Below are 260918 nucleotides of genomic sequence, written 5' to 3'. Positions count from 1 at the left end.
CATCCAGAAACCAGTAGAGGAACATTTCAGTCTACATACTCTGCTGCTGACCTGGAAATTGCTATTCAGAGGAAATTCAAAATAGATTCCAGCATGAAATAGTTGTAATGGAACTAGTAACTAAATAGGCTATTATTTTGGGCCCGAGTACAGACAATGGTTTCCTGTCCTACTACAAGTGTTTACATTTACTCAGCTATTATAAGATATTGTGGTCACCAATTACTGGTATTATGAATGGTCACTGCTTATTTTGCTTATGTTTCACCTCCAGTGGAATTGTCAGACTATCTTTTGCCTGCTGACAAGCCCTGGCTGTTGGGGTGGGGGAGCAGGGATGATTTACTTTGAATATTGACATCCTTCCAAGGAAGTGAGGTCTGGTGTAGGGCATGTGGGCATGGTTTGGGGAAAACAGCCTGGCAGGCCAGAGATTCCCCACCCATGTTCAAGGCCCATGCATAGGGGATACATATGATGGACTACCCCACAAAAGTTTGCAACACAATACATTTAGCATGCCCTTTTGCTGCAATAGATTAATTGTTGGCATCTGTCTGCCTCAAGAGACAATGGAGTGCACTTCTGGAGGTGAAGTCAAACCACTGTTTTAGCAGCACTGAAGTGCCTCTCTGGGTAGCAAGCCCGGGCAGTGTGTATGCAGGTCCTGGGCCGCCAAGATGACAAGACCCCTGCTCCTCAGCCTCGCTGATATGGCCCAAAGGAAAACAGAGAAATATGTTCGGCACCAGCTTAGCTACAGGGGTTGCCAGAAAGAGGCGTACAAGGCGCCATCCAACCATCTTGGGGATTCCGTTCCAGATTCTTCTCCTGAAGATTTCCCACAAAGCAGTGGAGGTTTAGGATCAGAGTTTTCCTTCTCCTAGAAGAGCTACCTTCCCAGGTTGATGAGCCCCATCTGCCCCATCATTTCCCTCTACAGCACATGCAGAAACTGCCTTCTTGGCCATTGGACCTACTATGGGTCTCGCCCACTCAGTCTGCCAAAGCCTGTCTTTGCATGCAAGGGAAGTCTCTAACTCAGAGGATTTAGGATCCATCAGCTACCCTCGCCTGGTTTAGCCATCTAGTCGAAGCTGTTCCTGGGACACTTATCCCCCTAGTAACTGTGCTCAGGATCACACGCTTCTTCTACAGTGGTGAATTTAAGCCTCACCTCTTCCTCCCTGGCCTTGAATTCCTGATCCGGTCAGAGTTTGGCTATACAAAGCAACATAAGACCTACACATTCTCTGTCTGTAGCCCCCAAAGGTCTTTTCCCTTCTATCTGTTGCCCAATTATCAATCCAAAATACTACAACAACTTCCAAATCCTCAGGCAAAAGGAAGGGATTAAATTAAACCTCCACTTTTTCCACACTCCTTTCTCTCTTTCACAGCAGCAACATAAGCCAATTCACCTCAGAAAAGTATATTGGAAGAACGCAGGTGCCACATTCCTCAAGAGATTTTTCCCTTCTCGCCTCAGGCACCTGCAATTTTCAGGTAAATCTGATATCCCTCTCATAATGTAGCTTTAATGAGGCTTGGAGGTCTCTGTTCATTGGTTTCTTGCAAACAGAAAACTAGCCTAGCTTTTGCAGCTCTACCTCCCCAGCATCTTTGCCAGAAGGAAACAGCCCACAATTCCCCTAGACCAGAGATGGCTAACCCATGACCCTCCAGGTGTTGTCAGATTCCAATCCTGACCCAGGGGTCACCCTAGCTGATGGGACTGATGGGAATTGCAGTCCAGCATTATCTGAGAGAGGCACCAGACAAACAGGAACAGGTAATTCCTCAACATTTTGCTGCAGGGATTCACCACCAGAACTGCCCCCCTGGGATACTGCAAACCACTTCTGATTAAGGCAACAACAGAAGCAAAGCAAAGCAACTCTCTCCAGCCATTTAGCATTCATATTTGTGTTCAGGACTCATGAGACATTCTAATAAATGCTACCATCTGCCAAACAGCCCTATAGTCTTTTTGAAGCTAGAGCCCATTTCAGTTCAGACTTGCAACGTCCGACCCGCTTGATTTTGCCCTGCCACTGTCCATCTTTCTTCTTCCAAGGTAAACTGATGCAAAAGGAAACCAGTTATATAAATACTTTGGAAAGCAGAGCTTGTAATTGAATAATCTTGGGTCCTTTCACTAACCCTGGCAATAATTATTTCCATTTTTCTTGTAAAAAAAAAAGAACCCTTAAAAAACAATGACAACAAACAACTTAGCCGTGGCACTCACCTAAGAGTAGGGCATGGCTGATTTGTGGGTCCCAATCCACCAGTTGAAGACCAGTGTTATAGTCAGTACAGAGTTAAGCAAAAAGCCTGTATTATTTGTCTGTAGGGACCCTTGGCTCAACATGCATACATTCACACATACAGAAGGAGTGCTTTGTCAACATCCCTGTTTTTGATTCTGAAGTTTTCATAGGGACATTAATATATGTTATATTTGATCACCCCTGCTTTGAGAAGCCAAATCCTATCTCCAGAGGTAGGAGGGGCTAGTCATTAACATCAGCAAATTTCACGAGCTCCATATCTACTTCAAACAGAGTGGCCAGGTAAAAAGCCTTAGAGCATGTCACTTCTAAAAAATCACATTCAGATGAAAATACATTCTATTGAAAATGAACCTGTTGCTAACTCTTTCCTCCAGCATCCTGCTTATTTATAGCTTTCAGCTATGATTTGATTGCATCTGGACCCTGAGGCTATTAAAACATACACCAAATTGCACTGACTACTGATTGCCTCTTTCGAGTTTGTAGGAAGCCTCCAGCATAAGCTACCTATTAAGCCCAATTTACGTTTCTCCCCGAGTTCCTGTGGCAGAAGTTCTGCTGTGTGACAGACAGAAATTCAACAGGGGCAACCTTTGCCTGGTGCATGGAAAACCTGCAGTTCTACTTGCTACAATAGGTGGAAAGAGCAGGTAGGAGAAGTTACTGCTGATCTACTGATCATCATCATCTACTGATGATGTATTTTTTTAAAAGGATGGTGTACATTTACTGGTTCCAATCTGGCCATTCTTCCTGCTCTCACCTCCTGATCAAGTTTACACTGTTAACAGCAATGTCCTTAACTCTGTAAGTTTTTGCTCAACTTCTAAGTTGAGTCATATATAAGACTGCGTACACACCATATATTTAAAGCACGTGTTTCCCCCACAAAGAATCCCGGGAACTGTACTTTACCCATCACAGGGCTGCAATTTCCAGCACCCTTAACAGGCAGAGGGCCTTCTTGGTAGTGGCGCCCGCCCTGTGGAATGCCCTCCCATCAGATGTCAAGAGAATAAACAACTATCTGACTTTTAGAAGACATCTGAATGCAGCCCTGTTTAGGGAAGTTTTTAATGTTTGAAGTTTTATTCTGTTTTTAATGTTCTGTTGAAAGCCACCCAGAGTGGCTGGGGAAACCCAGAAAGATGGGCAGGGTAGAAATAATAAAAAAATTATTATTATTATTATTATTATTATTAACAAACTATTATTTGGGTGGGGTGGGGAGTCACAGGCTTTAAATCTTTGGTATGTGTGCAACTTATGGGGAACAGAGATAGGGAACCTGTTTTCCAGTTGTTACAGCCCAACCACATCCAGAGTGTGAGAGGTTCTCCACCCTGATGGAGATTTTGCAGGTTGAGAGTGAGGCAGCAGCAAACATTGTTCAGCATGTCTGAGTGACTCATCTGTCTGTCGAAGAATAAAGTGCCCAGCTGTGTGGATTAGTGTATTTAATGAACAGAAATGGGCCTTCATGTTGGGCTCGCCATCCTTGCACCAGCATTGTTTGGCTATGCAGAGTGCAATGTACAAAGATTAAATGTGTGTTTTTAACTGGCACAGATTAAAGAACCAGGCATAATGTGTGGTATTCATACAAGGAATATATTAATGATTAATTACCACTCTGCACCAGTTCTATGTCAATATGCTACAGGCTTTGAATTAAAAAAGCCGCAAGCTGCGCACCAGAAGTGCAATCAGCAATCACACAATGACTAGGCCTCTCAAGTGACACTGGTGAACTAAAAGGCAAGTTAATATAATGTTTTCAGCACAACTCCCTGCCTGCTGAAACAAGGCACATTCAGATGTTTGCAGCGCTGATGAATTATTGACACCTAATAGTGCTCAGCATTCTTTAAAGCAGCTTAAGGCTGCAGTTCTGAACATGCTTATGAGGGAATAAACCCCACCGAAAAGAGCAGCACTTAGGGACCCACTTCAAAATAATACAGTAACAACAACATAAGGATGCCGCTGTTCTGACCCAGCGTAAGTCAGCTGTAAATGTAACAGTGGTCCCAGCAGCTGAAGACAAGTATCATTGGTCCTTGAACTGCAGTAACGTCTCCTGCTTGTCGGATGGAAGGTGCAGGTAGATGCGTGCAGAAACAAATCTCTTACTTCAGCATGGCTGGAAGGCAGCCTCTTCCACTAAGGTAGTAAAAGTTGCATCTGTCGCTCTGCCTACTTTTGCCTTTAGCTATAGCCACTTTGGCCTTTGGCCCGGCCCTCCAGAAGTTTGTCCGCAAGGTAATGTGGCCCCTAGGCTGAAAATGGTTCAGCCACCACCACCACCTGCTCCTCTCTTAGACTGTTGAATTGTAAACACTGTGTTGTCTCTGAGTGCAAAGTTGGTATTATATAGACAACAGACAGATATGTTAATAGCCTACAGATCCTGGCAGTAATTGGCAATCCTACTTGCTGCAATCAATGGGACATACAGCGGTGCCTCGCAAGACGAAATTAATTCGTTCCGCGAGTTTTTTCGTCTTGCGATTTTTTCGTCTTGCGAAGCACGGACTTTGGAAAAGCTTCAGAAATCACCAAAGTCTTCAAAAACCTCAAAAAAGGCTACCACACCGCGTGCTATGAGTTGCTCCTCGAAGTGAATGCACGGTTTTAAGAAAAAGGAAACAAGCTTGCAAGACAAAGGAAACAAACTTGCAAGACGTTTTCGTCTTGCGAAGCAAGCCCATAGGGAAATCCGTCTTGCAAAGCAACTCAAAAAACGAAAAACTCTTTCGTTTTGCGAGTTTTTCGTCTTATGAGGCATTCGTCTTGCGAGGTACCACTGTATGTAAAAAACTGTTTTTGCACCATGTTATTTTAGAGTTGGGATCATTATTTGAAATTTTCATATTTGTTTCAAATATGTGTGCCTCAAATTCCTGTGCTGTCTAGTAAAAGATGATGATGATGATGATGATGATGATTACAGTATTATTATTATTATCACCAAGCCCTTGCTGCTTATGATTACTGGGACTAGATGCCAGCCCTTCAATGTCTGCATTTAGGAAGACATTTTACATTTTTGAGCGCTCCACAGTATTTTGGCTGATGCAAGTTTTGTCTGCTGTTTTATACTGCTTTACTGTTCACTTTATTGCACGTTGCTCTGATCTCCTTATGGAGGAAGAGCGGGGCACAAACAATTTTAAATCAATAAAGTGAACTATGGTGCACCATCTTATACAGATATATCTTATACAATAAAGCGAGATGAGCGCCGCAACCCCAGAGTCGGTCACGACTGGACCTAATGGTCAGGGGTCCCTTTACCTTTACTGGTTAGCTGCATTAAACTCACAATGCATAGTTTTGTTATTGTGGGTTTTTATATTGGCCATTCTTCTTTGTCCTCCTCAGTCGTGACAACTTCTTGAGAACAACAGTGATGACACAGATGACCATGTTAATCTGGAAGACATAGTTTATGGATGTTTTTTACAAGGTACAGTTTTGATGAGTGCACATTGCTGTTATACGGCAACTAAAATTGTATCTTTTGATGTACATGCATATGGCAGGTAGAGTCAGTTGGCCCTACTTGCCCAAGGTGTATTTTCACATTGTTTTTGCATGATGTACACAAGGCTAAACAAAAAATCAAAAAATCCATGCACTTTAAACATTATGGCTATTGACTAAACAGATTTGTAATTGTCAGCACTTGTAGAGCCACATATTTTCTTCTGAGCTTATTTTTGTTATATTTCAAGTTATATTTCACCATGAGGGCTAGAAACTTCACTTTACTTGAAAATGAAAGTAGGAAATTCTCTCATTAATGTTTTATAAATGATTGGGGTTATTATAACCTCTACTTTATTCACCTCTGCATTCCTTTTTTGTTTGCTAACACAGAAAGTTAACTTCATATTGTACTCTGCCATCTGCAGGACCAGAAGGGATTAATTTTGATTTCCTTTGAATTCTTTTGGCAGTCACCACTTCCTCTCTGGAGTCAGATCATAAACAGCGCAGAAATCTTGATAAATAATTAGTAAATAAGTAAATATTAGTCTTGCTAGCTATCATTTGTGATCCATTTAATTCAGCATGGCAGTTTTTTTCTTTATTTTCTTTTTTAGAAAAAGGGGGGGTTGGGACCAGGGAAGATACGTACATAAAAAGTGTGCTAATGCATGGTTACAAAAAAAGTTTATACAAGCCGTATTTATTTTCGACAGTATGTCCCTGCCAATTTGTTGAAGGTAGAATATGTATCTAAATAAATAGCAATGACATAAAATTATCTAGAAGTAAATACAGGAAAAACATAGCATCTTCGCATTTGGAAAAGACTTTGAAAACAACAACATGCAACCAAATATTTTGCTAGTTAAATTCCACCCATAAGAGTGCATGGCTACTCAGAAGCCCCATTAAATTCAATGGTACATGCTCTCATGTAAGTGAGCAGAGGATTTTAGCCTTCCCCACTGCCATTGCTTGTTCAGCTTTGTTGAACCTTGGCTCTTTTCAAACACAATATCCAGCCCACTTGGTCCCTGCCCAGGCTGCTCTGCAGAGGCTTTCCCATCAGCCCCTTCTTTTAGGCCTCTTGTTTTCTTAGTTCTGTGTTTCTTTCATGCGCCCTCTCAGGTTCCTCCTTTGGCTCTCTGCCTGCCTGGGACCTTTCCCTGCTCAGCTTCTTAGCATCCAGCTGCTCGGCCGCTTTCCCTTTCCCAATCAGAGCGATGGCACGGAGCCTCACGATGGAACGGACACAGCTCAGTGAGACAACATCAGAGGTCCCAGGTTCAGTCCCCAGCATCTTCAGTTAGGAGTGGAAATGGCCTCTGTTTGAAACCCTGGGGAGCTGCTGCCAGCCTGTGCAGGCAACCCCAAGCTAGTTGGATCAATGGCTTGGCTCAATATAAGTAGCACCCTACCTTCTTCCTATCTTACATACATGTTATTTGTATGCTGCCTTTCCATAGTTCAAACCATGCTCAATGCAGCTTATAGCATGAAAAAAATTGCAGAATTGCAACGTAAGAAAGGTAAAGGGACCCCTGACTGTTAAGTCCAGTCGTGACTGACTCTGGGGTTGCGGCGCTCATCTCGCTTTACTGGCCGAGGGAGCCGGTGTACAGCTTCCAGCTCATGCAGCCAGCATGACTAAGCCACTTCTGGCGAACCAGAGCAGTGCACGGAAACGCTGTTTACCTTCCCGCCAGAGCGGTACCTATTTATCTACTTGCACTTTGACGTGCTTTCGAACTGCTAGGTGGGCAGGAGCTGGGACCGAACAACGGGAGCTCACCCCGTTGCAGGGACTCGAACCGCCGCCCTTCTGATTGGCAAACCCTAGGCTCAGTGGTTTAGACCACAGTGCCACCCGCGTCCCATAACAAAAGTAGTTATAAACAATAAACGTCAAAAATACACAACCAAATTAAACAATGTCCACATAAATCACAATTAGATCTAAAATAAAGATATCTATCTATCATCTATCTATCTATCACACCAACCCTGCAACACAATCCCGTAAGCAAACTCCAGCCCAGAGGGTAGGGCAGCCTCAGTTTTTGTAGCTGCAGTCAGTTAGGAGACCTGTCCTCCGAAGTCAGATGGGGAAAGGCCTACAAGGCAGGGAGCAAATTTTCCAGGGCTCATAGAGCTCCTATTTGTTGGGCTTTGAGTAAACATATTCTCAAGATCCCTTTGCTCTTCCTCCTTCCTTCAGGTATCAGCCTTATTCAAAAAACAAAATACAACTTAATCTTCACAGGAGGCAAAGGAAGGGTAAAGCCACAATCCCATGCATGCTTACCCGAGAGGAAGCCCCACTGAGCACAGTATAAGGCTGACTTCCATGCATAGGATATGACTGCTAGATGCAGGGCAAGCATTTATTCAACAGGACTAGTGTCAATGAGGCTGTGGCTGAAAGTTACTGATATCTATGAGTAGAATCTCGGGCCAATCAATTACAAATCTCCCAGTGACTTAAATGCAGCCAGGATTTCACCCAGCAGTTATCTAATTACATCTTACATTTGGAACAGACAATACGCTGAAAATCAATATAAGTGCATCAGGAGCATTTGGATGTGCTCATCTGACAGCTGCTTCCGATATACTATATTCCACAATAAGGCAATTTAGCATCATGATTAATGATGTTGTGCTGACAATCAGTGTTCTCTTTTTTTCTGAAGCATCAGAGGCCTGTTTGTTCGTGCAGCCTGGGTAGCTGTAAGTAATACTTTCCCTTTCTCCGGCCTCTGCTGCAGTCACAATTCAACTACTTTCTGCTTAAAGCCAATTGATTTGTAGTAACTCTCTTACGATGGAATCCACTTTTTTATTTTATTTTAAGGATTTTATTAAACCGAGTCACTTCATCTGTCTCAGGGATAGGGAATACTCCCCCGCTATGGGGCTGCATTCTCTTGGGGGTGATCTGTAGAGGGTCACATGTTCAGGAGGGGCAGGGGTTGGAGCAGATGGTAGGAGGGGCCAGAACCCCCCCACATGCTTTCTCTTTTAATCACACACACCATCCAACCATTTATTCAGACATACACAAGCAGGCACCCTATTCATCTAATTGTTCTCCCCTTTCTCACATACCCTCATCCTTCCATTCACACATGCACATGCCTGCATATCATTGATCCCTCATGTGCACACCCACACACCCACCCACCCACACACACACACAATTTGCCTCCTCCTTTCCTCTCTCTCATTCCCCCTTCTTTCTCTCATTCTGCCCCCAGCCGCATTGGCACAGCTCAAAAGAAGGAAAGCACATTACGTCCACAAGCAACCGGCTCATTTGTCATAGGAAGTTTGCTTCATTTTCTTAGCAGTTTCAGTCAGTCACTTGTAGATATACTGGTGAAATTATGATAGACAGCACCTTTAACTAGTGATATACTCAGCCAGTTGCAGAGCTCCAATTCTCAGAGTTGCCTGGGAAGCGGAATTGACTGCTAAATCACTCTGATAATTGTTGCTTTTTGGAAGGGAACAGGTGTCTCCCAAGAAATTTTCAACACACTTAACAAATGTCAGTTTCCAGAATTCTTTGGAGGAAGACATCGCTATTTAAAGTACTATTATGGTGCTTTCAGTGTAGGGCTGCCATACATCCGGGTTTCCCCAGGAATGGGCAAAATGCCCAGGAAAACCCGGACGTATGGCAACTAGGGCAATTTTTATGGTGCAAACAAGGCCTTTGCATCAGGTCCTACTTGTAGATTTTCTACTTTGTACCATCCCTGAACCAGGGGCAGTTTTGATCGCTGTTTTGATTCCTTTCTGTTGTCTCCCCACATGCACACATGGGTGAGAAAGACCTTTAGCCCAAATTGAAAGAAGAGGGCTTTCCATGAAAGTGGCTCAGCTTATCTTTGTGAACAGCTTCTTCCAGGCAAGTGAAAGAATAAGGAAAATGGAGACCTAGGCTGGGCTGAAGGGTAGCAAGGATTCCTCCTCACTCCTTACCGAACCCTCTCATTTATCTTAGCCACCCAGCTTCTCCTGCCACCCAGTCCATCATCCAGGCTGCCGCCAAGACGATGCAACCAGGGCCACCATATTCTTCCCTGTTTCTGGGTCATAGTGGCCTGTGATCAAGGACACCAATGCTTTTAATTATGCAATGGAGATAATTGCAGCCGCCACACTAATTCTCTTGGGATTCTATGCCTGTCTAATACCATCAGATGCAGGAGGTTTGAAAAGGCAAAATGGGGATGAACAAGATGGGGAACCAAAGGATCTTTCCATCTTTGCGGAAACACGAAGTCCCTTGGCAGGGACCCAGGGGGTGAAGAAACGCATTATCATCCCCTATTGACCAAATATGATTCGGTATTCCAGAAAGCCAAATGGCCTCCTACTCCCTCTTGCCTGCCAAAGTCTACAACTGCCTACACTTTTCTTATTAAAGGCGCTTGTTTCCTATGGCAACGCCTCGCAATTACTTCTTGTGAATATGAATCCACACTTGCAAGGCAGGGTGCTGGCATTTGAGGTCAGCATTAAACTGAGCATTTGCTTCTACCAGGAAAGAGCACACTACCAATGCATGCACCCTACACCTTATCCCTCAGTGACCAGGGCCAGCATCAGTGGTCAGCATCACTGGGCACCTGCCAAGGCCCATGTCCCCATAAGGGGCCCAGGGCCAATACCTGGAGCTCCTCCTCTTCCTCACTGTCATTTCCTGTTCACGGCTTCAGCCTAAACAAGTGGGCAGTGGCAAGAGTGGAGAGGGGGCCATTTTCCTCCAATTGGCTTGTCCTTTCCCAGAACGCAGGTGGCACTGTGGTCTAAACCACTGGGCTTGCCGATCGGAAAGTCGGTGGTTCGATCCCCGTGATGGGGTGAGCTCCTGTTGCTCAGTCCCTGCTCCTGCCAACCTAGCAGTTCAAAAGCATGTCAAAGTGCAAGTAGATAAATAGGTACCGCTCCGGCAGGAAGGTAAACAGCATTTCCGTGTGCTGCTCTGGTTTCTCCAGAAGTGGCTTAGTCATGCTGGACACATGACCCAGAAAAACTGTCTGCAGACAAACGCCAGCTCCCTCGGCCAGTAAAGCGAGATGAGCGCTGCAACCCCAGAGTTGCTTGCAACTGGACTTAACTGTCAGAGGTCCTTTACCTTTTTACCTCCCCTCTGAGCAGCTGTGATAAATGTGCTCAAGGAGAAGGCAAGTGAATTGGCTGTTGTAAAAACAGCGAGGAAAAGCAGAGTTCACTAAGGACAGTTTGCCCCAGAGCCCCACAGAACCAAAAGCCAGAATTGTCACGTTATGCGCATTTCACCTAGTATCTCCTTCTACTGCTTCTGCTTCTTCCAGGGCGCTGTGATTCTTCTATAAGTGTCACAAGGGCACTCTCACATTACAATCACAGTATCTGCCACTTCCATTTTGTCTTCTTAAGGTGCTTTTTGTTTAAAGGGACACGACAAAGTTGTATAATGGCACCTTGGTTCTCAAAACTAATCCATTCCGGAAGTCTGTTCCAAAACCAAGGCACGCTTTCCCATAGAAAATAATGCAAAATGGATTAATCTTTTCCAGACTTTTAAAAACAACCTCTAAAACAGCAATTTAACATGAACTTTACTGTCTGACAAGGCCATTGATCCATAAAATAAAAGTAATAAACAATGTACTGAAGTCACACAATCAGTAGCTGAACTGGGTTCCACACAGTCATAAAAAAAAGAGTCGCAAAATAAACAGCAAAAACAAAAAGACCTCAGTGTAACACTCAAAACGAAAGTGTGGCACTCAAATCGGAAGTGTAACATTCAAAACGGACCACGTTTGGCTTCTGAAAAAAGTTCGCAAACCGGTTTGCAGTGTTTGGGTTCCAAGTTGTTTGAGTACAAAGGCATTTGAGAATCAAGGGACCTCTGTACATGTATCTGCTGCATGGTGCAAGATACATATACGTAATGCTTGAGGCTGTAACTCAATGAAGCTGAATGGTGAACGATTCAGACAAAAGGAAGTACTGAGTCTTGCACGTCTACATGTGTTGTAATGAACATTATATGATAAACTGACATACATACTGAGTCATTCCTTTGTTGAGGTTAATTAGCAACATTGACATTGTGCCAATTAATGCATGCTTGATATTCCTACTCAGTTTCACCTTCATTAACAAATGGCAAGGAACGCTTTGTACATTCACCGTTGCTCCACATTGAGATGGAGGTTGATTTAAACCCTCCCCCCAAATAGTATGTATGGTATTTCTCTCCTACCCTTAATAATATTTATCCCAGAGCAGGGATTATACACATATGTACACTGTTCGGTTTCTCATTACTCGGTGACATAATCATCAGGCTTGGCTCACAAGTGCATATTCACACTTTTTTCTTCTTCTTAACTGATTATCCTACACTTGATGATTCATAATTGAATGTGTGAGCCGACGTCCTTGAAAAGCACCGTCTGAGGTGTTATGAAAGTCGATTATTTATTCAGTGCTCAGTTCATGCCACCCCGCACAAATACATATATTACTTGATTGCTTGCAGAACAATCTTATGGCTGGGGATGTGCGGGCACAGAACTGTGCCTCTGGTCTGCTGGCAATTGCTCTGCAGCACCAAGCCACCTAGAATTCAGGAAGGGAAGGGGGCCAAACGCACACAAAAAGTGGAGCTGGAGGAGCTATCTCTCCCATTAGAGCCAATGGGAGAAGACTACAAATACCAGGTTTTATACTGACAGAGCTCTTTCATTAGGGACGCGGTTGGCGCTGTGGGTTAAACCACAGAGCCTAGGACTTGCTGATCAGAAGGTGAGCAGTTCGAATCCCCGCAACGGGGTGAGCTCCCGTTGCTCGGTCCCTGCTCCTGCCAACCTAGCAGTTTGAAAGCACAAAGTTCAAGTAGATAAATAGGTACCGCTCTAGCGGGAAGGTAAATGATGTTTCCGTGTGCTGCTCTGTTTCGCCAGAAGTGGCTTAGTCATGCTGGCCACATGACCGGAAGCTGTATGCCAGCTCCCTCGGCCAATAAAGCGAGATGAGCGCCACAACCCCAGAGTCGGTCACAACTGGACCTAATGGTCAGGGGTCCCTTTACCTTTACCTTTACCTAGCTCTTTCATTTATTTATAAAAGTACTTCTGTGCCACTATAATGGCAGTGAACAATGTGCAAAGTTAAATACATGAACTCAGCTGTGTATGTGAGCCTATGGAAATGTTCTGCCTGTGTTGTGTTTGCTCTGTGATGATTCTTACGTGCAAATGTTGAAACTCAGTAACACAGTAGTGTGTTGCGACTCGAGAATCATATGTGTGCATGAACCAGTCCATTTAATCAGCTGGGGAAGCACATCAGATGTACTTCAGAATCAAAGCAACACATTTTCCAGACACCCCTGCTGCAGAGCGACACAGAAAGTTGTTTCTAAAAATGCTTCTGAGATGTCACTTGGAAACAGGTTGCAGTTGGGGAACATTTGCTGTCCCTGCCAACTCCTTGCATTTAAGCAGGATCACTGATGAGATACAGCTGCAGGGTGGAGGCCTTTTTAGACGCTCCAGATTCGATTGCCAAATATAATGAAAGAAGGATGACTTCCAGCTGATTGTTGATTTTAATGCGACAGAGGTTTTGCAATGTGAATATTTCAGAGGCCTTGAAACTGGACTACAGGAGCACCAAAAGCAGAACAGAGGCCACTAGGAAGGAACAACTTGAGGCAAAAATTCAGGAGGAGGGCAGCGGTGTAACAAACCATAGTCTGCAAAATGCTGACATGAAGATGAACAGCACAGGTATGGACATGTGAGCAGGAGAAGGATAAGGTGGGAGAGGAAGAGAAGAAAGATCAAGTTTACTTTAAATCTGGCTTCTAAAATGGCACATTCTGAATCGGCTTCACTGTATCAGGCAGCTTTCTTTGTGTATCACAAATAGGAAAAGCCAAATCTGTCAACTTTGGTTTCTCTTAGTTTCTCATTTTTCCAATTTTAAATTCACTTCTTATATTCCCACATGTTCAATATTTGTCTTTTTAAAAGTCCTTCTGAGAATTCATCACCATCTGAGTGAGAATTTCTTTCTCTCTCTCTCTGTATATGTATAAAATTTATCCTAATACACACATTTTTGCAAAGCAATTTCCCCCAATAAAATGCATTTTTGTATGTTATTCCGCTAATAAGTGCATTTTTATGCACACCTGAATATATGTGTTTTTGTACCTTTTTTTTTTTGCTGGAGAACTGGATTGCAAAGTTCTGGGAAGGGCAAATTCTGAAGGATGGCTTTGTTTTGGTTCGGATATTGCTTCAGAAAGTGCATATTAGCTACATTTGTCTTAAAATGAGAAATGAACCAATTTTTCAAAGTAAAAGCTAAGGTTTTCAGGAAGCTGAATTTCATGGTCAAACCATGTTGCATCCAACATAACATTCATACATAGGAAAATATACTAAGTCAGACCACTGGTCCATGTAGCTCAGCACTTGTCTGCTTTGGCTTGCCCAGCTCTTCAAGGTTTCAGGCAAGGTTCTCTCCTGGTCTCACCTGGAGATCCTGGGGATTGACCCCAGGAACTTCTGCATTCAAATTCAAGTGTTACTTGAATTTCCACCATGCCCTTCCTCCCAAAGGAGATCAGAGCAACAACCAACCAAGTAGTAAAAGTAATGCTTGTTGTTGTTGTTTAGTTGTTTAGTCATTTAGTCGTGTCTGACTCTTTGTGACCCCATGGACCAGAGCACGCCAGGCACTCCTGTCTTCCACTGCCTCCCGCAGTTTCGTCAAATTCATGTTGGTAGTTTCGAGAACATTGTCCAACCATCTCGTCCTCTGTTGTCCCTTTCTCCTTGTGCCCTCATCAGGGTCTTTTCCACTGAGTCATTTCTTCTCATGAGGTGGCCAAAGTATTGGAGCCTCACTGTCCTTCCAGTGAGCACTCAGGGCTGATTTCCTGAAGAATGGATAGGTTTGATCTTCTTGCAGTCCATGGGACTCTCAAGAGTCTCCTCCAGCACCATAATTCAAAAGCATCAATTCTTCGGCGATCAGTCTTCTTTATGGTCCAGCTCTCACTTCCATACATCACTACTGGGAAAACCATAGCTTTAACTTTACAGATTTTTGTCGGCAAGGTGATGTCTCTGCTTTTTAAGATGCTGTCTAGGTTTGTCACTGCTTTTCTCCCAAGAAGCAGGTGTCTTTTAATTTCGTGGCTGCTGTCGCCATCTGCAGTGATCATGGAGCCCAAGAAGGCAAAATCTCTCACTGCCTCCATTTCTTCCCCTTCTATTTGCCAGGATGTGATGGGACCAGTGGCCATGATCTTTGTTTTTTTGATGTTGAGCTTCAGACCATATTTTGCACTCTCCTCTAAGACTGAAAAACAGGAACATCTAAAAACTAGTAGAGCAGATCTGTTGAACAATTCAGAAACAATTTTTTGCTTTAGGTTGGACACTACTTTGACAGTGTCCAAAGCGGTTTCTCCCTTTAAAAAAAGAAGCTCTTTCTGCAAGGAAGGCAGCTTTCAGGCCAGAGTGCCAAGATAAGGTAAAACAATACCACACAAGGAACAGAAGGCAGTTGCTATTGACTGCCAGCTTGAGTCTTGCTGAAGGAAACAGACAAAACATAAAGGGCTCCTATTATTCCTTTTCATTCCTTCGCTTCTTCCACAATCTGATCCTAGCTTAATAAATGAGGCCCTACGCACCTGGCACGGTGGTCAGATAATGGCTTCCCTTTCCACATATTAAATCTAGGTTGGCGAAACATGTGCACCCAAACAACTCAAGACCAGTTTTAATCCATAGTTTCAGATCTGGGTTTGGTGCCTGATTGAAAACCATGGTTTATCAATCTGGATATCATGACAAACTGTGGTTGGCCTTTGCAGATCATGATTAGGCATTATGATGGAACTGGCCCTATGTCAGAGACAACAAACAGCACCTAATGCTGCACCTGTGTAGCCTGACATTTTATTATGGGGCAATGTGCACATACATATTCATCACTTGACTGTGGAAAACACTGTTGACTTGTATATGCCACTGACTGAAGTGCTGCTGGGATCTGCTGTTGAATCTTACTTCAGTATTGCTTGCTCTTATCTGTTCCAGCACTTGCCGCATGAGGCAGTCACTTCACTCTGCCTAACAGTAGGGCCATTCTTGGGGATGATGATCCCTTAGCCCATTGCTACCTCCTTTGCCATACTTCCCTTTGCAGTCTGTCACTCAATGCAATTTCTCCTCAGCCAGGCTCTAATATTATATTAATGGGTCATGGTAGAGTAATAATAGTAATTTAATAATAATTTAATAATAATAGTAATTTAATAATGGGCGGCTAAGTTAAGCTTTGTCTCCAGTTATTATCGGTTAGAGCGAGGACTCCACGCTTTAGCTTGTTAGTATGGCTACATTCACTTTCCAATACAGTTGTAGGTTAACCTATTTGAGGACAAATGGCGTCTTCTTCTGAGCCTACAAAAGTGAGTAAGAACTTAACAGATACCAAAAGTGAGCAGAGCTGGAAGAAAAACATGTGGGAGGGGGTGGTTGAGGACAAATGCAGAGGGTAAAGTGACAGGCAGAGGGAGGGTTTGACTTCCCACATGCCTTGTAGTTGCTGCTGCTTATTTTACATTATCCAGCAACCATTTTTCAGGTGATTCATGCTTTCTCACATTTAGAAGCCCGGCCCTGCAGTTCTCCTATGTTGTTGGGCCCTAAGATGACATTTTCACTCAATGCTGTATGCTGTGCCATGAATGTTCCAGAAGCTTTTTATCAGAGAACAGCTGCTTCATTAAAATCCTAGACTTGCTGGTTTCTTTCTTCTCAATGCTAGGCAGCCAAATCTTATATATCACACAAACTTCCACTATGGCATGACTGCCTCATAGCTGTCCTAGACTAAGCAAGAGGGGCAATTTCCTAATTCATTTATTTTCTGGCACTTGACAATTGCAATTTTGGGGGAGGTGTCGTGGGTGTCTAGGAAGGTCCCAGCTCCTTCCTTCTCTTAATTCCAGACTCACCTGCTGGGCTCCACAGCATGCTTTGAAAACACGGGACAATCTCCTGATTTCTGAAGCAGGTTTGCATTTATTTCCACTGAGGCTGCTATCAATCAGCGTGAAGCAGAAGACCCTATTGCAGAACACACAATACTGGGGCTTGATCAGTAAGCATCATATTAGCATTTCAACCTGTCCCTGGAGGGATGAGCACTTTTGCAGCTGCAGGTTTGGCAGCCCGTTCTCAACTGGCCCTTGAATGAGGCATATTATTTCATTTCAGAATAAAGGAAATTGCGACTGAAAGGAGCTTTTACATCATCAAGCAGTCGAGCTCGCATGCTCCCTGCTCGCTCCCCCGCCATGACCTCCCCAGGTCCAATCACTTCAAAACTGCCCTCCACTTTCTTAATTCTCCCGTTCTTTGTCTCATCCAGTTGAAATGACTCGGGCTATGGATCCCCCACCATTTCCCTCGGGAAATTAGTTCACAGTCTAGTAGTCCTCACTGTCAGGATTTTTTCTTTCTTTCTTCCAGATATTTGGCCTCCCAACACATTTTTCCTTTGTCCATATTCAGCTCATTATTTCTGCTGAATCCTCCTGGTACTGTATCCTCGACCATTCCTGTCTCTCTCCTTTATAGCTCCTCCATTCACTTGCTCTTCATAAAAACCTGCCAGCTTTGGTGTTTATTTATCATTCTTACCATTTACGTGAAGAAGTGACACGGGGGGGGGGGGCAGTCATATAGGATAGCTGGGTCCTTTGTCTGGAAATATTTCCTAGTCTGAGCCACTGATGGGAAAGGGGAAATCTTACGATTGTTCAGTCATTAAAATCCAGGCCCACTTAAATGGGCAAATGTCATCCCTTGCCACCTCTAGAGTGATTATAGAGGATATCTGGGCAGCTGTCCCACTATTTGAGCCCTCCCCTGTAGTTGCTTCCTGAGTACTCCCGCAATTGGATGCTGTTTCCTGTATCTTTCACCTAGGCCCCATCTGCACTATAAATCTAAAGCATCATCATACCACTTTTAAACAGTCATGGCTTTCCCTAAAGAATCCTGGGAGTTTATTAAGGGTGCTGAGAGTTGCTAAGAGCCTCCCCCCAACCCTCCCCTCTCAGAACCACAATTACCAGAGTTCCCTAGAAAGAGGTATTAATTGTTGCACCACTCTGGAAATTGTAACTCTGTGAGGGGGACCCCTCACAACACGCAGGATCCTGAACAGACTACAGTTCCCAGTATTCTTTGCAGGGAAGCCATGACTGCTTCAAGTGGCGTGATGCTGATTTAAACATATAAAAGTGTGCAGATGGGGCCTTGGGTGAAGAAATCTTCCACATGAGTTTTAATCAGTTTATAAATATCAAATGATAAATGTCAGTATCTGAGGAAGATAAAAGATGCTACGGAGCCCTGTCAGGTCTCACATGCACTTGGCCCTTGCTGACAGAAAGCATGGCTTGTTTGTGTGAATTTGAACAGGTCAGAATCTTAGCATCTGAGGCAGAGCTTTCATTATCCTCTCAGGCTCCGTAACAGACGTTCTTTGCTGGCCATCAGCTGTAGACTGATCAGAGGTGCAAATGCCAAGGCTGATTCTGTTCGGGAAGGGATAGTAGTAGAATGGATCTGAAGCATGTGAGTGCACAGAGGACAGAAGGGGCTCAGCCAGGGATTGTGAAAGCACCATGGGTTATTTCCCTCGCCTTCCATTCTCCTGTCACTGTGCCACTATGTGTCATGTACATAATCTTCTATAAATTGCCCCCAGATGCCTTCATAATCCCCAGCCAATCTCTGGGTTTAAAGACCATCCTTTCACTATTGTGAAACTCTTTCATTTCTTCAATCCACATTTGGTTTATTTTCCCTTCTAGATAGAAGTATCCCAGCAGTTCCCAATTTACACTTTCCACGATTTTCACATGTGGCGCATCCATATAATATGAGAGAGGGAGGGTGCATTTTCTGGGATAACTTTTTAACTTCCTATCTCTTTACTGAAAATCAGAGAAAGAAATGTATGTTAAAGGGAACTCACAGTACTGTATATACTCATTCCAACCTCAAATTTGCCATATGTACCACCTTTCTTCAAAAGGATTAGACCAGGGATGAGGAACCAGTGACCACTGGTCAGGATGATGGGAGTTGGAGACCAACAATATCAGGTTGCCCTTCCCTGCATTAGCAGGTTTTCTATCAACCTGGTGGACTCTTAGCTGGTAGATTATGGGAAGCCATGGCCATGAACTTTCCCCCCTGCTTCCTGAAGTAGAGGAAGAATGGATTCATAGCCTAGGCTGTGCCTCGGACCAGGTGCATTATCAGTGCTTCCTCGATATTTTGCATGGGCATGCGTTTTTCTAATCTAACCTGGAATGCTACATTCATAAAATAGTTAATTTCCACCAGCAGAAGGGAAAATGTTTATTATGTGATCATGACACATAAAGTGGGGGATAGTTGTATGAAGACCCAAGAGTCCCTGCATTTCTCAAAAGTTGATTATAGAGTCATCATGTTACTGTGGAACACGAGATACAAAATAGTTTGAGAGCTTCCCAAGGGCTGTGCAGGAACTGCCTTGTGTATTTAGAGTTCACTATAGGAGGTGTGAAATCCCAGACACTTCAGGTGGTGCTGTGAAGCTACATCAGAATATAGGGGTTCATAATTGGCGAGTACATGCAGGTCCTGATATCTACCTGCTTGTTATGTGAAAATTCACTTATCCAAACAAAGAATTATGCCCAAACCTCACTATACATTCTACAGATATCTGAACAGCCTGCGTTTCACTTACCTCTTTAATTCTTGTTTGTTTGTGCTTCGCCGGTTGGTGGCAGCCATTTGGGGGCAGAAACCAGGCAAGGAGGGAGGAAGCAAGATCAGAAGAATCAGAGGGCAGGAGAGATTGGACAAATCACAGAGCAGGAGACATCAGACAAATCAGGTTTTTCCTTTGTCTCTCCTTGGCTAGTTGGCTGTCACTGTTTCAGGAAGAAACCATTGAAAAAGTGGGGTGATAGATCAGAAAAATCCTGGATTGAAAATGTTCCCATAGAAAGCAATGAAAATCCTAGACTCTATGTGAACGCTTGCCTGACGAACAATTTCCAGGGAACACATTGTGTTTGGTAAGCAGGACCCCTAGCGTGTTCCATTTTTACTTTGTGCTTGTTCTTTGATCTTGCTGTAAACCACCATGAAATCAATTTGGATGAAAGATACCGTATAAATACCAAGCAGACTAATATTGTTGTTCGTGCTTGAAGAGAGGCCTTAATTCAGCTGCCTTTACCCTCTTGCCTACTCATGTGGCATGCCGGCCTCGCTGGCTGCCAATTTCTCTGGTAACAGCTTGCAAGGTTTAGAGAGAGTACCTTGCAGATGGCACTGTGCAAGGATCCTAGAGTGGCTCGTTTTCCAGAGCAGCTTTCATTTGCCCAATATGACAATTGTCACCAAGAAAAAGCTGCTCCAGACCAACACTGTTTTGGAGACATATTTGCAGTCAGTGCCTTTTTAGTGATAGATTAGCATATGCTCTTGCAGCTTTAAATCAACAAAGAAACAGAATCCTTGCAGTAGTGGCCCTGAAGTTGAAAGTGCGTCTGTGATCATCCCACACTATATTTCTCCTAGGTCTGCTTGTTCTCCTATCTGGAAAGAATGCATTTGCTAGGAAACCCTTCTCTCTGACACTGCTGCTGCCACCCCCACTGCCATGGTCTGGTTCACGGGTGATCGAAGTTCTGGCAGGGGACATCAGGACCAGGGGCAAGATGGCGGGGTGGGAGCACGAATGGGGGTCCAGAAGAATCACAGAATCATAGAATCATAGAGTTGGAAGAGACCACAAGGGCCATCAAGTCCAACCCCCTGCCAAGCAGGAAACACCATCAGAGCACTCCTGACATATGGTTGTCAAGCCTCTGCTTAAAGACCTCCAAAGAAGGAGACTCCACCACACTCCTTGGCAGCAAATTCCACTGTCGAACAGCTCTTACTGTCAGGAAGTTCTTCCTAATGTTTAGGTGGAATCTTCTTTTTTGTAGTTTGGATCCATTGCTCCGTGTCCGCTTCTCTGGAGCAGCAGAAAACAACCTTTCTCCCTCCTCTATGTGACATCCTTTTATATATTTGAACATGGCTATCATATCACCCCTTAACCTCCTCTTCTCCAGGCTAAACATGCCCAGCTCCCTTAGCTGTTCCTCATAAGGCATCGTTTCCAGGCCTTTGACCATTTTGGTTGCCCTCCTCTGGACATGTTCCAGAGTCCGAGGGTCAGAGAGCCGGGAGTCAAGAAGCCAAGGGTCCGAGGGTCAGGAAGCAAGGAGTCATGAAGTCAAGGTTCCAAGGATCAAGAAGCCAAGGTTCAAGGATCAGGAAGTGAGAAGCTAAAGGCAGGAAGCGTGTTGCTGTGGCAAAGAGCCAAAGGGAAATGCTGACCTTATATCCCTTCCCAGCTCTTGCCACCAGGTGCTGTGAGTTACCAATTGGCCTCACCTGTGAGGCCACACCTTGCCTCTTCAGAACAAACTTAGGAAGGCCCCAGTTCTGCAAAGTCCTATTGGTCACAGGGCCTGGTTCCTGCATGCACACCTGACACCCACCCCTGGGGACAGGTCCATAGGCAGCTGCCTTATTCTGAGTTAGACCATTGTCCCAGATATCTCAGTATAGTTTTCACTGACTGGCAGCAGCTTTCCAGGGTTTCAGGTAGGGGACAGTCCTGGCCCTACCTGGAAATATCAGGTTTTGAACCTGGGACATCCTGCGTAACACTGAGCTATGGTTACAAGGCAACATCTTTGGGACAAACTTTGCCCGGAGTTTTCTGGCCATAAAACTCCCTGCCAGAAAGAGTGACTTCACCTTGCCTCAGGACAAGGTTGGAGAGCCGCCACGGGAGTCTAGGCAGTGCCAGAGAGTGAACTCATTGAATATTTCTGCATCTCTCTGGAGAGAGACAGCTTGGGCTATTTTGCGGCGGCAGCTCCACAAATGTATCCGGACTTCCTTCTCCCTTTCTGTGCAGGAAACACGTTTTTACTTCTGGTTCCGTTTACATAAATAGAAGTAAACACCCACCAATTTGAGACTTTGGCTCGTCTCCTTTTTGGATGTGGAGCCAGGTGTCCGCTATATTAGGATTGGGCTAATATTCTGTGCTTGGATGTCCCAAGTGGACTCTGTTTAGGTCAAGCAGCCATTCCCTCTCATGTCAAGAATGCACTGGGCTACTGGATCAAGGCATGTGCTTGATGCTGGTAGAATGGCTCATCTGCGTGTCCAATAGCCAGGGAAGGCTTTCCAACCGAAGGCTCTATTTCATAGCAGATCTGTTGTCTCAGCTTTGGGAACAAAGCGTTTGGGCACGCTGGTGGGTACAAAGAGTTCCTTGCTGAGCACTCAGCATGCCAGCAAGCCTTTCCACTCTGATCAAGCTGGACACAAACCAGAAGCCTCTTTTAAAATAATGAAAATTAAATTTCCATCTACTTTCTCCGCTTCTTTCAGTCTGTAAAGTAGGTAAGAGAGCTGATAACTGTGTAAGGGTGGATCCACACCACACATTCGATAGCACACCCAATGCACATTTAAAGCACATGGTGACTACCTGGGAATGTCCCCCCCCCCCACAAAGCTAAATCTACCAGCTCCCTTAACAAACTACAGTTCCCACAGAGTTCAGGGAAAGGCTGTAGCTCAGTGGCAAAGCATTGGCTTGGCATGCAGAAGGTTCCAATTTTCAATCCTGGCATCTCCAAGGAGGGCAGGGAGAGAACCCCGTCTGGAATCCTGGACATCCTTGGCCTATCAGTGTAGACCAGTGGTTCTCAACCTGTGGGTCCCCAGATGTTGTTGGACTACAAAACCCATCATCCCTGAGCTCTGGCCTTGCTAGCTAGGGGTGATGGGAGTTGTAATTCAACAACATCTGGGGACCCACAGGTTGAGAAAGCCTGGTGTAGACAGTACTGTGCTGGATGAACCAATCACCTGACTCAGTATAAGGCAGCTTCCTATGTTCACTGGATTCTTTGGGGAAAGTTGTGTGCTTTTAAGTGTGTGGTGCAGATGTCAGGGAAGATAACTTGGCAGGGAGGGACTAACAGCCACCAGTCCCCCTCCTATGCTGCCATTACCAGTAAGGGTTGTCCACTCATCAGACTCCAAGGCATCCTCCTCTTAGACCAATTTCCTCCTCCTAAATGATTGCCCCTTTTTTTATTCTTATAACAGCTCTGGATTAGATAGTTAGATACTGACTGGTCCAAGGTCACTGAGGCTGCTTTTATGCTAGAGCCCTTTGGGGAACATAAGAACCTAGGAAGCCCTGATGAATCAGAGCAAAGGCCTATCAAGCATCCTGCTCTGACAGATGCCTATCAGAAGCTCGCAGGCAGGGTAGGAGTGCAACAGCACTCACCCACTCATGAGCCCCACAACTGACATTCAGAGACATCCTTTCTTTGACACTGGATGCAACATATAGCCATCATGACTCGCAGCCATTGGTAGTCATCTCCATGGATTTGTCTAACCCCATTTTAAAGCATTATTATTATTATTATTATTATTATTATTATTATTATTATTATCACCGCTACTACTATTATTAATGCTGGCTACAGTAATTTCTGCTGCTGCTATTGATGTTCTTGTTGATAATAACGATGGTAATAATACTAATTAATAAATTGCATGCTACCGTTTGCACACCAAAGAAAAACGATGCAATTTCCCCAGAGTACCTTGCAGTGCTCTAATAACAACAGTGGCTTGAATTCAGAGTTTGATCTTCTTCACACATGCCGTATGTGCTCTTCTGCCCTGTTATTCGCACAGTGGGAACTGGGACAAGAGCATTTGTGCGTCGGGGTGGGGAGGCTCTTTCCAAGACTCCAATTGGCGTTACTTTCCTTCGGCTGCAAACACCCCCGGACTAGGATGCAACAGCCGAGGAGGAGGAGGAGGAGGAGGAATCAAGAAAGGAAACAGCATAGCCAAAGGGAAGTGCTTCCATTTGCCAAGTTTCTCATTCATGTTCTCCCTTCTGTGGGGCACCTGCCATCATGGAGTTCCCTACTCTGCCTTCAGAGCTGCGGCAGACCCATGAATAAGGTACACTAGCAGAGCAATCCTGTGGTTGAGTTACAGTTCCTGGCTGTGATGGGGATTCAGGCAAAAGGCCTGTGTGGTGCAGGAACAGAAACTTTACACCGTGCCAATGTAATGATAACAGTAGCACTGACAGCAGGCTGTGCTGGCCAAATGCCTATGTTAGGCAGCGTTGATGGCATGGAGAGGAGCAGAACTTAATTGCTTTTGCCATGCATGTTTTCATCATGCATGCTGTCTGGGTTGGCAACATGCATGTACACGCTGTGCTGTGCATCTCTCAGCATTGTGGACACGAGTCACCAGTGTGCATTTATGCAAGACTTGCAGTGCCTATATGTTCTTATTGCAAAAGCTGCATGTATCCTCTTGTGTTTGCAATTATTTATTTATTTACTATTTCTCTTTTTAGAGCACCTTTCACCCCAGAAGGTTCCATCATGTGCATGATTTGCATGCAAGCCTGTTGCATGTTGAGGAGCATGTTATCCTCGTTTATGAAAGACACCAAACAAAGTATTTTTTAAAATCAGAATTACAAGGCAGAATCATGGGGAAAGGATACTTGGGACACAACATACAACAATAGATCTGGACTGCTTTGTAGATTGAAGTTTCCCATTAAAAATATAGCCCTTAAACTGGTTATAAATATAGCTGTTTTGGATAGTGTTTGTTTTGTCATCCTCAGTCATTTTCTCCTGAATAGCTTTGGGATCCAGCCAACTGAAGGATGAATGAGTTGAATTAATTGTCGAAAGGGAGCACTCCAAAATGCTGATGTCACTTTCATAGATGCAACAATCCTGCTTTTATCTTTGGGGGCAGGGTGTGGAAGGATGTCAGCTATTAGAGAGCAAGAGAGGGAAATCAGAGAAAACTGGATGGCTGCAAAAAACAGAGAAACATGTTGTCCATGACGGTTTATAAAGAACATCCTCTCGCCTTATATAATCTGCCAGATGTTGTTAAATTGATTGGAAGAATAAACACCCTCCGACTAGTTCATGAGTCAAGAGATGCAACCATGATTGAAAAAGATCACTTGGCTCTGATGGTGACAGCATTTGGTAGGTCACTGGATACAAGTGACTCAAAGAGATCACGGGGACTAGGAATAAAAGGTATAAACAGTTGTGATCTCCCCCACTTCACTTTATTTATTTCCCCCCATATTTTCTAAAACAACCATTAAAATAACTGTATGCAGTACATCAGACTAAAATGCAAGATGAAAATAAAAATATATATACAAACAAAGCAAAGATAGATTCCTCAATCAGTATTATCTGTACCATTAATCCAGTTGCTCGGCCTAGAGTCTGTGTCAGAGCTGGGTCATCACCCCTAAAACCCCACACGGTTTAGGACCCAAATACCTGGTAGGTCACTTTCTCCTGCATCAATTTGGCTAGTCCACTGAGATCACCACCCTGAGGTCTTTCTCAGGATGCCTGGTGTCGGGTGATAACAAGAGAAACTTTTCAGGGTTAGCGCCTTGCTTTTGAAATGTCCTTCCTAAGGAGGCTTGCCTGGTACCCTCATTGCTATCATTTAGCTGCCAAGCAAAACACCCCTTTTCTCAGGTTTTTAAGAACCAATAATGCAAATGTGTTTTTTTTATTTTGTGTTAAAATAAATTTGAATTATTTTTAAAGCCTGAGAGTTTCTGCATGGTGGAGAAACTGCCACCCTGTGAGGCGAGTAGCATTTCTTCTTTTTTCCTGCTGCAGTCAGGTTTTCAAAAATATAGTACAATGGTGCCTTGGGTTACATACGCTTCAGGTTACATGCGCTTCAGCTTACAGACTCCGCTAACCCAGAAATATTACCTCGGGTTAAGAACTTTGCTTCAGGATGAGAACAGAAATTGCACGATAGCGGCGCAGCGGCAGCAGGAGGCCCCATTAGCTAAAGTGGTGCTTCAGGTTAAGAACAGTTTCAGGTTAAGAATGGACCTCCAGAACGAATTAAGTACTTAACCCGAGGTACCACTGTATGTCCCTCCCACTAACTGCAACAGGGGGAAAATAAACTATGCCAGCTCCAGGTCTGGTGTAGCTTTTGCAGTTGGTCAGGGGAACAAGGATGCGTAGATTTCTGTGAGTCATCGCCTTCCCCACCGTGCCCTTGGAAGACACCATTTCAGGTTCCATCATGGGCCGTGTTTCTACCTACAGAACAGCAGTGGAGCTTGCTGCCACCACACCAGGGCATTCCTGACATTCCTCCTTTGCACAGAGATCTCCCTCTGCTCATTCATGGAGGAGGTGACTATCCATGCTTACTAGCTATTATGGTTATCCTCTGCCTCCACAGTTGGAGGCAGGAATGCTTCTTGAATACCAGCTGCAGGAATCCCAAGAGGGGAGAGGGCTCTTGTGCTTTGTCCTGCTTGCAGGTTTCCCATAGGCATCTGGGTATCTGTGAGAACAGGAAACTGGACTCACCAGACCATTGGCCTGAACTTGCATGCTCCTCCTATGTGAGGGAGATCTGTAGGGTCCAATGAACCCAATGCCACTCCTTCCAGGGAGTTTAGGATTGCTCTCTTAGGCCAGGCATCCCCAAACTCGGCCCTCCAGTTGTTTTGGGACTACAATTCCCATCATCCCTGACCACTGGTCCTGTTAGATAGGGATGATGGGAGTTGTAGTCCCAAAACAGCTGGAGGGCCGACTTTGGGGATGCCTGTCTTAGACAGATAGCTGAGTGCAGATTGTTTTCTCTCACAAAGAAAACATGCAGAAAAATCTATCCTCAACCTCCCCATCTGTATATGCATAAACATGGGGCAGTGAGAGCAATTAATTACACAGTGGTGGAAATCCCGTAGTTACTTCAGTTCATTTTATTCAGCTAGGAAAAATGTACAGGCCACAGCAGAGGTACACAGGAAATGTTTACATTGGTTTTCCCCAAAGCACTTGTGTACATCATAAAGGCTTCTGTGGGGTGTGCAAATCTGTGCTGAAGAAGAGGCGATGGGAAATCGAAAGCAATCTCTAATATAGCAAAGCGCCCTTACTGTTTATTAGTGTAAAGGAAACTGCAGTCTAACAACAATAGGCCCCATGCTGTCGTGAACAAAGCTGCTTGCATTCGATTTTTATATTTTTGCACTGGCTTCCTTTAGGAAGTTATTGAGAGCAGTTTGTATATAGCACATAATGGCCTTCTTCCAATTACTGCAACAGGTAAATGAGAAAAATATATTTTGCAGATGATGGCAAAGGAAACGGGAAACCTCAAAAGCCCGGAAAGCTGAAGATGCTTTTAATATGGATTTGAGTTTTGCGACATGAAATGTTTCCTATCTTCAGAAAAGACTGTTTCCCCACCCCTGTATCAACACCCCCATATTCATATTCATAGATAGGTTAATTGCTTGTGAAAAAACAAGGATCATTAAGAGAGAGAGAAAACATTTGAGAAAGAATATATGCCATCTAGGCAACCCTTTGTACATGATTAGTTTCGGTTATGGAAATGTGCACTCATAGAGGGTCTTGGTTTTTTCCTCTAATCTATGACTTTCCTATGTTGTACACAAAGGATGCCATTTGGGAACCCAAGCTTGGCTGCTATTGTTTGGTTCCAATTAAAATTCAGTGTATTAAACACAGTTGAGTACATCCATGCATTCATGACACACCATCATCTCCCCTTGAAAGGTCAAATCAAAAGTGTCTCGCAAAGATTCATTAAGATTCAATGTTATTATACTGGAGCTCCATATGATTTTGGATGAATGGGTAACAATGGCTCATCAGAAACACACCCATAAATACATTTACTGAAACCGACCCACTGGGGACTTTATAGATTCACATACCTTGGTGACTCTGCAGTGTGGGACTAGATATGAATTAAAACCAGTTACCTTCCTAGGAAACACATTCCTAGGAAATACAAATGGCTTAAAGCATGCTTAGTCAAAAAAATAAGTCCTTCCATGCTCAATGAAATTTACTCCCTAGCAAGTTGTGCTTAGGACTGTAGCCCTAGAACAATGAATCACATATGAGTGACTCTACACAACTCATTCCTTATTTCGGATATTGTGACATATCGGTATATTGTGATGTTTCGCTGGCAATATGTTGAAAACCAGATATCACCCTAGCCCTAGTCACTGGGTGACTTAGGGACAGTCTATATTGTTCAGCCTAGTTTAGCTCACAGGGTCACTGTGAGGATTAATGGGAGTAGAGGAAAACCATTTACACTAGTTCCTGCTCCACGGGCAGCACCAGCTTTGGGGTTGTCAACTGATCAGGGATCAATCAATATGTACTCCTGGGAGAACCAGCACACCGTTAACATAATGTATATTTGATGTTTATTGAATGTGATGTATGATTCAAGAATCTTGTTATTCCGCAAAACAGAACCTTACTAACAACAAAACTCAAGATACAGGAAATGAGCCAAGTTACCTTTTATAGGTTTGCCCAGGGCAACTGAGTGTGGCCATGATGAACAGACAGATTAATTTAGAGCACGATTATTATATAGTCTGCACTTTTGCATGCCACTGTAAGCCTCCTGAAAGCCAGTGTGGCATAGTGGTTAGAGTGTTGTCCTAGGACCTAGGAGACCAGGGTTCAAATCCCCACTCAGCCTCAAAGTTCGCTGGGTGAGTCTGAGGCTAGTACATTCTCCCTCAGCCTCAAAGTTCGCTGGGTGAGTCTGAGGCTAGTACATTCTCCCTCAGCCTAAGCTACTTCACAAGGTTCTTGTGAGGATAATGGGGAACATTTTCCAGCCTACTAGGGGCCTTATTCCCTTTTGGGGGAACCTTCCAAGGGCCATATGCTTGTGATGGGTGGAGCCAGAAGCCAAACTGAATGGAGCAACAAATGTGCATTTTACATCTGTAGAACAGACTAGTTCTTTATGCATACTCACCTCCCCCTTATTTTCCATCCAGGCAAACATGAAGCATTATCAGAGTTCAAGGGCACATTCCAGGCAGGCGAAAACACTTGGGTGTAAAGAACTGCTAATACATTTGCAAAGCTAAGCAGGGTCAGGCATGGCTCCAAATTGGATGGGAGACCACGTGTTGAGATTGCTGTGTTGCATGGGGTTGGACTAGATAACCCTCAGGGTACCTTCCAACTCTATAATTCTATGATTCTAAGAGCTAGTGAGGGGGGTGAACTGCGGAAAGAGGGTGTTGCTTGCAGAAACTTCCAAGGAGCCGACAAAGGTGTCTGGGGCTACGTCTGGTCCCAGGGCCTGCAGTTCCCACCTCTGATGTACACTGAGCTTCTTCAAGAAAGCTTTAAAAGAAGGGCTCAGAAGAAGGCACAGATAGGTTACTGGAGAGAACTGGAAGCAACAAGATGCACCATTGGAAGGCACAAAGCTGCGGATCCTTGCAGAATGGCTTTGTGAATAGCGCAGCTGCCCTCATTATCTTCACAAAGAAGATTGGAGCAAGGTAAGGGATAAGCAAGCCAACAAATAAATGCCATATCACTTACTATCTCATAGTAACTAATTATAGTCATAACTAATTATAATGAATTAACTAATTAGTTGCTAACTTATAACACTAAATTATATATATATAGAGAGAGAGATCATGACTTCTCGGTCTTTGCCTTGTCCAAGTTCTGCTACAAAGGAGATGAGGGTGGCTGACTGCAGCAAAGTCTCTTTTCCCCCCTTAGAAAGAAGGGGCCACTTTTTAGTCCAGGCTGAATGGGACGGATGTCAGTTCAATTGTTCTTCAGGAGATGCTTCAAGAGGACTGTCAGTTTTCCAGTTCAGGCCAGCCGGTTATTCCTTAGACTCTGTATTTGGCTTTGCCATGGTTATTGATAACACATATGTGCTGAAACGAAAAGTTTTAACATCACAACCTACAAAGTCAACCAACAGCGTTTATGGAGGAGCCACATTCTGCACTCTGATCGCTCCAGTGTGCTGTGTCGAGTGACAGAAATAAATCACATTCTCCCACTGACAGAAATAACGCTGCAAGTATGAGTGCTGGAAAAGGTGTTTATCTTATGTAATGGATATTTCCATTCTCCTCAGAGCTGCGTGGAGAGCAGAGCATGAGCCCAGGCTTCCCGCAGCTAAACTATGGTTTAGCATTATTCATGAAGCAAACCATTGTACATGAAGGCAGGCAGGATAAGGATTTTAAAACACCATGTGCTGCAGAAGTAGGGTACATTTTTTTTACTGTTGGCCACAGAAGAGGAAACCCAGTTCTAGACTGGCTGGGTTTCAAAGTCATAGTTTATAAAAGTGTGTGTTTTTTTCAGGAGGCAAAGAGTGGGAGACACTTACATTTAGATCTCTGAAGTACTCATTGTAGTCTAAAGCATAGCCCACCACAAATAAATTTGGAATTTCAAATCCATAATCTGGAAGAGAGAGAGGGCAAAATGTCTGTATTGTTAAAAATACAAACTCTGACACTTCCTTTATATAATAGTCCACTGACCTGGAAATTGTATACAAGAGCCAAATCTCAGTGTCTGTGAGTTTGAGGCTCTGAGATGGGAACACTTTACTGAAGCTGAAGCAGAGCTGTCTAGATGTACCCAATTAGGCTATATAAAGGATCACAATTCTGTCTAAAAGGAATCCTGTTAGCTAATATTGAGGGGGGGAAAGAAATATACAGCTTGCTAACTACAGCTCTTACCCAAACAGAGATATGTCCCCAGGGAAGTTAACTCCCAAATGATTTTTCTGACAGCTTCAAGGAACAATCAGCAGTTGTCTGCAGCTGGGATACAGTTGGACAACGTACGACTTTGAAGCCACAGTGTGTTGTATCTTGGCCAACGGACATGCTAAGGGCATTTGTTAAAAATGAGATTTATATACTGTCCTTCATTATAAGATCTCAGATCTCAGAATAAAATGCAGGGTGTTTCAAGGAACACCTACTGGGCAACTTTTAAACTTATCTGAAGCTGGTGTTAAAGTGCCACAATTTAACCCCAAACACTCTTGGAAACAGAAGCGTTGTGAAGGTTGCAAGGTCAAGCTTGTGATTCTTGACAGTGGCACAACTCTGAAATCGGTTTTAAAAGGTGGTCATTTCCCACGACATCTCTCATACATGTCTATAATGAAATAGGGACAGTGGAGGAGAAGCTGTCCCCCCCCAATTGATAGTTCTGATCAAGGTGGCACTTCCATTGTTTAGACGCTATTCCTAGCATCACTTTTGAACAACACCCCAAGGACTGGGTGTGTTACGTCTTGCCTATTTAATGAAAACAGGAACAATGGAACATTTTAGCTACTTCACAATCAGGAAGCAAAGAAAATCCACAGGAGAGCACTTACAGTCCGGTCTGTATCCATTAGGCTGAGATGTTCTTTTCACCAGCAAGCTATCATTAAATAAATAACAAAAATGTTTTTTTTTATTGTAAACATTTTTAAAAGCTGGGTTTGTTCACATAACTCCTGAACATTTTGGCTTGGTTGGATGTATTCTTCTGTCCCCATCTCTCATTTCCTAAAAGCCTGTACAACTTGCAACCTGCTAAGCCTGGTGCCCCTCTAAATGTTGTTGGACACCAACACCCAACAGCCATAGTCAGCTTGGCCAATGGACAAGGATGATGGGAGTTGTAGTCTAACAACATCTGGAGGGTATCATGTCCTAACGTTAAGCTGAACCACAGCCCAACAGCCATATATTATGGCCTCCCAGGTCAGATAATTGTACATCAAGCTCAATATTATCCACTATTTTGATTATGGTCCTTGCTTGAGAACCAACCCTATTCCCCGTTTTGACACTCCAAAGACAGGTAGCAAAAACAAGAGATACATTGAGCCTCTGATGGGTAACCATGCATGGCTGGTGAGGTCTGTTTAGCTTGGCAAACTCCCCACCTCACCCCAATTTCAGCAGAAGAGTAAATGAGTGCACTTCCCCTCCATCGGAGATGTCTGAAGACTCATCAAGGGCAAACCCAAAAGGATTTCCTTTCTCTTTCCCTTATCAGCTGAGTCAGCTGCCTCTGCCATGCTCCCACAGAGAAAGAGACAAGCTTCTGAACAGTAGCCTGCACAGTAGCCTCTACATGTTGTTGGATTACCATTCCCATCATTCCCGACCATTGACTGTGCTGGCTGTGGCTGATGGGACTAGTAGTCCAAAACATCTGGAGGGCATCACACTATCGAAGGCTGCTCCACCCATTGAGATGTGGTCCCTCCCAAATACTACACTTACCTTGCCACCTTGACCATCTTGGGCTTGCATTTTTCAATTTTGCTGAGGAGAGCTCTCATCGTTCTTCCGGTTCCAATGATATCCTTTGCAAAGCATAGAAGCATACAGCTGTAGAGTTGGAAGGGACCCCCGAGAGTCATCTAGTCTAACCCCCTGCAAATGAAGGAATCCTGCCCACAGCCCCTGAGTGGGCTCGAACCACCATCCTTCTGGTTAACAGCCAGACGCACAGACCCATTGCACCACAGGAGCACGAAAGGTAAAAGGAGGTCGGGGTGTGTGTGTGTGTGTGTGTGTGTGTGTGTGTGTGTGGAGTTGGGGCATTTATTTATTTATAAAAGTATTTATATGCTGTCTACTCATATAAAATATCACGGTGGTACACAACAATATGTGCAAGTACAATAAAACACCATTAAAGACTGCAAAATAATTTTCACAGGAAGCTGAAAGTGCAGTAAGAAGGAAGAAAGTTTAAACCAGCTGAGCCTTTGTAAGATGGGGGACAACTTAAAGTCTCCCTCCGAATGATCTCAGCGATCAAGCTGGGATATAAGGGCTTGTGTGAGCCTTAAGGCATCCTGGACCCAAGATGTTCAGGGCTTCGTATATTAACACAAGAGCCTTGAAACTGACCTGGTTAGCTAATAGCTGGAAAGTTCTGCAACATCAACACCATTTTATTATTTTAATTTCTGGGGGGGGGGGGAGGGGGAGGGGAGGAATTAGCCTCTTTTGGGTCTTTTTCATAGTCCAAAATAAAAGGTGTCACAGCCTTTAGCTAAACGGCTTTCGAAAAGCACTAGCAAGGTTTTTGTTGACTTCACGGGATTCTTTGTATATCTGCACCTACATACTAAGTGTTACAAGACGTACTGTACCCAAAAGGACCACCACCCATTTTAGCCAATCCAAATAGATGAACTTACCTCCACAATTAATACGTTCTGAAACACAAACAAACAAGGGGGAGAAAAAGAAATTTGGTTAGGCAGGAGAACAAAGTGAATCGACAGCAAACCACTAGCAGAACGGGAGTCCATGTTCTCTGGGTCTTCTCCAGGATGAGGTGGAAAAGGGAGATCTGATGATGGAGAGCTGCACGGGTGGCCCCGGCTAAGCCAACAAACCAAGTAGTGGGAGCAAGGAGAGTCTCTGTCCCTGGCAGACAACAAGGGGACCCTCCCTGCTTCTGCCCTATACCTGCAGCTCTGACCCAGTTCTTTCTTTCTTGCAGTGAGAGGTGACTTGGTCTCCTACCAGGGAAGGAGAGAGGGAAGAAAACGGGAATAGTTTCATTCCCACCAGCACAGCACACACACGCTGTATGCAGAACTTTGAAGGCCCAACCCCTGGCCTCTCCAGCTAAGAAACAACATGGCTAGGGAAGCGCCACTGCTTAGAGCTGTGTCATGAAAGAGCAGCCAACACATAGGGCTAGGTAGACCAATAGCTCAGTTCAGTATAACTGTTTCATACATAGGTCTGCCAACTGGCAAGCATTAAGAACGATGGCCTGGCAACTTTGTGTGTGTGTGTGTGTGTGTGTGTGTGTGTGTGTGTGTGTGATATTTACAGGGATTGGCAGGGGGTGAGAAACATGTGGCCAACCAGTTATTGTTGGACTCCAACTCCCATCCTTCCTGGCCGTTGGCCATGCTGACTGGGGCTGATGGGAACTGGAGTTCAACAGCATCAGGAGGACCACAGGTCCATCATCTCTGCCAGCAGGAAGATACACAGCTTCTAGGCAGGGCTCTGTTCCCTGAACCGCCAAATTCTTCTAGACTCTGTCTACGTTCCTGCTCCAATGTAAGCTACCAGGTTCTTGCATGTTGTATTTTTGGACTGACAGGCCTTTCCCAATGAGGTCCACCTGAGATCTTTCACTTTCCTCGGAAAGTTCTCCATAATTTTCAGGATGCCAGAACACAAGTATTGCTGAACCTGCTGTTATGTTGAGTCTCCATTTGCCTCTTCCATCTTCTCAGCCCCTCTCTCATGCAATCTTGGTGGTGAGTCCTGGAAGACCTGCTCCCGGCCTTGCATGCTTTCCCCATCTGGCTTAGGAGGGTGGGGCCCTGACTGACTCCAGCTGCAGAAGCTGAGACTGCTGAACAGATTCTTGGGTTGAGGAATTGTTTAGAGGATTGGGGGAGGAGGTGCTGTTATTGATATATATATTTTTTTGATACCTTTATTTTAATCTTATTATGATTTATGTGGAAATTGTTCAAGTTGGTTGTGAACTTTTTGAGGTATCATTTATTGCTTATTACTACTTTTGTTATGCTTGTAATGATGTACGTTTTTTCTTGTTGTAAGCAAGCTTGAACTATGGAAAGGTTGCATACAAATAAAATTAGGTATGTATGTATGTATGTATGTATGTATGTATGCCTGGACTTCTGATCTATCTTTGCACACCTAAACTCTCTTAAAGGAAATGCCTCATCTACAACAGTTCAGTTTTATTTCCGTATTTGCCAAAGGCCATAGCAGGAATGCAAAAATACAATACATTGAACAATTAATAACGGAACCTGTTATCTTGCAAGTGTTTTACAATGGACAAGAGGCAAGCCAACTCAAAATAGCATTACGAGATTTAGATAATGCTAAAGCATAAGTTGCTGAGCAGAGTAATATTCTTGACATCTGTTTGCTAACCCCCCAAAAAATCTATCTTTTGAAGGTCTGGCCACTATTTCCTTACTTGACAGCAGCTGGGGAAGAATTTTGTTTCTTATTTGATATGAGAACTGGGCAACTGAAAAGAGACTATACAAAATCCTCAAGATCCTGATGTACTCTGATTGACAATAGGCTTGTATTAGTCTTGCTAGAATGTCTCCAAGCAACTAGCTTCAGAACCTTACTGTGTACTTGAGATCTCCCAAATACTACTTAAACAATATTGAATAAATATTTAAATGCATTACTTTTATTGAACTGTCTTGGATGAGTGGGGAAAGTTAAGTCTTTGCTATTGCAAATTCTTAGGTGAACCATCTTCATCCCAATGTTTGCAGTTTTCTAAATCCTTCCTGTTTTACTTCTGTGGCTCTCCAGATGTTGGGATGACAACCTCAACTGCCCCTGACCACTGGCTCTGCTGGCTGATGGGAGTTGGTGCCCAACATCTGGAGGCTCCAGGTTACCCACCCCTGCTTGACCCACTCTATATCTCAGCCCTATAACGTAAGCCAGCAATACCATCTCAATATTACTGGTGGGGGTTTAAGAATGGCTCGTCAATGCGTTCTTCAAATGGTGCAAGCCCCTAAGCTTCTCAAGGCCAGGTAGTATGAGACATCCCTGAAAAGGAGGACCTCACATCATGAACAGTCCAAATGAAACCAGCACACACTTGCAGTGTATGGCATCAGTTAAAGTAAATTGTGACCTTGGAATGGCACAGTCCAACTTTCCATCGCTAACAGCCAAGAACCATCAGCACAAGGGTTATTTTGGTGGATCATCATCTTATCTATCATGCCATATGGAAGTCTTCAATTAACTACAGCTTCATCTCAAGCAAGAAAATATGGTTTCCAGCTCCACAACAAACCAGATGTTCATTCTGATGTTATTTAGATCCTAGCTTGTTTTAAACCTGATAATCCTGTCTTGAATAAAATGGGAAACTATGGCTAACAACTCCCTGGTTTAACTGCAGCATCCCATGAAAGGCAGAAGGGTCTGTGATCATACGTACAAGTTTATTCAATTCAGTATCTTGGCTCGTTAAACTGAGATAGGATCATTTGAATTAGGTCATTACCTTCCAAACCTGTTTACATGCTACTGATGTGACTTACACGGTGAAATGTGACCTGTAATTAGCTGCAAATACTCAAGCCATGAGATAATAATACTGCAATATTAGCAAATGGGGTAGGATTAGCTAATGAAATATTTCTAAAGAGAAACATAAAATTGTAGAGTTGGAAAGGACCACAAGGGTAGAGACATTAATACATAGCAGTGAATACTTCAGAAGTGGTTTTCTGTCTTCCAGATGGCCAGACATATATTTTCTATTCGTTTCAAGCTTCTTTCCACAGGAAATCAACCTGCAGCCAATGACAGGCTCATGTGCATCTGGTGATAATTCTTCTGCCATGTTGATAAACTAGAACTCTATTTCGGTAGTCCTCTAATAAATTTAATAACATGGCGCGTCCACGCTGTAAAGTTACACAATCTTAACTCGCCTGCCTTAACAAGTTTTACAGCAGATCGCTGCTGTTGACTTTGGTGAAAGAATTATATCCAAAGTCCTCTTCTCAACTCCACCCTGATGCCAGGCTTAGGCACCACTTGTTGAAACTCCTTGGGCTCCAAATGCCATAAATCCTTGAAAAAGGAGGCTGCTCTTGGCTAAACTTACAAGCAGTTCCTTGCTGGAGCACAGGAAGATGGTCTGATTCAGACATAACAACAAACCATGGTTTGTTACGGCAAGAACAAGAAGTGCAAGGTAAAGCCTCTGGCTGCAACTTGTAACATGAAGGACTGCCTTCTTCCATACAAGCCTTCTTGGATGTTGAGAAGCAAAAGCTTGTGGGGAGCGGGCAGTTGTACCGCTGGTTCTCCAGAAAGTGGATCCCTGATGCTTACCAGGAGGAAGAGAAGGGCGAGGCACCAGAGAGGTCAGGGCAGTGCAAACTGAATTATTCTGCAGAGACCCTTTTCTCTGTCCCAACAACTTCTGATGCATGTTTGGTGGGAACTCGAGAAAGGGCCTTCTTAGTAGCTGCAAACCAACCCTTGAGGAGACCAGGCTTTGTAATCATGAAGAGTGAACACCAACCATCTCTGTGTTAATCATTATATGGTATTAATTGTGCCAGCCTCTGACTCTCACAAATCTGGTTTTGCATTTACCTAGGGGGTGTTACTCTAATACTGCTTCATGAACAGCAAATCTGCTTGTGCTAGATTTGTGCCTGTTAAATGTAACTGGTTGCAACCCCCCCCCCCCAAAAAAAAGCATTCAAAATTTGCACAATAGACAGAAATCTCTTTTCTATTGTGGCATCTCTACCCTCGGAAAAGATGCACCCATTGAATTTTTATCTACCATTAAACTGTTAAATGTACAGGGTGCTGGTGGGCAAAAAGTGGCAGTCCCATATCTGAGAAGGCTATGTCATTGAGGCTATAAGATATATCCAAGAAGGCTGTGATGTTGAAGCTAGGGGCTAGCAAAATGAGAACATTTCCCTTTCTGTAAGGACACTGAAGGAGCAGAAATGACTTATTCATAATACAATATCAAGGAAATGGAACTGGAGTTGTTGCAGTTCCCGACATCCAAACTGAGGCCAGGGATCAGGCAGTTCAGCCATAACCATTTAATGGAGGATATACTTTCAATAAGATTAATATATATATGTTTATAAAATAATCAAGAGTGGTACGTGGCACCATGGAAAAATATACTGGCTTTGCTCCAGCCGAAGTTAGTTGCACTTTTCCAAATGAAACCTATCTGCAAACTTCAGTAGGACCCAAGTGTGACTAACTTAAGTCAGGATTGATCATAACATGTACAAAGGTAAACATGTACAACCAATAGGCTCTCAAAGCCAATTTTATATACATAAATTAATCTGTGATGTGACAGCAGTATGTTTTGGGGAAATGGTTGTGGAGGTTATCAATATAATATTTAAGCTGCAACGTACACCTAAATCTTCATTATATTGGCTTTAATAACACTGAAAGCATATCACCAATAAGGTTTCATGCAGCAGCACCTTATCAGTGAACATCAGCAAAATAGTCTGAAACTGAACACAGATAAAAGGGCAGTGAATAGCTGGATAACGTTTGAGATTTGATAGCTTTTTGTGTAATCAGCCGTGTACCAAAAACCAGGCTCAAAATAAAGCTTTGGAACTATGAGTCTGGTAATGAGCAATATAACCAGCTTACTGAATACAACCAAAATTGTTTTTGCCAAATGGATTTCATTTACAATTGTGTGGGGTGTCTTTACTGTTTCTTGTCTTGCCTCTGCATTTTATTTTTGCTGTTCATGTTTAAGCCATGCATTTTGTTTAATCCTTCCAGAGCCATTCAGATAATTCCACGTTCATTTTTACAAAAATCTGTACACCATGTTGTGTTGGGAGGTGGCTGGTTTTTTTAAATCACAGAATCAAGACACCAGGTGCAAGCCATGCCACCTCCTCACTCACAGCTCATCCTAGCACCGCAGTTCTACTAATAAACGAAAATGAGTCAGCAGATGAATCAACAGAGTGGGATGATACAGTCCAACACACACCAAAACTCACATCAGATATGGCTAGTTATATAAATCAGAAGAATTCACTTGATCGTATCTTCATAAATTGCTGTTCTGAAAAGGTTTTAGTGGGGTGGGGAGTTCCTAATAGTAGGTGGAGCATTGGAACAAAGAGCTACTCTGCATCACCTGCAGGTCCTACAGATGTGGCTGGACCCCAATTCCTGCCATCCTTGACAATTGGCCATGGTGGCTGGGCTGCTGGGAGTTGCAGTCCAATAACATATAAAAACAGGAGATTTGCTGCACAGTACTATACACCCATTTGCCTGGGGCAGGCCCTATAGGACTCTATGGCAGTTACTTCAGACTAGACATGGTTAAAGTTGCACTGTGAGGCTGCAATCCTGCACACACATATCAAAGAGTAAGCTCCGTTGAATACAGGCGACTTCTAAGTAAACAAAGGAACATTGGAAGATGCCTTATACAGAGTCAGACCATTGGGTCCATGCAGATCAGTACTGTTTGCATCGATTGGCAGCGGCTCTCAATAATTTCACACTGGGTACTCTCGCAGTTCTACCCGGCGATGCCAGGGTTGAACCCGAGGCCTTGGCCATGCTCAGCTGCTAAGACACAGCCCTTCACACAAAGAACAGCACTCACGTATTCTGTATGTTCTACAACTGTGAGCTAAGGGTTCTGCTAGCGCTACTTTAATGGTGTGTAGTAAATATCTGGTTAAGGGTGTCCCCCCCCCTCATGCCACTCTCTTAGGTATGGCAGAGTTCAATTTGCAAGAACCCCCCCCACACACACACACCATCCCTATATTTATCTCCTAATTCAAGAACATATGTCTATGCAGCCTAGATTGGTAAGAAGGATTAAAAAAGAGATAGAGAAAGAAATCTGAATCAGAACATCCAGCTCCATTGTGACAGCTCCAATAAGATCAGTAACCTTCATGCTGCTAATGATGAACAGAAGGCAGATGTTCCATGATGAAAGATGATACATGTGGGTCCTGCTGGCTATACAGTACCTCAAATTGATTCTCCCTTTCCCCAGTAGCATCCCTTTCTTTTTTTCTTTTTTTGGTTCTGCTTCAGAAGGTGTTGAGTCATCTCATTTGCTGCAGAAAATGTAACAATGCTAATTATATCTGCTGAGGGTAGGCAGGTAGTTGTCAGCTGCATGACAATAAGAGAGCCAGGCAAGGTGGGCTTTCGAGAGGTGGAAAGAATTCCGTCAGGAAACAGATTCCCTGCAATCAGAGCAGCCAGATGAAGCTGCCAACTTTCTCTCTCCTGGGCAATTGAACAGGGAAGCGAGGTTTATTTATTTTTTTACAGACCCTTCCTAAAATCTGGCATGCCTAATGGTGTCCTTCTCGTGCTCTTTGTTTGGGCACAGACTGGGCTCTTTTCTCCCCAAATAAGAACCATGTTTGCAGGCACTATTGTCATGGACTGGTTGGACACAGAGGAATGGTAGGAGGAACCAGCTGGGCAACCACCAAGGGAAGCAGGCTCAGATCCCGGGGAGGAGTGGTGGGAGAACAATGAGTGGTCAGAGGGAGAAGAGTGGGAAGAGGAGGTGTCAGAAGATGAGGAGGGAACAGGGTTCAGTGAGCTGGCAGAGTCTGTGGCAGAGAGCAGTCCAGAATCAGCATCAGAAGCTGAAGCAGGAGGGTGGGAGGAGAGAGGCCAAGAGGCAGAGATGAGTCAGGTTGGTGAAGAGTCACGGGTGTCTCCCTCTCCTACTGCAACAAGCTCCCCTCCCTGCTTGTCTCCCAGAATCAGAAGAGGCATGAAAAGGGCAGAGGAGAGGTTGGTGACATGGAGACCCAGTCTCTGGTTGCTTGGAAAAAAGCAATAGATTGCTGGTGAGGAGCAGCACTTAGGCAGCTGCAGGGAGGTGAAGACCTTCAGTCTCAGCAACTGCTTCATGTGACCAAGACCTACCAGAGATGAGTTGCTGGACTCATTAGGCCTGACACTCCTGTTTCTGCTAATGAAGAGTTAACTCCAGCTTGCACAGTGTGATTTACTGCTGGCTCACTCCAGACAACTAAAATGTATAGGTGGTTTTCATAGTTTAAAGGTTCACACTCCCTAAGTGGCATTCTCAAAAGGAGTCTGAATCCCTGGGTTCATATCAAATATTGGGAAAGCAGATAACTGGCTATCTGGCCAGGAACTGGCTGGGAGGAACTAGGATCCAGGATAGCTTGAGTCATTGACTAACCTTTGGAGGGGGCATTGTATATAAATGATGGCTGCAGATCTGGCACAGGAGGCCAGGAGCTCAAGCTAAAAGCTTTGCAAGTTGCAGTTCTAAGGCAGGGGTGGGGAACCTGTGGCCTTCCAGATGTTGTTGGGTTCCAAATCTAATCCCTAACCAATCCCTGGCTAGGGTTGTGAATTAAGAGTCCAACTATTTCTAGAGGGCCAGAAATTGCTGGAGGGCCAAAAAATCCCTGTGGCTGCCCTAAGGTTCACAGGGTGCTGGACTCCCAATTCCCATCAGTCCCAGCCAGCATGGCCAGCAGTCATGGATGATGGGAGTTGTAGTTTAGCAACATCTGGAAGGCCACAGCTTTCCCACCGCCACTCTTGCTGAGACTATTTCTTGCTGAGACTTTAGTAATGCTAAATATACATGTCAAGTAGTTTTACGCACATAAAAAGTGTGTTTTCTATGACTGTGCTCTACACAGGACATGTTTTTCCTTCATCAAATATAGCCACAAAGGGGCTGGGGGGCTGACTCAGCAAATAACACCTTCAGGGACAAATAACAGCGTTGGGGAGACAATTTAATGCAAGTAAATGGCATGGGAGGAAATAACTAAAGCAGATCCCAGGGGATGCTTTTGTTAAAAAATGTGCAATCTCCTAAGTGTGGTAGCTGAAACACACTACTAACCTAACTGTAGTTTGACCCCCAGCTTGGACAGGCAGTTACAGGTGAGGGGAACCTGTGGCCTTTTGGATGTTGTCGGACTCCAACTTCAACCAACGCCACCCAGCATGGTCAGTGGTCAGGGACCATGGGAACTGCAGTCCATCCCTCTCTTTCGTATTTGTATATTCACTGTTTTTTTGAGGGCATTTGGCTGGCACACTAGGAATGCCCCAGGGGGTCTCTTTCTCCACACTCTGGCAGTGTACTTTTGAAGTCTTGTTGACACCGAAGCTTTCTTGCTAACTGCTGACAACAAAACCCAGCAGGGTTCTTTTCTTTTGTAGCAAGTAGATCTTCAAAATTAACCTTTCAGGCACAAAACACCATACAGGTAGTTAATATTTAGCTCCATGCAGCTTTTGATTCCTTAATATATCTCAAAAGTTGGCTTAAAGCCTCTTTTTAGAAAATGGGGAAAAAGGGAAAGGTTTTCTGAAAAAGGATATTAAGCTTTATCTAATCCTGTCAGCTGGCATTATTCAAGTCATCTGTGAGCAAGGATGAAAATAAACACGTCGAGTTTATGAACCGCGTTCTGTTTGTGGCAGATTTTCAAAGGTTGCTCAATGTTGAACAGCGAGGATATTTATAATAAACCTGGTACATTTACATAATATTTGTAAGGAACACACGTAATGTCCTTAGTAAGACTGGTAGGCAGATGTGATGGGGGACTGGTGAGAACCTGCTAATTCAGCCTTGCAAGAAATTGCAACCTATGCTCTGTTCGCCAGCACTGCTAATGAAAATATGAAGGTTTATAAAATGGGGGGGTGGTGGTGGTTCACCTGTGGCCCTCCAAATGTCAGTCCTGGACTACTGGCTACACTGGCTGAGGATGATGGGAATCCCTCAACATCTGGAGACCACAGGTTAGCCACCCCTGGGCCAAATGGAGAGAATTGCTGCAGGTGTAGATTGCATAACAAGCTACAGCTGCTGAAATTCCCTCTTTTAGATCCAGGAAGGCTTGCCTCTTTTAACACTCAACACTGCAAACCTAAACACTGGTTCTGGTACTAACATACTAATCATGTAACAACTGACATAATACTGATGCACAATAATTCTCACAAACCATTTCTTATACCACCCGGCAACATATAAAAGAAAATCAGTTTGAGTTGCATTTTGCTATTTTAGACAGTACTGGCGACAATGGATGGTAGATAGCTTTTGTTAAATAAATCATGAAGTTATCATACAGTTCCTTCAAGAAGAGAAAAAGACACTGATATTTTGGTAATAGGACAGTTTATTAAAATGTAATTGATTAAAAGCCAGGTGATTAATTAACTAAAAGTCTTTAATCAGTTACCAGTCCTACTATTAACACAAGAGTAATTTCACTTGCAGTGTAAATTAATTTTAGTGGTTTCCTGCCCAAATTCATCCCGAGGCTTGCTGTTTTGATCACTTTCCCACACAGACCATCTGCCTAATGAAATAAAGTCATCCTTCCTCCTCAAGTGATTCAGCGTATAACTAGGCCTGGATTAAAAGAGTCTTGTCCTTGAACAAAAATATTTTATTTCCCCTTTTTTTAAACATCAGTATGTGCATGCAGAATGGGGGGAAATGAAAATAAATTGCTCATCAGCCTTCCAGCACATAAAAAGATTCAAACCATTGACAAGTCCCATGATTTACCATTGTCAAACCAAGGTGCTATTAAAAGGTTCAGGGCCAAAACAAGACAATTGCATTCAATTTGCCTTCGCCTTTGAAAACAGAAGCTGTGGGAGAGCAGGATATGGACGATGGTGTATTTTTTTTTGGGGGGGGGTGTTTAACCCTTCCCTCCTATGCTGTAGTCTCCTCTAAAGTGACCCATCCCATGTGGCCATTTGTGCTGGGTGAAAAGCTGTAATTGATGGTAGATTTACTCATGGGGAGAATAGCATGACTGCAGGATGGTTGGAAAGGGTTAACCTATTATAGTTAATAGAAGGCGGGGGGGGGGGCGCCTCCAGGCATATTAAATGCAATCACGCATTCCACATATTGTCTTTCTTTGGCCCTCTGAAACACAGGATTATATCTAAGCAAAACATTATTTCTAGCTGCAGCAATATTTCTAGAAGCAGCTATTTTGCCAGCTTGAGAAAAGAAAAAAAAAGAAGAAAAAAGGCTGTTGTTTAAATTAAATTGAGTGGACCCAAGTACAGTACTTGAAAGAACTGATTGAAATGGCCTTTATGCAGACTGGCTGCCTATGTTGAATCAAACATTTACTTTTCAAAAGCAGCTTCTTAGTTATCTAGTGACAGTTTATGACAATGTTCATGCCGGCTTATGTTGAAGCAGGGTACATAGTTGTTTTAACACGTGCAGGAAGATCTGTTGGGGTGGCAGGGAAGAATGCTCCAACTTACCTGGGTGTGAGCACTTCAGAATGCAATGGCACTTAGACATGCACCGGACTGAGCTGTGAACACTCTGTGACAGGTGAGGAACTTGTAGTCCTCCAGATTTTATTGGACTGCAACTCCCATCATCACCAACCTGCTGTCAGGAATCATGGGAGGTGCAGTCCAACAGTATCTGGAGGGCCGCAGACTAGCCAACCCTGGGTTAGCACTTCAGTTTTGCTTCTGCAGAATCCTGGCTTGCTGTGATATACAAACCGGAGACTGTGGTTTATCACAAACCCCATAACCCATGGCTTGGAACTGGCTTGTGTAGAAGCTCATCACAGCTTGTGGTAAACTGTTATCTCTGGTTAGCATGCCATGACGAGCCAGGAGTCTCTGAAAGCGAAACTAAAGGCTATCAAATTTCTCCACCTGGCTGTGCAAGTCCACTTCAGGCATGTAGTGCTAATGACAATTTACTATTATGTGTAGACAATGTCTTTTCCTCCAGGATGTGGGGGCTAGAATCCTTTTCGGGATATTTATCAGTAGCTCACATGTTCACTGTCAATAATATCCAGTTACTATTTAGCTCTGATAGTAGTTGTGGACCCAGCTGCGATCCTGGTCATGCTGAAACCAAGGTGAATGTTTCTCTTTGCCCTGACTTTCTCGGAGAAGGTAATTATTAGCATCATGCTTCTTTTGCTTCTCTCTAGGTTTTGTTATTGCCCTAATCATGCTATCTTTGAATCTCGGTATTAGTCCGATCCGGGTGTCATAATGGCCTCGTTTTATTTAAAAATCTTACAAACCTTTCCAGCCAGCTTTGAGAAGTCATCTCCCCCTATGATCTGTGTATCTTGCATAGACTGGTCATTCTGAAAAATAAAAGTAGATCATATTTTACTTGCACTCTTAACTTTGACAAATATCTTCATCCCTTATGTGTTGACTGTGAGCTAGTACCCAAAAAGGGCCCACAGACCAATCTCAGTGAAACCTATTTCTATAGAACTGATTCATTTATTGTCTAATATTATATATCACTCAGGGCAACTAACAACTATCCGTAAAGGTAAAGGGACCCCTGACAATTGGGTCCAATCGCAGCTGACTCTGGGGTTGCGGTGCTCATCTCAATTTATTGGCCGAGGGAGCTGGCGTACAGCTTCCGGGTCATGTGGCCAGCATGACTAAGCTGCTTCTGGTGAACCAGAGCAGCGCACGGAAACGCCGTTTACCTTCCTGCCGGAGCGGTACATATTTATCTACTTGTACTTTGACATGCTTTCAAACTGCTAGGTTGGGAGGAGCAAGGACCGAGCAATGGGAGCTCACCCCGTCGCAGGGATTCGAACCGCAACCTTCTGATTGGCAAGTCCTAGGCTCTGTGAATTAACCCACAGCGCCACCTGCATCCCAACAACTATCCTTAAGACTAGATAAATATGCAAAACCATGAAATAGAAATAAAGGTTACAATAAATCCATACCAGCAATATACTCTCAGTAGCAGTGTGCAATTAATCACCAAATGACTGGCAATATATACTATGACTGTAGTGGACGGTCTAATCTCAGGGAAACTTTTTTTTTGGGGGGGGGAGTTTTCAGGTTCCTATTGGACTATTGATTACTGTATTATGTAAACTACCCTAGAAGTTTTATTGAACAGAGGTCTATAACTGAAATTAATAAGAGTGAGGAAAACAGAACACCCTACAGCTGCAGAAAAAGATGTATTTTCTCTAACATTTCCAAACTAGGAAAAGTGTGTGTGTCCGGGTAAAACCACCAATAAGACATCTGTTTTGGAAACAAGACTCTTCTAGACCTACAGAGTAATTAATAGTTGTAATAAACAAACAAGCAAAGGGTCTTTTGTTTACTTTAAAAAAATAAAATGATAAAATCCCTTTCAAAGACTTTGTAGTATACTTCCTTTGCATTTTAACACTCTTGGCTGCGGCAAGAACTCAGGTGCTGGCAAAGAACTGCAAAAGTGAATCCAAGAGTCTTTCAAAGTGCAGGATTATACTATCCAATAAGAGAAGTTAAGGATTGTATAGCTGTGAACTGGCAGCTACTGGGGAAACTGCTATGTAATTCTTGTGACCATATTTGCAATTCCTGCCAAAGCAGAAGAATATTTCGCCACAATGGAAGGAACAGATGTGCAAATGAAATCAAAGCAAATGCCTGTGTATTGCATTAGCTGCCTTTCATAAGTGACATTATATGAGTAGCTTTAATATGTTGTTGCATATCATCCATAAGTCCATCAGCGCTGCTTGATACTCTTTTCTTGTGTGATTTCAATGGGTGAAATCCAATGTTGCTGTTCTGCTTGTCTTATAATCCAGTGGAGGTGTATGAATAAGAGAAAGAGGTAATTTTCTGCAATTCCCTCTCTCCCCTGAAGCCCCCACCCTACCTTCCATGTTCTCCCCTGAAGCCCCCAACCCTCTGGAGCAGATTTTCATGGAGCTGAGAGGGCTGCAGCAAGAATTGGGGGTGGGGTGGGGAATGTCTCCCTTTCTCACATGTTAGTGGGCACCTCTACTGGATCAAAAGTAGCAACACTGAATTCCACTCTCTATATTAATATTTTTTCCCCTCTTTTCAGTGGTGACCCGCTAGTTAAAGAATTCCCTCCTCAGTGAACTGAACCACGCCTCTTCTATGCAAAGCTTTAAGCATACCTTAAAGTGTTCCAAACTGGTTTTTCCTTAACTGTTTTAAATTTGAAACTGCTAATTTCATTTACAGTTGTCTTATGCTATGTTTTTGAACTATTTCTGCTTGTGCTTTAACTCAGATTCAAAAAAATTTTGCCGAGCCTCCCACATTTTTATTGTTACTGATGCAACAAATACAAAATTTATTAAATATATAAACAAAAATAAAACAATCTTAGTAGAAACTAAAAAGCTCTTGGACAGATTACACGGATACAATAAAGTTAGTCATCTTAACATCAGTGATAGTTAAATGAACCACATTTTCATCTTCCAGGCACTGTATGGATGTTGTTTGGTGATTTCAAATGCATTTTATATTGTGTTATGTAAACTGCCTTGGAGGGTTAAAAATACAATAAATAAAAAGTTTAGCAGCCTAAAATTGGGATTTTATTCCATCATATTTAAAGGTCAACTTGGACTCACAACTGTCTTCTAATGGTATCGGCGAAGGAGATTCAATTTACTGCCTCCCTGATGTTCCTGGACTCTACAGAGCTCCCATCAGCATGAACAATAGTCCAACACTGATTGGGAGAGCACCACGCTGGCTTCCCTCTGAGCTAGATGGTTCATTCCCATGCTTTTTCAGAACTTTAAAGACGATATTGAAATAAAGTAGTTCTTATTACCAATTTTGTATTCCAGTTAAATTCAACATATTGCCATGAATCATTATGTACTGCTTTCAAGCCACTTCACAGTATTTTGCTCCACAATTCATCACAGCTCCCTGTGACAAATTGAAGAAATTGCCATCAGGAAACATCTTTTAAATCTGTTCTGAAAACTTTATAGAGGGCAGACATCTAACGATGGCTGACCTATGAAGATGAGTGGAACCCAGGCGATGGAGAGGTGGGAAAGGCATCAAGAGCACCTTAATCTTTATCTGAGCAAACCTTCATCTATGCTCTCTGACGTTGCCAGAACTCAGGAATATCTGAAGGCGCCGTGGATGACTTCAGGCTTCCCTCTGAAGACGGTGGATGCATTTGCACCATCAAATCCTGGCTTATAAACTGTGATACACACAACCTACATGCTCCCTTTGCACAAGCAAGTATACGAACCAGGAAGCTTAAGCTACTTCAGCTTCCCGTTATGTGTGAACTGGCAACTAGGGTAAATAGCTTCCCAAGAAGCCAGGATCTGGAAGCCATATTTTATCTGTTAACCTTGGTCTCCTGAGTCAGACATCATAGGAAGCTATGGTTACCCGTAGCTTCCTGGCTTACAAAAACAAAGTGGCTGTGAAGCTCATGCATGTCTTGGCTTACTCAACTGACATTTCATCATGCAAATGTAGCCACCACAGCAAGCTGGCTGGGAAAATGTAGTGAGCTTGAATCCAAGTTTCCAGCAGCAAGTCTCCTGTGCCTTATCATCTATACCATCAACACTCTGGTTCATCAGCAAATTAAGCTCTGTGGCTCAGTTATATCCTCTAGATTTCAGTACCCGCATGGATACTGTTCGTTGACCCTTCAAGATGCTACAAGACTTAATAAAACAGTAATATCCCAAGTCATGTGCTCAGTTGGTCCTTGGCAGATGCTGCTAAGTGGACTTGCTCCATCCCTCTCATTTTCCATGCCTTTGTGCTCTACAGCCTGATTCATCATAGACCACACCCTCTGCCTCTGAACCTTAAGCCTGCCTGCCTGGGATCCCCAACTGCAGCCTGTCTGTGAACTTAGCTGAGGCCTCACAGATACAGTCGTACTTTGGAAGTCGAACGCCTTGCTAGTAGAACGTTTTGGCTCCTGAACATCGCAAACCCAGAAGGGACTGTTCCAGTTTGTGAATTATTTTTGGAAGCCGAATGTCCAATTGGGCTTCCACTGCTTCCGATTGGCTGTTGGTTTCCGAAGGTTTTGGAAGTCGAATGGACTTCCGGAATGGATTCTGTTCGACTTCTAAGTTATGACTGTTTTCTGCAGGAATGCATCCATGGCAGAGACCTGTGGCAGGGATAAATGCACTGCCTCTCCAGCTGCAATCATGAGAAACATCACCTGAAGCTGGATTGCAGCCTTATCCCATTATCCTGTACTTTATAAACTTCCCAGATAAATGGAATTTCGAAGAACAAACCCAAAAAGCAATGTTTAAAGCTTTCTGTGTATGCTCCTTTAAGTACCATAGAGAGAAATTCCCAGCATAATACGTTTCTTGAGCCACCTTCTCAAAACTTCCATAACAGCAGCAACTTTTAAGTTGCCAATTCTTCCAGTATTAGATCATGTCTTTTGAACTGGGTGGGTTAGTCTATTATTACAGTCTTCCTTTTCTTTCCTGGAGGCCAGAGGGATCTTGAATCCATCTGAAGCTACATGTGCAATGAATTGGGTGGTCTCAGGAAAGAGAGGAGTCCCACAAACAGGGCTGCCGATGTGAAAGTTGCACAAAGCAGCACACATCTGCCGGCTTGCAGTAGCTGAGCAGAAAATGGAATCTTTTAAAAACTGTTCTGGCAGAACAAAGGCTAACTTAATAATGGCACAAATGTGGCTGCAATAAATTTCCAGCACTCCGCCTCGTTAAAACTATGGACAGGCCCTTTACTACTAGTTGCCTATCATCCAAGCGGTTATATTCACCCCCTTCCTCCCTCAGAAGAAACCTGTTGATATGGTGCTCCAAAGTACAAAAGAGGTTGTTGTTGTTTTTAAAAGTACATCAGGTTTGGGATGTGTCAACAATATAGATTTTTATAGACCAGGTTTTATTCATCTTCACTGCATCACAATCAGCCCAAAGCACAGAAGCTGGCAGACACTCTTGGACAAGGCCTAAATTAGAAGAAGGCCATCTCCTCCTTTCCTTGTGAACCTGCCCATCCATTGTATTCAGCAATGCCTTCTTGCATCCATGCCTTCTTGCCTTCAGAGTTGTGACTGGATGGGACATGGGGCAGGGCCTTCTCAGCTGCTGCACCCATGTCATGAAACTCTCTCCCTAAAGAGATTTGATTGGCCCCCTCCCTTTAAAAGGCAAGCTGAAAAGCCTTTTAACATTTTCACCATTAAAAATTGGTTCAGGCTAAGTTACTGTTGTTGTAATCCTATTTTGTCTTTAATTATATTTTGTCTTTAATTATATTTTGTCTTTAATTATATTTTTTAAACCTAGGGTTGTTGTTTTTTGGTTTTTGATTGTATTAAACGCTTGTTTGCACAATCCAAAGGATAACTGTGTCCGCTCCACATACAGTTGTACCTTGGATTCCGAGCACCTTGGTACCCGGGTGTTTTGGCTCCCAAACGCCACAAACCTGGGAAGTGACTGTTCCAGATTGCGAACATTCTTTGGAACCCAAACGTCAGACGGTGCTTCTGCGGCTTCCGGTTGGCTGCAGAAGCTTCATGCAGCCAATCAGAAGCTGTGCTTTGGTTTCCGAACATTTTGGAAGTCGAACGGACTTCCGGAATGGATTCCGTTTGACTTCCAAGGTACGACTGTATTCTGCTGAAGAGCACGTGTTAGGTTAGTTTGCTTAAAAGCATGGACCAAATGAATTTCTCCAGCACTACTTGTTGTGACTCACATATTAGCCTCCAGTCAATGCTGGAAGAATGACAACAATGTGCCCAGACTTATGGTTGCTTCTTGCAGAAAAGTCTTAAGTGTCCCTAAGCGTGTACACACCTTCCTTTATTTTTAGCATGTTGGGAAGCATTTACATCAAATTCCGGATGAAACATTTCATGAAAATGGAATTTGTATACTCATCAGGCTTCAAACAGGAAATCTCTTTCCCTTGAACCGGACCCCAAGAAAAGATCTGGCGTAATGGACAATGTGCCATGATTAATAGGTGTTTGTAAAGGATGCAGCCCATTTTCCCCTTGAATTTTTTTGTTGGATGACTGAGAACACAACAATGAAAGTGCAGCTCCCAGAATGCCCTGGTGGCATCCTAATTTTAACAGAACTCCAGAGCTGTTTTGTCTGAGCTGTGACATTTCGATGGCCTTATCTGTTCTTCAACACTTGAAATAAATAAAGGAATCAAGCAGCAGGGTGCATTTCAATTTGGTTTGTGTTGCTGATTTCATGATAGCCTCCAAAGTTATCAATAGCTAAATGATTTGATTTTTTTAAATTGTTCTGGTTAAGCACAGAAGATTGTCTAAGGGGGGGGGGGGACTGCAAGTGTGGGTCTTTAAACTGAATGTTTCAAAGTGCATAATGCACTCAATGCATGGAGGGGAAATACAGCAAGAAGTTTCTTTTCAGTAAAACCCTCCCTCCGCTAAAGATGTGAAGCTTCTCCTTTTTACTGGCAAGTGTTACAAACAACTGTCATAAGGGCTAGTTTATCAAATGGGGGTGGACCCCAGAGCAGGGAGAGCACAAATAACTATGCACACTTGGTTCTGCTCAGCCTTGAAATAGCCAAATTATAGGTTAGGGTGACCCTGTTTTTGTATCCTGTCCTTTATATCTGATTTTTATTTTTGCGGTGTAAGTCACAGCAAAAAAACGTGATTCATTAAATCTAACAGTAGTAGTAGTAACAACAAGAACAATAACAGTACTGCTGGTGCCAGTCTACTCTATTGGCTAATACTGCACTCTTATCAAAATGCTCATGCCAGTGGCAATCCAACTTACTGCCCATCTATGCATAGATGGGAAGAGTGTTAATAGCAGATTTGCAGAACGAAGGCCTGGCTGATCTTGTGCAGCTTTTCAATCGCAAGCAGAAATTATTTCCATCCTTGATTCTGGGTGACTACAACTGAATGGCGCTTGCAGATGGCCGGCCGTAACGCTGCACAAGGCGACTGGGCCAGCGCAACCGCAACAAAGTGAGATGTTTTCTAATGATGAGTTCTTTCAGAGCACAGAAACAATGTGATATATTGTGTTTCTCCACTCTGCTGTAGATTAACCTTCCACCCAATGGCGTCACTGCGTGAGCAGTTTCAGCTAGGGTGGGGAAGGAGACAGAAGAAAGACAGTTTTTTAATGCTGTTCAAGCACTAGCAGGGAAGATTTAACCTCCAAATTTAATTACATGAATGAAAAGGAGGATGAGCAGGATTATCTGCCAGCTAGAGCAGCTCAGTAACCCTGTGCCGTGAACCATGCACATCTGATAAATCCGAACTCCCTGAAAAGTACAGTTTTCTCAGATGTCTACCAATAAAAACATCTGTCTCGAATGGGGGGGGGATTGAGAGAGCCCCCCCCCGCTTCTTAATTTGCAGCTGAACATGCCTTTCCACTTGATGACAGCTCTATTTTTGCAGCATAATGTGCTCCTATTGATATGGGTTGGCCAGATCAGTTGTTTTTTCTCCTGTTAGGTCAGGGAGGTTTGTGCAAAATGATGTTCGCGACAGCATAAGAGGTTGGACAGTAACACTGAGGTCCAGTGCCGAGGGCCTTCTGGCGGTTCCCTCGCTGCAAGAAGCCAAGTTACAGGGAACCAGGCGGAGGGCCTTCTCGGTAGTGGCACCCGCAATGTGGAACGCCCTCCCACCAGATGTCAAAGAGAAAAACTACTACTAGACTTGTAGAAGACATCTGAAGGCAGCCCTGTTTAGGGAAGCTTTTAATGTTTAATAGGTTATTGTATTTTAATATTCTGTTGGAAGCTGCCCAGAGTGGCCGGGGAAACCCAGCCAGATGGGCAGGGTATAAATAAAATTATTATTATTATTATTATTATTATTATTATTATTATTATTTAGCACAAGGAGTGCCTAAGGCAGGAGTAGGAAACCTGTGGCCCTTCAGAAGTTGTTGGACTCTCACTCCCATCAGCCCTGCCAACATGGCCAGTGGCCAGAGGCCATGGCAACTCAGCAACACCTGGAGTGCCACAGGGTTGGAGAAACTTCTTCAGCCCAAGTGCGATCTTCTTTGGGCTGCACAGCAGAGGTGGGGGTGTCACCAGACTCATGTCACTGTCCGGCCTCGCAAGCAAGAGGTACGATGCAGTTCAAGGTCGCACTCCATGCAACTGGAAGAAGGTGCAGAACAAGGCTGGTGACGGGTGTGGCTTGGGAGCATGACCTGGGAAGAGTTCTGAGGGCCATACAGAGAGGCTCGAAGGTCCACATTTAGTCTCTGGGCCCAACGTTCCTCAACCCCCACCTACAGGATAGGGCAAAATATTCAGATACAGACCATTTGCCTCCTAGGGCAAATGGATAGCAGGTTTCCCTCCAGGATAAACATCCATTAACAAACATGCAAATCTGGGTGATTGTCAGGGCATCACTTTTTTTTAAGAGCAGGGAATACTTCTGTCACAGCAGAAAGCAGAAGGTACCATAGTTCCTGTTGTGAATATGCTCCCCCCCCCACAGGTCAACTGGACAGGTGGAGGAGGTGCATCATCATCATATAGGCCATGCATCATCCACATACCCACTGAATCAATAAATATGTAATAGCATCTTTTCAATGAAAAGTTTAAAATGTTGGTACTAAGAACAAGCTGATACTGCAAGTTAGCAATTTTACATTTATATCCTGCCCTACAACCCAAAGCAGTGTTTATGTGGTTCCCAGATGATACCCCATCAAGGTGTTGGCCAGTCCCACATCTGCTTAGCTTCAGACCATACCCTGGGTCAGTTGCAAAAGCCGGGGTTCAAGGAGCAAGTAATGCTTGAGTTCTAGGTTTGTGAAGAATGGGCCATGGACTGGAGAGGAGACCTAAACTCCAAAATAATGGAACCAGAACCATGGGGACAGTCAGCAGATGCAGACATGAATACTACAAAGTGCATTTGTTCTCTGAAAGCATGAGGCCCTCTGCCTTCTGACCACACTGTTCAAGGTCTCTTTCAGCTCCTGGAAATCTGAAAGCTCTGCTATCCCAACTCAAACTAGCTCAGTGTTTAATCACAAGAACCACTTATGGATGAGGCACATGAAAGAACATGGAATTGGATATGTCGTGCTGAAATATGCCTCCTTGCTATTGCCACATTCTTGAACTAGACTGAATAGGCTCTTTCTGGCTTATGCCTTTCAAGGCGGGGTCCCCATTCTGATCTATTTTAAATAACAAGGCCTGAGAGATGCCAGCAGAGGATGTCATAAAATTCCTTGGGAGAAATTATAATGCTTCTGGGCTTGCTCCAATTAACAATGTTCCTTTTCCAGAGCTAAATGAAAGGAAATGCTCTCTAAGCATTGTCATTCATATAGGAACAAAAACAAACAAACAAACCACTATATACTTTGGAAAACTCTTTCTTTTCTTAGTCTGTTCTCTGAGCATTTGGATCCTTAAGATATACCAGTTGCTGGAAACGACAGGAGGGGAGAATACTCTTGTTTTCAGGTCCTGCTGGCAGGTTTCCCAAAGGCCTCTGGTTGGCCACTCCGAGAGTAGAATGCTGGACTAGATGGGCCCATTGTCCTGATTCATTTGCATGATAGATGCTGAGATCAAGAAGCAGGTATCTGACTATATTTGGATACAAGTGGATGCCATTTTGAATCAAGACGGCAGCTTGAACCTTCTAAAACTGCAGTGATTTAAACCACTGGTTTCAGAACTACCTTGATTTTTTTTCCTCCTCCTTCTTAGAATTCCCAAGCAACACTTTCACTAGTTAATATTTACGGCTGAATGAACATATTGGGATCCTCTGAAACGTCCTCTGGGTCTTGCATTCCCAAAGGGATTGCTGCTATTCCTTCAGTGAGATAGCTATAGGCTATAGGCAGGGTTACGCGTGTTAAAATTAGAGCATCTACACCAAGGGGACTTTATTCTTATTGTTTGAATGTATATCCTGCTCATCCTCCCACAGGTTGGCAAAAGGAACTTGTACCATGGGAACAAACTATAAAGAAAAACGGGATCCTATGGCCTGTGAGTCAACCACCCCATTTGAAAGGGTACTAGAATGAAGGCCTGGTCTACATATACACTGAAAGGTATTAAGCATATTTATTCTGATTCTTCTAAGATGGGGGAGGGACTTTATGCAGAACACTGAATTCTCACTCTCCAATGAAACCTGTAGGAACACTCCCACAAACATTCAAGCACATTTTTGCAGTCATACAGCTTAGTGTGGGGTTATGCAAACATTAGTGCACACCAGATGTTGTTGGGACTCCAACTTCCATCAGCCCTAGCCAACACGGGCAATGGTCAGGGATGATGGGACTTGTATTCCAACAACTTCAGAAGAGCATCATGTTGGGTTACCCCAGGCTTAGTAACTTCATGTTTTAAAATGGAAAACTAAGAATCTCAGGATGCTGAATGCTCTTTGCCTAATACGTAATACACACAGCCCGAAATACAGAATCATGGGCTTAGAATGGCTCATGCCTTTCTCCTGCCATATTGCAGCACTTGTGGAAATTGATAAACTGAGAGTCTAATTAGAAAACCATGCCCATTGTGTATTTTGGTCTAGCCAGCTGTAGCTGAAATCCAACATGGCAGTAACAACTTGGTTAAGAACCACTTGGCGTATCTTCCTGATCCACCTGTGGATGTAGATTCATTGGCTGAAGACCTAAGTGAGCTTGTCTGCTTTTCTCTTCCTCCCAAGGGAGATTGCCTCCAAAAGCACCTGTGCCAATAGTCTGGTTTAAACATCACATTCCCAGCCCAACAAGGCATGATCAGGAATGAACAAGTGTTTGTGTTTATCCCATGGACCTGACTTCACTGAAGATTTCCTGATTTGTTAAACCACAGTTTGCCATAGCACCCAAACTAGGAAACTGTGGTTTAAGCACACCCAACAAACCAAGGTTGCAAGCAGTGGTTAAAAAGAAAAGAAAAAAAACCACACACATGAATAACAAGTGCAGTTTGCTCGCCATCCTCCCCTCCACTAAAAAAAAGATCAAATCCATGCCTTTCCCTCAAACCGCAGGGCACCCCTCAGTTCTTCCCCATCACTAACAGTAACCTTGCCCAATTCAAAAATTCCCAATATGTTATAATAATAGTCTTGTTTGGCTCTTCTTACTAATGCTGAAGCAGCTCCTACCAAAACTGAGAAAAGGAATGATTCCTTGCCAAGAACCCCTTGCCAAGGCTTGTACTACAGGGCCAAATTCTGCGCTAACTGGCTTCTTATACTTGGCCCTCCCACCCATTTAAAAAAACTCATCTTAAATTAGTCCAAACATTGGCTTCAGGGGTGATGGGAATTCACTCCACCAGGCAGGCGCCAATATGTAATTAATCCACGACCGCATACTGTGAATGAAGACAATACAAATCACCACTTTGACCGCAGATATGAAAGCACAGTGAACAGAATGCTTGACCTCGGCTTCTTCCAAGGAAAAGCATTTAACCAACTGAAATAGTGGAGATTCTCCTGTAACCCAAAGAGCAGGGTGAAAAAAACACACACACATGTGTGCGTTTTCCTACAAGGAGAGTCATGAGTTCAATTTTCCATGCCAATTAGGTATAGATAACTGGCAAAATGCACTGAGCATACTGACTGAATGCCACTAAAGGTTAGCAAGCCTTTTAAGTTTTTCTTTTTCCTACTGGCCACGAATTAAGTGAAGTTTCCACAGGCTGCATTTTAGAAAATTTGCTGCCGATCTGCTTTTAGTGCGGTTATTTCGCTTGGGAAACGTCCTTCAGCCTGAAAAGAGCACACACTTACCCCCATTATAAATGAAACACTGAAACTCGTCTAAATTAGCAGTGGAACATCTAGCAGTAATCAAGTGTCCCTTTGGATTGTGCTTCCGTGCCAGGAAACCACAATGGATGGTCTCCCGGTAGGAAGTCATTACTTCATTCATAGCTGCAGCATCTGATTCCTCATAATGCCAAAAGTACAAAAACAACAATAACCAACAACCAAAACCAAGCACAGCAACAAACCCTAGCAGCCTGAGCCTATAAATATTTATTCCAAAGTAGGTGGGGATGCTGGGTGGACAGAGGCAGAGCGGCAAAATAAGGGCCAAAGGATAGGAAGCAGGGTGAGAAGTGAATAACAAAAAGGGAATTCCAAACAGAACAGAGAAGCGTATTAAAGAAAGAGTTGGAAATGGGGAAAGTGGAGCATGGGGACTGGCGGTGGGGGAGGGTAGACACAACACAGGCAAGACCAAGGGACAGGAGGGCTGTGTACCATTGGCAAGAAGTGTGGAGACAAAGGACCTTTGTAGGTTTGGTGACTGAGAGCCAGAGAAGGAGCTCAGAGGAAGGGCAGGATTACATATATTGACTTGAGCTCATCACTTTTGAAAAAGAAAACTTGATCTGCAGAGTTCTAGTGTAGCCCACAAATTTATTAGGAGTTTAAAAATGGCCGAGTGTCTTATCAGTCTACAGCAGGGAGAGCCAACATGGTGCCCTCCAGATGTTGTCAAACTGCAACTCCCATCAGCCAATGGTCATGGATGAAGGGTGTGCAGTCCAGCCACATCTGGAAACCACGACCTTGGCTACCCCGATCTCAGTTTACCAAAACCTGAACTATTAGCTGAATGTAATCAGATTCCCTAAAATGTTCAGGCACAAAGACTGTATTGTTGTATGTTTTTCTCAAGTGTTTTCAGGCATGGATCCTTCTGTCTGAGACAACATGCCGCCGAGAATGAAAAACTGTAAAATAAATTGCAAATAATGGAATGTAGGGAAAAAACCAAACATATAATATCAATGTATTTGGTTGTGTACACGTATCAATGCACCCATTGTGTATCTTGGTTGTTATTCAGTAGGGAGGTCACATTTTTAAAATTAGTTATGTTCTGGATACCATAAATAATTGTGATGAGTTTCAAAGGATTAAGCAAGCTAGCTCAAACCACATATCTTCTACACTTTCTACCACATGATTTAGACATCAGCAAAACAACTTTCTTTTGAAGATTTCCTATAAACACAGGAATGAACAAAGAGTTACTTTATTGATAACAGAAGTTGAAAATGCCATTTTCAAAGCTGAAACACATATTCATCAGTCACTACTAAAAATATTCTTCTAGACCATATAACACTTTTTTTTCCAAATTGCCTGCATCCCTTCTGTAGAAATACAGTGAAAATTTATTTAAAATACCAGTCACATTTAGCAACTTTTAGACGAGGGCTTGTCTCTAATATTTTTTAAAATATGTAACAATGAGGGACCTGGAGCCCTCCAGATCTTCTTAAACTCCCAACTCCCATCAGCCCCGCCAGGATAGCAAATGGTCAGGGATGATAGGAGTTGTAGTCCAACAACATCTGGGCAGCCACAGGTATGTATGTATGTATGTATGTATAAATTATTATTATTATTATTATTATTATTATTATTATTATTATTATTATTATAATATTACAGTGGAGGCAGAACATAGCCATTGGGGTTAGCAGCCAAACAGGAGCTGCACAAGAGCTGTAGTGAGTTCTTGTGCAAACTCCCATTCAATTCAATGGAGCTTGCAAGGAAGTTGCAGCTGACTGGAAGCTGCAAAGAAAGCCCTGGTTTCACCAAGTTCCAGGCCAAGTGCCTGAGTATAAACGAGCGAGAAATCCACAATGATGCTTGAGGATGGAACTGCAACAAGTATTTTTGATTTCGAGTTTTCACCTTGCAGTACTAGCTGTGTAGACATTTTCTCTCAAAGCTTTTATATCGTATGTTTTGTGGTTCTTCCTCCTTCCCAGGCGATTCTAGCCCACCAGGGATCACAGAGTGAATGAAGAAAATGTCACAATCTATGTAACCAATTAGATTTAGCTATATAAAGATGTTACTGAGGGCAAGTGAAGGCACTTGAGATTAAAAACAATACAAGCCTGGCACCGGAGTCATAGCATCACAAAACAGAGCTAGGTCAAATAGATACACATAATGATTGCCTCCTTCCCTTGTCTTCTCACTGTGGGCCACACTGAAAGGTGGGGGTGAAGAAAGGCAGGAGAATATATGGTTCATCTGATCATATTTTCAAAAATCAATTTTTTAAAATAGGCAAAGAAAGTGGAGGGTTTCACAAATGAACACAAAAAAGGAGCGCTGAAAATCTTTTCAAGGGTTATGGGCTTTTTTGGGGAGGGTGTTTTTCAACTGATATTCTTTGCAAAAACAACCACCATCCATGAGCAGTTTTGGCTCTAGCTGGAATTTTTATATACTTGTGAAGGCAGAAGACTCCATTTGCATGCGCACAAAGACATTATATTCAAACCGCCTGCCCCCCTGCACGGCTTTTGAAACTGTCCAGCGCTTGCCTTTGTGTCCGGTATTGAGAAAGCAGGAAAAAGCCTGGCCGAGTTGCGTTGTTCTGATGTGTTTGCTTGCTGTGGGTTGCAGCCAAGGCTTGTATTGGTAAGGTAGCAAGCGTTGGCAGATGCCAAAAACCTCTCCTTGCACACAGGAAGAAAAAAGAAGGGGGAGGCTGCACTAAAACTTTGTAGCGTTTCCTAAGCAGTTAAGTCCAGATTATCTCCCCCACCCCGCTTCCATTTACCATTGTCTACGATGAACTAACCTGTTAGCCATGAATGCTGAACGTGGAGCAAGAAAAGACATCAGAATCCCACCAGTGTTTACAAGACTTGGGCATGGCTCTCCGAGACAAACAGTTGGAGACAGAAGAGAGCACAGCTGCATGGAAACGGAACAGAAAGCAGCAGGACTCCCTTAAGGAAAAGAGAGAGAGAGAAAGAGAAAGAAACAGGAAATGGTTAGTAAGGGGGAAGCTGGAAGAAAATGGCGGGGTTGGGGAGTAAATGTGTTCAAGGAAAACCACAGAAAGCGAATTAGATAAAAATAAAACTGAGATGTTAAAATGCAATGGAAAAACAGAGCAAGGAAAGCGAGGAGGTTTGATCCCACACAGAAAAATAATGAAAAGCAACTGAAAGGGATATTCATAACCAGGCTGATACCAGCATTGGTTCTGGCTGATATAAATGTGTCCATACAAACATTGGTGCAGAAACTGAACACAGCCCTCCACCACCCTGGGGTTGGCAGCAGAATGGGATAGATTCATGGGGTGTGCAAGATTGCTATCTTCATCTCCTGCCCAGTGTTGGGGTACAGGGCTGGATTTATGAGGTGACCCAGGTGACTCCTGAGGAGACGAGGGGAAGAATCTGTCTCCAGCTATCTAGTTAACCAGTTGTCTCATTAACCATACAAACCATGAGCCTGGATTTTGAATGCAACACTAAGCCAAACTGTGATATAGCACTCTGCAGTGCAGCAGCACCAGGGGAGGAACGGACATGATTTTGACAGCAAGTTCCTCCTTCGCACTTAGCCATGGTTTGGTGTGGCGTTAGATGTGAACTGAAAGACCTACATTGGCTCCCAGTACGTTTCTGAGCACAATTCAAAGTGTTGGTGCTGACCTTTAAAACCCTAAATGGCATCAGCCCAGTATACCTGAAGGCGAGTCTCCACCCCCATCATTCAACCCAGACACTGAGGTCCAGCGCCGAGGGTCTTCTGGCGGTTCCCTCACTGCGAGAAGTGAGGTTGCAAGGAACCAGGCACAGGGCCTTCTTGGTGGTGGCGCCCACCCTGTGGAATGCCCTCCCATCAGATGTCAAGGAAATAAACAACTATCTGACTTTTAGAAGACATCTGAAGGCAGCCCTGTTTAGGGAAGCTTTTAATATCTGATGTTTTATCGTGTTTTTAATATTCTGTTAATATCTCCTGTAGGAGCAAATCCCATAGTTTAACTATGCACTGGGTGAGTAAAAGTACTTTTTTTTTCCTGTTCTCTCGACATTCAGCTTCCATTGGGTGTCCACGCGTTCCAATGTTATGAGAGGGAGAACAAATTTTTTCCAGCCACTTTCTCTCCATCGTGCGTAATTTTACGCTCTTCTATCATGTCACCCTTATTTGCCTTTCCCCTAAACTAAAAAAGGTCCAAATGCCGCAACCTTTCCTCCTAGAGGACTTGCTCCATCCTCTTGATCATTTGGGTTACCCTCTTCTGAACCTTGCCCAACTTTCCCATTTCTCTTTTTATGAGGTGAGGCAGCCAGAATGGTACACAGCATTCCAAATATGGCTGCACCCCATAACAGCATTAATGATGTCAGGAATTTTATTCTCAGTTCCTTTCAATATGATCCCTCAGCATAGAATCTGCCCTTTTTTTCACAGCTACTGCATGGTGCACTGACATCTCCACTGGCCTATTTGCTACAGCTCCAAAGTCTTGCTCCTAGTCAATCGCTGCCAGTTAACACCTCATGAATATACCGTATATGTGAATTTAATATTTTTTGGCATGAATCACTTTACACTTGTTTACAATGAATTGTGTTTGCTATTTTAAATCCCATTTGGAGAGGTCCTTTCGGAGCTCTTCAGAATCCTTTTTCTTTTCTTTTAACAACCCTGAACAACTTAGTATCATCAGCAAACTTGTTCACATCACTGCTTAAAAAGCGCAGGTCCGAATACAGATCTTGCTCACCTCTTCTTCCCTTTGGCAAATGACTGTACAGTGGTACCTTGGGTTACATACGCTTCAGGTTACATACCTAGAAATAGTGCTTCAGGTTAAGAACTTTGCTTCAGGATAAGAACAGAAATCGGGCTCCGGCGGAGTGACGGCAGCAGGAGGCCCCATTAGCTAAAGTGGTGCTTCAGGTTAAGTATGGACCTCCGGAACGAATTAAGTACTTAACCCGAGGTACCACTGTACTGTTGAAATGGTGACAAGATCGCACTGGCCTATTTATTCTGAATGTTTGTATGTGATGCCAATAAAGTGGTACCTCTGGTTACGTACTTAATTCGTTCCGTTCTTAACCTGAAACTGTTCTTAACCTGAAGCACCACTTTAGCTAATGGGGATTCCCGCTGCTGCCACGCCGCCGGAGCACGATTTCTGTTCTCATCCTGAAGCAAAGTTCTTAACCCAAGGTAATATTTCTGGGTTAGCGGAGTCTGTAACCTGAAGTGTATGTAACCCGAAGCGTATGTAACCCGAGGTACCACTGTAAAGGTTTGATGATGATGATGATGATGATGATGATGAATACAGATCCTTGGGGGGAGGGAGGAAACACTTCATTTTCTGAGCTCCATCCTACTCTTTGCTCCCTGCTAACTTAACTAGTTCCTGATCCACAAGAACTGTGGATGCAAATTGCATGATTGCAAATCGTGCCGAGTCATGAAATGGACTATAAATCCAATAAAAATCAAGACATCCAAAAACCTGAACACAGAGAGGGGGCTGGTGGGGATGTTCCCTGCATTTGGTCTGGGGCCAGCCCTGTGGGTGGGATGCTTCTACCTTCCTGTTCCTTCTATTATAAGGATTCACGACAAAAACAAATAGCTCGCTGTAAAAAATGGCAAAGATCAAAAAGTGCTGCTCTGGTTTGCCCAAGGGGCTTGTGCTAACACGGTAGAATTGTTCGCATTGTTTCTCCAAACATCTGTGGAACAACATGTCATATCACAAACTGCTTTATAGACTCCTCCCTGTTCCTTAGCCATTTGCTACTGAATGTGTGGATGGTGCTGTGTCAGATCTCAGTCCCACCTCCACCACCTGGGACTTTCATTCGATTTTGGCTTGAGTCTTGCTTCAAACCTAAGGCACATCTATGCTGTGATCTTAAATAGGCTTAAACATTGGCTCCCAGTACATTTCCGAGCACAATTCAAAGTGTTGGTGGTGACCTTTAAAGCCCTAAATGGCCTCGGTCCAGTATACCTGAAGGAGCGTCTCCACCCCCATCGTTCTGCCCGGACGCTGAGGTCCAGCACCGAGGGCCTTCTGGCAGTTCCCTCAGTGTGAGAAGCCAAGTTACAGGGAACCAGGCAGAGGGCCTTCTCAGTAGCGGCACCTGCCCTGTGGAATGCCCTCCCACCAGATGTCAAAGAGAAAAACAACTACCAGACTTGTAGAAGACACCTGAAGGCAGCCCTGTTTAGGGAAGCTTTTAATGTTTGACACACTATTGTATTCTAATGTTTTGTTGGAAGCCGCCCAGAGTGGCTAGGGTATACATAATATACTATTATTATTATTATTATTATTATTATTATTATTATTATTAAAAATGGAACTTTGTGTTGGCCGGTTCAGGTTCACTGAGCGAGAAGGAACAACGGATGCAATAAAGCTGTAATGGAGTAAATCATTTAGGATCCTTAAAAAATCAACCAGATCTCAAGTTGAGTGTGTCATCTCCCAAATTCCTGTTCTGTTCACGAAAGGAGAAAAGTTACCGTATTTTTCGCTCTATAACACGCACCTGACCATAACACGCACATCGTTTTTAGAGGAGGAAAACAAGGGAAAAAACATTCTGAATGAAACAGTGGATGTATCATTTTTGTGCTTCATGCTGTGGCCACAGACATGTGATCTGATGGTGAATTTGGGGTGACCCAATGCAAAAATCCTGAGAATCCCTGTGGATCCATGCTTTGTAACCACGTTTTTGCACCATTGCAGCCCCAGGCAACAGTGGGTGCGTGATTTTGGGGGGGCAGGCTGTAACCATGGACATGCTATGTGATCTGATGGTGAATTTGGGCTGACCCAATGCAAAGATCCTGAGGACCATGTGGATCCATGTTTTGTAACCACGTTTTTGCACCATTGCAGCCCCAGGCAACAGTGGGTGCGTGATTTTTGGGGGGCAGGCTGTAGCCATGGACATGCTATGTGATCTGATGGTGAATTTGGGGTGACCCAATGCAAAGATCCTTAGGATCCATGTGGATCCATGCTTTTTAACCACATTTTAAGTGGGGAGGGAAGGAAAAACACAGAAGGGACAAGGAGCAGGAGAGGGGTGTGCAGAGAAGCAGCTGGCTAAGAATGCAGGAGAGGGGTAGGGAGGAAAGGAAGGCAAAGGTTTTCCCTCACCTACCCACCCAAGCCAGCCAGCTCGCGCGCGCTCTCTCTCTCTCTTCCCTCCTGCATGTTTTCAGCTTTCCCCTCTGCTTGCCTGGAGGGGAGGGGCTTTCCCTGCTCTTTGTTCCGTTTGAGCAAACACAGCAAGGAAACAGAGGTGGGTGGGCAGTAAGACCCTGAGGCAGAATGCCGGAAAGCAGCCGCTTCCTCTTTCAGGTTTCCCTTCAGGGAGACGCGCGGTTTGATTTTTGCCTGCTTTTTTTTGCCTCCCCTTGCACTATTTGGCTCCAGGGACCACACATTCGCTCAATAACACGCACAGACATTTCCCCTTCCTTTTTAGGAGAAAAAATCTGCGTGTTATAGAAGGAAAAATACGGTAATTCATTACATTACATCAGTTTATTCATTGAAGCCTGCAACAGCAAAAACTGGGAAGGTTGGACTTTGATGCCTGCCTTTTAAAAAAAATAAAAATCCATGTATACAAACTGTAATCAGACTACATTCAACTCACGAGGGTCCCCCCCTTTTTTCTTTAAGTAAGCAAAATCATTACTTACCAGGTAACTTTTCAGTCTGACAAAGTCAACTTTCATGGAGATGAACCTTTCTGAATTTCTACTGAGATTCTTAATATGCTCCACAAGGTCAGCACAGAATTTGTAGCCACCTTTAAGTACACAGAGAACTACAATGTCATTGTATCCAATGTCTTGCATGATATCTTTGGCCAAACATTCTGTCCTAAAGCAAAAATTAAGGATAAATATATGGTAAGACTTGGGATTTTTCAATGCAGGTACATTCTATGGTGCAATACAAAAACAGTAAAGTTCAAGGTCTCATTTCAACTTCAGGATTCAACTTCAGGATCAGTTGCACCAGAATGTGGGTGGAGATGGGCGTCTGAATGTGCATCCCATTTAAAGTAATTTGGTGCAGATAGACTACATCTGTATTCAAATGAGCATTGCCACCCAAATTCTGGTGCAACTGGTCACACATAACTCATTTTTATGCACAAATATTAGCAGCATATCAAGGCACATGTAAGAAAAAAACCAGGTTCCATATGTGCAGGACAAGCAAAATAGCCGGAAAGCCTAGCCACAAAGTTCCTTGGAACTTCTGTACTTATTTTATTTATTGCTGCATAAGCAACAGAATAAACACACACAGAGAGAAAATAATTAAAATTAAAATAATTGAAATAATTGAAATATACTGGAAACCATAGAATGTAGCACAACACTTTCCTTCCAAACCAACCAGTTCGGAATAGAAAATAGAACACAACTCAACCCAAATACTGGAAGACCAGGTTTACAACACTCTCTTTAAACGCAAGTTGCTTCAAAAAGACCTGGGTGAATGAAGAGGTCTGCACTTGGGCACCAAAAGGAGACCATAGGGATGGCATCAGGTGAGCCTCTCTGGGGTAACTATTTCATGATAGGGGTGGCACCACAAATACGTCCTTCTCTCTAGTTGCAAACCCCACTCAGCACATAGAGGAGGGTCTCTACAGAGGATCTGAAGGTCCAGGTAGACATAACCCAGGTGAAGGCTATCCTTCCAGTGTCCTGATCCAAAAGATCCAGAACTCAGTAGAATGCTCACACATATTTCCCACACAGGCAGTCATTTCATGGAGGGTGTATGGCGATTTCTTGGCAGCTTGTTAAATTTTTTTTGCTGCGGAAATTACAATTGCTCACTCACAGTTGAAGTTCTTTTTCCACACCTGCTAATTCAGGCATTTAAAATATGTTGATTACCCAGTAAGGGGATTAGTGACCTCTGGTTGCTGTTATTTTTATGCAGAAGGAGGTGCTGAATTGTCTTTTAAGATCTCTTCATTTTCCTAACCCTTTTGCTATTCTGAGGGCTACAATGTGCACCTTGAATGATTTCCAGTGACATTCTAGCCCTGAAGCTATTTCAGCTTTAGCATTCAAAACATCTCGGAAATTAAGTATTTAAACTTTATTCTAGGTGACAGCTTAACAGTTAACAATCCCCAGCTACGAATAACAAAGATATAATTTGCCAGAGCTTCTCATTAAAGCTCGTATTTATATTTAAAGGTAGCTGGCTAGAGTGTTGGGTATGGATGCGGAAAATGCAGGTACAAATCCATATTCAGCTATAAAACTCAGCTATATGCCTTTGGAATATAATAGTCTCTCTGAACAGCCTACTTCACAGGGCTGTTGCATGGGTATAATTGCTGTTCTTCCTTGGACAAAGAAGAAAATACAGATTAAATTATATAAATTTATTTATTTATTTTCTATGCCACATTTCCTCCAAGGAGCTCAAGGCAGCATATATGCCCCCACTGCACCCCAACATTTTATCCTCACAACAATCCAGCTTAGAGACAGTGACTGGTGATTGTGTCATTCAGTGTACTGAATGGCTGAATGTCTTCCGGTCCCTAGTCCTACATTCTGTCCCCTAAACCAACTTTCTCAGTTAAGAACTGTCAGGGAACTGACATCAGAGCGAGAGGTGGAGGCAAGGCTCCAAAACGATGCAGGAGAGGGGACCAGCAGGGGGGAAGGAATTCAGCGTAACACCAGTAGAGAAGAGGAGGAGATGGAGGATTTGGAGACAGGGCTCCAAGACCCATCACCAGAGACTAGTGGGGAGAGCGCTGACACGCCTCTGCCTTCCCCTTACTTGCGCAGACGAGTTCCGCGCAGGGAAAGTAGGAGGAGACTTGGCGTCAAACAGCTCTTATGCTGGAAGAGGTTCAAGAAACGCCCACTGACGGATTCTGCAAGTGACTGACCTGCCACGGAGTGTGAGCTGTCAGCCAAAGCATGATTGGCCAGGCAATCTGACCAAAACTTAAGGCAACTTACGCACAAGTAACCCCTTACAACCATTACAGCAATCCGTCAGTCCCTGAAGTTACTTGTGCACAGGGAAGGGACCATGAGCCAGACTGGAGGTGCCGGTGCAGCGGGGCAAGCTGCGAGTGTGCAGGACTTGGTGAAGAGGAACCGGGACCTGGAACAGCATGTAGCTCTGCTGACGGCGCGGCTGGATGAAAGGCGAACTCATCCCAGTGGCAAAGAAAGTGCCGGGACTGGTACACAAGTTTGGGGGGAAGCCCCAGGACTATAAAGCGTTCCGAACGGAAATAGAGTATGCTTTGGAACTGCAGCACGATGACTTTGCTGACGATGCAGAGAGGGTGGCATATATCGTGGGGCACCTTCAGGATGGGGCGCACGAATGGGTCAGGCCCCTAATGGCCACGCAGAATGCTGCCATGAGGGACGTACGGAAGTTCCTCCAGGCTATGGACGCGATGTATTCAAGCCAAATTGGGCAGAGTGTGGCCCAGCGAGAGCTGATGAGGTGCAAGCAGGGGGACCTATCCGTTAGAGACTATTGGTCCCGTTTTGCGATGCTAATACACCGGCTCGAATGGGACCTGGATGACCCGCCTATACGGATGCTGTTTGAGGAGGGGTTGTCCCCAACCGTGAAGGACGAGCTCTCCCGCGTGCCCCGCCCACAATCTATGGACGAATTGACCAAAGCTGCGCTTGTGATAGGAGCTCGGCAGGAAGCGCGCGCTTTGGAAAGGCGGGAAGGGAGAGGAGAGCGTTGCCCTGACTACCGCATTCCTGAGATGCCAAGGCAGCCTTCCGGGTCCGTTGAGCCAATAGAAAAAAAGCACTGGTTACAGGTATCTAGTTTAAACAAGTCACAACTTGTAATTATTGAGCACAGGAAATGAGAAAAGCTTGGGAGCCTGCTTTTGGCATTAAGTAGTATATAAATAAAACAAGATGTATATGAATAGATGAAATAATAAAAGAACCAAGACTTAAAAATCTGTACCCATCCATGCAATACCAGGAAAGTGCCCTGTCTTTACCAGAGCTGCATAAATGTGTCACTGAGTCCACCTTCTTGAATGGGTATTCAGCATCTCCACCCTAAATAGTTATGTGGAAAGACATCTCCCCAATTTCAACTGAGCTTACATACCAGTAACTGCGGTAACCATGGTGCAGTTGTGGCCTACTCCCAGCCTGTCTGTTTAAACACTTCCAGGTCGCTCAGCTTCCATTTCCTAGCAGTTGGCAGACCAGGTAACTCTGGCCAAGCCCACGATACACAAGCTGAAGGAAGCCTGTCATCTTGCAGGCAAAATCTGGCAATAATTATCCCTTTGAATGTTGGCCTTAGTCCGTTGTCTCTCACTGTCCTCCTGACCAGCCATGATACTACTCATGAGGAGACCAGAAGCTTGTTTGTAAATAGTTGCATTGGGTTACACAAACATGGAATGTTTCTTCAGCGTATTCCATACGCCCTTCTGATTTCTCCTTTTGGCTCCCTTAAGCCTGGTTTTTAATAAATCCTCTTAAAATTAGCCGCCAGGGGGCGATGTGCATTTGCGACTGCACCATACCTAGATGTCTTTCATTTCACGCTGCTCATTCACGCTGAGGGGGAATTGGAGGAAAGCAAGAAGGCCCTGCTCCCTTAGGGGCAGGTGTGGGGTTGGATGCTCCCTCATCTTCATACTCATAACAACATAAAGAAGAGCATGCTGGATAAGGCCCAAGGCCCATCTAGTCTAGCACTCTGTTCTCACAGTGGCTAATCAGATGTCCTCTCCCCACCTGCAACTTCCAGCAACTGGTATTTAGGAGTGTGCTTCCTTGACTGTCTAGACAGCACCCTAAAAAAGCAGAGACATCACCTTGCCAACAGAGGTCCGTAAAGTAAAAGCTATGGTTTTCCCAGTAGTGATGTATGGAAGTGAGAGCTGGACCATAAAGACTGATCGCCGAAGAATTGATGCTTTTGAATTATGGTGCTGGAGGAGACTCTTGAGAGTCCCATGGACTGCAAGAAGATCAAACCTCTCCATTCTTCAGGAAATCAGCCCTGAGTGCTCACTGGAAGGACAGATTGTGAAGCTGAGGCTCCAATACTTTGGCCACCTCATGAGAAGAGAAGACTCCCTGGAAAAGACCCTGATGTTGGGAAAGATGGAGGGCACAAGGAGAAGGGGACGACAGACGACGAGATGGTGGGACAGTGTTCTTGAAGCTACCAGCATGAGTTTGACCAAACTGCGGGAGGCAGTAGAAGACAGGAGTGCCTGGTGTACTCTGGTGCATAGGGTCACGAAGAGTTGGACACGACTAAACGACTAAACAATAACAATTCCTTGACTGTGGGACACAGCTGTTGTGGCTAGCAGCCATGGATGGCCCCATCCTCTGTGAATTCGTCCGATCCTCTTTTAAGCCACCCAAGATGCTGGCCACCACTATCTCTTGTGGGAGAGAATTCCACAATTTAACTACATCCTGTGTGAAAAGGTATTTCTCTTTGTTTGTCCTGAATCTTGCAGACCTTGCCTCAAGGTCAGAGGGGAAAGCGGAGCTGATAACAGCATAGTCCAGCTAAGAGAGAGATGGGAACTTATTCCTGGTCCCAGGCTAGGAAGAGAGCGAGCTTTTAGGCTTCCTTTTTTTTTTTTTTTTAGCTTGAGATTTTTATTGAAATTTTTAAACATAAATGCAAATATAATAAACAATGTAACATATATCATAACATAACTTCTTAACTTCTTTAGACTCCCTCACGTCTTCCGCTCCCACTTGTATCTTTGTCAATTCTTCCCCGCAATTTATCATCCTGTTTACATTCTTATGTCCCATTCATTTAGAGTATAATCTAATGGTTCTCCCAAAGGTTTAAAGTTTCCCCTCAATCTCACTTATCATCCTAATTGCATCTAGTTTAGTGGTGGTCAATTATTTATAATCTAGCCTCCATCTTAACATTCAACCAAATTGCAATACTTTTTTAAATAAGTCTTAAATTTCTTCCAATCTTCTTCAACCTTCTCTTCTCCCAGGTCTCGGATTCTGCCGGTCATCTCGGCTAGTTCCATATAGTCTATCAGTTGCATCTGCCACTCTTCCAGTGTGGGTAGATCTTGAGTTTTCCAGTGCTTAGCAATGAGTATCCTTGCTGCCGTTGTTGCATACATAAAAAATGTTCGGTCCTTCTTTAACACCTTCTGGTCGACAATACCCAAAAGGAAGGCCTCTGGTTTCTTAGTAAAGGTATACTTAAATACCCTTTTCAACTCATTATATATCATTTCCCAAAAGGCCTTCACTCTCGGGCAAGTCCACCAGAGGTGAAAGAATGTTCCATCATTTTCTTTACATTTCCAACATTTGTTATCAGACAAATGGTATATTTTGGCAAGTTTAACTGGGGTCATGTACCATCTATATATCATTTTCATTACATTTTCCTTCAAAGCATTACATGCAGTGAAGTTCAGCCCAATGGTCCACAACCTTTGCCAGTCCTCAAACATAATATTATGCCCTATATCCTGTGCCCACTTTATCATAGCCAATTTAACCATTTCATCTTGTGTGTTCCATTTTAACAGCAAAGCTTTTAGGCTTCCTGTTACAATAAGCATTACAGCTTAAATTGGGGTGTAAATATTTTAGCAAGCGTTATGTTCCCACCTTGGGAGGAACTGAACATGTAGCTTTCATAAATGTCATATTCTCAGACCCTCACCTGTCCACAATGATCCCATGTGGTATGAGCACATAGTCAAGATCTCCATAGTAGTGTTGTGGATATGTAAACAGTTCCAAACTATACCCAGGCCAATCATCTGAAATCTGTAAAAGAGATAAAATGTTCATTAGAAACTTAATTTTGTGTGCACTACAAATTGATTGCATCATCTGTGTTTAAACACCACTTGGCAATCGGTTTCGCAGAAGCAGAGTCATGTAAACCTTAGCATGGCTTGATCCTTCAGCACAGAGGTGGGGAATTTGCAGCCATCATCTTAATTTCATGTTGGGGGGGAGGGAGCCCAGAAAGCGGGGAGAGACGAAAAACGCTGAAACTAATGGAACCCCTATGCAAGTGATTAGGGACGTGGGTGGCGCTGTGTTCTAAACCACTGAGCCTCTTGGGCTTGCCGATCAGAAGGTCAGCGGTTTGAATCCCTGCAACAGGGTGAGCTCCTGTTGCTCGGTCCCAGCTCCTGCCAACCTAGCAGTTCAAAAGCATCCCAAAAAGTGCAAGTAGATAAATAGGTACTGCTCCAGCGGGAAGGTAAACGGCATTTCCATGCGCTGCTCTGTTTTCGGTGTTCTGTTGCGCCAGAAGCGGCTTAGTCATGCTGGCCACATGACCCTGAAAAACTGTCTGCAGACAAACGCTGGCTCCCTCAGCCTGTAAAGCGAGATGAGCGCCACAACCCCAGAGTCGTCTGTGACTAGACTTAACTGTCAGGGGTCCCTTTACCTTTTTTTTTATGCAAGCAATTGATTCACATTTCTGGCAAGACTGATTTTCTGCTCTCCTGATGGTTTGCTGGGCAAAGAGAACAAAGAAGATTTGAAGTGTGGGGTGGGCAGGGAGTGAACGAGGAGAAAGGGTGTGGCCTTGCCCATCCCTGTCCCTCCTCCAACCTACTGCCAGCATATTGCTGGGTTTGGGGGGGGGAGGGTTCCTCTGCCTTGTTTTAATAGGAAGCCTTGTTTCTAAGAAATGATCTAAGTGGGTTAACCTAGAACAAAAGAGACAACAATAAATAGTGGCGTTTTGTGGCATTCTCAGGGCTAAACACATTTCTTACGGCTTAAGCTTTTGTGGACGATAGCCCTCTCCCATCAGATGCAACCTGATTCACCTCTTGAAGTGGGCTGTAGCCCACAAAAAATTATGCCATAGCAAACGTGTTTGGTCTTGACGGAACCATAAAACTCTTTGTTGTTTCTGCTACCCCTCTTCTAAAAAAAACCGAGAGTGAAAAGTTCTCTCTGGCTTCAAGTCCTAGCAAATTAGTCTTTGGGCATGCAGCGACAATCTATCTCTCTGCAGGAATCTACTTGGGTTGTGCTTGGAAGAGGGCCTTTGGCTCGCTCAAACATTCTTCTTCACCTCAGACAGAAGGTAGCGAGTGAACCAGAAGATCACATGGGGATCACATGGTGCTTCTTGGGCCTTTTTAGTATTCTAGCAAGAACAGGGAAGACTACTTCTGGCCTCCAAGCATCAGTATGTGCTCTGTTCTGAATGCATTCTGAACTAGTGCTGGAACATCCAGCCTTGGCTGAGTTTCCCTTGGACAGCTTTCACAAGAGGATACTGGAAAGGATCATTTCACGGTTCATCTGGGCAAAAGTTCAAAGTTAAAATGTCATTTTGTCCGTAACTGCATGACTGCAGAAAACAACCCTGCAAAAGTCTATGGGTTAGTCCCTTATTGCTCGTCCTCGTTTTAGAGTGAGCAAGTCAAAAATCTAGGCTAGTAACCTTCTGCAAGAGATTATTAGCATACAAGCGACACAGCAACAAACTCAATTCATGTAGAAATTTGCATGGTAGTTCTGCATTCCTCTTCTCTGTATCATTCCAATTTTAGAATATATGTGCTGGCGAAGAGCGCACAGGAGTTCTGCATCAAAAGTACGTGAGGCTACACCCATAGAACAAGAACTTAGTAGGAAATGCTGCGCCTTCATTAAGGCTCTTTCCTTGTAGGAAAGCTTCTCCTTTCCACATGTTCCAAAGATCTCAGAAGCCCAGTCTGCAGTAACTCACAGGAGAGCTTTTAGTGTGGCTGCCCATGTTCTGTGCAAGCAGCATTCTTGCCCAAATGTGACAGGGCGTCCCACATTCTGCCCTTTCCGGAAATAAGTGAATACATTTTTGTTCTGACAAGCCTTCCCAGCAGGATGAAAGGATCTTTGCCACAGGTGTCTATTTGGTCTTTTTGTGTGTGTGTGTGTGTGTGTGTGTGTGTGTGTGTGTTTTACTTTGCTGCTATTTTCTATATTGTTTAAAACTGTTTTTATTGCATTTTGTACACTGCCTTGAGATGAGCATGGAAGGCAATGCATAAATAAAAGATTGACATTTGTCTGATAAATCAAATGCAGTAAAAAAAAAAAAAATTACAGTGGTACCTCGGGTTAAGTACTTAATTCGTTCCGGAGGTCCATTCTTAACCTGAAACTGTTCTTAACCTGAAGCACCACTTTAGCTAACGGGGCCTCCTGCTGCTGCCGCGCCGCCGAAGCACAATTTCTGTTCTCATCCTGAAGCAAAGTTCTTAACCTGAGGTACTATTTCTGGGTTAGCAGAGTCTGTAACCTGTAGCGTATGTAACCTGAAGCGTCTGTAACTTGAGGTACCACTGTATTCTTTTTTCTGGAATAGTAACATATTTGCCGTAACAGAGTTTTCTACAATGTGCCAAGACATGTGGAAAGGAGAAACATATCCTTGCACTCTAGGCAGCTCTTGTGGGGAAATACATCTCATTCCTCTAACACAAATCTTCCATTCTTCGAGTACCGTAAGAACTTTGCTATATGTGCCCAAACCCCAGGACTCTCGGACAGTTTAAAGCAAGGGTAGCCAACATGGTGCCCTCCAGATGTTACCAGGCTTCCAAACTCATTAGCTCCAGCCACCACAGCATATGATGAGGTCTGGTGGGAGCTCCAGTCTAACAACATCTGGAAGGAACAACACTGGCTAGCCCTGGTTTAAGGAAATGAACAGAAGTGTCATAAAATGCTGTGAGCATGTATATAATACTGCCAAAGCAGAGGTTTGCTTCCTCCTTCTGTGACCCAAACACTTCTGTCAATCTAAGACAAGGCAAACACAGGAGACAGGGGTTCAAGGGAAGCCCTTCAGAGAAAGGCAGAGAAAGCACATAAGAGCAGGCTTGCTGGATCAGAACAAAGGCCTATTTCATTTTCCTATAGTAAGTGGTATCTACACCAGGCGCAGAAGGGCACAATTCCTCATTTATATGCAACTCCTTTTTGTCTAGGTCTGCCAGGGTCAAGACTGTCTTAAGCTATTAACAATCAGTAAACTGGAGACATGAGTAACAGTAAAATCCTATGCATATGTGCTTGGGAGTAAGAAACATTGTCCAAAGTAACACTTTTACTTCAGAGTAAACATGCCTAGGACTGGGCTTTACGATTTATTTATTCAGAAGGCAGCTGTACTTGTTACCTGCACCCTTAAGAGTGCATAGGAATAGAAAACAGTTAATGTTTGATAAGAATGCACACCTTAAGATTGCCTAGCTGTATCTTAACATTCTTTCAAGCACACCTGTTGTGAACCTGCTAATCCGGGAGGCTAAGCAATACCAAAACCTCCCCCCCCCATGCCGTAATTATGGCTGCAGGTGAGGTAATACATTCTGATGGCTGCAGTTAGGGACTGCTATGCACAAAAATGCACATTTTCATATACAGCACCTAGTGAGGAAAATTAAGAGTATTGTTGTGCTTTTCTCCCACAGAAGCTTTACTTGCTGTGCTAGGACGACACGTTGCTGTTTTTTGGGTGGCGGTGGCTGCACTGAATGGATTTCTACCCCAGTACAAAGCCAAGAATATTTAGATGAAATTACGAAGTTGCAGCTGCGGCATTTCACTCTTAACGTGACAATTAATCTAGAGGGAACAACTCTCCTCTAACCAAAACACGTATCAGAAGCCCCAACGAAATCGCATCCAAAATATTTGTGTGTGTGTGCTAGCAATAAGGCTGCTTTCCTACACATACTTACCCTGGGGAAATCCCAATGGAAAACAGTGGTAAACAACATGCATCATATTTCAATGTACCGGAATGCATACTCGCGCAGCCCAGTTCCTATCTATGCACGTTGACTCGGATGTAAACCCTAACTGGGTTCAAGGGGGAGGGGGCGGTATTCTCCCAGATAAGCGGGCTCAGCACAGCAGACAGGGAACGAGCCCCATCGAGCGCAATGAATGACTAACCCGCTTGCAATTCAGTTACAGATAGGTAGCCGTGTTGGTCTGCCATAGTCAAAACAAAAAAAAAAAAAATTCCTTCCAGTAGCACCTTAAAGACCAACTAAGTTAGTTCTTGGTATGAGCTTTCGTGTGCATGCACACTTCTTCAGATACACACGCTTGCAATTCAAATATTCTTTTTGGGGGGCGGGCGGGGAGCGTTTCATAACAGGAGGGGAGGAACCGCCATAAAGGGCAGGAATTGGATAGATGAAAGGGAGGGAAAGGGGTTAGCTGCTGACGGAAGCGGATGCTTTAGCTGCAGAAGGCAGGCAGCAAAGCTTAGGATGCGGGAGCAGAGGAGGGGGAGAAGGGATTTTTATTTTTATTTTTATTTTTTGCATTTACCACGACCCCTCGGCCGCTGCTTCTCGGCGCCTCCGCTGCGTGGGTCTTGCTGTTTAGCCCGGCCATCTTCCGAAAGGAGGTTGGCGAGATCCTTGAGACGGAGGAGGAGGGGGAGGGAAAAGAGGCGGCGCCTCGCTCGGGAAAGAAAAGGAGCCTCCGGCCGCTGCCGCGAGAGGTTGAGCCTCCGCAGCCTCTGCTAGACGTGGCCCGCGCCGTCGTGGCTTCTGCAGAACTGCTCCCAAACATCCACACCCGCCGTAGGGGGGTTTCTTCCAGCTGGCGCAGAGAGGGGATGATGCCTCTCAAACCACCTGCCTTTGGGCAGCGCTTGCTTTTACCTCGACGGACCAAAAGAGCTGCCTGTCCCCGGATTCAGCCCCGGAACCTTTTTTTCCCTAATGCCCGCGCTCGAGCCTGTTAAGGAGCCTCTCCGTCAGGATATAGTGGCTCCCTCTCCGCTTAATATCTGCTACATTAGGGTAAAATCTTCGCGTTAGGGCAGTAGGCTGAGAGAGGAGGGACTTCTCTGTGGGAGTGCAGTATTTGAACCTGGGTCTTAGGAAGCCTAAAGCCTGGGAGACCGCTGCCTAGGTTGAAAGGAAGAAAAGTGGGGTATAAATGTAAGGAAATGAGTACGTAATATGATACGCTTACACGCTAACCTAGTTATGCCCATGTGGCCCTCCAAACCCCTCTCAGCTGGCTACACCTCAGCCACACCTCTCAGCAGCCCAGCCCTGAGTGTTTTTGCCTGTCTGGAATTTGTCCTTTCACAGTGGCTTTCACAGTGCATAACCTCTTAGATGCATTCTTATTGGGCATTGATTTTACTGGGACTTAAAGGTGTCTCTGAGTCTGCAATCTTAAACATATGAGGTTGGGTCCAGGCTGATTTAACAGGAATAAGTTTTATTGTACTTAATGGGGCTTCTGAGCAGACGCAGGATTGTGTGTGCAGATAGTTCCCACTGACATTGGTGGGACTTAAGTCATGACTAATTTGTCCCAATAAGTATATTGGGACCTTGTTGTTGTTTAGTCGTTTAGTCATGTCCGACTCTTTGTGACCCCTTAGTTCAAGTAATAATATTAATGTCTGCTTAGAACTCATTGGGTTTAACAGCACTTTCTCCCAGATTGCTGCCTTTGTTTGCATCCAGCCCATAGATTTCAGATGAGTTGTAAAACATAAACCAGGGAGGGAGTGGGAGAGACCCCGTGGTACCCTAAAGGCTAGCATATATTGTAGGATAAACCTCCGTGGACCAACAACGACCACTTCATCACCTACATAATGTACTGATGGCAACTGAAGACAGCCTTCCATGCACTTGATGAAATAATCTCTTGTCCGCAGAAGCTTATGCCAAATCAAATGTGGTAGTATTTATTTATTTGAAGCATTTATACTCCACTCTTCAGCCAGAAAGGCTTCTGGAGTGGCTTACTGATAAATGAAAACAGCACATCTGCTGCCCTCAGGTTTACAATCTGAAAAGATGGGACACAAAACTGGGAGGGAGAGAGAGGTTTGGGGAGAAAAGACGAAAACAAACAAATTCTTAATGTTACACCTTTTTTTTACATAACAGCTGGGATGGAAAGTAGCTGCTTCCTAAAAGCCTAGTGACCAGATCTTCCTGAGAGGCAGTGATTTGCCCTAGATCACCCATTGATTTTATTGGCTGGGTGGGCATTTGAACCTGGGCTTCCCAGATCCTAGCCCAATGCCCTAACCACTGCCCCACACTGGTTTTAATTTTAGCATTACACCACTTTCTGCTTATCGGTTAAAAGCAAACAGTGTTTTGGGGTGGAAGAACTAAAGCCCAAGGGAAAGGAATTAAGCCTTTCCCTGTGTGCTGCCCATGGCAATTTTGAAACAAACAATAGTTGTGCATTGAATGTAACATGTAGCTTGGCCCTTGACCCCAGGTTTACCCTTTCAGAGCGAATAAGGTCTGCCATTGGCTCAGTTAACACATCATAGGTAAAAGTTAAAGGGACCCCTGACCATTAGCGGATGACTCTGGGGTTGCGGCGCTCATCTCGCTTTACTGGCCGAGGGAGTGGGCGTACAGCTTCCGGGTCATGTGGCCAGCATGGCTAAACTGCTTCTGGCGAATCAGAGCAGCGCACGGAAACTCTGTTTATCTTCCCGCCGGAGCGGTACCTATTTATCTACTTGCACTGCCTGATTTCAAACTGCTAGGTTGGCAGGAGCAGGGATCGAGCAACGGGAGCTCACCCCTTCGCTGGGATTCGAACCGCCAACCAAGCCCTAGGCTCTGTAGTTTAACCCACAGCGCCACCCACGTCCCTTAACACATCATGCCAATATATAATAGTGGTTTACTGTGAACAAACCAATAAGGCTGCTCTAGCTCCTCCCTGCTAACATAAGGAGGAAACAAATCATTATGCCTGGGTGAGTATTATGTCTGAACCAGGGGCCACAGTTTATTTCACCCATAGAAACCACAATCAGTAAGCCAAGATCAAATCTTCACAACAGAATGTGGTTTGTTGGGAGTGAAATATCCCCTTTGCTCCTACCCAACACACCGTTAACACTGAGATTGTGGTAAATTTCCCTTGCACTACTAAATTATGGTTTACTGTGACATACAAACTGGGCCATAGATTACATGTAGAAGGTCTCAGGTTCTAAAGAGCTCAGGGAGCTTTGGGCCTGAAATATTGGGAGACTGACACAGGTTAGAGAGAACAAGGATCTCAGGCAGCTTCATATGTTCATAATTGGTGCATGTAAAGATACACCAAACAGCAATGAGAACAGATTGTCCTATAAAAACAACTTGACATTTCTTCTTAGTATTCTAATGAAAGAAAGAATTCTAATGAAATCTCAATTGTGTTTATTCACCTTTGTTCCTTTTGCTATACTGGCAAGGGCACACGAGCCAATTGAAAAACGCTGCCAATCCCATCACTGGCAGTTCTTTTACATATACATAAAGATAGAACAACATTCCTAGGATTCTCTAAATGTATTTTGTCAAACTTCCTGGACAGAGAGAGAATTGAATAAGAATGTTTTCCATGTGTCTGTAGCTTGAATGTTTTTCATTACAGCAATTCCCTCCACCCCCGGTAATCAGCCATGCTGATGACCTTTATGAAAAGTACACATCTGTTTTAAATGGAAAGAGATATGTCCGTTCCATATGTTGACTTGATAGATGCTTCCATGTGCATCAAGTAGCAAAGAGCATCCTGTTCCATTGTGGTGTTCAAAGACTGGCAGGGCACAACACTGGCAGCGTAAGAAGAGGGAAAGAGGAGCGCCATTGACACTTGGGTGCAGAATGAGGGGGAAACAGACCATAGAGCAGCTGTCCTAGCATTATTTCCGAACCAGCAGCTTGTGGTTGCTCACAAACCATGGCAGTCAAGACTAGGACAAGCTCGCCAATCACAATTTGCTTAGGAGAAACAAATGAGCACGGCTTTGGATGTAACACTAAGCCAGGCTTTTCATTGTTTGCTTCCTCACTGAGAGAAAGGTGGGAGTGTGTGGGCTAAATACAATGGCACATAGCTCATGCACAAATTAATTTGCCTAGCCTTGGTTAATGGTCAGTGTTATAGCTGAATGTATCCTATGCATCTTTCGGCAGTAGCGCTGCAAGTCATTTTTATTCAGGTTGGATTTTGGTGAAGTATAAATGGGACGCGGGTGGCGCTGTGGGCTAAACCACAGAGCCTAGGACTTGCTGATCGGAAGGTTGGCGGTTCGAATCCCCGCGACGGGGTGAGCTCCCGTTGCTCGGTCCCTGCTCCTGCCAACCTAGCAGTTCGAAAGCATGTCAAAGTACAAGTAGATAAATACGTACCGCTCTGGCGGGAAGGTAAATGGTGTTTCCGTGTGCTGCTCTGGTTCACCAGGAGCGGCTTAGTCATGCTGGCCACATGACCTGGAAGCTGTACGCCGGCTCCCTCGGCCAAAAGCGAGATGAGTGCCGCAACCCCGGAGTCGGTCACAACTGGACCTAATGGTCAGGGGTCCCTTTACCCTTTACCTTTAAGGGTACAAACAGCCCGTGGGATGAATTGATCTATATCTAATTACTTTTTAAAAATCCATTACAGTACAGTATTCTGATAAATGACAGAGAATGATTTAACAAGGCATTGACTCTTATTCACTGCCCAATTCCCACCCTGAAGTGAAAGTAGGAACAATCTGCCTTGTCCCAAGCTGCTGAGACACATGCAACACTAAACTATGGCATAACTATGGTTTGTTGAACCATGGCTTAGCGCTATGCCTGAGCCCTGCCCAGCAGCTTACCTATGGTTTTACTGCCAACACCATGATCTGAAGCCATGATTACAAATCTTCACTTGTTTTAAGTATAGCTTGACATTATGCGGTATTGCTTCTTTAACCGTGGTTTGTTTGACCATCCCACACCAGGAGCTCACTAAAAGACAAAGGCATGAGACAAAAACAGCTGGAAAACAAACAAAAAAACCCCCAAACCTTTGGAGAAATAAACCATGGTTTGCTTGATCATTTGCAGTACAGGTTGTGTGATTTGTTAAACAAACCGTCCCATGCTGGTGTATATGAACCAGGCAATTAACAGGAATATTTGCAATTCCAGGAACTTTCTGTGAAGTTTGGTGAGGAGGATGTCCTGTATGTGATTTAGGACACAATCCAAACACCATTGGCAGGGCTTTGCAGGGGGGTGGAACCGCTGTCATTTCCACAGCCCAGCTGCTCATGGTAGTTACAGTGGAAGAGGACTGAGCCCAATTGCTGCTCCAGCTCCAGGCTCTCTCAGCAACTGAATCTGATCAGGATTGATGCTCTTACATGATGGCAGTGGGATTAGCTTGGGATGCAATGGATCCCAGACTGTCTCAGCCCCTTTCTGCTAGCCCTTACCACAAGCAGGCTTCCCACTCGTCCACACATTCAGAGAAGCCACTGGGAGGCTGGTTCAGAAGGCAGAGCTGAGTGGAAGGATACCGTAATTCAATCTAACCCTGGCAGAAGGGAAATTTAGAATGCTCTGCAAGTCTGGAACATGCACAGCCTAGTGCAATGCCATTTGCGTTGTATACAGTGCAGTTAATGTGTGAAGCAGAGTTCATGCCTCAGTTGTAACCCACAAAAAATCTTAATGTTTTGGACTTGTGATGACAAAGCTTGCTCACATTCCCATGACCTTAAATGCAAATGTGGTTTGGAAGTGCTGTAAAGCTAGACAATTTGGCAAGATGTAGGAGCTGCAATGGGTCTAACTTTGTCTTGTTCACTAAATCTTGTAATACTTTAATCCTGGAATATACCTGTTCTTTGAGCATGCCTTAAACATCAAGTGCTTTGGATTTATAGAGTTGCTTTGGTGAGCATCACATTCCATTTACTGCCCCTATTTTCACCTTTAAAGGAAGATTACACTGTTTCCTGGCTGTTGGGTAATGTAGAATCCAAACCATAAATAGAAGGAACTCGGAGCTTTGGTTAGCAACTCTTTATTATACATATATTTCCCATACTCTCTTAATTTATCATCTTATTTGAATTATTGCTGTACATCATGTTACATGAACAACGAAACTTTCGGGGTGTTTTTTAAAAATAAAGTATAGGTCACTGAACAATCAGGAAATAAATAAATAGATATATTTATTTGGAAAAAATAGATATTTTAAAACTTTCAAAAATAATATATAACTAAAGTTCTGCCTAACTTGTCAAAACCTAAGTATTAATCTGCAGATGAATATATGGGTATTTTGTGCTTCTACAGTGAAAGTCATATTTGTTTTCCTCTCAGAGGATGCCCCTCCCACAAGGATGCCCTGATCATTTGTTTGCAATATAAATAATTCTGTGTTTCTCAATTGTCTGAATGTCATGTTCCAGCTGTTTCATCTCTGCTTCCAGCCTTTCTTTGTGAAGTTTCTTTGGTAGTGTGTCTATTTCAACGGAAAGGCTTTGGAATTGGTGATGCACGTCTTCCCAATTCTTCTTGAGACCCTATTTGGGGTATGCAAAGAGACGAATTAGTATACAACAGCATTATACAGTAACACAACAAGGCTGCCATCTTACACAAGCCTTCTGGGAAGCCACCCTATATTCATACATGCATTCGCACACCATATATACACGCATACAGGTACATACATCAGAGCACACATACAAATGCAGGTACACATAAATATATGACTAGAAGACACATACTAGGGACCTCGCTGCCCAGTTTAGCATCACAGAGGGGTGGGGGAATTGTGCCCCCTCTGCCTCTTCAGACTATTGATCTGAAGAGTGGGGAAGTTGGTGCTTCCCTTCCCATTAAGAGGCTGGTCTTATCTCTCTGCCCAGCCCAATGCTGTGCTGTTACTTGATGCAGATTCTGTTACTGCTGCAGGCAAAAATTGGTACATGTTGGAGGGGCAAAAATAAAATAAAAAAATTGCTTAATGGTTCAGCCTGCAGGGCAGCAGTTCACCACACTGCAATGCATACTAACACTAGAATAAGCCCCATTGATCTCCATGCAGTTTTCTTCTGAGTAGATATATATCTGGATAGGACTGCAATCCTATACTCCAACTTGGAGACCTTCAGATGTTTTGGACATCTCGTATTATCCCTATCCACTGGCCATGATTGTTGAGACTCCAGAAACAGCTGGAGGTCACAAGTTTGAGAAAGGCTGCTATACTCAGCTGAGTGTAAGCTAAGCTCCACTGAACTCAGTAAGGCTTTCCTCTGAGTAAACATTTATAGGCTCACACTTCAAGTGTAGTCCTATATACATTTTCCTGGGAGTGAGGTGCACTGAACACCATGGGATTTACTTCATATTAAACATGCACAGATTGCTTTGCACAACTATATTTTCCACACACTGTAACATAAAAAAAACTCAAGACGTTGGCTACTGATTATTCTTTAAAGTGGGACAAAACCTTTTGACATGCCTTTAACTGCAGTTGGGCTCCACAGTGGTCCACTACTGCTGATGCAATGAAGTGTGTGATGATATGGAATCTAGCTTCCAGAAAAGACTTTGTAAACATTTCTGTCACATCCAACTTGCTCAATCCTGCAGATAACTATTCTAGAGCTCCATCTAGTGAAAATCTACCCTTCTTAGTTGCAATGCTATTCATAAAGCCTTTCCCATTCGTGCCTGTACAAATGTATCTTTTATGCCTCAGTCTGTCTAATTCAAGTCAACCCACATACCTCAAGAAGACTGTCTCTGTCTTCATCAGAGAGCCGTTTCATGGCTTTTTGTCTGAGAGTTTCCTTGACATAGGCATCATATTCTTCCTGAGCTCTCTTTACTTCTTCATTTCGCTTAGTTACATATTTCGGAGTAATGCCGTAATCCTACAAGAAAAATGCACCTTCCAGATATTCATATATTTTTGTTGTTGTTGTTGTTGTCGTCATCATCAACAACAAAGACCCTTGTGTAATATAACTTTTTTTGCTTTTCTTTTTTTTAAGAAAGAAAAAGACTACTTTAGAACTTTTTCTAATTAATCCTAGCATATACTAATACCAGTGGTACCTCGGGTTACATACGCTTCAGTTTACATACGCTTCAGGTTACGGACTCTGCTAACCCAGAAATAGTGCTTCAGGTTAAGAACTTTGCTTCAGGATAAGAACAGAAATCGGGCTCCGGTGGTGCGGAGGCAGCAGGAGGCCTCATTAGCTAAAGTGGTGCTTCAGGTTAAGAACAGTTTCAGGTTAAGTACGGACCTCCGGAACGAATTAAGTACTTAACCCGAGGTACCACTGTAGTGCACTCATTCATTTGGGTATGAATCCTTATGTAGCCAACAGCAGCATCTACATGCAAGTGGGACATATCAACTCGACTCGCGACGAGACGACGGAGAGGAGAATGAGGCTGAGGAGGGGCTGGCGCCGCAGCACATAGGCTGCTGAACACGCCCCCTTGGAGGCACCTGGTTGGGTGCCTGCCGATGGGCGTGGGCGCCAGCCAGGTGAGTGGGGGAGGCAGGGGGCTACCGCCCCCTGCTAGGGGCGGAGCTCGGGCTCCCGCCCACAATCACTCCCCTCTCTTCCAGGGAGGAGAGTCTATATCAACTGGCATGAGGTTTTGCAAAAGTACCAAAAAACCTCTAGACAATAAATACAAAAATAATGGAGAAACACACACTAAGCCTATAAAATTTATGGAAATGTTGGCTAGGGACCTTTAGACTTCAGAACTATAGATTCACAGTGCAGTCCTCCTATACATACCAACTCAGACGTAAGCCCCACATAATTCAATGCTGCTAATTCCCAGGTAAGTAGATACAGGATTGCAGCCTTAGCAGAAAAATTATTCCATTTCCTATGAATAATGAAGCATGCAGAAGGGGGATGCAGCTGGTGCCCTTGTGGGCAAAGGGACTGATGTGGAGATGGATGGGATTCTCCAGTTGATCTGTTGTTGCTTTTAAATACATGTGACTTCAGTTATGATATTAAACATCTAACACCTTTTATAAAATACTCAAAAATATCCCTACTTCTCATTAATGTCCACTACTTCACTTTGGCTAAAAATACTAAGATTCCCAACAAAGATATTCAGGGTCAGGCACTTCTGGTTTCTAAAAATTTTGCCCGTGCCCTAAGAACATAAGAGGAGCCTTCTGGATCACACCAATGGCTCATCTGGCTCACTCAGTATTGCAAATAAGTGAGCCCTATGTTGCAGTCCTATGCTTGGGAGTTGATATTGGCACCTGTCTGTCTTGGGAGACAATGGAGGAGTGCGCCTTTGGGGGTGAGGTCAAGCTGTTGAAAGGTTGCAGCACCTGCTGTGGCTGTAGAGAACAATGTGGGAGAGACAGGTCTTGTTGCAGATGAAGGTGTCCAGTTGTGCTGCTGCAGATGTACCACGGCGTTTCTTCTCTCTGTGCTTCTTCAGGCAGTCTTTTCTCTTTTGGTCACTGCTATGGATACACGACTTGATTGCCTGTCTCCAGGCACTGCGGTCGTCCACAAGGGATTCCCACAAGGCAAATGGGTTGATGTTGCCTGGGAGTAAGCCCTATTTAACTCAACAGGACTTATTTCTAAGGAGGCATGTATAGGATTTCACTCTTAGTAAATGCACCACATCATTTTGATAAGGCATACCTTTTTCTTGAGATATTTTGGAACGAGTCCTGAAGTTTCAAGGACGTATTTGTCGCCTTGTCGTCGGTCAACACAAGCTGGTAGAGGTTTCTTAGGCACTCCCATGATGACATTAGCTGCATTTGTGCTTATGAAATTCTTTGAACTCTGAATTCCCATGAGTGGGTGATCTGACAATTTAGGCACACCTGGTTTCGCTTTCTTACCTCCTTGATGTTTATTTCCTGTTTGTTTGTTTTTTTAAAAAAATAAAAAGCCACAAAATGAATTACATTTTTAAAAATGTTTATCTACGTAGCACAGGATTCTGCTAAGTCTATGCCTTTAATTCAACATTCACCCTTGCCCCCAATTTTCTGGATTCTGATCTTCCAGCCCTAGACAGCTTGTTTCCTTATGACACTTTGCATCATAAGGAGGATTATTTTGGGGAGCAGCAAGTATAAGAAGTGATGTGTAAGAAGGGAGAGGTGACAGCTCACGAAGGACTGGGTAGAGAGGGACTTGTCATGTCCTGGATGATAAATGAATAAAGTAACTGCTGTAAACTATCAAGATCAACAATATTTAAGCCATTGCGAAGACATCCCAGTGAAGGGCAAAAGATACATTTCAAAATAGCTGCGGAAAGAAACAAAACAACTTGATGACATATTGCCATAAAGGCTTAAAAAGCTAACTAAATGTACATTAAAAAACCAAACTATATTGTGCTTCAGGAAAATACCCACACTCATTATTTTGAAAAGTTTCATACATTTTTTTGTGTCGTGTGTAGTTGGAGGGAGGTGAGTTCTTGTCTGCTGCTTTTATAATTAGTCTATGAACATTTTAAGTGTTTCTTGTTCTTGTTAATTTTTTTGGGTTTTTTGTTTTGTTTTTCCTAACCCTATTTTTCATATTGCATGTCACACTGAAACTTTTTTTGTAGTAGGTATCTAACAAATAATAATATTAGAAAAACATTTGGAGTCAGTAACACTGAGGCTCCTGATTACTTGGGCTCCAACTGTAAGGCTCCTGGATTTGTCACAATTCCCAAAATTCATTCGTGAAAACAAAATGTCACATTCTATAACCACTCTTTCGGACAATATATACATTTATAAGCAAACACTTCCATTTTAAGCACTATAAGGGGACTTCAGTGGAGATCTCTATTAAATAGCTGAGCTTTCCCAAGCATGGTGTGGATTGGCCAACTTAAGTCTTGCTTAAAATATGCAGACTTGGCACAATTAACAAAAGCCTTGATGTCTAGCCTTGCACATCCAGATAAGAGGCAAAAACTAAACAACCAGCCAACTAACATATGGTCCTTAAAATCACTAGAACAGAATTGCCCATGTGTCCAAGAGAATACAGAAGATATTACTGGATGTTAACCTGGGTAAAATTGTAGTGAAATTTTATGTGGCCTGGGATACTCATCAATGTGGTATAGTCAGAATATTACACTAGGCTTAGGGAGACTGGGATACAAATAACTACTTAGCAATGGTACTGACTTTGGGCAAGTCTTTATATCTTCTGGGGTAGCTATTAGAATAAAAAAAATTGGGGGGGGAACAATGCTGAGCGCTCCTCAGATAAAGAATGAGATTAAAATGAAATAAATATCTAGGCTTAGGTTTGGTAGGTTTCCATTATATCAGCTCCCTGCTCCCTGTGTTCAGCAGTTACCATCTCTGCAGGCAATCCTTATATCTGCTGCTAGAAGTAGGGCTTTTACAGCAGTGGCCCCAATGGGATGATCTCATTCTACAACTGAATACTTTTTCCTCTTGGTGGAAACTTCCTGGTGAGAAAGGAAGTTAATATCACACATCCTTTCTCACCAGGTTTGGAGATTTCTTCTGAGAATGAATTGGAATGGCTGATTTATGTTCTTGGCTGCTTTGTTTGGCTGCAAAGTTTTTATCTTGCATTTACAGATATTTTTACATGATTTGTTCTTTTGCTTTGTACCAAACCTTATGAGGAGTGGTTGAGGGAGTTGGGTATGTTTAGCCTGGAAAAGAGGAGACTGAGAGGAGATATGATAGCCACCTTCAAATATCTTAAGGGCTGTCACATGGAAGATGGAGCAAGCTTGTATTCTCCTGGTCCAGAGGGTAGAACTTGAACCAATAGCTTCAAGTTACAAGAAAGGAGATTACAGCTAAACATCAGGAAGAACTTTCTGACAGAGCTGTTCAGCAGTGGAGCGGTCTCCTTTGGGAGGTTGTGGACTCTCCTTCATTGGAGGTTTTTAAGCAGGCATTGGATGGCCATTTGTCATGGATGCTTTCGTTTAGATTCCTGCACTGCAGGGAGTTGGGACTATATTCTACGATTCTATGCACTGGCAAAAGAGACATACAAATGGTATACATTTAATAAACATATACAAATTAATGAAACATACTCTGTGGTAACTTTGGTTCCTTTGAATGTTTCTGAAGGAAGTCTTTTGGATTTGGCACCTGGACTTTTGGTGGTCCTATGGTTTTCCACGGTGCTTTACTTTGCTGTATTGTATTTTTTACATACGTTTTCAATGTCGATACATATCTTTAGTGAAGAGAAAATATACACACAATAATTAGAACTGAAAGAGAAGCTACAGGCTATTCCCCCCCACAGACCACTGTCTTCTTGAGCACTGACCCTTAATGACTGTAGTCTATCAAAGTAAAAAATGAACTATTTGAAAAGAAATAATATTGTTCTGATCTCATTTGTGCCTGAAATCAGCAACACTCATTGACCTGGTTCACATGACACAGTAAGGCAAACTATGGCTCACCAGGACCATGCAAATGGGCAGCCTTGAGAGGAGGTTGTAGTCACAGTGCTCTGCCCCAGTCTTCCCAACTCCTGTGCAAAGTTTGTTATTGGCTGTAGCAAGGAATTATAGAATTGTACAACTGGAAGGAACCCCAAGTGTCACCTGGTCCAACTCCCCACAATGCAGGAATCACAGCTAAGGAGAGTTTATAACTACAAGCCCAGGTTCAGGTGACATGTGAAGTTAAAGCTGGGCTTAGTTGAGCACAGTGTGGGAGTAATAAAGACTGGGGAGGAAATAAGTGACTGTGACACCTTCACTTGGTCCCATTAAGCCATAGCTTGGTATTATACACTGCACACCTATCCAGAGTTAAATCAACAGTGGAATAAAAGTCAGCAAAAATAGGGAATTGCTCTTCCAAAGTGATTCTCTTTACTGGGTTTGAAAACATTGTTTCTCATTTATTTTATCACTTTATAGTGATTATATTGAATTTCTCTCTTGGTCTGCCGTGACTTCAAGTAGTTTGGGTCACATGAATGAGAAAGGCATAACATTTGCCTGAGCTGGTGAAATTAAATTTCAGTTATTGATTGCCGTATATTCAAAAAGACGCGTCCATTGTATAATTCTGCCATTAGTGGTTCACGCAATAAAAATCCTAACCACATAAGGCAGAGCTGGGGAGTGTTCTCTTTGACTGCAATTTGCAGCAATTCCCTTATATATCAGCCACACTAGTATGCTGTGAGAGGATACGAAGCATATCCTGAAAAATTAAAAAGATGGAAAAGAAAGGAGAATGGCATCAAATACTAGGAAGCAAAAAAGAAAAAGGCAAAATCTCAAAATTATATTTGAGCTTTCACACGATACTTCCAGAACTATAGTGGTTTACAGTGGTTTACAGTGAAACTATATAATGCAAGTTTAGCACTCATTTCCATATTATTTGCTAACAGATTTTTTCTGGAAGTAAATGACATACAAATGAGTAATAAACTTGCACTATATTCCACTATAGTTCCAGAAGTATTCTGTGGTGAAAACAGAATAAACTGCCATGTGAATGCACCCAAAGGTCCCTTCTCACTTCCAAGGCTGTAGTATGATAGGAGACACAAAATTCATTTTAACAGAAAAATTATTGTAACATTTTTCCATAGGAACAGGTACATCACTGATTGATAAGTATAAAAGGTTTGTCAGAATGAGTCCCAAGTGTCCTTACCCACATACCTAGGTGCCTTGCAAGACTTATCCAGATTGTAAGGTAGAAGGTTGTAAATGCTCTCCTCCATGCACATTGCTGCCATCTTCACAGTGATACAGTCTGCAGATAATTTAAATTGCCAGACTTCTAAAGTGAACTGTCTTAAAATATCTGTGTCTGTGGAGGGGATACAGTGATGGAAAATGTATTGTAACTGTATTGTAACTTCTGATTTTTTTTAATTTTTTTTTTTTAATCTTTTAAAAAGTGAACTGCCTGTCACATTTTGTCTCATAAACACCATTCCACCTCTCCTTTCGGTTATTCTCCCTGCATCCCGTCCCCCAGGCACATACTTCTTACCCTTCCCTTCCTTCTTTTACACTCTATATTCTTCTCGTTTGCACATTCCTCCTTGGCTGGTCACTATTACCCTTTGACCTCAACATTTCAACCATCCCAATTCCACGGTTTGCCCTAACATCACTCACATTATCACTCCCAGCCTCCTCTCTAGGTCTGCACAGAGTTGACCCTGGGCCAGAAGTTGTTGGGACAGCCCCCACCAGCACGACCAGTAATCAGGGCTGCAGAGAATCGTCCAACCACATCTGCAGCACCACAGGTTTCTCACCCATTTTTCCAAGTAACAACATCACATGCCGAGTCTCTACAACCTAACACCTGAATTATCCTGCCAAGTGGGTGAGGAAGGTCTTATTGTCCTTCTGCACTTGGCTGAGGAAACCCATGTATGACTTCCCCAGAGACATGTTAAACCTCACCCTGCGGTAGCTTGGATAGTTTTAACACCATCCTGCCAAGTGATCGGGCGATGTGCTTTGCCACACGTCAGCTGTCATACGTGCACAAGTTAAAAGCAGTTATCGAAATAGGCTTTAGAAATGCTATAGTGCAATGCCAAAGCGCATACAATTGTTTTTTATTACTGGTCATGGTTCCCAAAAATACACAAATGCTTTTCCTTCAGGGTCTGGGTTTAAAAAAACCCTCCAGTTAAAAGGCTGTCAAGGTGACAGAGCTGGGAAAGGTGAGACTTTGGGGAGCTGCTGCTACTGCTGCTTATCTGAACAGGCAGAGGAATAGTGCAGAGATGAGATGATGATGATGATATCTTAGCCTTTGAGATGTTGTTGGACTACAAAAGCCCACTTCGCCAAGAAGCTCACTGGGTGACTTCGGGCCAGCCACTCTCTCAAGTTGACCTACCTCGCAGGGCTGTAGTGAAGTTAAAAATGTGTACGATTTGGACAAAAAAAGAAAAAAGGGTGACAGGGAAGCACGTGCAGCGCTCTGAGCTCCTTATGAGAGAAGGCTACCAACACGCAACGAGTCTAGGGCGAACGACCTGCCTGCCTCGCATTCCCACGCGCGCCGTCTGCACCCGCTCAGAGTCCCTCTTGCTTTCCCTGCTCCCTGCCCGCCCTTCCCATCCCTTCCCCGCATCCCTCTCTTCGCCTTACCCCGCTCTCCTTTCTCTCCTCCGAGCCCTTTTCCGCTCCCGTTCGAAGCCTCCTCGCCTGCCGCGGATTAGAACCAGCGGCACTGTTTGGTCGCCCTTGGAAACCACCGCTTAGCAACGCGCCCGCGTGTTTGTGTGTGTGTGGAACGGGAGAGTGGCTTTGTGACGCCATTTCCGGGACTGTGCCGTGAACAATGAGCGAAGCCGGGGGGGGGGGTCCGGAGAGGAAAGGAATGGCGCGCAGGCGCGGCGGGGGGAGGACGCCGCTGTAGAGATACCGCACAGAGATAGTAAGGAGGACGCCGCCGGCGTGGGAGTTCGCGCACGCGTAGTAGCAGGTAGGTCTGCCTGCATGTGGTTAGAGAGGGGCTGGGTTGAGCAATGGCGGAGAGGAGCTTTATGGGAGGGCAGGGCTTTTAATTTTTTTTTTTTTTGCGTGCCTTGAAACGGATTCCTTCCTTCCTTTTCGAATCCATGCTGCGTGCATGGATCCTTTCCCTACTCACGAGGAGCAGCCTCCGCTCTGCTCTTGGCAGCCTTGGCAGGGAATGGGGGGAACGGGTGGGTCGCTCTCTGGTTGCCCGGAAGGGAGAGACTCGGTCCCCATCCTGCTCGAGGCGGTGCGTTGGAGCAGGAGCCTCCCTCCCCACCCGCTGACGAGACCGGGGGGGGCGCCCCATATCTTGAAGAGGAAGGGGTACTCTGCTTTGTTTCTGCTGCAGCAGAGAGAAAAGTCACGGGTCGCTGAATAAAGTTTAAAGGGTGTTAAAATTGTGGCATGCATGAGGTCTGGTGGGCCCGCCGGCATCAGATGCACCGCGCGAGTAGGCTGACACTTGCACACATGCGGAGAAAGGAGGGGGGAAGCAGCAGAACCCCAAAGCAGTAAAGCGCAAGAGGCGCAACCCGTGGCTTTCTTACGCAGAGCTCAGATTTGTATACATGAATGCATTCACAACTGCAGCCCAGTAAATTGGCAAAACAATAAATTTGCTCAGCTGAGCTAGGCAGATCCCAGTGCTTTTTTATTTTTTTAAGAATAAAAACGGTGCTGGTACTCAGTATTTGAAGTAAGTGCCACACTTTTAGCTTTTTGTGCGGGGGATGTTGGAGGCAATAGGCCTCTGAATACCATTTGTGCTCAAATTCTACTTGTAGGTTTCCCTTAGGTATCTGGTTGATCAGTATGAGAACAGAGTACTGTATTGGACTAGGTCGTTGGTCTGATCCAGCAGACTCTTCTTATGCTCCTTGATGTCCTTTGCAGAAGTGTGGGATGTAAATGTTATAATAACTAAAACAACATTTGAGAAGATTCACACATGTTGCCTATGGAAGAAAGCTGGCCACTGCTGGGTGAGAAGCAGTGTTAACTAAGACAATTCTTATTGTTTATGATCACATTTGAATGAATACATTGACCCTTCACTTCATTCTTGCCATACTCCTGTTCTTCCAGCCTTCTTAGAAGGATTCTAAGATTTCAGCTTTGAATTGGGGTCATTGCTATTGGCATTGCTAGGTGCAAATTATAGAAAATGCTTTGCAATTGCATTCTGATTGTTTAATGTAGTAACTGATGCCTGCACAGAAAGAGGAAGAGAATTGCAAGGCAATGCTCAAATCAATGGATTTTTAAAAAATTTTCATAAACGAGTGGTATTTAAAGCTTATCCACAAATTCTATTTTCTCTTTTATGTTGTGCTAATGGCACAAAGATGGGACGCGGGTGGCGCTGTGGGTTAAACCACAGAGCCTAGGACTTGCCGATCAGAAGGTTGGCAGTTCGAATCCCCGCGATGGGGTGAGCTCGGTCCTTGTTCCTACCAACCTAGCAGTTCAAAAGCTTGTTAAAGTGCAAGTAGATAAATAGGTACCGCTCCGGCGGGAAGGTAAACGGCATTTCCGTGCACTGCTCTGGTTCGCCAGAAGCAGCTTAGTCATTCTGGCCACATGACCCAGAAGCTGTACGCCGGCTCCCTCAGCCAATAAAGCGAGATGAGCACCGCAACCCCAGAGTCAGCCATGACTGGACCTAATGGTCAGGGTTCCCTTTACCTTTACCTTTACCTAATGGCACAAAGAAGTATCAGAAATGCTAACTTACTGCCTCCATGTTGCATCATAGTTATTGTAATCTATGCTGCATGGCTGAAATATGTATTGAATTGCTCATGGCAATCTTATTTTTGGAAGTTATTTGCCAGTTTAATTAGGAGGGCCTATGTCTGACCTGAGACAGATAGATATTCAAATTTTGCATCAACAGTTTTGTTGCAAGGAATGTAATGGAAAAAAACAGTTTGGGGTTTCCAAGGTGACATCACTCAGATCTATGGTATTTTAAGGGCAAATCCTTGGGATAGATTTGAATGTTTTGGAATCAGAGCTGTAGAAATATTATTCAATTCATTGCTTTCTGGTTAAAGTAGGTCAGCACACATTACTGGAGGTGGGGTAGCAATGCCTTTATGGGAGCTTTATGTGTACCTACATTAGTATTCATGGGCGTAGCCAAGGGGGAGCAGCTGCCCCCCAATCAATAAAAGTACACAGCAAACTGAGGTCCTGCCCCCCCCCAACAAAAGGCTTGCCCCCCCAATCCTGCTACGCTCATGTTAGTATTCATCAAATTTCAGCCTGGATCTCTTTCAGCGGGGCCACACTGGGTGTGTGACAATAACTGTATAAAATATAATACTTTTAGTGTACAGTAGTTCAGAAAACCAGCCATGTCCCAGAAAGCCAGTGTTCTACAGAGATGGTGAATTGCAGCCATGTTTTTCAGCCAGGGAAGGGCAAAGAACTGTGAGTTAAATATTTGCACTGGCACAATCACAGTCACGGCCCCACACCGCTGAAGGACTCTGCCAATTTCTGGCCCAGCCACCATCTTTCGTCTGTCGCATGTAAATCTAGGTTTCCCAAAGTAATCAGCACATATTCCTGTAGAGAGACAAGCTGCTGCTGGAGAAGTATAAGCTCTGTGACCTGCATTCATTTGTATACATCAGCTAAATTTTCTAAATAAAAGAAACTAAGCAACTTAAAAAGAATAAAGTTACAATTAAAGCACATTGGAGGTAATGCAGTAGAACAAACAAAATCACTACAAATATTAAATGTCTATGTAAAGGTCACCATGGAAATGTAATTTTAAAAATGTTTTTATGCCTTTATACCCCACCTTTCTTTCATCCAAGTAGTGACCAGCCCAGCACTGCTTAGCTTCAGCAAATTGTTTCATCTGCCTTCAAACTCTAACCTGGGACTCAATGCAATTAGTTATCCAGCAGGAAATGCACCTGAATTTTTTATTTTATTTTTTAAAAAAGCTTTAAGCTGGATAATGGAATAGAGTTGAGGAGAAGGTTCCTGCTCCAAGCCCCAGAAGACTTGAATAGCACAGAAAAAGTGGGAGCATGGAGTATGGAAAACAGTTGCTGTGTGAATGTTGTACTTCTCTGTTTTTCATGCTAGTTGACTGTAACACTGTGACAGAGCAGACTTCCACCCCTGCAGATGCTGTTGGCCTACAACTCCTTAACCATTGGCTGTGCTGGCTGCAAATGATAGTTGTAGTCCAACAACCTCTGGAGGACCACAGATATCCCTGCCCCTGTGCTCTGACTAGAATGGGGGAGTCCCTTCAGGACATTTATGCCCTCTTGTCTTACAGGCTGCATACAGTGGTACCTCGGTTTAAGAACAGTCTGGTTAAAGAACGATTTGGTTTACAAACTCCACAAAACCAGAAAGAGTGTCTTGGTTTGAGAACTTTACCTCGGTCTAAGAACGGAATCTGAATGGTGGAAGGACACCAGTGGCGGAAGGCCTCATTAGGGAAAGCGAGCCTCGGTTTAAGAATGGTTTTGGTTTAAAAATGGACTTCCAGAATGGATTAAGTTCGTAAACCGAGGTACCACTGTACTTATTATGGAATAAAAATGTCAAAAGATGCCATGGGGCAAAAATGAACAGTATGAGATGGTGAATGAGAATGGTTCGTCAGACACTATTAAAGTAGCTCAGCAAGTGAAGGAAGCTTTGTTTGTCTAGAACAGGTGGGAAACTTGTCCTGCTCCAGATGTTGAGCCCCAACTCCCATCAGCCCCAGCCAACAAGGCCAATGATTAGGGATGATGGGAGTTTCCCAAAGCATCTGGAAGGTACCAGATTAGCAAGGCTACATTAATCTGTGCTTTCACCAAAAATATTTTACTTGCAAGAGCTAAGCATCTAGCAATAACAGAATGCAGGATTATATTGTTTTCAGGGCCAATTTGTTTTAATTTTGAAAAGGCAAAGCATATGAGGTTTTCCTGGTCTCCTGACTTGAAGTGTGTGCACTGTTTGTTTTGCGGTACGTGTTGACGTCGCTGTTGATTTCCCTGAGCAAACAAAATGAATCTACTCTTGGCAACGTGTTCATGTTCTGGGGCTGGAGAGAGTCCTCTTTGCCTGGTGCTTGCTCTTCTGTTGCCTCTGGAGAGCAATTGCTTGTGTGGCATTTGCTTCACTCTGATCTTTCTCTTTTATTCTGCTCCATCTAGACTGAGGGTTAAAACAAGGAAAGAAAGCCATACGTGGTTGCTGCACAAGAGCACGTCACAGATGCCATTTGGTTGGGCTTGTTATTATTTTTTAGCAATGCCTGCTCAGACGATAACGGGACAGAAGTGAGCTACTTTTGCAACCGTAAGTTATGTAACAAAACGATTGGTTGGTTGGTTTCAAAGGAAGAAAATATATTTGAATGCTAAGAAAGGATTTTATATGAATGCATAAAGTGCACTCTGGCTCCATTTAAATGACTGGGGAAGTCTTGACATTCCAGTGGGAGTTGAATTTCACTCATGGGTGCTTTTGTTTGTGCGTTTTAAATAAAAAGTTAAAGTATTCATTGTAATCAGCTGTCACCTTCTACAGGTTTGCCATCCTCTGGTAGTTGGTGTTAATGTGCCCCAAATATTTCCTTACATGTGCAAATAAAGGCAAGGGGAGGGCAGGGGTGGTACAATATGTCTAAGAAATGGAGTACATACTGGCAGCTAGTTTCGGGAGCTCCATTGAGGATTTTTTATTGATTCTGAGAACATTACCTGCCTACAGTCAGTGCCTCTATTGAGTATTCATTGTAGCTCTGTGGTGTTAGAGGTGGTTCTGTCCTGTTCTGCTTGTGGCTCTTAGCCAAGGAAACAGTTAAGCTATCCTACGCACAGAAAATGAACTAAGTGTAAGGATTTTATGCAGGAAAGCACAGAGGCTTATTTTTTTAAGCATGTGGCTTCTTTTCAGAGTAGAAATTTCACAACAAACACGCATACTTTAAAGGGAAAACCTTTCCCCTCTGCACAGATTTCACAGAAGGTGGAATTCAATAAAATCCTCACCCATTTATTTGTCATGATCAGGTCACAGAATGGGTGAGCTGTTAAAAAAAAACCCAAAATGTGCTCCCCTAAGATGGGAATGGAACAGTCAGAAGTGTCTTCACATTTTAGTAATTATTTTAAATGTCAAGTGGCTAAGGTTTAAAGTATTTCTGGCTCACTGGATTTTCCCCTCCTCTTCTTTTAAAGCGTTTCCTTTCCTTGTGAAATTGGCCCTAGAGAAAATAAGAAGATGTTTCATGTGGTCTGGAATCGGCATCTAAAGCTAATGAGTCGCATCATGGTTTCTGATGTGTATTTAAAGTTGATTTTTTCAAGAAGCTTTGCCCTTGCACAGACACCATGGATGTCTAGGCATTCTCTTGTCGGGGACAAGAATATTGTCCTGATGGGACCCCCTGGTGCCGGTAAAACGACAGTGGGGAAAATAGTAGGGCAGAAACTAGGCTCCTGCTTCATAGATGTGGACGACGATGTCCTTGAAACAACCTGGAACATGAGTGTGGCAGAAAAATTGAAGGATGTTGGCAACGAGCAATTTTTAGAAGAGGAAGGAAAAGCCTTGTTAAATCTTTCAGCATCCGGAAGTGTCGTTTCCCTTACTGGCTCCAACCCAATGAATGCTGCCAGCATGGAGCACGTGAAGAAAAATGGAGTTGTGGTCTATCTGGACGTACCAACACAAAGCATCATGGATCGGTTGCAGTTGATGAAAGTAGACCGTATTGTGGGGCAGCGGCCCGGAACCTCACTGAGAGACATCCTCCAGTTTCGGAAGCAGTTTTATAAGAAGTGGTATGATGTCCGTGTGCTTTGTGAGAACGGAATTACTGCTGACGCCGTTGCAGAGAAAGTGCTTCATGCAGTGAAGCGGTACCAAGACTCTGACTCTGACGGCTTCATTTCCACCAGGAGTCTAAGATGCAATAAGAAGGTTGAACCTAAAGGCTCTGTGAAATATTTCAGCGATGTTCTTGTTGAGGGACTGGCGCCTGATGGTGGGCTTTTTGTTCCTGAGATGGGGCTTCCAATATTCACTGCAGGAGAATGGCAACATCTACTAGGGGCAAGCTATGCTGAAAGAGCTCAGGTTATACTGGAAAGGTGCATACATCCTGCTGATGTGCCTGCTTCCAAGTTATGGGAAATAGTTCAGGCTGCCTATGGACAAAATTTTACCTGTTCTAAAATTGCCCCCGTTAGGCACCTGGCAGGCAATCAGTTTCTTCTGGAGCTGTTTCATGGACCAACGGCTTCATTTAAGGATTTGGCGTTGCAGTTGATGCCCCACCTGTTTGCATATTGCATCCCCCAAAGCTGTAACTATCTGATCTTGGTAGCTACTTCTGGCGACACAGGAAGTGCCGTCCTAGATGGTTTTAGTCGGCTTAAGGAGACGGATAAACAAAGGATTGCCATGGTCACCCTCTTTCCCCAGGATGGAGTTAGCCAGATTCAGAAATCACAGATGGTGGGCTACCAGGAAGCAAACACAAAAGTAATAGGTGTCAGATCGGACTTTGATTTTTGCCAGTCTGCCATCAAGCAGATGTTTACCGATTCAGATTTTACTGGCTTTCTCACTGTGGAATACGGGACAGCGTTAAGTGCAGCAAATTCTATAAACTGGGCTCGCTTGCTTCCCCAGGTGGTCTATCATGCCTCTGCCTACCTTGACCTTGTTGAGCAAGGCATCATTTCCTTTGGGAACCCTGTCGATGTCTGTATTCCCACAGGGAACTTTGGCAACATACTAGCTGCTAAGTATGCGCAAATGATGGGGATCCCTATACGGAAATGCATCTGTGCTTCCAATCAAAACAACGTTTTGACGGAATTCATAAAAACAGGCCTGTACAATATAAAGGAGAGGCGATTAATGCAAAGTCTGTCACCGGCAGTGGACATTTTGAAGTCTTCCAACCTTGAACGACATTTGCACTTGATTGCTAATGGGGATGGGCAGCTGGTGACGCAACTGTTTAGCAGTCTGGAGGATCAGCGCTGCTTCCAGTTGCAGAAGCACTTCCTGGACAGGCTGCAGCAGGATTTGGTGGGTGATTGGTGCTCTGAGGACGACTGCCTGGGTGCCATTCGCTCTGTGTTCGATACCACAGGCTACATTTTAGATACGCACACAGCTCTCGCAAAGGTGGTTGCCGATCGACTGCAAGATAAAACTTGCCCGGTGATCATTTCTTCTACGGCTCATTATTCCAAATTTGCACCTGCTGTCCTACAGGCATTGAGGATTGGAGAAATCAAGCAGACTCCGTTAAGTCAGCTTCACTTGTTAAACTCTTATAACCCTTTGCCTCCAGTCCACAGGGGCCTATTAGAGACTCTGAAAAAGAACGAGAAGCAGCAGTACCAGGTCTGTGCTGCTGACGTGAATGTCCTCATGGAACACGTTGAATCCTTAATACAAAACCACTTCATGAAGGTTTCCTAACTGTAGGCTGATTTGACATTTGCCTCCTATGGCGCTTTGAATATTTCCCCTCCTCCTCCTCACACATTCACCCAAAAGCATGTTTTAATAAATGCTTAGTAAACACAGTAGCCGCCTTTTAGTGACTATATACTGCCAGATATTTACATGCATGAGCACTGAATGCAGTGAAAGAAACTAAACAAGCATTGTTGAAAAATAATCATGTCATATTCCCAAAGGTGAGATCATTGTTTGGAAGAGAAATAGAAAAGGTTAGCATATGGTTCCCAGGGAAGTCCTGTTTTGGATGCTCAGTACTGCCCATACGGTCTTGCAGCAATTCTCCAGGGTTTCTCCCTGCCCTATCGTAGAATTGTAGGGTTGGAAGGGGCCACGAGGGTCCTTGCAATGCAGGAATCTTTCACCCAACGTAGGGATTGAACCATGACCCTGGAATTACGAGTCTCTTGCTATACCGACTGAGCTAATGAGAGGAAGAAGAAGAATCTGCAACCTTCTGCATGCAAATGAGATGTTTGAAAGCACGTTAAAGTTCAAGCAGATAAATAGGTACCGCTCTGGTGGGAAGGTAAACGGCATTTCCATGCGCTGCTCTTGTTCGCCAGAAGCAGCTTAGTCATGCTGGCCACATGACCCGGAAGCTGTATGCCGGCTCCCTCGACCAGTAAAGTGAGATGAGCGCCGCAACCCCAGAGTCGGTCATGACTGGATCTAATGGTCAGGGGTCCCTTTACCACTGAGCTACAGCCCTTCATCAGATGTTTCTGGTTGGCCCGGGAAGGAATAACAAATAGTTTTGGGGACATACTTTGTGCAACACTATTTCGCCGTTAGCCACAAGATGGCATCCTTAACAGTTTACTAACAATAGTTTACTAATAATAGGGTTGCCATATGTCAAAGTTGTTTAGCTTTTATGGGGAAACCTCCCCCCAAAATAGTGTTTTCCCTGCTTTTTACATCACGTTGCCGTACATTACATCCAGGTTTCCCCCTGACATTTTGCCAATTTGGCAAAATTACCCCCTACACCATTTTTACAACTGGAAACCAGGACATGTCAGGAATTCTCCTGACGTATGGCAAGCCTACTAATAACATTTCAAAGTTTGGACTTGCATTAAGGGACTCTTTGAGTTATCCATAATAGTTAAAAATTTATAAAACGGGGGTGGGGGGGAATTCATCCCAGTTCCTTAAAAGGTGGGAAAAAGAGATGCAGAGGAGCACCACACACGTAAAATATTGTTGGGCAAAATCCTTTGGGCCAGCTTTAACACTGACAAGCTCTTCCTCAAAACAGAGGAAGGTCTCTCATAGATGGGGTGTTATGCCATTATAGTGGGGTCTGAGTCACTGGTGCCATCTCCCAGTGACCCGGGCATCCACAACATTTTTTCAGTGGGTGCCCATGGGTGCCCGACCTCTGCCACGACTACCGCCTCCGCGGGCTGCCCACAACATAGCATAATACCCAATTTAGCATCAGCTGACAACCATAGAATAGTAAGCTGTCCTCATTCTCTGACTTCCTCCGTGTTATGAAATGAGCTTGAAGGCCTCATTGTCACCTCATCCAATTGTGCGGTGCTCCTACAGACGATGCCATTTCTTTTGCTCTGAATAAAGTCCTAAAGCAGCAGTCCCTTGTGTTCCCCTCTGCATTACACCATGGGCACACACACCGGAGCAGCTGCCTGGGGGAGACAGTCTCTTCCAAATGTCTGCATTGCCACTGCGGTCTTAGTGAAATGTTAGAAAATATTGCGATGCAAGAAGAAGCCACCTAAGCAGCCGTCATGCTTTGCTTTATTCAGATAAGCCTGGGTAGCATATTATGCTCCTCCCCTGCCCTGTCTGCTTGGGCTGTGCCTGCTCTTAGGAGTCCAGGGAGCAAGGAAATGGATGAGGTTTTTTTGCTCTTGCTTGAGAGAGCAGGAGGCCTGTCAGTTCCAATCCCCCTGCCAGCTTCCCAGAGCCAAGGTGGCAGCAGGAGTGACGGATGTGCTGACACATACATGGAGCCGCAGAGCTCTGATCTCCTTGGATCACCCGAGCTCAAAATGTAGGCCTTTTAAGCTGTTAGGATCGCTTTCGGCGATTAGTGGCATCTAAAGAGATAGGGAGGGATTTTAAAACTTGCTAGAGAACTATTTCAATCGGGGTTTGGTAGATGGATTGTAAATAGGGAGATTGTTGTCTATTGCTCAGTCTATTCCTCTCTTTGCCTTGTTAATCAGTCAACAGACATGAAGCATTTGGTACATAAATAGTTGATTAAGTCCAGCCAGAGGGGGGAAAAGAGGGGAAGCAATTGGTTGCTACTAAAGAACTGGACTCGGGTGGCGCTGTGGGTTAAACCACAGAGCCTAGGGCTTGCCGATCAAAAGGTCGGCAGTTTGAATCCCCACGACGGGGTGAGCTCTCGTTGCTTGGTCCCAGCTCCTGCCAACCTAGCAGTTCGAAAGCACATCAAAAGTGCAAATAGATAACTAGGCACGGCTCCAGCGGGAAGGTAAACGGCGTTTCCGTGCGCTGCTCTGGTTCGCCAGAAGCGGCTTAGTCATGCTGGCCACATGACCCGGAAGCTGTACGCCGGCTCCCTCGGCCAATAAAGTGAGATGAGCGCCGCAACCCCAGAGTCGTCCGTGACTGGACCTCATGGTCAGGGGTCCCTTTACCTTTACCTTTACCTTTAAAGAACTGGGGGTTGTATCTGCTATAGGTTGAAGCAGTATCATAACACTTCAAATAGTCATGGCTTTCCCCAAAGAATCTTGGGAACTGTAGCTTGTTATGGGTGCTGAGCATTGTTAGGGTACCCCTATTCCCCTCACAGAACTACAGTTCCCAGGGTTCCCTGGGAACAGGGATTGATTGTTAAGCCATTCTGGGAAATGGAGCTCTGTGAAGCAAATGGGAGCGTCCTAACAACTCTTTGCACTCTTAGCAAACTATGGTTCTCATGATTCTTTGGGGGAAGCCAAAACTATTTAGTAGTATGATGTTATTTTAAATGTATAGTGTGGGTGAGGTCTATTGAAATTAATGGGTCTAGGTCAGTCATGTCTGTTATCTTCACCGGGTCTGATCTGACTAGGAGCAACATTGGATACAGCAGTAAAGTTTTAATGCTCATACCAGGTAACAGCATGGAAAAGTTCTTGCTTGTATGCTGGCTATTGGGCCTCACTTCCTTTGAGTCTAACTTCTATGTGAAGCCTCATTTCTTGCCTCTGAAGTCCGTTGGTATAGCTATGGGTTGGCATTTTCATTTCTTTCAATTCCCACATGGCTTCCCTTCTCTCCTTAAAATGTTTTCTATACCATTTCACATTTATTTTTATCCCCCCTGTTCTTAGAAACAGCAGTTATATGTTTAGTTTAAGTTGATTTTGTATGTGTGTGTATATATCTATATCTATGCACACTTCTTTTCTCAGTGGAGAGATAGTTAAGCAGGAAAAAAAAAAGCATTCTCATAACTTAAATGTTTGGAGTGTCATTGAAACCACCTTGGTATTTTTTTTCTGTTTGCAGAGCAGCTGTCTGGGTAATACGCTCAAATCTTTCACTGTCACGTATTATCATAAAGTCATTTTAGCAGAACCATTTTTAATTCACTCTAGTCTGCTCCTCCTACAAAGGAATGTAAAACCATCCTTTGTAGGGTAAATTTAGTGCCATATTAATTCAAAGAGTTAGAATAATAAACTTTAAAAAATGGAAATTAATAGGAGCTTTGGGGTTAATGCATTAAGTTCCTTTCAGGTTAATTGTGTGCAGACTAGGATTTGGGAGAGTGGGTTTTTATTTTATCTTTTGGCTCGCTTAACTGGCATAACATGAACTACCCATATTTCAGCTTGTAGGCAGGAAAAGCAATTCCTCACAGGAAGGTGGGACAACCTTTGTCTCTTACTATGGCATTGCCTGTGTGCATTGGCAAAGCAACCACCTTGAGAGGGAGTGGTTAGGGTGACATGTATGTGAAATGTATTAGGGGGATGCTCAATAAACAGGTGGTGTCATGTAACCTCTAAGCAAGTTATGCAAACGTATCGGCACGAATTCCCATTAAACAGCTGGTCCCAAAACTCCCGTGGTGCCAGGGTGTGTGGTCTGAAGGGCATTAAGGCTACCACCTTGTTGGAGCTAAGGAGATTTGGGGTCTGCTCAGTGCCTGAATGGATGATTGCCTGCAAACTGTATGTTCATTTTGGGCTCCATGATGGGGAGAAATGGGGGGGGGGGAATTTAACTGTAATAAAATAAATATTTGTAGTGCTACAGTCTAAACACTTCAAAGATGTTCCAGGGTTCCTTAATGAATTTTTAAAAAGGTTTTCAAAATGGTGTGTGTGGTTTAAGAATACAGAATCAAAAGGACAAATAAATGAATCCCCCAGGAGTACAGTTTCGTGATGGGCAGAACATTACTGAATTTTCAGCATGCTTTCCCCTCCAATTTGTTTTGGTTTTAACATAGGAGTGATATCCAATTAACTCATACTTAGAGTGGGCCAATGGCACAAAAATCAATGGACTTAAGATACTCTGTTGATTTCAGTCGGTCTACTCTTGAATGTGACTAATATTGTCTATCACCCTATGACATAGCTTTTTCTACTTGGGGAGATAAATGGGGGTGGGGACGACCCCCCCCCCCCCGCTGCATTGAATGCTCAGCCAAAAGCCAACCTTTTCCAAACTGGCGAGAGCTCAGTTCCTGGCACTTTTTGAGGATTGTGGCTTTAATTTGTACTTCCTGTAGTTACAAAGCAATAGATGCAGCATCTCACAAATGCATTGGGGAGCTGCACAATAAATAACTCTGTGTTTGCAGATATGGAAAGAAAGACATTTGCTTGAATATGCCTTTCCACTGATATGTAAACGTACTTCTCACCATACTTGCTCCTGGTCTGGGCCCAACACTCAAAAACGTTTGGTTCACATGTGATGATACTGTGAGAAGTGAAAGGATTAAGGGGGTACTAAAGTTTCATTGTATATTACAAAACATTTCTCTTTCTTTTCTGATTGTGGAAACCATAACCAACCACCGGAAGACTGACTGCGCTGACTTTCCTTGGGAAGAAGCTTGCAACAGTTTACATGGCATATCAGTTGTCACAGGAATGCCTCCTGTCTGGCTGTGCTTAATGTAAAGCAGCTCAGGGTTGCAAAGACTTGTTTGTTGTGCCCTGGAGACTGCAAACACCGTGGCATAACAACAGAGTCCTAGAGGATTCTCTTAACAACTGGACACACACACCGGGGCATGCACACATCATTATAAGTACAACTTGCAAAACATATGAACGATGAGGTGATCATTTTATTCAAATTTGTTTTGCTTTTGGCAATAGCTTATAAGTGATTACATAGGAAATGGATCTATGGCAGTGATTCTTAAACTTTTTTTGGGGGGGGGGTCGTCTACCTCTTTAAGAGTGTGGTGAAAGCTATGGACCCCCTCCCCAGAAAAAATGTACACAAAGATATATACACACAATTATGCATGCAGTTTATTTTGTTGCATTGTTAAAAACAGCTTCACCCAGATCACAGATTCCATAAAGCCCACACATGGATCCCTGGTTAAGAACACCTGATTTGTCAATTTGTGATAAAGACTGGGGGTGGGGAAGGTGAGGAAAGGTATAATAAATAAATAATTGAAGTTTTCTTCTGGTACCTTGAATACAGTTTAAGTGGAGGGTAGCGTGACTCCCCACAAGATGTGAAGACCATTATTGGATATACTAAAAGTTAAATTGCTAAAACATTGTTTATCTTTAGAGCATTTTGGGGGAATGTGTTTTTAATATTACACAGTAACCAGAGCAATATGTATACAATGAAGACTGACAGTGCAGTCCTAACCCCGCCCCCCGTTCCCCCATGCAAGTGGGGCAGTGTCTGAGGGGGCGAGGGCTGTTGAATGGCATGTAGCTGTCTCTCTGCTGGCCTCCAGTGGTGGAGAGGAGCACCGCCAATTTGGGGGGGGGGGCAGAGCAGCCATACTCTGGTAGTATCAGCCTGGGAAATATTGGAAAGCAGACCCATGAATAACAAAAAGGATTTGCATTCACTGACAAAAGAGAGCCATTATGTGTTTTAGCAGGTATTTCATTATCTCGGAATGAAGCCAGTTAAAATATAATGGAAAACGATCAGCCTGTTATGTAAGTGAGAGATATGGACCTTTTAAACAAACAACAACAATATAGTAGGGTAAGTTAAATGACATTCAACAGCTTCATAATGAAATTAATCTTTCCAGCTCTTTGGTGACATGTCGTTATAATTCCCTCCATAGCTGAAATGCTGTGCTTTCTTAAGTCTCTACTTTGTCCTGGTTTGCACCTCACACTCGGCCAGATGATTGCTCGCTGTGGCTCAGAGGCGCCAACTTGTGAATAAAGTGAGAGGAAACCATCATGCATGTGATGTTATGATGTTGCCCGTGAGACGATGGCCGGATGTCGCACCAGGTCGGAGGAGCCAGGAATGTGGCGGCAGCGGCATGGCTTTAATGCTGGGTGGCTCCTCCCCCTTCTGCCGCCATTGCCACAAGGCGGGGACTCCTTCCCTGTCGTTAGCCGCCTTGAGCCTGGATTAAAGTGTGGAGAGCTGGCAAACAATGTATGTATTTTCGTCACAGAGCAGTTGTGACTTGATTTATGAGTGCAGCAGAGGAGCCACAGGGTGATGACCTGCATTGCTGTTCTGTGCGGCGGCGGTTCTAATCACAAAGCAGCATGTAAGCAGCAAAGATCTTCTCCATTATTGGAGTATGAATGGAATCCTTAACACCCTAACCTGGACGGTCAAGAAAAGAGAGGACTTTATAAAAAACAGTGGAATCCAAAGGGTGTCCTTTTGGTGCCTCTATCACATGGTCCTACTACGATGGCTCTGCAAGGCGTTAACTCTGCTAGTGTCCAGGTCCAACTGAATCCTTATATAGACCATAGTTCAGTAAACCCCACCTCCCAGAGAACCTCACATAATTCTTCAGCGTTAGGCTCCTGAAGACTGCAGAGGCAAGTGAAGCTACAGGGAACCAGGCAGAGGACCTTCTTGGTAGTGGAGACCACCCTGTGGAACGCCCTCCCATCAGATGTCAAGGAGAAAAATAACTATATAACTTTTAGAGGGTACCTGAAGGCAGTCTTGTATGGGCAAGTTTTTAATGTTTGATGTTTTATTAGGCCTTTATATTTGCTGGAAACCACCCAGAGTGGCTAGGGCTACCCAGTGAAATGGGCAGGGTACAAATAATAAAATTATATTATGATTTATTATTATTATTATTATTATTATTATTATTATTATTATTATTATTATTATTTATTACTGGGAAGGGTGCGGTAGGAGGGAGAACAGCCCTGTGCAGACCCACTGACAGAAATGTTAAACTGGCTGTGCTAGTGTGCTTGCGCTTGCTGACTTCACCACTGCTTTGCCCTTCTTCTCCCAGTAAGCGGCAGCAGCGCACCTGCTGGGAGCTCCACCATGCAGGCTCCTTTTCTGAATTGAGGGAGGCCAGCAAGAATATAGGTCCTCTGGTTGGTCAGGAGGCTCCTCTTGAACTGCCCTTGCTACAGTTTCCTAATACTAAAAGGAACAGAGTGTGGATTGTCAGCGGCTGTACCTGCCTGTCCATCACCACCTAACGGAGTCGTCTTCTGTTCCTTTGGGAAATCTGGGGCATTCACGGAAGCACAGGCACACACTTGCCTCTGAAATGTTTCGGTCTCTGAGGACTCCTGTAGGCCAGCCATGATTCCGTTCACATTCTTTGCGTCAAAATATCAGCAACTTGGTTCCCCCATCGTGTCTCTCTCATCCTGCGTTTTCCAGGCATTATGTCATTCCCCTGTAGCCATCTGTCAGCTGCCTGTGGCTCTTCTGTTGAGGGTATAATGTTTCCCAGGAGGAAGTGTCTGAGTCGTTTGCTCAGAAATGATATTATATTGCATATATATATGTACAAAAAGGTGACTGAGCACTCTTATGCCTAATGGCTGTTTTGTTCATTTGCTCTCTTACATGATCTCCTTGAGGGAACAGTCTCAAGTCCCTTTGGATATTACATTGCTTTGACTCTGTTTCATGCTAATGGAGATGGATAATATTTTCTTTCAAAGGATGGATCATATTCCTTTACAGGAGGATATCAGTTCAAAATGCCTCCTGAACTCAAGCAGCCTTATTGTCAGCACGATGTTCTCCCCTCCTGCCGGAGTGATTTTGATTGCTTAAAATAGTTTCAAGTGTTCTTGTAAACAGGTCTGTAAAAAAAAAGGGCTTACCGGGTAAATGTTTTAAAATCTCATTGTCTTGCTGTTTTGTTGTTTACCGCCTTGGGCTCCTTTTGGGAGGAAAGTCAGAATAGAAAAAAATTAAAATAATAAGGAAAAAATGCCTATATGAACTTAGCAAGACTGGAAAAGAGGAGGTGCCTTATTTGAAGAGAAGGAGTCCATGTAATGAGAATAATTGAGGGCATGTAATGAGAGCCATGGGACGCGGGTGGTGCTATGGGTTAAACCACAGGGCCTATGACCTGCTGATCAGAAGGTCGGCGGTTTGAATCCCCGTGACGGGGTGAGCTCGGTCCCTGCTCCTGCCAACCTAGCAGTTCAAGAGCACGTCAAAGTGCAAGTAGATAAATAGGTACCACTCCAGCGGGAAGGTAAACGGTGTTTCCGTGCGCTGCTCTTGTTCGCCAAAAGTGGCTTAGTCATGTTGGCCACATGACCCGGAAGCTGTATGCCAGCTCCCTCGGCCAATAAAGCGAGATGAGCACCTCAGCCCCAGAGTCGGCCACGACTGGACCTAATGGTCAGGGGTCCCTTTACCTTTACCTAATGAGAGCCATGAGTGAGATAACAGCTACCAGTCAGCCTCAGTCCCCCAGCTGTACACTTGTGATTCCCAGAAGCTGGTCTTCAGGACTATATTGCCTCTGACAGTGGAGGTAGAACAGAGACATCGTGGCTAGTAGCCACTGATGGTTTTCCCCTCCATGAATTTGTCTAATCTTCTTTTATTAAAGCCATACAAGTTGTGTTGGTTGTCACTACAATATTATTTAGCAAGAGAATGCCTTGGTTGCTCGATTCCACAGTCGTCCTTACGGTCATTATTCTGAAGGAGGAGGCAAAGCTGTGTTTCCCTAGTACTGAGGTCCATTCATTTCCCATGAAGCTCTGGGCTGCTTCAACCACTAAAGATATTTCAAAAATTAGACTGTGAATATGGCAAACATCTACTTTATAACGTGTATCATAGAGGCACACTTCTCTGAGAGGTTCGATTGTCTTCAGCTCCCTGTTGAACGTACCATTAAATGGAAAAGCCATGACTGCTGCTGCATATTGGGCAAAACATGTGCCAGTTTCAGCGTTCTGTTTGCTGTGATCCTTCACATTTAATAAAAACACCATGGTGCTTCCAGGACTTATTTTTCAACCTGAGTGCTTGTTATATTCAGTCATTCATATGCTCACCACCATATGAATGGATCATTGGACTCCAACCATAGGAATCTACTCATAGAGAATGTTTTACATTGCCTAATGTGTATGAGACCATCTGCTGCCTTCTCTACCACATTCAGTTTACTTCACTTCATCTACCTCCTTTCGGTTATTGACTACAGGTAAGGTAAAGATAAAGGACCCCTGAATGGTTAAGTCCAGTCAAAGGCGACTATGGGGTGTAGCACTCATCTCACTTTCAGGCCGAGGGAGCCAGCATTCGTCCACAGACAGCTTTCCAGGTATTGTGGCCAACATGACTTAACCGCTTCTGGTGCAATGGGACACCGTGACAAATGCCAGAGCACACGGAAACACCGTTTACTTTCCAGCCACACTGGTACCTATTTATCTACTTGGACTTGTATGCTTTTGAACTACTAGTTTGGCTGGAACTGGGACAGAGCAACGGGAGCTCACCCCATTGCACGGATTCAAACCACCAACCTTCCGATCAGCAAGCCCAAGAGGCTCAGTGGTTTAGACCACAGCACCACCCGTTCCTGGTATTGGCTACAGCTATCCCCTAGGACCTAAGCCTTGAAAATCAGAGGGAGTATTTTTTGGGGGTCAGTTTTGCGAGTTCCAACTCCTCCTTCCTGAATTATAAATAATACCTGGTGTGAGAGGGATCTTCCTTTAATGAGGAATGCCACGGGTTCCTCAAGATGACCTGTTTATTTAGCATTCATCCTGATTTCCTCACCCAAAACTTAAAACAGTGGTTGGACGATGTCTGGCCTTTATCGAGCATGGGTTCTGATTTTTTATAGGGTGGCTATAAAACATTGAGCATTCATCCTGATTTCCTTGTGAGATGTTTGCACATTTTCTTATTGACCATTGGTTCACCCCACACTTTTCAATGACTTTACCTATTGCTTCTGTAACCACAAAAAGTGGTTTGTTCTGCTAGGGTGACAGAGCACTTCAATCCACTTTGACTGTGCAAACTTTAATTTTTGGTGTACATTTGAACCCCTCCCACAAAATAGTGACAGTCTGGGCACTCCATATCTCATGGCCAAGCCCTGTCTACTGTTCTGATGTGATTTGTTTAAACAGGAGCCCCCTTTGCCACACATGGATACTGGTGTGGAAGCCATTGCCCCAATTCCTCTGTGATGCTTCCCAGTTTCAAACCTCTTCCCCATGCTGACCAGTAAGAAATGCCCCTGCAGATTGTATCTACCTTGGTTTCCTTCTTTGGCTCATTAATCTTCGTTACAGTTAAATTAATTGAGATTAATACTTTGCTGGGAGGAAAATCTCCCATTCCCTAAGCCTTTGAAGTGTGTAGCTTTGGGGTGGGGGAGGAACCTGAAAATGAGCTTATTAATATCCGGGAAAAGCAGCTTGCTCTCTCTTTTTTCTCTCCCCATCAACCATTTTAAGATAAACCCTTCCAGTGCCCTCTTTTTTCTCTTGGATAAAAATCTCCCCCACCTTATCTGTCCCTTCAGAGTGGCTTTTGACAGTGTCCCAGTTCCTATTCTGCTTGCCTAAAGAGAGCAGATGCAGTTCAGCTTTAATTGCAAGACTGACATGATTTTGCCTTGTCGGAAACCATCCACTACAGTGAGGGAAGCTCTTCTTTGTTTCCAGGCTGTAACTTTAGTTTGAAAAAGAATTTAGGGTTTTGTTTTCTAAGCAAAAAGACTGCTAAAGCAAACCTCTCCTTTTGCTTTCTACCATGTTATTGCAAATGCTGTTGTTACAACCCCCTCATCCGGCCACCCACACTGTAAATATGCCTTTTTAATAAGTACAAGTATGCTGGTACATGCAAGTTATAGTTAATCCTTTAGCTTTCCCATGGGAAAGCAACTCGCTGACTTTCACTACCAATTAGGGAGAAAAGAAGGGAAAAGTGCAATTGAGGTTTAGTTATTTATTGAGGCTGGCAAATCAACCTATCCACAAGGACTCAGGGGAGAAAGCAACTCCCATGAAACCAGAAATTCTAAAACAAATCAGTGAATTTTATATACCATTCTCTCTCTCTCTCTCTCTCTCTCTCTCTCTCTCTCTCTCTCATCCTCATCTAGTTATCTAAGGGTATTAGCCACTGTCTAGTAAAGAGCATCACCAAAAGTGAAGGCGGTGAATGTCCTGTGTGAGTGTCTGGAGGCGGTTGGAGGATGGATGGCGGCTAACAGATTGAGGTTGAATCCTGACAAGACAGAAGTACTGTTTTTGGGGGACAGGAGGCGAGCAGGTGTTGGGGACTCCCTGAATGGGGTAACTGTGCCTCTAAAGGACCAGGTGCACAGCCTGGGAGCCATTCTGGACTCACAGCTGTCCATGGAGGTGCGGGTCAATTCTGTGTCCAGGGCAGCTGTTTACCAGTTCCATTTGGTACGCAGGCTGAGAGCCTACCTGCCTGCAGACTGTCTCGCCAGAGTGGTGCATGCTCTAGTTATCTCCCGCTTGGACTACTGCAATGCGCTCTATGTGGGGCTACCTTTGAATGTGACCTGGAAAATACAACTAATCCAGAATGCAGCAGCTAGACTGGTGACTGGGAGCGGCCGCCGAGACCACATAACACCGGTCTTGAAAGACCTACACTGACTCCTAGTACATTTCTGAGCACAATTCAAAGTGTTGATGCTATCCTTTAAAGCCCTAATGGCCTCGGTCCAGTATACCTGAAGGAGCGTCTCCACCCCCATCATTCTGCCCAGGCACTGAGGTCCAGCGCCGAGGGCCTTCTGGCAGTTCCCTCAGTGTGAGAAGCCAAGTTACAGGGAACCAGGCAGAGGGCCTTCTTGGTAGTGGCACCCGCCCAGTGGAATGCCCTCACACCAGATGTCAAAGAGAAAAACAACTACCAGACTTTTAGAAGACATCTGAAGGCAGCACTGTTTAGGGAAGCTTTTAATGTTTACTAGACTATTGTATTTTAATATTCTGTTCTAAGCTGCCCAGAGTGGCTGGGGAAACCCAGCCAGATGGGCGGGGTATAAATTAAATAATAATAATAATAATAATAATAATAATAATAATAATAATGGTCCATGTAAGCATATGTGCAAAACAGAGACACTCTTGTGGGCATCACACAGGTACCATAACATGTTCTATTGGCTATGAAAGGATGCTTATTTCCAGTCTAATTTCAGTGGGGAGGGGAGACACTAGAGAAGACCTTTGTGGGTCTCATTTTTCTCATTTTTTCCAGTTGGTATTCTACATTTCCACATCAGATCTATATATCTATATATCTATATATCTATATATCTATATATCTATATATCTATATATCTATCTATATATCTATATATATGGAGGATGTCATTGTGAAAATCTATGCCTCAGATCCCCCCATCTGTAGTATGAGAGATGGGGTTTCCAATAAACACAAATGCCCTAGCATTCTACACTAGTCCTCCTGCATCCCACACTTTCTGTGAATCTGTTTCAAAACTGGTGCATGCATTTTGAGCCAGGATGCTACTGGGGCTAGAAGCAAAATGAGGCAAAATGTGTTTCAGGGCCCTGCTCATCTACCAAGCACACTAGGTGGCCTTGGGCAAGCCAGAGGAATTTGGTCCTTTTTTGAAACAACAGCATACAATCAGTGCTTTAGACTGAAATTGTGTGGTTTCCTCCTTTCCTCCTTTTTTGTTATTAGTTTCAGCTTTCAGTATTGTGTTTGAAGAGCTGCTATTTATGGCTTTTCAAACAATGTGCTGCAGGAAAGGAATTTTAAGAATGTCCTTGAGTGAATTGAGGGGGCTCTTCAGCATGTGAGCAAAACGAAGGTTAATCCTCCAAGTTGTTCGGGATCACATTCCACGAGACAAAATCATGCACACACCGGAAGAGAAAGGAGAAAGGCTAATAGAGTCAGCTGGAGGGTGTTATTACGCACTTAACAGGGGTCTTCACCGATCTAAACTTGTCTCTGAAACCCAGATAACTTCAGTTGCTTGGGACACATTCTACCACTGAGGCTGATGTTGCAATTGTGACTCCTTCCTGAAATCGATTCTGATACCCTCCAGAATAAACTACTGCAATGATGAGGATGATTCACATTCTATGTGATTTTTCAAAATTAAAGAATAAACCTTACAAATTAAAATAAAATAAAAGCTTAAAAACACACAAACACAATTGTAAATTTAACACAGGGCCACATATTGTTACCTATTGCTGCAACATATTCCCATCACGGTCCAATTAAAACATTGTAAAGCAAAGTGGTGTGTTATAGGATATCACTTTTGCAAAAGTAAATACATGGTGACCAGCTTGGAAGAGGTTGAGCTCATCTTTAGCTCATTCCCTCCTTTGTCTTTCAGTCAGTGCACTTGTCTGAAAATGCAACTGCAGGATTCATAGGCGTATAAAGCAGCGTCTCTCAAACGTTTGAACTTTGTCCTCCCCTTCGTCTGCCTCACAAGCCATCAAACCATCTCTTAATGAAATTACCTTATACCAAGTCAAACCTTTGGTCTGTCCAGCCCAGCAATGTCTTCTCTGATGGGCAGCAGAGCTCCAGGGTCTAAGGCAGCAGTCCTCCCTCTACCTTCTCTCTGATCCTTTAATCACTGGAAAGGCCAAGGATTGAATTTGGGACCTTCTGTGTGCTTTGCCTGCACTCTGCACCACCTAGCAATCGCCCCTCTTTGGCATGCAAATGCACAGAATCTCCCCACACAACCAAATGCCTGCAGCCTACCAACATGTATGCGCAGGGACATGTCAATCAGGGAACTAATCTGACACCAGCGGTGTCTGGAGCCCTCTGGAACTGGTGGGACAGAAGGCAGGGAAGCCCAACAGTAGGTCTTTTTTTTTTAACCAAACATTTAGAGCACACACGCACCATCCCAAGAAACCTGGGAACTGCAGTTTGTTGTGGGTGCTGAGACTTGTAACTCTGTGAGGGGTAAACTACAGTTTCCAGGATTCATGGGGTGGCAGGGGGAATGTGCTTTAAATGTATGATGTGCAGGCAGCCATAGGAGGTGGAAAAAGCTAGGGCCGGGGGGGGGGCATAGAGGGCAGCTGCCCCCTCCCTGATCAAATAAGACAATACAGTGGTACCTCTAGTTACGAACTTAATTCGTTCCAGAAATCCATTCTTAACTCGAGGCGTGCTTTCGCTAATGGGGCCTCTTGCTGCTGCTGCGCCGCCGGCACACGATTTCCGTTCTCATCCTGGGACAAAGTTCTCAACTCAAGGTAACTCTTCCAGGTTAGCGGAATTTGTAACCTGAAGCGTTTGTAACCTGAGGCATTTGTAACCCAAGGTACCACTGTATAAATACTTAACTAATTGACCAATCACATTGTCTACGCCTATGGGGCTGCCGTACATCAGGATTTCCCTGGACATTACCAGGATTTCAAAGGTGGAATTGACTTTGGGGTTTTCCTTTAAAAAGCTCAAAATTTTTTTTTTTGGGGGGGGGATCTTCCTAAAAAGAGCTCAACCACTTTTGGGGTGCCTTGGCTTTTACTTTTTGGAATATGGCAGCCCTTAAAAAGCTGACCAACAGTGCCACCCCCTGGACGGGTTGCAAGCAGGCAGGCAGGCAGGCAGGCAGACAAGTGGGGACTAGCTGAGGTCAGGGCAAGACTGGTGGCAGGCCCATGCAGAGCTTGCCTGAAGCCCAGGGCGGAAGTCTTGTTAGAATAAAGTTATAAACTCAAACAATAAAGCAGCCAGTCCCTGGCGGGGCCCCCTGGCCTGTTTAGCTCTCTGAGGCCCAGGGCAAGTGTACCCGCCTGCCTCCCATACATAGGCCTGGTTGGTTGGGCAACACCCCTTCATCTTCATGTATCAACCTCCCATGTCTTATAAAAGTGTTATCTCAGACCTCCCTCCTAAAAACAGCCAGACGAAGAAGGTGAGGAGCTGTTGAGCCAAGAACATTGCATACGTTCCATGGATAGCCCAACAATACCTTCGACACAATTTGCTTCACCAGGTGAAAAAGCAACATTTCAGGGCCCAGCTGCCTGTGGGTTTGCAAATTCCCCGGATCAATAAATGACAGTCTTTCCAGAGAAAAGCATTTGGAGCAAAGCCCTATTGTTGTTATTTGTGAATCTGTTCTCTTTGGAGTCCTTTATGTCGGGTTTCTCATTGTATTCTTTCTGCCTGGCTCCAGAGAAGAGGTTGGGGGGGGTGGAGAGAGAGAAAGAGAGGCTGCATGCAGAGAGAAACATCTCCTGCTGCTTTCTTTTGAAGTCTGCACAGCAAATCCGCATTTCTCCATAGTCTTCTTTTTCACAGTGTCTTCATTCTGTCCCCACCACCCACCCTACCATCTATAAAAATAAAGATCACCTGTGGCTGGTGCTTTCAGCAGCTATTAAAAGAAAAGAGAATGGCCCTCTTTGCCACTGAATCCAGGATGTTGAGTCCTTGCTGCTTGCTGGCCCTTAGAGCAGCTGAATGAGCTTTACCTCCGACATTTGAAAACAACCATTGGCACGATGGGATGGAATCTTTGACATTTTACTGTACAGCCACCACACGTCTGAAGAGCATTTATTGATGCCTGTTTAAAAACTCACCACCTCCATTTGGTTTCTCTGAACTGTAAAGCATGGGGGTGACCAAATCTCTGCTGATTTTTTTTTTTTTTTTTTTTTTTGCTCTGGTTAGCTTCAGCAGAGACCAGTCTAAAAAAAGAATAACGCTAGTTCTGCCAAGGCTTAATTTTTGCTTTTTTGTGGCAAAAATAGAATAATTGGTAACATAAAATAATAATACAAGCTTATCTGGATTTTGCTAAATGTTCATTCAAGGTGAATCAGAATACCTCAGTCCAAAAAAGGGCGAAATCACATTTTGTTCCTTCCTGCATAGTCTCAGAGGAGAGCTGCTAAAAAATCAAAGAAGGTAAATGCCTCAAATGGGTTTTTAAAATTAATTTTTGCAACCTTTCTTGAGCATGCAGTTTACATAGGTCGTCCCTGAATTTGTTTTGAAGAGATTCTTTGCCTTCCCTTTGAACTCAAGCTGCATTTGCCTTCAGAATCACCTGGATTGATAGCAGATGGTTGGCTATGTTAACAAAATACTGCTTTTAATTTCTACTGCTTGGGAGGACCTAAGTATTTAGTGTATTTAGACCAAATATCAAAGTATCTGGAGGCAGTTTTGTCCTTTTAACATGATAAAAGTCTGCTTGATGCAGTGGGTGTTCGTTCATTGCCACAGACTAGCCAGCTTCCCTGCACTCTCCCTAAGTGGCCGAGTTACCTTTCTGCTCTCTAATCCAGATAAACATGACTCTGCATTTTTAAAATATAGGAACCAGAATCTGCATTCATCCCTATTTTATGTTCCTTTTGATATGCCTGAAATTGTGATGAATAAATATTAATTTTGTTTAACAGTCATTTTGCACTCAATTGTCAAAGCTCTTGCCACCTGCCACGTAATCCCATTCTAAAGCCCATACAGTCCATAGGAGAGCTAGCAAAGGATTGAAATCCAGCCAGAGTGACAAATATGTGTACACAGACCCATATTATCTGACTCCCAACCATTGCGGTGGCAGAAACAGACTCCAGAGTGAAATCAGCTGCCCCCTTTGAACCCGGTTTCTTGGGTCCTGGTCTGCCACGCTGTCTACTGGTCTCAGAACCCTGGATAGCTTACAACTTCAGTGTTTTGTACATATAAATCCCCAGCAGCTAATGTTAAGTATTTGTCTACCAATTTCCTCTCAGTTCTCTTCCATCCCCTCCACCAATTAGCAAACAAAGGCGCCCTGGGGATCACATGGCAGGATTTTGCCTGCCCAAAGGAACAGAATTCCTGCCAGTCTGTCCATCTTGTGCCTGCACCGTGTCATGTACCCTATGAGAGTGTACAACTAATAAAGCAACATTGTTTGGGAAATGACAGCCAGCTTTTGCTCTGGCAGTAATTTGACAGGATCTTACAGCCTTCTCCCCCTCTCTCCTGCCAGAGTTTTTGTTCCATTAGGAGGCTGAAAACAGAGCCCTCTTGGCTTTTATCGCAGAGGTACTTGTCGCGAAGTACAAAGTCTCCACAGCACCTTGGGAAGAAATCACAGGCTCACCAGCCACACTGCTTGTGCAGATGTCAATTACTGCTCTCTAGAGAGCCTCAGAGCTTCATGATCAACGAAGTCTCCAAGTTGCAAGGATGAAGTACTGTACTGTAGCTTCTCTGCAAAGAGGCAGAGGCTATTCAAAGAAAGAAAGAAAGAAAGAAAGAAAGAAAGAAACTAGCTGCTTCTGCAATCCTGACCCCTCAACTGCCTCTTTTCAAACATCCCCTTTTGTATAACAAAACACTTTTGTATAATCTTCTACTCGCACATCTGTTCTGGTTTGTTTTGAGTATTATATTTATTTATCGTGTTTGCCTTCTTCTTTTTGCAGAGAAAGTCTAGGTATTTTGCAACCACTTTGGGATGTGTGTGTATTTTAAACAATCAAATGGTGTATAAATTTTATGAAATAAATAATGAATGGGCGGAAAATATGGGAAGGCCTCTGGAAGGAACAGGGTGGCCATTTGTCCACCTTTACAGAAGGCAGTTCTCTTGCTGAAGGGCTGCCCAGTTGTGCAAATTGGTATCAACTTTGGCCCCCTCTTTTGGGTGATGCACAATTATCCACCCTAATAAAGAAGAAATAGATAAATATTTGTATACATGTGTTTGTGTGTGTCAGTGTTGGTGTCTAAAAACAAGCCACAAGGGTGCCGTGAATTTGGAGTGTGTGCAAAGGAGGGACATTCAGTGAGGCAATTATCTATTAGATGAGAAGTTCGATTTCCAACGTTATTTATAACTCTGAGGTTCTCCTGCAAAGCATCTTCTCCTACATGCAAATGCATTACAAGGGAGATTTCCCACTCTAATGACAAAAGAGCTGCTTGACAGAAAGATAAGCCATCTGCCTGATACAATAAGGTTTGTCAAGGATATGACAGCAGCGCGGCGGGAGGGAATATCTTCTCTTTGCTAGTGGAATTCTCTCTGCCAAACTCGTAGGTGGCTGACTGACATCTTGTTGAAAATGAGGATGGGGAAATGCATGTATGTTCTGTACCACTGGCGATGCTAAGCGCAGGCCAGCGCTGCTATAATGAATCCAATTAAGTGCCACTGTCTACAAAAAAATCAATGCCAAACTATCTGATTCAGGAAGGGATAGCTGGCGAACTGGAAGCTGATTGAGGGGCTGGAAGGAAAGACGAATATATTATTTTTGATTGCCAAATCTGTTATTTGAATGTGTCACCTTAAAGAGCTCAGGGTGGGATCTTTTTGGCCTTATAATGAACATGCTAGCTAACTTAGCTAGCGTGGCTACATAGGGTAGCCAGGTGAGTATCTCTGGTCTTCCTGACATGTTGGGAGCTGTAGTCTAGCAATGTCTGAACAGTATCATGTGACTATGTCAAGATGAGGCTAAGAAACTGGCTTAACAGCAATTCCACTATTCATGGAACGCAGGAAAGGGTATCCCAGTTGCCAAAATTCACAAACCAAGGGACGCGCATGGCGCTGTGGTCTAAACCACTGAGCCTCTTGGGCTTCTCGATCAGAAGGTCGGCGGTTCGAATCCCCATGACGGGGTGAGCTCCCATTGCTCTGTCCCAGCTCCTGCCAACCTAGCAGTTCGAAAGCACAACAGTGCAAGTAGATAAATAGGTACTGCTGTGGCAGGAAGGGAAATGGTGTTTCCGTGTGCTCTGGTTTCTGTCACGGTGTTCTGTTGCGCCAGAAGCAGTTTAGTCATGCTGGCCACATGATCTGGAAAGCTGTCTGTGTAGAAATGCCATCTCCCTTGGCCTGAAAGCGAGATGAGCGCCGCAACCCCATAGTCACCTTTGACTGGACTTAACCATGCAGGGGTCCTTTACCTTTATCTATTCACAAACCTGATATTGTCACACCCTGGGCATTATTCTCTGTGACTGCTATGCAATTCTCCTATTTTCTTTCTTCCCTTCCCAGAGAGAATTTTTTAAACCCCCCCCCCTTTTTAAAAAATGCACAATCTTTTATTTCTGAAAACTCCAGTGAGATGCTGCTGCCGCTGCTGCTGCTAATGAAGATAAATGGAAGAAAGAGAATGTGAGCCCAGAGTATGAAATTGAGCTCATCTACTTCTTCTTCCAATTGGCTGCTTGATATTACTTTGATTACGGCAGTGTAATTAATGACAGAAAGTAATGAAAGGGTGTAAGAATGATATGGGACGCTGTGTGGGAAATCCAGTTTTGCTATTCTGATCCTCCATGTTATTAATATAATCTGCTTGGGAGGAATCTTTCCACTTTTGCCTTCTAGCAGGCATCCTTTTCACAGAAGCTTAAGATACGAAGAAATTCAGATGCTCAACCTTTTGCCAACATGATGAGGAAAACTTCGCCCGCTGAATTTCTGCCTGATAGGCAGGCGTTAAAGGACAAGCTGCTTTTCCAGGAAAAAAAGTTGTCATACCCCAGTTGTAGCCCAGTTAAGTGAGTATGTATGAACCTTCCCTCCCCTCTGAATTTTCGTAATGTTGTGATTTTGTACCTTAACTCTCAGAGTGCATTGTAGCCATGGTGACCTAGCCAAATTGGAAGTGGAATGATTGCAGAAAATCCCCCTACATAGGAAGCTATTGCTGATTCCATGTGGCATGTGAGGCTTGCGTAGCTTGTGATTCACCACACCCTTTCCTTGCCACCCAACTTGTTCCCAGTTCCCTGCCAGCCACTCAAATTGGCCCAGAGATGGCGGAATGAGGACCACTTGTGTCAGGGGACAGTGGGGTGTATGGGCACAGAGCAGTGGCCTGGCTACTCTCCTAACAATGGAGATCGCGATTCTCCATTCCTGTGTGCTCTTCCTCCAGGGCTGTTGAAGTACGTAAGACAGTGCCTGCCTTGGGAGGCGGGACTTCCTGCTCACTCAGTTGAGTGGGCAACTCCAGTCTTCTTCGCTAATCTTCCCCTAACAGTTCCACTGATGTTGAAAGTTGCTGCTGGCACTGAAAAGAGCTGCCATAGGTGTCACCATAGAGGGGGAAGAGAATAATGGGGGAAGGCTGCAATTGTTGACTGAACTGCAGTTTGTTCAAAGACTTTGGTTAGAACAAACCACAGTGTCCTGAGTTCATCAGTAATGCAGAACTGTGGTTTGCTGGAATGCAAATGCAGAGGCCTCCACTCTCCTCAGGTGCATCACGGAGGAAAGGGAGCATGCAGGCCCAAGGCTCACTGCACCTTGTTCCTGATAATCTGAAGCAGGGTTTAGATAAGGCATGGGTGTAGCCAGGGAGGTGCAGGGGGAAGCTGCCCTCCCAAATCTAGTAAATAAAGAAGAATACTTAACTAACTGACCAATTGCATCACAGATAGCTCGGTTCTGCCCCCCCCCGAGTCCTGCCACCCTAACATAAATCCTGGCTACACCCATGGATAAGGTATGGGGAACAAGCATTTCCATTATGTTATCAGAGTGTGTGATATTCAAGAGGGGAAAAGTTGCCAATAGAAGAAATGGATCCAGGAATAAACCAGGGGAAAATAGGTATACAAAATGTGCTCTGCTGCTGAACCAGGTATGCTTTTAACTGAAGAACCTGATATCATTTTCTTGACAGTTAGTTGTTATGAGAGTAACACCTCTTTCGGTACATATTCAAAAGAGGGAGAAGGGAGAGAGAAGGCAATTTTTCTTTCCTTAGCTTCCTATGAAGAGCAAATAACCCTCCTAGCAGTTAATAAAATAATGCGATGATTATGAAAATTAAACTTGGCAGCCTCTTTTATGAAGTAATAATCTCCATCTGAAGTGGAAATTTATCCTGGTGGAAAATGGTAATAAGGCTGAGAAGCAGCTGAGATTTTTTTTTAAAAAATGTTGTAAGTAAGAAAAAAAAATGCACAAAAATATTAAATTCTAATATGCTGAAGGTATGCCAAAAGACGATTCCTTTGATGGGCTGTTTGGGCCCCTCCAGACATCCTTCTTATTGCATTTTTGTGATGATTTGTGCTCATGATGCTGTTGGGGCATTTAAGTATGATCCTGCTTGCAATACCCTTTGCACCTGCAAAAATTTGGGGCAGCCATTCATCTTCATTTCCAGTCAGCGCATAGACACGATGACCTTTTATATGACAAATGTTCTAGTATATTTTTAGCCTGTTGCATGGTAGCCTCTCTAGAGAACAATGATGTAGTAGCAGTGGGGAAGCACTGCAGAACAAACTAAAGCAGAATAAATCTACCATGAATGCACCATTAGTATGTCAATAACATGTTGCAGAACATGCTCGCAATATAACACACCAGCTTGGAGCCTGGAGCAGCCAAACCCTTCTAGACGGTCCGGCTCTCCTTCGCCTCTTTGCCTGCCTTACTTCCCCTCCTGCCATTGGATTATTTTGCTCTGAAATCACAGAGGGGTGAGGTTACTTATGGCTTAGCTCTTGTAGTACTGCTGGAGAGCTGTGCAGCCTGTGGCCAGGGAGCTATGTGTTTGGGAGAGTCACTGGAGGCCTCTTAGAATTTTATGCCTGAAGTCCTGGAACAAAATTTGGTAACCATAATGGACTATTCCAGTACATTGCCATGCTGTAGGAAGAAGCCACACAGAATCCCTGTTATCTTTTTGCAGTGAAGGAACTGATTAATGATAGTGTGAAATCACTGAATAGAATCTGTGATCTCTGTTTGTTCTGGTTTCAGAAGTTTCATTTTATTGGTTTGAATAAATCAAACAGGATCGTTGGTGTCACCCGTGTACATTTAAAGCACATGGCTTCTTCAAAAGAATCCAAGTTTGGGAATTGTAGCTCTGTGAGGGGTAAATGGCAGTTCCCAGGACTGGTGGCAGGGGGTTCTTTTTTGGGTGGGTGGGTGGGGAGTATTCTGCAACAGGTCATTGACATAATCATAATGCATTAGTGGTGGATTTACACAGGACTGTCTTTACCTAGTTCTCTCCCATCCCCGTTTTATCACTGCAACAACCCTGTGAGGTAGGTTAGGCTGAGAGAACGTGATTAGGCCAGCCAGTGAGCTTTATGACTGAGTGGGGATTTGAACCTCCACCTTCTAGGTCCAGCACTCTATCCACTACACCTCGCTGGCTCTCTGGGTTGTTTGGGATGCCTCTACCATTCGGTGGAGAAGACTGCCCTGTGTGTGTGTGTGCGCGTGTGTGTAGGAGAATTTCACTCTCTAACAGACTGCATGGGAAGCTCTACTATGCAGGAGCTTCAGGTGTGCATATATGGAGAATCCAATGGATGCTCACGTTCTTGCTTCCTAGGACTTCTGTGTAGATCTGACAGTGAAGCTGTTAGAATTGTATCCAATGGCAGACTCAGAGTGGACCCACTGAAATTAATGAACATGACTAACTTAGCTGCATTCATGCCAGGTGGTCTACTCCAAGGAGGGCTTAGTTGGATACATGCTTGCATGTTGAAAAGGCTACTAAGGGTGGCACCTGAATGCTCAATTACTTTTATTGCTATTTTAATGAAAAGGAAAGATGTGAATTCATTTGTATATTTTAGTCACCCATCCTCAGAAGGATCTGCCTTGATCACACGAGCTCAGGTTCTACAGTGCTGACTTCTGACACATTTCCTGGCCCTCATATGGGTTCCGTTCTGGGGAAATGTTGTGAAACAGAATTCCTTGCTCTCTCGCTCTCTCTTGCTCTGAGTGTCTCCACATTTTTGCTTCTTCCCTTTATGAGCTGCAGCGAGAGAGTTCTTCGATGCTGCTTCCTTTCAACTCCCGTGTGTGTGTGTGTGTGTGTGTGTGTGTAGAGAGAGAGAGAGAGAGAGAGAGAGAGAGAGAGAAGGCCCCTTTCTTTAATTAGCGGTTCACAAATTTAGCTGCTGTTAGAAAAGGAGAGAACGGTGACAGGGAAGAGACAAATCCAAAGCACCACATCTCAGAGAAACAGTTTAATTTGGTGCATCTGGCAGAAAAGCATCACTGCCGTCTTCAAGGTGTATAATCATCAGTTTCTGTTACTTACCAGGTAGTTAAAATGGGGTGGATATAGGAAGGCAGATGCTGTTATCTAGAGACATTTGCTATTTCCCCCCACCCCCACCCCACTTCTTAGTCGCTCAAAATAAAACTGTGCTTGGGGAAAAAAATAAAAATAAAAAGGTATTTTGAAATGGCCATTTCTCCCTCAATTAAGTTTAATTACCTTAAATAAGTGCACTGTCATCTTCTCCACTCCCCTTCTGTTCTTTGTAACTTCATTTCTTGAGTTTCACATCTGCAACTTTTTCAGATCATCAACAGCATGTTTTTTTCTGGAAGCATATTTCACGAGGGTTTTGAAACCAGCAACCTAAACAACACATCTCTTCCCCTCTGTGTACAGTCAGTCAGCCAGTCAGTCTGTCCATCTGCTGTTGTTTTGCACTGTGCGGGTGCCTCCTAGTCTAGTGTTTGAATGCAGGATGGGTTATAATGAGGGGTGGAAATTGAATCCAATGCTTACAGTGTCAGTAGGAAGAGGGAGCAGCTACTTATGGGTGTTGCAGAAACCCATCTCTGAAACAACATCTGGGACAGACAGCCCCTCCAAGAGAACCACAAAAAGGCAGGCGAAACATCCCTGCAAAACAAACAACTGCTGACAAAATACCCCCATCCAACAAAAGCCTATTGAGATATCCCACCAAAATATATTCAACAGGGAAAATACCACACGTCTGCACATCTTTGGCAAAGATTTCAGCCGACGGCTGCTAGCCAGCCAGCAACAAATTTGTATACCAACCAGCAGGTGGCGCAAAGAGGCTCCAGTCGCTGCTTCTGGTATCTTTGTCATCATCAAACTGGAAGCATCAACAAGATCCCAACTGCTAGTGTGGCCCACGGACATCCTCTTCTAGGAGCGATTTCAGACAAGAAGGGCGAATCTATTTGTTTGTAATTTCAGTGGGTAGGGCTTGCACCAGAGGGTTTGCTAAACGCTCCAGCAGCTCTTTGGTCTTCACAAGGAAAGAGATCATAGAATTGCAGATTTGGAAGGGACCACGAGGGCTATCCAGTCCAACCCCTTGTAATATAGGGACCTTTCACCCAACATGAGGCTTGAACCCATGTCCCTGAGATTAAGAGCCTCATGCTCTACCAACGGAGCTATTACTAGTCTTTCCCAACCAGAAGACCTCTGGGCAACCAGTGTTACTTAGCTCAGGGCCCTTAGTTCCTTATTTTCTGAGGGTGGCCGGGGAAGAGGCATAAATAAGCACCGTTTGTCAGTTCACATAGCACAGCAGTTAAGCAATTTGGGCTCCTTCACAGATGAAATATACTCAGAGTCGAGAGTGGATTTCATGCTCTTTATTCAGATCATAGTGGTGAGGAGGAATGAATGTCCCCTCAAAGTATCTGCTTTATATACATTATTTACACAATGGGCTGCACGTGATTGGCTAATTCCGGAATTCTCCTGTAGGCCAATCAGGTTGTGGATTCACTTCCATCTGGAGCCGGATTGGGTGGCTCCTGCAGACCAATCATACTGCTGCATTCTTCTAGGACCAATCAGACTGCTGCATTCTGAATCCTATTGTTCTAGGACCAATCAGACTGCTGCATTTTGGATCCTATTGTTCTAGGATCAATCAGACTGCTGCATTTGGGATCCTATTCAACTCTGTACATAACAACAGAGGTGCACCTCTGGGTTCCTAAAAACAAGGTGGAGCCTCCACCTTTGCTTTTCTCTACAACCCAAATGCTACAAAATAGCACACACATTTTCAGGTCCTCCTGAGCTCTTAAAGCAAGGGGAGGGGGCAGGAACAAAACATTGGCTGGTGGTGAAGCCAGATGCAGACATAAGGACAGAAGAAGACCCTGCTGGCTCAGGCCAATGGCCCATGTAGTTCTTCATCCTGTTCTCACAGCAGCTAACCAGATGCCTGTGGAAAACCCACAAGCAGGAACACACAAGCACTCTCCCCTTCTGTGGCTTCTAGCAACTGGTATTCAGAAACATTACTGCCTCCAACTTGCTTAACCACCAGCCGCTTTTCTACCTTTTACTGCATTAAGCAATGTCTAGCATCTACTATTTTCTGGTCCACTAGCATGTATTGACTGTCTTTTGAAGGTAAGCATTTATCTTTCATAGAAGTCCTGATGATGAATGGCAGCTACATAATAGCAGAGCTTGATCCTCTCTTCTTTGTCCTTCGTGCATGCATGCCTTTGAAAACCTTATTTGCTATGTGTTCTATTACAGAGGGGAAATATTATTCCCTTAAGTTGATCCTTCCCTCCCCCTCCCCCCCGAAGTTCTTTCGTTGTTTACTGCTTAATAAAAATGAAATGTGCTGGAGCCCATAGCTGCCGCTCTTCTCCTTTGAGTCATCTTAGGTTGGGAAGGAAAGACATCTCATGTTTAAGAATCAGTGTTTAAGAATCAGTGAAAGATTAGTGTTGACCGATTGTTTGAGTCACCTAGCTCAGAAGAAGAAATTAACACATCAGTTAGCTTCATGTCTATTTTTGTCTGGTTTCTTGCTTTAGGTGAATGTTCCCTTTGTGATGATGGTAAAGGTAAAAAAGTAAAGGTAAAGGACTTCTGGATGGTGAAGTCCAGTTGAATTTGACAATGGGGTTGTGGCACTCATTTTGCTTTCAGGCCGAGGGAGCTGGCGTTTGTCCACAGACAGCTTTCCAGATCATGTGACCAGCATGACTAAACCGCTTCTGGCGCAACGGAATACAGTGACGGAAGCCAGAGAACACAGAAATGCTGTTTACCTTCCCACTGCAGCGGTACCCATTTATCTACTTGCACTGGTGTGCTTTTGAACTGCTAGGTTGGTAGAAGCTGGGACAGAGCACTGGGAGTTCAGGAGGAGGAGTTTGGATTTGATATCCCGCCTTTCACTCCCTTTAAGGAGTCTCAAAGCGGCTAACATTCTCCTTTCCCTTCCTCCCCCACAACAAACACTCTGTGAGGTGAGTGGGGCTGAGAGACTTCAAAGAAGTGTGACTGGCCCAAGGTCACCCAGCAGCTGCATGTGGAGGAGCGGAGACGCGAACCCGGTTCCCCAGATTAGGAGACTACCGCTCTTAACCACTACACCACACTGGCTTTGAACTGCCAACCTTACATTCAGCAAGCCCAAGAGGCTTGGTGGTTGATGGATAGCTTTGTGAGTAAGACATGTTCATCATTCCTGGAAGCAGAAAGATGGGGGGGGGGGGGGAAATCCAGCTCAGACAAAAGGAAAGACGCCATCCCACAGTGCAAACTGTGGAACTCACCACAGCACGTTGCCACGGTAGGTGCAAATGGGGAGCATCTAGTATAAATATTGGTGAATATGTGCATTATGCTGCTCCTATTGAGTATCCAAACAACCTCATTCACTTTCACTTTTGTTGACACCAGCATCCAATTCACAAAAAATTCTGATTTTGAGAATTTCATAGGAGGGACAATAAATGGAATTTTCAGTGTTGTGCTCATGTCCTGCTTGTGGACTTCCCAGAGACACCTGTTTCACCACTATGAGAATACAATGCTGGACCAGAAGAGCCTTTAGTCTGATCCAGCAGTGGAGAGGATAACTGGAAATGTTCCTGATGCTTTGCAGGAAAGCATTGCAAATAGAGAGTACCAAAAATGTTAACATTGCTGGGAGTTTTCCCCCTTCATGGAAGTATCATTTGTTGCAATTCCCCAGTATAGAGTTAACGATTATTCTGACACTGATGATGTATCAGTTAGAAGCCATTACGGAAGGAGAAAGAAGTAAAAGATGCTAATTTAGATGGTAAGCAATTAAGGCAGTGTCCTTCCACTTTTGCTCTCTGCAGGCTGCATATGGAATAACAGTTCCAACAGGATGGAAATAAGCTGCTTTTTCTAAAGCACACCGAGTAGTGACATGGTAAATCAGGTTCAGTTTCATGTGGGTTACTCAGGGACTTGGTTCAGGGAAATATCTGGAAAGCTTGCCTGAGCACTCAAGGTTGCTTCCAGAAAACCTGTTTCCTAAGCATTCATTCCAATTTAATTGTGGAAAGGTTAGACAACAGTGAGTCAAAGCAAGCGTTATCACAAATGTTTCAGTGCATTTTCTGGACACTTTCCTTATCACAAAAAGTCTGATCTTTTGAGGGAAGCAAGTTGGTTGTGCAAATCCTCCCCCATTAGCCTGAATTTGTAACCTGAGTTTACTTGTGTGTGATGGAATCCCACCTGAAAACGGAGAGAGTTTGGAAGCGCTTTTAGTTGTCTCTAGTCATGACTGGCAAGTCACTTTATGATGTCAGAGCAAGTAAGCCAATAGCAGGAGAAGGCCCATTAAGAATCTGCACAGCCAAGAGGCATTGTGACATTAGAGAGCAGATCAGCCTTCAAGACAGAGACGGTGATTGTAGAAGTGGCAAGGAATTTCACTCACACTCACTGTCGCTTAGCCACGATATGACTCTTTGGCTTATACTGCACTATCAGCACAGTTCTTTTTACCAGCCAATTAAACAAATGCTACTCCATTTTTTCTAAGTGCCATCCATGGAAAAATGTGTATTGGTCTCAATGAGCCAGACCAAGATCACTGGTACTACTGCTGCCCTCCTATAATCTACGTAGCATCACACACGTTATCAAACAAAGGCTATAACTGAACACTGTTTGGTTGTTTTATTTCAATTATCAACAATGGGACATAAAAGTATGCATAACTGCACCTTGGATCAAGGCCAAAACACATAATAATTATTATAATGCATAACCACAATCATTACAGGAGACATCAAATATTTATTCTGTGAAGAGATGTAGATAGATAGATAGATAGATAGATAGATAGATAGATATAATTGCTATGGGCTTCAGAGTTTAACAAAAAGCCTGCAAATTTGCTTCAAACCTTGTGAAGCTTTGTGAAGTGGATTCCCACTGAATCTGCTACTCGCCCAGGGATATTTCCACTGTGATGTGGAAATCTCCCATGTAACTTACACACAAACACACCCACATTTCCATGCATCCCAACGAAAAGCCAGGAAAACCTAGGGTTCTGGACTTCCGGGTTAGCGCGATCGGCTAATGGCGGATTCCCTCCGAGCTCCGGAGGGAATCGGCTCTGCTGAAGACGGGTCTTACCGCGCTGGCGACGTGGGGACCCTCAGAAACCGCAGGCGTGGAAGCCTGCGGACTTGGTGACTCGGTGGGCACCTTTAAGCGCCCTCCCTGACCCACGAAGAGCCTTTTTAAAGGCTACGGAGAGGGTATGGGGAGCGGCGTGGTGCTGAGAGTAGACCGCTACTTCAGTGGAGCGAAGCCGCGTGCCATGGCCGGACAGCGCTGACTTTTTCCCCAAAATTCGGACTGGAAACAAATAACCCGTGAGTAGAATGGAATTTGGACTTTAAAATCTATACCTTTGAACTCGGTACAACCGGGGGATGTGCTAAAGGGAAGTCCGCACCCCCCCCTATCTACAAACGATCTAAAGCAAGGATCGGTGGACTAAGGTGGAGAATATTGTTTTTGGTGTTAGAATATTTCCATGAGTTTGACAGAAGAATATTTCCATGAGTTTGACAGAAGAAGTCTTTGTGCTGGAGAGAAAGTGAGGAGTTTTGGAAGCTTTTGTGTAACCCCCCCTCCCAAACCCGGGAGCGTCCTGTGTGCAAGCCGGAGGGAAAAGAACAAGGAGTTTGACAGCTGTCAAAGGAGCTGTCAAACGGGCGGCTAAAATTTAAGAACTTTGTTATTTAATAACTCTCTGAACTAAAAGTGTTGCTTTTGAACTGAGGTGGCTGGAAACAACGTAGTTATAAACAACAAAGTAACGGGCTGTTGGAAAAGGACTATCAAGTAACTGTAATCCCCCTAGGGGGAACTAGAGACATTACAATGGCTGCAGAGGGAAAATTACTGGCAGAGATAGAAAGAATGTTTTTTCTCGTGGGAATCCTGCAAGAGCAGAGTACGGCTATGAACAAAGAACTTATGACCTTGAATTCCAAAACAAACGACTCTGCTGAATGCATAAAGGATTGGTCTGATAAGGAATCTGCAGCTGAACCAGAAAAGACTTTTTTGGAACCGGTGGAGAGAAAAGAAGGAATGGAAAAAGTGCAGGAAAATATCAATCAGAAGCCCATATTGTCAGGAAATAAAGAAGAAGATATTTGGATTACAAATCTGCGAAAGATGAGAAAGATGAAGGAGGAAGTCCCGGGAGCACTTGGAATATTGGAATTCAAAAGAGTAAAGAAATATGATTGGGACTTCCTCCTTGAGTATGGGAGATCAACTGACTTTTTGCAGCAACTGCTATTAAGTATCTTGGATGGAAGAAAATATGATGTGACTGTGATAGAATTCCTTCGAGACTTGAGGACCAACAAAAAGGGCTACCAACAAAATCGGCAGAGAGAGACTGACAGAGACTTAAAGGCCTCTGATGTGAGGAATCCGGGCTAGGATAATTGCTTGGGAAGGGATGGAAACTGGGGTAGGGAGGGAGGGGAGAACAGAATTTCAAAATTTTATGATTTTTGTATTCGGCCATCATGACATATAATTAACAAAAATACAAAGGGAGAAATTCGTGGAAGGTAATTAGGTCGACCTTAGGGGAAAAAAAAAGATTTAATGTTTAAAAGAGAATTGGATAAATTAAATCTGGATAAGTAAAAAGGACTAAGTTTAAAAATAACAATAATATGTTAAAGATGTGAGATAAGAACTTGCTGAACTAATTATTGGAATTGGGATGTATGAAGAGGGGGTGGGGGGAAGTCAGGGAAAGGGGGTAATGAAAATAAGAGTTTAAAAATATATATGTTTTGTTTTTGTTTTTGTTTTATAAAATGTGAAAACCTAATAAAAATTTTATAAAAAAAAAAGAGGAAAACCTAGGGTTCTTCCCTGGCGCTGAACACATTTGCTCATCTGCTATTCCTGTCTTCCCGCCTCCCGCTCAGCTTTTAATATTTTTCCGAGAGAAGTTTTAAAAACTTCAGCCAGTAGGTGTCTCCATTTCCCTGATCTCCGATCATCTCCGCCTAGTTCCGTTATTAATCCATTCATTAATACCATTAAATATATATACAGTATATATAAAGATACCGAACCTAATATCCCTTCGGGGCAGGCATTCACACCCAGCCCTGCCCTGTCCTCCAGGCTTCTCTTATCACCTTTAAACAAGTGCAAGGATAAGCAATGCATCCCACCCGATCTGGGCTGCCTCCCTCCCAGCCGCTGGGCCCGACCCGAGGAGGCGGCGGAGGGTCCCTGCAAAGGCGGCCTCTGCAGGCGCCCGGCGGGCCCGCCTCTCCCGGGGAGCGCCCGCGCTCTGCACCCCCCCATCCCCGCCGGCGCCCTGCCCACCGCCTGGCAACCTGGTGATTGACGCGCGACGCGGCCACCCGGAGCTGCGAAGGCGTCCTGAGCGCACCTATGAGCAGGGCCGCATCCCAAAGGGGGCTGGCCGTGGGCGCAGCAGTCGGGAGAGCGCAGCCGCCTCCTTCAGGCAGGCGGGCGGGGCTGCTGCTGCTGCTGCTGCGGAGCCGGGGAAGCCGAGCGCCCCAGTCGGCGGGCGCCTGCCGGAGGGGAAGCATCTCCTGGCCCCTCCCTGCCGCGCGTCTCTCCCTCGCCCCGCCTCCCGCTCGCCGGGCGCCTCGGGCGGGGATGGCGGCAGCCGCGCGGACCGAGCGCGCGATGGAGGCGCCGCGGCGGCCGCACCTGGAGGAGGAGGAGGACGCCGCCGCCGCCGCCTCGTAGGCAGCGCTGCCCGGATCCCGCCCTGCCTGCCAGCGCTGCCAGCGGCGGACGGGGGAAGCAGGCAGACGTAAGCAGGCTAACTATAGCATCTCCCCGGAGCCGGGAGGGAGGCAACCTGGGCGAGAGGCGGGCAGCCTGCGCCATTCCCGGGCGAGGAGCGGCGTCGCTACAGGTGACTCGGCTTCTGCACAGCATCCCGCCCCGCACTCGGAGGCCATGGGGCTGCCTTGGCGTCTCCTGCTCGCGCTCCTGCTCTCGGCTCCCCTGGGCTCGGCCGCCGAGGGCAGCCTGGGGCAGGCGGCGCCTGGCAAAGGGAAAGCGGCCAGAGAGAAGCAGGCGGTTTACCCCAAGAGCGCGGCGGCGGCGGCGGCTCCTCCCTGGAGCGGTTCCCCGGAGAAGAGCCCCGTCTTGGCCCCGCCTTGGCTGCCCCCGGAGGTGCCCGCCAAGGTGGCCTCGTTCCTCCAGACGGGCGACCCTCGGCAGCTGAGGCACGCCAACTGCTCCGGGAGGTACGAGCTGGCTCCCCCCTGGGCCGGGAAGCCCCGCCTGGCCGCCTCGCCCCCGTCGCTGCACGGCGCCCTCGACACGCTCCTGCACGCCGCCAACTTCCTCAACACCATCCTGCAGAGCAACCGGAGCCGCGAGCAGAACTTGCAGGAGGACCTGGAGTGGTACCAGATCCTCATCAAGAGCCTGCTGGAAGGCGACCCCAACATCTCCCGGGCGGCCATCACCTTCAACCTGGAGCCCTGGTCCTCCGCCCCGCAGCTCTTCCTCCAGGCCGTCCGGCAGGACAGCCACATCCTCCTGCAGGACTTGTCTTCCGGGGCTCACCACCTGGCCAACGCCTCCAGCGAGACCGAGTGGTTCCACGCCTGGAAGCGCAAGGGGAGGCCCCACCAGCACCGCAAGGGCTTGAGTCCTCCCGGTGCCAAGGCTTTGGAGGGCAGCCTGAAGAGGAGGGATGGGCACCCGGTGGCCCCCGAGAGGAGCCACATCAAGTGGTCCCCCCCTTACCTGGAGTGTGAGAATGGGAATTACAAGCCGGCCTGGCTGGTCACCCTCTCTGCAGCTTTTTATGGGCTTCAGCCCAACCTCCTTCCTGAATTCAGGTAGGAGATCTGAAGTTTGACGAGTCTCTTGGTTCTTTTCTTTTTTTTTTGTAGCAAAATGTGAACAAGGGATTCTTTGCTTTTAAGAAGCCAAAGCTTTGTGAGTGAGGAGCAAGAATATACTTGCATAGAACATTGGAATCCCTCTAGCTCCTTGCACAGACTTCCCAAATAATATTAGTTAAGCCCCTTAACTTCAGCGCAGCCTGAGAAGTTAGTCTCCACAATGAATTCAGTGGGGTTTTCTCCCATGTAAGTTTGCATGAGGTTGCAGCTTTTTGTTTTGTTTTGCATCCTATAAAACTGGAATGCTGTTCTCCAACCTGATAGGAAAGTTAAGGTAAAGGTAAAGGTACCCCTGCCCGTACGGGCCAGTCTTGACAGACTCTGGGGTTGTGCGCCCATCTCACTTAAGAGGCCAGGGGCCAGCGCTGTCCGGAGACACTTCCGGGTCACGTGGCCAGCGTGACATCGCTGCTCTGGCGAGCCAGAGCCGCACACGGAAACGCCGTTTACCTTCCCGCTGGTAAGCGGTCCCTATTTATCTACTTGCACCCGGAGGTGCTTTCGAACTGCTAGGTTGGCAGGCGCTGGGACCGAGCAGCGGGAGCGCACCCCGCCGCAGGGATTCGAACCGCCGTCCTTTCGATCGGCAAGCCCTAGGCGCTGAGGCTTTAACCCACAGCGCCACCTGCGTCCCTAATGATAGGAAAGTTAGAGAGGTTTTATTTTTATTTAAAAGAGAGAAAGATATTTGCAGCATGAGTAGGGCCATAGGAACATCTGTTTGCAGCCCAGTCCTATGTGTATTTATTCAGAAGTAAGTCCTTCTGTGTTCAGGCACTCTTATTTCCAATTTCATAGCACCAGTACCTTAATATAAAGCAGCAGCTGCAAGAAGGAAACCCTTATGAGAAGGGTTTTTTTCTTTTTCAAAACCATCTGGGTTGAGATTAGCATGCCTCCTCTAAAAGGAGGCAGAATTCTGTGAAAAGGTTTCCTTTAGCCATTTGACTTGAGAGCTAAAGTGTGGGGGGGGGGGGGGAGAGAGGGAATCACATTCTTGATGAGATGGAAAGGCCCCTTGTGAAAACTTCCAGCTCCAGTGAGACTGCAAAGTTGGTAGTTTGGTACTGTTGCTAGGATCAACAGAACACCGTGACTTTGTTCCAGCTAAAGTAAGTTATGCCTAACCATGATCAAAAGCAATGGGTTTTTAAAATTAATCTGAACTAGTTTACACGACTGGTTTCAATGGGACAGACAGTGCAAACCTGCACAGGTTTACTCGAAAGCCAGCCCTGCTGTGTTGAGTGGCAGATGCATCTATTAAGTGTGTTTGGAATTTCAGCCTCCTTTGGGGCTAAGTTCTGCAGGATTGGACCCTATTAAATACTTCAACCCATTGGACAATATAGCCCACCCCACCCCCGTTCCCAGTTATTGTCACCTTACTTAATCTGGGTGTGTGTGTCTTAACAGTTGCAGATCTCTTTCAGCATTAGTGTCTATGTGCATAATAAAAATAGTTTCTTGTACCTACCACATTATAGCAGTAGAGCAATAGAACCGGAGGCAGAGCGGCGAATGATGGATTCAGCTGTAATAGTTACAGATCATGCACAGTTATCCTTATGTACACAGCAGTGCTAATGATAGACTTTTTCCAGCCTGAGGAATGTGTGCACATCATACATTTGAAGCACATCCCCCCTCCCCAAAGAATCCTGGGGATCCTTCACAGGATCCTAAGCACCCTTAAAGAAACTTCAGTTCTCAAGATTTTTTTGCAGGAAAATGTACTATTCAACATATTCCAAAGCCTCAGACTGCTGAGACAGTTCAGCTATGGGAAGTAACTTGCTGCTCTTGGTATATGAATGGGAGAATTTGGACTACAAGTGTTATCCTTTTGTTTGTGCTTGAGCTGGGATCTGGCAACCCTGATTCTCCATCTGTTTCGGGTCCATTCCTTGTTCCTTCATCCACATTTCTGTCTGCTTGTTGGTCCAGTGCTTTTCAGGCTCTCCTGCTAGATGAGTGTTTCAGTTGCACAGTGTCTGGTTGAGTCAAGTAACGGTTACTTTGAGAAAATGTGTGCAGTTTCCTTTGGTTACCAAAGCAGGTGTCTGGGTTGATTTTTTTGGGGGGAGGCAGTATACTAATTGATTCCTGCTTTCTGCCACTTCTGATTTGAGAAGAAGCTTGTAAGCCCAGAGAACATAACAGAGAAAGATTTGCTTAAATAATTTATTGTTGGCAGCGTTAAAACACACACACACACACACACACACAGAGAGAGAGTGCAACTCAAGGCCAATTCAAACGATGGTTTCCTGTATTTTTACTCTGAGAACTATTGAAACAAATACTATTTTTTTAAAAAAAGGCTGAAGGTGGACTTTTCAAATTGCTGTGCATTGTTAGACTGAATTGTCATTTAAAAAAAAAAATGTAGAAGCACATTACAAAATCAAGCACTTCCTGATGGATGTCCTAAGAATTATATTTTTTTATTAAGTGCTGCTGGCAAGCTTTGGTTGTATGGTATCATAGCCACCCTGGGAATCCACCCTTGGTTTTCTGTCTGCCTCTGGTAGTAGTATTGTGGAATTCCTTTTGTAAAGCAACCTTTTGAAAATGAATAAATGAATAAATGAAAATGAATAAATAGACTGGTGACTATATCTTTGACTTCACTGACAGGCCATTGGACTCTCTAGGGAGGTATGGTTCCAACACTTCAAACAATGGCCTTTCCCCCTTGTCCATTGAGGCTGCTCCTTGTCTGTCTCCTTCTAAACTGGGTTAACCCACATCTCCCTCTAGCTACTAAATGCCCTTTTGGTTGACTCCCCAAGTAAACTAGGGACTCCCTTGGCTTATTCCACTGAGGTTCCTGTCTGGTTATGCAATTGGCTGGTGGGAATCTGGGATTGCCAGAGTACTTGACCAACCTCTGAGCTTCCTAGTTGGATTAGAAAGGAAATAAGCCCAGCTGTAAAGCTGATTTTGTATGTGTGTGTGTGTGTGTGAGAGAGAGAGAGAGAGGTGAGTGGAGGGGTGTTCGCTTGAGTTTTTCCAGACAATCAGAAGTCAACTGGGTCAGTCTCAATGGTAACAAAGGAATAGGTTTCCAAGAAACTGGCTGCAGCTCTTTAAAATCTCTTCCAATAAGTATAAGTGCAACCTTTATTCATACAAGAATACTCTGCTTGGAGCATGCACTGTTGCAGTTCATGTTAGCTTCTCTCTGTGCTGTGAAGCATCATGTTTCATTATGTAAAGTTAAAATTAACTTGTAAGAAAATTGCTCCTGGTCAATGGGGTGACACTGTTGCAGAATTTAATGATATTATTAGATGCCATCCAGCCTAACCCTGGACAGAAAAGGGCCCAGGTTTCTGTTACAGGTGATACTTACCACATAAAATGTCCAGTAGAGGTCATCATGGTAGCAGTTAAACTATACTTTCCTACCTACAAAGACTAATGCTGGTCATTGCACACGTATTTAACATATATCTTCCACAAACCTGCAAAGATTCGGTAGCTCCAATAGTACCATGACACTTTCTGTACCTACTGCCAGTAAATATAAATAATAAATAATTTTTTATTTATACCCCGCCCTCCCCGGCCAGAGCCGGGCTCAGGGCGGCTAACACCAGTAAAATTACAATAAAAACATAATAGGGGGGAAAAACAATTTAAAATACAGGTTTAAAATACAGTGGTACCTCGGGTTACATACGCTTCAGGTTACATACGCTTCAGGTTACACACTCTGCTAACCCAGAAATAGTGCTTCAGGTTAAGAACTTTGCTTCAGGATAAGAACAGAAATCGGTGGCGCGGCAGCAGCAGGAGGCCCCATTAGCTAAAGTGGTGCATCAGGTTAAGAACAGTTTCAGGTTAAGAATGGACCTCCAGAATGAATTAAGTACTTAACCCGAGGTACCACTGTACAATTTAAAATTCACTCATTTTAATAATAGCCCATAGATCACAACCATAAGGGGAGGGAAACATAAGGGTCAGACTGAGTCCAAACCAAAGGCCAGGCAGAACAGCTCTGTCTTGCAGGCCCTGCGGAAAGATGTCAAGTCCTGCAGCTGTTTCCCCTCTTGCATTTATCCCACTCAGGTGTACTGGAGGGATAGTCATGTTGGCATGCAGCCAACGAAACGGGGGCAATTGGCAGGACCCCAGCTGGCTCCAGCCTACCGGCCAGTGTGCCAGACAAACTCCAGTTCTTGGTGCAGCATGAATCTGCGACCCGAGCTTCAGAAGCTAGGGCATGCTACTCAGCGGAGTAAACGCTGTGCAACAGAAGTAGCAGGAGAGGCTGTGTGAGCATATTTACAAGCAGTTTATTCAGCGTACATCAGGACAAAAGGAAACATGTCTGATCTCCTTCGTGTCCAAAGCAAACAGCATAAGCAAAAGCTATGCACAAACGGAAGTTCCCAGCAAGCTGTGCTGGAGTGTAAACAGGCATGTGACACACAACAATCATGCCTGTTCCTTAAGGTGGAACGGAACATCCCAACAAGTCATAGGTTTTTGCCTCATGGGAAAGTTGGCATTCAGTAGATCTTTTCCACCTCCATTCACAACCACCAACTTAGATGGCTGTAAAAAGGGATTAGACAAATTCGTGGAGGAAAAAGGCTCTCTATGGAAGCTATGTGCTGCCTCCAGGACCAGAGACACCATGCCACTGAATGCCAGTTGCTGGGGAACATCAGGAGAAAGTTGTTGCCTTCATGCCCTACTTTTAGATATTCCATAAGCATACGGTTTGCCGTTGTGGAAAACAGGATGCTGGACTAAGTAAGCCATTGGTCTGATTCAGCAAGGCCCTTCTTAGGTTCGCCTTATCACATCACATCTGTGCTGAATATTTTCATACCATGTTATAGACTTCATTTTCTATGAGAGCCAGTGTGGTGCAGTGGTTAAGAGCGGTAGTCTCGTAATCTGGTGAACCTGGTTCGCGTCTCCGCTCCTCCACATGCAGCTGCTGGGTGACCTTGGGCTAGTCCCGCTTCTCTGAAGTCTCTCAGCCCCACTCACCTCACAGAGTGTTTGTTGAGGGGGAGGAAGGGAAAGGAGAATGTTAGCCGCTTTGAGACTCCTTTGGGTAGCGGGATATCAATTCCAAACTCTTCTTCTTTCTGTGAACCTGGGCCTTGTAATGGACTAGATCCCTTTTTTGGGGGGAAGTGTTGCTCATGCCGCCCTCCCAGAGCCAGCCCTGCAGCACTTTGCAAGGTTGGGATCTGATCAGAGTCTTTGCAAAGGAGCTCAGGGAGGGCAGCATGAGAAGGACACAACAACCATGCACTGTTCGATCCCAGCTCCTTGAGGGTGAGGCTGGATCGGAGGGTCCATGACGTCCTGCTCAAAATTAGCCTGGGGGCAGGTGCATCTTGCTACTGGCGTGGGTCCAGTTGCAATTACGTGTGTTCCTCCTTCTTGCACTGGGACAAGTAAATTGTAAGAGCAAGCTATAGGCAAGCAATGTAGCTGAGATAATAATTGCAGAATTGTTGCGTTGGAAGGCAAATAGACATTCCATTGTGGTGACCGCAAGCTAGATTCAAGATTTGGCGCCTAGCTTATATACCGAAGTTTCTAACGCTGTTTTCACGCAGCCCTCCCCGGGTGGCTTTGCAAGGCTAGAATCTTGTCAGATCCCAGCTTCCCAGAAGCTAATTCATCTGACTTCAGTGGCTCTATGAAATTTTAAACAAGGTGTGGTTTTTTTGTTAAAAAAGCATGAACATTTGTGTAAGGAAAAACATGGAGTTTACGTGAGCCTTTAGTGTCATAGGCCCAGTCCTGTGGAACTCTCTCCCAATAGAGGTTCAGTAGGCGTTTTCTGTGCCAACTTTTAAACGCCTCCACCATGGTTTACTCGTCTTCGTTTTTTACTTGGTATGCTTTTGTTGCATAGCTTTTTGTTTTCTGTTTTCAACTGCTTTCTGTGATACAGTGGAATATAAATCATTTTCTAAATAAATTTTATTTAGTTGCTGCCTCACGTACAGGAAGGGCCAATAAGCACTAGGAGTTCTCCAATCCACAGCCTAATATTATCTCCTCACACCTATGGAGTTCATGGGCAGTATTCCATGCCAGTCCTTCTCAGAGTAGACCCAATGAAGCTAATGGGCAGGGTTAACTTACCGTATTTTTCACTCTATAAGACGCACCAGACCACAAGACGCACCTAGTTTTTGGAGGGGGAAAACAAGAAAAAAAATATTCTGAATCTCAGAAGCCAGAACAGCAAGAGGGATCGCTGCGCAGTGAAAGCAGCAATCCACCTTGCTGTTTTGGCTTCTGGGATAGCTGCGCAACCTGCATTCGCTCCATAAGATGCACACACATTTCCCCTTACTTTTTAGGGGGGGAAAAGTGAGTCTTCCAGAGCAAAAAATATGGTATTTTTGATTAGGACTTAGTTGAATACACACCCATATTTCTAGTTGAGGCAATACCTGCATGCTTTATTGGAGAGTTGAACCACTTATCTGGTTGCCTGTTTAGTGACTGGAGGGACAGAACTGCCCGGAGAATGATGTTTGGCTGTACTTGATTTGATTCAATATAATATTTCTAAACTGCTTTTCCAGCAACCAAGCTGAGCTCAAGGTGGCTTTCTACAATAGCAAAGAATTAACAAATAAAAACAGCACTTCCTAGTACAAAAGAAACATGCAACTAAGGTACAATGAATGGATCAAAGCAACACAAAACAGCAAAATCACGAAATTCTTGTTCTAAGCACCTTTTCCATGTGTGTGTTAGCAAATCATACAACTGAAACATAATTGTCATTTAAATCCATTCACAATCTGAAATGTTAAAAAAAAAAGTGGGAAAAATTATACCTGTGTCATTATATCATTACGATTAATCACCACACATGCCTCTCAAAATAGGCTTTTAAATTTCCCTTTCTCTGTGTCATTGAGTGATAATGAGGCTTTTAAAAATTCCAAACTCCTCTTGTTGAGTCCCTTAAGAGTAAAAGGATGAAATATTCATCTTTCTCTCCTTAAAATGCTGCACTGAGTCTTCCCCCAGCAAAATGCCTCTTGTGAGCCATCTGTTAGGGACATATTAATGTTCTGGTTTGCCTGCTCCTTCCCATTTCACCGCTTGGAATGAGAGAAATAACCTTTCAGTACATTTTCTCACCAGACAAGCCTTCAACATTTGATATCCTTTCCAGCTTATCTTGGGGCTGCAACACTCAAAGCAAAATGTGCTACACAGATTTTTTTTTTTTTTAAAGGACAGGCATTCTTCCCATTTAGGAAATGGATTGTAAAGGCTGTATTTATTTCATATTCTTCAAATGTTCCTATTTTCTAGAACCAGCCCTTGGTAAATCACTGTCTCTCCTTTATCCCTAGATTTATTTATTTATTGCTTTTTGAGAATGCCTTGTTTTAAACTGGGTGTGGGGAACCTTTGGTCCTCCAACTGTTGCTGAACTATAACTCCCACCATACCTTTGCCTGTGCTTGCTGGGGGCTGGTGGGAGTTGTAGTTCTGCAACATCTGGAGAGCCAACGGTTCCTCAAACCAGTTTTGAACATTTGTTCCTCACCCCCGCTTCTGATCTCTGCAAATTAATACTGCAATCCTATGCATGTCTGTTCAGAAGCAACTCCTTTTAAGTTCAGTGGGGCACATTCCCAGGTAAGTGAGAATAAGTGTGCTCACCATCTCTGAATAGGGGAAGGGTGTTTAATTCCCTCTGTTTGTAATGTTCAGGCAGTGAGTGCATTGGTTGCTAGAGCTCACAGGAGCTGATGTTGCTACCTGTCTATCTTGGGAAGCCATGGAGGAACGCGCCTTTGTGGGTGAAGTCAAGCTGTTGGCAGTTTGCAGCGCCTGCTGTGGCTGTAGAGACCGATGTGGGAGAGACAAGTTTTATTGCAGCTGGGGCAGATGAAGGCATCCAGTTGTGCTGCTGCAGATGCACCATGGCATTTCCCCCCTCTCCGCTCTCCTCCCAGCGGTCATTCCTCGTCTGGTTCCTGATATGGACTTGACTGCCTGTCTAAATGCGCTACATCCGCAAGCGATTCCCACATGGCAATGTGGGATGTTCTTAGCCTTCATGTAACGTTTGCAGACATCTTTGTAGCACAGAGTTGGTCTGCCAACGGGCCTGGTGCCTGAAGCCCGCTCCCTGTCAAGCACATCCTTGGGGATCCTGCCATCTTCCATTCTGTGGACACAACCAATCCAGCATAGATATCGCTGAGACAGGGCTGGGAGAGCACATATTTGTTTGGAATTCTGTCCTGCCATGTGGCGCTGTGGGTTAAACCACAGAGCCTAGGACTTGCCGGTCAGAAGGTCGGCGGTTCGAATCCCCGTGATGGGGTGAGCTCCCGTTGCTTGGTCCCTGCTTCTGCCAACCTAGCAGTTCGAAAGCGCGTCAGAGTACAAGTGGATAAATAGGTACTGCTCCGGCGGGAAGGTAAATGGCGTTTCCATGCGCTGCTCTGGTTCACCAGAAATGGCTTAGTCATGGTGGCCACATGACCCGGAAGTTGTATGCCAGCTCCCTCGGCCAATAAAGCAAGATGAGCGCTGCAAACCCAGAGTCGGGCATGACTGGACCTAATGGTCAGCTCCTGCAATGTTTCAGGGGGGTTATTTTTTGGTGCGGAGGTGGGGAGACTCAGACTCCCTCTCTGTCCTCCCTTCCTTCTAAACATTACATTTTTGCATATAGAAAGCTTCATCCTGTGCTGTGTTTCCTCTGCTGGCAGAATTCAGCCAAGCAGTAATTGAAGCGAGAAAAGTCTATTTAACGAGCTCTTTTGATTAAATTACCGGGAACTCCCCAGATATGCCGTGATCTATGCCATATATCTGAAGGCGCATTAGAAACTGCCATAATCTCATTGACAAGATAGATTTCAGATCTGACTCTTGCAAACTGCTCCAAATGGTCCAGAGGGATTTCCCTTTGCAGGTGGATCTAATTCATATGCCCACATTGCTGTGCCCAGTTTTCGGATTAAATTTATTTTTAGTGAAGGCTGCTGTCCTCTTCAAAATGCACGCCGGAGGAAAAAAATATATGGTAGTAGTACATCTGCACAGTTCTGGGAGAGAAAGCTGCCTGCATTTATGAAAGATGAACCGTAGGGAGGGGATGTGTGTTCATTACATAGAATCATAGAACTGTAGAGGTGGAAGGGAGCACAAGTGTCATCTATTCCCACCCCCTGCAGTGGATGGATATTTTGCCCTAACATGGGGCTGAAACCCAAAATCCTGAGATTAATAGTCTCTACCGACTGAGCTATCCCATCCATAATGTGACTTGATCTAGTCTTCATGCAGACGTGGACCAGATCATAGTGTGTTGCATGGGAAAACCTTTGCCGATTGGAGTTCGGACTTCTGCACTGGCGTTGACTTAGAGCATGCGTTCACACATGCATTCCCAAGTCTTTTCTTTCTTTCTCAAATGCTTAATATTTTTATTTAGATCCCACCTTTCCTGCAATGAATTTGAGGTGGTGTGTTTGGTCCTCTCCCCTCTCGTTTTATCCACAAAACAACCCTGTGAGGTAGCTTAGGCTGTAAGAGAGTGTGTATGGCTGGTCCAAGGTTACACAGTGGTTGAATGGGGATTTGAACCCTAGTTGTCCACATCTCAGCCCAGCAAGTCCCCAGTCTTTACTTAACCACTGATTTGCACATACAGGGCTGTTTCTGAAGCACACAACCACTTTACTTGGGACAGGAGAAATCCCTGCTTCTTATTGGTAGAGAGAAAGTCGTGTGTCATAATTTACATGGCGTGGGTATATAATTTTTCTGCTTATGTTCTTCTGTGCTGCAGTATGCTATACCTCTGAATTAAATCATAGTTTTCCTTCATCTTGCACCATACTCTTAAGAGGATCTTCGTTTCTACGATACAATAAAACAAATGTTTCAGATTTCTTATGGCATCCAAAACAACTGTTTAAAACACCCATAAATAAATAAATAAAACTAATAAGCAAAAACAAACCCAAAACCAGATTAAAGTACATGCCAGCATTCTGCATATGTCAGTAGGCTTGCCTAAACAAAGAAAATGTTTTTAACAGGCACTTAAAAGAATTTCTTCTCATGCTGTGGTAGAAGGAAGTGCATACCTTCCAGATGCCCTGTGAAAAACAGGACATCCTGTTTCTTTGTGCAGTATCTCGGTGGCCATTTTTGGTGCTGTGATCTTGTGTGCTCTCGCCCCGAGAAAGTGCTTTTTTGGGGGGAGGGGGGGGCTTGGCAAGAGCGAGGCTGGCTATGTGTCTCGCCCAGGAGCACACCCTGGAAGACATGTGTTCCGGTTTTGCATTGGAAATATGGTGGTACCTTGGGTTAAGAACTTAATTTGTTCTGGAGGTCCATTCTTAACCTGAAACTGTCCTTAACCTGAGGTACCACTTTAGCTAATGGGGCTTCCTGTTGCTGCCGCGCTGCTGCTGCTGCGCAATTTCTGTTCTCATCCTGAAGCAAAGTTCTTAACCCAAGCTACTATTTCTGGGTGACCTGAAGCGTCTGTAACCCGAGTTACCACTGTAGTTGGATGGTATGGAAGTGAGGGAGAAGGAAAACTCTGATCCTAAGATGGTTAGATGGCGCCTTGGGTGGACGCAGGTGGCGCTGTGGGTTAAAGCCTCAGCGCCTAGGGCTTGCCGATCGAAAGGTCGGCGGTTCGAATCCCTGTGGCGGGGTGCGCTCCCGCTGCTCGGTCCCAGCGCCTGCCAACCTAGCAGCTCGAAAGCACCTCCGGGTGCAAGTAGATAAATAGGGACCGCTTACCAGCGGGAAGGTAAACGGTGTTTCCGTGTGTGGCTCTGGCTCGCCAGAGCAGCGATGTCACGCTGGCCACGTGACCCGGAAGTGTCTCCGGACAGCGCTGGCCCCTGGCCTCTTAAGTGAGATGGGCGCACAACCCCAGAGTCTGTCAAGACTGGCCCGTACGGGCAGGGGTACCTTTACCTTTACCTTTATGCCTCTTTCCGGCAACTCCTACAACCAAGCTGGTGCCAAATGTATTGCTTTCCTTTCCTTTTGACGACATCAGTGAGGCTGAGAGGGGTTTTTTGCTGTCTGAGCAGCCCAGGACCCCCATACACACTGCCCAGGTTTGCACCCCAAGGAGGCCACTTTGGTGCTGCTATCACAGTGGTTTGACTTCACCCCTGGAGGCATGCTCCATTGAGTTTAGGTGGCCTAATTCTAACCATGGATACCCAAAAGTAGGCCTCATTGGTTCCAGTGAGATTTCTTCCTAGTTAAGTGTTGGTAAGCTTGCAGCACTGGGGGCTGTGAGAGGAGCGCCCAAACTTCCCTTTGAGTGCCTTTTCAATCAAAGAGCGATTCCTGACATTTATAGACTTCCTCTCCTGTCATGGTTGTAGAGGGGTTAGCTGTGTGAGTCTTTTGCAGCAAACACAGCAAGAAATCCTCTTAAGGACAAATAGATTAATTCTGGCAGGAGCTTTCGTGGTTTAGACCTGGATGCATGAAGTGTTTGTCTCAGTGGGTTGACATATATACATACAGACACATGGATAAAGAGAGAGACAGTGTGAATAGCGAGGCCAAATGAAATGTAAGCACTCTAGCCTTTATGACATATCTGTGCAAAGCTCAAATGTGCACAAGATAAGCATGGCGGCCATACACAACAGTCGTAATTGGAGGTAACACAATCTTCCTAGCTCTGCTGAGCAACCTTATTGTATTGCCAAGCAGCCAATTACTGCTGTTGTGCTTCTAGCTGAATCTAGCTGTTCTAGATTGAATCTACAGCAAGGAGAAAGATGATTTTCCACTGAGAGATTTTTGCATTCTGCAAGTGTTTCATGCCCTCCAACCATCAGTGTGGCATAGTGCCTGGGCTGGTGTAGTGGTTAGAGTGCTGGACTAGGACCTGGAAGGCCAGGGTTCAAATCCCCACTTCAGCCCCCCACTCACTCTCAGCTTAAACTACCGCATGCAGACCTTCCAAGTGTTGCTATTTTCCAAGAACAGTCCTGGCTTTACAGAAGCTGTCCCGGTTTCTGATTTAATCCCAGAATGTCCCTCTTTTCCTTAGGACGTCCCTATTTTCATCGGAGAAATGTTGAAAGGTATGCCTCATGGGGTTGTTGTGAGTATAAAATGTGGAGGAGATGTATGTCATATATAAATAATGTAATATAAAAAATAACTAATAATACAATAGGTCAGTGGTTCCCAAACTTATTTTCCCTCACAGATGACTTGAAAATTGCTGAGGGTCTCGGTGGACCTCTTAATGATTGTTCTGCCTGTTGTAGCAATTGTGATGCGCTGTGCTACATGCTAAACTATTTTTAATTGTATTTTCATTGCTTCTTTTATTTCTTATATTGTATTCCATAGCGTTGCAAGTTGCATGCTACAGATTTTAGATTGCAATGCAATAAAATACAATATAAGGAGCAAAAAAGGAAATAAAGCAATATAATATAATTAGAAATCAGAACGAACATTTAATGTGCACATGCTGCGGACCACATGAATGAAGCTTGCAGACCACTAGTGGCCCATGGACCACAGTTTGGGAGTCTTTGAATCCCACACCACTTAAAATTAACCTCCAGGTTTTAACAACCGCTGAAGGAACAAAGGGAACTGCCTTATGCTGCATCAGACCATAGGTATATTTTGCTCAATATTTCCTACACTGACTGGCAGTGTCTTTCCAGGGTTTTAGGCAGATGTCTCTCCCACCCTTACCTGGAGATTCCAGGGACTGAACTTGGGACCTTCTGCCTCTAAGGGGGCTGCTCCTTCCCTGAGCTATGGTCCTTCCCCCTGTGTTTCATTTAGCACCTGCTCCTCTGTCTCACCTTTCTCCCAAATGATGCAACCTGCCCTGCAACACGGGGTTTGTAATAACAGGCTTGTCTTTCTGTCCTCTTGTATGGATTGCTCTGATTTAATGAATTTGAATTGCTCTAGACACTTAAACATGCTATAGTTTATTCTCAGCCTGGGATAGCTCAGCTGGTAGAGCCCCAGACTCTTAATCTCAAGGCCAGGGGTTCAAGCCCCACGTTGGGCAAAAGATATGTGCATGGCAGGGGGTTGGACTGCATGACCCTTGTGGTCCCTTTCAACTCAGAATTCTACGATTCTGTGATCAGTGTGCATAGCTGCAACATATCTGTTGATGGGCTTTCAAACTAGTAAGTTTGTAGTACTTCATGCTAGCATTGTAAATAATAAAAACAATGATGATGATAGACATTGGGGAGCTAGCTTTCTGTGGGCAAAATGTCCTATACGAATGTCAGATGGTCTTCAATTACCTTCGTTGGTTCGTTTTGAATACCGAATTCTGAAAAGCGCCACTGCCAGTCTCAGTGAATATCAGGCTGATCTAATGCTGCTGACAAGCCAAATTGTACTTATCGTGCATTTAACGTCTTATGTCCTGATCAAACATCTGGACAGCACAGTTAATACGGGCGCCTGCTTAGTAGGTTAATAGATAATTCATTTTTAGGTTTTTAATTCTATTTGGTCATGGAGGTTTCAAGTTAAGCTGTGATGCATTATTATTATTATTATTTCTTCTCTCAAAAGTAAAAAAAGAATAACAGTGCAAGGTAAAAATCTCAATATAAACTCAAATAAATCCACTACCTATCCTGGGCAAACTGCATCCACCACTAAATATTTTCCTATTTCACCTCCTTTGGCTACTTCTGCCCACTGTGTTTTACATCCAATATTCTGTTGAATACCCAGCCTCCTTCATGTACTAAAGTGGTACCCCTCTGTTTGTTTTTGATGCTACTGTCTCTCTACCTTGTTCCTGATCCTCCCTCTCTAATTTAAGCTCCTCAATTCCCACCCCCTTTAAATACACTGAAAGAAGTAATCTTCAAATACGTAAACAGGCTTTTTTGGCCGTGTATGTGTTACTGGCTTAAAACGCAGTGAGGTTGTTCTTTTCTTTTGGCTGCGTTTCAAAACTGTGTTTGTACATGGTTTAACAGATCAGCACGGTTTTCTGTGTATCTTAAGCTGCCTGCTTTATGTCCACACCAGGAAGCAGGGATGTATTCAGCCAATGAGCAGGTCTCGATTGGGATCAAAACTGGTTTGGTGCATCAGAATGCAGTATTTCACAAGAAACAACAGGGTGGATGTGGATTGGGGTTGTTCTCACGTGCACACGGCTTCCCAACCCAGTGGTGGGGAGAGCACTAGATGTAGAGTAAATGGGAGTGTGTAGACAGCCTTACTCTGTTGCTTCAGAAGCCTAGGGATTGATTAAATCGGCTTCATATACAGGAGAATAGGAGAAATATGCTATTACTAATTCGACAATGGAGTCAATTACCTAGAGCAGGGGTAGCCAACATGGTGCTGTCCAGTTGATGTTGTACTATAGTTCCCATCAGCCTCAGCAAAAAATGGCCAATAGTCAGGTATGGTGAGAGTTGTAGCCCAGTTGGGGAGCCCCATGTTGGCTATCCCTGACCTAGAGGGGTGCCCGGCCCTTCCTTACTGGAGGTTTTCAGCCGCCTGCCAGCAATGCTCTACTGATGGATTTCCAGCATTGAGCCGGGGGTTTAGTGGCCCACTTCCAGGAGTCACCTGGAGCAGCTGAAATTCTCCACACCTGTTCCTCAGATTTGCCATCATTTCTTGGCTCCTGGTCCTGTGCCTTCACAGTCGCAACTTGAACTGCAGATATTACCAAACGTTTCTCACCATGAGAAGCCTCAAATCATTCTTGATATTTTTATTTATTAAATTTGTATATCACCCTTCACCCAAAGATCCCAGGTTCACAACAGGAAAAAAAAAAATACAAAACCAGGACATAAAATATTTAATAAAACAAAAAACCCCCACAAATAACCCCCTCCCCCTTCATCTCAGAGTAGTTCACAAATGAAATTCTACCTAACTGCATGAAAATGTCCCTGGTCTTCCTGAACTTAGAAATGTGTAATTTGTGGGTTATGTTATGTTTAAGCCCTGTAGTGTCCTCCATTTCTGGGCCAAAGAAATTCTCGTTGCAGCCAGCATCCATGTCAAAAGTTCCTTAGTTTGGTAAAATTGCTGTTGGATCATCCCACAAGTTCAAAAGGGCAACCTGCGGGGAGGCTTGGATGGGACATTTAACATTTTTAAAAATATTTCTCCGAAAACATTGGTCCAAAATTCAGATGCCAGAAGTATCTGAGTTGTATTCAAGGGCAGCCCTGTATTGAGCAGGGAGTTATGAAAGCATGAGTCAGCATTGAAAAATCCTCTCTACTGAAGAAGGGATGAGTCTACACAATAAACACAGAAGATAAAAAGCACTTCTGGCCCCCACAGCAAACCTGTTTATTGAAAAGCAGGTCAAGCAGGACTCTTAGGCTCTGTACCTGTAGTTGGTTAAGTAATTCTAAGCCTTCCGATTCAATCAAGAATATTCTGCAAAGGGAGCCAATTCCACAAATGGCTCATAAATCTAATTGACTAATATTGGATTGCATCCAGTGTTTGTCATACGCAGAGTAGGTAGGCCCACTGAAATCAATGGGTACGAGGAGTCCTGTGGATAGCTCAGTTGGTAAAGCATGAGATTCGTAATCTCAGGGTTGTGGGTTTGAGCCCAACATTGGGCAAAATATCCCTACATTACAGGGGGTTGTACTAGATCACCCCCGTGGTCCCTTCCAACTCTACAGTTCTATGATTCTATGACTAACCAAAGTCCATTGATTTCAATGGGTCTGTTCAGAGGAGATCTTAGCTGAATACAACTCCTATTAGAGTACTGTGAAAATTGTGAAATCTGCTTGATGCAATTCTTTATGTGATACTGGCAGCTATTGACAATGGCGGAAACAAAACGAATGGCTCTCTTCCAGCTTAACATCTCATGTCGTGCAACACATGAGCTGATGATGATTCAGAGAAGGCTTAAGAGTTGACTGGGAGCTTGTTGTGATGTTGTTTTCAGACTGTAATGGAGAGACTGAATAGGTTAGACTGGGCCAACATCTGTGGAATGGGTAGGAGTACACAAGCTTTTGAAATGAAGAATTGCACAAAACATAAAGCATTTGCAGCTATCCACTAATGTGTAACAGCCCACTAAAAAGGTATCCTTTTTACTCATGGTACTAATAACCAGAGCAAGTTTGGCACTCGTTATCAGAACCAACTTAGTGAGATGATTAGTGTGTATGGATTTAACAGTGCTTAGCTGAATTTTTTTTTAGGTGCTATTTTGTTAATGTTGTTAACATCGCTTTATAGAAATGCTGTATTGATTTGTTAATCACATTATATGACCCATGCTGTAAATGTCTTGTTTAGCTTATTTTCTGGTTGCTGTTTTGTTACTAGTGTTTTATAGATTGCAGTTGTTTTATTCATGCTTTGTTAATTATCTTATATGATTTATGCTGTATTTATGATGTTCTGCTGTTATTTACTGTTTGTTAGTATCCTAGAAATACAGTACATCAAATCAAATAACCATAGCTTTTCATAAATGCAATTAAGATTCAGCACTACATTCACACCATTTTTAACAGTGAAAGGAAAATGTTGTGTTGAATCTATGTGAATTAATGGCATTTCTTATTCTTCTTCCAGGGGTGTTGTGAAAGTGGACATAAACTTACAAAAAGTGGACATTGACCAATGTTCAAATGAGGGCTGGTTTTCAGGAACTCACACATGCCACTTAAATAGCTCCGAGGTAAGGAAACGTACCTTAATCTCAATGAATGATGTATTCTACCATGTTTCGCTTTGATTTCCACATTGCAAGACTTAACCTTATTTTCCTGCTTTTTAAATGGGAATAAGCTTCCCACACAAGATGGACCGTACAAGCTTTCAATGGCAGCGAACTGTAGAACAAGGTAACTTTGTGGTTGGCAACTGCTGTTCCTTCATCCAAGCCATAGAAGGCTCTTGTAATAAATGGGCTGAAGTTTCTATTTTGGGCTTATGTCTAGTAATCACTTTTAAATGCATGGACACAAATATATGTGCATGCACACCCACCCACACGATTCATGTACAGCCAGACTTGTGGTCCTTTATTTCAGTGCTAAACATACAAGGAAATGCACATAAAAAACCCCCAACAACATGCGTAGGAAAATAATAGCTTGGTTTGAATGTAACGCTAAGCCAAACTACGGCTTAGTGAGAACAAGCAAGGGCACTGGTACACATTGGGAAAATTGTGGCTACTTTGCTCCTCGCATACTCTTGCTGATGCTCTATCAGGAGCTAAGTCATGATTTGGCTTAGTGTTATGTGTGAACCCAGGCTTGTGTTGTTTTAAGCAAACCTTGTAATCGAGGTTTGTTCTTGGCTTACTGGTCCTGGTTTGTTGGGGGAGACAAACCATGAGCTCAGATTTGCATGTAATGCTGAGACAAACCATGGTTTAGCTCCTGGTAGCAGTGCATTTAATTGCATGATTATATACATATTTGATCAGAACTAAACCCAACCCTCATTCAATGAGATTTTCTCCCCTGGGGCCAACATGGTACCCCCAGATGTCGATGGACTGCAACCTCCATCATCCCTGACCATTTACTACCAGGCGTAGGCTGCTGGGAGATGTATTTACACAACATCTGGGGTGGTACCTTGTTGACTCCTCCTGATCTGCGGGATTCTAACCATGTGTCTGGGTTGGACCTTGAATGTAGGAGGCATGTATTTAAGTTACGACTTTGGGTGTGTGACTGGTTTTCAGAAGTATGCTTGTAGTGTGTGGCCTGATTCTGCTTACTTGGAAGTAGACATTGTGTTCAAGAGTACTCCCCTCCTAAGCAGGAGTGTAGCATATTCAGTGGTATTCAGCCTATTTGGACTGGTAGGGTGGAAGACAGGGAGATTGACATTAGGTGGCGCTAGAGCCAGTGACAGGCAGAGCCAACAAATTCTAGTGTTGTCCCCATCCTCCTCCCTACCAGGTTCTACAACGGCAACACTGAGAGTGATGAGGATGAAGCTCACAGCCAGGGCCACGCTCTGAACTTGCTGTTAAGTAAGAAGGCAGGAAAGTGAGGGCTGGCTGAGGGCAGTGCCTCATTTGCTCAAATGGATCAACCGCCACTGGGAGTACCGTATTTTTCGCTCCATAAGATGAACTTTTTTCCTCCTAAAAAGTAAGGGGAAATGTCTGTGCGTCTTATGGAGCAAATGTGTGGTCAATCACTGGCTCCCTTTCCATTCCCACCCCCTTACCCAGGCCTCCATTGTTGAATGTTCTCCAGACTGAGACTGTTTGTTTCCCCAGTGACATGTGACTGGCTGATTAGATTATCTGTCTTGAAACTGTAGAAACTGCAGAACTGTGAGTTGAACCCCATAAAAACAGGATTTTTCCCCTTTGCAAAAGAAGCTGCACAACTTTGAGCTTGATCCTCAAAAAAACGGGGCTTCCTCCCCTTTCCTCCTCTAAAAACTAGGTGCGTCTTGTGGTCAGGTGCGTCTTATGGAGCAAAAATTTGGTATTTCAGCTGTAGAAAAGAAAGATCAGGAGGGAGGTGTCCATAACGTAGCAGAATGACGAAAGAACAGCAAGGCAAATTCTGTGGGGAAGGTCCTTAGCATCTGCTTTGCACCAGAAGGTCCCAGGTTCAATCCCTAGCATCTCCAGGTAGGGCCGGGAGGGACCCTTTCTGAAATCCTGGGGAGATTCTCCCAGTGTAGTCAATCCCGTGCTATCAAGCCAATTCAGTATAAGGCAGCTTCCTATGCTCTTTGACCCTGACCAGTCACTTATCAACCATTTGCTGTAACTCTTTGCTTTGGCTAGCTGCACATGAAGGAGTTTGGGTTCACGTAAGGATCAGCATCTTTCAGAGACTTCCAAGATCCTGCCTCCTATTTTGGTTTTAAGAAAAACAACAACTAAGCAAAAGCCTGTTACTTGTGAACGATCTGAAGGCTATAAATAGCTGTAATTATCTTCCGCATACAGCCTGAGTGATGGAGAACATAAGAAACACAATTAATTATAGCAGAAACAAATCAACCCTGTCATCCTGGTCATGGCCACCGTTTGCCCTTCTCATCCTGCATACAGTGGTACCTCGGGTTAAGTACTTAATTCGTTCCGGAGGTCCGTACTTAACCTGAAACTGTTCTTAACCTGAAGCACCACTTTAGCTAATGGGGCCTGCTGCTGCGCCGCCGGAGCACGATTTCTGTTCTCATCCTGAAGCAAAGTTCTTAACCTGAAGCACTATTTCTAGGTTAGCGGAGTCTGTAACCTGAAGCGTATGTAACCTGAAGCGTATGTAACCCAAGGTTCCACTGTATTTGTAAATATAGTGAATATTGCAAAAAAATTCCATATGTCTCTGGTGATTTACACCGGTCAGAATCTAGGTGACATTGTCCAGTACTCAGCTCAGTGGTGGGGGGCCAGGGCCCTCCAGACCCAATACATTTTATAGTGGTCTCCTTAAATACTTTTTTTAGGGGGGTACGGGAGGCGTGATTTGTATACAGTTGTGTCAGGCAGTTGGAGCTTGTGAGTCTTACTAAGTCCTTTCAAGCTTTTCCTCCGTACTTGGATTGTTGCCATTCCCAAGGGCATTCTCAATGCTTGGAAGCAGGGAGTTTGCAATGACACTGTGACAATATTATTATTATTAATTTTTATTTGTTATTAAATTTGAATACCTTTATCCAAATATCACAGGTTGGGTCACGACATAAAAATACAAAATGGGAACACAAAATACACAATAAAACGAAAACAAATCAATAACCCCCCCCCCACAAATATATTTAAAAGACCATAGAATAGTCAATCCCTTTCATGAGCTGCAGAAAAGGGTTTCTTTTGAATTTCTCATTTCCCTAGAGTTGGCCTCTGTCAGGGGATGCCTTTGCCAGGGAAAAGATAAGAGGTGGTAAACTTTAAAAATGCGATGCCAAAATGAAATCCTTCTCCTGGAGCTGACATTTAGATTTGTGCCTGGAATTCCATTCGGGAGCATCTGAAGAGTGAATCTGCTGTTGGCTCTTAATTGTTTTGCATGCAGAATAAATTCCAGTGCAGGTCTGCTGCTTGAGTTGTTTTTAGATCTCAGGAGCATGATGGAAAGCATGACAGGATGTAAGAAAGCAGGAGATCATGAATGATGCATAAGGATGTCTGCAGTTCCTGAGCATTTCACCCTTAAAACTAGAACTCAGCTTTGTTTATTTCTCTGGGCCAAGCTAGACTGCAGTTGCCTTTTTTTTAAAAAAGGTGCTTTTTTGCATACTTGAATGGTGTGACCAAGTGGATGTTGTAAAACAGATTAAAACACCTTTAATGAGGTAGGAAGGGATGCGGGTGGTGCTGTGGGTTAAACCACAGAGCCTAGGACTTGCCGATCAGAAGGTCGGCGGTTCGAATCCCCGTGACGGGGTGAGCTCCCATTGCTCGGTCCCTGCTCCTGCCCACCTAGCAGTTCGAAAGCACGTTAAAGTGCAAGTAGATAAATAGGTACCACTCTGGCGGGAAGGTAAACGGCATTTCCGTGCACTACTCTGGTACGCCAGATGTGGCTTAGTCATGCTGGCCACATGACCTGGAAGCTGTATGCCAGCTCCCTCGGCCAATAAAGCAAGATGAGCACCACAACCCCAGAGTTGGTCACGACTGGACCTAATGGTCAGGGGTCCCTTTACCGTTACTTTAATGAGGTAGGATCTATCTGAAGCATAGCAAAAGCTGGGACCCAGGTCAGTTTGCAGTGCTGGGTGGGGGAACTTGGGGAGTAAGGATCAGTTTAACTTTTCTTGCAGCCAAACCAGGCATGGCACCACTCAAGCAATTTGCCATGGCATGAATGGTTTTCAAAGTAAAGAGCAGCCACTTGGGGCTGGGGCTGGGGCTGTAGCCCTCCAGATGATGATGGACTACAGCTCACCTTTATCCCTGAGCATCAGCCCTGCTGTCTGGAGCTGATGGGAGTTGGAGCTTAGCAGCCTCCAGGTGTGTGTGTGTGTGTGTGTGTGTGTGTGTGTGTGACAGGCTCCCTATTGCTTCCATTGGAGGAGGACATCTAGGCAACCCCCTCTTACAAACTGGGTTAACGATGAGAGGGGCTCGGAATTAAAAATAAAACAAAACATAGAATTCTTGCTTCATTGGTGAGGCTGAATCCAGAACATTTCCCACCCTCTCTCACCTTTTCTTCTGCCTCTATCTTAAGGTTGTGAGCTCAAAGTGTTTAGCCCTCAAAGGGTCCACCTCCAGTAGAATAATAGAATCGCAGAATTGTAGATTTGGAAGGGACCCAAATGGTCATCTAGTTCAAATGCCTGCAATATAGGAATCTCAGCTAAAGCATCCATGACAGATGGCCATCCAACCTCTGCTTAAAAGCCTCCAAAGAAGGAGAGTCCTCCACCTCCAGAAGGAGTCCATTCCACTGTTGAACAACTCTGTCAAAAAGTTTTTCCCGGTGTTTAGCTGGAATCTCCTTTCTTGTAACTTGAAGGCATTGGTTCAAGTCCTACCCTCCACAAGAGGAGAAAACAAGCTTGTTCTATCTTCCATATGACAGCCCTTTAGATATCTGAAGATCGCTATCATATCTCCTCTCAGCCTCCTCTTTTCCAGTAGTTAAAATGCCATTATTGTGATTATTTTGCTATTATGCTTTGTATTATGCTTTTATTATTATGCTGCGTAGACTATGTTCTTAATGTTGTACACCACCCTGAAGTCTTTGGATAAAGGGGGGGGTATATAAATTGAATTAAGAACAACAACAAAGTAGTGCTTCCTCTCTTCCATTATGTAGGAACTGGGTGGCTGCAAATTCTAGTGGAACTCTCAATAGGAATGTTGCATTGGTACCTTAGGAATGGATGCTTCCCCTGGAATTAGCCTTTAACCAGGTGTGAGGAACCTTTGGCCCTTCAGAAGCTGCTGAACTACAACTCCCATCATCCCTGACCAGTGGCCATGGTTGCTGGGGCTGATGAGTGTTGTAGTTCATCAACATCTGGAAGGCTCTTAAATCAGCTTCCATTGGCCTAGTGGTTCTCTCCACACGTTTTGGACTACAGTGACCTGGGGGGTGATGGGAAATGTAGTCCAAAGCATCTGGAGGGCACCAGGTTGGATAAGGCTCCTTTTAACTGCTTAACAGAAACTTGGCATTTCTTAAGCCATGGCCAGCTACCAGCTTTCTAAAATGAAAGGACACGAGTAAATAGGAATAATGGCATGAAAAACGGACTGGAAACAGCAAGGATTTGACATTTAGTTTGCTTAATGAATGGTGGTGTAGCCAGTATTCTGCTCACATTTGGGACTGCCTTATGAAAGGCAGATCGAGGGTGCCAAGGGGCCAGGTTTCTATTTACACTCTTTTCAGAAAGAGCAAAGTGAGAATAAGTAGGTCATGGTGACGGGAAGATTTTGTGTGTTGCAGCTCTGGAGAATGTACTGCATGCTGAAGAGAGAACTGATAAAGAGGGATGGAACATTTCACAGAAGAAGAACAGTGTACATTAGGGCTTTTTTTTTTTTGCATTTAGAAGGAATGATTACTTTAAAGGTACGGTCGAGATTTACCAAATGGCATGGAGGGATTAAGTAGAGACAAGTTATTTCTTGCAAAACATTTGAAGTTTGGCTCATCCACAGGAATTGATGAGCAGTAGTGACAGGACTCTTTCAAACCATGCACAACTCTCAGTCCAAGTGCCAAGCTAGACATGGAGCAATTCACACAATTAACATGTGCATGGATGATTTTTAAATATGCAAATAGCAAGCATGGGGAGCGGGGGCTGATCTAAACTTGGACTTTGATGAGGTAGGGCAGAAAGGAGTGTTACATCGTTTGCCCACCACACCTGCTATTTGCACTGGAAGACAAACTCCCATTTGCACCTGTAGAAGCCTACCTTCCAGCACTAATAGCAGATACAGTGTACGTGATGTGGATTGTGACCCCAGGGGGACCCCCATTAGGGATTCTACCTGTTATTTGTGCCAGAAGGAAAGCTGCCATTGGTGCCAATGGGAGCTTTCCTTCCTGTGCTAATAGCAGACACAAAGAACTGGGGTGGGGGACAGCGATACAGATCTGGATTGGGACCACAGTGGGAGGCAAAGGGTTAAACCTCTGTATCTTCACCAGGTCCCTGATCAGGTCCCTCAGCAGATTTACTTAAACACAAGCACTCATGAACCCATGTAATCACACACCCAGCAGTTGAGAACTGCATAAATGGTTTCACACCTGATTTGGCCCTGAGTGCTGGTGTACTGCAACGAATGGAGGGCTGGGCTCAGACCAGGGAGGTCTCAGCTCAAGTCCTAAAGCTCTGTATGAACATTTCCTTATACTCATATTCATCTAATAGATTCAGCTTGCATTTAAAGGTGAACCTCGGTAATTGGCACTTTTGAAACAATACACAAGCTGAAACACATCTGTCCTTCAAAATTCACGTCTCTGCATTTTGCAGTGTTGTTTTCCAGCTGAGTAATGGGTACAAAGTCATTGTTAGTGGCCCCCTATGGTTTGAATGTGTGGCTTGTATCTACCATAAGCTGTGCATTCAGTACTGTGGGCCAAATTTTATGGAGCTTCCTTTCAGTTGAGGTCAGATGGGCTCCCTCGCTGTTGAACTTCTAGCACCTACTTAATACTCTTTTTTTTTTTGTTATGATTTCAGTAGGTGCTTTAGCTAAATTCTGATTTTATAGTTTAATTTTTTTTTAATCTTCCTTGTACTGAGCTTCTGTATGTCAGAGACCTTAAGCTTTATATACCGTATTTTTTGCTCTATAAGACTCACTTTTTCCCTCCTAAAAAATGAGGGGAAATGTGTGTGTGTCTTATGGAGCAAATGCAAGCTGCACAGCTATCCCAGAAGCCAGAACAGCAAGAGGGATTGCTGCTTTCACTGTGCAGCGATCCCTCTTGCTGTTCTGGCTTCTGAGATTCAGAATATTTTTTTTCTTGTTTTCCTCCTCCAAAAACTAGGTGCGTCTTGTGGTCTGGTGCATCTTATAGAGTGAAAAATACGGTAAATTGTCGAAATGATAATGATAGATTAGAAGGCGGCATGCAGGGGGCGACAGGAGACTGCAGAGGGAATAGCAAATTGGCAAAAAATAAAATAAAATGGCTCCCTTCTTTTAGTTTTGCTTGAGATAGCTGCTGGGTTCAAAGCTGTTCTGCCAATGCACCAATTGGATTCCGCCTAACGATAGTATATTTATTTATTCAATTTCTAACCCTCCTTTTTCTCCAAGGAGCTGTCCACAACAACCCTGTGAGATAGGTTAGGCTGTAAGGCAGTGACTGGCCCAAGGCTGCCCAGTGAGCTTCATGGCTGAGTGGGGATTTGAACCCTGGTCTTCCAGGTCCTAGTCCAACACTCTAACCACTACACCACATCTCCGGCCCACTGTGTCCAATCTTAAAGAGCAGTTTGGATCTGTCCTTTTTAATTGTCTCATTGCACCATTTTGAATTGCGCATGGCTCTTTGTCTCAGGTTGTTGGCGAAGCACCCCAGATGATAAGCTATACTTAGCAAGTGTGATAGTGACTCATTAAAGTTTGAGTCTTAAGTTATTTGTGAGAGGACAAGAATGCAGGTGGAAAATATAGGTGTTGTGACGTGAAATAAATAAATAGAACTGCGCGCCACCTTCTGTTCTTTCTTAATTTGGGCAGTGAAATTCTGTATATTAAAAAGCTGTCATATTCCCTTTTTGCACACAAATGGATTAACATCTTCTACTATGGGCGAGTCTTAAGTTGAACAAAATGTATGATGTGGCAATACACCCTCTAAGGGCTAAGAAGAATTCATGCACCTGATGCCTACGTCATAATGAGTAATAGGATAGTAAGAAAAATGAGTTCTCTTAGGAAACCTGACAGCTTAAATTAGGTCCCAGGAGCGCAATATTCATCTTGAAATGCCACCAACCCTTGGGAAGCAGAAGAAATACAAAGGCTAGCCAAATGAATATTTTGTTGCTGTTGGGGTGTGTGTGTGTCTGCATAAATGCAATCCTTTTACTCTAACTTCTGATGGTGCTGACTTATTGCCAGTGTTTCATCTCAAACTGTAATATCAGAATCTTATGCTAGATGTCATTAAAGAGAGAGAGAAAAGAAAGAAAGAAAGTTGAGTCTCCTGGGAGATTCTCTGCAAGCAATATAGGGTTTGATCTCTAGCTATACTATCAAAATACTATTTTTTCCATACCACATGCCTTAAAAAGAAGAGTTGTAGTGGCATACAACCTGATCTTAGGATATGAATTGTGAGTACCACCTCTCCATGGCAGAACTATGCTGCTTCTTGATACGGGGTGGGGGGAGAGCTTTAATTTAAGACATTAATATGCCACTTCACTAAGGGACGTGGGTGGCGCTGTGGGTTAAACCACAGAGCCTAGGACAGTAGGTCAGCGGTTTGAATCTCCGCGACGGGGTGAGCTCCCATTGCTCAGTCCCTGTTACTGCCAACCTAGCAGTTCGAAAGCACGTCAAAGTGCAAGTAGATAAATAGGTACCACTCCAGCGGGAAGGTAAACAACGTTTCCGTGCACTGCTCTGGTTTGCCAGAAGCGGCTTTGTCATGCTGGGGTTCCTTTACCTTTATGGCACTTAACTATCCACATTTCTATGCAGCATTTCATTTTCAGTGTCTCTATATATTGGGCGTGTAATTGCACACTGTCAAATGATGCTCCTGTTCTGCCCCTTTTCCTAAGCAGTCATACATCTCGCCAGCAATTCGCTTTACCCCCCAAGAAGTGCTACATGGAAATGATCTCAGGTGTCTAGAGCAGGCCTGCATTAAGCCAATTTAGAAAAGGAAAGGAAAAAGGAAGAGTTCAGTCTCCAGGAAGATTTCATCCATTCATACAAACAGTACAGGAAAGGAGGTAGTTGTGTGTGTCTTTTGTAAGCTACAGGGTGGTTCATTAGATGTGCTGAAAAAGTAAATTTTATCCAGTGGGAGGGGCAGCTTGTGTTGCTTAGCTTGAGTTCATGCAGATGACAAGGAAGGGAGAAGGTACGAAAGGGCATGTTGAGAGAGAAAGATAGAGAGAAAGGGGGTTGGAGAGAGTGAGCAAGGGGTGTGTGTCCTCTTTGATGTAATGTTATTTCAGCCCTGGTGCTCTTGAAGGTAGCTGTCTCCATCAGACTGACAGACAGACAGACAGACAGACAGACAGACAGACAGACACAGAGGGAATTACAAGGATGAGATCCAGGCTCGCTGATAGATGGTGCAGCTCCCACTAATAGTTCACATAGATTTGGAGGCTGGCAAACAGGAGGCTTGCTGATAGCTTTAGTAAAGCCGTTCAGAATTTGCTAACAATGAGTCGCTTTCTTTGATTGCCAGGTGGTAGTTAGGCGATGCTGGGGTAGAAATGGGACACACATTGTTCTATGCTGGTAGACATCTCCCTTTGACGGAGGACGTTTCCTCTAGGTAGGATAGGAGCTTGGTGGATGCTACAGTCAGCTACACGTAGAATCAAAGATGGAATCATAGAATCATATGGCTTCTATGCATGCAGAAGCTCCCAGGTTCAGTTCCCAGCATCTCCTGGTGGACCTGGGAAAGATTCCCTGCCTGAAACCCTGGAGGGCCACTGCCGGTCAGTGTAGGAAATACTAGGTGGTCAGTGGTCTAACTTGGTGTAAGGCTTGTCCGTGCCTCTCTACCTACCAAATACTCTCCACAGGGAGGCTTATCAGGTGTTGAACTTGATGGCATTTTGGAACGGGCTGAAGATTTATTTATTTATTTTAAATTTGCCTGGGTAACTGCATCATGTGCTGCCTCTGTATCCTTTCTGCTGAATGTGATGCTTGGCTTCTTAAAACTGCTCTTCCTTTTCACTCTCTATGGCCCAGTTGTGGTTATCCTTCTGGTTTCATGTTTATGTGTCTATCGTTCTGCTGTAAGCCACCCTGGGAGTTATGAAGAGCAGCATAAAAATATTTGCAATAAATCCTGGAAGAAGGGGCAGAGTGATGCGCAATAGCACACTGTGACGGCACATATTTTGTGTCCTAATAACGGCTGTTGCTGACATGGCTTGTTCTTCGGAAGTTAGTAGTCCCTCTAGAGTTCTGTAGTCTGTCCCCCAGAAGGAGACTTTCCGAGTGCTTAGGAAATGAGACAAAGATGTAAAAAAAGTAGACATAGAGAAACTGTCTGGAAGCAGTGATTTTATTGCCTTGTTTTGATTGATCAATTGTTTTTCTTGTTTGTGTGTGGTTTTTAAAGAATGTAATATGCTGTTCACTTGGGGACCCCTTGGAGTCGAGAAGAGGTATACAAATAAACTGTAATGATAAAAACCCCTCATTTTATAAATAACATTGCTGCAAAAGCCAGTGGGATGTGTTAGAGACACTTGTGAAAAATACTGTGGAAACGAGAGCCTTCCACCGTTAACATTCTCTGGGCTTGTTTGGGTTGCCATTTGGCGTTTGCAGGGCTGTTTGCCTAGAACAGAGCGTGGGACCACTTTGCTTTATTGTCGCCTCCTGGTTCTAGGAGACAGCAGGTCAGGGGATTTGGGGGGAGGGGATTTGACTGGCCTGCCACTTGCCTGAACAGCTTCTTTCCCCATTTCCAACATTTCTTGTGCCCCCTCCTCCGCCTCTGACTGCTAAGACCCTTCCCTTCTCTTGCCTCGCAGGTGGCACCAAACCCTATAAATTGCTGGCCCACTCTCCTGGGTCAGCCTCTGCCCCCCCCCCCAGTTGCCAGAGCCCTGCAAGTCCCTGACACTAAGGTTGGGAGTTACTGAGAAACCAGAACCTCAGAGGTCCCCCCCCAAATTCTTCTTCAGGTGTTCAGGGCAAATGCACAGGGGATTTTGAGAAGGGGGAGGTCCAATCAGTCATCCCCGTAAACCACTTTGAAGTTTTTCTTTCTTTCTTTTTCCAATCAAGCGGTATATATGCATTTTATGAAATAAATGAAATAAGTAAAATGCTTTGGCTTCCTTGTGAAAATAAACACTTCACTATCTCAAGGCTCTCATTTATAAAATGTTTCTCAGTGACAATTCTCTGTCTCTGTGTGGGTTGCAACAATTTCATTTATCAAATGTATTTTTGTCTTGGCTTGTTTCGTTCTGGCTTTTTACACTAGGGTTGGCAAAGCCAAGAGGTTTTTCCTTGATAAATGTTCATTTGTTGAGAAAGCACCAGGTGCCTGGAAATGTGCGCAGTTTTAATGCAGTGAACAGGACTGTACTTGGCATTGAATGATGATGGCAATCCCATGATAGTCATTTAGTTTGTTTGGTGTGGTTTTTTTTAAAAAGCTATGTTTAAGTCCTTGACTGTCTCTTTAAAAACTTAAGAGAACTCCTTTTTAAAATAAAAATAAAAAATAGGTGCATTTTATCAATTGCTGAAAGCTTCCCAAATGAAGAAGATTTGCATCATTGTTCTTTATAGGAAAAGCCCATATAGGAGAGCAACTTGGTGGTGTTTAGGCCTTTCTCCAATAACAGTTATATATAAAGAAAGACAGAGGCTTGTCAAAGCTTTCAGTGAAAAGTGGAGCTTTGCAAAATACGTTTTTCAACATAAAGGAAAAGTGGGTTGCTTAGCTACAGCTCTTCAGCCGCCACCACCACTCTCTAAAAATAATAAACAATTAACAATATGGCCTAGTTCATACTTTTCATAGCTCCAGTGCAACCGCTGAAAGGGAGCAGTAGATGAAGCCACTCTTGGGCTTGCAACCCAGTTGCTAATGGGTGTTGTGAGAACTGGCATCTCCAGATGGACTAGCCCCATGTTGATGCCAAATTAGCACAGTCACAAAGGTTGAGCAGTGAGGGCCTAGGCTCCTGCACAAGGGACATTCATTGAATGTTGGAAGTTTCCGGACAGAGAAAAGAAAGTACTTCTTCACATGGTGCATAGTTAAAATATGGAATGTGCTCCTATAAGAAATAGTGATGGCCACCATTTTGGATGGCTTTAAAAGAGGATTAGACAGATTCATGGATCAAGATAGCTCAGTTGGTAGAGCATGAGACTCTTAATCTCAGGGCTGTGGGTTCGAGTTCCATGTTTGGCCTTAGACAGTGGCAATATGGTTTTATATTCCAATTTTATCCTGTGAACCACCCTGAGACCTGCAGGTATAGGGTAAATTCAAATAATAATAATAATAATAATAATAATAATAATAATAATAATCCATCTTGGCAGAATTACCCAGTAACTTATGCCCAAACAAGTCTTAAAAATTGGGATATTGTCTATTGCACACAGACACAACCAAAATTTGCACATTTTACATTTCAAAGGGGAATAGCTCAGCACCAATGCATATTCATTAACATTGGTGAGGATAGCTCAGAGTTGAGCATCATCAGTTCAGACAAGTGGACTTTGGACTGTGCACACAAGGTACTTTAAAAGAGCAGAAGCAAAAACGAGACTGCTCTAAGCAGAGCTGTAGCTATGGGGGTGGGGTGGGGGCCTAGCCAGATATTTTGCTCCCAGTGAAGACTCCAGAAGGACGCCATTGAATCTCTCAGCCTGTTTGTGTTTGTATGCAAATGTATATGGGGTATGTGAGTGGCAAACTGAGTCTTTGACCTGGGTGAAATAAAGCCTAATTCTGCCCCTGCCCCTTCCATCTAAATTTCAAAAGTTGAGAAGGAGAAAGCAGGCCAGGAATAATAAATAATGGAGTAAATCCAATAGGATGTGCCTAGACTTTGCTTCATTTTTAGGTGGGACTCCCAAAAGGTCATAGGTCATAGCTCCCATAGGTCGCCCTTGTCATGCCACTATCTCATCTCCCCTGCCCCCTCCCCAAGTCAATTGGTATCAACTTCGATTTCATTGTAAAAACCAGCCCATAAAATGGTTATTTATATATGAGTCGGCTCTCGGTTCTTTTCCATAAATACGTTTCTACCCTTAGGGGTTTTGCTTTGCAATTTCACCAGCGCTTGTCTGTGTGTATTCAGCCGGTTCCCTTTATGACATTTCTCTCCTGCTCACTTAGCCCCACGGAGGGGAAGCCGGGTCCTGTGTCAGAATGTGTAGCTGTCATCACGCCGAACCTCAAGGCCCTTGCTGGTGCCATCGTTAGAAGGCCCCCTCGGTAATGCTGCAATTTAAATTTTGGAGGAAGAGACAAATGGGATGTGCTCATCTTTCTCAACAATGGCTAATAGGCTTCCCATTCAGCAGATCAATCTTCCTTTATCACTTTCATTGATCCTGTCCTCCTGAGCTCTTTGTTCAATTTATTGTACTGTGCAAGCAGCACATTTTTATAAAGTGGCTTTATGGATGCGGTCCAGATAGTGGAGGTCAAATGAGTTTATGCAAAGGTATAGATTCTAACCTTTTGAAACACAGCTTTGTATAGTCCGAGGAAAAGAAAATACCTATTTATTTCTCCCCCCCCCCTCTCTCTCAGAATATTAACTACAAAGAAAAAAATGTGTCCAATAATAAGATCCATCAATTCCCCTTATTTGTCAGAATTCCCCCTGCTGCAAGTGCTTTACAATGTGTTCTTCTTCTTTCTTTTTTAATCCTCCCCTTGTTACATCAACCATATTTTCAAAATGTGCTATTATTTCCTTAGCATGTGGCATCTAGGTATTTCCATGGATCAGCCTCATCTGCTGGGAAAATTGAGAGCAGTACTTATATTTAAGTAATAAAATTAATTCAGGCTGCCAGGTTACACCGGCTCAGAAGATAATCTCGGAGCACCCAATTATGAATTATTTTTGAAGCTATGCAAATGGAAAAATGAGCAAGAGTAAACGGCTTTGAGCTTTCAAAGGAAGAGTTATATATATTTCGTGAACTTGATTTTTCTGAACGCTGGTTCTTATGTAACCCAAATGGCCCATCCTCACAGGAAAGGCAGATTTGGACCAGCTCAAGGAGATCCCAAGGTTGGCAGAAGTATTGGGCAGTATTCAGCTAAGTTTCATTTGGGGTGGACCGATTGCAATGAAGGAACACAACTAAAAACACAATCCTATACAATAAGCCTGCAGCTTACGAACATTGAACTGGTGTGCATTCAGCTTTATGTGCATGGCTGTATATATGTATGTGTGTGTGTGTATATATATATATATATAGAGAGAGAGAGAGAAATACCACCTAATTTTTAAAAGAAAAATACACGGGAGAGGGCGGAGGCTAAAAGACAGAGTGAATAAATTGTGTGTCTGTGTGTGTGTAATGGAGAAGCTGGAACTCTTGCAGAGAAGCACTCCATGCTTGGTTGTGGGTCCCACATGTGGGATACAAGGCCAATACACAGCAGGAAGCGAAATTAAAGACCAAGCACTTTTCAGCTTGCCAGCTTATTGCTCATAACTGGATGGCCTTAAAGGGAGCGAGTGAGCTGTGCTAGCAGTTTTATGTGCTCATACAAAATTGTGGTTTGTACCAGGTGCAGTGCTGCTTTAGAACAGCAAAGTGGAAACTTCCTTGAAGTATAAGGGTCTCTAGGGTGTGCCCAATTACAAGCACATCTCTCTGCTCTGTTTACTTGTATTTGCTTGCTTTCACTCTCCTCTTCCCTTCCTCTCATGCTTCTCCTGGTGACTAGGCTTCTCTTTTCCCTTCTGCCTTCCTCAGCTCTTCCTTGATTCTTTGACAATATTCCCCATCCTTGGACTGTGTGTGTGTGCACTTGGCAGGTTTCTATCCATTGAGGAAGTGTCCTAAGAAATCAACCTGGCTCAAGCATTTATTAATTTTTAATGTGCCTTGGAGATTATGGGTGGCTCCCTGAATTGATTTTCACTTAAGAGCAACCCTTCTTGATTTTGACCAGGGATGGGGAACCTTGGCCCTCCAGATGTTGTGGAACTACAGTTCCTATCATCCCCGACTGTTTGCTGATGGGTGCTCAAGGGAGTTTTAGTTCATCGAACTAAAACTCCTTGGTTTAGACCCAATACTCCATCTCCCAATGACTTGGTTTCTCTTTCCCCAAAATTCCCATGCTTTATAAGTTACGTATTTTGCAAATTCTTATTTCCTATTCCTACTTCCCCACCCCTCCTTATTGTGTCTTATAGATATTTAGGTTGTGAAGTTTTCAAACTGAGGCTTGTCCCTTTTAAAGATTTGTGTGAAGTGTGCAGTTTATTTTAGACTGCAATACCTATCCACACTTATCAGGAAGTATGCCCCATTTAACTCATGGGGACTTAGCTTTCAGTAAGCATGCATAGGCTCAAATGGTTAAGCAATAGTCTGTTGAATGAATTAAATTATTGTCATCCTTCAGATGTTGCTAGACTACAGCTTCCATCATCTTTGGCACCTGGCTGGGACTGATGGGAGTTGGAGCCCAACAAAACCTGGAGGCCCACAGATTCCCCATCCTTGTTCTATGGAATAGCTAACTGTTTTGAATCATGCACAACTTCTTTTGTGTGTTGCACAGCTGGTTATGTACTTCTACAGAAACAAGGTAAATGGGAGATCGCTGCTAAGCTAACACTTCCCTGCTCCAGTCCAGTAATGTTCTTCTCCTACATGACTATAAAGAAAAAGATACCATGGAATCTAATGCCTCTGTTAAAATTAAGACAAATGACACTATTTTAATATGGGTATGAGGAGACGCATGACTTTCCTTGACTTTCCATTGGCCTTAAATCATCCATCTCTCCTGTACCATCCTCTTTGACAACTAATGGAAAAATTCAAAAGGTGTATGTAATGCATGGCTTGTGGTCCTCTTTCTAGGGGTAGAAACAGGTGCAAACATTTGTCTAGGGATTTAGTTTAGTCCTGGAGATGACCTGAGTAAATGAAGCCAGATTCCCTTGGTGATGCTATTTCTCTGTAATCTTCAATTTATTCATTTGTTTTAAAGCACCTAATAGGATGCAAATATGAGTCACACCACTCAGGGTGGCTAACAAGATAGTGCATTAAATACAAATAGAACAATATCAACACAGTGAAATAAATAATCATAAAACAGACAGTAAAGGTGGCAATGATTCATAAATCCCCAGCCTTCAGTAAAACTTAACTTCAGCAGTCCCATCAGCTCCAAGGGGAGCACAGTGGCAGTATACATGCTACATCATGAATAGGCCACCAGAAATAGTATGGTGTGGTTGTTTTATGGAGGTTGGCTGGTAAGGAAGCCCAGAGTTGTGGGACCTCCATGGAGAATGGACTCTCCCTCCTGCTTGGCAATTGCGCTGTTCATAAAGATGACAAGTGTGAAGAGTCTCTGCTGTCAGTCTTAACATGTGGACAGGTTGATGTGGATGCAGGCAGTCCTCCAAATAACTTGGACCCAAACAATTTAAGGTGTTAAAGGTTAAAACCAGCACTTTTTAATTGGGCTTGGAAATAGCATAGCTGCTACAGCAATGGTATTGCATGCTCTCACCACCTTGCTGCTATCAGTACCTGTGTAAGCATCTTGCTGGTCACTGTAAGAACAGGATGATGCACTAGATGAGCCATTAGCCTGATCTGGCAGGTTCAACTCAACATATAGAAAAGGGCCATAGCTCAGAGGTAGAACATATGATTTGCATGCAGGAGGTTCCAAGTTTAATCCCCAGCATCTCCAGTTAGGGCCGGGGGAAATTCCCTGACTGAAATCCTGGAAAGCTGCTGCCAGTTCATGTTGACAGCATTGAGCTAGATGGACCAACTGGTCTGACTTCATAGAATGTTACTAAAACCATCAACTTCCCTACCTGTAACAAGTCTAAGCTGAAGAGCCATACTGAAAGTTTTTTTGGCTGTGATAGCTATATGAGCAATATAGTTGTAGACATCACCAACTGCAACACCCAAGGAGGAACGTTGCTATGTTTTATTTTAGAATGGCTTGGAGGAGAAATATAGACAATTGCCATGTATTCTTTAGTCAACATAATCTTGGAACTCATTTGGCATATGGAAACAATCAAAATTTGTTGTACTGACCAATGACAATACACAGATCCCTTGCCAACACCCATTCTTCAGTGAGTGTAAAGAATTATGGGATAGGAGGGCACCTGCATTGGCACTTGCCAACAAAGGTCCGTATAGTTAAAGCCATGGTTTTCCCAGTAGTGGTGTATGGAAGTGAGAGCTGGACCATAAAGAAGGCTGATCGCCAAAGAATTGATGCTTTTGAATTATGGTGCTGGAGGAGACTCTTGAGAGTCCCATGGACTGCAAGAAGATCAAACGTATCCATTCTTAAGGAAATCAGCCCTGAGTGCTCACTGGAAGGACAGATCGTGAAGCTGAGGCTCCAATACTTTGGCCACTTCATGAGAAGACTCGACTCCCTGGAAAAGACCCTGATGTTGGGAAAGATTGAGGGCACAAGGAGAAGGGGGCGACAGAGGACGAGATGGTTTGACAGTGTTCTCGAAGCTACCAGCATGTGTTTGACCAAACTGTGGGAGGCAGTAGAAGACAGGAGTGCCTGGCATGCTCTGGTCCATGGGGTCACGAAGAGTCGGACATGACTAAACAACTAAACAACAACAACAACAGGGCACCTGCATTGCCCATTCATCACAATTGTTTGGAGATTTACCATCCTGATTGTAGACTTCTCCATGTATCTCATACCTGGACTTGGATTCTAGAGTCCTTCTGAGTCAGCCAAGTTAACAAGTTATTTGATCGAGACTGACTTCAGAACCATGAATTGTGGACAGCTCCCTGCTCTTTTTCTGCATTCTTTGACTTGGGCTTATGCAATTTCTAAGTGTCACACCCCTCCCTTTCAAAGGGCTATTCCTTATGAACAGAGGTTTCATATATTTGTTTTAAATTATGCTGGAATTTTCAATGTAAATTATGCAGAAGAAAAGAGTTGTGTGAGAATTGAATTATTCTTTTTTCCCTAAATGCCTGTTGCCTGCTTCACTTACTTCATATGCTTGCTGCCTTCATTCTCTATGCAGACAGTGCCTGGGACAATGCAATGCCACTTTAAAACCACTCTGCTCTTCAAAAGGAATATACAAAAATAACAGCATCTTGCTCAACAGTTTCTATTGGAATCACATCTGCTTCCTTTAGCGGCAGCTGAACTTCCTGTTAAAGCTGTAGAGTCAACTTGTTCTGAGAGGAGAAGCAATATAGGATGCACAGATCTGGAGAATAAAATTAAGTAGCAATGAATGCAGTTAAGGATTGGGGGGAAATTCTAAATGGGGAGGAAGGGAAAAGAATGAAATGCAGGTGTTGACCCTGTAAAATAGCTTGAGTGAGGTTCTATCCACACAACTGCTTTCCCCCTCTCACTGTGAGCAAGTTGTGTTTGTAGCCAATCTACATATTGTGTATATGTTGTTTTATGCTTGGAAGGTTGTGTTTGTATTGTTATATGTTTGGAAGGTTTGGACAGGAAAAGGTTAATGAGGCCAAAATGTCTGCAGATGCCCCTTAATAATTAGTGGCAAAGCTGTCAGGCTCCTTTTCTGTGTAAAATTATCCACAGTCTGGAGAAAGTGAGTGGAGGACAGTTGTCCTACCTTGTTCATAACACCAGAACCCTGGGACATCCAATTAAGCTTAACATTGGAAAATTAAGAACAGAGAAAAGAAAGTATTTATTCATGCAGAGCGTAGTTAAACTGTGCAGTTCATTCCCACAAGAGACAGTGGTGCCCATGGCCCCCAACTTGGATGGCTTTAAAAGAGGTTTAGATGAATTCATGGAGGGATAAGGCCATCAGTGGCTCCTGACCTTGGTGGCTATGCTTGACCTCAACTGCTAGAGGCACAATGTTTCTGAATTCCAGTTGCCAGAAACCACAGAAAGGAGAGACTGCAGTTGCACTCAGGTCCTGCTTGCTGGGCTTTCCATAGGCATATCATTGACGCAGGATGCTGCGTCCAACTAGGACCTGGGAGACCAGGGTTCGACCACCACCGCTCAGCCATGAAGTTCACTGGGTGGCCTCCGGCCAATCACTGCCTCTCAGTCTAGCCTACCTCACAGGGTTGTTGTAGATGAAATGGGGGTGTATTCCACCTTGAGCTCCTTGGAGAAAAAGGCGGGCTATAAATGTGCAAGATTACAATATGAAGGATCATATTTCTGGGATCTTTCCAGTAAAACCAATTACCCTTTCCAATAAACAGAAATAAAGAGTGATTGATCATAAAATGTTGAGTCATTCTTGGAACACTTCCACCCCTCCCCTCAGTTTGGCTCATGATAACATAGCAATCTGAAAGGACGATTTCTCTTATCCAAATCTGAAGGGCAGTCATCCTACTAATGTTGTACGTATAGATTATTTATAAAACGTTTTAGCCTTTCAGACTCTATGGCTAGAAACAGCCCAGCAGGCATTTATCCCAACCCCTCATGCTGAGGCAGCCTCAAACCAATGCAACTCTACTATCAAATTCACCTCAGTTATTCTGCACCGCAAACAGCAGAGTCTGGGATTACTTAAGGATTTCGGTGAGGTGGCCAAGGAGCTTTCCTTGAATGAGATTTGCCTTACCTCTTTCCTCAACTCAGAGCAAGTTCCCGCAAAATGTTTCAATTCATTTGCAGTGCTCTGTCTAACACGCCAATTTATCCTCCTGTTTGTGCTCTGAAAAGGCTACAGGATTTTGCAATTTGGTGGCTGTGTTTCGAGTTAATTCTTGTGTTTCTCACTGTACAACGATGCTTTCTAGTCCTGTTGATTTAGATAGGATCGCCTTCTCACCATCTCCTTATCCACCCACACCTAACCTTTGCAGGGCCTCATACAATGCAGTCGTCCCATCCTGAGTCGCTGCACTCATGCAACATGATGACTTTGGGTGTTGCACTAGTACAGCAACCCTTGTGGCCCATCATACCCAGTTTTTTGCCTTGTGCAGCAGACCATAGTTCTCTCTGTATCCATGGCAACACATCACCCTTAATGAGCTATAGCTATGAACAAGGGGAAAAAAACCTCATTTCTACCCAAAGAATGTGGCATGTTTCCCATGAAAATGATTCAATTATATACCAGGAATGTGATAATTACTATTTTTAGCCTGTTTCTGTCTAAACACTCTCTAATTTCTGTTCTGTTTCTTCCCTCTGTCTGCTTGTTTTTGTTTTTCCTGCTGGGAAATGATTTCCAGTTTGAATTACTGTTGCTATGCTAATTAAGTTTGGTAGATGGAGGCATGCGGGGGAAGTTCATATAAGATCAATGGAAGCCACTTAGTCCAGAAATATTTTGGAGGGGGGGAGGGGAGGGGCAATTCAGTGCTCGCTCACATTGCTGCACTATTACTGCGGTCAATGGGTTTACCAGCTCCACATGGTCAATAGATTGCTTCCCTACTCTCTGTTGTTCCGATGATGGGGACCACCAAGCAGGGCTGTGGATATTCTCCGATTCCGCAGAATACGGAAAGTGGGGTGCAGCATTTATTGGAATCTAAACTTTAAACACCTTGGGACCAGGACACCTGAAAGATTCTGTCATTCCCTACATACTCAACCAATCACTGTGTCCCCTCAGGATACAGGAGTTGGACATCCTCTTGTGTAAGAAGTTGATATTTTAGCATGGCAGCACCTACACTTGGGAATTAGCAGCCTATTGACACCAGGCAGGTGCCTTTTCTGTATTCTTTTCAGCACATGCTTAGAACATTTTTGTTTAGGGAAAGCATATCTAGACATGTAAAAGTTAACGTGTTTTATCTCTTTTTAGCTATTGTTGATTTTGATTCATCTTTTGAATGCTTTTATATGCTTGTTTTTAACTGATGATGTTTATGTTTTATTTTATATTTTTGTAAACCTTTTAGAAGGTTATATCCTACCCTTGCTGGCAGTGACACTCCAGGGTCTTAGGTGGAGGGTCTTTCACATCACTTGCTACCTCATTCTTTTCAATGGGAGATGCTGTGGGTTAAACTTGGGACACAAATCCCCAGCCTTTCTCTCCACAAGAAGAGGAGTTGCTGAATAAGATTTCCATGGTCTCCAGTGGTCTCCATATCTTCTTGGCCCTCCCAATGATTGCCAGAAGCCAAAATGTATTATGCACCAATAATAATAATAACAATAACAATAACAATAACAATAACAATAACAATAACAATAACAATAACAATAACAATAACAATAACAATAACAATAACAATAACAATAATATTTTTTTATTTATACCCCGCCTGTCGGGCTCAGGGTGGCTAACACCAGTAAAATCACAATAAAAACATAATGGGGGGGGGACACACCAATTTAAAATATGGGTTAAAATACAATTTAAAATGCAGCCTTATTTTAATAGTAGCCCATAGTTCAAAACCATAAGGGGAGAGAAACATAAGGGTCAGATTGAGTCCAAACCAAAGGCCAGGCGGAACAGCTCTGTCTTGCAGGCCCTGCGGAAAGATGTCAAGTCCCGCAGGGCCCTAGTCTCTTGTGACAGAGCGTTCCACCAAGTCAGGGCCAGTACTGAAAAGGTCCTGGCCCTAGTTGAGACCAATCTAACCACCTTGCGACTTGGGACCTCCAAAGTGTTGTCATTTGTGGACCGTAAGTTCCTTCGTTGGGCATACCGGAGAGGCGGTCCTGTAGTTACGTGGGTCCTAGGCCACATAGGGCTTTAAAGATCAAAACCAGCACCTTAAACCTGACCCTGTACTCCACCGGGAGCCAGTGCAGTTGGTAAAGCACTGGATGAATGTGATCTCGTGGCAAGGACCCTGTAAGGAGCCTCGCCGCGGCATTCTGCACCCACTGGAGTTTCTGGGTCAGCTTCAAGGGCAGCCCCGTGTAGAGTGAGTTACAATAATCAAGCCTGGAGGTGACCGTTGCATGGATCACTGTGGCCAGATCAGGGCGAGAAAGGTAAGGGACCAACTGCTTAATATGGCAGAGGTGGAAAAATGCTTTGATATAAACCCATAGAATTCATTCCATGGAAGTCAACTAGCTTGCTCTTGGTAGGGCACTTCGGCCACTTTGAATCAAGATTCAACAGCAACAGAAGCATGTTTGTGATTATGACTGTGGTGCCCAGTTTGCTCTTCTATCTAGGTTAATCCATCAGCTCTGCCAGCTGGAAAGTTACACATATTTGGTCTCCCCAACCAAAAGGTAGTAGCAATAACAGCATGTTCTTCTCCTTTCCTAAAGGTGGGACCTTGGAGTTGGGTGTTAATCAGTGTGTGTGCTCTGACCCATTGCCTGGGACTAGATTGGCCAATCTGGTTGACGACCAGGAGCCCACATTCTGTAACTCACTTACACACACACATCTCGGAACTGATTTTGGATTGAAGGAAAACGATTGCCTAACCCTCCCAGGCTTCTGTGTCATAGAAGTGCTGACTGGGATACCACCCATAATGATATTCCATCCCAAGTAGACCCAGGCTGTTATGACACTTTTATTGTTGCGTGTGACTTAACTCAGAAATATTATACTTCAAAAATAGCATGTTAGGAGGGGGGGAACACATTTTTCCCCAGATAAATGAGTCAGAGGCTTTTTAAAGCTTTCAGCATTGCTGTTTTGATCTGCTGCTCATTTGTAATCTTGGGACTGTATTGGATGGTTGAACAGCAAACAGGATCACGCTGGTCCATGAAATTAACAGAGGGGGAGGATAAACTCCAACAAGCAGTCTGAAAATAATTTGGGCGTGATGGATTATGTGGAGAAGCCGTTGTAAGATCTTGTAATATTTGCTGACCAGAACTGGCCTCTCCCATTACGGCTATGATAGCCACCTTCAGATATCTCAAGAGCTGTCACATGGAAGACAGAACAAGCTTGTTTTCTCCTGCTCAAACCAATGGCTTCAGGTTTCAAGAATGGAGATTCCAACTAAACATCAGGAAAAACTTTCTGACGGTTAGAGTTGTTTGACAGTGGAATGGACTCCCTTGGGAGGTGGTGGACTCTCCTTCCTTGGAGGTTTTTATGCAGAGGTTGGGTGGCCATCTTTCACGGATGCTTTATTTTAGACTCCTGCATTGCAGGGGTTTGGACTTAGATGACTATTGGGGTCCCTTCCAACTCTACAATTCTGTGATTCTATGATAAAGTTGGCCAATGATGTTATCAGTACACCAGTCTTTGACCTAGCAAAGCCTAGCCATTGACACTGTGGTTGCCAAGGGAAAAATAGGCGTGAGTACTCCCTTCTTCTATAAGGTTGAGAATGCACCAAGCCCACACCAGATGCCATCATCCTCAATTTCTAATGGTGTCCTAAGCTGAGGCACAAGCATGCTTTGCAAAGACTTGATGCAGTGGAGAGGAGCCAGCACATTTAGCTGCAGCTCTAGAAAAAAAGTCCAGGGAACCTTCCCAAATCTGGAAACAACTGCACAACTTATCATCATTTCCAGTTATTTTTGGAAGCTCAGAAGAGATGAGAAGAATTGTCCATGTAGTTCTCTTTGTGCATGAGTTTTCCATTGACTCCTTTCGCACGTACATTGGATTTATCAAGGATATGGATAGTGAACCTGTGCCCCCCTCCCCTGCTGTTGAACAATAACTCCCATCAGGCCTAGCCAGCAGATGGCAGGGATGATGAGAGTTGTAGTCCAGAAACACCTGGAGATTCCCCATCTAGGAGGAAGACTCTCAGCATATTTTGTTCCCAGAGCAACTCTTGAGTCCATTCCCTCTCTTGGATTGACAGAGCCGGGAGAGCCCAAAGCACAAAATCTGTATTTGGGATTTCCCCTCCCCCAGTATAATATTAATATAAGGTTACCAGATTTTTTTCAGTGAATCCAAGGACACTTTTCAACTTCCTACTAAATAGATGGATTTTGTCATTGGACTGATTTGTAAATCCAGGGACTGTCCCCGGGAAATGAAGACGTCTGGTAACCTTATATTAACAATAATAAAAATGGAAGTATATCATCGCTCAGTTTGAAACGCACACACAAAACAAATTCTGAGAATTTCCCCAAGTTTCATCTGAGTTGTATATTTTGGCAGTTCTCCAACAGTAGATAGTAGGTGTTTCTTCAGTAACGGGGAAGCTGTTGATAATGCCCTTCACAATCTGATGCATGAGTTCTATGGCTTAAAGTGGAGATGGGGAAGGTGTCGCCCTCCATATGCTGTTGGACTGCAACTTCAATCATCGCTGGGCTTTAGTGTGTTCAGACAGTCATGGTTTCAGTCCTCATCCTCTTCAGGTAGGGCTGGGAAATACCCTTCTCTGAGATCCTAGAGATCTACTGGGTGGGGTGTACCAATGGTCTGATTTGGTATGAAGCCAATTCTTGTGTCCTTTCATCAACTTGTATCACTGTATTTGGTTAACAAACTAGGGGCAGCTCTACTGACTGTGCCATGGCATTTCTGTCTCCCACTTGGTCAACAACCAGAGCTGACCAGAAGGGGCTTAGCTTTATCCTCTTATTGAGTAGGCTATAAATAGATGCATAATTAGAAGCTAGATAACACTACATATTGTATCAGCTAGAATTTTGAAATAAAGTTCATTCGCAGGCATGGCAATGCCATGCACTGCAGCTTATGAAGTTTGCAGAATGGTTTGTCACACAACCGAATCCTGGTGTAAAAGCAATGCTAGAGAAACCAGGATGCAAACATAGGTTATATCCCTAGTGTGTGTATGTGTCCATGCCAGATGGCAGTGGCTCTTATGCAGAATACATCCCCTGTGCTTGATCTTTGAATGCTATGTGTTTCTGATACAGCTTAGTGGTGTAATTTGGCAGTTTGCTTCCAAACACAGTTGTTGTTTTTTAAAAAAGCTTAGCAGATTCATCTTTGCTGAGTGAGCTACTTGGGGCCATGGACTTTGGATAGGGCCGGGGAGAAATTTGATACAGCTCAAATCTATCAAATTCTCACTTCCAGGAAACAATATGAGAACCAAAACACAGCCATCCTTCAAAATTCACACTTAAGAATTATTTTGTGGTGCAGTTCTCCAGCAAAACAATACTTACAAAAATGCATATATTAGGATAAAGTGTATATCAAAAGGAGCATGATAGTGAAAATAACATACCAAAAAATGCAGTGCTATATTAGTAGAAATTGTTTGCAAAAATGTGTAATCTGCATACAAAAATGTGTTTATTGGGGGAAATTCCCAATAAAAAGCTGAAGAACCACAGAGTTGGAAGGGACTCTAGTCTAACCCCTTGCAATTCTGGAATCTCAGCTATTGACCACAGAATTTTCACATGCCTCTCACTCTTTTCAGTGCATTTCCCCATTGCTTTCCAAACTTCGAATAGTTGGTATTTTAAAAAAGTGAGTTCCCTCACAGTGTTACAGTAAGTGCCACACTTTTAACATCTGAAAAAATGTGATGGTACTTCAGTACCAACCAACCCCCCAAAGCACTGTTCCCCCATCTGTCACACTTCCTTTATCTTTCTCAGTTTTTTCTCTCCCTCCCTCTTTGTTATTTAAAACAATAAATAAAAAGTGGTTTTCCTGCACCACTGGTTTTATTGTGCAGACCTAAATATGTAGTATGAATTTGAATCCCTGCTGTAAAACAGTGACAGTCGGGGGGGGGGCTCCCGCTTCTCTTCCCTCCCTTTTGCATATGCAATTTTACAGCCCTTTACAGTTTTGCCTGAAGAGCATCTTGAACCCCTCCCACAAAATAGCAACAGTCTGGAGGCAGCCGTGAAGACTTGGCAGTGAGGTAGTGTTGTGTAGGAGGAGAGGTTGACACGGGTCTCTTCCGTGGACACACACTCTCTCCTTTGCCTTGCACCACATAAGGCTGAGAGATGACATCCTTGCCACCCCTTCTACTGCTGTCACCACAGGTAACCCCTCTCAGACTTCAGCTCCAGGATTGTCACTCAGACCAAGTGTCCCATTTGTCTAACGGTAGGGCAGGCGAGCTCTGTGCACTCAGAAATAGCAACCTGGAATTGCTTTTGTTCTTCCTTTCCATCAGCGATGGCTGCAGATAATGAACAGCCACGGGCTGTTCATTACACTTGTACAGTCAAGCTTTTAGAATAAAAATAACCCACCATGATTTCACTTATGAGAGAACAAAAGGAGGGCTAGCTCCGTTGAATCCAGCAAATTGGGCCACTAAGGGGCGATGTGCAGTGAGTCACAGTTTAATCGGCCTTTTCTTCTGCCCTGTTAAAGCCCAAACCACATCTCTGTGTTTATTTATTTATTTAACCATTGTCGTTGTCGTCTTCTTTTTTAAGAAGTGGAAAACCCCCTCTTTAAATCAGTATCCTTGGTTGTCAGTGGGGCACTTAAAAAAAAATCACAACCCTTTATATTTCCAGCCAGATACCTCTTTGCTCTGCTTCTGAGTCATCACACTGACTGTGTGATTCACGCAGCTTGCTTTTCATGGAGATGAGTCAGTCCCAAGTTTTTTGGGCAATAAGATTGCCCTGCTATCTCTTACTGCTTTATCTCCAATAGATTGAGAAAATGTTCTGAGCCATATAGTTGTAGGAAGAGCAACTGAAATAGCTAATAAGAGGGAAGGAGATGGTAATCCATTTGTGAGTGACAAGGCAGTTAGCTTGATCCTCTAGGGGAGGGGACCGTGGGGGGCAGGTGTGGGTGAGGAAGGAAGATCTCTGGGCTTATCAAATGCAGATTATCTGAGACAGATTCAGAGCAGAACCACAGTTTGAGTAAAACAGGTAGTCCTGTATTTGTTCAATTTTTAGCTTGCTCCAAGGAGCATGTGGTTCTTCCTCTGCTTGGTCTGTCCTCATAATAACCTTGTGATGTAGGTTAGGCTGAGAGACAGTGACAGGCCCAAGGTCACCCAGTGGTGATTTGAATGCTCCCAGTTCAACACTCTTCTATTGGCAAGAACAGCATTTTCCAGGCCTGGTACATGGTTTGTGGATAGTGTAGTTCTTGGGAAGAGGAGGAAAACATAAGCAACGTTGAACTCTTGGGTAGAAAAGCAAGAAACAAATATATGTTACACATATGTCAACATATATGTTCAACTATAGGATACATTCCCACAGGAGGCATTGTTGGTCACGAACTTGGATGCTTTTCAAAAAAAGATTATACAAATTCATGGAGAAAAAGGCTACTAGCCATAAAATTCATATTTGTTGCTCCACCCACTTTTGCCTTTGACCCCACCCACTAGCACATGCCCCTTGGAAGATTTCCCAGAGAGGAATGAAGCCCTCCAGCTGGAAAAGGTTCTGCATCCCTTTTATAATGCATGACTTAGGTCTCAGTTTGCCTCTTGGAGGCTCATTTATGTGAAAAGGAAGATCAGGAGGAATTGTGATTCTCTTCTGCATATAATTCAGTGTGCATGAGATCTCAAAAGGAAAATACTCTGTGGGTTTCCTTAACTTTTATTAGATAATGGCTGATATGGCTAGTAGGTGGTAGACCCAACCTAGAGAAAGGCCCAACCTAGAGAAAGTTGTGTAGGTAAAACCCAGTTGGAAGCAGGGTGGTCCAAATGCCCTCATTTATATGCTTGCCCCATTTACTTGTATTAGAAATCAGCCATGCCTACTTTCCCCCCTCTTGATTGACCTGGTGGTGAAATTCAGTATCAATACTGCCAACTTGGAGACAACCAGCAGCTGTCACTACTCCCACTATTTTCACTGGATACCTTGGATAAAGGACTCCCCATGAGACAAAGGAACTACTTCCACACTTGTGAATTCTTCCAGTTTAAAACTGTTGTTAAAACAGAGCTGTAGGAGCAGCGAATCAACCACCTCTTTTGTTTCTTAGAGCTGATGTGCTCCCTGCCACTCCTGTTCTGCTTTTTGTAGGTAAAGGTAAAGGTACCCCTGCCCGTACGGGCCAGTCTTGACAGACTCTGGGGTTGTGCGCCCATCTCACTTAAGAGGCCAGGGGCCAGCGCTGTCCGGAGACACTTCCGGGTCACGTGGCCAGCGTGACATCGCTGCTCTGGCGAGCCAGAGCCGCACACGGAAACGCCGTTTACCTTCCCGCTGGTAAGCGGTCCCTATTTATCTACTTGCACCCGGAGGTGCTTTCGAACTGCTAGGTTGGCAGGCGCTGGGACCGAGCAGCGGGAGCGCACCCCGCCGCAGGGATTCGAACCACCGACCTTTCGATCGGCAAGTCCTAGGCGCTGAGGCTTTAACCCACAGCGCCACCTGCGTCCCTTCGCTTTTTGTAGAGAGGGGACTTAATCTTCTGGTATTAGTTTGTTATTACTTGAATGGCCCACTGCCTAAGTCATCCAAATAGTTCATCATTTCTGAAGAGCAAGAGTGTTTCCAGCACTACGCTATTATTTATTGCCTGGCAGAAAAATTTACCCAGGGAAGGCTTAAGAAGGTTGAGCTATTTCTGGGATAGCTCAGTAGATAGAGCCTGAGACTCGTAATCTCAGTGTCATGAGTTTGAGCAAAAGATTGCCCACATTGGGCAAAAGATTCCTGCATTGCAGAAATGACCCTCATGATCCCTTCCAGGTCTACAGTTCTATGATTCTGTGATCTCTCTTTTTACCTGATATATTTCTTTGCATGTTTTGAAGGAAATAGTGGGGCAACCTTGTCCCTTGCTCACAATTTGAATGGAAAATAACAGTCATTGAAACCCTCAGCTTCTTCTGAAAGTTCTATGTCAGTGTCCGGGCTGAACGATGGGGGGTGAAGACGCTTCTTCAGGTATTCTGGGCTGAGGCTGTTTTGGGCATTAAAAGTCAGCACCAGCACTTTGAATTGTGCTTGGAAACATACTGGAAGCCAATGAAGGTCTTTCAAGAACGGTGTTATATGGTCTTGGCAGCCACTCCCAGTCTAGCTGCTGCATTCTGGGTTAGTTGTAATTTCCAGGTCACTGCATCCCTCTTGATTCATGGCTGCTTGAGGTCCTTCACTGCATTTCTCTGGAATATAGTGGTACCTCGGGTTACATACGCTTCAGGTTACATACGCTTCAGGTTACAGACTCCACTAACCCAGAAACAGTGCTTCAGGTTAAGAACTTTGCTTCAGGATAAGAACAGAAATCGGGCTCCAGCGGCGCAGCAGCAGCAGGAGGCCCCATTAGCTAAAGTGGTGCTTCAGGTTAAGAACAGTTTCAGGTTAAGAACGGACCTCTGGAACAAATTAAGTACTTAACCTGAGGTACCACTGTATATATAATGTCCTCTGTGGCCTTTTAACTCTTTTCTACGGCTTTGCCTGAGGAAATGGATAATAAAGTGTTACACAAAGCAACAATTCCAGTTGTCAGCTCCACCCCGGCTATGGATTCTGCTCACCAGGGGGGGCGTTGAATGAAATACAGCACAGTCAGACTGGCTCTCCCTTCCCACTCCTTCCCACCCTCCTCTTTCTCTCACGGAGTGATTTCACCTTATTACCTGATAAATGGAGCTTTCTGTATCAGCAGCCTGGTAAGGATTTCAAAAGGGGAAGTTGGGATTTATGATTATTGAATGCCGAAGGAGAGCAATGAAGCACAGGAGCTATTTCTGATGAGCCATGCCAGCTTTTGATCACTGTTGCTATCAATGCCAGGAATAATGGCCTAGATGTCCTAGCAGAGGATGCGTTTCTTGATGACTTCAGTGGAAACCTTTCAGCGGGGGTGGGTGGGGGAAGGACACACCAAATAAGAGTGGAATCCATATTCAGTTTTTCTTAATTCAGGTCTGGGGGCCAAATGAAGACTTCCAGCCCTCTCTGTCTGGCCATTTGGATTCTTCCAAGGCATCACCCACTTTGTCCCCCTCCCCCTAAGCGCCCGTTTGTGGTTGGAATTTGACCTTGAACTATGAGAAACAAGTCCCCCATGGGCCTCATCTTTGTGTGTGTGTGTGTGTGTGTGTGTGTGTGTGTGTGTCTGCAAAAATATCTGAGTTTTGTGCGGTTGGATAAACCGCTACAGTGTGATATAGTGGTAGACCTGGGAGACCTGGGTTCAGATCCCCACTCTGCCATGAAACTCACTGAACCTGGGCCAGTCATTGCCTCTCAACCTAACCTACCTCACAGGGTTGTTGTGAGGAGTCCTTTGAGGGGGGAAAAGAGGGATAGAAATTAAATAATTTCATCTTTGTACAGCTGGAAATAAGCCCAGATATTACAGCAATGTCTTTAGTCTCTAGTAATTTCTCATCCCATGGAAGTCAAACAGGCAAAGGTGCTGACATTGGAACTTCTCACTGATGAGGTAAGTCTTTAAACATGGTGGTATAGATTTCTACTGTTCAGGATACTAGCCACTCTCCTCCAACAGTTCCTAAGTAGTCAATGGCTTCTCATCATCAGGCTAGTTTGAGAGTGTCCCCTTAGGGGGTTTTTCCCCTAAAGATTTTTTTACTTCCGCAAACCTTGGAGTTTCCTTGAGCCTATTGATAACTCCCTGTTGTGCATGGGTGCTTCTGCTAGCCATTGTTGCTGCAATGGCCCTCTCACCCTGAACAGTGGAAATAGAGGAAATATTTCCCTGCTGTGAATGGGTATTACAGGTTACTATTTGCTCTCTGAGAGCTTAGGGTAGAGAGAGGTAGATTAATTAAAGCACCATATATCTAGGATCTTTTCATTCCAAAGTAACTTTTAATTTTTTTTGCTGTGCTTAATACTGTTTTAGTCTACTTTTGGCAGAAAATCATGATTCACTAATGGCACCCTCTCCGTCAAATGTTGTACAACTACATTGGCATGATTAATATTTGAACAAGCCCTAATAGCACTTTGCACAGAGTTCAGAAATGCTGCTGAGACTTTCCAAGGAGCTAAACTTTCCAACTCCAGCCTCCAGAGAGCAGTGTTCGTGCTTATAGTAAAAATAATGCATTAGTGGGCAGTTTTTCTTCTCTGAATGCAATACGTTTGGATCTGTGAGTTGAAGACATGGGGATTGAGAACAGATCTATATGTTAAGTGAAGAAACATACATTATTTTGGATTTGGGTTTTACTTTTGCCAAGCAGCCTGCATTCCAAGAGACCTGAATTTGTCTATGGAGATGAACCGGCATCTACTGCAATTAACCTATTTAATGGCCTGTGAGTTTGGGGTTGCAGTCCATCAACTGCGAATACTAAGCATTCTGTGTATGTGTGTGTGCTATTTTAATCAGGACTGCAGCATATATAGGGATGGCAGGTTTAATCTTTCCTTCTCCAGCTGTGATCCTGTGCTATAATTAGCCTTGCCAGGGGTGGGGGGAAGAAGCTCCCTTTGGTGCCAATGGGAGCTTTCCCCATACAATTTATTTTTATTTTATTTTTTTCCATTTCTGGCCTACCTTACATCAGCTGTGTTCCCAGGACAGGCTACAACAATGAGTCAATCAATCAATCAATCAATCAATCAGTCAAATGATTATTAGAGACAGCTCACCATTAAACTTCTGTTTTGTAAGAGGTTTTGTTACAATCAATCAGTATATGCATTTAGTTAAAGAAACAAAGCAAAGGACAAAATATAAAGCAGTACAAAATCTCAGCCTCAGTGGAATTAATGATTAATGATTAAAGCTGACAAACTAGGAACTGACCGAGGGACAACAATGAGGGATTGAGAAGTGCTATATATATAAAATGCCCCCAAAAGCAGAATCCAGCAGATGATTGGGTTTGACCCTCTAATATACTGGATGGGAGATTTGTCAGAGCTCCCTTAGGGAGAGGTGCTGTGCTTGGAACCACTTTAGAGTTTGAAACATTCTCTCATCTGTTCTCCTACTGTAGATTTTATCAAGAGGTTTGCGAATGCATCACTTATTCCCTTGTGAGGTGGTTTCCTGGTTGAACCTTAGAAATCCTTTTGAGTATCTTCCTTGAGGGAAGGAATAAATCTATTATGAAGCACGTGGCAATGCATCTGAACGTTGTAAACTCTCTGAATGATAGAAGATCTAGGACAGACAAAAGAAAGTACTTCTTCATACAGTTCAGGAGCGATGGAATTCGCTCCCACAGGAGGCAGTGACGACTACCATCTTTGATGGCGTTAAAATTGGATTACACAAATTCATGGAAAAGTGGACTATCAACGACTGCAAGCCATGATGGCTAGGTTCTGCCTCCACTGTCAGAGCCAGTATGCTGATTATCTGTTGGTGGGAATCACAAGAAAGCACTGTTTGCCCACAGATTACGCTTGTGGGATTCCCATGGGCATATGGGTGGCCTTTTAATTCCTTACTGCTCGTGTTTATGTCAATCCTGCTAACGTGTTTAATTGTTTACAATTTGTTTTCATGTATTCAATAATTTCCCCCATTCTAGTAAAAAATGGCTCTCGTTTTGATCTTTTAAACTTCCAGTGAGTTTCGCCATCTCTGCATATTCCATCAGTTTTAATTGCCAATTGTCTCTTTTTTTTGGAGCCAGTTTCTCTTTCCAATTTTGGGCATATATCATTCAAGCAGCTGTGGTTGCATACATGAATAGTTTTTTTCTCTGGCCTTTTGGCACCTCTTCTCCCAGTATTCCTAAAATAAAAGCTTCTGGTTTCTTAAGAAAAGTTATTTTCAACATTTTTTTCCAATTCATTATAAATCATTTCCCAGAAAATACGCATATTTGTGGCAGGTGAAGCATCCATGATACAGGGCTCTTCAGAATGCCTTTGGGTGCTGTAGACTCCTCCTAGTCTTTAGCTGGAGTGGGTTTCTTCATCTGAATGGGTCCCTCCAGGATCTGGGTTGGACAAGGTCCGGACACTTGGCCATATGGATTCCCAATGGCTGCAGCACACAATCAAATTCAAAGTGAAGACACTTAAGATAGAACAGAATGGCACTAGGTGATGAGTGAATTGAAGCATCTTTTTGATAGGTAGCTAGAGGAGATGGTAGCTTGTTTTCATCACAGAGAATAAGAAAGCAGGTAAGTTCTGTTGCTATCACCACAAGGCATTCATGGTTTTAAAGGAGTTTTTGTCTGATCCCTGAGTTAATGACATCCCCAAAGTCCAGAGCTGAGCTGGAATCAAAATAATAAATCACTAGTCTTGTTGGTTCCTATTTAAAGAATGGGAGAGATGTTCCTTCTTTTGAACCATTGGGAATAATCCAAGTGGAGGTTGTTCACACACGGCCCAGGCACAGGTGGATAATGTGTGCTTTAGCTTACTATAAAAAGATTGTGAATCACTTTTGCAGAAGTGGATAGCTACAATATAGCCTAGCTTATATTTTACTCTAGGGACGCAGGTGGCGCTGTGGGTTAAAGCCTCAGCGCCTAGGGCTTGCCGATCGAAAGGTCAGCGGTTCGAATCCCTGCGGCGGGGTGCGCTCCCGCTGCTCGGTCCCAGCGCCTGCCAACCTAGCAGTTCGAAAGCACCTCCGGGTGCAAGTAGATAAATAGGGACCGCTTACCAGCGGGAAGGTAAACGGCGTTTCCGTGTGCGGCTCTGGCTCTGGCTCTGGCTCTGGCCAGAGCAGCGATGTCACGCTGGCCACGTGACCCGGAAGTGTCTCCGGACAGCGCTGGCCCCTGGCCTCTTAAGTGAGATGGGCGCACAACCCCAGAGTCTGTCAAGACTGGCCTGTACGGGCAGGGGTACCTTTACCTTTACCTTATATTTTACTCTGCCTAGACCAGTGGTTTTCATACTGTATTCCTAGGGCTGAGAGAAACAAGAAGGGGAGCTGGGACAGAGCAGACACAAATGTCCTTAATAAGCAGATTGGCCTGAGTTACTGATATATATATTTTGCAATTTGCTGCTGCAGAGTAGTGATGCCTATGTTCTAGGGTCCAGTCTCAAATTTCACAGGACAAAGGAAATACTGAAGAAGAATGGATGGCAATTTGCAAGAACTCTAGGTTCCAGCTTAGAGTATACTCCAGAATTCCCTGCAACATGTTAGCATTTTTTAGCACACAAATCAATCCACATGGAAGTGCTATTGACAGTGCATAGGCCTTGACCTTCAGATCACATAGTGCTTTGAGAAAGAAGAGGATAAGATTCAGGCTATACCCCCAAAAAGTACCTTCTTCTGTGCCCCCCAAGCCCCCTACCACTACCCTCAGATTCAAAGGGTGAGTCCTCAGCAATTCCTCCATCTTTAGACCATGAATGGTCAACCTGTGGCTCTCCAGCTGTTGTTGACTTTCATCCCCAGCCAGGATGGGCAATGTCCAGGGATAATCCAGCAAAATATAGAGAGCTATGAGATAGATAGTCATCCCATCTTATACCTCACAGAAGGATACAGAATCAAACAAGGATATAGGCACTTCCTTCAAGGAGGTGGAACCTAATGCAGAACAGGCTTTGCTTGCCTTCATAAGGGTTCAGCTTGCTTCAATTTCCTATTGGGTCAAGAACTTTGCATCAAGATGCATCTTTGCATTAAGAGCTATGTTCCTGATTTCTGGTTTGGGCTGCCTGGTAGAAACTTCACTGGAGTGTGTCCATTGCAAGGCTCAAATCTCCGCAAAATAACACAGGTGGCTGAAAGTTTGAAAATCATTGCTCTAGTGTTTAGCTAACTCAAGGGTAGAATAATGATTTATGTTCAGTTCACAACTTGATCATTCAGCGTGGAAGCTCTTCTAGATCTCTCTCTCTCTCTCTCTCTCTCTCTCTCTCTCTCTCTCTCTCTCTCTTCAGTGAGCTAAATTCAAAATGTAAGACCCTTGATTCTGTTCAGGAAATTTTCTTATCTTAGAGGTGAAGTGGTTAACCTCAAGGTGAAGTGGACAAATGTAATTCCAAGCTGTGAAATTTAAAAAATAAATAAATCTGGATATCAGCATTCTCCAGCATTATTGTAGATATGAAGAGGATAAACAGATGGAAGCTAACAGAAAGTAATTAAAAAGTAATTAACCTCTCCAAGAATTAAAGCAATAAAAAAATCTCCCAATAAAAAACAGTGCAGGTGTGCTAGCAACGGGGTGACATGCTTTTGATCCCTGGCTCTAGTTCACAACCAGGCGTATTTCAAAGCACTGTTCCCCTGGAACATTGTGGAAAATTTAAATGGTGGTCTCCAGGCTCAGCTTGTTCCAATCAGAACACAGCTGTTTCCCATTGTTGCTCTTACCAGGTAAGCTCATCAAAGCTGGGGCTTCTTCCAACATTAAGGAGCCCTCTCTTAAGAGAGGGTCCACCAGAGAACACCCCTACTTGGAGCTAGCCCTGCTGCCCACTCCAGCTAGCCTTGCATGGATCCAGCCACTGGCAGCCAATGCTATTTAAAGAGGGACAGAATTAGAGTTTTGTGAGAGATGTCAGAATCTTCCCCCCTGGGTTCCTTATCCTCCTTAAATCTAAACACATCCTTAGCATAAGGGCCATGGGAATAGGGACTGTCATTTGTTGACTCTAACAACCATTTCCTGGAGGGGTAGCCAGCTTAGATAAGCTGGTTCACACAGCCCAACTCCCCTGTGGCTGCTTTTTATTGTGGTGACATAGAAAATAGGCCTGCATATCAAATGCCAAAGCTATGTAGCACGGCTAAAATAAATCAGCATTTATAATAGGGGAAACTAGGTTTCTAGGTTATTGTGAGGAAGCAAGAATTCTTGGAACAGAAAAATGTATGGAGTGTTTCGTCTCTGCTTGCTCTTCTCTCCCACCAGAATGACTATTCTCTTGTGCCTTCAGACTTGTCTTTTAAAAGGCCACCTGTAATTTCTGCCCTCATAAGCACACAATACAGTGGTACCTCGGGTTAAGAACTTAATTCGTTCTGGAGGTCCGTTCTTAACCTGAAACTGTTCTTAACCTGAGGTACCACTTTAGCTAATGGAGCCTCCCACTGCCACTGCGCCGCTGCCACACAATTTCTGTTCTCATCCTGAAGCAAAGTTCTTAACCCGAGGTACAATTTCTGGGTTAGCAGAGTCTGTAAGCTGAAGCAGCTGTAACCTGAGGTACCGCTGTACTTAGCCAAACCATGGCTCACTGCCTAGGTGCTGTGGATGGGCTACCGCAAGACCCCGTCCTCTCTTCCTTCTTATTGTTCTTTACCTTAAAATCAGACTTGGACCATGCAGGCTGGGACCCTTCCAGTAGAGGATTGAATTCTGTAAAGCAAGGCACAAGGCTACTCTGCCTTCAGAGGTTTGGTGACCCAAGGACAGTGCCCTTTTATGATGCCCTCCCCCAGCTACAGAACAACTTCCTGAAGCATGTTTGCCCAGCAGCTACTTAAATTTAGGCACCAGACAAATGCTACTTCATTTGCTTGGTCTTTTAATGGGGGGAGAAAATGCTTTTCTGCATCTGATTTCAACTGGCTAATTTGCTTTGCATTCAGTTCTTGCTGTATTGTTTTAATCTGTTGTAAACTGCCCAGCATATCATTTGATCCCTTGTTCCATACACATCCATTCCTGTTCCGCTGGCCACCTTCACATTCATATTCCTGCATTCCACCTCCTCCTTCTCCACTGAACACAACTGAGGCAGGTTTCCAGGCCCATTCTGGTCCAGCCATAGCAGCTGCACACCTGCGACAGTTTCTATGCCTATATTTTGCCTTACATTGTATTTAGCTTTGAGAATGATGCTATTTATCTGATGTAAGTTAGAAGGAAGGGAAGAAAACCTTACTGTATTGATTTTTATTCAGGATTTCTTTTGTGTGTGTGTTCCAAGTTGAAATTCACTTGAACTACATGATTACATGATTATGCATTTAAAGTGCTGTTAATCTAGAAGGAGGCTTTCAGAACACTTCCTCATTATTTAGAGATGCAGTGGCAGGATTGAAATGATTATGTTTGAACCAATGCAATTCTGCCTCTTCCTTGGATCATTTTACTGACTGTATTTGTTGTAATTCCTGATGATGGCACTGTTTTGTGTATGAGAATGTTGTCATTTTCGATTCCCAGTTTGTGTCCATTTATACTCATGTGTGGAGACTGACCTGCTTCCCCTGTGCAGGCTGCAAAAGGGCATTGCTGGCAAGGGATGACATATACCACTTTATCGAATGAGCAGGGGTTTATTTAATTACAAATAGCTGATAACACTGGATCCAGTAATAGCTCTGTAAGAGAATAAATGGACGCAAATCTGTCATAAAAAGTGCCGGTATCCATAAATCAGGACATACTGCTGCTGACTTCAAAGCCAACATATTTCAACGAAAAGGCTTCAAAAGGAAGCTATAATATGAAATTGCTGAATTAGAATTTAGCAATAGATTTGCTTCTGCTTAGTTCTTACTTAATTGTGACTCTGGGTTGTGACTCTGGGTTTCTTTCCCATCACATATGTTAAATTAGGACCGCACAGCCAATAAGTCAGGGCTACCACAGTGACTGCTGTTATGAATGGATCATTCTCTTGTTACCTCTATCTTGGGTTCTGTGCAGAAATGTTACAGACTTGCTGTTATTTCATGGGCTTGTTTTTGTTTTCTCCACTTGTCTGTTTTGAGCCAGTGGAGCTCAAGTATGACCTGGAAGGCAGAGGGGTCCAGCCAGCACTCTCTGGGATAGCAATGAAAATTTGAGAAAATGAGGAACTCAGTTTGATATCTGCAAGCAGAGATGGGTAGGTGTCTATGGTCAAGAAGGCCAGAGACAAGACTTTCAGTACCATGGACAGATCACTGGGTGCATTTGCTCTGCCTGCTGCTGGCTGTTGCAATTGAAAACACCTGGAGGTCATCCACTGGTTGAAGGTTGCTCTAATTCAGGGGTTGTCATCCTAAGGCCATGGGCCACAAGCGGCCCACGGGGGTCATTTAACCAGCCCACGAGCCGCCCCCAAACTGAGCTGACCGCTCAGTGAGTCCCCGTCTGTTGCACTAAACCGGTGTGGCAGAGGAACTCACGTCTGCGACGCCGGAAATCGTGTCTGCGCAGATGCCAATGCCAGAAATCATGCGCGCTCACGCACACATGCAGTCTAGCCCACAGAGGGATCTCTGCTGGATTGAACCGGCCCAGGCGAGGTAAACCTTGCCGACCCCTGCTCTAATTAATTCCTCTTCTCCCAGGCCTTGACCATCCTTCCTATGCTCCACCCACCATTGCTGAGGAATGAATATCATTAAAAGGAAAGCCCTCTGACCCATAGCCCAGAAATTAGGTGCTTTTCCTTTTCTTCCTGCCTGGTATGTCATCTGCACCAATGAGCAGGTATTGGTGAGCAATTGGTGTCTTGCATGATGGAACTTCATTTTCCAGGTTGTTCAGTCTAAGGAGGAACTGCCTGTAGGGGCGCTGGTGCAAAGCCCCAGGTGCAGGTCACTAGTCTTGGTCTCAAGTTCAAGGACTCAGTCTTGTTCCTCAGCCAGTTCTTTCCCCTCTTTATTTGAGATCTAACTCCTGCTGTGGTCCAGGACACTGCTGTCTCTTAGCTTTTAAGGTGTCATAAGATTCTTCACTGTTTCTGAAATGGATTAACAAGGCTGCCTCTCTGGATAGATTCAATTTATATTCCTGAAGTAGCCCAGACAGTTGGGGAGGCTGAAACTAGCACAGTAGATGTGTTTGCCTGAAAACTACTGATGTTAAGTTGCAATTGGCAGGCTTAATCTGGCTGTTTGGATGGATGCCCCTTAACTTTTTAACTGAGCTTTAAATTGAATATGTCAGTCGAAGAATCTTGCAGCTGAGGTTAATAGGGAAATATGATTTTTGAAGCATTGGATGCATAGACGGCATTGTCAGGCTTCTTGCCCCAAATAATTTAATCACTAATCATTGGTCCATGAGTTGATAATTTGTTTCCTTCAAGCTCATGTATGTACTTTGAATATGTAGCCAGAAAGCTGATTAATTTTAACAATACAAAATAGCCTGCCCAGAATACCTGGCATCCCATTATTCATTTTCTTCTCTCTTTGCAATGATGAATCACATTGATTAAAGTTAACCAAGCTGAACCACCAACAATCTATCTATCTGTAGGCTTGTCTTCATGTGTGACCTTTCTTTCATAAGGAGGTGACTTGATAGGGTGTATGTGTGAAATCTGGGCAGCCTCAGATCCTTAAGCTGTGAAACTGCAACGTGTTTAGACCAACCCAGCAGCAAGCTTTTTGATTAAGAGCCTGCCTCATTGTTATTGGGCCCTTGAAGGCATCTCTGCTTCGTGGTCTAGAGCATGGCAGTCCCGTGTTTCCAGCGCGCAGCCTGGAGGTGAGCCAATCCGCCTGGAGTTAAAGAGATTTAAGGCCCAGCGCAGCTGTGGCAGGTGAAGGCTGCGAAGGAACCCCAGCTCTCCTCGAAAAGGGGGAAAGAAAACTGCCCTCAGAGAAGGATCAGTCAGGTTCTAGGAATGGGCGCAAGTGCCAGGTCACAAGTGGAAGCAGAGAAGAGCAGGCTCGGGAATAGGGAACAGGTGAAGAGCCCTCCTCATTGTGACGCGCTGATTTATGATATTGAAAAATATTTGCTTTAAAACATACATGGAAGAGTGGTGGCTGGCTGTGTGTTGTGTTTGCTATTGTGTTATGTATTTTTGTGGTTCTGTGGAAGGCCACCCTATGATGCTCACATGGGCAGTATATATAAATGTAAATAAATAAATGAGTATTGATAACGGAGGAGGAAGAAAACCCTGGCTACTTCTAAATGGTATATTATAGGGTATCTATATATTGCTTTTTCACCCAAAGCGCATCAGCCCATCTCTCCTTGGTGTATACTATAGAGGATGTGCACCTCACAATTTCCTAGAGGCCATTTTGATTCTTATTTTATGCAAGAATACAGGACACAATTCATCCATCTACAATTGCACTATGTTCAGAGCTCAGTAAAATTTCTGACTAGCATTATAGTCACACAACAGATGCAAAATTGCTTCTAGGATTTGAAAATTTTGGTTGGAATGAAATAAAAGGTATCCGCTAGTCCAGAATGGTGTCACGTTTGATTGCATCCCTGGTGAGTCTGCATTGTTGAGTGAGTTTTCAGCGAGTGGCAATTGCATATTTTGTTATACCATCTACTCGGAGCAAATGCCTCATCGCTTTTCCAATAGGCTTGGATAAGTATTTATGCATATGCTGTGAAATTGGGAGTGGGTTTTGGGGAGGGGGAAGAGTTACTGTAAGGTTACTTTTGACAGCTTTAAAGTTTGCTCTGGCTTTGGTAGAAAACTTGGGGAGGATACATCCCGTCTCCTTTCCCATGAAACTGCCAACAGTCTGGAAGCCCTGGAATGTAAACAGAGTCCTGTGACTCCACGCAGCTGCACAGTGATAACAGAAACTAACAATTCTCACAGCTCAAACTAACTAAATGTTTAAAAATCAACCTTAAAATATCTTCAAAATGCAAAATAAGGAGAGAGTAGGGACAATGATGTACCTTTGGAGCTCCCTCCCATCGTATATCACCTTTCCGTCAACTGCTAAATGCATTCCTCTTTCAACAAGCCTTCCAAAGGGGGATCTTTATCACAGTGGTGTCTATATTGGATTTGAGTTTATTTCATGTATGTGCTGCGGCTGTTTTATTTTTTATTTTTTATAATATTTATTAAATTTTTTAGTTTAACAATAAAATACATAGATAATAACACAATCTTTTCCAATATCCACATTTCATACTCATCTTTGGACTTCCTCACAACCCTTGTTCCTGCTTTCTAAACTCATAAATTTTACCAGCAAATTATTAACTTGATTTAATTCATATAATATAATTTTCCAATATTAATATCTCAAATTTTGGGATTTAACATACTCTTATTGAAACTTAATCATAAAATATTACTTATCCAAAATTTATCTTTTCGTCTTCCAATTAAATTTAAATTTATATTCTTTATAACTGGTTTGTTGAAGCCATGTTTTTGCTAATCTTACATCTTTCTTAACATTCATACAATTTACAATATTTTTGTAGATCGTCCTTAAATTTCTTCCAGTCTTCCTCCACCAGTTCTTCTCCCAGGTCTCGGATTCTGCCAGTCATCTCCGCCAGTTCCATATAGTCTATCAGTTGCATCTGCCATTCTTCCAGTGTGGGTAATTCTTGAGTTTTCCAGCTTTTAGCGATGAGTATCCTTGCTGCTGTTGTAGCATACATAAAAAAGATTCGATCCTTCTTTTGCACACTCTGATCAACAATGCCTAAGAGAAAGGCCTCTGGTTTCTTGAGGAAGGTATACTTAAATACCTTTTTCAGTTCATTATAAATCATTTCCCAGAAAACCTTCACTCTAGGGCAAGTCCACCAGAGGTGAAAGAAGTGCTGCGGCTGTTTTAATTAGTCTCTCTCTGTGTTTTTAATATATGCAATTCTTTGACCTTTTTAATACCGTATTGGCCTGAATGTAAGCCTCACTTTTCCCCCAAATTCTGACTGTGGAAAGTTAAAGTGTGGCTTATATTCGCAACCTTGCGGTATGCAGCCAGGAGCACGGGGCAAACAGCGCCAGGAGCACTGCAAAGCGGTGCCCACCCCATGCATAGTCCCCCTTCCTCTCCCCCAAGGCCGGGAAGGGAGAGAGCAAGGAAGGGGAAAGGCCGCCGGCAACGCAGCACGGCTCCCCCTCCCCCCCCTGCAGCCAGGAGCAGCAAGGGAGGGAGTGGCTTAGATTCGTGTATTTTTCCTTTTTTCTCCCCCCCCCCTTCAATTTTAAGGTGCGGCTTATATTCGGGTGCGGATTATATTCGGACCAATACTGTGTATGTAACTGTTTCATAGATGCTTTTTTTCCACTGTAAATCATTTTGAGGTGCAGCATGGGAAGCAATTCATTGATGATGATGATGATGATGTTGTATATCACTTACCAATGTGGAACACCAGCGAATGTGGGTTATCCCATTATATTGTTTCATTTTACCATTACATATAAAGTTAGACTGCCCTCAGATTGCTCCCTTTTGATCATGTTTATCTGAAACTGGAGATCAGTTGTCCAACTCAACATTTTACTGTAAATCTCCATTTTCTGTGCTGGGATTCGCTACCTCATTTTTGTCTCTGCGACCACAGAAAGTGTCATAAAGCTATTATCCACAGGTGGCTGTGACTTCACAAGTAGACATATATGCATAGATATGTTGTTCCAGTTAAATATTCATGGCCTGCATGCTAATTAGAGCCTGCTGTGATGCTTATTGTAACATTGGTCTGCTAATACTGATAAATCTAAATGACGGGAATAGCCTGGTTTTTTACTTTAAATAACTTCATTTTTATGCCAGCCTGCATATGTTGTTGTTTTGAGGCAGTTCAGCTGTGCCATGTTAATACAAAGTATTCGTGCAGTGAAGATGCCCTGGCCTAGAATCACAGAACATGGGAGTTGGAAGGGATGTTTTGGAGGTTGCCTAGTTAGACCACTTCCCTCAGTGCAGGGATTTACAATCTTCTGCTTTGAATATCTCCAGTGAAGGCGAGCCCAAGGCATTCAGTCCCACTGCTGGATAGCTGCTGTTTTTGTCACTGCTACGATCACTGCCACAGCTACATTAATTACCGTATTTTTTGCTCTATAAGACTCACTTTTTCCCTCCTAAAAAGTAAGGGGAAATGTGTGTGCGTCCTATGGAGCGAATGCAGGCTGCGCAGCTATCTCAGAAGCCAGAACAGCAAGAGGGATTGCTGCTTTCACTGCGCAGCGATCCCTCTTGCTGTTCTGGCTTCTGAGATTCAGAATATTTTTTTTCTTGTTTTCCTCCTCCAAAAACTAGGTGCGTCTTGTGGTCTGGTGCATCTTATAGAGTGAAAAAATACGGTATCTTATCGATCACCAGCAGGTTCCAGCTTGGGTTGCAATATTTTAAAATTCAGAATGAAAAACAGTTAAAACAAATCACAGTTGTTGTTTGAGCCTTAAAAAACAAAGAAAAAACCCTGTTTTGCTTTGTGTAAAGGAAAGCCCCCTGCTGTATTGTCAGGATCAAGGTGAAGATGTTCAACATCTCTGGGAAAGTGAGTGGGCACCTCTTTCATCTTCTCCCTTTCTCCTTCCTTCCTTCCAGTGTGTGCCAGTGAAGGGCCATGGATTTGTACTCGGAGCCTACAAGTGCGTTTGTAAGGCTGGATTCTATCGTCCCAAAATGTTTTCAATGAACAGCTTTCACAGTAAGTGCCTTTGCTTTGGTTTGAAAGAGAGATGGGGGGAGAGAGAGCGAGAGAGAGCGAGAGAGAGCGTATTAATAATGCAGGGTTCCTTTTTATCCTTGTCAGGGCTATACAGTATATTCCCAATGGCCTGCAACGGAGGGATTATATAATCACTTAAGGAATTTTAGCCCTGTGGTTTGTCATCTGTGATACTCTGGAGAATCCTGTAAAACATACCTACTTTTAAGTGTATTTGATTTGTAAATAAATATAATTCCCACCCCTCCTTTAAAACCCCTTTGCTGCTGGGCAGCAGCAATTTGTGGTATCAGCATTAGAGCAGAAGTGTGTTGCGTTCCCATTTATAAGCGCTTTAGTTTTGCTGATTTCCCTTTTGAAATTTCATTGTTCTATTATACATCTGTATAAACCAGCTGCTGGTTTTCCCAGTGTACAGAACTTCAGGAGGCAACAAATGGAGGCCCTGGGCAATTGAGGTTTTTTTGGCTCTGCATTCAAGGGTTTAAGCCCTTCTCACCTTGCATCATTTCCTGGAAGAGGGTGTTTATACTCCCCATTGCTAGTACATAAGAGGAACCCTGCTGTATCATGCCCCTGTCAGAGGCTCATCAAGTCCACTATCCTATTCTCACAGTGGCCAACCAGATGTCCCTGGGAAGCCAGCAGACAGGACCTGAGTGCAACAGCATTCTGTTCACATGTGATTTCCAGCAACTGGTAGTCAGAAGCATATCGCCTCCAATAGTGGAGGCAGAACATAGCCATCATGGCTAGTACAATGATTAGTTTAATTTGATCAGCCAATTACCTCCCACTATTGCATTTAACATAAATCAGACTTGTGGACATCAAAGGAAATTCTGGCTTCTAAGGAAGTTTGGGGGTAAGGAATTCTAGCCCCACAGACCAATGTACAAGAGCATCTTTCTGTCCTTGCTGTGTCTTAGCCAAATATTTTTGATGATCGCAAAAGTTGGGTTAGAATTATGTCTTGAGGGGTATGCAGGGTTCAGTTTTTATCCTTCCTTTGTACCAGGCTTCCTCAACCTCGGCCCTCCAGAGGTTTTTGGCCTATAACTCCCATGATCCCAAGCTAGCAGGACCAGTGGTCAGGGATGCTGGGAATTGTATTCTCAAAACATCTGGAGGGCCGAGGTTGAGGAATCCTGCTTTATACATCGAAAGTCTACCATGTGATCTAGTGTGGTAAATCTCTGAAAAATTCTGGTGCAGGTTATCTCAGGATTCCCAGACCTGGAACCCAGTTTTTGAAATCTTGGCATACCATAGTTAGCGCAGACCATAGTGACCTCTAGCAGGGAGATGTTGATGGGTTAGTCTAGCTACAGTTCCACTAGCTAGGGTAAGTGAACAGCATTGAGTTTGGGCAGTCTGGTGGAGGAGATTGATGATCATCTGTTAATGAATGCTCAAAGACATTTCCTGTGCATCTAGTGCTTTCTGCTATTTCTGAGTTTCTGTGCAGACCCCTGACTCTTGCAGCTGGAAAAATGGCAAGATGAAGGGGAAACTACATTACTTTGAGAGAGCTGACAACATGCAGTTCTTTCCCCATTGACTTTTTTGCCATGGACAGAAGGTATCACGATGACTGCTATTCTCTTGCAATGATTAAAGGCAGAACCATATGTTACAATGAAGACATGGGGTTCTGAGCTATCCCATGTTTTCTGTGTTACCCAGCTGGGCTCCAGGAACAGAAGTAAACCCAGGGAAGAATCAATAGGCGCAGGAGGTGTTCCTTCCTTCCGGTTCTCTGCTGCAAATGCTTCCTCCATTTCCACGTTTGTATTACCTGCTTGGGAACCCATGTTTATAAATGTAATATGTAGTTCCAGCCTACAGGCAAGGGGGAAATGGCATTGCCAGTCATTCACATAGGCTTTCTCTCACACATGGCATTCCGTATCATGGCTCTAGCTTACTAGAGGTTCCTTTGATTTAGATAGATATAAACTTTATTAGCATTTGCTACTAGATTTAAAAGGGACGCGGGTGGCGCTGTGGGTTAAACCACAGAGCCTAGGACTTGCCAATCAGAAGGTTGGTGGTTCGAATCCCCGTAATGGAGTGAGCTCCCGTTGCTCGGTCCCTGCTCCTGTCAACCTAGCAGTCCGAAAGCACGTCAAAGTGCAAGTAGATAAATAGGTACCACTCCAGCAGGAAGGTAAACGGTGTGTCCGTGCGCTGCTCTGGTTCGCCAGAAGCGGCTTAGTCATGCTGGCCACATGACCCGGAAGCTGTATGCCAACTCCCTTAGCCAATAAAGCGAGATGAGCACCGCAACCCCAGAGTCGATCACGACTGGACCTAATGGTCAAGGGTCCCTTTACCTTTACCATTACTAGATTTAAAGGTCTGGTGCAAACCGTTTACCTAGGCATTTGATGGCTGAAAGTCCTATGCCTGGCAACCCTAATATTATTAGTTTGAGGGTAGGTGGTTCCTTTCAGGAGTTCTTAACTCTTTTTAGAAGTTTAAATTTTACTGTTTTAGTACATATTGACATATTTGCCACCCTTTGAAGGAGGGCTGGCATATAAATTTAGTAAACAAATAATGATTTTTTCTAAAGAAAACCTTTCAGGGTTTTCTCACTTGAAAACAAATGGCCCACACACCAAAAACAAAAAATTAAATTAAGCAAAATACTATTGATTAAATAGTACTTACGTGCAAGTAAATTTGAGGACTTTTTTTTTTAAAGCAAAACCCTCTTTGGCATAATGTGACACATCCAGAAATTCCCTTCATCCTTGGAGATGTAGCTGTTTGATGTGACTCTCAGCCTGCCAGACGGAATATATGTGTCTCATCAAAACCAAAGGGCGAGACAGCTAGTGTCAAGAGTGGTGAAGGTTGTCAAACGATGAAAGAAAAGCTACTAATTCAAAATGTAAAATGTAGCCTGTCGCCTCCACTGCAACATAAAAAGGGCTGTTACTCTGGGAATCCAAGAGGTGATTTTGTGGAAATGAATGCACGATGAGGAACTGGTGGAGGCTGATGGTTGCTGCAAAAGAAACAGCATGACCTGGAGGTCTGTTTGCATAGCTTTTGGGGAGGGTTTTCTTTTTTTCGCTGAAGTCTGACAAGAAGAGAGAGATGACTCTGGACAGAAGTATTAGAATGTAAAATGTTCCTGGAGCAAGAAAACGCAGCTGTGAGGAGGGATGGCGGGACTATAGATTCAAAATAAGGGCAAAATGTATTAAGCTCGGAGCAGTGCAGAAGCTTGCGCAGGATTAATTTGTCTTAACAACTTGGGCCCAAAGTACTGCAAGGACTTCGTGATTCCTTATGCTCCACCTCAATCACTGAGATCTTCTGATGGGGCAGTTTTGGTGAAGGTTTGGCCAGCCTTTATTAGGGACCAGGTCTTGAGTGTGGCAGGCCCTGCCTTCTTATGGACATCTTTTAAAAGCTGTATTTCATTGACAGGCCTTTGGAATATGGAATGTGATTTTTAGAATTATTTTACCAACCAGTCTTTATTAGTGTGTTTTTTTTTAAAAAAAAAATATGCCATCGTAGTATTCTGTTTTTTAATATTATACACTGCCTTGTTGCATTTCAAATAAATAAATAAATAATTTTTTTTAAAAAAAGGTCCATTTATAAGTGTGTGTATCTCAGATGTCAGCACCACTGTTTCAATAGGACTTCCTGCCTGGTAAGCATGTTTTGGATTGCAGCCTCTGTGGGTCATGTTTTACCTTAGCTATCTGCTAACTGAGCAGAATTTTGCTTAATTACTACAGTTATATGGTTGCTCCCTAGATGGGGAGCAGCGATTCAGTGGAAAAAACTGGGTTAGAGGGGGCCAGAAGTGCTGTTACCTTTATATATGCACACATTTTTCATTTCTACTTTAGAAGGCAATGTTGCCGTAGCGAAATTTGTGGAGATTTTTTTGTTTCTGCAGCCTCTGATGCTCTGTGAAATTTCCTCAGCACATTAGTTTTAAAAAGATTGTTTATCTAAACTGCCAGCTCTGCAAACCCAGCAAGGAACCTGAAAGTCAAGCTGTGTTCTTGCTTGCTCACCATCATTAATAATCAAGATTTTGCCGGCCAGATGCTTTTCCCACTGAAAACTTTGCCATCCTTCTGCTTTCGGCGAGGCTGCACGGTTTTGGGTCGAGACAGAACTGGGAGGCTGAAGTGGGTTGCTGAGATAGCAGGGCAGATGGATTTCCATTTGGGGTTCTGCTCCTGATGCAAACACCAGAAAAACAGCCCAGTTCATTCTTTTTTAAAGGACCAGAGAAGGCTCAGTAGGAGAACTGACTCCAGCTGAGGGCAGGGAGAGGAAAATGGTCCTGTTCAAGGCCAAGGCCTCCAGAGGGAACTCACTGCCCAATTTAATCAGGGTCTTGAAAGGATACTCGCAGCCTAGATGGACATCAGAAGGTAGGCAGTAGGGTCAGGCATTTCCTACAGGAGTGAGGAATCGGAAGCGAAGGGCAAATATTTAGGAAATCGCAATCTTAAAGCCAGTGATCATGCTAGTCCAGCCTGCAGCTGGCCAGTGCCAGGAGCGGTGGAAGGCGCCAGCCAGGGAACCCCCAAGGGAAAACCCAGTGGAGGAAGGCTCAGAGCCCAGGGATTGGTGGTGGGACACCGATGAGCTGCCAGAAGGGAAAGATTGGGAGGAGGTGCTGGATACTGGAGGGACAGGGTTTAGTGAGCAGGAGGACCCTGTGACAGGGAGCAGTTCAGACGTAGAGGCTGAAGCCGGGTGTGTGTGTGTGTCCCCCTCTCCTGCTGTGACAAGCTCCCCCTTTGTCTCCAAGAACATGCAGGATAGTGGGGAGAGCAGAACAGAGACCAGAGGTGGACAGATGCAGTTTGAGACTGCTTGGGAGACATCCAGAAGAGAGGGAGCCTCACAACAACAACAACAACAACAACAACAACAACAACAACAATTAATTTATTATTTGTAACCCGCCCACTTGGCTGGGTTTCCCCAGCCACTCTGGGCGGCTTACAACAAAGACCAAAAATACACTAAAGGTTGGAAGGCCCCTTTAGTCCGGGCAACTTCTCTATAGGGGCAAGAGTTACTGGGAAGTGTAGCTGAGTTTGTATGTCATGTTCTCGAATAAAGAGCTAACAGTCACTGACAGCTAACTCTGCTTCTTTGTGTTGACCTGCCTCTGACTCCAGCCCTGACAGCCAGTCTAGGCAGGCATACACAAACTGGGCTGGCACATTTCCATAATGAGCCTTGGGACCTCATACTTTGAGAAATGCTGAGACAAATTCATGGAGGATATGGCTATCAATGGCTACTAGACAGGAAGGCTATGCTCTTCCTCCACTATTGAAGGCAGCATGCTTCTGAATATAAGTTGCTGCAAACCACAAGGTAGGATAGCCCTCTTGTGCTTGGGCATTTCTTGTCGGTTTCCCGCAGGTATCTGATGTTAGAATTCCTGCTCCGTGATTGCAGTCATGGGATTGTTGTCTATCACATGGCGGTGTATGTTTTGACTCCACAGAGTGGGAAGTGACGGAGACAGGATGTTTGTGTTACTGTGTTCTGTGAAGTTGGACTATTGTCCTCTGTTCTCTCTCTTTGCTGTCTGATGCTAGAGAGAGAAGGAGCCATGTTGCAGTGCTCCGTGTGTGTTTATAAGTAAATAAAATAGATTAGCCAAAATGCTGAGATGCTGAGGTCTGTTACGCAAGCTGCAAAGACTCTGCAGATCCCTAAGTGTGCCGATGTCTGTTGGCATCGGTCGCTGTGATGTTCGGGCAGAAGAAAGCTTTTGAAGCTCCCAAACGATCGACCAGGAGGGAGGGAACATGCCAGTCAGGCATGTGTCTCTGCCAGGGTCCTACTCGAGAGTAGGACGGTCTTCTGCTACTACCTCCAAAATGGCAGCTTTGTCTCAAAGCTTTATATGGTTAAGAAAAATGGGAGGGTGGAACATGGGTCACCGGGAAGGCAAGCAAATGGCCCCTCCAAATACCCCCATTTTATCTCTCTCTCTCTCTCTCTCTCCTGCCCTCCCTATATCTGATACTTTTAGGAAAGGTTGCAGAGAGCCATTTTTCTGGAGGCGAGATGTTGGAGAAAATCTACAGCTGCTTACCCTGCAGGGAAGGATGTTCTTACTGCACAGATGATACTCCCTGCTATGCACAGGAGGACAAGTATTTACGGCTTGCTATCATCTCATTCCAAACTCTCTGTATGCTGCTGGACTTCATAAGCATGCTCGTGGTCTACCGGTTTCGCAAAGCAAAGGTAAACTTGGAAACATTTCCCCCCTTCTAATCTTCCTGCCTGTTTTCTTACATGTCGTAAGTGTGCTTTGCCCATAAGGGAGTGACCCAAATTTGTCACAGTCAAAATCGAAGGCTCTGGTGTAGAGGCAGAGGAGAAATTCGTTTGGTCCACGTTTTGAAGCAAACCAACCTCATTTTTCATTCCTGGACTTAGATGCCAATCAGATTGTAGCTATTGATTGGATTACGCACTTGGTTGGATTTTGCAATGCGGTTCTGGTTCAAAAATGTTCACAAAAGTTTGTGTTTTAGGGGGAAACTGAAAAGCCTACAAACATGCTTATTTTAGAGGAAGAATGCATATAGAATGCATATGGAATTAGTACAATTTATATGTGTGGTTTTTTTCCATGCAACTCCCTCCCCACTGAATGGAATGGACCTATGATTGGGTGTATGTGAAAATGACACAAAATGGAAACAGGCTGGTCTATCCAACCCTGGTCCATCTCTAGTCAGAGGTTAATTGCCCAGATCTGCAAAGTGCTGAATTCCAAGCTAGTTGCAGGAAGGACTGTGTTAGGCATGTCACTATGACCCTAACTGGGTGGATTTGAACCCCTACTACTTGCTTGAGGTCTATGGCACAGTGGAGCCGCCCAAACTTGCAATCACAGTCCTCTAAAGGCCATCCGAACCTGCTCTGTGTGTCTTCCTCCTACCCGCTTCCCCAGCCATTGACTTTGAAGGATTTGGATTGCAGCCTCAGACTTCTTGAAATAAATAAATAAAATATGCAAAATAACTACACAGGTATTAGAAGTCACCTCAGAACTGGCCCTACTGAGCATCTTCCAAGATCATAATGACCATTCACATTATACAGAGCTTATAACCCACCTGCTCTCGGCAGTCAGAAGCCTCCTAGCCAGACATTGGAGAGACCTGTCAAGAATAAACATGGACCAGTGGTATCAAATAGTATGGGAAACAGCCTTACAGTGGTACCTCGGGCTAAGAACTTAATTTGTTCTAGAGGTCTGTTTTTAACCTGAAGCTGTTTTTAACCTGAGGTACCACTTTAGCTAATGGGGCATCCCGCTGCCGCCGCGCGATTTCTGTTCTCATTCTGAAGCAAAGTTCTTAGCCCGAGGTACTATTTCTGGTTTAGTGGAGTCTGTAACCTGAAGCGCCTGTAACCTGAGGTACCACTGTACTAGAAAAACTAACCAATAAACTGAAATGGACATGGGGACAAATAGAAGAAGACGCCTTCACCCCAGTATGGCTTCCGTTTATCACATACACAGCCTAACAGCACAGCAACAAGAATCGGCCAACATCATACAGATCAGTCTGGCTTACCTGACCCAACAAGCCCTCCACAAATGCAAACAAGCCCCACTGCAGTCAACCACAGACAACCAGCCACACCCTGGCCCCCCAATACCTCTCACTACCAAGGAAATGTAATAAACGAATAGAAAGAGAACCTACCCAGTTGACGCTGACACGAAACCACACACGTACACTATATAAAAGTAATATAAGCCTCATCACTCCACCCTTCCTCTCCCCCAACCTTCTACTGTACTCAACACTAATGTCTCACAACAAATGTAACTGATTTGTAAGAAAGACTGTACAACCTGAAAGAAGAGACAAGGCATGTACTTTTGTAAACCAAGAAAATCTCTAATAAAGAAGAAAATGCTGTGACAGCTCTGTGCAGAACGATTCAGCCTTAAAATAGCCTTCCAGTTTACTCAGAAACCAGCGAAATCAAATGCACATAAAATACTTGAATCCCACTGCTCAAATTAATAGCTGCAATCACCTCTTTCTATAAATAGACAGGCATTTCTATTTAGCTTTCCTAAGCAATCATTGCAGAAGCAACTGCATCTATCTAACAGATTCTGTATTGGATAACTTCCTGTCAGTTCCCCCAATTAAATGCCTGGCAGGAAACCTCAGAACTGGCTTCAACAATTTTGCTGCCTCCCTGCTTTGTTTCCACCCCCCCCCCTTTATTTCTTTCTTTCCATGGCAAATCCTTTGTGTTCGCCGTGATCATGAGACATGTGTTTGCTACAATTGTGATTTATGTTACAGCGAGAGTTGCCTGTACATCAGTCCTGTAATCCCATTACAGAGAAAAGGCATCTGTTTAACAGCCTGGTGGTAACTTATCTGAAGAGCTCTGTTCTAACTCTCTAAAGTTTTGCTTCATTATGGTAATATCATAGGCTTTTAATGGCTGTCTTAAATAACTGATACTGTTAAGGAGACATGCATCATGAATGGAAATTAGCCTCCCAAGTGTTCAGTGGAAAAACAAAGGCAGAACGCTTTTAATTCAGGGAACATAGCTTTGCGTTGGCCTTTGATCAATGAATATGTATGTCTGTGAACGTACGTAATATTCTGTTGTATTATGTATATATACATAAGCATACACAAATGAGATGAGTGTCAGTTGACATTTTAAATGATCCTGATATGTCAATAAGGTAATAGTCTTGTGGCGGTGCACGCACTGGTAACTTTAAGACAGGGGTTATGGTTATTATATTCTCAATCACCTTCTGCATCTCTCTTTCAAGGTGATGTACATAATATCATAAAAAATAGCTAAAAGGAGTTATAAAACAGCACAAATAATAGTGGCGAATGAATTTAGCAAACTATTCAGCGGAGGCCTCTGTGGCAGAGACCTATTCATCTAGCTTGGAAAGCTTGACAGAACAAAAAAAAAGTCTTCAGTTGTTTCTGGAAGGTGCAGATAACTGGCACCTCTATAGGAATGCTGTTCCACAGAACAGGGCCAGCCGCAAGCCAGATATCTGTGGATGTGGCACCCAGGCAAAGACAATTCCCTATGCTCACACAAAGCCCATAGGCACAGAGCAACTATAGGAGAGGCTGCATGTAACTCCCATATCCCCCAACTAGTCCAGAGGTCCCCAAAGTGGGGCAAAGGGATTACTTAAGAGGCAAGGTAGGGGGCACTGGAGTTACAGTGAATGACCATCCAACTTAGAAAACCTGGTATCACTGGATCAAATTCAACCCTTTTGTTGAATTAATTAAACAAAATAGTTTTATTTGGCTTTTGAATAAATGTGCAATTAATTGTTACCGGTTTGAATTGTGTTGTTGTCTTCCTTAGTGGGTTGTGCAAACCACTATTCTGAATAATGGTTTTTACATGGTAGGGTAGGGGGCGCTGGGGATGAGTTTATGGAACCAAGGGGGCAAAGGCCTGAAAAGGTCTGGAAGCCACTGATCTTGCTCCACCCTTCTTTGTGTTGCTTGCGTTTGAAGGATAAGCGACTTGTATTCGAGGCTGGACGGCACTGTGGGAGTCACACCTATGTACCTGTGCATATGCACTGGGTAGGGAGAGGATTCTGTTGAATTCTCAGGGACCCTTCATCCCTGAGCACCTTTTGTAGCGCAGTGGAAGGTCCTTGCGGTCTCTATGTCTAAAAGCTGCTTTCTTCATGTTTACGTTTTCTTCCTTCATAACTAGATTAAGCACATTGGACAGCTCCTGGATAGCCCAGTCAGTAGAGCATGGGACTCTTAATCTCAAGGTTCTGGGTTCAAGCCCCACATTGGGCAAATGATTCCTGCATTGCAGGGGGTTGGAGAAGAAGAAGAAGAAGAAGAAGAGGAATAGTAGTAGTAGTAGTAGTAGTAGTAGTAGTAGTTTGGATTTGATATCCCACTTTATCACTACCCTAAGGAGTCTCAAAGTAGCTAACTATCTCCTTTCTCTTCCTCCCCCACAACAAACATTCTGTGAGGTGAGTGGGGCTGAGAGACTTCAGAGAAGTGTGACTGGCCCAAGGTCACCCAGCAGCTGCATGTGGAGGAGCGGAGACGCGAACCCGGTTCCCCAGATTATGAGACTACCGCTCTTAACCACTAAGTTCCCTCCCAACTCTACAATTCTGTGTTCCTCCACCGAAGGTTCTGGTTGAAGGCAAAACACAAAACACTCCACAGAACTACGTCATTTAAACGATTTAATTACATACAATCCACAGGTTGTTGGTTAACAGCAGCAACAAAATCTGGTGTGAGCAAATACCACCAGCGTCTGCATGGAGGGATGTCTGACCAGTGAGCAAACACAAAGGAAACAGAGAATTTCACATCTGCATTAGCAAACCCTAGTTAGAGGACGGTTTTAAGCAGCTTTCCACAACCTAATGCCCTCCAGGTGTTTGGGGCTACAACTCCTGGCTGTTGGCCATGCTGAAACATCTGGAATGCACCCATTTGGGATGGCGGATCTTAAAGAATATGTACTTTGCCACCTTGGCTGCAGGATTCCTTCCGTATCAGCCTGCTTCAAGCCTTCGAAGGATCATGTATATGGTGCGGAACAGAGTCTCTATACCAGAAGACACAGAGCAACTTATCTTCATCATAACATACCTTGACAGATTTACATTTCTTGTGTTAGAGAAAAAGATCAGGAGGTGGGTGAACTGAATAATTGCTTGGGGAACACTAATACTCTTTCCTCCTGGATGTGATTCATTTGTGATTGATGACTTCTTGTTCTTTCCTTCCTCTTCTGCCTTTTCAAGGAAAACACACACACACACACACACACACACACACACACACAAACACACACACACACACACACACACACACACACACACCCTCAGTTTTAAAGTGGTATCCACAGTCTAGCTGGCCTTTGGCATAAGCATTTTTGACAAATATATGGCTTGGAGATAATGAAGTATACTTTCCCAATTCAAAAGAAAAATGAGCTTGCAGAGCCTTATATATCTACGAGGAATTGCAGAAGCACTACAAGGCTTCCAAAGTTCTCTCTCTCTCTCTCTGTGTGTGTGGTAGAAATTCTAGCAAAGTTGTTACTCCTGAGTATGCACACTCCAAATGCTTGAAGTTGATTTTGAAGGCTCAGTTTACACCTTCAAAGAGAATACATGGGAGTTTTCCTTTGGCTCATGGGTGGGCAGTCCATAACCTATGGACCATACATGGCCCTCAAAAGTTTATTGCAACCTGCGGGGACCCCCTGGCATTTCACTGCAGCAAAACCGAAGGCTTAAAACAATGCAAATAAATTAAATAAAGATCCCTATTTCCCCCGTCCTTTTTCATGGTTTTTTTTTTTTTTTTAACATCCTCAGAGTTTATCCAAGCACTTTCCAGTTTAAATCAGCCAGGTTCCACTTGTGCAGCTCCCCAAACAGCCCAGTCTTTCCTTGTTTTTGATTCCTTGTTGTTATAGCAATCCTAGAGAGATAATTTCTTGTAGTCCTATTAATAGCCGTGCTCAGTAGCTGCTTGCAATGCTGTCAGTGGCTAAAGACACAACAGTCACCAGCAATCTGTCCCAAGTGCTGCCCACGTGCATCAAAATGGGACAAGCAGAGTAGCCAGCAGCAACACTTTATTGCTTAATAATAAAAGCATGGGTGTGCAAATGGTGTGTTGGTTTGGTTTGGTGGCAGAGAGGGAAGATGGAATGCAGTTGGTTGGAAGACAAAAGGAATGACTTTGGGAGAAAGGAGAGAAAAGTTAATTAAATGAATTGAGTGAGTGGGAGAGGGAGATTCACTTGGGAAATGTTCATTTACTGATTCTACCATGTCAATGTTCCCATCTTGGTCACACCTACTTTTCCACATCCGCCACACCTACTTTACCATGTGGCCCACAGAGAGTTGCCAATGGGTCAATATGGCCCTCAACCGAAAAACCTCACCCACCCTTATTCTACCTGTATGGAATTCTTTTTCTGAAATGCCTTTCCCAGTGAGGCTTGCCTGTCTTTCTTCTCCTTCTCCTTCTTCTTCTCCTTCTTCTCCCTCTTTTTCTACTTCCCTCCAGCAAATCAGTCGACTGGTTTTTACTCTGATGATTTTATTGCTCTCTGCTGGTTTCCACTGCTGAATTTTGCTGCATTGCTATGCTTGCTTTATCTTGATTGTTATTTTATAGTTTTACCCTTCGTTAGGTTGTGTAATAATCTGCCCCCAGAGCATGCCAGCTCGAGGGTGGTGCGTGCATTTTTTAATGTGCAACATGCACCAAAAAAGGCAGCTGCCTACAAAAATACATACTGCAGGAGAGAGGCATGAGCACATATTGTCACCAACTCTTAAACTTGGCAATTGGACCATTGTGCAGTTGTGCCTCATCCTCTCTGTGTTGCACATAGTCCTTTTTGTCTTCTTGCTGTTGTATGTCTTGTGTTTTGTATGAAAGCATTTCCTGTTGCATTGTGGTGAAGTGACTATATTGAGTGCATCATTAAAGATGGCCTTCATATATTTAAATGCATAACTGCCCCAGTCATGTAAGTGGGTCATCAACATGTTGTCCATGAATGCCAGTGTGCCTCTGAGCACTTGTGAAAGGTCTCCTTTTAAAAATCCACATTGTATGAAAGATGGTTTGCTCTTCCTGCCCACATCCTATTTGTACTGGCACATCCCCTTAAACATGCCCATATTTCATTTGGGACCGGTCACCCACCCACCCACCCTTCTGTTCTGAACAGAAGAGATGTTTTTGCTCTGTGAGTGAGCATCCTGGTGGGTGACAGGTGCCATTCTTTTCACTGATGGAGAGGCTCGCCTGCGCCATTTTGTGGTCCTGCCTCTTAAAGCTCTTCTTGTGTCTGACAGCCATTTTAGTGTTCTGCCACACCCCCAAGGCCCACTCAAAATGGGATGCATCCAGTTGGAAAAGAAAAAAGGGAGAGTTTCAAGATCCCGAAGGGTAATGTACGGAGAACTGCCACCACATTTCCTTTAATCTGAGACAAGTCAAAACCCAGGAATGTAAATGCTGAAATATTGGCATTTTTGTGCTTGATATTTTCTCTTATCGACTGAGTAAGAATGGTAGGATTATTCTATTTCCATTCTGCGTCTATTTCACATGTGCTCATTCGTAAGTCTGTTCTGTCTTATGTTTGCCATAATCTGTGATCCATATGGAAATTCATATTTTAACACACATTTAAATGCCTATTTTGTCACACAACACTTATATCATTGCATATATTATCTTGCATATTTCTAAAAAATACTTTATTCTAAAATTTGCATTTTTGCATTTTTATTATTATTCTTTTTAGTTGAGGACTCTGAAATTCAGGGAAGTGTGCAATCCAAAGAATAATTATGTTATGATCCATGCATTATGATCCATCCCTGGGGGGGTGCGGGTGCGAATTAGGCTAGTTCGTTAAAAAATGTGGACTAAATGAAATCCTCCTCCATCCCCAAAGAGTGACAGCCAAAGAGCCTCTGCCAGCACCTTCTATAGTGCTATATATGTTCTACATAGACTGCAGTCTTAAAGATATTCACTTGTACTGAAATCAATGTAATGTACTTCCAAAAGAATACACTTATCACTGGGTCTTAAATAGCTTATTCCCCCTGTGTATGCATGAACAGTCCATGGATAGGCATTAAAAACTAACCATACAGGCAAGCTAGAGTTTATAAAAGAAGGTCCAGTAGCTGATGGTGTGGTGGGACAGTGGTGCTCACTTGGCCTCCCAGCAGTTGAGTTGCTGCTGCGATGGAGTGAGGAGGCAGGGAGGTCAGCAGAGTGCAAAGGCACTGGCAGGAATCCCATATTGGCTTGGCTGGTGTGCTTGCACTGTGCTGACCTCCCTTTCACTTTCCCCATCTCTTTCCTGGTAAGCAGCAGCTGACTCAGCTGTTGGGAGGTCAGGAGTACCGCTGCCTCACCATATGATCTACTACTGAGCAGGACACTTTCATACCTCTCTCTCCTTCCTCCTTCTTCTGTTCCATCTTTACAAACATCACAGTGACTTTTGGGAGGCACACAGCCATTGCATAACCATCACCAGGTACTACTGTTTAGGATGTGTTTAGATTCATCTATCAGCTGACCACCATCCATTGTGGAAATTAATATTCTACACCAACTGAAAGTTCCTAGCACAGGATTTTGATATCTGGTGCTCCGGCACATTAGCTTGAGCTGTTAAAAGAAATTATGCTGGTGTTTCCATGGTCATTTTCCTACGTGTACACTACATGTGCAGTCATTAATGCCAGTTTGCTAGCCAAAGTGTAACCATTGCAGAGGGCAGCATGGAAATGTTTTGACATTTGATGACAACCTTTATTATGCCAAAGAAGCTGCCTGGTTTGTCGGCCTGTGGGAAACGGCAATGCCTAAAGACAGCTGCATCATTTTGGCAAAGAGATCTTTAATGATTCTCTAGGGTGGAGGAACAACAGATTCCCTCCTAGCACAACGAGCAGTTGAGTGGTCCCAGCAGAAATGATTGAATGGCAGCAAGAGTGTATTACTCATTGGGGAATGCCTAAACTCCTCCAGGTTCTCTTTTCCCTTGACCACTGCTTTATGCATTGCTGAAGGCTGTTCTGATGGCCCTGGTGGTATAGGAGAAGAGGCAAGAGAAAAGAAGCAATGGGAACGAATAGCCTTCCAATTTAGCTTCTGAATATTATGTACATTCCAAAATGCCAGTAGCCATGAATTGCATGTACTCTGATTCTGCAAGCCAAAATAGTTGAAATTATTAAAGGCAGTGCCAAAGAGATAATCAGGCCACCGTAAAGCAGCAAGCAGTTTTGTTCCCCAGAAGAGAGTTTGGGGGCATTAAAAAAAGTAAGGCTTTTCCCCTTGGAAAATTTACATTCTAAGGTTTCAGTTCCCTAGATTTTCAGCTATGGTGGACTGCTTATACCTGCTACTGGGCCTTGTCTCAAGAAGCCCTTGGATTTACTTGATAGCAGTAGCAGAGCTGACTGTAAAAAGGAAACATACAAAACTGATTAGAATAGCTCTAAAATCATATATCATGTACATTACAGTCATTTTTGGTATCCATCTCTCAGCCTTGATATGTATATATCATAATTAAATTCCCCTTTAAGTTCTGATAATGATCTAAGGGTCCGGGTAGGTTCATTTATATGTTGCAAAGCCCTCTCTAGCGAGGTGCATCCGTCTCCAACATTATTAGCTTTCAGGAGAAATTTGAAACCTCAGACGTTTGGTGGCTGAAGAATATGTTCATGGCAATCCTGAGATCACTGGATAAAATAATATTTTAAACTGTAGCTGTTTTAGAATTTTTTGTTTTGTTTATTATTGCGGGTGTGCTTGCAGGCTGGGGGTGGGGGTGGGGAAGAAAGGGTGGGATATAAATTCAATCAACCAGTAAAAGAAAATAGCTTGGGGTGAGGGAAATGGTGTTTCCCTCTAGGAAAGTGAAGCTACAGAAAACGCCCAGCCCATGCGAATATTTGCCATCTGTTTAAATCATATAGGAGAAATGGATGTGATTATGCTGTCTGAGCACACTCCAAGCATCTGTACTAAACTATTTAAAATGGACTGCTTCAGTTTACACTGACTTGTATTATATTGATATCAATAGAGCTAATGTTGCAACCTTGTTTGCTAGGAAGTAAATCCTGATGAGGGGAACCTGCTTACAAGCAAACATATTAACAGGTATTGAAAGCAGTTTAAACACCAGTATTCTGTGTTTGGGTTAATTAATTTACCAATCTGGTTGTTAGGTGGTCAGTCTTCTCTGTCTTTTGCTAAAATCGGTAACATTTATTCACCTTGATTATAACCCACCAATATGACATTTCATCTGCAAGCCTCTTAATGTTTCTGCTATAAATATTTTAAAGATAATGTGAAACAAATAATGCAATGGCTGTGTCAGTCTAATTTCTTGTACCCGTTCGTTTTCGTTTCTAGAGCATTAAGGCATCTGGTCTCGTTCTCTTGGAGACTATCCTGTTTGGGTCACTGCTTCTTTACTTCCCGGTGAGTTACACTGTTTTGTTCTTAAGGAGTATAAAAGACAAGGCTGTGAGCTGTGCATCAGATGCAGAGCTTCCCTTCAATGTTTTGCATCTTCACACATCCCTGTCCTCACATGAACGATCATTGCCTGAAGGGCCTCATCTTAGAGGTGCTCTTAAGTTCTTTGAGACTCTGGGCTTAAAAGGTCTCATTGGAGGTTAGGCAGAGATCTTTAGACCAGGGCTGAGGCACCTGTTATCCCCCAGGTACTGTTGGACTCCAGTTCCCATCAGCCCAATGGTCAGGGAAGATGGGATTTGCAGCCCAATGCACCTGGAAGGCCGCAGGTTTCCCATTCCTGCTTTAGATGGTAGTGCTTATTTACTCCACCCACTTTAAAGTATGATAAGATAGCCCTGCCAAGTTTGGGGTCCGCTGCAGCTCATTCCTGCTAAGTAGAGTCCGAAGTCCTTCTCTCATAGCACCACTGCCTCCCCTTTATACATTCCTGAAATCTCTTAGATGTGGGCTGCTCACAGTAGCAATTTACGCTGCAACAGCCTGCCCTACACCATCCTCCGAAGAATTGTGGAGTCGCCACAACCATTTCCTTTTCTTCTTTTTAACTTAAGGGTGTTACACGATGTACCCAGAACCATTGTACACCAGCAGCACCTCATAAACAGGAGCTGGATCACAGCAGAGCTATACCAAAGGAAAGCAACACAGGGGCACACTTAGGAAAATACTGTGCTTCCGTGGCTCCCAGTCTTATTTATTAGCCAACAGGTTGTGAAAAATAGCTTGCAGACTTTATGCACCCCCTCTCCCCTCCTCTTTAAACAAAGCTATTGATGCCTAAACTAAGCTACAAAATCTGTCTACTGTTCTTTCAATATGTCTTGTATATAGAAGGGAAACCCAAATAATCTGTTGCCCTTCTGGCATTTGTTATAAAACAGGGAAATTGACTCAATCCCCCCCCCCCCCAATCCAGAATCAAGCAACATATATAGACACTGGGTTTTTCAGAAAACATACTGCTATTTTTGTTGTACGTGGGTACACTGTGGAACAATACAAGAAAAGAAAGACACTGATTTGTTTTGGTTAGAACACCTACCTTAGGGAACAGATGGCCATTATAGAACATGTAAAGGAAAGATGCTAAATACCTTTGCCTATTTCTAGCCTCTTACATTTATGAGATGAGAAAAGTGGCATAGAAAAACAGGAAGAGGAATAAAGACACATAGTTTGTTTAACAAACCATGAGTAAACCATCCACAGTAATCAAGCAAACCATGGTTTCTACAAAGCTTGGTTTCTTTTTTCCAACTGCTCTTGCCTTGTGCCTTTGTAGTCTGTGGAATGTCTTGGCTAAGGTGTTCAGAGTAACCATGGTTAAGGAGAAGGTACTGGATTCACATGTAATGCCATGCAATAGTTAAAACAAATCAAGGTTTGTAAGCAAACAACAAACCATGGCTTCAGATCTTGGTTTGTCGGCTGTAGACAAAGCTGTAACTATAGTTAAACTGCTGTTTACATAACACTAAGCCATGGTTTCGTTTATGTTTGACCCAGGCCACTCACAGTATATATGTTAGGAAAAGTATGGGAAGAAGGAAAACTAAGGATAGTTGTACAGTTCTTCTCGAGTTTGTTCATGTGGAAACATGCTGAGGCGACACTTTTCTGTTAGATAACTCTGTTTTCATCTCCTTGATTGAAATAAACATTTGATCTTGCCATCCAAGATTTATGCACCAGCTTGTGGAGCTTTGTGTATAAAGCCTATAATGAGGCCTAGATGAAAAGCTTCTTGTATTTAGTTTCTGTCACCCCTTTATTATCTTTTGATGCTTTTTCTCTCCGCCCGTCTGTTGCCAGTTGTTTCAGTTTGCATAATAACTACCACTTCTAGTGCCCAATGCATCCCTGTGAAGTCTGTTGTGTTGTTGTTGTTTTTAAAAAAGAAAGGAAACCAAAATTCCAAAAGTAACCCCCTGTACGCTCCTAATACCATAGCTCTGTTAAGATGACTGGAAACAGAGCACACTATTGCCCCATGTTATGGTTCTTGTTCTGAAATCTCCCCCAGATGAGAGCACCCAACTCAGGAGTTCTCTCAGAGGCCCCAAAGCCTTGTCTTTCCTTCAGAGAGATCTTGGGGGTGGAGGTCGTTGGCTCCTAGTATAAGAGGCTTAGGATGCTTCTCATCATTGAAGTCTCCCTGGGGACACTGTGCAAACTTCCTTCTCCCTTCCCTCCTCCCTCAGTTACTGTTCCTGCAAGGCAGGGGTGAGGACCCCTCCGCTTGTTTGGAAGAGGGATTCCTTGTTAAACCACTTGGGAAGGGGTAGCTTTGTGAGAGGAATGGGGTCCCCTAACAACTCTCAGCACCCATAACAAAATATACTTGGTGGGGCGCAGAGCCATGACAGCTTGCATTGTTATGATGCTGCTTGGAATGTATAGTGTAGATGGGGCCTATGTGTGTGCAAGCTGTACATGAGTATATTGGGGTGGGAACTGTGGCCTTCCAGATGTTGTTCAACTCCAGCTTCCATTGGCTCAATCCAGCATGGCAAATAATCTGGGATATCAGGAGCTGTAGTCCAGCAACACCTGGAAGGTCAACAGGTTCCCCACCCCTGCTGTATATATGCGTGAATGGGGACTCTCCATTTTGCATACTGCATGCACACACGGCCAATAAAGCTTCTTATCTGGTCTTTCCAAAAGTGAACCAAAGCCCCACGGATAAACATTTTAGTGCAATAATGCCTCTTGGGTTTCAGGACTCATCTCCTAGGGCTGCATTACTTCTTTTAATAAAACAAAACAGTGCACATTTCATTGCATTTAACAAAATTCGCATGCCCCTTGATTGTAAACAAAAACCTCCAAGTGCTTTACAGATAATGTAAAAAAATACATTGTAAGTGTCAGTAAAAATCAAAGTAGAAAAATAAAATTGAAACACAAATAAAAGCGACATTTAAAAATATACATTATAAGCTAAATTTACAGATTAAAATTGACTTCAACTTTACATGTTCATTGTATCCATCCATCCCTGAATGGAACTAGTTTCTTGTGTGCATTGCTGTTCAAGCACATGGAAGGAAATTCCACTGAAGTAATAGAAACATAGAATTGTAAAGTTGGAAGGGGCCACAAGGGCCATCCAGCCCAGCCTCCATCAATGCAGGAATCTTTTTGCCCAGTGTGGGACTAGAAGCCACAGCGCTTAGCTATCCCAAGTCTATGAGACTTCCTTCCTCATCACTTGTTTAGGATGAGTGTGTGGAGAACATAAAGCACATTGGCCCTAATTAAAGCAAATGCCACTTGGCATGTCACCAGGATGCTTTTGAAAATTTCATTTAGTGGCTTTATTTAGAATTTAAAAGAACTGACCTTAAGCAACTTTGCTCAGAGAGCCATTAATTATTATGATACTTATTAGCTGAGGGATGACATTTAAGAACACCGGTTTCCCTTTAATACCTGCTCCACAGAACAGCTAGAAAAGTAATTAGAGTTGCACACTTTGATTTCCCCTCCCCTCCCACAGTTTATTCTCCTGTAATTAACTTTATACATCTGAAGTAACTAGAAGCTTATTTGAACATCAGAAAATGTCTTAATGTTAGCCAACTCTCTTATTGTAGAGCAGGCATAGGCAAACTCTGGCCCTCCAGATGTTTTGGAACTACAATTCCCATCATCCCTAGCTAGCAGGACCAGTGGTCAGGAATAATGAGAATTATAGTCTCAAAAATCTGAAGGGCTGGAGTTTGCCTATGCCTGTTGTAGAGAGACTAAACTGGAAATGCTTGTTGTTATTCTCGTTTTGGCATATTGTAGCTGTGTCGATTCATCTATCCCCTTCATATGTTATATACTTGTTATATCCACTTGTATAGACAACTTTCCAATCCCCCCACAATAAAAACCCCCAGAAAACAAATTCTGTTTACATTTATATCCCACCTTGTCTTCAAAGAGCTCAAGGTGCGGCATTCACATTTTATCCCTGTGCGGTGGGTCGGGCTGAGAGAGGCAGTGTCTGCCCCAAACTCACCCAGGAGGCTATATGGGGATTTGAATCCTGCTCTCCCAGGTCCTAGTCTCGCATTCTAAAAAATAAATAAACCTTGCTCTACATCTTTAACTCTTACTTTTACATAATACAATCATACTTGGAATGTATAATCTACTTTGGCCCATAAAACAGCTACTGCTAGAGTGATCTATTGGTCAGGACCAATATAGCTAGCCCAGGCTTCCTCAAACTTGGCCCTCCAGATGTTTTGAGACTACAGTTCCCATCATCCATGACCACTGGCTCTGCTAGCTAACGATCATGCTAGCTAAGGATCAGTCCCTCACCATGGGACTGAAACTGCCTTGGTCGCGCTGGTTGATGATCTCCAGCGGGCTAGGGACAAAGGTGAGAGCTGTTTCCTAGTTCTGCTGGATCTCTCAGCGGTCTTTGACACCATCAACCATAACATCCTTCTGGACCATCTAGAGAGGCTGGGAGCTGGGGGCACTGTTATACAGTGGTTCCGCTCCTTTCTCCTGGGCCGTGTCCAGAAAGTGGTGGTGGGGGATGAGTGTTCAGACCCCTGGGCTCTCACTTGTGGGGTGCCTCAGGGTTCCGTCCTCTCCCCCATTCTTTTTAATATCTATATGAAGCCGCTGGGAGAGATCATCAGGGGGTTTGGACTGGGTGTTCATCAGTATGCAGATGACACCCAGCTCTACCTCTCCTTTAAATCAGAACCAGTGAAGGCGGTGAAGGTCCTGTGTGAGTGCCTGGAGGCGGTTGGAGGATGGATGGCGGCTAACAGATTGAGGTTGAATCCTGACAAGACAGAAGTACTGTTTTTGGGGGACAGGAGGCGGGTGGGTGTGGGGGATTCCCTGGTCTTGAATGGGGTAACTGTGCCCCTGAAGGACCAGGTGTGCAGCCTGGGAGTCATTTTGGACTCACAGCTGTCCATGGAGGCACAGGTCAAATCTGTGTCCAGGGCAGCTGTCTACCAGCTCCACCTGGTACGCAGGCTAAGACCCTACCTGCCCGCGAACTGTCTCACCAGAGTGGTGCATGCTCTAGTTATCTCACGCTTGGACTACTGCAACGCGCTCTACGTGGGGCTACCTTTGAAGGTGACCTGGAAACTGCAATTAATCCAGAATGCAGCAGCTAGACTGGTGACTGGGAGTGGCTGCCGGGACCACATAACACCGGTTCTGAGAGATCTGCATTGGCTCCCAGTAAGTTTCCAAGCATGATTCAAAGTGTTGGTGCTGACCTTTAAAGCCCTAAACGGCCTCGGTCCTGTATACCTGAAGGAGCGTTTCCACACCCATCGTTCAGCCCGGACACTGAGATCCAGCGCTGAGGGCCTTCTGGTGGTTCCCTCATTGCAAGAAGTGAGGCTACAGGGAACCAGACAGAGGGCCTTCTCGGTAGTGGCGCCCGCCCTGTGGAACGCCCTCCCATCAGATGTCAAAGAGATAAACAATTACCTGACATTCAGAAGACATCTTAAGGCAGCCCTGTTCAGGGAAGTTTTTAATATGTAACGCTGTACTGTTTTTAACACTTGATTGGGAGCCGCCCAGAGTGGCTGGGGAAACTCAGCCAGATGGGTGGGGTATAAATAATAAATAAATTATTATTATTATTATTATTGTTGTTGTTGTTATTATTATTATTATTATTATTATTATTATTATTATAGGCCAAAATCATCTGGAGGGCCGAGTTTGAGGAAGCCTGAGCTAGTCCATCAAAATATGGACACCAGTTTTATTTTTTTAAAAAAGTGAAATACCTTTGTTAGAAAAGTACAACTCTTGAGTATGAAGAGGTGAGTGCACCTCAGGTGTGGGGAACCTGTGGTTCTCCAGGTGTTGCTGTACTCCAAGTCCCGTCTTTCCTAGCCAGCATGGGCAATGGTCAGGGATGATGGGAGCTGTATCCAACACACTTATGCAAGCTGAGTTCTGGTTTGGTTGGTTGGTTGATTGGTTCTTTCAGCCCAGGTTATTGGCTTGTTTGAGGAGTAAACCCTACACAAATCTAGAGCGGAGACCCTAAAATGGTTAGATGGCCTTTTATGCCTTCTTCTGAAGCTAAGCTGGTTCCAAACACATTGCTCTGCTTTCCTCTGGGTGACATCAGTGAGGCCAAGGGGGAAGGGTCTTGTCATCTGGACAGTCCAGGGCCTCCATACATACTGAGGAGGTCACTTTGGTTCTGCTAGCTCATTGGTTTGAGTTAACCCCTGGAGGCACGCTCTGTTATCCCTCAAGACAGATGCCAACAACAACTTGAGAAGCTTTCCCTCTGCCTTGCCTGTCTTGCATTGCTCTGCCTTGCATTGTCTCTCAAACCCTTCCTTCCTGAATTCAGCCTCCGCTGAGACATCGGTAACTTAACAGAGTTGTTAGCTGGGTCTATACAGATCCCTGGTGGGGCCTCTTAACACATGGCTGCAGCAGGCTTTCCCCAGCGAAAGGGAAGAGAGTCGTGCTTGGCTGTGGTTAAGCAGTCAGATCTGAGAAATCTGAGAAGCTCCAAAGCTTGGATTTGGGTGCTCCTGGCGAAGTAGAATGACCAGGTGAAAAAGAGGACAGGACTCCTGAACCTTCTGCAGCTGTACAGAACAGGGGATTTTGGCAGGCGTAATTGCATGACAAGCTGCACGTGCTGAAATTCATCTCTGCAGCTTTGAAAGGTGCAGGAGTCCTGACTTTTCCTTCACCTTGCCACCTTGCTGGAGAGCTTCCGGCCTAAGCAAATCAAAAATCCCAAGTAAGACTCTTTGTACTAAGAGCTTTTGTTCTTTATTGTTCCATTCAGAGGCAAATTCACTAACAGCGCAGCATCGTGCTCCATAGGGGAAATGAAAGGAAAGTGATGTGTAATCTGAAAGCCAAAAAGCGATGATTAAAAATTATCAAGGAGGGGAGATGCTATGCTATAACTTTTCCTTCAAGACACTTTATTAAAACATTCATTTTTAGTTAAGCAGGCACATACCACTTAATTGAACCACTCTGGCAGCAAGTTTGTTTATTGCTATTATCTACACATCAGCATGGGTGCTTATTTCACGTTATAAATAGTGGGCTTTTATTTCTTCATTAAATATTACCGTATAGTCAGATGCAACTGAATGGGCTAGATTGCTCTTTACACTCCTTCAATTTAGGCTGCGAAAGATAAGTAAGCAACAAACACAGAAAGATAAAGTAGATAAACTCAGAAATCACTCAGAAACACTGGAAAAAGTGCAGCTCCCAGTTTCCAACCCTCGTTCTGTTTATGAACCAGGAAGGGCTTATGTGATTCACCTGAAGTTGCTACATATCTTCTGTATGTCTTTTGTTTTGTTTTATAGGTTATCATTTTGTACTTTGAGCCAAGCACATTTCGCTGTGTTCTCCTACGATGGGTTCGCCTTTTGGGATTTACTACTGTTTACGGAACTGCTACACTCAAGCTGCACAGGTACTACATATGTTATCATTTTTGTTTCTGGGTGAAGTGTAATTTCTGTGTAATTTCATTTTGCATGTGTGTGCGCGCGCACATGTACAGAGGAGATTGCAGTGATGATCTGTGATTTTTATATTTTTGGGGGGCACGGAAAACAGACTTCAAAGTTTTCATCTGCCTTTGGAAGCCTATGCTTAATTTCCCCAGTAGTCTAGAAACCAATAGCACAATCTTAGCGATGGAGGGGAGTGCTTTGGCTGCGGTGGACTCTGCCCTAAGAGAAACTCCAGCTTGCTGTCACCAGTTTTCCCACCAGCAGAAACTCGTAAAGCATTTAGGGGGCATTTTGGGATTGGGTGGGGATGCTGGAGGTTTTATATCCACAGGTTCCGAAGTCCTTCAGATCTCCTGAGCAGGGGTCTAATCCTTGGGTTTCTCCCTTGTACTACCCTGGAATGGTGCAGGAGAAACAACTGTGTAAAAAATAATGCCTCCCCCTCCTCACCTGGCTGCTGCAAGCGGCAGTTCTTTTGATGTAACTGTGGATCCTTTGATCCAGACATAGGCAAACTCGACCCTCCAGATGTTTTGGGACTACAACTCCCATCATCCCTAGCTAACAGGATGTGGTCAGGGATGATGGGAGTTGTAGTCCCAAAACATCTGAAGGGCCGAGTTTGCCTATGCCTGCAGTTTGATCCATCTTGGGCAGGAACTGAATTGCTCCACAAGAATGTTTGTTTATGAGAGATATTTAATTATACACTGGACGAAACTATTGGAAAAGCTGCCCTTGGAGGAAATCCTTTAATAATGTACGTTCTGCAGTGATGTGGAAATTTCAGGAGCAGTAACAGTGCCTAATTCACTGGGAGTCAACTTTGCATTAATCCACCTGGCTGCTGTCAATAAATTCCTTGGTAAGATGTGATTGGCGATTAAAGCTTTATCTAGAAATGGTTGCCTAATAAGGCAAAAATAATAATAATGATGATGCTATCAAGGTCCCATTTGAGCATAACCATGTTAATCTCATTTGAATGTTTCACAAAAGCTGGCCTCTTCTATGGGCTTTTGGAATACCGCTTACCTTTCTGTGTTGTGGAATGGGGCCAGCCTGTTGCCATGGCAGCCTTGGTTTTGAATCTTCCAGCTGCAGGGAGATGTAACAGCCCTCTCCCCACAGCTGGAAAATTTGCCCTCTAAGGCAGGCGCAAATTCATGGAGAATATATCCGTCAATGGCTACCAGCCATGATGGTTGTGCTCTTTCTCCACTGTAGGCGGCCATATGCCCCTGAGAGCCAGTGGCTGAGAATCAGAGGTAGGGCAAATATTGTTGTACTCAGGTCCTTCTAGCAGAGACATCTGGTTGGCCACTGTGAGAACATGATGCTGGACTGGATGGGCGATTGGCCAGATTTATTTTATTTACTAAATTTGTATACCGCCCTATACCCGCAGGGCTCAGAGTGGTTCACAAGATAAAAGCGCAATATAAAAGCACAAAATACACAATCAAAAGAAAAAGAAAAACCAACCCAATACCCTCACAAACATTTTAAAAGGGCACTGGATGTCAATCAGCCAACGGCCTGGTTAAAGAGGAATGCTTTTGCCTGGCACCTAAAAGTGTATAATGAAGGTGCCAGGCAAACATTCCTGGGAGAGTATTCCACAAACAGGGAGCCACTGCAGAAAAGGCCCATTCTCATGTTGCCACCCTCCTCTCATGGAGGAGGCACACAAAGAAGGGCCTTTGAAGATGACCTCAGGCTCATATGGAAAGAGGTGGTCCTTGAGGTGGATCCAGCAGGGCTCCTCTGATGTTATTACAACACATTGTAGTAGTCCAAACTACAGGTTACTAGAGCATAGACAGCCAAAGCCAGGCTACCCCTGTCCAGAAAGTGCTACCATCTTTGAGCTACCGACTGTAGCTAGCTAGCAGAAGGCACCTTGTGCCACCGAGAGCGCTTGAGCCTTCAATGGCAGTGCTGTCTCCAACAGCCTCTGTAGGCTGGGCACCTGCTCCTTCATGGGGAGAATAATCCTATCCAAAACAGGATATATCCCTCACTTCTGGACAGAGGAGCAACTCACAAACAGTGTCCCTGTCTTATTTTGATAGTATTTCAGTATGTTCTTTCAGTCCGGATTTTCCTGAATACTTCTTTTAATTGCAAACTGATGCAAACTGATGTGGGAATGGGGAGAACTGAATTTAAGACTGGAGAAATAACAAACCAAGAGGCGTTGAAACTGGCAGCTTCATCCATCCTTAGCTGCAGCTTGACCCTGTGCCCAAACCACACTGTGTAAAAAAAAATATCCCATCATTTCCACTGTGGATTATTTGTGCACAGCTTGGAGCTGTACTGTTGCCCTCTCATTCCATTTGTGCATTTGAAAACAGAACTACACAAATTATGTTTACTTTGGTAGTAATGCCTATACTTGCCACGCTATGATCTTTGCTGCTATATCACTTGTAGCATTCCAAGCAAAGAGAGCTGCCAGGCTTATATCAGGCTTCAAAGCAAGACTAAACGGTTTACAGAAGTGTTAATGGGATGTATCACTGCACAGCTTGAGGTCACTGGTTATGCTACAGAAGCAGCAGCTGAAGGCTTGGAGGCTTTTTGTGGGAGCCTGGGAAATGACAACGGAGCTCTGCTTTGGGCAGACATATGAAGTGGCTTGATGCTGGATTGGGGCCAGACATTGAGGACCTGATTAGACTTTGCATGATTTGTGTGCGCGCGTGTGCGTCCTCTTTTGTTGCTGCTATTGTTAAATTGCGGTTGTGCAAGGGAGCAACTTGATTCCATAGCATGTGGGGAGGGGAAATGTAACCCCTTTCCCCTGGTGCAATCCTGATCTGCATCAGGGCCCCCTGTACCACCTATTTGTCCCGGGATCCACCACAGCCACTGTTTGCTATTAGTGCTAATGACAATGATCCCCTTGGGGCAAACAGCAGCACCCGCCTGCCCCGTGTGTGTTTGTGTGTCCAGATCAAGATCATGGTGGAGTCAAAGGATTAAATGCTTGTCTCCACCCACATCATGGTCTTGATCCAGAATGGATGCGAAACTCAAGATGAACAGCCAAAGGCCAGTCACATCTACTTTGGAATTCAGGGCACTCGTCCATTTAGCTCAGGGTTGTTGATTCTGACTGGAAGCTGCAGCAGCTGTTTAATCTCTCAGGAGAGATTTTCTTCAACCCTGCTCCTTTTTTACCTGGAGATTCTCAGGAACAACCTGGGGGCTTCACTGATGCAAAACATGTGCCCTGCCAATAACTTCTAGTCTGTTGATTGTTTTACTTGTTTACAGATCAGAGGAACACACAGGTGAGTTGTATTTTTGTTATCTCTTTGATGGGCTTGGCTCCTAAGGCTGAAGTCCTATAACGCACAAACTTAGATGTAAATGCTAGGGAGCTACTTTTGAGTAGATATCTGTAGGATTGCACAGCTAGATAAGTGAAGATAAGGAAGTTCATGGAAAGAAAGTTCTTCCTGATGTTTAGTCAGAATCTCCTTTCTTGTAATTTGAATCCAGTGGTTTGGGTCTTAGCCCTTGGAAGCAGTGGAAAACAAGTTTGCTCCATGTTCCATGTGACAGCCCTTTTCAGGGGTCAGCAAACTTTTTCAGAAGGGGGCCGGTCCACTGTCCCCCAGACCTTATGGAGGCCGGACTATATTTTTTTGGGGGGGGGGGTGAATGATTCCTATGCCCCACAAATAAGCCAGAGATGTAAAAACACCAGCCCCCCCCCACTGGCAGAGGAAGAGGAGTGCGGGGGGAGCCCACTGCCCCTGGCAGCATGATCCCCACGGCGCCATCGCGGCTGCCCCCCCCCACTGGGCGCCCTGCCCCCAGGACGCACTCCCTGCCCCTGCGGGCGGTGCACCCCGCCCCCGCCTGCTCTCCGCCCCCGGTGCCGGAGCATGAAGCTCCGCCACTGGCCCCACAAATAACCCAGAGATGCATTTTAAAATAAAAGGACACATTCTACTCATGTAAAAACACGCTGATTCCCGGACTGTCCATCGGCTGGATTTAGAAGGTGATTGGGCCGGATCCAACCCCCGGACCTTAGTTTGCCTACCCATGCTTTAGATATTTGAAGCTAATGCTATGGCTTTTTTTGCTGCTGCATCACACTGTTGTCTTATATTAAAGGTTGCGGTCTACCAAGACTCCTAGATCCTTTCTGCTTGTACTGCTGTCAAGTCAGATGCCCCTCCCCTAAAAAAATCCTATATTTGTGCATCTGTTTATTCCTGCTTAAGTTCAAAAATTTACATATACCCTTATTGAAATGAAGCCTCTCCCTTTGGAATAAAAAAGGTGAACGAGGGTAGTATTCGGGAAATTGTAAATCTCCCTTATCCACTAGAAGAAGGATATGCACTTCTATTTGAAGCACAGAGTATAATTAAGGGAACTCATCTCCACTAGAGCTTGAAGTTAATTGATCTGTTTAAGTGACAATAATCAATAGCATGCATAATATATGCAGAGGTGAAGTCTGGTCTCATGCAGGAGCACTCCGCAGCTGGGTACCTTTTTGCTTGCAGAACCTCTTGCCAAAGTGAGCTTAATCAGAGCAGAAAGAATCTTTCCTTCTGCCATAGCTTTTCAGAGGTTGGCAGTGCACATTATTTTCCTATCAATTTACCTTTTTTTTTTTTTTTTTGCCTTTTTGAAAGAGATGGGTCATTTCCATCTCCATCCCATAGGAATAGTCCTTTAGCTGCCAATCTTTCTCAGCAGTAAGTCTCACTGAACATACTTGGACACGCTTCGGTGTAAACGTGCCGCAGGATTGCAGTGTTCCAAAATGTCTTACGAGACTTTTCCTGCAACAGCACATGCATAGAAGTTAGCTTCGTTGTTATATTCAGAATCAACTTTTCACCAGGCTCATGAAAGCCCGTTGGTCTTTTTGTGGTGAAAAGCTTGACTTTAGTAATAAGTGGCTGTTATCTAATTAATTTACTTGGAAAACCCACTAGAAGAATTGCATAGTGTCATATTAAATGGCACTGTTAGTATTCTTCCAGCACGACTTCTCAAAGGTACCCCTGCCCGTACGGGCCAGTCGTGTCCGACTCTAGGGTTGTGCGCTCATCTCACTTAAGAGGCCGGGAGCCAGCACTGTCCGAAGACACTTCCGAGTCACGTGGCCAGCGTGACGAAGCTGCTCTGGCGAGCCAGCACCAGCGCAGCACACGGAAACGCCGTTTACCTTCCCGCTATAAAGCGGTACCTATTTATCTACTTGCACTTAGGGGTGCTTTCGAACTGCTAGGTGGGCAGGAGCTGGGACCGAAAGACGGGAGCCCACCCCGCCGCGGGGATTCGAACCACCGACCATACGATCGGCAAGTCCTAGGCACTGAGGTTTTACCCACAGCGCCACCCGCGTCCCGACGACTTCTCAAAGTGCCTACTAAATCAGAGAGGAACAAGTGACTGGGGGTTGGGGGACTTTCTTGAAGCAATGGCTTTCATTTACTAGAGAAAACCCTTCCATATCAAAGCAGAAAAAGTGAATAAATTGGCAGCCAATAAGAACAAAAATAGGAAATATTTTTAAATTTATTTTGTGTTGCATGCATGGTACCCCCCAGCAGCCTTTGGTGACGGGTGCCCACAACATTTTCTCAAAATTCAAGATGTGCCCACTTTGTTCAAAAAGGTTCACGATCCCTTTTTCTAAATCGTTTATTAGTTTTGGAGATTATTAGGAGCCTTCGCTATGCGCAACTATACTACTGACTAAACATGCACAGCTAAGAAGGTGAATTTTATTTTTCGGCTCTGATACATTTTTAAAACATATCTGTGTTTTTGTTTTTTAAAAGAGAGCCAGTATTAAAATATATTTCCTGCATGTGAAGAAATTTGTCATGAAACTCCTGTTGGTTTTTAAACAGCAAAAGAAGTTATCTAGGGAGCAAGCGCTGCCTGAATTTTGAACAGTGCCACATCTAATAGCTTTGTTCTCTCAAGCCTAGTCTGAACTGGCAGGTTGCTTGGTTCCACAAGGTTTTGTTATAAGAGGTGCAAATTCAGCTGAAACAGTTGACTCCAGTTTGGACCCGCTGGTTATAAAGGAAGTTTTGAATGCATTGTGCAGGAGAGGATTACTAGAGACCATGACTCAGATCTATTTTCATGTGTAAGCTTCCTGATAAATATTGACCTTGAAATCTTTTGTACTCCTTGTTCTGGAAAACTTTGATAAGGGAAAAAGTAGGCAAATGGCTGATGGGTGAGATAGTGATCTCTCAGTGCTTTTTAGAAGCAAATAATTAGCTTGCCCCAGCACCAATACAATATGAAGGATTTTATAATTGTTTAAGAAGAACACTGTGACAAAGACAGTGACCCATCTGTAATGTAGGGTGTATTAATATTTGGATGTACAATTTGAAGGCATCCCACAAGATGTGACCTACACAAGCGCCTGTCCAGGTGGACTTTGTCTGCGATTGTTTTGAAGGCCCTGCTGAGTTCAGCTCTGGAGTTGTCACAGCCCCTCATCATCCCAAGGGCCACATTGCTCATTAGACAACTTTCTGAGGGCCACAGGCAGTGCCTGACAAGCTCATTTTTAAAAGCAACTTGTTTTAGTTCTAGTTTATCCTGTCCAAAGTGGAACTAATTTCAGTATGTCCTTTTACAGAATGAACTCGTTAAGTTCAAGTTCCTCCAAATGAAGCTTTTAGTTTGTTAAGAAGTTTGTCCTCAGCAAATATAAAAATAAAATAAATCAGCATTCTTAATGTTACAAGCTGCTGTGCTAAAGTATGGGGCCCGAAAGCAAATAAGGGGCCACGTACAATTAATAAGATGTCTGACAGACAGCATGTCCACAGGTGAAGCTTTCCCTATGATAGTGTTTCCATACTAGAAAAGGCTTACCCTGTTTAATTTGTGCCAGACCACAGCTGTTAAAGGCACAGTGCATCATTTGCTGTGTTCCTGGACCTACGTTTATTGCTGTAAGATGCTCCTGTTGGAAGAGAGTGAATCTCCGCAGCAGGGAAGATGCCAAGTGCCCTTAGCAACAGCAGCACCTCCGCATCCACCTAATAAGCCTTATAATGTTGTTTTGCAAACAATTCAGATAGTAAATGTTGAATAATTGATGGGTGGCAGGGATTAATGGCTGCCCCTCCCCCAAATAATTCTTCCATTTGATGAAGCATGAAGTTAGATCTAATCCTGGAGATATCATCAGTTATTATTTGTATTGTCTGGAGGACTTCTTTGTTTTTTGAATAGCTGCTATAGCTTGGAGAGTTTATAACTGTAATTTGTAGTTTTGCATTTGATGCACATATACCCACATTTGCTTACATGCATAGTTGTTCAGCTTCAAATAATCATTCTTTTTGGCATCATTTCATTGTCACTTTGGTTCCCGAGACTTTGTTTTTCCTAGCCAAGAAAACAGTTGTTCTATAGGTCCCTCAGGGCACATATGAGTGAGAGCTTTGGCTTCCTGTCCAGCACATTTATACAAAGCAAGGGACGTTACCTAATCTGGCAAAGAATAAAAATTCTGGCTGGCTTTCCCGTCAGCCCCATCTGCTGTGTAGATGGGTTGCAAATCAGCGTCAGCTGGTCTTGGAGCACACTTGGAACTATGGAAAGCAAATGACACTTAGCAAGTCTATCCGGCTCTCTTAAAAAACTCTGGGCGGACAGGCAGACAGGTTCACAACCAGGTGGTAGAAAAGAGGCATACAACTAAAGCAGTGGGGACTAACCAGTTTTCCTCCAGGTGTTGCTGAGCTACAATCCCTGTCATCTCTGACCATTGGTCATGCTGGCTGGAGCTGGTGGGCATTGTAGGGCCACAAGTTTAGCCACCTCCTTGGGTTCTTATCCTGCCACCTGCAGTGCATCATCCATCAGTAAGGTAAAGGTAAAGGACCCCTGACAGTTAAGTCCAGTCGCGAATGAGTCTGGGGTTGCGGTGCTCATCTCGCTTTACTAGCCAAGGGAGCCGGCATTTTCCTGCAGACTGTTTTTCCGGGTCGTGTGGCCAGCATGACTAAGCCGCTTCTGGCAAAACCAGAGCAGTGCACGGAAACGCTGTTTACTTTCCTGCCGGAGCAGTACCTATTTATCTATTTGCATTTTGATGTGCTTTCGAACTGCTAGGTTGACAGGAGCTGGGACCGAGCAACGGGAGCTCACCCCGTCGCGAGGCTACATTCCAGCCCTGCAAAAGTCAGAGGTTTCTACAACCACCGACCTTCCATTTGGCAAGCCCGAGGCTCAGTGGTTTAGACCACAGCGCCACCCGTGTCCCAATATCATCCATCAGTAGCTTCAGCCATATTGCAAAGACACATATTTTTGCCCTGACCCATAAGCTGGAACGTCATTATTGATGAGTTTCTTTCTTCGTAATTCTGTTTTCTGTTTTTATAATACTATTTCACTGTTCTTTTGTTTCTGTTTTATTGTACTATTTTATGTTGTGTTTTTTGTATCTATACTGCTAAGAGTGTTTTTTTAAAAAAAGTTTAAGCAGTTCAAAAATACTTGGGCCAATCACTGCCTCTCAGCCTAACCTACCCCACAAAGTTGTTGTGGTAATTAAATAAGGCAGGGTAGGGACCAGATACGACACCTTGAGCTTCTTGGAGAAAAAGGTGGGGTGGGGAGGGGCGGTACCTCTAGCGGGGGGCACATCGTACTCCTTCTGGTTTAGTTTGTCTACCTTTGGTCCCCACCCTGCATTCAGCTCTCACCTGTGGCTCTCAGGAGATGTCAGCATGCAACCGTGGCCACACCCTGGGGAACAGCTTCGACTGGCCAGCTCAACCAGGTGGAGGTAGCCGATGGGTCTCAAACCCTCATTGAGTTGGAGACTCCCCCTGCATGCAAATAGAGTCATACCTCATGTTACGTTTGCTTCATGTTATGTTTTTTCAGGTTGCTTCCTGCGGCGACCCGGAAGTACCGGATAGGGTTACTTCCGGGTTTCGCCGCTTGCGCATGCACACAAGCGCCAAATCGCACCGCACACCTGCGCAGATACAGCGCTTCAGGTTGCGGGCTTTTCATGTTGTGAATGGGTCTCTGGAATGGATCCCATTCACTGTACAGGCTCCAGCAGATTGAACGGACGAGACCAAGAACGGGTCCAGTGATCAAGAAGGGCGTTTTTGCACATGCTATAGAAGGAAGTGAGGCTCATCAACCTGGAAAGGTAGCCCTTCAAGAGAAGGAAAACTCTGATCCTAAACTTCCACTGGGAAAAGAAAAGGCAAAGGATTGAACCCTACACAAATCCAGAGTGGAGTCCTTGTACTCCTCCCAGCAGCTCCTGCAGTCCTGCTGGTGCCAAGCATATTGTTTTCCTTTGGACCCAAGGACTTCCATACACACTGCCCAGGCTTGCAACCTAGAGAGGTCACTTTGGTGCTGTTAACACAACGATTTGACTTCATTCCCCGGAAGTGAACTCTCTCAAGGCAGACAGATGCCACCAACAACAAACACATAGAAATAAAATAAATAAATAAAATAAACCTTGCTGTTGACACTGGAGATTTTTGGGCCTAGCTGGGCAAGGGAGCAGATTGATTTGGGCTGTGTAATTTTCAGCTCCTCTGCTCTTTCCTTGACTCGCCCAAAGTTGAGGCTGGTGCAGTTCATCATTTTCTCTCTGACTGCAAGCCAAGGCCCCCAAGTCAGCAGTGTGTTAGCACAGCCTGTTAGGAAGCCAAGTAACAGCAGAAAAGGAGGAGGAGGAGAAGGGAAAACACTGCCCTGGCCAATCTGTTCCCCTCTTTCCTGAGCCATCTTTCTCTCTCTCTCTCTCCTCCTTCAGACTGCCAAGCACAGCTAAGCAGCATGCGAACAAGCCCCACTGGGAAGGGAGACAAATAACAGGGAGGAGAAGGGAATGCACTGCCAAGCTGCCATAGCCCTTTCTAGGGATGGGGGAGACTTAGTTCCCATGTAAAGGTGAACGTACCCAATCCGCACTTTCCAAAACAAGGTGCGAACCAAAATACAACCATCCTTTGAACTTCTCCGAATTTTGCAAAAAAGTTCTCTAGCCAAGTAATGTGTGAAAAAACCACATATCTTAAAGTGTGCACATTGTGTGTGTGTAAATAACATAGAAAAAAGCGTGTTAGGGAAGGTTTTGCTTTGCAAACTTGTTCCTGCTGGGCAAGATTGCACACACAAAAAAAGTGTATATTTGGAGAAATTTGCACTGAAATGCTGGTGAATTTTCATTATTAATTTTTTTAATATGAATTTTTTAAATGTGTAGAGCTGAAAGCAAGCTCTGGTACCAGCTCTTAAAGTTATCGTTATGACAGCCATTGGGGCTAGGAGCCATTCAAACCCTTACTCTCCTGGCAGATTTTCCCCCCTGCCCAGCCCCTGGCTGGGAGGGAGGGAAAGGCGTCAAGCCTTGCTTGCAGCACTCAGACTTCACCATCTGTCTGCTTATCCAGGTACCAGGCAGACTCAGCCCTACCTAGTTTCCCAGATGGGGGGGGGGGCTCACCTCCTGCCCACCATAGAAACAAGTAAGCAGTGAGGTCAGGGTTATATAAGGGGGCAGCGATGATGACAACATCCAAAAGCCAAAAGAAAGATCCAAAATGCAGAATGCATTGTGGCAGGGGAGGGGGGAAATTTGTGGGAGTGAATAATTTACTTTGTTGTAAATAGTAGGTGTGACTTTTCCGGCTCAGTGGTTCGCTAGATTTTTATCTCAATTCTCCCAGGCTCTTTTGTTGATGACATGGGTAAGAAACAGGACACCCAGGTGTTCTAAAAATAATTGTTGTAACTGATATTTATTTGATCCTTACATACTGCACACTTTATAGATACAGAATCCTGTAAAGATGCCCTTGGCTTTTATGGTATGTTTGTTTTCTCTGGTGCATGTAGCCAAAAGGCAGCAGCAATAGTTCAGTGCTATGGTGGGGTAACTGGGGGTTTTACCAATCATGCAGCGCTCTGCTCTTCCCCAAACACACATTTATGTGCTATTGGCAGGGCAGGTCCAAGACATTTTGCTGCCCGAGGCAATAGACAAAACGGTTCACACACACCCCAAACCCATGTCCAAAAAAACAGGAGTTGACTGTTCATCACTGGCAAATGGACAGTGTCTTCCACAACATTTGAGGGCAGCAGACTGGCTTAGGGAGTATAGAGCAGGCACACAGAGTTCTGTTCTCTCCCTGACCCTCAGAGTCTACCGCCTGAAGCGTTCACCTCACCCTGCCTAATGGTAGAGTCAGCCCTAGCCCTCCTAAGTACTGAGAAGCGGGGAAGGCTCTTTAATTTAAAGAGCCAGTTCACTAGCATGGTGGCTTGAAATACATTTCTTTGGCTGCCTTGATTTCACTGTGCTTGCCTTGGTGCACATTGCTGCTTGCCAGCAGAAGCTGCTGGGAAGAGAGGAGTTCAGGGCAATTAAAAAAAATAAAATCATTTTATAAGTTGTACCTGTATGTCCTTGTTTCTCAATTTGATCCTTTTACATGATTTTGTATGTTTTGTAGCATTTTATGTATTGTGAGCTGCTGTTATTTTTTACTGATTAGATTAGTAATTCTTTATTGTAATTTATTTGTTTGCTGATTTTACTGATTACTATTAGATTTTAATGGATTATTGAAAATGGCTTTATTTGATACAAATCATTTATTTTAAAGTTATTGTGATTTTTTAAATATTGGATCAGATTGTCACTATTAATGTTTGATGTTTTATTATGTTTTTATATGTGTTGGAGGCCATCCAGTGTGGCTGGGGCACCACAGCCCAGATGTGTGGGGTATAAATAAAAAAATATTATAATATTATTATTGCAATATTTTTAAAAATAATAAGAAGAAATTTTTTTAAGGAAGCTGCGTAGCAGGAGTGGCTAATCTGTGGCCCTCCAGAGATTAATGGATCACAGCTCCCATTGTCCCAAACTATTGACCTTGCCAGGGTGATGAGCATGGAGTTAATCAAAGCTCTGGAGTCCAACATAGCTTGATGGTACGGCACATGAAGATCTCAGTGATCCGGCAGGGGTATAAGGGATCGGGTATCCTTAAGCTGTTCTGGACCCAAGTTGCCAACTGCCTTGTAAATTACGGCAAGTACCTTGAATCTGAGCCGGTGATTGTATTGTGATGTTGTGTCTATTTGATTGCACAGGGTTTTGAAAGTGTTCCTGTCACGGACTGTTCAGCGAATGCCATACATGACAGGCGGGCGCGTGATGAAGATGCTGGCTGTGATATTCCTGGTGGTGCTTTGGTTCCTAATAGGTTGGACTGCTGCCGTCTGCCAAAACCTGGAGCGAAACATTTCTCTCGTTGGCCAAGGACAAACCTCAGATCACCTGATCTTCAGCATGTGCCTGATAGACCGGTGGGATTATATGATGGCTATTGGTAAGTTGCCTTTGCTGCTGTTGTTTTCCTTTGGTCATTATTTTGCTTGTTTAAGACATTTATAACACACCTTTCCTTATAAAAAGCCTAATGATAAAATCACATCACAACCTGACAATTTAAATATATCAGTTACAAAAGCAATGCACTGCAAACAATAACAGTACTACATCCATAGAAGCTGTTCAGCAAATTAAAACAAATTCCTCCTGCATTTGTTCTTCACTCTCCAATCCTACAGTTTCTCTGTCTTTGTCTCTCATCTCCTGGCTTTTCCAGGCTCTTCCAGATCCTTTCTTCCAACCCCCCTTTTCCCAATGCTCACTCCTCAGTGTCCAGCCAGTCCCTGACACTGAGTATACAATAATTTGTAATTTTTTATTTTTTTTTTAAAAAAAAACCTATGGTCTATTGGCTTCCAGATGTCAGCTCAAGCAGTGGAATGGAGCAAATAGCCAGTTTTCTAGACCTATGGCTCAGTTAATAGCTGCAAAAAAGGCTTGAAGTCAGATTTCAAACAGAAAACTACTGAAAAGTTTCAGCTAGCAATTCAGAAACGAGCTCTCTAGGCAGGCTATGTGTTAGATTTAATTAGCAGTGCAATCTGTCATTGGGGTCAACTGACTTGGAGAAAGGTGACCTGAGTTGTAACTCTGCAGTTCCAGCCTCTCCCCGCTCAGCATGTTTTGCAAACATTACATATGTTCTGTAATTGCCATGTAAATTTAGGGTTTGCTCCAGTGGCTTAGTAGTAGAGCCGAAAGCATTAATCAATTAATTGGTGCAATTATCCAATTACTGGCTTGAGAGTCAACTGAAAATGCATCTCTGATTAATTAGCAGGATCCAGCTGAGTTCTGTTCCCTACCACCACTGGGGCATGCCTGAGTCCAGTTGCGGTCTGGGTTATCCTTCCAACTGCTGCAACAATCCATTGAGGGGAAGAAGGTCATCAGGATTGTTCCTGCAGGATGGGAGGGTCTAGAGTTAGCAAGCGAAAGGCGGTATTCTTATTTGATTGCATCTCATGTCAGCATCCCTTGCTGACAGAAGGCTCTTAGATCCAGCAAAGGCTTCAGTCAGGAGATGAGGGAAGGAGCCCCGCTGAATATTTGAGGGAAGGGCTGTAGCTCAGTGGTAGAGCATCTGCCTCACCCTCAGAAGGTTCCATGTTCAATCCTGGGCATCTCACAGGAAGGCTAGGAATGTCCCCTGCCTGAAACTCTGGAGAGTTTCTTTTGGTCAGTACAGTGGTACCTCGGGTTGAGTACTTAATTCGTTCCAGAGGTCCATTCTTAACCTGAAACGGTTCTTAACCTGAAGCACCACTTTAGCTAATGGGGCCTCCTGCTGCTGCCGCGCCGCCGGAGCACAATTTCTGTTCTCATCCTGAAGCAAAGTTCTTAACCTGAAGCACTATTTTTGGGTTAGCGGTGTCTGTAACCTGAAGCGTATGTAACCTGAAGCGTATGTAACCTGAAGCGTATGCAACCCGAGGTACCACTATATAAACAATACTGAGCTAGATGGACCAATGGTCTGACTTATTGTAAGGCAGCCTTCTACATTCCTTCCTTCAGCAGAGAGACATCTTTTGGAGGCAGCCTGTTGATGGAGAGAAGGTGGTCCTCTAGGGTATAACATACCTATAAATCTGTACGAATTTTTTAATTAAAAGCAACGGCAAATCCTCAAACTCTAAACATGCAGCAATTGCGGGCATCTTCAACACAGCAAGGTAACGCGGTGGAAAGAGTCGGGTTTCACCTTTCTCCTCCCCACACCCCCTTTCTGCGTGTTGACACCTTTGCAAACCGCTTGGAGGATTTCTTTACAGTTGTGCGATATGCAAAATATTGTGAAATGAATTAAATAACTAAATAAAGCACACGCTTAGGATCTGCAAAATTGCACTGCAAATTATTATGAGTAGTAAGGGCGCTACTGATTGCAGTCATTCGTCACTTTCTACCAAAAAAGGAAAAAGGCTCAAAGGAACCTACAGATACATAAATTTCAGTTTAAATATCCAAAGAATGTATCTAAGAATGGCAGAAAGGGAAGGAAGGAGTGATAATGGGCAGTTTGCGTTGCCATTCCGCCATGCTGAATTTCAGTTTGGCCAGTTAATCAATAAACTGGTGAACTGCATAATTAGATTGACGCAATCTCTGCGAGTGGCAGAAAACCAAATTGCTTTAAAAAGCCAAGCTGAAATATAAAGTCATTTGGAAAGGCAGCTCTGGAGAACAGCTGTGAGATTTGGTGTGCGTGTTAAATGGCACCTTTATTATTTCATTTTTGTCGAATGCTGAAGACACACATCTTTCCCCTGGGCTGCAACTGCTGCGATATATGTCTTCAGGACCCACCTTTATCCTTTGACTGTAATTTGCTTTCAACTGTTCTTAATACTCAATTTTATATTCCTGTAACCCACTGTGAGAGCAGATTGTGAAGGGCTGGTAATAAATTGAATAAATAATAGCCATAAAATAATAATAAGATTGTAACAGAGATAAAAGCAGTAGCTTACACGATGTATTTTTTTAAAATGTGCGTGTTGTTGATGATTTATAAAGGAACCAACATTTATGATTCACACATTTCGTATGTCCCATAAGCTATTTCTTCCTCCTTAGACTAATATGTCTTCCAAATCTGTGCTCAAACTGAACATTTAATTGTGTTCCTTACTGTAGAAATGCCCAGCAAGAGATTCTAGGATGGTGTTTTTAAGTGTGTGTTTATGCATACTGGTGTAAGAAGGAGTTGGGCTTTCCATGACAGAACACATGCAGCCGAAGTAGAAATTGTGGGGAAGGAGAGAGGTGTTAAATACATCCATTTATGCCAATTTAATTACAGTTTAATGTTCAACTTCATATTGGAAGCCAAAATACTTATCTGCCTGACCAGGCAGGAAGAATCTCAGCCAGGCCAGAGCTAATGTAATACAATTTGCTTAGCTACTGAATTTCACACCCTGTTCCAATAAATATGTTGTTGTAGCAGTCCTCTGGTATCCTAAAAATGCATTTATGAGGAGAAAGTGTGCCTGAAAATGCATATATTAGTTTAAAATCAAAAAACGCATTATGTTTGGGGTAATTGCAAGCAAAAGTGTGCATTTTAGTCAAAATGCCATAAAAATGTGTATATTAGGAGAAATTCAACTTGAACTGTTGATGAATTATCATGAGTGGGGGATTTTTTTGGGGGGGGGGATGCAAATTGTTCAGGATATGTGGAGAACTGAATTGGAGATAGGGGAGAAAATGAGAGAACCAAAATTGAGAGATTTGCCCATCCTACACTTGACAAAGTCTTGTCCTCTGGAATCTTTGCAAATATATAAATTTAAAAGATTAATTGTCTTAGATAGTCACATAAATGCTTGTTTGTGCACATTATTTGACTGGAGAGCTGCATTAAAAAAATCAGAAAAGTGTGAATTTCAAGCTGCTGTTTGGTTCTCACATTGTTTCAGAAAGGTGAATTTGATAGATTCAGCTTTGAATGCTAAGTGAAGCAAATTCCTCCCCCACAGTCCATGGCCCCAAGTCCTTCACTCAGTAAAGGTGAATTTCGGGTTCACTTTGGTTCAAGAAGTGTACATTAGATACCTTCGCATTAAAAAGCAAGAGGCAATGAATTTCCTCCCCGGCCCTAACCTCTCTCTGCCTTCTGAAAGCCTCAGATGCTCTCAAGGAGGAGGAGCTTCTGCCATGGCTATGTCCCATTCTCCTCCCCATCTATTCACTTATCTCTGCCCAGAATCAGCACTGTTTTCTTCCCTATCAGCGTCCTTTTCAGGCCAGTGCTTGGAGTGCTGCCAAAAGGTGCTTTAAAAGACAGGACCGCTTAAACATTGACCTGGGATTGGAGATTTGGCTTCAATGTGTAATGTAGGGAATCATTACGCCCTGGGGAGTCCAAACAGAATGACCAGACTGAAAAGAAAACAGGGAGTTTCAGCAGATACACCCCGTTTTCTCTTTTGGCAATTGGATCATAATACTGAGACAATGCCCTGTAGCACTGTTAAAGGTACAGGAGCCCTACAGCTATGCAACTATTAAAGGTACAGGGTACCCAACCAGCATGGCCAATGTTCAAGGATGGCGGGAATTGTGGCAACATCTGTAGAGCACTGCTTTAGCTACCCTTGCATTAGCACGAGCTTACACCATGAGAGGTTGGAATGATTCTGTTGTTTCTCGCTGCAAAGTGTATCTTCCCCATTCTGGCAGCTTGCCTGCCTGACGCCTCTCTTGCTTTTACATGCACTTTTCTTCATAAGGTCATCCTTTTTTCTTTTTTCTTTTTGCAAGAGACAAGAGGAAAGCTTCATTTCCTGCCTTGCAGTTTGTATTGTTACCCAAAGGTTGCAGCTATGATTAATTGCATCGGAAGCAAAGCTTGGCTATGCTTCTGCAAGCTTCCCATCTCCTGATGGCGACATTTGTGCGGCATGCTTCGAATGGTGGTTCATACAAAGTGATCTGCTGCTTTTCGGAATTTTCTGACTGCAGAGCCAACACACACACACACACACACACACACACACACAGCACCTTTGTGTTGTTCATGTGCTAGCTTGTAAGGTGGGTTTGTGGGTGAGTAAATGGAAAAGAGATGCTACAAGCATTGAAGCATATTTTATGTTATTTAAGATTCACCCATTCCTTAAATATCATTCCTTAAATGATATTTTAAAATGAGAGCATTACCGTGACCAAACAGCAACACAATAGAAATAAACTAAGAGCAATACAACAGCTGGCGAAATTTTAGAAGGAAAACTGTCACACATTTATAAGTTTGCATTGATAAGACTTTCACAAAGACCTTGAACAATCAGATGCATCCAAATGTCTGAGTTAAGAGGTGAGTTTTTACCTCGAAACCCAGTAATGTAGGGACCATCTATCCATGCCTTGTGGGGGGGGGGGTTCCACAATCTGGGTGCCACGTCCTGACCCCATTTCACCACACAATAGGCAACATCCATCAGCAGAACAGGGTTCAGGACCTCCCCAGCTGATTCAAGGATCCAGTCAACCTGTATAGGGCCAGGGGCACACCCCTTATAGGACTCGGATTTCTGTGTGGTCCCTGCATAGACTACTTCATACACAACCAAATTCATTGTTTTCAGGGGTAGGGATGGACAAATCTCTCCATTTCATTTCCATTGTTCCAATCTTAAGTTCAATTCTCTTCATTTCTGCATCAGTTTGCTCCCCCCTTTTAAGTCTTTAGTGAAAAACTATCCTAATATAGATGCATTTTTTGTGTGCAATTTTCCCAGATACACACGTTTTTGCAAAGTGTTCTTTTCCCCTAATCGTAATGTTATTTTCGCTAATATGTGCATTTTTATCCACACACACATTTCTGTACATGAAATTTGGTAGAAGAACAGTAACTGCTCAACGTTTGGAAAAGTGCACATTCCGAACAATAGCAGCATTTCCTTTTGCATATCATTTGGGAAAGTGAAAATTACGTAGGTTTATATTAAAATACAAAGAAAACCAAATTTCTACCCCACCCCTGCTCCAGGTGTGTAGAACCTTTGGCCCTCCAGATGTCACAGAATGAACCAGTCCTGGCAAGCATGGACAGTGTCCAGGGATGATGGGACTTGTAGTTCAGCATCATGTGGAGGGGCAAAGGTTCCACACACAGTTTTCTGGCAGCCAGCAGCGTATATTGCCATAGAAACTGTATCCTGTGTCAGATCTGTCCATATCCTGTTTTCAGATACATTGGTCATGGAAGAGTAGCATTGGAAGAACAATGACTTCATTTTTTAAAAAGTGGCAGCATAGGTAACTGGAATATTTGGGACATATTAGTTGGGTTCCATAAACTTGTGAAACTTCCAGAAGCCTAATTAGTTTTTTTCTTTTTTTAATTCCCACTGAGTCACATACTTCATGGAAAACTGCTTTTGCAAGCAATGGATGTTTCAGAAGCTATTTGAAATTTTGGCACAGGGGCCAGTTGTTCAAAGGTGGAAGGAAAAGTCAAACGTTCCACTGGGCAAACACAAGCTCTTTTGTATTAGTGCCAAAATGTATTTGGAAGGAGTGTTTGTAAATATTGTGGCATTAGCATGCAAAAGATTCTTCCCCATTGATCTTTAAACATACTGCTTTCTAGTTTCATCAGGATAACTGTTATCTTTAAATGCCCATGTTCTTATTGTGTAATCAGAATTGCGGAATGCAGCTCTCACATTTAAAAGTGCAGTAAATTTTGGTAACATCTGCAGATTCCTCTATGCCAATTGTGGCATTAGTCTAGAGTTAATTATATGAACCTGATTCCCCCCCTCCCCAACCCTCCAGCAGAATTCTGCATGATACATTTAAACTGTGTAATTGGTGCTTTGGGTAATAAATTGTTTTCCAAGCAGAATGATATATTTGTTATTGCTAATTAAATAATTCTAATGTTAGGCGTAGCTGGGAGATGTATTATCGTAATCTTCCTTGCATTGCGAAAGAATTCCATTTTTGTAGGATTCAAGATGTAATGCTAATTGGTTTCCTTCAGCTAAAACATCTCTACCTTTGAACTATAAACTGTTATAAACCTTATCTGAGTTCCACTGTATAAGCATAGAGCATGGGATCATGGCACTAAGGGCTATCTCAAAAACTTTGTGATTACAAATATTAATATATTTGGCATAGATTTACTGTTGTGGGGTCGGAATTTTACAAATATGCTGAAACACAGTTCAGTTTCAGTTTGTGGTTTCAGCAACATTTGCTGACTGGCACATTTGTGGAGATTCTACAACATTGTGACTATGAAGGTTAAACTGCCACTATTTAACATTTATTTAGACCGAATTAGTAGATGGCTTGTACAGAATAGCTCAGTTCACACATAATGCTAAACTACAGTTTCTTGTTATGTGACGATAACATTCTTGTGCTCCTCAGACTCCCATCTCCTCCAGTACAGGCACAAGGATCTTTTACCTCTGTTTTCAACCAGCTGTGGTTGGAGAGCCCGTGTGGTGTAGTGGTTAGAGTGGTGGACTCGTAATCTGGTAAACCGGGTTCCCCACTCCTCCACATGCAGCTACTGGGTGACCTTGGGCCAGTCACACTTCTTTGAAGTCTCTCAGCCCCACTCACCTCACAGAGTGTTTGTTGTGGGGAAGGAAGGGAAAGGAGAATGTTAGCCGCTTTGAGACTCCTTCAGGTAGTGATAAAGCGGGATATCAAATCCAAACTCTTCTTCTTCTTGTTGTTGTTATGTTTGAGCTGGGAATTGTGGATAGCGTTACCTATGGTTTGGTGTAACTAGCAAGATAATCAACTACAGTTGTCTCACTAATGACATAACAAGGAACTCAGAAGTTCCAAATATCCTCCCGTCAGCCACTCGAGAGGAGTAGAGGACATGGAAGAAGCCACATGAGTGCTGTTTGCGTATATCGTATTGAACTATGGTTTAGCATTACATTTGAACGCAGCCAATACAGAGGCTGAACAGTGGCAGATTGGAATAGTGGTAGACACAGAACAGATATTAAGCAGAACCAGGGGTGGGGGCACGTAAGAAGCAAAACAGATTTCAGGTTTGGATATAACAAGAAACAAGAAGTTTCCAGTTTCTTGTTTGTGGCTGCACTAGAGGAGGAGAGGGCATAGGAGAAGCACATGAGCCTGCAATTCAAGCATGCAACACTAAACGGTTGTTGAACTTTACATGTGAACCCAGCCAGTTCACATGTAACACTGTCACTTCCACTGGACTGTGGATTGCGACAGAACAAATATTAAGACGAACAAGTTTTTTTGTGGGTGGTCTTTGAAGAAGAAAAACATTTGTAGGTTGCAGGAAGTCGATAATTCTGCAGCTCAATTTTACTGAAGAAATGGAATTCAGAGAGAGATATGAAGGAGGAAGTGTTGTTAAGCCGAACTCCTGCAGATGTTTTGTCTTGCAACCTCGGGCTGCAACAACTAATTGTTTAATTTATGTAAAATAGTTATGTTAAATTTAGAGCTAGTGGCACAAAGGAAAGAGTAAAGCAAGCAAATAGACATGAGCCTGTGCATATTCAGAAAGGTTCTGGTTTGGTCGCATGAAGTTGATAGTCAGGTTATCGTTTTTAGGGTTTTTAATAGGTTTTTTGAATTTGTTGTTTTAACTATATTGTTGTATAATGCCCCAAATCCTAACAGATGAAGGACAGTTAACAAATCAAAGACAAGAAAGAAAGAAAGAAAGAAAGAAAGAAAGGGAGGAAAATATCTCACAGACCCTGCCATTTCTAAGGACTGATTGCCTCATTAAGGGATTTTCCCTGAGGGGGGCAATCTGTGGCCCTACACATGCTATTGAACATGGCCAGTGGTTGGGGATGCTGGGAACTGCTGTCCAACCACATCTGGAGGGTCACAGGTCAGCCACCACTGTACTAGAGAAAACAAAAGCTTAATTTGCCCGAGGATTCTTGAATAGAGGCATGTTTACAACAGAAGTTTTCTTTTTTCTTCATGCTAGTACAAGCCCTACCTCCTAGAACTCAGAGGAGATACTGGTATTTTCTCCAGTATAATTTGCATATAAAGAAGAGAGAACATGAGGGGTAGGCTCTGTTTTTTAAATTAAAAAAATGGAGGTTTTTTTGTTTGGCTGTTTTTACTGCAAGATTGCCCTGAAGTCGTTGTTCTCAAAGTGTCGTGTGGGCGTCACATAGGAGGCCTGGACATCTGCTATGGGAGACATGAAGAAGGCAGAAAGAGGGTGAAATAAAAAGGGAGGAAATAAAAAGAGAAGAACAAGTGGAAAAACAAATTCAGTGGCATAATAATTGCCACATATATTGTCTTGGGGAACCTCATGATTAAAACAGCACACAAACTCTCCTGTGGTTCAGGGCAGACAAACATTTCTTCACTATCAAACCGGATTCTTATTTTGCATACTGATGAAAACAAAATGCTGAACTCAACATCCTAATCCTAACCTTTTGGAGAGATTATTTATGAGGCTAAAACTTAAATGCTGCCAGTATCTTGTCTGTTCTGCCATGTAACAGTTTTTGACAACAGACTCGGTGTGTGACAAGCTAAAATTTGTTATGCAGGAAATCAAAAGTAGCAAGTCTTCCACCCACTAATGGGTTGAATTCCCAAGTATTATTTATCTGGGTCCAGAACAAATTTGTAGCATGGGCTCAATTTCCACACCGCATGGCCCCAATTCACCTGTTTCAAAAAACAAGAAAATTGATTAGTGTCCTTTAGCCTTTAGACATCTTTGCTTTTGCTCCTTATATTTCACATTGAGTGAAAGATTCCAGCATTGCATGGTGTTGGACTAGATGATGCCTGTGCTCCCTTCCAACTCTACAGATCTGTGATTGGCCTTTATAGCCTGACTAATGTATGTATATGATTTCCTAATGGTGACAGAGGCACTTTAGACCCTGTTTCTTGCCCCTGGGATCTAGGGTTAGCAGGCCCATTTTGAATTTGGAGAAAGTGCTGTCAGCACCAGTCACAAAATGGCTGCCATGGGGGCATGGCACTACACAACATGGCTGTTATGTGGGGGTTGGGGAACAGCAGAACACAAAATCAGAGGGAGTATCTACATTTGTGAAGGAGCTGTAAATCCCACCAACAGCACTGGTTCCCTGAATACTTGGTGACGATAATTGTTATGGTGCTTGACCTTCCCTCCTACGTGCTCCTGTGTGGCACAAGAAATGCCCACAGGGCTCAGGGAACTCTGGAATTTGTAGTTCTGGAGAGAGCATGCCACATGCAGTTGTGTGCCTAATCTCTTTCCTGCAAATTCCAAGGTTTTTTGTACAAGCACTCTCTCTCCAAAAGAAGGGGCTGAGCTAGAATGCTGCTTGATCTGTTCCAACACTTAAGAGATCTTAGGAGAAATTCCAAGATCTATACACTCTGTGTAGTTTAAGGGATAGATATAGGAAACAGCCTTTTACCAACCAATCAGCCTAGTGTCTCTCCAGGTTTTTAGCCAGGGCTTCTCCCAACCGTACAAGGAACTGCCAGGGATTAGAACTGGGACATTCTGAATACGAAGCATGTGCTCTACCACTGAATTATGACTCTTCCTCATAGATACATTGCCCCCCCCATAGTAATTAGCTTGCAGCCTGGGCTACTGCCCCCCCGGTTCCCTAGAACCCTAGCAAAGTGCATACCCTCCAACACTTTTCCAATAAAAATAGAGACATCCTATTCAACAACAACAACAACAACAACTTTTATAATACAACAACAACAACAACATTTATAATACATAATACAACAGAGAACATTAAAAACTTCCCTATACAGGGCTGCCTTCAGATGTCTTCTAAAGATTTACTTATCTCATTGGCTCGGGGGGGGGGGGGTCGCATAACTCCACACCCGCCAACATTTCTCCGATGAAAACAGAGACATTCTAAGGAAAAGCGGGACTTTCTGGGATCAAATCAGAAACCAGGATGGCTTCTGTAAATCCAGGACTGTCCCTGGAAAATAGGGACACTTGGGGGGGGGGGGGTCTGAAAATGTTCACTTCCTCCCACAATTGGGCCCAAGTTAATTTAACATCAGATGTGATTGCAGACGTTAAGATAATGGAGCTCAGGTAAGCTAACGTATAGATAGTTCTATATTGTGAAGAGGGGAATGTGATGATATTGTGAACTGTAAAGTTTCTGATCTGTGAGCAGGAGGAGAAGATGCAAGTATTTTTTTTTCTCAGCGATAACAAGAAACTGCTAGCAAAATTCTGACTGGATTAGATGCAGCACTTTCCCCCCCCAGCCAGAGCTCACCTCTCCGGTGGGCACCATTGCCATTCTAAGAGAACAAGAGAGAAGAAGTTCTTGGTGAGTTCTGGCACCTATTTTCCCATAAAAATAGCACTGATCAGATACCACTACTCAACCTTGTCCCAGGCCAACGTACATAAAGAAGTGTTTGCAAAAATATCTGCTTATCAGCTGTGATAGTCTCTTAACACATCTCCATGTTCTGTCAGATCCTGCATAGGTAGGTTGACTGCATGATGGGCAAAAAAACCCTTGAAAATGGTGCATTAACTCAGTCTTTTCCAGATTAATCATCCCGCACTTCTCCATCTGTTGTGTTTGTGTGTGAAGTAATGATTTTGTGCACCTGCGTCCAATGTTGGCATCAGCAAGTGTTGCTGTTCTGGGTCAGCATCCTGAGTTGGCTGGGGTCAGTCAGCAGTGCAGGGACTCATGCTGTGGTGATGTGCTGGCAGGCCGTGTTTGTGCTACACTTTCATTTGCTGAACCAGTGAGTCAAAGGATCAGACTGCAAAGTATATTTGGGATCACAGCTTGAAAGGATTCTTCAGGGAATTCCAGCCTGGAGCTTTTAGACTTCAAGGACTGCTTGCTGCCAACAAGCCCAATTCCTTCCAAAATGCTACATATTTAGGTCACCAGCTTGCTCACCTAAGATATGGCCAATGCCAGGGAAACTGCGCTTTTATGCTAACAGATTTGTAATGAAAAATAGCTGCCAACAGAAAAACACCCTTTGCCTTCTCCCTGGAGAATAACTTTACTAACCCATGAAATGGATGTGATAAAATTGCCTGTGAAAGCTCATATCAGAATACACCTGTTAGGCTGAAGTCTAAGTATGCTTCTTACCAGGAGATAGTTGCAGTCTACAGGAGAGTTACCCCTGAGTGCTCACTGGAAGGACAGATCGTGAAGCTGAGGCTTCAATACTTTGGCCACCTCATGAGAAGAGAAGACTCCCTGGAAAAGACCCTGATGTTGGGAAAGATGGAGGGCACAAGGAGAAGGGGACGACAGAGGACGAGATGGTTGGACAGTGTTCTCGAAGCTACCAGCATGAGTCTGACCAAACTGCGGGAGTGGAAGACAGGAGTGCCTGGCGTGCTCTGGTCCATGGGGTCACGGAGAGTCGGACATGACTAAACGACTAAACAACAACAACAGGAGAGTTTCTCTTAGAAGCCCACTCTGTAATAACTCAGAGCAGGGCTTTTAGTGTGGATGCCCCTGCTCTCTGGGTCAAGATACAGCAGGCACAATATCTGCACTTTCTGGAAATAATTGAAGACATTTTTGTTCTGGCTGGCTTTCCCGGCGTGATAAATGGGTCTTTACCATGAGTAGCTATTTTGTTAAGGTTTCAGTCTTGTTTTAAATGTATATAATAAATCATTTTAATTTCACTGGTGTCGTTTCCTTTTTAAACTTCCATCTCCCTCTCCGCTGGTGATTGTTTTTAATTGTTAGCTGTTGCTTTTAAAGCAGAAAATTAAAAATATATGAATGAATATTAAATGGAATGAATAGATCAGCCTGATAGTTAACAACTCAACTGGGTACCATGGGTTACAAAAAATTCATTGCAGAGGGACCCTTTTCTACCTACTCATTACATTTGAGATGGGATGGAGAAGAGATCTATGTGCACCATCTTGAGCTCATTGGAGATGAGTAACTTTTCTGGCCTTATTTACAAAACAGATACAGTAGTGTACATTGATTCCATTAAGTGCATGACACCTTCCCCTCCATTGGAATGAATGGGGGAGCTAACATATGCAGGCTTGTGGGGACATTAGGTGATGTATCTACCATTCTGTTATCTGAAAGCATACTGGGACACACATAAATTCCAGTCGTTGAATTTGTATATATATTCACACCAAGATCCGAACTGATAATTTCAAGTTTGTTCTCTCATTTTTAATGTATAAATACTAATGTATTTCTTACGTTGTTTCTCTTGCAGCTGAATTTTTATTCCTCTTGTGGGGCATTTATCTCTGCTATGCAGTGCGGACCGTGCCCTCGGCGTTTCACGAGCCACGTTATTTGGCTGTTGCGGTTCACATTGAGCTCATTATCTCTGCTATATTCCATGCAATTAGGCAAGTGAGCTGTAGCCTGGTTCTTAACTGTTTACTTCCAACATGGTACAATTTGAAATGGGTCATCAGGCTAAGATGCACATCAGAAAGCCCCCAAATGAAAGCGTTCCTCCTGCAAAGCACAGAATTCTTTAAAGACGTTCTCTTAGATGGCAGAAGAGATGAGCTTACAATACATGCATCAAAGGAAATGGTCTCTCAACAGCATTTTATGCATTTATTATTTCCAAAAGCTGTGTACAACTATATAAATCTTAATTCAAGAAGCTTTAAAATGACACTTAAAATCCAGGGTTAAAAATAACCGAGAAAACTATCAGGCAACAGGCAGTGGGACATGAAAATGTCTAGCTAGAGTTGCCCCCTTTGGGATTGGTAGGGCAGAATCCTGGGAGGCCAACAGTAGGTGGAGCTAGAGCCTGTGTAGGTAGAGCCAACTCTTTATAGCTTTGTCCTCATTCTCCTGCTGGGTTCTGCAAAGGCAAAGCTGAGACTAAAGAGGAGGAAGAGAACAGCCAGAGCTACTCCCTGGGCTGGATGTGAGTATTAAGGCAGGGGGGTAGCAGGTGGCAGTTGACTGAGAGCAGCGGGGCAGTGCCCCATTTGCCCTAATGGACCAGTCTCCTCTTGCTGTTAGTCCCATTTGAAATCATGCATAGAAATCTAAGCCTAGGCATCAACGTTGAAAAGAAACCAGGGAAGTAGCTCTCTAGTCATGCAGCCTTACAAAATCCCTACAGAGGCAGAATTGAAATCTGTCAAAAGCCTAGCGGAATAATAATTTCAAAAAGCACCTTGCCTACCTGCTTCAGGCTGACCTTCCTCAGGAAGAGTTCCATAACTGGGGGGGGGGGGGGACACCACCGAGAAGGCACTGGCCCGCATCCCCACCAGCCATACCTCTGTTGGTGTCAGGACACAGATTAAGGCCTCCCAAGATGCTCCTATTTGATGGGCAGGTTTTATAGCCTTTCAGACTGTGTGTAGAGGGCTATTGGTTTCGTTTGTTATTATGGTATGTATTTTTGTGTTTGTATATTGTAAACCACCCCGTGATCTTCAGGTGAAGGGTGGTATAGAAATTTAAATAATGATGGTGGTGGTAGTGGTGATGATGATGATGATGATGATGATGGAGGAAGCAGTTTTCTTCCAGCAATCCTGGTCCCAACCCATTTAAGTTAATATAAACCGGGCTCAGAAACAAAATGGAAGCCAGGGCAATTGAAAGAGGATTAGTGCGATACGATCCAAAAGATAAGTGCCTGTTAAGTATTTTGCCTGGTGCTTTTTGCTCCAGCTGCAGCTTCTGCTTACTCTTCAGGGGAAGTGCCCTTGAAGAATGCTTTGCAATAATTTGGTCTGGCTATGTGACCAAGGCGTGTGTCATAATGACCAGCATCCTCTGGCATTGATGTCAGGTGCTCTGCACCCTCTACGATGCTCCAGTCACAGATTTCCAAGGCTCTGGCTTACAGAGCAGTAGCAGGCAGGTAGGAGGCCACCACCATTTTAAATTGCCCACAATGCCCCACAAGGGACTCTGGATTCCAGTGCATGGTCTGAAGGCACATGAGAGCACCACTTTGGTGAAGCTGGCTAGCACCCTGGATGGATGACTATTTGGCAGCCACATGTACACCCCCGTGGGTCCCATAATATAGGGCAGGATATAATTATGTAAGGAAATGAACAATGGATAGATGTGTGGGATTCCACCACAGTGTGCTTTGTCAAAAATCCTCCCACTTAGAGCCATCCCTGCAAGTTTTCACTTTATTGCAAATGGAATGTTGGGGTGGCTTTCCACATATAATGGGGCTTGTGCGCATGAACCCTGCATGCGCATTGGTGCTCCAATGTGCACACAAGGAGGCTGTGGATCAGAGGGTGTGTACTGAGGGAGAGACAGGCAACAATGCCATATTCAGTCACGTAGTGCATTGTTATATTGTAAGAGTCGTCAGGAATATTAAGGATCTAGCTTTTAATGTGGGGGGAGGAAAGTGGAGGAAGATGCTTTTGCCAACCCTGTGGATTCTATTTTTAGGTTCAGTCTTGCCTCAAGACTTCAGTCTGATTGGATGCTGATGTTGTTCTTTGCGCACACACACTTGACTGTGACAGTCACCGTTGGGTTACTTCTGATCCCGAAGGTATTCTTTCTCTACTCTTTTTCTCATGTCAGAACTCAGTTGTGCAGGAGATCTCTTACTGGGTCTCTTAATGTTTGGGTTTTTTTTTAAGATTTTGCAGAGGGTTCCAAATTAGATTGGAATGGTGACCTTTCCTCTCTCCTGTTTTTCCGCAATCTAAATTGCTGCTCTGAGCTTCATGGCTGGGTGTAAGAGAGAGGCACCTCCTCAGTGCCACTGCCCTGAACTAATTTGGATACCTCAAGGCAGCTTTAGAAACATCAGGAGTTCTCATCACAGATCTTTCACCTAACATGCATCTTAGCCCTCTGATAGATCAATATAACTTGGTGGCAACTGTTGTTTGTTGAATTAGGAAATAGCCTGAGAATTCTCATGTTTTGAATTCTCATGTTTTGAGGAGACATCTAAAGATATATGGATATGCACATACTTTAAAAGAACAGCAAAAAAGTTGAATATTCAGGGGGAGGCTTACATGACAGCCACAATGGAAGAGCCAATTGTAGTATCCAGGAATGTCGAACTAAAGAACAAGGGCATGTTCTTTGATCTTACTTGTTATATTGACCAGGGCATTCAATTTGACATCTCACGTATGTTTTCAGTTTTCCCGTTCAAGCAATAACCCAAGAGATGACATAGCTACTGAGGCTTATGAAGATGAACTCGACATGGGAAGATCTGGATCTTACCTGAACAGCAGTATCAATTCAGCTTGGAGCGAGCATAGCTTGGATCCAGAAGATATTAGGGTACATGCCAACTTTGTGAATTTTCTCTCTGTGGGTGTTTTTTTAAAAGCCAGGTGGGAAATCTTTAGTAATAAGATGAAATAAATAAATGATGAAAATGATGGCCTGCTCAGTCCTAATAAAATCTTTGGCATGGTAAATTCAGTCTGACATAAGCAGCCGCTCTGATGCTGGAGAGTTACTGCACACTGTTAAGACTGAAGAATCCAATGCAAGGACAACTTAGTTTCTTACCTGAATAGATTCTTCCAATTCGTCCAATGACTTCTGGTTACTCTCACCTGGGTTTCTCGTATTGTCGTATGTTAAACTCAGTGAAATGTAACTGAAATGATGGCCATTTTGTGCTGCTCTTTGGTTGTCTTCTGCATGTGTAACTTAGTCCAGTTGGAACTCTGTGTGCAAGTGGGGAAAGGGCTCTGTTCACATTTTTTTTCCTGGGCTCATTGAGTTCTGCTGATCATCTGTTGAGGAAGAAGGTGTTGAAAATAGAGGGCTGGATTCAGTCCTCCTTTTTATGCTCTCTGACAGCAGACGATTTGCTGAATTTGACCCAATCTGATTGGATCTTCATGCAAGCTCAGCTACTATATCAGGTTTCAACTCTTTTTTTAAAAAAATAATATTTATTACTTTTAAACCTTACAAAAAAGAAGAAAAAGAAAAGAAAAAAGAAGCAAAAAAGAAAAAACAATACAATACAATATATAAACAATACACAACACAACATTAACACATTAGACTAAACAAAACAGAGCAAAAACAATTTAAAAACATACATCATACCATTTCAATGCCTTATCTTCCATTCCCTTGTTTCATCGACCTCCTCTCACCTCCCTTTTTGTATTCCACTTCTATTAATTGTTTCAGCAATTCCTTTCCATCTTTCTCTATTTTCTGTCATATAATTATCTTAACTTATTTTAACCTTATTTTCCATTAATACTATAATACTTATTTATGCTTAACTCCTTATAACATTTCTACTAAAGCCATATAATTTCATTCCAACATTTTTCTGACACTCATTAATTTTACAGTATTTCTATAAATAGACTTTAAACTTTTTCCAATCTCCTTCCACCGTCTCTTCTCCCTGGTCTCGGATTCTGCCAGTCATTTCCGTCAATTCCATATAGTCCATCAACCTGGTGATCTTCTGTCCGAGGCTCTTAACTCTTTTCCAAGTCCCTTCTGCAGATCTTCTTCATATTTATACATACACTTTACTTTATCTTCTGCTGGTCTTGTTCTTAATTTCCTTCCTTTGATACTGAAGAGTAGATCTCGGGGAAGCTCCGACCTAGCAATGTTTTTATTCCTTCTCGACAGGTCAGCCAAATCTCCGTAGTTAAAACTAAAATCCAAAAGATATTTTAGGACGTGTTTCAAAATCCCACCAAATCTAAGTCCCCACAGCTCCAATCTCCTCCTGACCCAGCTCCAGGTCCCAAAGGTCAGTAAATCCCTGCATGAGGTGATCTATCCAACTTTCCTTCTCCAGTCCAAGCAGGGCTCCAATCCTCAAAATCTGACTTTCTCTGAATTCAATCATAGAAGGCAACAACTTATAGTCATCAGATTGCCTCTGTAAGGCTGGGGCTCTCTCCCTCTCCACTTGTATTACTTTAGGTTCAACAACAACAACTTTCTCCCTCGTCTTCTCCCCAGTTTGCCATGTCAAAGTCGATTCCTGTATCGATTCCTGAATAGTTTCTGTATAGATGTTCACTTTTTGTCCCAAATTAGTCACTTTTTGTCCCAAGTTATCAATTTTGATAGTCATCAGATCCGTCTTCTTGTGGAGCTGTTCCAATGAATCACTTATCTTACATAATGCAATCACTAAGGCTTCTTCTGTCAACATTCTTAACCGATCCAAGGTCAATCCCTGGTTCTCACGGTTTTTTTTATCTTGCAGCTGGAGATTCCCCCAGCTCAACTCTTGTAACAGTTTCAAAGGCTCCCTCTAGAGGGAAACAATTTCTATTTGTATCAATCCTTTTAAGCACAGTTCAAACAATAAAATTAGTTTCAATTTTCAGTTACTTTTACTCCTTTTTAAACGCAGGAGACAATGGAAACAATGTATTTCTCTTATTTAACTAGCTGTCAACAAACGTTTTATTCACAGTCAGTCTTACTAGCAGCCCGTTTCCAGGTTCAGAGCGGTGGTAACTTAACTTTCTTCACTCTCTCCTGCAGGCTTACGCAATCCAAAATTTTCCCCCTCTTCTCCTGCTTCCAAGGGGGGTTTAATGATTTTAGCCGATGGAAGTTTAATCCTTTACAGAGGACTTTCCAAGACTTTAGCTTGCAAGCTCTTTGCTTCAATCTATTTACAAAAGGGGAAGGCAGACTTCCTTTTTGAAACCTCCCCGTCTTGGTGCCAAATTAAGACATTTAAAAATCCAATTTTCCGTTCTACTCACGGGTAGTTGTTTAGGATCAAATTGTCCACAGGAAAAAGTCAGCGCTCTCCGGCAACAGCAGTGCGGCTTCACTCCGTGAAAGAAGCAGTCAATTTGAAGCACCGCGCCGCTCACCCCACGTCGCTCCGGATCCCCGAAACCGGGTCTCCCCGTGAGTAGGGGAGGCACAAAAGGTGCCAGCCGAATCCCACGTTCACAGGCCTCTCCCGCCTGTGATTTTTAGTGCGTCTCCGCCTTTGCCGTGGCGGCCAGACCCTGATTTCCACGGAGCAAATTCCTCCTGATCAGAGGAATTCCGCCATTGTCGGAGGTGCCAACCCGGAAGTCTTATCAGGTTTCAACTCAGGGCAGTGTACACCTAGGTCCCTATCGGTCCATGTGTTTCCTTCTCGTGCAGGGATAGGGAACCAAGACCCAGGTATCTGATCCCTAGGCTCCTCAGGTTAAGAAAAGCTACAATACATTTATTTTGACTCAATATATACCTTCCTGACAAGTATTGTCGTCTGATTTACAGGATGAATTGAAGAAGCTGTATGCCCAGCTGGAGATTTATAAGAGGAAAAAGATGATCACCAACAACCCACACCTCCAGAAGAAGAGGTGTTCCAAAAAGGGCTTGGGTCGTTCAATCATGCGAAGAATTACGGAGATCCCTGAGACAGTCACCAGGCAGTGCTCCCGGGAGGAAAAGGACTTTCTGGAGCATGGGGTTTCAAAGAATACTCCTGCGACAAAGAAGAACCCACCGGATTCTGGGGGACACATCAAACCGAAGGAAGAATCTTTGAGGAACCGAGTCTTCTCGTTGAAGAAGTCTCACAGCACTTACGACCACGTCCGGGAGCCAGCCTCAGAGCCTAACAGCTTAACAACAGAAAGCGTGGAGGTCATCACAGCTACTGAGAATTCCTTGCTGGATTCTGCCCCTGGGAAAAAGACCGCAGACAAAACTGAAGCAACATCCACTGAAAACGTCCCTTTGGTGTGCAAATCCGTGAGCGCTCACAATTTAAGCGCAGATAAGAAACCCCTTCACCCCAGAACGTCAGTGTTGCAGAAATCGCTCAGTGTTATTGCCAGTGCCAAGGAGAAAACGCTGGGGCTGGCCGGGAAGATGCAAAGCGAAGAGGGCGGCAAGCCGCACAAGTCTCAACAGAAGGGCAAAGAGGGGAGCAAGAAGCACTCGGGCTCCGATAAAAGCGAGCATAAGGATACGCACCGGAAAAACTCTGCCCATTCAGACGAGGCGAAGAAGACCCATAAATCTGGGATAATGAAGCAACAAAAGTCCACTCAGGCAGCTGGGAACCCTGAGGTGGCAGCAGTAGCAGATAAGACCCTGCCAAAGGGCAAAGTTGACATAGGAGAGGTTTGCCCTTGGGAAATCTATGACCAGAGCCTGGGGTCTGGGCTTTCTGATTCTAAAGCTCAAAAGCACGTCTCCATTGCTTCTTCTGAATCAGAGAAGCAACCCTCTTCCCAGGCCAAGGGCAAAACGCCCCACAAGACTGCGGAAGGCAATCAGCTCCCCAATCAAAAGAGCACAGATAGATGTGAAGTGTGCCCTTGGGAGACCCAAGAAGAACAACTGCCGAGTATGAAGGCTCAGCGGGATGTTCCCGGGATAAAGGGCGAGAATGCTAATAAACAGTGTGCCCCCAGCGTTTCTGCTGGAGAGCCCAAGGAACTGCTCCAAAAGACAACAGCACAAACCACAGACACCAATAAACTGGGAGGCCAGACAAAAAATTCCTCCTCCTCTCCAGTGGGGAATGCGCTTCCCTCTGATTCTGCCAAGCCGGCAGCTAGTAACTCACAGCAACCTTTAAGGTCGCGTGTGGAAATCTGCCCTTGGGAGTACGAGGCGCCAGAGTTACCCAAAGGGGAGAAAAGTATAGCTTTATCGAACGCTACCAGTTTAAGCTCGAATAAAACGGCGGCGCACCCGAAATAAAAAGGGCTTCTTAGACTGTTGGGAAGAGAAGCGAACACCTGAATGAGAAAGGGCTGAAAAGAGGGAGGGGGGGAAGGTCCCGAGGATCTGGAAATTCCAAAGGAGCATCACTTAAGCAGGCGACGCGCACCTTGAATACGTAGGAACTAGGCAAAGTGAATTGTCTCTTGTTTGTTTGTTTATTGTTGAGTGCCAACGGGGTTATCAGTGCGATCCAGAATATGAGGAACTGTGGCCCTTCCCTGTCCCCCCAAAAAGAGTTTACATTCCAAATGAGCGAAAACATGCCTTTAGAAATAATTTATTTTTTTTGTAATAATGTGCGGGCTTGGTAAGTAAGCAAGCGACATCAGAGTAATGAAGATCAAATGCAATTATTCCTAAAGGCCCTGTAGTGGCATAACGTGGGTTACAAATTCATTAAATGCCATAAAATCTAATGGAGTTGTTCCAAAAAGGCCTCGGATCACATGTAGGATACCACCGAGACTCGAAGCAAATGGATGCAGAGATAAAAATTGTGTGCTGTGGGAGCAACTCCAGAAACGAAAACGAAACAAAGAAAACCATGACTTTTCACTTTCATGGGATCATAGAATTGCAGAGTTGGAACCCAACCCCCTCCTTATCTCTGCCCTTGATAGCACTGCTAACTTAATGCATCCCCCTCCCCAATTATATTTTTATATGATTGCTCTCATTTTTCTTATAAATGTATGTACTCTGTGTCTCATATTTAAGCATTCCAGTTTGTATAATGTTTGCAAATAACTTTGATATGATTATGTGACACAACACATTTATGCAATCTGCAGGTAAAATCGAATGTGTGCAATTTTGAAAGCAAAACTTGCTCTAGAAATTGGTTGATTTCTAGGACTTATGGCAAAGCTCCCACAGGCTCATTGAAGCTGTAAGAAAACACACACTGGGGATTTTATTTGGCTGTTTTTTTGTTTGTTTTTTTTTGTCGTGGTTTATATTGTGGGCTTGTTGTTTCTCTCTGTTATTTCCGATTATGATTTGATGCTGTACGATTCAGGGTTTTTATACGAGGTATGTTCCGACTCTTGCACTTGTCCGTTGATGATCTTTACTAGCGGAAGCCGTCACCTTAGGGAGTTGCACAGCTTGGTAAATAATCGTAATGACATTTATTGTTTCTATAGCGCTTAGAAAGCAAGCACTGTTTAAAAATAAATCTGAGGACAATATTTCTTAGAAAACTAGCAAAATGTTATTTATCATTCCAGAAACACTACTTTAATAATTCTTCATCAGTATCTTGCTCTGTACTTTACACTGAGCCAGTTGAAAGAAAATGGGGAAATGTAGAAGACGTCTTCTGCAGGGTGGGAATTCTGGAATGCTGTCTGAATTCATGTTTCAGGAGAGGAATTAGGCCTTGTTCATCATACTGTTAAACTTGAGAGAATCAAAAAGTGAGGAAACTTCCTGCCCTGCACCTATTAAGTAAATGACAGGACAATGAAAACAGTTAGCCCCCATTTGTTTATCTCCTGCAAAGCACTTGTACAGCCAGATCCTATGCATGTTTACTCAGAAATAAGCAACGCTGAGTTCAGTGGGGCTTACTTTCCAGGTAAATGTGCAGATTATGGATTGCAGCCTTAATCTGCAAGGTGTTTTTGTGATCATTAATTGTTCTATAGCACTTTTACCAAATTAGGTTTCGATATCATTTCTCTCCATGACCCACCCACCTACTGACCACGGTTGCCAGCTCCTGTCCTGGAGACCACGATGGTTGCTTTAATGACTCCAGCTCGGTAAAACAGCATTTGGGAAGGGTACCTCCACGCCAACAGTGCAATGGTCCAGTTCCTTGTCTTTTGCTCCTGAGGCAAGCAGGACTCCGATTTTGCCTTAGACTAGAGCATGTAGGGGAATTAGTTGAGTGGAGGGCTGAGCACTGAGATGTATGCAAGTCCCTGCTCCTAATCACTGTCTGTCTCTGTAGCAAGGGGGTGGGACCTGTTTCTCTCTGGATGGAATTGGGCTCTCAGCTGCCACTGGCCCCACCCAGCATGGCTGCTGGCAATGAATGCTGTGAGTTGGAGTCCTGCGACATCTGGAGGGCCACAGGTTTCACATCTGTACTCTGCGTATTACCGACATGGCCTCCACAATTACCCCAGCAGTGGGACGTTTTAGGGGTGCCAGTTTGGATGGGAGAGCATTGGGGAGTTAAGAACTTTCAAGTATATAAAGCAGAGACTCAGTAGGAGCAAGAAAGCAGTCCTACTTGGCTGCACCAGGGAGCAATGTGGGCAACTCCCACCCCCACCCCCCAAGACTGCACTGGCACTTCCAGACAACTCTAGCTAGACGTTTTCATGTCCCTCTCTCTCTGCTCTGTGTCTTCAACACATATAGTCGTTCATCTGCCTCCTCCCTTTAGCTGGAGAAATGTCATATTCTAAAAAAACTGATGGGTATCTCATACAAATCCACAGAGGGAATTCCTCACCTATCGGGACAATGTGTCCTAACTATTAGCCCTCTTTGATGGGATGTGGGAAATATAATTCTGGGCTTTCATTAAAGAGCTTTCCGCCCAAGAAAAGACAGCTCAGGCAGCAGTGCTGCCACCACTCCCCATCACTTTGCTGCTACTTCCTTGCAAGATTCCTTGCATTGCACATGACATTTTGGCTCTTGGACACTGCCCAGCCCCGTATATCCAAGACTCAGTGATGTGAGCCAGGAATGAAGCAATTCACAGTGTCATGCATCACACATTGCGTCATTATGAGGAAGGGGTGGAAAGTGACCAAGAGTAATGATGGTCAACTCTGAGTCTCTCATGTTGTCTATTTGAGTTGATGTCTAACTTGGAGCAGTTGAAGCAACCACCGCGATATCTGAGTCAAGAGATGGCTACCCTGCTCATAACATACCAAATATTGATATATATATATAGAGAGAGAGAGAGAGAAATCTATGCACTAGCCAATGCTGGCTTTTAAGCCGTATCTCATTCATCTTCAGTACACCAGGTGAAGTTGGTGGCATTTTTGTAAGCTGAGAGTGTGATCTGAAAGCATATGATGCAGTTCTACTGCTGAAGCTAAACAGGTCTGGTCATGGAAGCTACCTGGATGGGAGATAACCACTTGTAGGACACTCTGAGCTTTGGATGAAGAGCAGTGCATAATTATTATTTTTTAAAGCAAGCACTTTTTAATCTCCCTTCTACCAGTGATGGTTGAGAGATAGTCGTTCACCTAAAGCTATCATTCATTTTTAGCTGAGCAAAAATTTGAACCTAGTTTCAAGGGATCCCAAGGATGAACTATGCACTAGTCCAGTCAAGATATGGACAATTGCTTAAGGCTGTGTCTATAACAGTCCCAGCTGAAGCCAATGGTGTCTTTGATGGGCAAAAATGAATAAATCTTTGTTAAGGATGTCATGGAATTTTGGATAACACAGAGGCTGAAGACTAAACAGTAGCAGTTCAGCCTCTTAAATATAGCCCTAGGTTATAGTCTACATCTCCACCTAGGTACCAAAATGCCCCATGAGTTTAATTTATTGGGTGCCTGCCTCCTGGTGTGTGCACCATGTATGTTCTCAAATGAACACATGGATCTCTTGCATGCACAGAGGTTTCAATATATCCCCTTTAAATGAAGCTGTCTTTCATGTGAACGCAGATCAACCCCCTTTATTGAAATGAATGGAGACCCCATTCTGGCCTGGATAACTTCATGCATGCATGAAGATATGGTGGTGACTCCTAACTCCCACCATATTGAATCTTCTGACTACAGTGGTGGGCACACCACTTTAGAATCCCAGATAGCATATGAAGACAATTCATCTCACTGAGATGAGCTCTGTACTATGTAAGGATATATGCAGTATCTTCTTCTGCACTATGTAAGGATGATGGGGACGGTGTCAGACAGGATAGGCAACCAGCCACAAGTGATCTGCATCCACATCGGGGGTGGGGGTGGGGGTGGTTAGGATGCTTTATCTGCTGGGGTGCTGGGGTGGGGAACCTTTGTTCCTCCTGAATTTGCTGGACTCCAACTCCCATCAGGATGGCTGGTGATCAGAGACAATGGACGTTGGAGTCCAACACCTGGAGGACCACAGGCTTCCCACTCCCAGTATAGTTAGTGGCTTTTACTGCCAAGGTACATCAAAGGAGGAAAACACCTGGAACTGCCCTCCCCATCTATATTCAAATCCTTGGCAGGTTTTTATGTGGGACAGCAGCCAAGGATCCCATTGGGAGCCTAAGGCAGTTCCTGGACCACAGCACATATCTGAAGAAGGAAATGTTGGGCCGGGGGGGGGGGGGAGAGAATTTAACAACAGGGATGCAATTGAACTGCCTTCAGAAGTCTGTATATTTTGTCTTTCCAAAGTCTGTCAGGAACCGTTTTCTAAAAAGCAAAAGCAAATGTATTTTTCTTAAATCAAGAAAATAGATATAATATATTTACAATATATTGTATAAAAATATTTAATCATTCAGAAAAGTTAAAGCTGTAGAAGTAAAGAATTTTGACTCCCCTAAGACTGAGAAAGAGGAAAGCTCTGGTGTAACTTACTGGTATAGGGAAGGTGTGGGGACAAAGAAAGAAAATAAAGTTGTACAGGTTGGCATTATCCTTCTCCACCCCATAATACTCAATCTAAGGTTCAAACTCGGATATGCCCTTACATGTATGTACGTGTATGCCTTTAATTATCACTGAAACAGGCAAGAGGCACGTAATATCGAACACCATTCTCTTTGTCTCTTTAAAGGAGAGGACCATTCCATTCCCTTGGTGTTCTTCTGCTCATTGAATCTTGTGTTCAAATTCTCCCGAGTCCTGGTTTAACTAGGATAATTTCTCAAATTCTAGGATTGGAGGATGAGCAGTTTTGCTTCAACTTTGGCAACCTTTATTTTGGTTTCTTTCCCCTACCCATCCCGCTCCTTTCCATTACCAATGTTCACATGGTGCTTTCAGGGCTGGCCCTATCATTAGAAAGAGTGAGGCTGTTGCCTCAGGTGGCTGATTTGGGGTGTCGTGGAACAGCAGCAAATGGTTGGCTATGTAATTTATTGTTGTAGTTTTACTGCCAGGAAGCAGGAGAGACACTTGTGGGATTTTCTGCCTCAGGTGCCACAAAAGTTTGGCCAGCCTTGGATACACTTTGACCGTGTGTGTGTATGTGTGTGTTTGTATGTGTCTCTCTCTGTGTGTGCATTTGCTGCCTCAAACAGCAAAAATTATTGGGGCCATCGCAGTGTGCGCTGATAAAAAGCTGCAAAGTGGGTGGGTGAAAATATCTTGATTATATATCTATAATTGTATCAAGGTTTCTTTAGGGCCGTGTAATGTATACATGTGTTTCTCCTCCGTAGGAAAAAATAATAATCACACACACACAATGTTTGGCTCATCTGTATCTGCTAGTGTTGCCAGGTCAGGAGATCCCAGACCCTAACATTTCAGGGCTCAAAGCAGCCCCTAGTGATATCATTAAGCATGATAGGTTAAGTATTAACTTCAATCACTCAAATAAAAAAATGAAACCTAACAAATGAGTTGGGTCACTAGTTGGGTTACTAGCTGAAACCTTAGCTAAAGAGGGTTGTTCCTGTGATTGTTGTGAACTGCTCTTGTCAACAGCCAGTGTTTATGCTGCAGTTGCCACCCACTTCTATATGCATTTAATTTTCTTTCCAGTCTGCTTTAAAAAACTAACTAAAGGTGTTTTTGCTCACCTGAATATTCAAACCCTCCACCTGCCAGCTGGGGGTGGCAAGTAGGCAAACCAGGAGACTCCAACTTAGCCCTGGGAGTCTAGCAACTCTAATCTGTACACGATTACATCAAGTTTGCTTTTTCTGGTGGCACAAAAGTGAAAACTCACATTGGCAACTCCAGAGGAAAAAAAGAATCTTGATGCAGGCCCTCATCAAGACTGGGAGTATGTCCTAGCGTATTCAAGTGTGGCCTGCTTCTGAGAATACAAATATAGGATTGCACTGTTAATTGCTAACTTCACTTGGATTCAACCAGTTATTCAGAGGTTGATTCAAAGCCTGAAATCCAACCTCAGCCCAGTCTCCTGACCTGTCAATGAAGGATGGCGATTCAAAAAGATACATACACATGGAGCCTGCTTCTGGATAATTTGGGGGAAATGACATTCTTTGTGGGAACAGTCTTTTGTCCAAAGGTCTGCCAAAATTGATATAATTTCTGTGCTTGGAACTGAAGATAGGGAACCACTCTGAAACCACCAACTAACTTTAGATGCCTGCAGGAAGCTCAGCATATTGGCATTTAACCCCTTGAAATGAAATTGGGCAAACTTTTCAGCGGTTTCAGCTTGGTCTAGCTACACTAAGATGAGTCTAGGCACGCTCATTCACAGTAGCCAAGGCTTAGGCCTTGACATGTGTGTTTGTTTTCTGACACCTTGAACGTTCCTTGTGTCACTTTAAACAAAATGTTTCATAGGCTCACTCAAGCCGTGTACTGTACTGTAAGCCTGTTTAGAAACTGAGATCCGTTTGTAAATTGAAGTACTATTTCCCACGCTCATACGGTTATGAACATTTGTGATGCAACTGTTAGTACTTACAGTTTCTTCAGCACCTTAGAGAACAAAGGAAAAACCAAACGTTACTGGACTTATTAATATTGTACAACATTATGAACCTGTTAGAAGCATTGCTATATCCTGACAAACCCGAGTTAGCCTAATTGATGTTCCATGTTTCATACATTCTTCTCCACCAGCATCTATTAGCTTGTCCTTATTCTGGAGTTCCACTGATGTCCCTCTGCCAAGAGAAATGCAACTCTAGAGTCACAGTGTTTTTAGCAGATCTGTGTAGAAGGCAGGTCATAATTTGCTTATGCTCACAAACATTTGCTACGTTGTCTTTTTCAAAATGCATGAGCAGGCTGCATCTATCCTTTGTTTTGAAGACATGGTTTATAAAAAACGTAATAGATTTATACCAAACCATATTAGACCTGTATATTTTATGCAAGAAGTACATGCTTTAAAAATATTTTAAAAAAGTTATTTACCCATTGTCAGCTTTGGTGGCATAATGGATCTGAAAAAAACAGATAATGATTTTATATTTGCTGCACTCTTTAGGTTATTGCATGCATATGATGACAGGTAGGCCTGAGAAAACACTGCCTTTTGACTTTGAACATTTTAGCTACTAACCAGAGTTGTAGAATAAATGAAGCTGTACGTCTGTTCACTTTAGTCTGTGGTTCTTTAAGGGGAAAAAAACATTATCTGGCAACCAACAGCATCCACCATGAACTATTTGATAGATTTATGTTGTAATGTATCGCAGCATGTAAATAATATAACTTCTCTGCAATAAAACACATTTATATGAAAAAAATGTGATAGCCTTTTTGTGTTGCCATTATGAAAGGAGTTGCTTTCTGTATGTGAACAACTGAACTTCTAAAAAAAACCCTCTCCCACCTCCCAGTGGCAGACCTACATTTTTTGGGGGGGCCCTGAAGCTTGAACTGTTATGAGGCTCTTGTCCTGGTTCTTTCCTGAGGGATTGTGGGTTGCATTTGTTGTTTTTTGGTGGTGCATGGGTGTCCTCCCTAGATGAGCTGTTACCTGTATGGTATGGTAATACAATATTATGCTACTGCACCTTAGAGATTGTACACATTGAGCTCCTTTAGATGACCTTTTATTGAACATTTTCCCTGTTTTGCTTGAACAAAGTCTAAGCACAGTGTCAGGGAACTGCCATCGGCTCAGGGGCGAGAGGGGGAAAGCCGGATGGATTACAGAGAGCCCCCAAAGATCGTGGGAAGCAGCACCTCCTCAGTGGAGGGGCGTAACCACGCCTCCAGTGGAGAGGAGCTGCAGGGCTCGGGGGAGGCGAGGCGGTGCCAGGAAACCTTGCCTGAGCAAAGCGGGGAGGAGAGATGTCCTCCGTTACCCACGCCTTCCTTGCGCAGTAGGCTTCTGCGCAGAGAGGGGAAGTGCAGACTGGGCATCAAGAAACTACTCTGCTGGGGAAGGTTTAAGGACCGCCCACTCTCAGATTCTGCCAGTGAATGAGGGAGCCACGGAAGAGTGGCGCTCTGCATGGTGAAGGTTTTTTTGGCACTAATAACAAGGCTTTACAGCCGACCAGGGAGGCCTGATTGCTCTAGAGCAACCCCCGATACCCTTACACACAGGTTTGATTATATCTAGACCTTATTAAGCATTTGTTCTGATTTGTTTGCAGGGAGGTTGTAAAACAGCGTTTATCCAGTCTTGCTTGCGAGATGTTTATACATCTTCTCACCAGTTGTTTATTCATTCCATACTTTTCAGTGCACTTTCCCTGTCACATTCCCAACAGCAAACACTCAATTTCTCTAGAGCGACAGAGAGTGCTTCCAGACTGTTGCTGTTTTCAGGTGGGGTTCAGTCACATACTGGCAAATTCAGGTTGCCCAATTATAGTTGATTGAGAAGTCTTGTGCAACAAAGCCCCTTTTCCCAAAAGATTGGACTTTTTGTGATATGGAAAGTGAGGGCACAAATGCAGGGGTTAACACTTGCATTGACACAAAGTCATCCGACCTGTGAACAAATCTGAATGAATGCTCGTTAAACAATCAACATCTAATCTCCTTGCAAACAAATCAGAATGAATGCTTAATGAACAGGTAACCTAGAAGCACTCAATAGTACTTTCATTAACTTTAATTCAGCCAACCTAAATTCCCTGGAATGTTCTTGATTCCCTCCCACAAAATACTGACAACAATATTTGCCAATAACAGCAATCTTTCAGTCATTACCAAAGAATGGAGAGGTTTTCCTTTGCAAAATTTCCTTTGCTTGTCGAAATTGGACAAGGCACACAAAAAAACCCTGCCTGTTGTTTCCCAAAAAGAACACTGTGATTTCCTTTGTGTGCTTTTGTAGCTCGCTGATTACATAATGCCCTTCCCTCATCCAGAATCCTTCAAATACCACGCAAATGTCATTGGGATATCTTTGGGTATTTGGCCCTGCAGGGTTTGTGAATGAAAGTGTTGCGACTGTTTAATTTTAGCATCTTTCATTCCTGCTGGAAATGAAAAGGAGCTGAATGCAAGCCAAACATTGCCAGACCCTGTTCCTCTTCTTTAAAACATTGCCAGACCCATTTTTTATTTTTTTTAAATGCCTTAGAAGAAGAAAAAAAACAGTCACACACCCCAGCTGGGCAAATAGCAATTATATAAGAAACTATCTCCTAATGGTGGAAATCAGTGTTCTGTAATAGGAAAGAAAAGTGTGATCGCTTGTGAGTGCAATTCTTTTCCATTTGCTGCAAGCTGGCCTGGTATGTACTGCTGTCCCCTGTATTCCACTTGCTGCTGAACTGAAGACCCATCTGGTTCTTATTTCTTATTTATTTACATATTTATAGGCCATACCTTTCATAAAGAGACAGCAAGGTGCTATACAAAATAGAAAGTTACAGTAGCTGGGATAAAAATACCAGTGAAAGCATCAGTAAAAACATAAAATCTGGGGGGGGGGGTTTTGAGGGGGGTGGACCTCATGTTTCAAAAGCCTTTCTGAATAGCAGAGTTTTCAAAAGATGTCTAAAAGTAGGCAGGGATGACTTCTGCCTAGGTAGAGGGAGTTCCACAGGGGCAGGCCAGGCCTGGGGTCTCTAGTTAAGGCCAACCAAACCCCAGGGGCATTGGGAGGCATCAGAAGTGCCCCATCAGAGGATTTCAGTGATCAAAGTGAAGCATAAGGAATCAGGTGGTCCTGAAGGCATTTTGGGTCCAGGTTCTTCAGGGCTTGGGAATGAACACAAAAAACTTGAACCTGGCATGGGAGCTAACTGGCAACCACAGCAGCTCTCTCAACAGGGGTGTAATGTGTTACCAGAAGCCTGTTCCTGTGAGCAGTCTGTGAAGCGTAGGTGGGTTCCCACGAGGAAAGACACAGTGATAACAGCAAGAAGCTTTGTTGAACTAACAGAACTGGACAGCAGGGGCAAAGCAACTGCTTATATATATATTTCTGAAGGCCTGGGCTACTCCCACTCCCAACTTGATTGGCTGTCTAAACTTCCAAGCTGTGAATCATGACTCAGAGTTTAAGGGCCAATGGCAGAGGCCCAAATCCTGAAATGTTTTGTGATTGGATATCATGTATCGAATCTGAACGCAGGAGCTCGGAATCCTTAGCCCAGGCTCAAACTCAGGCAAACACAGACCACTGAATACATAACAGTGTGGCCCCTGCATTCTGCCTAGCTGCAGCTTCTGGATCAGAATAAAGCACATTACAATGCATGGAGCACTTGAGGATGCTTTAGGCTACCATATACAGTGGTACCTCAGGTTACATACGCTTCAGGTTACAGACTCCACTAACCCAGAAATAGTGCTTCAGGTTAAGGACTTTGCTTCAGTATGAGAACAGAAATCGTGCTCCGGTGGCACAGCGGCAGCAGGAGGCCCCATTAGCTAAAGTGGTGCTTCAGATTAAGAACCGTTTCAGGTTAAGAACAGACCTCCGGAACGAATTAAGTACTTAACCCGAGGTACCACTGTATCTGAATCTGAATTGTGACTGGGTAAGTGACCATGTGGGTGCTTCCAGGGGTTTGTTTTGGAACCAGTGCTCCTATGCCTACAAGGTTGGATTTTGCCACATACACACAACATAGTTATCGTCAAATAGCCCATATATCTTTTCCCCACCCCAATTTAATCTTGCTTAACTCTTCCTTGGGGAAATCCAATAAGGCAAACAACAACAAAAACTGTTGCCAACAAACTGTTTGTGATCTCTCAATGACCTGTTTACAATCTTAAGCCCCCATCTGGCTGGCAACAGTTGGGAGGTAATGTTTCTGCCTTAATCAACTATGGTTTGTTAGCCAATTATTCTGGTTTATAAAGCTGGGGAATGACTGGCAGATAGACGCACCTCATTTCCTCCAATCTCAGGCCATCTGCAGGAAGGAGAAATCATCTCCCCCACTTTCTCCAGTGAGGTGTGTTGTGGGCATCTGGTTGGCCATTAAGAGATAGACGAATCCTGGACTAGATGGGCCTTTGGCCTGATTCAACTGGTTTTTAAGTTCTTACATGGTTCTGGATTTCATGTGTGGAACTGGACTCACAGTATCTTTGGAGCCAAACAAGTATGGACATTGCATCGAAGAACTTTGCTGCTACTTGGAATGCTGTGTTGGGTGGGAAAGGCTATTTGCTAGGGTTGCCATATTTCAAAAAGTAAAGGACACCCCGAAAGTTGTTGTTGGATAAAGTGTCGCCTCCCTTCTGGAAATTCCCCCCGATTTCAATTCTGCCTTTGACATACGGGAGCCCTAATATTTCCGGTGAAGTATCACTTCATCATATCTAATATCATATAAAATGAAAGCTGTCAATCCATTGCACTTTGTACCGTATGATAGCAAAAAGGTCAATGTCTGCTTGTCTCCGGTTTCCAGTTTGATGTTTATAAGACAAACCCTCTATGCAAGACTGCAGATTCTGCCCCCTCCCCCAGAACAGAGTTAAGGAGAGCGAGAATCCACTGTAAATTCCCCAGAACATGAAAAGACTGGCCATTAATTATGCAGAAGACAGTTAAATTCATTCTCCTGGTGCTAAAAATAAAGCAAAAGTGTAAAAATGGGTTTGTGCTGCTTACTAGCATGCCAAGCTTTCTGCGGGTCACTGTAAAATAATCAAAATGTAAGGAACTGCCATTGCATTCAGATTCCCAGCGGCTTTATAAAGTGACAGCAACCCCACAAAGTATGCTGTGTTTGGTTAATACAATAAGGGTTTTCTCCCTGTTGCTTTGCATCTGCAAGTGTGTCCCGCTGTGTATTTATTTGCTGATGAAATCTGGAAACATGTTAGCAGACCAACTGAAAGGAATTTGGGGTTCCAGCGAAGACATATACATGCACACCTCCTCGATCACACATCAAACCCCAAAATAGCTTCTGCTATTTCTGATGGATGGTGGGGAGAGAAAGAATTGTCTGGGGGCCCTAGATCTTACATTTTCAGTCCTCTTAAACAACCAGTCCCATCATCCTGAACCAAAACACCTTTCTAAATACGGTTTTGCATGAGAAGAGGGATAGCTCAGTTGGTAGAACATGAGATTCTTACTCTCAGGGTTGAGGGGTTCAGGCCAACATTGGACCAAAGTTTCTTGTTTCTAGACGACCTTCCAACTCTAGGAAGGGTCAAGGGCCAATGGCCAATGGCCCTTGACCCTCCTAGCCCAGCATCCTGTTCTCACAGTGGCTAACCAGATACCTGTGGGAAGCCCACAAGTGGGTCTTGAGCACAATTACTTTCTCCTCTCCTTGTGACTGCTCTCCAGTGGTTTCCAGTGACTGCTATGCAGAAGCATTGTGGCCTCTGGACTGTGGAGGCAGAGTATGGCTAACGGTCCCTGAAAGCCGCCTCCTCCATGAATTTGTCTTATCCTCTTGTGAAGCCATCTAAGTTGGTGGCCATCACTGCCTCTGGTGGGAGTGAAAGCCATAGTTTATTTGTTGTTGTTGTTGTTAGAAATTACTGGTATATACCGCCCTATACCTGGGGGTCACAGGGCACCTCACAGAATAAAATCAAGATAAAAACCACAAAATACATTAAAAACAATATTAACAACCCAATAGCCCCCCCCCCAAAAAAACCACATTTTTAAAGGGCATAGGATGTAAATCAGATCAACCAAAGGTCTGGTTAAAAAGGAACATTTTTGCCTGGCGCCTAAAGGTGTATAATGAAGGCACCAGGCAAACTTCCCCAGGGAGAGCATTCTACTTCCACAGGTAGGTTCCCAACATACGCTCACAGACATGTTATTTGACTCCAAGACACTGAAGATAAGAAGTGGTGCCTGGGGTGCTGTGTAAGGGTGTTGTGCTTTGCTTGTTGGTTTTTAAAAAATCCACACATTGCCTGGTAGTATACCGTACATCCATTGGCTTTTTGCCTCTGACGCCACCCCTCGCTGGCATATGCCTCCCCCTCCCCCAGAAGATTCCCCACCAGGGAAGATGACCCTTGGTCTGAAAAAGGCTCTTCGCCGCTTTGCTATAGGATTGTGCTGCTATTCTAAGGCAGGTATGAGAAAATCTTGGGCCCTCCAGATGTTACTGAACTACAGCTCCCATCAGCCTCAGCAAGCATAGCCAATAACCAGGGGTGATGGGAGTTGAGTCCCTGTGTGGGGGAAAGGTGGAGTGTGTGTGTGTGTAAACAACAACAACAACAGTTCAGCATCATCTGGAAGGCCAGAGCATCCCCACATCTGTTTTAAAGATGGCCTTCATTCAGTGACAAACACTTGTCTTATACTTTTTGTCTTATGCGCTCCCTCTCTCTCTCTCTCTCTCTCTCTCTCTCTCTCTTTTTCTCCTTCCTGACAGCACCGGTTTCAGAGTCCCTGAGCTGTGCTCTCAGCTGTCTCTCTCAATCTGAAATTTCAGGAAATGTCTTCACAACATTTCCGTCTAGCCTTTTTGGCCTCCTGCTCTGTCAGTGGCAGGCAGCTGTGCCCCTTGGACAGCTCAGACCTGCTCACATTTAGCAGCACAGCAAGAAAAGGTGTGTGTGTCAGAATATTCACCACAGTCGTTTTGAGTCTCTTGTTGATCCTTTCTCCAATAAAGCAGACACAAAAAAAGCACCAGTGCCAATAGTGTATAAGTAAAAACAACAACTGCAACCCATATAAGTCCCTGCCCTCAATGCACTTACAATCAACAGCAGGGTTGGGAAATACAATAGAAGAAGGATAAAGAAAGTTAATGGAATATGAATAGAAGCGTATGCTATTCCATTAGGGAAAACTATTCTGATTATATGGTGTTTTGTGTGTGTTGGGCCACCCTAGCACTGCGCTACAGGCCCTAGAATAGAGGACAATGTCCAACAGCATGAAAGATGTGGACACCAACTATATTTTATTAAGAATTTAAAACATTTAAAACCTGGGTGAAAGGAAAGGAGATCTATAAATGCAGGCGGGGGGGGGGGGAGCATTAAGAAGTGGGAGAGAGGGAGAGTGCCACCTGGTGTGTAATTGTACGAATTGCAAGGTATAGTGTCAAAGCAGAACATACAAGAGTTGATTGGTTCTCTTCCCCACTTATTGATGTCATTCAGTTTCTGCAATCAGCACTTGTTAAAGCTGAGTCAAAAAAATCATGGTGGCAATGGCTGCTTTAATTTCCCACAATGCATGTCCAGCATTGATTGGAGCACCGACAGCCAGAAAGACAAAAAAAGAGAATCAAAGGCAACTCAGGGCAGGTGGCAGTGAACCCTCTCAAGGTAAAAAAGGTCCCTGGATGGTTAAGTCCAGTCAAAGGCGACTTTGTGGTGCGGTGCTCATCTTGCTTCCGGCCGAGGGAGCTGGCATTTGTTCACAGGCAGCTTTCTGGGTCATGTGGCCAGCATGACTAAACCACTTCTGGCGCAGTGTAACACCGTGACGGAAGCCAAAGTGCACAGAAATGCTGTTTACCTTCCTGCCACAGTGGTACCCATTTATTTACTTGTACTGGTGTGCTTTCGAACTGCCAGGTTGGCAGAAGCTGGGACAGAGCAAAGGGAGCTCACCCCGTCGCGGGGATTTGAACCACCGACCTTCTGATCGGCAAGCTCAAGAGGCTCAGTGGTTTAGACCACAGCGCCACCCGCATCCCAGGCAACTGCCCGAGGATGCCAGAAGTATACCAAAGCCAGGATCCAAACAGATAAAAATGTCTCAGTCAGGAGGATAAAATTGTGCTGACCACACCATTCTTTGTATGGGCAATTGGCTTGATGGTTCTTACCAGAATCGTCACAGGAAGAAATTTAATCCAGTTGTTGTCCTCCTTGGTCTGTGATGGTCTGGGCTGTCTTGGCTCTAGCTGGGGGCAAAGAGGAGTCACTCTCGAAAGCATCTCCCCTCAAATCTGGGAACCAAGATAATGATAACATCTATGTTTTTCCTGTTGAT

At 43.9% G+C, this 260918-nt stretch overlaps 4 protein-coding genes and 1 long non-coding RNA gene across 8 annotated transcripts; 3 read left to right on the top strand and 2 right to left on the bottom strand.

Annotated features, from left to right (window-relative positions):
- The first annotated feature begins 19959 nt into the window (after positions 1-19959).
- Positions 19960-28778, top strand: LOC307199955. The gene is made up of 3 exons (XR_013832277.1): positions 19960-19974; positions 24381-28573; positions 28639-28778. It is a non-coding gene; the product is annotated as an uncharacterized lncRNA (long non-coding RNA).
- On the bottom strand, positions 24758-74712 carry PRTFDC1 (phosphoribosyl transferase domain containing 1; the record flags this gene model as incomplete). Of its 2 annotated transcripts, none has more annotated exons than XM_079948155.1 (9): positions 74581-74712; positions 69935-70041; positions 63904-64087; positions 44594-44659; positions 33122-33139; positions 32193-32275; positions 31292-31338; positions 30278-30354; positions 24758-24814 (listed from the first exon to the last, which is right to left on the bottom strand). In XM_079948155.1, the coding sequence occupies exons 1-9, from the start codon at positions 74644-74646 to the stop codon at positions 24758-24760; spliced, it is 705 nt and encodes a 234-aa protein (XP_079804281.1). In that variant the 5' UTR covers positions 74647-74712. The 2 variants fall into 2 exon arrangements, with proteins under 2 accessions (XP_079804281.1, XP_079804280.1); XM_079948154.1 differs by lacking the exon at positions 24758-24814 and adding an exon at positions 26805-29813.
- A 5512-nt stretch (positions 74713-80224) lies between these two features.
- On the bottom strand, positions 80225-89386 carry ENKUR (enkurin, TRPC channel interacting protein). Its single transcript, XM_079947713.1, has 6 exons — positions 89211-89386; positions 87753-87903; positions 86148-86293; positions 83741-83964; positions 81818-81964; positions 80225-80599 (listed from the first exon to the last, which is right to left on the bottom strand). Exons 2-6 carry the CDS (start codon positions 87827-87829, stop codon positions 80426-80428), a joined length of 768 nt encoding a protein of 255 aa, XP_079803839.1. The 5' UTR covers positions 87830-87903; positions 89211-89386; the 3' UTR covers positions 80225-80425.
- Positions 89387-89460: 74 nt separating this feature from the next.
- Positions 89461-97162, top strand: THNSL1 (threonine synthase like 1). Of its 3 annotated transcripts, none has more exons than XM_079996231.1 (3): positions 89461-89547; positions 93764-93908; positions 94793-97162. In XM_079996231.1, the coding sequence occupies exon 3, from the start codon at positions 94836-94838 to the stop codon at positions 97053-97055; it is 2220 nt and encodes a 739-aa protein (XP_079852357.1). In that variant the 5' UTR covers positions 89461-89547; positions 93764-93908; positions 94793-94835; the 3' UTR covers positions 97056-97162. The 3 variants fall into 3 exon arrangements, with proteins under 3 accessions (XP_079852357.1, XP_079852359.1, XP_079852358.1); XM_079996233.1 differs by lacking the exon at positions 89461-89547 and adding an exon at positions 92130-92185; XM_079996232.1 differs by lacking the exon at positions 89461-89547 and having other exon boundaries at positions 92567-93908.
- Positions 97163-128333: 31171 nt separating this feature from the next.
- Positions 128334-247960, top strand: GPR158 (G protein-coupled receptor 158). The gene is made up of 11 exons (XM_079948123.1): positions 128334-129489; positions 146170-146275; positions 189439-189541; positions 195606-195823; positions 205597-205665; positions 213072-213181; positions 225396-225634; positions 238444-238582; positions 240633-240738; positions 241347-241493; positions 244446-247960. Exons 1-11 carry the CDS (start codon positions 128594-128596, stop codon positions 245883-245885), a joined length of 3573 nt encoding a protein of 1190 aa, XP_079804249.1. The 5' UTR covers positions 128334-128593; the 3' UTR covers positions 245886-247960.
- The last annotated feature ends 12958 nt before the right edge of the window (positions 247961-260918 follow it).

This window comes from Podarcis cretensis, assembly GCF_951804945.1.
Source record: "Podarcis cretensis genome assembly, chromosome: 12".
In the NCBI taxonomy this organism is placed as follows: Eukaryota; Metazoa; Chordata; class Lepidosauria; order Squamata; family Lacertidae; genus Podarcis; species Podarcis cretensis.
This window is presented reverse-complemented; position numbering and strand designations above follow the sequence as displayed.

Bases quoted from the DNA above. Each gene is read 5' to 3' on its own strand.
- ENKUR (XM_079947713.1), bottom strand. From the start codon at position 87,829: ATGGCAGCAATGTGCATGGAGGAGAGCATTTACAACCTTCTACCTTAC. The intron at 86,294-87,752 runs GTATGTGGGTAA...TCTTCACTAAAG, and splicing joins AAGTCTTGCAAGGCACCTAG to ATATGTATCGACATTGAAAA. The intron at 80,600-81,817 runs GTATGTGGGTTG...TACCCCAAATAG, and splicing joins ACAGAGACAGTCTTCTTGAG to GGTCTCAAGAAGAATTGGGA.
- THNSL1 (XM_079996231.1), top strand. From the start codon at position 94,836: ATGTTTCATGTGGTCTGGAATCGGCATCTAAAGCTAATGAGTCGCATC.
- GPR158 (XM_079948123.1), top strand. From the start codon at position 128,594: ATGGGGCTGCCTTGGCGTCTCCTGCTCGCGCTCCTGCTCTCGGCTCCC. The intron at 146,276-189,438 runs GTAAGGAAACGT...CCTTCCTTCCAG, and splicing joins GCCACTTAAATAGCTCCGAG to TGTGTGCCAGTGAAGGGCCA. The intron at 238,583-240,632 runs GCAAGTGAGCTG...TTCTATTTTTAG, and splicing joins GCTATATTCCATGCAATTAG to GTTCAGTCTTGCCTCAAGAC.